The sequence below is a fragment of the Typopeltis vanoorti genome, chromosome 16 (genome assembly GCF_054136105.1).
Source record: "Typopeltis vanoorti isolate ZY-2024b chromosome 16, IOZ_Tvanoo_1.0, whole genome shotgun sequence".
Classification (NCBI taxonomy): Eukaryota; Metazoa; Arthropoda; class Arachnida; order Uropygi; family Thelyphonidae; genus Typopeltis; species Typopeltis vanoorti.
In genome coordinates this window covers 60865934-61150274 of record NC_143564.1, presented here as the reverse complement: position 1 = coordinate 61150274, position 284341 = coordinate 60865934, and the positions used below count along the sequence as shown (strand labels likewise).

The 284341-nt window shown below is 36.4% G+C and overlaps 1 protein-coding gene across 1 annotated transcript; it reads left to right on the top strand.

The window, feature by feature from the left end:
• The first annotated feature begins 46203 nt into the window (after positions 1-46203).
• LOC150098060 (solute carrier family 53 member 1-like) lies at positions 46204-281906 on the top strand. Its single transcript, XM_090406669.1, has 16 exons — positions 46204-46272; positions 62156-62207; positions 66244-66345; positions 66870-66972; positions 86887-87061; positions 90095-90196; positions 127397-127477; positions 164297-164375; positions 172294-172481; positions 195364-195543; positions 218378-218525; positions 227057-227257; positions 248601-248767; positions 251046-251048; positions 272379-272512; positions 281717-281906. Exons 1-16 carry the CDS (start codon positions 46204-46206, stop codon positions 281904-281906), a joined length of 1974 nt encoding a protein of 657 aa, XP_090262795.1.
• The last annotated feature ends 2435 nt before the right edge of the window (positions 281907-284341 follow it).

Below are 284341 nucleotides of genomic sequence, written 5' to 3'. Positions count from 1 at the left end.
TATCGTTCAACTTCAGTAGTCAGATTGATGAAAGTGGAGTAACTTAAGTTTTTAAACTTTTTTTGAAGTTGTGTACTTTTTTTTTTTGTGCCGTTTTTAATGCTATTGAACTCTTAATGTTATTCTGACGGTGGCATTTTTTTCTCTGTTGTGCATTAGAAATCTGTCACTTTTTAACTATTTTTAATATTTTGTAATCTCGATTTATCAATCAAAAAGGATGGATGGAGGAGTGAAATTTGTAGTGTTAAAAAAATGCAAACTTTTTTTTTCACAAAAGAAAGAAAATGTCAATGTTTCTGTTTTCAAATTTATAAAAATAAACTCAGTAGTTCTCAAGCTGCATGTTTGTTTCATTTCCCTAATGAGGCCATGAACCACAATTACAACCAAACTTCAGTTCTGTAGTTCTCAACAGATGCGCCAAGAGAATGTAGCGAATGCGAAGATTTATGAGAAAGTTATCAAGTTTATGTCCGCGCGGTGAGCCTAGTGGCTGTGCGCTTCGCAATCATATGCCTAGAAAAGGCGTGTCCTAGGTTCGATTCTCGTCGGACGTGAGGAGTTTAAGGATCTTCCTCAGCCATAGTCAAGTTAGCCGGTCCTGGGCGTGGACAGTAGAGTTTTTCACCCAGTTTATTCTGGGGTTTTTTCATCCCGCCAATAGACAGACCGGACCTGTGAACACACAGGATACAGCTAGAGGATATAGCAAGGGAAAACCACCTTGCTCATAGTCACTTCCCTAGTATGGCAGCATAGCTGTCCCTACCATCTGTTAGGATGAAAGGAAATCATTCCATTCCACCAAGTTTATAACTATAAAGTTATAAACGAATTCAGAATTCGTTTTTATAATCAAATTCTGAATAATTTCAGTTTTTTTGTTATATTTGTCAAACTGGCAACTCATAGTAATGTGGGCTCGAACTAGAGCAAATATGAGGGACACCAAAATTTCAAAATTTGATATTTTTATTTTAAAACATCAGAAAATCTTACCGAAAAAAAAAAAAACATTATTCGACAAAATATAATCAATTATATTCAGCAGCCTTGATTTGCCCCAAATAGTTTAACATATACACTATTATGTCAGATTCAAAGAAGCAAAATACTTTGGACATCCAGTTTAAGACTTCCTGAACTTCATAACGCCGTCACTATAAGAAGTAAACTATCACTTGGAAGAAGTAATAAGCAGATGGAATCAAATCAGAAATATATGCTAGAAGAAGCTCCACCTTCTGGCTCCTTGATTGTTTCTCAGGTTGTAACTGCTGTGTTTGCAGTCTAGCGCCTTTCTGTTAGAAGAGGATCTGATTTCAGTTGTTAAGTGCCATGTAGCACAGAATATCATGTATTCTCTGGTTGTTGAGAGCAGAAGTCACCGTTAATGGCGTGTCTTTCTGGAACTACTGTAGTCCGAAGTGGACTATACAGAGAATCCACCAAACTTAGAGATGCGAGTCAATGTGACCTTGTTCTTGGACAGGCCTTTTATCTTGTCGGAAGTTCTTTATTTCGGTTTATCCACTTGTGTTTGGATTATTGAAATTGAGGTAAACCTGCTCTCGCTAATAACTAATTTGATGAACCTTTTTCCTGAGGATAAACGAGTGATTCTTTATAGCTCGTTAACGTATGATTCAGGGTATTGTTTTGGTGTCCACTTCGTGCGGAATAATTCGACAGCTTGATGATGTGTCACAGGATCGATTAAGAGTAGTCGTCCATTATAATCCATCTGGGGCAATAATCCATCTTATAATCCATCTGGGGCAATATTTAATTGCCCCATCCGGGGCAATTAAATATTGCCCCAGATGGATTATAAGACAAAAATATAAGAAAATCTCCAATCGTTATTTTGTTTTTATTACAAGAGAAACATTAATGCAAAACGATTACATAATAATAATTAAATGTTTGAAGTGGTGTAGCTAGAGCTTCTGCCTTCTCAATACACATCAAAAATACAGGTAACCCTCGTATAACGCGGTACTTATACAACGCGGTTTCGCTATAACGCGGTCTACAAATTGTAGCAATCCTCGTATAACGCGGTACTTATACAACGCAGTTTCGATATAACGCGGTCTCCAAATAGCAGTAACCCTTTATCTTTTCATATTTTTTCACCGCGTGACTTAAAAATCAAATTTTATCTTCGTTAAATTTGTGTCTGCCCGGTATCGCGCATGTAGTTATAAGTAGCGAATTTTATGGGAAATATCCTTTACCACGCATGTACGTCAATTGTTTACCGTATAAAGTGTTAATTATTGTTGAAAGTTGTCTTCGTTTTCTGCCAGGAAAGCGCATTAAAAATCATAAGTGGGTTGATCTTCTCAAGCTGAGCACTTCATTTTCTTCTGAGTTACATACAATATGTAATGGTTTTTTTTTTTTATGTAAAAAAAAAAAATATATTTCTATAGTAATGGCCACATAGAGGGCTTTTGCGATATGGTTGAAAACTAAATTAGTGAATTAATTGATGGGGAAACAGATTTAAATGAGGAGGAACTGGTACAATTGATAGATGACGTCGAACCAAATGGCGGGGAAAGTTCTGTCGAAGATTCTGATTGTGATGAATCCGTTAAAAAAAAATTCAGTTTAAAGAAATTAGCAGAAGGATTGGACTTGGCAAGAAAGTTAGGAAGCTATTTTACGGACCTCCCCCCCCAGCTACGTCTCTGGGGATATATAAGGCCTTCTAAATTTAAATTATAGGCTATGTTCGCCTCTATCGATATAGTTGCTAGACCAACCAATTTTTCTTGGGTCATTGCTGTTCGCAAATAATTTTTAATTAGTTTAAGTTTGGAAAAACTTCTTTCCGCACTTGTTACGCTAACAGGAATTGTTAGCGTAGCAAGTACGGATAGCGTAAACGAACTTTAACATATAAGAATAAGGATATCATTTTTGCCTTTTTATAAGGCCTTGAATGATAGGATTTCACTTGGATTATTGTGGCATGTCTGGTCTCCTTGTTTCTGTGGTGACTGTGATACAGTGGAGAGAGTGCAAAGGAAAGTGCTAAAAATGATATCAGCATCAATGGCGCACCCAGAGGGGGCCCCTTTCCCCCTCAAAAAAAAAAAAGGAAAAAACACCAGAAAATTTTCCAAAAATCTTTTCCTAATTAAAATTCAATTTTTTATTTATGTTGTGTCATAATTCATGTCTTCTATTTCTATACTGCTTATGAATTAGCAGTCATAGGTCGTATGCGATGCGTAGTGTGTATTCTCTATTCGTCTATTCAACTCAGGCACCCCAATATTAAATCCTGAGTGCGCTACTGATCAAGAATGTGGAATACTGATTATGAAGACAGATTGAGAATTTGCAGACTGCAAACAGGAGAAAAAGGGGTGATATGATTCAGACATAAACTTCTGAAAGGGCCATACAGGATTTCAGTTGATGGATTTTTTTATTTTATGGAGGGTGGGGAAAGGACAAGAGTCCATTCTTGGAAGGAGGGAGGAGGGAGATATAGATTTTTCGCATAGAGTGATGCGGGATTGAAATGGATTGCCAAGGATGATTTGTGTGTGCAAGTAGTGTGAACGAATTCCAGAACAGGTATGACAGCTAGTGCTTGTAATATGTGGCCTCCAGTGGCATGCGTGCCCCTTTTGGTTGGGTGTGCTGTTGTGTGGATTATGCAACCCATGCTATAAATTTCATGTCAATTTGACTGTATGCATGGGCATCTGCAGAAAATTTTCCAGGGGGGGGGAAGCTTGGAGACAAATAATTATAACTTTTTATAATTATTGATGCAATTAAATAATTACATTAAACGCTTTTAGCATTTTTTTAATGTAATTATTTGTCGATGTAAACTACAAATACATTATTTTCATTTCACATCGATTTTAATGATCTTTAATTCTTGGAAAAAAGCATTCGGAATTAATACAGTTATTAGCAAAACTTCATATATATATATAAAAAAAATTGACAGGCATATTTTATTAAAAATCAACTAATTAATTAATCCCAAAATCTTAAATTAAATTATTTCAGTTTAAAAGCAAAAGAATCACAAAACTAACAAGTAAAATAATATTAAATTACATACACTTACCTTTAAAAATGGATTTTTCTGTTTAAATTTGTTTCATTATAAATTTACAATTCTCACTTCACTCAGTGACTCATTAGACACAGAGGGAAAACGAACTGGTCGATGTTCACAACAGTAATGAATATTTTTTTCATAAATCAGAAAAAGATGAACCAAAAACAGGAACATGTGCTTTATTGCTGCAATAAAACACGTGTTCTATGGCTACCCCCTCCATGGGCCGAAACAGGCCAACCCATAATAAAATTTTAAGATAGAAAAAGCGTCCCATGGTCCAAGGTGTAAGGTTGCATATCTCAATCACTTTTACAATTATAATTTGTGGAATTTTTTAATCGATCCCGGGGGGGGGGAAGTGCCCCGTTTTCCCTCTGTGCATGCACATGACTGACCATATGATTGCATTTTTATCGGTGAATGAAAGTTTTGAAAGTACATAGTGTATCAGCGCTCATCTTAATTGGTCCAATGCAATTAATTGCAGGATAACTTTGAATACTTTCTGTGTAGAGTGGGGAAACAATCTGTTTGTTTTAGGATTTATTAGAAAACAACAATGAAGTAGAATGCTATATTTGAAATACTCAAAGATGAAAATATGTGAATCATCATTTATAAGACATGTGAGAATAGGAAATGAAAGGAAAAAATAAGTGTGAGTAGAAATACTTTCATTAATGGTAAACGAATTATTAATAATTGACATTTACGATTTGTGTGTGTCCTATAAGTTGCTGGGTAGAGCAAATAGCCCGATCCTATAAAGTCTAGACATGAATAAATGAATTTATGATGGCATAATTTTTTGAAAAAAAAAACTTACTAGGAGAGAGAGAGAGAGAGAGAGAGTATGGCAGGAATAAATATGGTTTGATGGAGCAGCAAATCATTTCACAATAATTTGTTGCCTGTGTTATGTGTATTTCTCTGGTTTGTGTATATTTCGCTCTGTTTTCCAAGAATTTTCTTTTGTTTACTGAGACTCAGTATACATAACATCCGATCATTATCAGAATCATCCACACTTTCAGGAATCCTGCATTCATTAGTGTTTTTTTTTAACTTTTTTTTTTTAGTATCAACATTTTGGTTTTGTTCCTAACATCCACTTTCAAATTTTCAGTTCCAGAAAACGTGTACCAGCTGTTTGTAATACAGCCATCGGATACAGAAAGTGCTCAACTCATGACAAGTGACAGCGTTCAATTGGATTGGTTGACACAATAACCAATCACAGCTGCTAGGTGCTGGGTGAGTGCTCAATGTGAGCTCACCCAGCCTCACCTTCTGAGTGGTTTAAAAATACTAGAACGCTAAGAATTTGACCTACTGCTCCCTCTTTACATATTTTCAAAGGGCTCAAAGGTATATGCATTTTGAAAGTACACCCGGTCTATTAACGCGAATGTGACGCAATGTTTATGTGTCGAAAAATGCCCTTTTCACGAAGCACTAATGCTTCATTATCCTCGTGAATAGGGATAATGAAGCATTATCCCTATATAGTATATTGTGTTCAATTTTAGGAATCATGCAAAGTCTGCAAACAATTAGGGGAGACTTTAACGGGAATAAATGCAAAAATATAATATAGGTGATACTGATATTTAGTGGATGAGCACCGCACACCTGGAATATTCGCCTCTGGTGGCCTCCCTCCGTGAGTCCCTGACCCGCTAGCGATCTTCCTTGATACTACTACTACTACTACTACTACTACTAATAATAATAATAATAATGATAACACACACACACACACACGTGTATTCAGTCTTGTACCAGGTTATTTGGACGCCCATAATCAAATAAATTTCTGTGAATATCCTCTTCCCTCTTCTAGAAAAATATTGCACTAGAATGCCTTCTCGAATTATATAAATAGGGAAAACTATAAGATAATAGTTTGCTAAGCATTATTCTATTATACTTGGATACGCGTCAGGAATGTGCACACGAATTTCTCCAAACATTTCCATACTTTGTTTTCAAAGGTGGGTAAACGTTGGTCAGCTGTGGATCAGCATGATCGAATTCATCATTCTGAATTCTGAACAGTTGGCAGCTTTAGGTGGTAGAATGAGTGTTGATCATTTTCCTAATCATTCTGAGTGAATTCATATGTTATATACGTATAACATATGCATCAGTACCATGTGTGAGGTGCAGATGAAGAATGAGAAAAAAAAATCCATTCACATTTTTCTTAAAAAGCTGAATTTTCGTAAAGTGCTTGTTTTAACAGAGCCCAACAGTGGCAGAATTATATTTGCGAATTCACTGGAGCAGTGACCAGGAAAGTAACTGTAAAAGAGAAACACAACTGAAACAATGCGTCTGTGAGATAGAGGTTGAAGTGAGTCTTTTAGGGAAGGGTCATCCGTGAGATGAATTGCTCTCCTCTGGACAAAATCAAGAATTTTTAGTGAGGTTTTAGGTGCACCATCCCAAATGTGTGAACAGTTTTCTAAGGATGGTCGATTTAGGATTTATATAGGGTTAGTATCTGGATTGGTATTAAATAGTCTGGTTTTTTAGAGGTTAGTATCTGGATTGGTATTAAATAGCCTTCTTGAGAGGTAAAGAATGCCTGGTTTTTTACAGGCTGTGGAAGCTATTGATGTGATGTGCTTGAGCCAGGAGAGGCTGGAGTTACGTAAATGTCAGTTCCAGAAGAGAAATTTGATACTGTCTGGTGACATGTGTATTGCTGTGTGTTCTGTAAATGATAGGGAGATGTTTCATACCTGACTTATTATTTATTTTATTTTATTTATTTATTTAGAGGTATATCACCGATTTTCCAGCAATGGATGGTCCGACACCAGGTTTAGTCCGGACAAAATTACGAGAGCACACTTTAAGTGTCCACGTTAATCCGACTAGTTCACTAGGCACTCTGTGTGAGCGAGCATGTTCGCTTATTTATTACCTTTTCTGTAGGTGGATTGCCAGTTTTCTGTCCGGACGTACACTGTGTGTGATGGTGGACGGCTCCATATCCTCTCACCACTCAATTAATGTTGGGGTCCCACAAGGCTCTGTCCTCTCACCAACCCTCTTCCTGCTTTATATCAATGACCTACTGCAATTGACCTCCAACCCAATACACAGTTTTGCAGACGACAGCACACTACACTCCTCGCTCGCATTTGATAAGCCTTACCCTACACAACTCACCTCAACCTACAGAACATCAAACACCACCACCCTCAACTCCGATCTCTAAGCCATCCTACAATGGGGTTCGGATAACCTCATAAATTTCAACGCCAATAAAACCCCGTTCTGTACTATTTCCCATAAAAAAGAACAATTTTCCCGCAGTATCATTTTTAATTATACCCAAATTTCCAGAGAGTTTGAGATCTCACTCCCTGGAATCACCCTCACATCAAACCTCTCCTGGCATAAACATATCGCAAACATTGCATCCTCAGCCTCAAAAAACTAGGATTTCTCTTTCGTTCAAGACGTTACTTCACCCTCCCCGAACAACTATTAACATTATACAAGTCACAAATCCGCCCAACTATTGAATACTGCTCCCACATATGGGTGGGGCCCCTAAAAGCTCTCTCAAAATGCTCGACTCAATACAGAGGAGAGCAATTAGACTTATCAATGATCCATTCCTTACCAACTATTCCCCCCCCCCCCCCACTTTCACAGAGACGTTTGGTCTCTGCAGTATGTTTATTCTACAAATATTTCCATGGGTAATGTTCATCGGAAATATCATCAATAATTCCTCCACTCATTGGAACACGTACAGCTGCTGCACAACATCCCTTCACAGTACACCTAGAAACAAACAGAACAAGTTTCTTTTCCGCTTCCTTCATCCCTGCAACTGCTACACTGTGGAACAGTCTCGCACCTGCTGTGTTTCCCAAGGAATACAACTTAAAGTCATTCAAATCAAATATAAACAAATTCCTCCTTTCCCAACCCACTACCCATACACGGTATGGGTAGTGGGTTGGGAAAGGGGAACCTGTAGTACTAATGTACTACAGGTTGACCAACCAACCTCCTGTGTATGGGCCCAACATAAAAAAAAAAAAAAAAAAAAAAAAAAAAAAAAAAAAAACCTGCACTTGATGGTAATGTTTTGATTTTGAATGATTTTTAACTTATTTTGCTTCCATTTAATCCTAACTAGGGCTTTTAAGCAAGGAACAATTTATAATAGTTGTGATGTCAAGCATGGGCACAAGTTTGTATCCACTTTAATTGTATCATTTATACTAATGAATTTCATTTAATATTCAAGTTTATACTAGGCTTCAGTGATAATTATTTAAAAAGGTTGGAGTAATTATCAAGGTTTAGAGAGCAATAAAGAAAGGAAACGAATCCAACGGAATGGTGCAATGAACCTGTGTTGGAGAAGATTTAACAAAGCTATTCGGAATTGACATTCTCTGACATAATGTCATATTTGACAAAGTAAGAAGTGTTATCCTTGTGACAAAATGCATCATCATGCAGTGTTTACGTATGGACAGTTCAGGTGAAGAGTTTTGTCGTGATCCAACTAAGGTTCTGTGAAATAGCGGATCTGGTCTTAATTCCTCTCAGTTGTTGTAGCGGACATTGTTTATATTTATACTGAGGCCAATAAGTGTGTAAGGAAGTCTTTTTTCTTTGTAAGAATTATTGTTATTTTAGAGCTATTTTTGTTCGATACATTATTATTATTATTATTATTATATCCAACACACACACGTGTGCGTGTGTGTGTGTGTGTGTGTGTGTGTACTTATATTTTACATCTTTTATAATTGTTTTTGTGGAAGTTGTTTTTATCCCCTGCAATCATGTAATTAATTATGATATTTTTTATGCTTAGGTAATGAAGAAGAGTTTATTAATGCTGTGGGCTGTACGGTGTTGGGATGAAAGACTCGCAATATGTCTTCCTCTTTATATAGGACTCCCTCTAGGTGCGAAATCCATAAAGCAGAAGCGTCGAGTATAAAAGTTGATTCAACACAGCAGTGGCGGACTCAAGATTTAATCTTTGGGGGAGGGGAACGAGCACTCATGATTTAATCTTGGGGGGGGAGAGTTGAGTAGACGATTTGAGAATACACACTACGCGTTGCATACGACCTATGACTGAGCATCTGCAGTGATCGCCAATACATGATACCTGTGATCTCTGGCCCGGCTAGGGCAAACAAAGTATCTCCAGTGCACTACTTCGTTCGCCTTGTGTTCACAACGGCTGTGATTCCCGAGAGCTATAGGGTATTCCTACCTTATGTGACCGCTAATTCATAAGTAGTATAGAAATAGAAGACACGACACAACATAAATAAAAAAATAATAAAATAAATTTAATTAGGAAAAGATTTTTGGAAAATTTTCTAGTGTTTTTACCTTTTTCTTTAGGGGGGGCCAGGGTCCCTCTTGTCCTCCTCCCTGGGTGCGCCAATGGTCCACAGACTGTTTGTTTGTGTCTGTTTGTTATATCTTCAGAGTTCATGTACACAGATCGGACTTAAGTTTTACGCGGAATGTCAACCACGCGAAACATTTGTATGCCTCCAGTGGGATTAGGATTAGAATCGTTTGCCTTAGCAATAGAACAATTCTTACACATTAGTCTCTGCAATCTCCGCACTAACACATTAGTCTCTGCCATCCCTTTGAGCTTACTGCAAAATAAATAAATAATAAAATAAAGATTAGCCAAATTGTTGCTTGCTGGCAACCAACTACTGTCTCTTTCTCATTACAACACAATGTGCATACAAGCCAATCAAGAAGTAAATTTAAATATTCCTCCAATGAGTCCTTTGAGTATTTATAATAACAACAAAATAATGATGAAAAATATGTATTATTAAAGGAATGGCGAAACAAAATATTATTCCAATTGAAAAATACCAAGTACTGTTGTTCATAGCATATAACATTAATATTAAAAACATGCAAGCTCATTGGTGGGTCTCTTTTTTTTTTTTTTTATCATTTGATAAAATGTATACCGAAGTTTTATAAATATTATTTCTGGAAATGTTCCATGTTACTTCTCTAAAAATTGATATTTAATATTTATGGCTATTTTGCCTACCGAACCGTAATACAAGGAGTACCCCTTGTATTACGTCAGTGGCTTTTTTTTTTATTCCAATTTGTTTAAGACATTAATGATATTTTAAAGTCATAAACGAAAAATATAAATAAAAAGATGAACGAAAATGGAAGGCATAATTTTTGAGATATCATTGTAGAATGTGTGCTCGTTAGTGAGACCTCTGGCAGTGAGTATTTTGACTTCAGGGAAAATAATAATATAGACTTCTTAGTCTTGTAACCCATTTCAAAAACCATTACATGGTTATTTGATGGTATTTGATATAGATATTTAAATGACGGTTTAAAAATATGAATATATTATTAAGATCTTAGCCTTGTAACCCATTTATAATACCATTAAATACCCTTTCACTGAGTTTCGAACTGCAATCACTATCAGCCTAAAGGGCAGGTCACAAATTGGAGTCTTTGTTCTCTAGTCTAGAAATGATACTCCTACCTTTACTAATGGATTGTTTTGTAATCACAATTCGTTTTACAGCTTGTTGTTGAGCCTCCAGGATACTAAAGGCGCCAGGGGTTTCCTTCCTGGAAAGAAAACGGTGACCCAACCCTGTGCCGTTAATCCTTTTAGGAATGCAAAAAGAGTTGCTATTAGGGAAGAAAAAAATTCTCTTCGAGGGGGGGGGGGACCTTCTGATGACTGTCACTGACATTTGATCATTTTTCAAAGTTTAATTTAAGAAACAGAAACCACGTTTGTTATGTATTATTATGTATGTATTTTGTTGGCATGTCGAAATACATTAAAAACCAGAATCATATGCTAAAAGCTAATACGACGTTTTGGAACTCGTGCTACAGGTTCACGAACGGCGTACCGGAGGGTGGAGTATATTTTAACAATTCAAAATAGCACATTCATATGCTGTAACTTTCCTGGAATTACAACATCAAAGCGAACACATTATATGTTTACTATTGTAGAAAAACTGAAAAATCGCCGTGCGCCACCCTTTATTTATTTATTTAGTAGTGATGAAAACGGGAATTCTTCAGGGCTTTTAACATGTCATCTAATTGACATGTTAAGCAAAACCAGTGTAATAACTCGGCTAGTCTCAGATCCTATGGATAAGAATCGTAAGTTGCCATTTTTGGATTTACTAGAGTATCAATATCCTTTTTCGTATTAGATTAGTCTCTCTCTCTCTCTCTCTCTCTGGAAATAGGTGATGCCATTTAATATCCGGAAATGATTTCCGTTTGCCATTGTTGGCAAATGAGCCGACACAATGGAAATGATCGACTTCTGGAAACGACTTAATGGAAATGATCGACTTCTGGAAACGACTTAATGGAAATGATCCGACACAATGTGTCGAATTTCAACGCCCGCTTTCGTAATGTGTTACAAAAGTCAAATTTTCTAAACTCCAGCCTAACATGGTGTAAAAATAACTTGGCATAAGGGAAATAAATCTCTTTATTTTAAGACACACTCTTGTTAACTTAAAGTGTATGAGTTGTCCACAGCAAACGGTGGTTTGAGAGATGGTTGAAATTACTTGTCTTCGATGAAAACTGAATATTGAAGAGTTCCATGCGGTGGTCACTTTTCTTTTATACAAAATAGCTGGGGACCTAACACAGCATTTCATATTAAAAATGCGAGACATTGTTAATGGAGAAGGAGAAGATTCAGAGCGTTTTAAATATAACTAGACCATACGTACCGTTTTGAACGAGACAGTGCTTTTTTTTATATTTCCCCGCGTTCCTGTCGTTTTAATAAAAATAACAATTTTGTCCAGTTTTTAATAAAAACTATAAATATACTTTCATATTGGTCAATCATAAATTATTATTCATAACCTATCAATGTATCAATATAATGGATACCAGTAATTTGTATAACCATGGAGTCGCATTGTTCGATATTAAATATCGATATTTGCAGTGACTTATTCAGAGAAAATAAAAAAAAATGAATGTTGGCAATACTTGGGCGTCTCAGACGCGACGTCTGTTTTGCTGTAGCGTTAGTTTTTGTTTTGCCTGTATGCTAATCGAGGGTTTTGTTATTCAATGCCGGTGGTTTAATTTTCATATTTTTTAAAGTTTTAAGTCTTATTATTTAACGCTTTAAGTCTATCCTTGCAATGTCAAAGAGACGAAACTGCAGTTTTAATGACGATCTCCAGAAAGAATTCAAATTTATTTAACTGGACAATCTGTGTACAAGTGATGGAACAAAAGTACAGATTTTTTCTGAAATGAGCGAAAAGCCATTTAGTAGTTTCTGCTACAAATGGCTCACACAAAAAGTTAAGCAAGTTTGAGCGCGGTTAGTAGTTGGAAGGGATCAGTCGTTCGATGCTGTTGGTACACTCTCCCTCGATGAGTCTTTGGACTCCCTGGAGGTGTCAAATAATAATAATAAGCGAAAAACGCCTAGACTTTCAAGAATTTTGTAATATTGTAGAGTTTATTCTTTGTCTTCCAAGAAGTCAGCACCTGTTGAGAGAATATTTTCTGTTATGAACGGTATGTGGTCAAAGATGAAATCTAGATTAAGTGTTGAGACAATGAGGGCTATGTTAGTTGTAAGACAAAACTGTGTGATAGAGTGTGAGAAGTTTTATGATAAAATGTTGAAAGACCAAAATTAGCTGCATAAGAACACTTCATCGGAGAAATATTCATGTTACGATCGTGGTAAAATACAGTCCCCCTCTACCTCTACCTCAATTTTTGTAGGATTTCTGTCACTACAGAATAATGGTAAGCTCAATATGTTTATGTAATAAAACTTTTTTTATCGTCTTACTTTTTCATGAATACAGAATATTACATAACCCCAGTCCCGTTTTTGTCTCAAGGAAATATGGTCAGCCTAAATATAATGCATTTTTCTTTTTCTAAGAAATATTATTTATTTCATGAGATTTTTTTCTTCCTATAATACATATTTAAATGCTCTTTGCTAAAGCTACAGTAAATTTGAAAAACAGAGAAAAAGTCAAAGGGAAAAAAAAAAAAAACAGCTACAAAACGATTGGTCTTTCTGTTTGTCGAATTCCGACTATGATGACCGCCTTTTCACCCCCCCCCTTCCCAGACCTTCCTAATCCCTAGTCCGAAAGCTATTTACACTTTCTTTCTTTCTTTGGTGTGTTACTTCTGCTACTGGGTTCAATTCTACATTTGAAGTACAGGGTGTTCGGGATAAATTTGACATATTTATAATTAATTATATTTTTCCGTAAGTTACATGTATTAACACACACTTCTCTTCATTTAAAAGTTTGGACCCTTCTTCATTCACATACAAGATGTCAGAAAGGATGGATAGCTGGAACCCACCTGAATCATGGAAGAGAATAACTTGTATCATGATGATTCGTGCCCGCCATCAAAATAAGGATATTACGACTGCTGCCCAATGCTCCCTGAATACAGTAAAAACAATCAGGCATGAACTAGAGACTTGCAATGGTGACTACGAGGATGTAGCAAGAAGAAAGATCCCTAGCAGACGATCTGATTGCGTTCGTACAGCAGAATTCCTCGCAAATCTGCAGGAACAGGTGTTGAAGAACCCTGGCATTGGAATTCGGGCTTTGTTCGTGGAGTTGCTAACTGTAGTCAAGCCCTGGATAACAAGGGTAGCCAATGGTAGGCCGTATGTATGGCAGCAGGATTCGGCCCCTTGCCACACCTCTGGGAAAAGTCAAAAATGGTTGTCTGAAAATTTCTACGACTTCACCAGTCCAAATGTTTGGCCTCCAAACTCCCCAGACCTTAACCCCATGGATTATTTTGTATGGGGCGCAGTTGAAAAAGACACCAATCGCACTTCCAGTAATACAAAAGCCCAGTTAATGGATAAAATTAAAACAGTTTTTGCGGCCCTTCCCAGGGAGACTGTAGCATCAGCTTGTTCGAGGTTCCGAAGCAGAATTGAAGCTGTGATCGATGCTAAGGGTGGTTATTTTGAGTAAATCTTGTTGATAGTATTGTAATTAACTCTGCCTGTAATGTTTTTTTGTCAATTCATTAAATTTAATAGATACAAAGAAGATTTTCTTTTTCCTTACGAAACTGTCAAATTTATCCCGAACACCCTGTATAAGCATAGGAAGTCTCCTTTGCTTTCCTCTTCATCACTATTAAAATAAATGGATCCATCCAATTCCTGTCTTTCCTTAGACAAGCTGTGTCCCCAAGTAGGGGTTTAGGCAATTTAATCCAACTGGATTTCCATTTTTCTAAGGGAACATATTTTATGTCCATAGATATGTGTGCAGGGAGCCGGTTTGCTTGTACTGAAGTATGAAAAACTTTTTATCTCCGTATGAGACCGTTTAATTCACATTTAATTGAAAAGCCCTGACAAAGATTTGTGTCATAGACGGGATTCGAACCCAGGTCTTTCCAACCAAAGGGCTTCGTCGAAACCGACTGAGTTACGGGACTTCCATTAAAAGAAATAAAACTTTAAAATGACCATCACTCTATGATCAGGAAAAGTCTTTATGAAACCTTCATATGTTTCCGACCTACATAGCATTGGGATTCAAATCCCTTTAGTAGCCAAAAGCCAAGAAAACTTCAAATCAATAATACTACAGTCACATTCAGTATTACAGTAATATCTGCACATTTTAATTTCTTGATATTGGTTATTACTAAATATGTGAATCCGATCCAGGAAAGGTCCAGACGGACTAAGGGTGAGATATTATTCCAACTCGGTCCCCCCACCCCGAGAAGCAGACTCTCAAGTAAGGATTCATTAAAGAGGGTTTTTTTTTTTTTTTTTTGTGATAATTTTGCCAAAATCTGAACTTAAATTTTTACTTGAAATTTGTACAAGTCTTGAAGACGTTTGAATTGAAGATTATTTCTAATGAAATTGTTGACTTTCGATAATGCTGATTTGCATTATGCACAAATGGATACGATTTTTATTTATTATTATGAGATATTGTTCTTGTTATAACACGAATGAGTCAAATTTGACCAGGACTCTTTAAAAAAGAGTTCACTGTTGGGCTCATTTAAGCATGCGATTGAATTTGAGAAATATCTGCTCTAAATTTAAGGAAACCAGCAATAGCGAAACGAATCAGTAATTTGTGCAGAAACTATTAGATAAGGTTGAAATCGTCTGCGGGCAGTGAAAAATTTCTTGGAATGCTCACTGCTGTTTTCGTTATTTGAGATTCCCTGTCAGCTGAGACCGAGCATTATTTGAAACACAAACGAGCAGGGAAGAAAAAGGTTACAAAAATCCTAATTTTGCTTGTTTAATACTAAAATTTTTTTACTTAATATTTTGGAAGACTATTTGGCAGTCGTCACCTACAAGAAAACAAATTGTGTGTTAAATTTCATTCACATATCTTCACATACTTTGAAGATATGATCAGAAAACCACTAATTAGCGTAAACTTTTTGCTGTTTATATAACAAATACAGTCTTTCTTCTTGTTGTTTCAACTTTAACGTTGCAATACGATCCTATTAAGGACAGCAAAGAGATCGTTAAGCACATGGCTTACGACGAGAACGCCCGAAGGATAACAGATGGCACGCGACCACCCACAGTTTTGTTAGCCACCGCATTCCAAATCACACAGTGGCAAACAAAATGCGAGACAAGTCTTTAGTGATTCCGTTACTTGCGGATACAAACTTCTGCAGCAAATGTACTTAAAGATGCATTTTGAATAAATTCCTCTGTCAGTTTGATTTATGCGAGATCATTTTAAAATACGGCTAAAATGTATATTTGCTAGAATACCATTTTAAAAATGTAATCTTAATCGTAACACAGAAAATAACTACAGTACATGAAAAATTTCTACCAAACAAGTATTTAATTCAGGTATGCTTTCTTCTATTATTCAAATATATTAAATAACAATGATGCAATGAGGGATCTAGACAGAGATTTGAAAGACAGACAGACAGAGAGAGAGAGAGAGAGAGGTGATCGTCATTTCCCTTGAGAAATCTGTAAATAATAATAATAATAATAATAATAAATCCGAAAACGACTTTTATTTCCATTAAAGGGAGTCCACAAGGCAGTTTTTAATCCCCACTGTGACATGAATGTTCTATCAGTGGCGTTGCTAGAGCTTTTGCCGCCCGGGACGATTTCTAAGTTTGCCGTCCATCTCAATGCACACCAAAAATACTACAAAAAGTCAAAACGACTTATGGGTAAGGTGCTGCCACTATAATTTTCTACTACAGGTTTTTAGATGGATCACAACCGAAGCAACTAATTCTATATGCCAATATACACTGAGTAGTCACTTTATTAGGAGCACCTTCCCATTTAGGAAAATGGGGAGTGTTCCTAATAAAGTGACCACTAAATATGGTATATTATGTTAATTGTAGACATGGTCTCCGATCATTTTTTTTTTTCCGAAGGGAAAAAACTTCATGTCAAGTTTTTCTCTCCTCCACCCCGACAATTCGAGAAACTCTAGTTTCCGGGGAGGGGACTTCGCCATCTCCTTGAGATTGGATGCTAACTCGCCGTCAGTTGCACAGCCCTAAAAATTTCTCGTGAACTGCATGGGAATCACACCTGTCATCTTTCCAAATAAAGGCCAAGCATTCGCGACTATGCTACTACGGAGGTGTCGTATTTAGTTAAACATACGCTGCATTACGTAATTTATAGAAAAAACTTATGGCATGTTAACAACAGTTTAGCTTATACTGTTATTAGTCATGTGGATCGAAGAATCTACGTGTATCTCCCTGTCGAAACTTTATAAATCTCATGTGTGTGTGTGTGTGTGTGTGTGTGTGTGTGTGTGTGTGTGTGTGTGTGTGTGTGTGTGTGTGTGTGTGTGTGTGTGTGTGTGTGTGGAGAGAACTAAATTGGAAGTAGGTCTAAAAGAACGTGTACTCTTTATGAGTGCACGTTCATTCAACATTGAGAAATACTGGTTGAGAAATTCTGCTGATTTATCTTTTTTTAAAATAATTCACAGTGGATTGTGACTCATGAAAGATAAGGGGTGATCGCGAGGTCCCGGCTTCATAAATCCCTTTGAGTATGCCATGAATTGAAAATAATCTTATCGTATGATGTGAAGCATACTTTATGAACCGTACCATTATTAAAATCACGATTCTAAATTGTATCTTCGAAGCTGATTGGGTAGTTTTTTTTTTTTTTTTTGAAGAGATGTCATGAGTTGACAAATTATTATCACTTAATTGCATCGCATGATACAATTTTCACAGTGTCTCATCTATTTATAATTTCTGTATAATGAGTCCACAAGCCCTAAGCGTCTAAGCGAATCATAGAATTCATTCTCAGTTGCATAAAGTCATTCATACCTTATTCCATCCAAAATTACTGTCCACTTTCCAAGTCCTGGTTCAACAGAAGGTGTATGAAAGCAGTTGAAGGAAAAGCTAAGCTTATCGCAGGTGGCTTGTCTCAAGAACCCAAGCTTCATATTCAACTTATGCTGAGGCACGCATTAAATGTAAATCAATTATCAAAAAATTCAAATTCAATGTCAAAAAAGCCGCAAGCAGAAAACTCGTATCTTGTCCAAACGGTAGCCGGGCCTTCTGGTCTCTCGCAAAAGCCATCGGACGCAACCTCTACTTACCTGCGCTCGTACCTCTCTCCATCCAGATGGCTCTGCTGTTACAGCACCCAAAGAGAAAGCTGACCTACTAGTATATAGACGACAAAGACAAGTCACCTTCTATATCAGCAACTAAGCACCATATGCCTCCTTGGCCTTTCGCGAGAAAGACACAAGAAGAATATTAAACAACCTCTGGTCCCTATGGCATCGCTCATACTGTATTCAAACGTTGTGCTCTAGAGCCAACACCTGTCCTCTCTCGTCTCTCCAATCTTCTATACTCAGCTGGCAACTATCCCATCTCATGGAAACGAATGACCATCACCTCAATCCTTTCCAAAATAATGGAGAAAGTTATCAGTGACCAACTTCACAACCTAGAAGCTCACTAGTTAAGCAGCGACTAGTCTGCCAATCTAGATCTGTGGTTGATATCTTAGCCTACATTAATCACCACTGGACACATGTCATGTAAAGGTTCAGAGAAACGTGTGTTGCTGCCCATGACATTCCCAAGGCTTTCGATCGCATTTGGCATCAAGACCTACATTGCAAACTGCTTTCTTTCAGTCTGACTGCTACCCTCTGTAACTGGATAGCCAGCTTTCTCTCTGGTCGTTCACTGTGTGTCATGGTGTATGGCACTCTCACTTTGCGCTTTGTTACCACTGTAGAAGTACCTCAGATTTCTGTTCTCTCTCTTTCACACCCACCATCTTTCTCTTATACATAAATGACCTATCCTCAATCACTTCAAATACTATCCATAGCTTTGCCGAGGATAGCACTCTCCACTCATTTAACAAACCATGTAGTTCCTAGACATCCCTATCCTCAACATTATCCACATACCATTCTTCAGTGGATCAAGGATGACCTAGTCACCTTCAATGTGGCCAAAACGCAGTCCTGCCTTTTCTCTCGCAAAAGGAATCTCTCTCTCTCTCTCCCTCTCTCTCTCTCTCTTCTTGGACTGACACTTACCTCCAGACTCTTTTAGCACAAGCACTTATTTTCAATCACTTCATCAATAGCTTCATCAGCTTCTAAAACACAAGTCTTTCTTTCCACTCAGAAAGCTATTTTATTCTCACCCAACTACTAACCCTATATAAATTCCAAATCCAACCATCCTTAGAATACTATTCGCATATTTGGGGTGGTGCACCTCAGATAAAACCTCCCTAAAAATTCTTCATGATGTCCAAAGGAGAGAAATTCGACTCATAGATGACCCCTCACAGTTTCACTTCAACTTCCATTTCACAGACGCAATGTTTCAGTACCTGTAGAACAGACACGTTCTGTGTCTCTTCTACAGGTACTTCCATCGTCACTTCAATCGGCAAACATCATCATTCCTTCAGCTTCTCCTCTCCCTAATGCATTTCATTTATCTCTGTTCTCTGGAACAGCTTCATAGCAAATCCTATTTCCCTGTTTTTGACTATTTACTGTATCCATTATCAATAAATGTTCTAAATGCCAAAACCCATTCTTTTTAAGTACATCATGCTTAAAACAACTCGTTTATTTTATCAAACTCATCCCAGACATTCATAAAATGAATATTTAATTTCATTTCTTTACAAAGTTTTTTTCACAATCTCTGCATTATATCGTTTGCCACAATCTCTCTTCCGTATCACTATCAAATGTTGGTAACATGATCATGATTTTTCCACTTCCACTCTCGGTTTTTGCATTCACTGCTATCATCAAGTCTTTCATATACTGTCTCACAGAAAATCTTTCTCAAACTAGATCACTTGTTCCCACTACTGTACTACAATAATCTAACTCATTCCATCCTTCTGCAGCTTCACAGCATCAGTTATACCCCTAACCTTCGATCTTGAACAGCATGCTTTAATGACTCTACCATCTTTCACACCCATAATTATAGAATCTCCACAGTGTATCTTTTTAATCTGTACACTATACCTGGCTTCCCTTTCATTCAATGCTACTTGTTTTTGCCCTGTTCTCTCACATTCTTTGGTACATAGTTCAATAATTTCAGTAATATGTGTTGCCGTACTTTTCCTTCCATCCACACACTCGCTTAATCCATTACTAAATAATTTATTATTCGTACTTCCCTTCCCCCCAATACGTTCTATTTCATAAAAGTCATCGGACCACATTAGAACGCAGCTAGATAAACTATACTAATTGGTCAGAATTTCAAAATTATAAAATATATTCCAGTCATTTAAAAATGTCGGTTCCTTTTTTCCAGGAAAACCTGAACAGCGCAATTTCTTTCAACAACTTTATTTGAACATTCATTGAAAAGGATGAGAATATTTCCAACTGTAATCAATTTTTTTTTTTTTTTAATATGAAAAAAAAATCCTATTTATTTACTTTTTTTTTTTTTTTTTTTGATTCGAGGACGGCAGAAAGCTTTCCAAGTCACCGAGTGGCACCTGGAAGGCACTGCGATCGGTCACACAAGCCCACTTCAAAAGTTCAAAATGGCGGCTGTTATAGACGCTCGGTACGAATCAGCAAGGCCGTCTTAACAAGTTTGAGAGCTCTAGGTTAAAAAAATTTGGAGTCTTAATCAAATTGGATTGAACAATAATTAAATAATACATATAATTAATTAAATAACTCTCATTACAAAAAAAGTGTATTTTAAAATATATCGATATTGCACATTTTCATTTAATTCAACAATATCTATAACATAATAATGGTAGTTTATTTGTATTTATAAAAATACAAATATAAATACAAATGGATTAATGGTGTTCCTGAGCTATAGCCCATTTAGCCCAGTGGATAAGGAGGCCCTGCGAATCAGAGTGTTGATCGAATTTTTTAGGCGGAAGATGTGAGTCTGGTGTAAACTCATGCCCGTCTGAAAAATGTGCAAGGAGATCATATGTTGATGTGGACACAAGTAAAGGCCTGATCAGAGACTTTAAGTGCGGCGAATCCAAAGTAAATTCAGAGAGATAAATGGAAATGTTGCAGAGGGGAAAAAATGCATCTGTAGAATTAGACCTACCAAAAACATTAACGAGGTCCTCTTACTCTTTACAACTCCCGAACTCACTACTTTGCGCACAAGGAATGCAACTGCGACATTAAATGGACTGATCTCCTCTTCTTCCCCATAGTCTGGCACCTTCTGACTACTACCTTTTTAATCTCTAAAAGATTTTTTTTTTTTGGACTATAAAGAGCTAAATAAGCTGTTTGTGGAATGCTCAGATCAGATTCTAAACAAGTGGTTCTTAACCTTTTCGAAGTCACGGAACACTTTTGATTATAAGAAAAAATTGGGGAACACCAAAAGCATTAGGGTCATAAAACTAACAATAAAAATATGCATAGACTTGCCTTTTATTTAATGTGAGACTTGGGCTTGTCGGCTTTTTCAGATTTCAGCAATATCAGGTCTTATATGTGATATAGCTACTTTCATCTCTTTGTCTATATTAGTATGTCTTTCACGCTTTTTAGTTTTTATATGGGTTAATATTGAGAAACCGAGCTCACACTAATATGATGTTGACAAATGTAACAAAATTTTCAGTGCCCTTGTGGAGAGAGCTGGGTATTCGGCTTGGACAAAAATCCAAAATTCTTCAAGAGTTATTTCAGAGAATTTCATTTTTAGAGTACGATCTGTTGACAAGATAACTAATTGTTCTTCTTGTAACGAAAATTCAACTCCATCTACTGTGCCAAATGGATTTCGTATCCAATCATAATTGTGTGTATTTAAGGAAGGAAAGTAAATTGAAATATTTTCTTCCAATATTGTTAAATGTTCTGTTATAACGGAAATAATTCCCACGACATTTTTATTATGGAGCGAAGGAAACATATCTACTGTATTATTTTTTTATATGCGGTTATTCCAAAGAAATAGAGATCAGAGTAGCCAGTTGTATTCAGACTGTGTCATGTGACACTTTCACCGGCGGAACACTTGTAACCAGTTTGCGGAACATAAGGGTTCCGGGGAACACCGGTTAAGAACCACTGTTATAGACACTTTCGGTAAACAGCGCCTCATTCAGCTATGGCAAAAGTGCACAAAAAATGAAACTTTGGTGAACAATGAGAGAATGCTCGTAAAAGGTGAAGGAATAATCTATGTAAATATCACTGTTAAATAAATTATATTTTCTGAGGGAAAAAAAAAGTATATGCTGTATTATACAGGGTCATCACTTTCACCCAATACTTCGTAATAATCAGTGTGCTGATACGTCGAGGACAATGCAAAGAGATCTAGTCGAGAGATTAAACAAGATGAGTTACATGAGACAAATTATTACGAGAACTGGAACGGGAAAAGAAGGAAAATAGTTGTAGAGTAGCATAATCTTGACTTAGTAAAAATATGAAGAGAAAACATTTGCTGCTGTGAAGATAATGATCAAAGCAAATCATGAACCAGTTCACAACTGCAGATGAAGTTCACTAGTGTCGAAATGGATCAAAGAAGTAATCCTAAGTAAGAGAACGCCTCCATAGCGCTTTTGGAAGAATAATCTATATTCATTATTTCGAAAGTTAGAGTTTCAATCCCATTTAGAACGCCAGGAAAATTTATGAATTATTTTAACCTAAAGAAGAATTAGCTGATGTTTCATCATGGAAAAAATTTGCACTTCTTTTCACCTCTAACCAACAAGATCTCCAAAATCCGATCAAGAATATTCTCACAATATTCTTGTCTCTTGGTCTTGGTTAATTGATTATGATCCTAAATAAAAACACGAACATCGATGTCATTTTTGATAACACCATAACAGTATTTTAGCATGGCATGTTTGTATTCTTTAGTCGTAGTCATCTTTAACACGTTATGTTTAGCATATGTATATCATTGTACTTGATGAACGAGGTCCTCCTTCTTTATGACAACTTTTGCACTCACACCAATTTGTGCACAAGGGAAGATGAAGAGCTTTATTATTTAAATGACTAATTAACAATAAAGAAATTTTAAACTCCCTGGTATCCATGAGTAACTTAAATGCATGCATCATGGCAGTGGAGTCACTCGTATCGCTGTCACAGTATAAATTTATTTTAATCTTAATCTACAGTGGTAGTTATTGATATATGATATATCAGACATTAAAAGTGCTCAGCAATTTGGCTTCAAAGTCTTAAATATTATTTTATTAATATTATTTATTTTTATTTTTTAATCAAAATGGGCTCATTGTTTCCGTTCTCGACGTGTTTTCTAAGCAGTCGAACAGGCAGATATGATGAAGCTAATCACATATTTGTCAGTCGTCCATTAAAAATTTGGATTGGTCCTTCTCTACAACTACGAGGGTGGTCTGAAAAGTTCTCGGTCTAACAATGAAAAAACGACTTTATAATTTCAAAATTATTTTTATTTTTCAACATAATGTCCCTTAAGACTAATGCATTTATTCCAGCGATGCTCCAGCGCCATTATCCCGTCCCTGTAGTAGTTCTCAGTAAGATCTGCAAAATACCCCTCTACAGCTGCAATCACCTCTTGATTCGAAGGAAAACGCTGACCAGTGAGGAAGAGTTTTAGTTTTAGGAAGAGACAGAAGTCAGAGGGAGCCAAATCTGGAGAATAGGGTGGATGTTCCAACAATTCATCGTGCAAATCCCTTAAATTTCCCATTGCCAAAACACCTTTGTGGGCAGGTGCATTGTCCTGATGAAAGATGATTTTTTCTTCTGCAAACCGAGTCTCTTCTCACGAATTTTTTCATCTATTCTGGTTAAAAGATCGGAATAATATTCCCCGGTTATTGTTTTACCCTTTTTCAAGATAATTAATAAACAAAATGCAGCATCCCAAAACACTGATGCCATGACCTTTCCTGCTGATGGAACCGACTTTGTCTTCTTTGCCGCTGAACTGCTGTTTGGATTCTGGTGTAATGGGGAATCTAAGTCTCATCCATAGTAATAAATCGATGCACAAAATCAGTTTTATTCTTGTTAAAACGCTCCAAGTACTGTTCAGAGATTTTCATGCGAGTGCGTTTTTGATCTGTTGTGAGCAAGTGCGGCACCCATCTTGCGCAAAGCTTTTTCATTTGCATTTCTCCTACACATTCTTTTGACTCGTTGGTCATCCAATACCATATCGTGCATTTGATCAATGATTTCTGGTGCTGTTAGTTTCTGGACGTCCTTCATGTAGATAATCAAGGCTGGTACGGCAGCGTTTAAACTCTGCAGCCCATTTCTTATTGTCGAAAACGAAGGAGAAGAATGCCTATAAACTTTAATGAACTTCGAATGAATTTCTTTTGGCTTTAAACCTTCTTTTACAAAGAATTTTATAACCGCACGATCAGTATTACACTCAGGGTTTAATCTTGTTGGGGGGGGCCCGAATTAAGTAGACGATTTGAGAATGAACACTACGCATCGCATACGACCTGCGACTGAGCATCTGCAATGATCGTTAATTCATAAGTAGTATAGAAGATACGCACAACATAAATAAGAAAAATAAATTTTATTAATTAGAAAAAGATTTTTGGAAATTTTTCTAGTGTTTTTTTCCTTTTTCTTTGGGGGTCCAGGGCCCCTTGTCCCCCCCCCCCTTTCTGGGTGCATCACTGCGTACGAAACTCAATTTGATCCATTCCAAGGGATACAGACAACACTTTTAATCCAGACAACTGTATAATACAAACTACTCGATAGAATGACTTGCAATTTCACATGGATACTTATAACAGATGTATTGAGCATACTTATTACTATCAGTAGATAAAGTTATTTTATTTTTCTTGTTTTTAAAGCAATAATGATTTGTGAGCCCATTTGCAAACTCAGTGGGGCAAAATATTTTCATAGTCCCAAAAACGCACTATTATGTTGAAGCAAAGAAAGTAATTCTTGCTCATGCTGTTATGCAAAACATAGTAGTAGAATTGCTGTTTGATTTGAGGATGAACGAATAAGAAACAAAATGGTCATTGGTGATGATGCTTCTACGTGGGCTGTTCAATAAGTAATAAGACAAATTTTACTGTGGTGAAACCACTCATCACAATATTAATTTCTCTGGAATAAAGAAATGTTGCTGTCTGTATTAACAAAAGAGGTTGATAGATGGCGTATACGGGCTGATGTGCCAGAGTTTCACGTGACTAAATGCAAGTGCTCATCGGCGCGCCTACGAGGTGCGACCAGTCTTCGAAATGGAAGCGTCCTTGGAACAGCGTTATGCGATTAGATTTTGTGTGCGTTTGCAAAAAATCAACATCGGACACTTTTAACATGATACGCGAAGCTTTCCACGATGAAGCAATATCGAAGGCAAGTGTTTTTCGCTGGCATAAAACTTTTAAGGAAGGAAGGAAGGAAGGCAAAATGTGGACGATCTTGAACGTGAGGAAAGACCTTCAACGTCCATCACAGAGACAATGATCAACACAGCAGCGATTATCATCAAGCACGTCAAAAGGAAGCGCCCATTGCTGAAGAATGGCTTCTTATTGCACCACGATAATGCAAGGTCACATATTGCTGGTTGTGTAGTGGACGTTTTGCAGAAGAACAACACAGATATCCTACCGCACCCTCCATACAGTCCTGATCTCGCACCGTGTGATTTCTGGCTGTTTCCTCAGCTCAAGAAACTACTAAGAGGCAGCCATTTCGAAAGCAACAAAGCATGTGTAAAAACTGTGGGGGCGGTTTTGAAAGAACTCTCAAAAAAACTGACTCTCACATGTGTTTAAGAAGTGGACGCAACGTTGGGACAAATGCATGGCGTCTCACAGTAGTTACTTCGAAAAAGACCATGTAAATGATGACGATTAAAGGTAATCTGTTTTCTGTATAAATATAGTCTTATTACTTATTGAACAGCCTAAGTATTAAGAAACAGAGATTATTATTACTGTTTTTTACAGGACACCTCCAAGGAGTCTAATGACTCACTTCACTACTACGCACATGTCACTGTTTCCTCTACTTAATCCTACAACCACACATCGACACACAACACCATATAGCGCACCATTACCACTAACAATAGTATTTTTTGTCTCTAAACTGCATGTTTTCTCATGGTCGATTTTCCGTATGGCGGATGAAAAACTCCATAAGATCGGTTAACTGATATTTAACTGAAAAAAAGCCCATATAAAGATTCTTCTTGTTCAATTCTCATGATGAGAATTGAACTCAGGTCTTTTCCAATCTCAGGGTGCAAATAGAATCTCTTAAGAATCAGATTCTATTAAGAGTTGGATGAGAACTGATCGGTGGACGTTTCAGAATCGAGAAATAGTGTTACATAGTTTATTAAGGAGTTGTTAATTTACTACTCGTTTTCCTTAGTATAAGATCACTTCTAATTTTCATAGTATGCTTAAGGAAATCAATCGTTTTTACTTTCTTTCTTTCTTTCTTTTTTTTTTCTTTTCTTTTTTCAGAGCAGTAGTAAAACAGATTATGTTCAAACAATAACAACATTTCAAAACTACGTTTGAATAGTTTTTCAAATTTTCGGTGATTATATACGTTATTAGGAACCGAAAAAGTTTGTGCTGGCTCATAAGTCAGACAAATATTTCACACGTCAGATGTCAGCTTGGATATACTCTTTCATGGTCTGCTAATATATCATAAATACGTGTTTATTCATGATCTGGTCAATTTATAAGCTTTTGTTAATGCTATAGCTCATTTTAACTCTATATACCTATCAGTTTTGAAGCAAATATGTTAACTGCTTACGTATTAGTGTGTGAACGCTTTATATAAGTGATATTATTATTATTTTAATTAATTTTTGACAATTTTTTCTCTGCCTTTATAAGAAAATGTTGAAAATAAAATTTAAAAAATTACAGAGAAAAATACTAGTGGTGTTGGTGAGCAGTAGATGGCGTTGTGTGTAGATGATGTTAAGTGTAGTAAGTTGATAAGTTAGTGGAGAGAGAATTGTGCGTTGTAGAGTAGAGTGATTCCCCCCCCCCTCCCCTCGATGAGTCCTTGGAGGTGTCAAGTCATAATAATAATAAATAAAACCCTTAAGTCTACACATATAACGACATTAATGCATTTCCATATTAACGGTCAAATTCTGCATATTTCGTCATTGGGTAGGAAATAAGCTAAATTACCCTGTCCGCTGCGTATTTACGAGTATTTTAGGTTGCTGTTTCGATTAACTCATTACCTCGCAGTATGGATAAAGAACAACGCTTCTGGCAAGATAGGCTCGACCTTTGGTTCTGTATATTTCTTTATCAGTTTTTGAAAAAAAAAAAAAAAATGTAAATTAGGTAGTGAGCACTTAGCTCTTCCATTGTGGAACGATTAGTAATGTATTAAATACTTACCTGCACAGTGCAGTTTTGTGGCGATTGTGTCATGAAGAGGTGTTCGTCGTAGTTCACTGCCTGGCTGATTAATGGGTTAGAGTAGGTGGCTACATTCGCAAAAATAAATAAATAAAATAAAATAATAAAATAAATAAAATAAAATAATAAAATAAAACAATAAAATAAATAAATAAAAATAACATAAAATAAGATAAAATAAAGTAAAAAAAAAGGAAGGTTGAGATATCCGAGATACCGGCTTCTCAATGAAGCTATGCTCCTTATAAACCATGAACGTTGAATGACATGCGGATGCATTTGTTTTGTATGTTAAAACGAAACTTTACCCGCCAACTAATATTTCCCACTCATCACAGACGCCCTCGGAATATAACCAATATATAACCAATACGAAGGAAAACCAATAGCTTATACGGGAATTGAGGTGAATGAAATGGAGGTGAATAGTATATTACAAAACCTTAATGTGAATACATCTGTGGGATTGGATGGCATACCAGCTCGGATCTTACGTGAAGCGGCTAAAGAACTGTCAGTGCCCTTGACCATTTTGTTTAATTTGAGACTCGGGTCTGGGTTAGTCCCGAGGGGGTGGAAAGAGGGGAAAATAGTTCCGCTGCATAAAGGAGGTTCCAAGACGTTGCAAATTACCGACCGATTAGCATATCAGGAGTCATTGTCAAGGTTTGGAGAAAGTAGTCAAGAGAAAAATGCAGGAAAGGATAAATGATAATGGGATACTGTATGGGGGACAGCATAGTTTTGTGAAGGATCATGCCTCACTAACTTGCTCACGTTTTATAACAGAGTGACGGCTGAACTGGATAAGGGTAATGGGTATACAGTGATACTGCTGGACCTTGCTAAGGCCTTTGACAGGATACCACATGGAATTATAATCAGTAAACTGCAGTATATGGGGATGGATATAGGGTTGGTGAGATGAATAGGATGGTGGTTGATGGAGAGATATCAGAGAGTAGTTTATTCAGGGGTATAGTCCAAAAGACGACCTGTGACTAGTGGTGTGCAGCAGGGTTCTGTTCTTGGACCACTACTATTTAATTTGTTCATTAACGATATAGGAAAGGATCTAAGAGTAACTGTTCATTTTTTTGCTGATGATGCAAAGTTCGGTAGAGCACATGATGCACGTGAATGTGTAATAATATGCTGTTTATTGCTATTATTTATAATGTCTTTTACTCTATACTTTATATACTGTTATTCTTAAAATCTTTATACTTTATTCTAATAAGCAGTGCGCGCTTTCTGTCTCGTAACCTTTCTCACTTACTCTACTGCATTTTATGTTTATCCACCTTCCGTATTCATTAGTCGTATGCCAATGAACACTGAAAAATTTATTCGTTTGACTGCGCCATCCAATATATCAATATTCGGCATAAGACTCAATAAAACGTCGGGTAGATCTCTCTCTCTCTCTCTCTCTCTCTCTCTCTCTCTCTTACTAGCGTAAATCCCTTCAACAAAGTTTACATAAACAGTCGTGGTTTGTAACTAGACTGCGCTCTTGATGCCTTAGTTGTTTTCCCGCTCACAAGTCCGATTTTATTTAGAAACAGTGCAGTTGTAAAAATAAAGAATCAGGCAGCACTCTTTTAACAAATAAATAAAAACATGTAAATAAAACATATAAATAAATAAATAAATAAAAACAATAATACATGAATCAAACGACAAGGGGAGATTGCTTTCTCTACCCATCTAAAAAATTCTTTAGCATAAAATTAGTTCCCTTTCACTTCAATACTAAATATTCTCTTTAACTCTAAAACTTATTTACTCTCTGCTTATAAATTCAACTTATTAAACTTCTAGTTTATTTGCAAAGAGGTTATTTTTACAAATTAGATATCAACTTCTAATATGCCAATTGACTCTCTTATGGACACTTCTTATTACTATTAAACTAATTCTTAACAGTCCATATACAACATATCTCCTAGCTTATAAGAGAAAATATACAAAGGGAAGTAACTTACAGAGGCTCTGTATTGCACATTCAGTGAAAAGTCTTTTACTAAAGTCTTTATGGCTTTTCTTTCATCTCGAGTTTTAGGCTTCCTTCAGGAGTATCTTGCTACAGCAGTATCATTTCGGGATATTAGCGGGCTTTTTGACTGCAATCTGTGGTACTCGAATAGCACATATACAAGAGGTTTCAGCATGCGGGAAAATTCTCCTCTGGATCATTACTTCGGGAAGTTCTGCTTCTTATTGCCACCACTTCTGCTACTAATCGCCGATGACTGATCTGGCTCTCTTTGGTAACAGTGCTTTGCCTTTTGCTCTTTCAGCACCTAGATCTCGGCTCTCCTGCTTTAGTAACTGGGGTCTTATCTCTCCTCGTTCTCTGCTACCCTTGCTCTGGTTCCGACAGCTTCTAGTTCTGACTTCTCATGACCCTCTCTTGACGACTGGAAGCCTCTTATGTTCATCTCAGTCCCCTTTTATTTTCTGATCTCGGGTCCTTGCACTAAGGGTAGTAAACTCCGAAGAATTCGGCATGACTCTTTCATCTTCCTTTAAGTTTGGCCCGCTCTTTGTTTTCCTCCGTGCATTCTTTTGGTCGTATTTTGCAGAACTTGTCTAAAACTAGCAGACCTCTTTGATACTTCTCTTGTCTTTTCGGGCCGCAGAAACTCATGGGACTTCACTTATGTAAAAATCGATGTAAAGTGCTTTGGTATTTTTAAGCTACATTGAGATTTTACAAATGCACATGACGTCAAAATTTTGCAGGATGATTTGCATAGATTGGAAGACTGGGCTAAGGAGAATGAATGTCAATTTAAGGTGGAAAAGTTATGCATTTCAGGGTGAAAAGATTAGCAGCAGTATATCACATTGGTGGACTACCTAACTGTACTCCAGGAGATTGACGAGACCAGGGATTTAGGAGTGTTGGTGGATAGGGAGTTGAAGTTTAGGGGCACATCGCAAAAGTGGCTAAATCAGCTCATCAAATCACTTGGTTGCTGAAAAATACTTTAACAAGCAGAGACAAGCAAGTTATTGTTCCTCTGTATCAAGCCTTGATAAGACCCAATCTTGACTACTTTGCTCAGATCTGGGCGCTAGGGTTTCTTCTTGATGGGGAGGAGGTGGAGAGGATCCAGAGGCGAGTGACCAAGATGATAGCAGGTCTATGGAATGAACCGTATGAGAACAGGTTGAAGATTTGTGGGTTGCAGAAATTAGTTGATAGATGGAAAAGGGGTGATATGATTGAGACATTCAAATTACTGAAGGGTTTCTATAAGATTAATTCAGAGGATATTTTTCAGAATAGGACTGTTGGTGGGAGGAGTAGGGGCCATCCATGGAAACTGAGCAAGAGTGTTAGAACTAGGTTTTTAACTTGGAGAGTGGTGAATGAGTGGAATAAATTGCCAGTCTGTTGTGGGTGCCATGACTGTGAATGAGTTCAAGGCAAAGTGTGATAGATACTGTGTGGATGTTGAATAGTTGTTCTTGACATGATGTTTATGGCCTCCCTCGATGAGTCTAACGACTCCTTAGAGTTGCCCGTGATGATGATGATGATGATGATGATAATTTTATTATTATTTTTTTTATTGTTCTTTCAAATATTTACATATGTACAATGATCATCTATTTAATATATTATTTTACAAGGTTCAGCACTTTGTGCTACATATAATGAGATTTAAATAGTAATGATGATAACAGTTTTTTTTTTATATAACAATCATAATAATAATTTACAATTATATTGTTCAGAGTTACATAAGTTGTATAATATTACATGTTGTAGTTTACTATTTTTTTTTTATTTTCAAGTTTGAAAAGGTGTGATTATACAACAGTATTTACACATATGCAATCTAAATATTATATTTCCTTATTCTCACAAACATACAGTGTAAACTCATGATTTACATTTAAAATAATTTTTTTTTACATTGCATACATTTGTTACAGTTATTATATCCATTACATACATTTGTTTACATATGATACATTACTTATATTTGTTTGCATGTGATATTTACATTACGTACATTGGTTTACATATAATACATACATTACATACATTGGTTTTCATGTGATACGTACATTACATGCATTTGGTTACATATGATACATCTTGGATGAGAACTAATTTCTTTGCTTTCATCCTCGAAGCTTATATGTAAGCTTATCTGAGGATAACACCAGTTGGTTATTATGTATTGGTTTTTTTATTTTATTTATTTTATTTTTTTATATAATAATAATAATAATAATAATAATAATAATAATAATAATAATAATAATAATAATAATAATAATAACTGTTATTTCTCAAACACAATTGCCAGTTTCAACAGGGCAAGAGCTCATTTTTACTAACGGTTTACAATTATGCTAAATTAATGAAAATGCACAATTTCGAAATAGTTAAAAAAAATTTATTTCTAAGACTTTTGCGTTTATGATACAATTTATGTGATTTCCAGTATGAAGAGCCCTTTAGACTGTTTGACCGCAAATACATTGTAGTATGTTTCTTCAAGAGAATTACATTAAATTAATCAGGATGAGGAGAGAGAGAGAGAGAGAGAGAGAGAGAGAGAGAGAGAGAGAGAGAGAGAGAGAGAGAGAGAAAGGATCGCTCCTTGGTTCATTGTTATTCCATCTCAACATTAATGACATTGCAAAATTTTTAACAGGTGTGATAGCTGTTTGCTGATGATGCAAAGATAAGCATAATAATCAAGAATGCGGCTGATTTATTCATTGCGAATGATATTAAAACATCTGACTGAATATCCATTGACTTCTCAGTATGGAAGGTGCACAGAGTTGGTATGAAGATGAAAAAAAGAACAGGAAAGGAATCCCTCCTCCCCACCTCCCTAAAGAAAACTCATTGTACTTCTATTATTTCAAACACCCAGCATTCATTGCCTTCTTGGACGAGGGAGGCTACAGAACAGTCTGCGTCGTCCTGATAGCATTTCTTCGATTGTGCTGAAGATTTATACTCCAGAATTTACCTTTGTTCTATGTCGTCTTTTTATTCTCTCCATTTCACTTATATTTACCCTGCAGTCTGGGAATTAGCACATATTCGACCCATTTCTAATAAAGGCAGCAAATGTTTGGAATCTAATTACTTCCTAGTTTCATTCATTTCATAAGAAAATATACAGTATAAGCATGCTTTTTATTCTATAAAGGACTTTACTTTAACCTGCTATTTTTGGGCACGGTTGATTTCGTGATCATGACATGAAATGTTATTGAAACAATGTTAGCCAAATAAAACATCTATTTCAGTCATCAGTAAAGAAAAGTCGACATCAAAGATCAACTTTAGCACTGTGACAAGTACTGTATGTGTAAGTACGAGTATGAAGTAGTATGAGGACTAGATTTATAACAGTGTAATATAAATTACCACTAAAATTAAAAAATAAATTCTTTAAAGAGTAATAATCTTAAAATATGAAAAAAGGTAATGAATAAATAAAATCCTGCAGATAAAAGTAAAAAAGAAGAAAATAATAAAACCCCGAAATATAGACGTAATAAATATAACCAAGATAAATATAATAAAAGTAAAATAACATAAGATCCATAATATAAAAATTAAATAAAAAGTAAAGAATATAAACCAAGATATGAAAAAGGAGTAAAATTCAAGATATGAACAGTAATGAATTAAAAAAGAAAAAAAAGATATGAATAGTAATGAATAAAAAAAGAAAACGATATAATAGAGTAATGAAAAATCTAAAATATAAAACGGTAATAGATAATCTAAAATAGAAAAGTAACGAATAGAACCCAAGGTATAAAAATTAATAAATAAAAACTAAGATGTTTTTATTTATTAACTTATCATGTTCGCTTTTACATATTTTTCTAAGGAGATTGCACTTAAAGAAATGTCAGATTTTGTCTGTAATAATCTTGTATTTGTAATAAATTAACCATTTATTTATTTATGCTTATGGCTACATGAAACTGGTAAGTGAAGAGTATAACCACAATTTCCAGCAACAAATGATGAACATCTTAGCATATAAAAGTTCATTACATAAAAGGCACAATCAGCTTTCTAAGTCTTTCTTTCTTTTTTTTTTTTTTTTTTTAATAAAGCAAAAGTAAGTTGTCATAATCAAGCCAGGGACAATTATCGTCCTACTGTAACAAGTATGACAAGGTTGCATGTTCTCACAACACTTCACAACATAAATGTAGCTGTATTCTAGGTTTAATTAGAGAGCAGTCGTGTCTTGTGTGGGAAAACTTGATCCATTAGAGGGGGGCCCATTTCACATTACATCATCATTTTCTAACATGAGGAGGAGTTCTGTCGATACCATGACGAGGACTATGAGAGTATGAGAGTGACTACGAGAATAACGTCTTCGTGGTGAGACAGGACCGTGGTCTTCTGTTTCTTCCATAACCACCACTACACCAACTACAGGTCAAGGTCTCCAGGCTGGAAAGCCAATTGAAGGCCTCATCCGTCACTTTGTGGATGTCCTGTAGGCCACCACCGTGAAATTGGCGCCTTGGGCAGTCGTACACAATATGAGTAATCGTCTGAGCCATGGGAGAACAATCACAATAAGGGTGAGCTGACAGCCTCCATTTATGTAGAAGGTAGCACATCTGCCCTAACTAGTTCTGATCCTGTTTATTGATGGCCAAATCTTCCTAGGAAGATCAAAACCAGGCTGTGGAGCATAGGGATCTTCTACCAGGAAGCCGTTTGTTGGTAGATTATTGGACCAGTGTTCTCTCCATATGTCAGATATTGATGGCAGCGGAGCTGAAGAGAGTTCGTCCATGGACCAGAGAGGCTTTCTAGATTTGAGGCATAGACAAGGTGGGTTTATGGGAGTCTAATGTAGGGGAAGGAGTGGGTTGCTCACTGCTTTATCAAATTCCTTAATCGAGGCTTGTCTTCTCCGTATGTGTTGTGGAGCAATGTTAGATAGAACAGGCAGCCAGGAGAGAGGGGTGCTTCTCACTGTCCCACTAATTGTGCGCATGATAGAGTTTAGCTGGGTGTCTATAATGTTAGTATGTGTACTTCTTTCCCAGACAGGAGCACAATATTCTGCTGCAGAGAATGCCAGGACCAGTGCAGACGACCTTAGGACTTCTGCACCACAACCCCAGGTTGCTCCAGCAAGCCTTGAAATGATATTATTTCTGGTTTTAATTTTATTGGAGGGGTTGATGATGTGCCTTATATAGGTTAGGCTTCTGTCCAGGCTCACCCCAAAGTATTTTGGGTGAGGCTCGTGTTCTACCATTTTTCCACAGAAAGAAAGGTTGAGTTGTCGATTCGCCTCTGCATTGTACAGGTAGAATACTGAGGACACTGTTTTCGTGGATTTGGCTTCAAGTACCACTGCTGAAAGTACTCTTCCAGGGTGTCCAGGTCTGTATTCAAGGTTGATTCTAGGTTGGTAAAGGAGGTGGATTGATGTAAGATCGCTAGGTCATCGGCATACATATACTTGCTTGATCTGGTATGAGGTAGATCATACACGTAGATGTTAAAAAGTATAGGGAATAACACAGAGCCTTGAGCAAGACTGTTGTGAAGGAATCTGGGCCTGCTCTTTTTTCCGCCAATATGGACCTGGATCTTTCTGTTGGAGAGAATAGAATCAAAAAGTTGGAAAGTTTTTTTACACTTTATAATAGTTCCTAGTTTTAGGAGGAGGCCCTGATCCAGACAGTGTCATAAGCAGATGTTAGGTCAATGAAAGTGGCTCCAGATTTAAGTTTCTTCTGGAAGCCTGCTTCAATTTGAGTTCTCAGTGCTAGGACCTGGTCACAGCAACTTCTTCCTGGCCTGAAGCCAGCTTGTTCAGTTGGGGGTGCTCTTTCGATGAGTGGTGAAATTCTTTTAAGGAGAATTCTTTCAAAGAGCTTAAAGGTGGTGCAAAGCAAGGAGATAGGTCGCACGTTTTTCACATCATTTGGATCTTTCCCTGGTTTGGGCACCGCAATTATTTTGGCTTCCCACCACAGCTTTGGTAGTTTACCAGTCATGATGATTTCTGAGAAAAGGGCAGTCAGCCATGTTTGGCCATGTTGACCAAGATGTTTTAAGAGCTCACGGAGTATACCATCCACTCCTGCAGCTTTGCCATTCTTGGTAAGTTTTAAGGCTATTTGTACCTCTTCCTGAGATACTAGGTGTACGAGTTCAGGAAGCTCAGGTTCAATCTTCAGGATTTGTCTGGTGGAAGCTTGTACAGCAATTTTTCTGGTAGAGCTGGGATGAAACTTGGAGGTTTTCAATAAATGGTTAGCCAATTGATCAGGAGTTATCTCTGTTGTTTTGTGTGTTGTTGGCTCTGCTCCACCTAATTTTCTCAGAAGTGACCAGCTTCTCCGACTAGATGTGACGAAATCGAGTTCGTTGATGGTTGAGATCCATCTTTCCTTTCTGTTTTTATCGAGGGTTGATATGAGCTCCTTAGCAGTAGTTGGATCTTCAGTATCCTCATATATGGTTAGGAGTTCCTCACTTTCTCTACTCCAACATGGGATATATCGTTTTCTGTGGCCTCTAGGGATAGAGGTTTTTGCTGCAGATTTGAGTAATTTAACAAATCTAGGATAGCAATTAGGAGTGAGTGGAATTGCTCGATTTGTTTCTGAAATGCAGTCCAGTTGGACCTGCGGAGATTCCATCTAACGATTGGTGTTCCACAGATGACTGGGATTGATGTTCCTATCTCTATTAATGTAGGACGATGTTGACTATTAAGGAATCTGTTAAGGATGGTTCTGGTTGATGGTAGAGGATGGTCTTCAGAGTCTTTAGTGACTATGCACAGATCTGGGGTGTAGGTTCTGTTCCATCTGGCTGAATGAAGAATGCCATAGTGCTTGGCATCATAATTCAAATACAAGTTATATGTATCCATCCAGTTAACAAGATTATTACCATCCCAGTTGTTCGAGGAATAGCCCCACATGGAGTGATTGGAATTGAAGTCACCAACATAGATAGCAGGGTGAGGAGGAGGTCGGTCCATCTGATCAGGCCAGAATTGTGATGGAGGTTTGTGATGGTGATATTTTGAACTTTATTACCTATGGAGTATTCTGTATCAGGAACACTTTGAGCTATACCCTTGAGATCAGGCTGGATATAGGTTGCTAGGCCATGCTTGAGGTGGTAGTTATAAGACATGAGAATGAGTCCTGGGATCTTTAGTCTACTGAGGGCTGTGTCAGGCACATGGGTTTCCTGGAGAGCCAAGACGTCGATTGCTTCATCTTTGGCTATTTTGCCGATGACTTAGGCTTTGGATTTAGATAGCCCTTCTATATTTAGGGAACATATCTTGAGGTAGTGTTGATTAGGGAGACTGTAACATATTTTTCGAAGCTTGCCCTCCTCCTAAACAAGCAACGCGATTCTTGTTATTCCAGGCGACGATCGAGCTGGCATGGAACTTTTTATGTTTTGTATTCATCATAATTGTGAGTAGTCCAGGAGGCTTGGAAACCTTTGGACGCCTTGTTTGAGACATTAGCTTCGTGTAAATTAACCATGAGCCTTTGTTAATATAATATGGCGCATGACGTCATCATGTAACGCTGTTAACTCATGTCAAATTAGTAACTTACCAATTTGACATTGTATAGGTGCCATTGCATAGCACCTGTACTAATTGCATAGGTGCTGCCTAAATAAAACAATATAAACAAGAGTAGAAAGTATCCTTTTTAAAATCAGGTTTAAAATGGCTTGGTATCTTTAACATAATAAAAACAAATTCTTTTTTTCCTAATCAGTAACCAATTTATTAATAAATAAATCTACAGATTTATTTATTAATAAATTGGTTACTAATTAGAAAAAAATAATGTTTTTATTTTTATTTTATATAGGCAAATTTCACCGGCCGCCACTGTTAGTGTCTAATTCTAAGAATTTTTTTAAAATAACGAAACCTGTGGTGCATTCATAATTAGAAAAAACACACGTATAAACCACAGTGAAAATTATTTAATTATAAATATTTCAAGTCAGTTTTTGATAGTTGAATGTCTTTAATTTTTGTGTGAAACACAGTAGAATTTTTGATTGAAGAGACTGAGTGGCCTGTGTGAGGGCGGAGAAGGTTAGATAAGAATCTTGATAACTTGTATGTTGGACAGCCGATACAGTCTACGACAGGTCTAAGTGGAACATTAGTTTTGTGTAGCTTAGGTAAGCCATAAATTCTAGGAGGTCTTGCATGGTATGTCTTAAGTTTTTTGATTGTTTCTTCATCTAAGGAGGAAGTTTCATTAAGTAGCTTATTTAATTTTCTGAGTTGACGATTCGTAGGATCAAAATCCAATTTGGAATAAGTATTACGATCTCGAAGAAGTAAATTAATTTTTCGGTCATATGAATTGGTATCAAGAACCACAGTGGTATTTCCTTTATCAGCTCTAGTAATGATTAAATTTTTGTTACGTTTTAAGGAAATAATAGCTTTCAATTCCGACGGTGGGATATTTAATTCTGAAGGTTTGGCATTGTAGATCACTTTAGCTACTTCGAAACGAAGTTTGTTGGCTTCAATACTGGAGAGATGCTTGATGTTTCTTTCTATATTATGTATAAAGTCTAAATATGGGAAACACTTTGGTGAAATCGCAAATTTATGGCCTCTTGCTAGAACATTTAATTCATCTTTTGTTAGTTGACGGTTAGATAAATTGACTACCCATTTTTCCGTTGGTAATTTGTTAGTGATCTTTTTTGATCGATTTAATAGATTAAGGTATTTAATATGTAGAGCACTATTGCTTTTATCAAAAGCTTTTTTTCCCGAATTCTTTGAGACAGTTATAATTAATTGTAGCAATTCTTGATTTAACGTATTTGACAAATCTGTTTCTACTTCTGTAATATTTAAATTGTCTTCTTCTCTATCAAAAAGCAAGTCATTCCTTACTACTCAATCAGTTACGAGTGTCTAAGCATGAACTAGCAACAAACAATTTAAATATTACAGAACTTTAAATATTACATATGCTTGCGCGGGTAGCAATATGACAGTATGGTAAACACAGTGCCGCAAGCCTCCTTCGCCCTCCTAAATGCTACAAGATGGATTTTTATTATTTTGTTATACAAAATAAGAGAATTTTATAGGATAATATAAATAAATTAATAAATATATTTATATATATCGAGAAAAATTGGGGGTGCTGTAGTTCTGCAGCGCCTATGCACGAACCGTCCCTGGTTGAGACTAACATTCATAACATAAAGTGGTCCCATTCTCTAATTTTACACATCAGCCAAAAGACTTGATGTATGAAGTCAAATCCTGCCAATCAGAATACCAAATCTCATTATTCTTCAACAGTATGGATCTTTTCTGAACCAGTGCTCCATTCAAATATATTGTAGATGTTTGCTCTCCTCTTGGCAACTCTGACCATAAACTTATTCACGTCTCCTTCTTTACAGATTGATCTTTACGCAGCAAATATTAGCCTCATACCTTATGGAACAGTGGTGGTAGTGGCTACTTCCACACCACTAATCCTGACACATATGCTCTGACCAATTATTTTAATTAATCCACACCAGAGTGAGGGCCACCTTTATGAAGCCATGGTTCCCTAAAACAAAATATATTCAATTACTCAAATCAAACACTGTAAACTCAGGTATACTTCGTTAGGGAAAAATCCAATCATCTTTTCTTGTGCTCAAATGGCAGTCGAGCTTTATGGTCCCTTGTTAAGGCAAGTGTAAGGAAAATCATCTAGAATATGACGAAATTCCTACTGCATGTCTTCTCTGATCTTTTGCCAGAATGACATTAGAAAATTCCCACTAGACTTGATACTAAAAAGTCTCCTGGTCAATTTTGTATCCCTCCATTTGTGATCAAAACTTGCACTTCAGAATTAACAATCTTTAATTTATATCTTGAATTAACTCCATCCTATTCAGTTTTCAAGCTATCATCCCATTTCTCTCAATTCAATGTTCTCAAAAGTGATGGAGGTCATCAGCAAGCAAACTTCACTTATGAGCACCACCAGTGATGGATGTATTTGATTGTGTCTAGAATTGAAGCCGTCGTAGCAAGCTACCATCTTTTGGTGTCCTTGATGATTGGATTGGATTATCAGCTTTCGCTCTCTCTCTCTCTCTCTTGTTGTTAACTGCATGACATGGTAAATGGCTTCTCATCAGATTTCTTAAAAATGCTCAAGTGCTTGAGGTTCTGTACTCTTACCCACATTCTTCCTCCTATGCATTAGTAATCTCCTCTCTCTAACTTCAAATCGTATTCATATTTTTTTTAGTGTCAGACAACTGCCTCACTTACTGAAGGTCTGAAGTGGCTTGAAAAAATTCCATGTTTGGTCTCTAAACCAGTTTCCGGACTATGTAAAAAATTTTAAAAATACTGATAAAAAAGTTCTTAGCCCACCCAAGATACAAATGTACTATAAGTTTATTAATATCCATTCGTTGATGGGAAACACAAAAAAGTGAAGGGAAATAATGTAGTTAATTTAATGCTTTCTAAACACCGTTCTGTGTTATTAGCCAGAAGAATAATTCCTACACAACTCTTTTATGTTGGATAATGTTCCGATTTCCACTCAAGATCAATTTTCATTTTTGGGCTGCCTTTCACATCTAGTTTATCTTGCCAAACGCATATTACATCCATAATCTCTCCTCAGCCTCCAAAAGCACTTGGTATTCTTTTTTGTTCACAACATTAGTTTTTCCTTGCTCAACTCCAAACACTTTATAAATCCCCAATCTGACTGACCCAAGTCTATTTTTCTCACATTTGTGATGTTGCACCCAAACTTTCCTAAAAATATTTGTATACAGAAGAGGACAGTCTGGATAAAGGGTTATTATCTCTCTTTCAAAGGATCCCTCTAGTTACTTTCTTAAAGATGATATGTTTTATAATTATGATTTTTATAGGTATTTTCATGGTGCTTTTCCACTAAACTGGCCACTACCATCCTTCATTTTCCTCTAATTATATAAGAACAAGAGTAGCCACTTTTCAAAATGCATATCCAGTGCAATTCCACACATATCAGACCAACTTCTCACCTTCCTGTTCTTTGTAACAATCTTCTCTGTACTGTTTCCTCAATGAATAGAAATCTTTACATCTTCAAGAAACTTTTTAATGGACTGATTTTCTTCCTTAGCCGTTTGCTACAGAGAGCGTTATTGTTTTGTACGTCTTCTAATGTCTCGTGTTTATAGTCGATATAAAAAGTACAGCAACAACAAAAAAATGACTTTTAGCGTTGGAAAATATCGCTCTTCTACCTGTTTTTTTTTTTTTTTTTTACAGAGAAACTGCAGCTAATAATTAACAAAAGCGAACAACACCGAAAGGTTACATTATAAAGACTTTATTCTAAATTAAAATTGTGGAAATCTCTCTCTTGAAGTTGTTATATTGAGAAGAGAAACTGTATTCATGGAGACACTGTGTGGAGAAGGGAGAATGGAGTGGAAATTGATCCCTGCCATTAATCACCACCCTGTGGAAGATTGATCCGACAGCGGTGCAATCATGACTTTTAACAGTATTAGAAAGTAATCAAGGCAAATTAACCGATCTATGCACAGATGAAGACATAAGGATACAATCGCAGTTTAGAATGTAAGTTGGAACCAAACTCCAGATTGTAAAGTACATCTTTGTTCAATGAAGAATTTTTAAATGGGATTAACGGTATACATGAATTTGGCAATTCAGTTGAAATTTGACCTATTCTTCTAGTATCAATGTATAACCTGGCATTTTATCGTTTAGTATAGTCTTTATTTTAAACGAGTTTGAAATAAAGGATGCCACATCAGTGGCCAAACTATTTTCCGTAATAGGGAAAGACTGAATCACATAAAATTAATTATAGGTAAAATTATTAGCAGATGGAAATGGGCATTGTCACCACAGCCAATAAACACTTAGGAAGACTCAGAAGGCTAACGGCAAGGATTGCTTGTAAAAGTTATCCAGAAATCTTGGATCACCTTTACATGGATCAGTCTGATGTTCCGATGATCAACACATGAGTTCAAAGAGTATGTAGGGTTATGAATCAATAGTAGAGAAATATGTAGACAGTTGCACATATGCCAAACACTAACTACAGCAATCAGTACTCCATATGGAAGACATAAAAACTCGTCCCCAGAGAGTTACAAGTCTGTGATATGAACATAGAAATCATACTACACCCTATTTCCTATTGGACAGGTGAATGCGATACACCCAGGGCCGGCATTACCATTTAGGCAAACTAGACAACCGCCTAGGGCACAAGCCATGAAGGAGCGCAAAACTTTCAAAATTTTGCACAATTGAAGGCAAGAAAAATTAAAATTTGATTTTCATATATTATACATATTATACAGGGTGTCCCAAAATTCACTCAAGAAGTAATTTTGATAGAAAACACAGGTTTTTAATTAAAAATTGTAATTTCTTATTGATTCATAAAGTATACAGTATAGGGTTATGCATGGAATAGCATATCGGGTAAATGGCCTCCACGGCTTTGCTGGCACATACGCACTCTTTTGTCGAAAATTTTCCATGACCGTTTTGCATAAATGTGGCTGAATTTCGTTGATTCAATGCTCAATTTCCTCCTTCAAGGCGTGGGTGGTCGTGGGCTTGTTGGCATAAACCTTAGACTTCAAAAAACCCCAAAGAAAAAAATCCAACGGCGTTAAGTCACATGATCTGCGCGGCCAATTCGGATCACCAAAACGGGAAATTACACGACGAGGAAATGACTCATGCAGTAATTGAATTGTTTCTCGGGCTGTATGGTATGTGGCACCGTCTTGTTGAAACCACATGTCGTCCACATCCATATCTTGCAATTTAGGCAGAAAAAACTGGATTATCATGTCGCGATAGCGAGCACCATTCACTGTTATTGCCTTACCAGCGCATTTTCGAAGAAGAATGGACCGATGATGCCTCCAGCCCAAAATCCGCACCAAACAGTGACACGTTGTGGATGCATTTGTTTCTCAACAATCACTCGTGGATTTTCTGAACCCTAAATGCGACAATTTTGTCCATTAACGAAGCCATCAAGATGAAAATGAGCCTCATCACTGAAGATGATTTTGTTCGAAAAATAAGCATCCACTTGTTCTTGTTCCATAATCCATTCAACGAACTCTCTTCGCTGTGTGTGGTCATTTTTAATAACCCTGAACTGTCAGCTGTCACGCTGTCTTTTTTTTTCTCGTTGGCAACACTTTACCGTACAAATGGCGCTAAATTGCCTCCGTAGCGCAATTGGAAGAACGACGGTACATTGCGCCCTTCGATTGGAATAGGCCTAAGTTCGATTCTCGTCGCGACGGGAGGAATCTTTATCTGGTCGATTTCAATCGAAGGTGAGTTAGCCGATCTCATATGGAGGTAGCAGGGTTTTTTCTCCCGGAAACTCGGGTTTTTCATCCCGCATACATACAAATCGGCCCATCAGAACACACGCAATTTACAGACAAAAATTACTAGTTGTGGTGGTGTTGAAGTGGGCGGTAGATGGCGTTGATGGAGATGATTCGTAGTAGAGGTTAGGTGTAGAGAGAATTGTAGATGTCCTCCCACGATGAGTCTTCGGACTCCTTGGAGGTATCAGGAATAATAATAATAATAATAATAATAATAATAATAATAATTTAAATCTTGCGTGAATTTTGGGACACCCTGTATATTACTTTGTATATTATTAATAAAGCATGCCAAAATAATTTATATTTAAAATTTCATTTTAAAAAATATCCAACTTGTGAAATAAGGGGCGCACTTGTAAACTTTGCCTAGGGCGTAAAATAACCTGGAACCAACAGAGAATACAGCTGATGCCTGGAGAATAACTTTTGCCTCAGTACATATCCTGGTTATGAAGTTTGATAGGAAGAGGTATAATGCCTTGGTTTTGTGTCTTTTTCTATGCATTCAGAACTTTGATTGCAGTGCTTCAAATATACTGCTTCCACCATGCCAGAATGTATTCGGTACGAGGTAAACAATATAGTTATTGATTTGCTAGAAATAAAATCATAAAAAAAATGCCCATTTGTCCATCATATATGAGCAGCACTTCTGAATAATGCAATGCTTTCTGCATTTAGGAGTTTTGCAGAAGATATTGGTCGGTATTTGTGATTGAGCAAAATGAGTAGAGAAACACAATTAGCCTCCACCATGGTCGAATCTCAATTTATTAGAGAACAGTTGAGATGAACTGGAAGTTCATTCAAAGGCCAAACCAACAGATGCAACAAAGTTACATGGACTGGTGCCTTTGATGAAGGCAGAGTGGTCCAAATAAGATCTGATTCATATGGTGATGAATATGCCTAAAAGGGTGAAAAGAGTAATTACTTCCAAAGGAGGAATGCCATGCGTTTAGGAAATTTAGTTCTCTCTCGATACTCATTTCACCATAGGATTTTTCAGAGGCTAAGTTTCAGAGCATAAAATCGCTGTTGTAATAAGTTAAAATGTACAGTTTGAATAAATAACGCCGAGTCTTTGTGTTAATGTATATCAGGTGGAATGATGATCATAACAGTGTTTTTATTGCTGAACGTATTGTATTGTTTTTAATAAATATGCTTAGTCCTTAATATTATCCGTTGCTTAAAGGGATTTATAGGACTGATGCAGGCGAAATGTTACAGCACTTGGCTAGAGAGACCAGAACAAGGGGTCATCCCTGGAAGTTGAATAAAGGTGTGGTCAGTAGAAGTGTGAGTACTAGATTTTTTTTCTTGAGGATTTTGCTTGTGAGAGTTGTGAATGAGTGTAATGGATTGCCAGAGTCAATTGTGAGTGTTTTATCTGTTAATGGGTTCAAGGAGAGGTATGATAGATTGGTTCTCCCACGATGAGACTTCAGACTCCATGGAAGTGCCCAAATAATAATAATAATATTTAGAGGGTGGTGAATGGGTTGTAGAGGTGACTGTGTGTGCTTCAAGGGAGGAGCTGAAGAAGAGGTATGATAGGTATTATGTGAATGACGCATCTTCCACGATGAGGCTTCTGCTCCATGGAGATACCTATATATAATAATAATAAATATAAGCTAACGCATTTTATTCCCTTATAGGGAGTAGGCGAGGCCTTTTAACCCTATCTAGCTTTTGGAGACTGAGTAGCGGTTCAATCTCCACCAGTAGCCAATCAGAGATAGCTGGCCCATTGCTATCACTAATTATAGGCGGCCACCAATGAAGAGACCTGTAAACATGTGCTGCCACCTCTTGGTACCTAATCCCAACAAGATATGTTATTGTCTGCAATACTACAGTCGATTTTCTTGAGTTTACGGGACGAAAAACTTCAGTTTATGGGAGAAAAAACCCGCTTACCCATGCCAGAAATCGACTAACTCGGGAACCGGTTAAAGAGAGGCTTAGAAAACGTTCCTCCAGTCGGCGACTAGACTTGAACTTTGAGGTTATTTTTGAGTGGCCTAGAGCAAAGGATTCAAGTGCCACTGCCACTGAGCTACACAGGCCTTTAATAATAATAATAATAATAATAATAATAATAATAATAATAATAATAGCAGTAAAATACAATACACTTCTTTAACTCAGTCATGTATGAATAAATAAGCAAATTCGCTAATGCCTCTTATTCCTCGAATCGAGTATGCAAAGCCATTTAGTTCTAACTTTTTGAAGATTGATAAGCAGCCAACTCCACCCTAAACTTTCATTGATAGCCAGCCTGGGACTTTCAATCATTTTCATAGGCATCTAGGAAAGAGAGTATTGAAGACAACTGCAGCCTCTCATGGTCCTTAACCCTATGTATTATTGATTGAAACTATGAGAGTTTTATGGTCTATTTTCTTGAGTTGCGGAATCAGAAACATAAGTTTCTGGCAGTAAAAAGAAAAACACTACTTATCTGTGCCAAAGATCGGCTAGTTTGAGAACCGACTTAAAACGTATACAAACCTTTCTTCTAGTCGCAGACCACAATCGAATTTATAACGATCTTTCTTCGGACGGTCCAAACACTCTTTTCCACATGGCTACACCAGCATCACTCATGCATGATTGTAGCTTATTCAGTAGATTGTTTCAGTGTCCTGCATTTTAATGAAGAATTTCTTTTTTGTGTAAAAGTAAATTCCTAAATCTGTGTTAATACCTCACGATACTTTCTCAACAATGATAACTCAGTGAAGATGGTTCAGTATCAGATGATGACGATTCTCCGTGAAAACACGCTCTTGACTGTAGAGTGTGTCCGCTCTACAGTCAAGAGTGCGAGCTCGAATTCCACCGTGGGCATGGATGTTTGTGGTTGTCTGTGGAAATACTAGTGTTGGTGGTCGGCGGTAGATGGCGTTGGTGTTGCGGATAGTTGTTGGATTGTGAGTGGTGGAAGCAGAGTTGTAGAGTAGATGCCCTCCCTCGATGAGTCTTTGAACTCCCTGGAGGTGAAAAAAAAAAGAAAAATAATGAAATCTAAATTTAAAAAAAAAAAACATCCCCACAATCAAAAGCTGGAAGGGAAAAAAAAAACGATGAACAAAGGATAAACTACTGAAGATCCTTGTGCATCATATGTCGATTGGTAGAGCCTCTGCTACTAATGGCTCAGTTAAGTAAGTTTGAGCGCGGTTAGTAGTTGGAAGGAGAATAATCGTTCGATGCTGTTGGCACACTCTCCCTCGATGAGTCTTTGGACTCCCTGGTGGTGTCAAATAATAATAATATATGGATAATTTTTACACCTGTAACTAATATACATCTAAATATTTCGCTTTTGAACTCATCATCCAGTAGAGGGGGATTACTTCACAAAATTGTTATTACAAATTAAATGTTACGCTTGCTAAGTTAATGGTAATTTTGTTTTCGAGCAATGTTTAAGTACTCATGGGTACGTTGCATATATACCTTCCGCCGAAATTGGAGCTAACAAACTGGTACAATGCTTTCACTATTTGAAAAATGTAAAACATTATGTGAGGAGAAACAAAAATTATGAAGTTTGCCCGACATTTGGCAGCACATATTACTCCAGAATGGCGGAAGCAGTATATTCGGTACGAGGTAAACAATATAGTTATTGATTTGCTAGAAATAAAATCATTAAAAAAAAAACAGTTATAACAAAAATATCCCCTCTTAGGGATTTTTTAAAATTACATGCATATTTCTTTATGTATTTCTTAGATTATTAGTTATTAACGAAACCTACTTTCCGAATAGCAATTTGGAAAATCGTCTACTTACGTCCATTCTAACTCTTCTGGCGTAACTGGCGAATAGAGTTTTCGCGGTAAGTTTAAATAACAGCAGAAATCAAATGATCGCTGAATCAGGCGTGTTCTTCCGTGCATGGTGTTAGCAGTCTTCTTCCATACATAAGATATAGTACTTCATTGATTTGTTTATTTGGTGACAATTATGATGGTTTCGCTGACTGTATGACTGAACGTTTAAATCAGTTTTTCTTAATTCCTGCATTGTATATTGATCTGTTCACCAAGAACTGCAGAAATGGTTCTCTTTGGACTAGGTTCAGTAACAATGAATCTAGCATCAGTTGCTAGTTGCTCATTCCATGTTTGTATCTTGGCTTGTATCTGCTTTAAACATATTCAAATTCTCTGCAGACACCACACTCTCAGGCAAGTCATTCCAATCATTCACAACTCTGCATGCAAAAAACCTGCTTCTCATCCCCCTGCTCACATCCTGTTTATACAGTTTCCAGGGATGACCTCTGGTTCTCCCCTGATCTCCCACTGTTTTCTGTAGAACCTCTCCAATATTGATCCTATAACAACCCCTTACTAACTTGTAGGTCTCTATCATATCTCCCCTCTTCCTCCTATCCACTAGACTCTGTAAATTGCATCTTCTCCATCTTTCCTCATATTCGACATTTCAGAGGTCAGAAACTACTTTAGTCAGTCGCCTCTGGACCCCTTCTAACATCTGTTCGTCCTTTTGAAAACCAAGTGACCAAATCTGGGCACAGTAGTCCATGTGTGGCCTAATCAAAGCCTTATACAATGGAACAAGAATCTCTCTACTTCTACAAGTCAGTGTCCTCCACATTATTCCCAGAAGTCTTTGTGTTGTCTTCACTATTTTGGTAATGTGTCCCCTAAATTTCAGATCCTTATCCACTATCACCTCAAGATCTCTTATTTCCTCCACCTCCGACAATATATCCCCACCAAGTATGAATTCTGCATCCCATCTTTGTTTCCCAAATTTTAAAACCTTACATTTTGCAACATTGAACTTGCATCTCCATTCCTGTGCCCAATCACTCAATTTATTCAAGTCTTCTTGTAAGGATACATCTTTTCTACTCTTCGTAGTTCATCCCAACTTTGCATCATCTGCAAACAACTGAATATCTCCATCCAAATCTTTGCCAATATCATTAAGATACAAGTTAAACAGTAATGGCCTTAAAACAGACTCTGAGGTACACCACTAGTGACTTTCCCTTTCTGGGATATTGCTCCCCCATACACAATTTGTTGATACCTATCAGATAGCCAGTCTCTGATCCAACCCCCATCCACTCTAGTTTGACTATCAACTTATCATGTGGTAATTTATCAAAAGCCTTTGCGAAATCTAAGTATATTACTGTGTATCCCTCTCCTCTGTGAAAGGAAGCAGTCACCTTATTGTAATAAGTAGATTACTAAAACATGATCTTCCTTTAGCAAATCCATGCTGTCCATCAAAGATAATACCATTGTTGTCAACCCAACAATGGTCTGGATCCTAGTTCTCACAAGCTTCTCCAACAACTTTCCTGGTTGGCTGAGTGGTTAGTGTATCTGCTCTCCAGCCAAAAGGCTACGGGTTCGAATCCTGCTGTGGGCATGGATGTTTGTGATTGTCTGTGAAAATACTAGTGGTGGTGGTCGGCGGTAGTGGTGTTGACGTAGATGTTGGACATAGTAGTAGTTGGTGGATTGAGTGGTGGAGATGGAAAGCTGGGGAGTAGGTGCCCTCCCTTGATGAGTCTTTGGACTCCCTGGAGGTGCTATATAATAATAATAACTTAATGGAAAGAGGGGAAAATAGTTCCGCTGCATAAAGGTGGTTCCAAGGCTGCTGTTGAAAATTACCTGCCAATCAGCATAACAGGAATCATTATCAAGGTCTTGGAGAAAATAGTCAGGAGGAAAATACAAGATTGGATAGAAGAAAATGGGATACTGTATCAGGGACAGCATGGTTTTGTGAAGGGTAGTTCATGCCTCAGTAACTTGCTCACGTATTATAACACAGTGATGGCTGAACTAGATAAGGGTAATGGGTTTACAGTGATTCTACTGGACCTTGCTAAGGCCTTTGACAGGATACCACATGGAATTCTAATCAGTAAATTGCAGCATATGGGGATGGATATAGGGTTGGTGAGATGGATAGGAGGGTGGTTGACAGAGAGATATCAGAGAGTGGTTTATTCAGGAGTAGAATCCACAAGACGGCCTGTGACTAGTGGTGTGCCACAAGGATCTGTTCTTGGACCACTGCTGTTTAATTTGTTCATTAATGATATAGGAAAGGATCTGAGAGGAACAGTTCATTTGTTTGCAGATGATGCAAAGTTGGGTAGGGCAGTAGTGAATGCAGATGACGTCAAAATTTTGCAAGATGATTTGGATAGATTGGAGGTCTAGGCTAAGGTGAATGGATGTCAATTTAATGTGGCAAAATGGAAAGTTATACATTTTGGGGTGAAAAGATTAGCAGCAGATTACTACATTGGTGGAACTGTACTCCAGGAAATTGATGAGGCACGAGATTTAGGAGTGTTGGTGGATAAGGAGTTGAAGTTTAGGGGGCACATTGCAAAAGTGGCCAAATCAGCTCATCAAATCACTTGGTTGCTGAAGAATATGTTGACAACAGAGACAAGCAGGTTATTGTTCCTCTGTATCGAGCCTTGATAAGACCCCATCTCGACTAGTGTGCCCAGATTTGGTCACCTAGTTTCTTCTTGATGGGGAGGAGGTGGAGAGGATCCAGAGGCGAGTGACCAAGATGATAGCAGGTCTGTGGAATGAACCTTATAAGAACAGGTTGAGGATTTATGGGTTGCAAAAATTGGTTGATAGGCAGAGGAGGGGAGATATGATTGAGACATTCAAATTACTGAAGGATTTCTATAAAATTAATTCAGAAGATATTTTTGAGAACAGGGCTGGTTGTGGGAGGACTAGGGGACATCCATGGAAATTGGGCAAAAGTGTGGTTAGTAAGGGTGTTAGAGCTGGGTTCTTTACTTGTAGAGTGGTGAATGAGTGGAATGCGCTCCCACAGTCTGTGGTGGATGCTGTGACAGTGAATGAGTTTAAGGTGAGGTATGATAGATACTGTATGAATGTAGAATAGTTGTGATGAATATGATTTGGGGCCTCCCTCGATGAGAGTAATGACTCTCTGGAGTTGCCTGTAATAATAATAATAATAATAATTAATCACAACACCTGACACACAGATAGACCTATAATTTGATGCTTGTGTTCTGTCACTTCCCTTATGAAGCGGCACAATCTTGCGGTCCTTCCACTCCTTAGGAACTTGATCCAGTGCACGACTCATATTAAAAAAATATGTCAAGGCAGATGTCAACTCCCTGGCACATTTCTTTAGAATACGTGATGATATATTATCATGTTCCACAATCTTGTTAACATCTAGTTTGCTCAACTCCCCATACACCCCTTGCTCACTTACAGTCAGTCTCTCTTCCCCATCATCAACTGCTCTCAATCTCTCCATGAAGTCACATTCACAAGATTGAAAGACCTTTATGAACTATTCATTAAGTATCTCCATTACAACTGTCTTTATACTGTTTTCTCCAATTAGGGTCATCCTTCCATAATCATTCTTTTTTTTTGCTGGCTACATATCAAAAGAACTCCCTAGGATTCTTTTTGGCTTCATTAGCTAACTGCTGCTCATACCTCACTTTTGCTAGTCTTACCAACCAAGTCACCCTCCTTGCCTGGTCTTTGTAATGTATGCTGCTTCCATAATGCCCTTTTTCTCACATGCTTAATCTCTTTAGTCATCCATTTCACACGTACCTTATTTAATCTCCTGACCCTTGGAATACATTTAGACATTGCTTCTATTAGATAGTTCTTGAAAATCCCCCAAGCTGCATTGATCTCTTTTCCAGCTAACTCGTCATTTCATGCTACACCTGCAAGCTGTCTCCTGAGGTATGATGAACTGTGTGTATGATAAAAGGACCTCCTAGATGAGTCTTTGACTCCATGGGGTCTTGGGTGATAATAATAATAATCTAAATAAAGAAACAGCAATAAAAACAGACTAGTAGGATCTCTTTAAATCCTCTGAAGTGTGATAATAATCCTCTAGTGCAGTGGTTGTCAACCTTTTATGATTCACATACCCCTCCCCCTGGAAATATGTATATAACGCATACCCCTTGTATAGATAGATAAAACTATAGTTATAGTATAACAATGGGAATAAAATAAAACATATATACATATACATTAAATTTTGTATTCATAAATTGCATATATCAATAAACAAAGAGTGACATAATCAATCGAACAAATCTTATAAAATTATAAACCTTTTACTGGGTAATCAGTGAGTAATTTAACTAAAGCTTTAACTAAAAATAATTTGTGATTTATTTCACTTGCTGGGAAATAAATCACAACAAATACATAGAGCAGTAGGAAGGCACATTTGGTTATTTAGAATGGATATTTTGACTGAGCAATCAGTTGTTCGGGTAGGTTAGGCTCTCAATTAGGAAAGGGGAGAGAGGATTGACAAATGTGTATAGACATAGACACAGAGGCGTAGCCAGGTGGCACTTTGAACCTTTTTGAACTTTTGCAGTTAATTCTAAAATAGTCTCTAGAACTCATTTCCAAATATTGTAATACTACTGCGAATTTTTCTCACAATTGCTGTAAGTGTTGCTAGTTGTGAGAGGAGTTTTTCTAAATAAAATTGATTAAGAATTACCTACATTACTATGAAATAGACTTCGCCAATGTCATCGACGATTTTTCTAAAAGAAAAGCAAGAAAAATAAAATTTTAGAATGTTGAAATTAAAGTTTTACTTCAGAAATAAACAATGTTTTAATTTATTTTCCTATACGTCATTTTAACTTTTTGTAATATTTTTAGTGTATATTGAGAGGGGTGGTAAACTTAGGATCTGCCCTGGGTGGCAAAAGCTCTAACTACACCACTGCATAAACATGAACTTCAGCACCATGCTTCATCAGTCAGTTCTCAGAAATTAATCAGTATCAGTGTTGCCAACTTAGTGACTTTGTAACTAGATCTGGCAACTTTTGAGCTCTCACAGTGTACCCCCCAAAATTTTACCATGTACTGCCAAGGGCTATGCATACCACAGGTTGAGAATCCTTACTCTAGTGAGTCATCAGTGCCATAACTTCTATGGTAAGGGTTTTTCAATCTGTGGAAGGCATCCTTATGTCTAGTTGACTTTTCACAGAGTGCAGGAAATTTTAGCTTAGCTGAATAATTTGTACATAAAGTGAGAATTGAATTTTTGCATGCTTATAATTTTGTATGTAAGATTTAAAATGTTTGTTAGCATATCTAACTAAGCCAGACAGCAAATAACTTCTTCATGTCATTGATATATCCAAGCTGTGCATTCTAATAAATATGATCAGTATCAAGAAAAGAAGAAGAAACTGAATTGTTCTTAATATTTTTAAGATGTTCATTAGCATGTTCTGATCTCAGCTAATTGCTAAATCTGTTAAAAATTTTATTTATTATTATTATCCTAAGACCCCCATGGAATCACATACTCATTTAGCAGGTCCCTTTTGTTATATAGACAACTCATCATACTATGCCTTAAACACATTCAAATTCTCTGCTGACACCATGCTCTCAGGCAATGCATTTCAATCATTCACAGCTCTCCATGCAAAAAATCTGCTTCTCGCTCCCTCACACCCTCCTTATTCAGTCAGCTTCCAAGGATGACCTCTTGTTTTCCCACAGTCTCCCACCATTTTATGAAAAAACCTCTTCAGTGTTAACCCTTACCAACTTCTCTTCTCCCTATTCATTAGACTCTGAAAATTGCATAGTTTCAACCTTTCTTCATATTCAACATTCCAGTGATAAGAAACTATTTTGATCAATTGCCTCTGGACCATCTCCAACATCTCTTCATCCTTTTGAAAACCAGTTGACCATATCTGTGCATAGTAGTCCATATCTAGCTTAATCAAGGCTTTATACAAATGGAACAAGAATCTCTTTATTTCTACAAGTCAGTGTCCTCTGCATCATTCCCAGAATTTGTTGTGTTGTCCACACAGTTTTTACAATATGTCCTCTAAATTTTAGATCTTTATCCACCATCATTCCAATATCTCTTATTTCCTTCACCTCCAACAATATATCCCCACCAAGAGTAAATTCTACATCCTATCTTTGTTTTCCAAATTTTAAAACTTTATATTTTGCAATGTTAAACTGTCATCCACACTCATGTACCCATGCACTCAGTCTGTTCAAGTCTTCTTGTAAGGCCACAACATCTGCTCTTCCCTTTATAATTTGTCCCAAGTTCTCATCATCTGCAAACAACTGTATATATATCCCATTCAAATCTGCCCAATATTATTAACATACAAGTTAAACAGCAATAGCCCTAAAACAGACAACCAAGGCACACCACTAGTGACTTTTCTCTTCTGGGATATTGTTCCCCCATTCACAACTTGTTGATACCTATCAGAGAGCCAATCTTCAATTCCCTGCACTAGTCTAATATCCAACCCCATCCACTCTAGTTTGATTATTAAATTTATCTTGCAGTAATCTATCAAAAGCCTTAGCAAAGTCTAAATATACTACTGTGTATCCATCTCCCATGTCAAATGCTGCTGTCACCTTATTGTAATAAGTAAGTAGATTACTAAAACGTGACTTCTCTTTAGTAAATCCATGGTGTCCATCAAAGATAATACCATTGTTGTCAACCCACTTCTGGATCCTGATTCTCACCAGCCTTTCCAACACTTTAACCACGTGTCTGATACACAGATTGCCCTATAATTTGATTCTTGAATTTTGTCACCTCCTTTCTAAGCAGTACAGTTTTGCCTTCCTTCCTTCCTCTCCTTTGGACCTTGACCCAATGTAAGCCTTATATTAATGAAATATGTCAAGGCAGATGTCAACTCCTTCACACATTCCTTCAAAATATGCAGTGATATATTATCAAGTCCTACAGCCTTATTAATATCATCAAGGTTGCTTAATTCTCTGTATACCTCTTGCTCACTTACAAGTTGGTCTTTCCTCATCGTCAACTGCTCTCAAACTCTATGATGTCACATTCACAAGAATGAAAGACCTTTATGAACTGGTCATTAAATATCTTAACTATATCCTCTGTAGCAGTTGTTCTTATACCATTTTCTTCAGTCAATGTCATCCTTCCATAATCTTTTTTTTTTTTTTTGCTGGATTGCACATATCGAAGGAACTCCCTAGGATTCTTTTTGGCTTCATTAGCTAACTGCTGCTCATACTTCACTTTTGCTACCCTTACAAACCAAGTCACCTCCTTGCCTATTCCAAATATCACTATTTCATCCACTATTCCAAATATTATTAACACACAAATTAAACAATAATTACTTCAATACTGATCATTGGGGCACACCACTAGCAAATTTTCTTTTCTGGAATATTTGTGTCTTCATACACAACTTGCTGATACCTATTAGATAGCCAACCTCCCATCAATTGCATTAATCTGTTAACTCCACCCATTCATTTAATTACCAATTTATCACTTCGCACTCTGTCAAAAGCCTTTGCCAAATCTAAGTATACCACTGTGTATGCATCTCCCTTATCCAATGCACATATCATCTTATATAATAAGTAAGTTGATTACAAAAACAAAAACATGATCTTCCTTTAACAAATCCATGCTGTCCATTAAAGAGAATGCTGTTGTCATCAAACCAATTCTGGATCTTGGTCCTTACTAACCTCTGCAATACTTGAACCACAACTCCACACACACATCTGCCCACACAAGCATGCTGTCTTCTATACTCAGATAGAAGACTATACTCAGTCTTCTATCTGATTACCATAATTAAAATCATCTATAATAAAAACTCCCTTTTCTTATTTACTTGGCTCATTTGCTTACAGATTTCATTGTCACTGTTCTGTACATTACTAGGTCCAAAGCAGCATCCAGCTGTATATTTCATTCTATCCATCTTTACCTCTCACTATACTACCTCAAAGCAACTGCCATTATAACCCTTGCTCCTTTCCTTGGGCCCATCTCTTTTTCTATCATTAATAGCATTTCACCTCCCCTTTTTTCTTTTCTTTTCTTTTCTATCTTTATGAAAAAGATCATACTCGTTTGTCTCTGTTCCTGTTGGAATGTCATCCTCATCCAACCACATCTCTCGTATTCCAATAGTTTTTGGTGAAGGAAAACTGTATCATTGCAGCAATTTCATTCCTCTTATTTCTGATATATATATATATATGACATATCCAGCATTTATATACAAATATACTAGTTCATTTTCGGGTCTATAACAAGTCCAACTGATACTACTTCTCAGATACAACCCCCCCCCCTGCCTTTCCAGGCTATTCCTCTCTCGCTACCCATCCCACAATCCTATCAGAAAAATAAAGATGCCAAGAAATTATATTCTTGGTTTCATCATTTATCCAAGTGTATGCACACAAAGTTTGCACGTGAAGTAACTTCATGACCAGCAGTTGATGTGAAGTCATTAGCCTCTCTATACAAATAGCCTAGTTGTGAAGTTACTTCATGTGCATACTTTGTTTGCATGCACTTGGATAAAAGATGAAAATGAATATAATTTCTTGGCATCTTTAATTTATAGTATAAACAAGTGAAGAAACTTACAACACCGCAACCTTCTCGAGACCCAATTGTTCCCTCCTTCCACATCTCAGGCCATAAATTTTGGAAAAGTGATTATTATTATTATTAAAATCATCATGACCAGAAACCTCCAGCAAATCAAGAACTCATTGAGGGATACCATAAATAAATGGATGGAACATGTTCAAAGAATGAAAACAGAAAGATTACCCAAACAAGCCTTAAGGTACAAGCCATTAGGAAAAAGAAAACCAGGACGTCCTCTTAAACGATTCAACGATGACTTCTAAGGCCAGAACAGGCCATACTAGGCCTAAATCCTTGATACGCATGATGATGATTGAGGGAAACCATGTATAATTCATACCATCTCTTATACCTTTTTTTTTTAATTCATTCATTATACCTACACTTTAATGACAAACCATTCTAGATATATCCTGCCCTGTGAGAGAAAAATCTAACTCTCACTCCTTTTTTGAATGCATTCATTTCCAACTTACCTCTCCTCTCTTTTCCCTCCTCCATAAAATGAAAACTTTCATCTACTGGTATCCTTTCTGACTTTCAGTAGTTTGTAGATCTCTATTATATCATCCCTCATTTTCCATTTTGCTAGTGTCTGCAGTTCACACATTCTCAATATATTCTGAAAATATCCATTCTACAATCCTAATCATCTTTTATTAATATTATTTATTATTATTATTAACATCTGACCTCCATGGAGTCAAAGACTCATCATGAGAGATACACACTATCACACACACACACACACACACATATAGCTCATCCAACTGTGCCTTAGACTGATTCAGTGTGTGTGTCTACAGTCTACATTCACCACACGCTCAGGCAGTGCATTTCACTTGCCAACCACTCTCCATGCAAAGACCCTTCTCCTCACTTCTCTGCTCATAGCCTCCTTATGCAGCTTCTAGGGATGGCCTTTTATTCTACCCCCCTCTTCCATTCTATGAAAAATGTTTCCCATGTCAACCTAATAACAACCGTGACTCAATCATATCCCCCACCTCCTCCTATTCACAAGGCTTTGCAATTTACATTCTTTCAATCTATTGCCATATTCCACATTCCAAAGATCACCGACCATCTTTGTAAATCTTCTCTGTGGACTTTCTTTTAGTGGACTCTTTAACATATCCTCGCCACCATGAAACCTGGTGACCAAATCTATTTATAGTAATCCATATGAGGCTTGATCAAGGCCTTATACAGTGAAATCATTATTATTATTATTTGACACCTCCAAGGAGTCCAAAGACTCATCAAGGGAGGGCACCTACTCTACAGCTCTGAATCTTCACCACTCAATCCACCAACTACAGTGAGCTGTATCATCTACACCAATGCCATCTACTGCCCACCACTACCACTAGTATAAATCATAATCTCAAATCATAAACTAGTATAAATCATAACCTCTCTATTTCTGCTTGTCAGGATCCTCCACATCATTGCCATTATTCGATGCGACAGCTTGACAACTTGTGTAACTTGGTCCCTGAATTTTAACTCTTTGTCAACCATCATTTCCAGATTTATTATCTCATCTATCTCATTTAACACTTTCATTGCCAAGCTGAAAATTGGAATTTCATGTGGTGGCCAGTTTTTTTTTATTTTTTTATTTAGTTAGCGACGTCAACGCGATAACACGTGATCGGCTGTTTGGTGAGAACTCGCATCGCGCGATATCGCGTGATTGGCAATGAACATGTTAAAGAAGTTTCCCCACCAAGTATATACTTTGCATCCTGTCATTTCCTTACCAAATTTCAAAACCTTATACTTTGAAACATTGAATTGATATGATAGTTCCACTTACCTGCCCATTCATGCAATCTATTCAAGTCCTCGTTGAGGCCATAACATCTGCTTAACTCTGCATTGCTTTCCCCAATTTTGATTCATCTGCAAACAGCAGATGATCCTTAACAGCAGAACATCCTTACTTCTACACGTCGGTATTCTCTGCATCATTCTCATAATCTGCCATGTCATCCTTACAATTTTAGCAAAATGTCCATGAAATTTCAAGTCTATCTATCATAACCCCCAAATCCTTCATCTCACCCACCACTTCCAAAATATCCCCACCAATCGTATACTCTGCTTTGCAAATTGTAAAACCTTCCACTTTGTAACATTATATTGATATCTCCACACATTCACTCATTCAGACAGTCTATTTAGGTCCACCTGCAAAGCTACAATACCTGCTCTACTTCTCATAACTCTCCCAACTTTGCATCATCTGCAAACAACTGTATATCACCATTTAAGCTCTTTCCAGTGTCATTTATATACAGATTAAACAACATGGCCCCAAAACAGACCCCAACCCTTGGTATGCCACTAGTTGCTTTCCTCTTCTGGATATTATACCTATATACTCAACCTGTTGATAACTATTAGATAGCCAATCTCCAAGCACTAATCTACTATCCAACTCCATTTGTTTCAATTTTACTACTACTTTGTCATGTGGTAATCTATCGAAAGCCTTTGCAAAATTTAAATATACTACTGTATATGCATTCCTCTTGTCCAGTGTATTCATCTCCTTGTTATAATAAGTAAGCAGATTGTTAAAACATGATCTTCCTTTAGCAAACTCATGCTGTCTATTAAAGAGAATTCTGCTGCTGTCCACACAGCTCTGAATTCTTGTCATCACTAGCTTCTCCAACACCTTGAGCACATATCCAGACAAGCAGATTGGCCTGTAATTCAAAGCCTTAGTCTTATCACCTCCTTTATGAAGTGGAACAATTCTGCCATCTTTCCATTCCTTTGATACTTGGGCTAATCTAAGACTCATCTTGAAAATGTATGTAAAGGTGTTATTAACTCCATGGAACATTCTTCCCTCAAGACATCCATGATATACCATCAAGTCTCACGGCCTTGTTGACAGTTCCTCACATGCCTCTTGCTCACTTACCATCAGTGGTTTCTCCCCAATTCCCATTGCTCCCAAGTTCTGCATTATGCTACAATTACAAGGATGGAATACTTCGATGAAGTGCTAATTAAACACCTCTACTATATCCTCCTCAGTGTTTATCATTCTCTCATTATCACTGACCAACATCATCCTCCATAATCATTCTTCCTTCTACTGGCCACATATCGAAAAAACTCCCTAGGATTTCTTTTAGCATCATTTGCTAACTGCTGCTCATACCACACTTTTGCCACCCTTACTAAGTGGGTCACCTTCCTTGCTTGTTCTTTGTACTCATGTAATTGATTATCTCCACTCATCTTCTGCCACCTCTACAATGCCTTTTTTTTGCAGATTGCATGCTTCACCTTTTCACTTATTTATTTTACACCTACCTTATTTAATCTTCTGGCATTTTGAATATACTCAGTCATTGCTTCTGCCAGATAATTTCTGAGGAGAGACCAAGCATCATTGATTTCCTTCTCATGCAATTCCTCATTCCATGATATCACTGCAAGCTGCCTCCTGAGTTTGCCATAATCACCTGCCTTATAGTTTTCCACATATAACTCTTTCTCACAAAAGTCCTGATATGTCTGGCCACCACCCAACGTTATGGATACATGATGGATCCAGCACTCTCAAACCATGGTTCCCCCCTCTATAACATGTTGCTTCAGGTAATTATCTTTTAGACACTATATAAACTCCACTTCCATCTTGCCATGTCTCTTTTCCTCCTTCCAATATATGTTCCATAGTTGAAGTCCCCATAATAATTGCTTGGCCTGAACCACTCGTGCTACTCTGCCAATGAATGGCTCTACATTTTTCTGTGCCCCCCCCCCCCGGTCTATAGTAGCAACTAACAATAGATTTTGTCCTTTTAGCCTCTACCTTGCACCAGATTGTCTCAAATGAACCATCTCTTCCAGACTTAAAATTCTCTTTAACTTCTAATTTTGTTGGTTATAGTTCTTCAGTTATCATCAGCAATACTCCACCACCTGTCCTATTCTTTCTATCCTTTCTGAAAATACAATACCATTTCCATTCTATCCATGTAAGTGTATTATTTTCTGTCAACCGGGTCTCACTGATGCCTATAATTTTTGGCCAAGTCAGGCTGATGAATGCTAAAAATTTCTCTCCCTTATAATTTAAAGATGCCAAGAAATTATATTAGTTTCATACTTTATCCAAGTGTAAAGTAACTTCATGACTGGTCTACTTGTATATAGTGGCTAATGACTTCACATCAATTGCCTTAGTATCCCATAATGCAAGGCACATATCCTTACAACATGTATAATGCTATGTATTATGGGAAGGGCCACTACGCAGATGGTTTCAATCTTTACTGAGGTCTCATCAATAGAAGCCAGAACCAGAAGCGATACCTAGGTTGAAGTAATGCAGAAGTCATATATTTCCCATATACAAGTAGTCAAAAGATGCCACATCTTATTACTAAAATACTCTGGATTATAGATAGATGCTGAAAGTTTTTTTAGCATATACAAGTAGCCCAGTCATGAAGTTACTTCATGCGCAAACTTAGTTTGCTTACACTTGGATAAAGGATGAAACCAAGATTCCTCTTGCACAATCTTCTCATTAGCAATCGTAGCCCTTCTCAATTCTCTCCTCTCATACTGAGGCAGTGGACTCATAATCTCTACTTTCTTACTCTTAATTTTCACTTGTTTCAACAACTCTTCCTCTCTGATTGTATATTTCTTACCTTTTAAATCATTTGTTCCTGCCAAAACAGTCAACTCTTGATCTTTGTACCTGGGATACATGCTTTTGTCACTTAAGTATATCTGTTATCATCAAATTTCTATACAACACCTTCTCGTTACTCCCAGTTGCTTGCACTTTCATACTTTTCTCATTCAATTTTTCTTTCATTCTTCCTCCTGTTGTTCTGCATGACAATTGTTTCTTCAGTCACTCTAGCTCTTGTTTTGTCCTGTTAAGGATGCTTTTAAGTATGCTTTTTCACTCCTTACTGTCACCTCATCGTCTACATTACTTTAATCTGCTTCTTTCATGCTCTCATTCATATTTCATGCACTATTGTTCCTCCTTTCACATTCTCCAGAACATTTTTGCTATTTTTCCTTATATCATTAATATTAGTCACTTCAGTTTCCTGCTTTCCACATGACTTGCATTTCTTGCACTCACACACAAAGCATTTATGAAAAACTTCCTCCACTCTCACTTTTTACCATAAACCATTTATTCTTGGCAATGAATTAATAGAACATACACTATATCGCATAAAATTCCTCAGTGAACAAGTGTAATTGGAGTCACGAAAAATGCTTTCTGAATGATAGATGCATGGGAAATTCTGCATCCATTGCAGGTGTGTGGGTGAAACTCAGTCATTCCAGAGTCTAAGTTAGGAAACATGAATGGAATACACTACAAGTGGACATTGCGATAAACAGACAATACACTGAACGCATAGCCTTGGTTGCTTCAGCTATAATCCCAATCCAATATCTTCCTTCAGGCTTACTCTGCAGCCACCTTCACCTTTACAAATGATGTAACAGATTTTGATCAGATTTATCATAGAATATAGATTTTTTTTATTGTTGTTGTTGTTATTTAATTTTTCCTGGTAATTCAATAGAATAGAAAATGTAAATAGACTGGTAGAGTATTATTTATGATAAGTGATGAATTCTGCATGCTCAGAATAGAGAATTGGGAAGGAAATGGTATTTAGGTAATAGAGAATTTGCCTTAGGAAATATTACTAGAGAATTTAGAAGGAAATGGTACTTTTTGGAGGCACCATTTGTAGCATAGCTCTGAACATTACAATAATAAATTTAGTTTAATCCTTTAACCAAGTGTGTGCAAACAAAGTTTGCACCTGAAAGTATCTTCAAGACTGGGGTAAAGTGGTACAACACCAGGCAACTCCTTGCAAAGGTGGAGCAAGCTACCAATACTCCTATCTCAGTATCTCCCATAATGCAAAACACATCTCCTTGCGGATATGTATAATGTTATGCATTAAGGGAAGTGCCACTACCCAGACTAGTTTCGACCTTTATTGAGGTCTCTTCAGTGGGAGCCAGACCCAAGTGGAGATACCAAGGCAGAAGCATTAGCAAGGTCATCTCCTCCTATAGGAGCTGCCAAACGGTGTGCCACCTTTTTATTAAATTACTTTGGATTTAGAGAAAGATGTTGATGATGCATCTCTGCAAGGAGATGTGTTTTGCATTATGGGAGATACTGAGATAGGAGTGTTGGTATCTTGCCCCACCTTTGCAAGGAGTTGGCTGGTGTACCACTTTACCCCAGTCTTGATGATACTTTCAGGCGCAAACTTTGTTTGCACACACTTGGATAAAGGATTAAACTAAATTTATTATAGTCTGACCAAGTGAAAAATAAACTTTCAACATCTTTCTCTAAATCCAGAGTAATTTAATAAAAAGGTGGCACACCGTTTGGCAGCTCCTATAGGAGGAGATGACCTTGCTAATGCTTCTGCCTTGGTATCTCCACTTGGGCCTGGCTCCCACTGAAAATATCTCAATAAAGGTCGAAACTAGTCTGGGTAGTGGCTCTTCCCTTAATGCATAACATTATACATATCCGCAAGGAGATATGTTTTGCATTATGGGAGATACTGAGATAGGAATGTTGGTAGCTTGCTCCACCTTTGCAAGGAGTTGCCCAGTGTTGTACCACTTTACCTCAGTCTTGAAGATACTTTTTGGTGCAAACTTTGTTTGCACACACTTGGATAAAGGATTAAACTAAATTTATTATAGTCTGACCAAGTGAAAAATAAACTTTCAACATCTGAACATTACAAGATAGCTAACTTTTGCAAGATCATAGTTAAAGCAGACGTATTAGAAATGTGGAATGGGCAAATTTTAGTTGCTCCTGTTAAAAGCATAAAATTTATTACATTTTGAGATTATATAATACTTGGGATGTATTTTAAATTCTGTAAAAATCCGTTTGTCTTTTGTATTTTAGGAAATGAAAGCAATGTTATATATAGCAGTGGAAAGTGCTCCCTCACCAGAAGGTAAGCAAACTTCTTACATTAGTGTTATAATGTATTATAATTTTTTTTTTTTTTTTCATTTCCTAAAAGAGAGAAAACAGGTCTTGAATTCTCTAGGATTATTCATAACTATGCATCCTATACAGTTGCAAAATGTATGTATCATCAGTTTAGATTGGTTTGAACACTGTTTTGTATATTGTCAGTTTATCTGTTTATTCTGGTATCCATATGAATCTGATGTCTTCATTAAAAATTGTGGCAAAATAGTCAAACTGTTTACTTGTTCTAGTTCTCCATTGAGAATGCAGTTGATGTTTTTCATTCCAGCCTATTTTCATTGTTCTTGTCTTTTATAGCTGAATTTTTGCCCAATTTAAAGAAGTATTAAAAAACACTTATGCACAGTAAACAGTTTATTAAATTATAAATGATTATACTGATATAGCAGTTCACTTTCCAACATTGTTAATGGACGTATCAGTCCATTAACAATGTTGGAAAGTGAATAATGGGAAATTAAAAAACAATGCAAGCTCGCAGAGAATGGTGTCTTTTTCATGTGCAGTCATATGAGTGTCAGACAAATATTATGCTACTAGAGTACATGTGTGAGAGAGAGAGAGTATATTAAAAAAAAATAAAAATTGACAATAAAACTAAAATAAAATAAATAATAATTAAAAAATTAACTAATACATTTTTTTTATAACAATTTCCCAAATTCATCACTGAGATTTAGGTTTGGATGGTGAAGGAGATCAACACTTTCTTTGAAAATAAGTTTAAATTTCTGGTTGTTTTTGTGTAGAGTAATTTATCAATAACTGTATTACTTATTTTAAAATTTTTCATTTAATTTTAATTTTTATATTTATATTTAAATTTTTATTTTTTTAATATGTTCACACACACACACACACACACACACACACACACACACACACACACACACACACACACACACACACACACACACAATCTATATCTCACCAGCATTTGTTGGTGAAAGGTTTTTATTAGATTAATGCAGAAGATATTTTCATAGAGTAGAAGGAAACAGCATACTATACATAAGAGGCAAGAACATCCTAGAAGTTATATGAAGAGAATGTGAGAAAGAGAGAGAGAGTGTTGCAGGTTTGAAACCTGCCATGGGCATGAAGGTTTGTGATTGTCTTTAGGTGGGAGGTGAATGTCATTGCCCTGTGTGAGACCACTGTTCCGCTTATTGAAAAAGTTCCACGTTTGGTCTCTAGAGCAGGTTTTCTGGACTATGTGAAAAATACAATATATATATATATATATATATATATATAATTGCTAAAATAAAAATAGATAAAAGAAAATATATATGTATATATCCGTAGCATACCTTGCCCACAGCACAAAATGTACTATAGGTTTGTAAATAACCTTTTGTGGATGGAAGCAACATAAAAATTACACACATGAGATGTTATCAGAAATTCACAAATTTCTGTGTGCAGCTCTGGTATCCTGGGTTACATGCAATGCAAGGAGAGTGTTAAAGTTGATATCAGGACAGACTATAAATTATGAAAACAGATTGAATATTTCTGGACTGCAGACACTAGCAAATAGGAGAAATTGGAGTGATATGCTAGAGACTTCAAAAGGGATTGCAGAGTATATGAATAGGTACAATTTTTAATTTTATGGAGGATGAGATGACATCCGTGAAAGTTGAGAATGAATGCAGTCAAGAAAGAAGTGAGAGCCTGATTTTCTCTCCTAGAGCAGTGCATGAATTGAATCAATTGCCTTTAGAAATGAGTGCAGGTAGTGTGAATTAATTCAAGAGTGCAAATTATGCAAAATCTTATTGATCGTGAAAAATTGCACTTGTCCAAGCTCACCCACTGTTGTTTTTTTAATGATATGTCCCAATAAGTAAATAGGAATTCCATAAAGTGGTCATGTATCATTATTTGGAGAACATTTCCAGTACATGCAAACTATTCCAAAAAAGAAATCAATGAATAATAAGAATAAGAACAGTAAAAACAATATTGATTTTTTTAAAATAAAATTTATTATATTAATTTTGTTACTAGAATAGTTTTATGTATCACATATTCTAATGTATTTTCTTAAAGTTAAAAAAATATTTAAAAAGTTATTTTATTAATATTATTATTAATATTATTATATTATATTATTATTATTATTATTTTTTTTTTCCAGCCAGCAAATAGCTGGCAGGCAAAATCTGCTTTCCTGGATGAGTGGGCAAGCATATTTGTCAAGTCTTGGGTATGGCAGCTGGTGTGGGTGATTGGGGCTCTCTCAATGAGTCCCTGCACTGATGGTCTCTGGTAATAATTATATACTAGTGTCCAAAACCTAAGGACGAACACTATTTCTGAAGATTACAGCTGCAAATTCAGACAAATCAGCTTTTGGCAATTTGTATAACTGATGATTTCGAGATGAAAGTGGGTACATATTCAAATTTTTGAATTGGGCACAAAGGGATCACATTGTATCACTCAACAGGATAAAAGGCTGCACTAAACGAATTGTGTTTGAAAGAGGCTCTTTTCTTGAAGGAATAAAGTTGCAAACTTGGATGTCTTATAATGTCTGAAATCTCAAAGACATCATCTAGATGATTTCACATGGAGAAGAATTATTGGAAATCTTGAAGAAGGCTGCAGAATTACTGATATTGGCAGAGAAATAGTTTGGAATCTCACATTGCATTGTATCCAGCTCTGGACAGCAGCATTTCAAATCAATGTAATGTGTTCTAGATGTTTGCTAAGAGGTTGCCCACACAGCATGAAGACAAATTTTTGGTTATAACAGCAAATCATAATCGATGCACTACAGCAGGTGCCTTTTAGAGGTTAGCTTGCAAGTTGGCTTCCTTCAAGCACAGGTACATAGATATTTTAACAAACTGTGGCAAAACATCTGCTACAAGTAGGTCAATATGCCCAAAGGCCTGTAGTCTACATCCCTTTATCCACAGCTCATCATTGAGCATGTTTCCAGTGGTGTTGTATCCATAAAAATTGGACCAGACACCCATGGCCTCATGTACTCTTTACAGATGAGAGTCATTTTAGCCTTTCCTCTAATTCTAGATGACACTTCATCTTGTAAGAAAGTGGTACTGTTTATCATCATGAACACTCTTAAAAGGGATAGATACAATGGTCTATGGGGAGGCATTATGCTTAATGGATACACCAAGCTACAAGTGCTGGCAAAAGGGACTATGACTGGTGAACAATATTGCAACAAAGTTCTTCAACATCACATTGATTGAAGAACTTTGTTGCAATAAAGTTCTTCAACATCATGTTCAATTGTTCCGTGGTGCTGAGAATTCATTTTTAAGGATGACAGTACCACGCCACATCATACCCAAGCAGTGGAGCTACTTCTCAAGACCAAGTATATTAATAGAATTAAGTAGCCAGCATGCTCCCCAGACCTCAACCCCATAAACACATTTGGGACACACTAGGAAGATGCATTGCTGCTTGAAATTCCCCTCCTTAAAACAAGCAAGGCCTTATCCTTTCTCTGAAGGAGGAGTGGGCCAGTTTGCCTTAAGAACTCCAAATCACTTGATGCTAAGTATGGTACAACATTGTGAGAGCTGCATTGCAGTTCAGGGTGAACATATTCCATACTGAAATGTCTCTATGTAGTTTTCTGTAAGCACTGTACATTAATTCCTTAACTATGTCCTTAGGAAATTTTTGTGACTTTTGCCAAAAACATATTGCAATTTAATTTGTAATGAAATTTATAACACAAAAACATATTGCAATTTGTAATGACATTTATAACACATTTTTTGTGTAATATAATGTGTTAGTATACTGATAAATTATATTGTAGTCATGAAAATTTTTTCACACACAGGTAAAAATGTAATTCGTTCTTAGCTTTTGGACACCAGTGTAATAATAATAATATATAAGTAATAATAATCTGAAGTGCTGACTATTTCTAGTTTATATCATTTAATATTATTTATTTATACAATTTTTTATTTGTAATTCTTTAACAAATTTAGTGGTGGAACAGAGGCTTATTACTCGTTACTTTGCCAAATTTGATGAAGTATTTTTTCATTTCTGTGAAAAGGAGTTAGAAAAGATCAATATGTTTTTTTCAGGTAAATATATATGGTGTGTAATTTATTTTATTTACTGTTTCTCCTGTTTGTTTATTTATTTGTGATATTTATTACCTTTTCAGCAGTATTGTGTGATCTTCAGAAGCTGCAGCATTGGTATGGAAATAGCTATGTTGCAAAAATTAACCAGAGGCCTTTTTTTTTTTCCTTTTTTTTTTTTTTTTTTCTTTTTTAAGTAAGTAAGTTTGTGCTGTGCATTTTTTGTGATCATTGACTCTATGTGTTTATCATAATAGATCATTTTCCAGTTACTGGAAGGGGAGAGGCATTAGGATTGAGATTTGTCAAGTGAACCATATTTGAAAAGGATTAGAATATTTGTCATAACTAAGAATCAATTTGGTTGCACCAGGTGATGTATGATGAAACAGCTGTGCAATGATGCAGTAGAGAGATTATTTTCATATATATATATATTCTTTTTGTTTACTTTACTTTACTATTCATGTTCATTTTCTTTATTTAATTTTTGATCTTCTTGTTATTTGATATTTATATTTTAGAGAAACTGGCAGAAGCTACGCGTAAATTTGGCAATTTGAAGTCAGAGTTAAACAATTATCTTACAAAGCCAACTGTGAAATGGAAAGATGAAGTGCATAAGTGGTATGTAATTAATAAAATTTTGTAATTTTTTTTTAAAGAAAGACATTATTTTATAATTGTTTTTAGTTATTGTTATAGTTTACTAGTATATGATACCTATTAGATTCATTTTGTACCATTTGTCTGCATGAATATAATAACTGTTCCATTTGAATGGATGTTATTCAAATTTGGTACTAGACGATTACTAATTCTAATCTTTAAAGTTACCTGTGGCATGACTATAAACATCAAATTATATGATAACAACAGTAATTAACTTTAATGAAATGAAAGTACAGCTATTTCATACTGAAAATAACAGTACATCATCAGTGCATAGAAACAAGCAAATCAAAGAAAGGAATACAAGGTACATACAACAAGGTACATAAAAAGTTGCTGTGTACTAGAATATAATAAAATAAAACTATTTTTGATGGTTACATAAAATCAGAATCTCTCAAACTTTTGGGAGAGAGAGAGACAATCGTTCCAATTCAGATTTGGCTGATGTAAAAGGAGTTCACAACTTTCTTTGAAAAGGCATTCATATTTAAAACTGCTTCTATGGAAAAAACAAGCTTCATTCCACCGGATACTGTGTTTAGTGTCAATACTAATGATTCAGAATGATTCTGAATTGGAATAATTGTCTCCCTCTCCCAAACGTTTGGGAGATTCTCATTTTATGTAACCATCAAAAATAGTTTTAATATTATTTATTAATATATTAATTTCTAGCATGCAGCAACCATTTTTATTGGTAAACTGATTGTTGTATGTATCTTGTATTCCCATTTCTTTGATTTGCCTGTTTCTATGCACTGTACTGTTGTTATTTTCAGTACGAAATATCTGTACTTTCATTTCATTAAAGTTAATTACTGTGGTTATCATGTAATTTGTTGTTTATGATTACTAATTGTTAAATGATTTTTTATTTTGGTATCAGTTAGACCACTTTTACTGGCACGGTGATTTAAAAAGATAGTAATAATTTGTTCTGGCTATGTATAGTGAAATTGATGAAAAATATGGTTTTTATAAGCAAAGAGAAATGTGTTGATACTGTCAAAATGCAGGAAGTGAATAACTGATAGTTTTGACAGGAATGAATGATTTGAAAGGTGATAAGTATAAAATAAAGAAGTAAAAAAAGAAGAGCGAGTTTGCCCTATCATGTGTAGAGTGAACTTAAAAGAACCATGATAGTAAATGAATCATAGTTCAGGGCACCAGTTGTGTAAGTAGAGTTAGTGGATATATGGGATGATGTTGATGGGCAAAAAAAAATGTATCTGATTGATGACTTGCATATGGCTGGATTTAGTCTAAAGAAAGTGTTTAACAGTAAATAGAGAAAATATAAAAAACTATGTGCATGTCGCACACACACAGTGAGTGAATGTGAAAATGGAGAATGAATATAGTGGGTTTAGATGTATCATGTGGTTTAGAAACAATTCATTTGAGGAGAAAGGAATGAATATTAAATAGTCAGTCTTCATTAAATTACAAGACAGACTATAGGACATGCATTGATATGTAATGAGCTTAGAGGTTAATTGTTGTATCTGTTTGCTAATGTTTAGAACCATTAAGAACAAGGTGGACGAGGAAGAGTTTCTTGCATTGGTGAGTATGTTGTGGTCAAAATTCTAAGCATTATAGGGAGATCTGGCTGACAGATGAGAATTTGCTTATAGGAATAGAATGCAAGAGGTATAGTATTTTCATGGAAGACAACAGTGACAAAAAAAAAAAAAAAAAAAAGTGGGAAAGTTTTGCTGATGATGAGGACATCAAATCCTGTTGGCACAGTGATCCTATGTATGGTTTAGAAGACAGAAGGTTTGAGGCTGAAGTAGAGGCTAACAGGATGAATTATATGTAGATGTTATCATTGGTCTGGGATTTAGTGGTGGGTGATTATGAAATATATTATTAAATCAAAAGCAAGAAATCATAATGGATGATCTTAATTTTTGGGACAAGGATTGGCTGTATGAAATAGTGCTGGAGAATAAAGGGCATTCATTCTAAGACTGTGGCATCTTACACATCATATAATGAGGTGAACATCCTACCATCCGTTGGCAAAGATGACCATGCAGTTCAGCCCTGGAAGATCACCAGTTCATTTGTAGGTTTCAGTAGTCTCACACTGCACAATGAAATTCACCTCCAGTCAAAAACATCCATGCCCATGGTGGGATTCAAACCCACAGCCTGTTGGTTGGAGGGTAGATATGCTAACCACTCAGCCAAGACCAGGCCTGCAGTATAATTAGCAATATAGTAATATGCTTAATAAAACTATATATAAACAGTTAGTCTGCAGTCTTAAAGTAACACTCTTTTGATTTAATTTTATTATTATTGTATGAATATATCTCTATGGGATCTGAAGACTTATCATGTCACACCCACAGTAACCATTATTCACATAATGCCTATCATTCTCCTTAAACTTCTTCACTTCACTATCAACTACTCATTCACAGCTCTCCAAGCAAGAAATCTAATTTGCAGATCTTTACTAACGCTACTCTTACACAACTTCCTGGGGTGATCCCCTTGTTCTCTCCTTACACATCATGTATTGAAAAATTTCTTTTGTGTCAATCTTATAAAACTCCTTTAGTTTCTGTCATGTCTCCCCTCCTCTTCTGCCTGCCAACTAAACTCTGCAACCCAAACACTGTCAATCTATCTCATAAGCACCACAAATCTGTCGCCATCTTGGTCACATGTCTCTGGATTCTCTCCACTATCCCCCTGATCCCCAAGATATCCAAATGACTATGTGCACAGTAGTCAAGATTTGACCAGATCATAACCTTATAAAGAGGGATGATAACCTCCCTATCTTTACTTGTCAGTGTATTCTTCAACATCCAAGTAATCCTTTGAGATATTTTGCCAACTTTTGCATTATGACCTCCAAACTTCAACTCTCTGTCCATTTATTTAAATTATCCTGAAGATTATCTACATCACCGTTATCAGCTATTGCCCTCCTTAGTTTTGTATCATCAGCAAACAATTGAATATCCCTCCCTTAAATCATTCTCTGTATCAATGAAATATAAATTAAAAGTAGTGGCAATAGTTCAGAGTCCTGAGGCACTTCACTAGTCATCCTCATTCTCCTAGATTCCACCGTATACTACTCTATGGGTAGTCTATCAGTCATCACTATCCATGCCTCCAGCTCAACATTCATTTCCATTTGTTCCAACTTATATAATATTTTCCAATGTACTATCTGTCATATGACTATAATTAGTGATAGTCATGAGCCAGCTATCTCTGATTGGCTATCGGTGGAGATTAAACTACTCACTCAGTCTCCAAAAAAAAAAAAGAAAAAAAAGCTACATAGGATTAAAAGGCCTCACCTACTCCCTTTAAGGGAATAAAAGGCATTAGCTTAGCTGATATTCTGTTATATGCCTTTGCAGAAGTATCAGAAATAAGGCAGATGAAATGGTTTCAGTGATCGAGTTTATTTGCCCCAAAATTATTGGAATAAGTGAAATATGTTTGAATGAAGATGATGTCATAAAGGGAATAGAAATAGAAGGATACAGTATTTTTCATGAGGATAGAAAGGGCAAGAAGGGAAAAGGAGTACTGCTAATGATAGCAAGGGAATTATATCCACATAAGGTAGACATGAAAGAGGGAAATAGTGGCACTGGTTATGAGGCAGTGTGGTGTAATGTGAAAGTTGACAGGAAGACATGTTTAGTTGGATGTTGCTATAGGCCAGGGAATGTGGAGAATGGTGATGAAGAAACTTATAAACAACTTAGATTAGTGAACAAAGGAAGGGTAATTATTATGGCAGTATAGATTGGAATGAAGAAATAGCATTTGTGAATAAGGAAAATGAATTTCTCAAGTTTTTGAGAAGTAACTATCTCAGGCAGTATGTAAAGGAGGGCACACGAGGATCGATTATTTTATATCTCATCATATCATCAGAGAATGTAATTGAGTGGGGTTTCACACTTTCTTCCAGTTGGTGAGAGTGATCACTTGGGTTGTGGCTTGCCATATGTGGACTTCTGTGAGGAAAGGATGTGTGTGGAATTATAAGCCTGATGATCATGACCAGCTTTGGAGATAGCTTGGAGCTGTAGCATGGAATGAGGAGCTGAACAGTAAGGAAATAAATGCAGCTTGGGAACTGACAAAGAAATACATAACAGCATCAATATGTGAATATTCCGAAAGCCAAAAGGCTGAATAAGGTAGGTGTAAAATGGATGAATGAGGGACTTAAGCATGAAATCTGGAAGAAGAAGAAGGTACATTGGAGGCAGTACAAGATGAATAATGATAATAATCAGTTTCATGAAGAGTATAAAGAACAAGCCAAGAGAATGACTCAGTTAGTAAGGAAAACAAAAGTGAAGTATGAGCAGAAATTGGACAGAGAAAAACCCTAGAGTTTTTTTAGATATGTGGCAAGTAGAAGGAAGAATGATCATGGTAAGATGATGTTAGCAGATGAAAATGATAGAATGGTAACTGCTGCAGAAGACATTGTTGAGGTATTCAGTGATCATTTTATAAGAGTGTTTCATCCTGATCAGGGTGGAATCATAAGGAACTTAAATGCTAGAGGACATAGGGGATGATGGCTTAATTGTGAGTAACCAGGAAGTATTTGAGGAAATAAATAACCTTGATGTCAATAATGCAATAGGATTTGATGACATTAAGAGAATGTTAAGTTAACATTCTCTTAAGATATACCTTAAGAGAATGTTCCAGGGAATCATCACTAGCATTGGCATGCTTGTTTAATAATATTCTTACAACAGCACAGGTTCCAAGGGAGTGAAGAGAAGGTAAAATTGTTTCACTGCATAAAGGTGGTGGTGGTGGTGGTAAGGCTGTGGCTTTAAATTATAGGCCAATATGTATATCCAGAGTTGTGGTGAAGATACTGGAGAGAGAGAGAATGGTGAAAAGTAGAATACAGAATTAGGTTGAAAACAGCAGTATTCTTTGTGGTTATCAGCATGAGTTTGTTAAGGGGAGATCATGTTTTACTAACTTACTTATATACTATAACAAGGTGACAAAAACCTTGGACAGGGGAGATGCATTTACATTAGTGTACTTGGATTTTGCAAAAGCTTTTGATAGGCTCCCACATGACCAACTATTAACTAAATTGAAACAGATGGGATTGGATAACAGACTTCTGATTTGAAGCAGTGACTGGTCAGATAGGTATCAGAAAGTTGTATGTGGGGTGTGGTATCCTGTAAGAGGAAGGTCACTAGTGGTGTACTGCAGAGATCAGTTTTGGGACCATTGTTGTTCATTTTCTATATATTAATGATATTGGGATGGATTTAACTAGTGATGTGTGGTGTTTGCAGATGATGCAAAACTAGGGAGAACAATGCAGAGTCAGGCAGATGTTATGGTCTTGCAGGAGGAAAACTTGAATAGATTGCATGAATGGGCAGGTAAGTGGAAGTGTCAGTTCAATGTAGCAAAGTGTAAAATTTTGAAATTTGGTAAGCAACGATGGGAATGCAAAGTATGCTATTGGTGAGGGAAACCTTAAAGGAGGTAGAGGAAATGAGAGATCTGGACAAGGACCTGAAATTCAGGGGCTACATTGCACAAGTTGTGAAGACATCACATCAGATAATGACAATGATGCGGACCCTGACATGCAGAAATAGAGAGGTTATGATGCCATTGTATAAGGCCTTGATCAAACCTGATATGGATTATTGTGCACAGATTTGGTCGCCGGGTTTTCATGGTGACAAAGATTATTATTATTATTATTGTTCCGGGCAACTCCAAGGAGTCAACAGACTCATCGAGGGAGGCCCTAACATCATGTCAAGAACAACTATTAGACATTGACACAGTATCTATCATACCATGCCTTGAACTCATTCATGGTCGTAGCACCCACAACAGACTCTGGAAGCTTATTCCACTCATTCACCACTCTCCAAGCAAAAAACCCAGCTCTAACTCCCTTGTCAACCACGCTCTTGCCCAGCTTCCATGCATGGCCCCTAGTCCTCCCACCACCAGTCATATTTTCAAAAATATTTTCTGGATGAATCCTATAGAAACCCTTCAGTAATTTGAATGTCTCAATCATATCACCCCTCCTTCGCCTATCGTCCAATCTCTGCAACCCACAAATCTTCAACCTATTCTCATAAGGTTCATTCCACAGACCTTCTATGATCTTGATCACTCGTCTCTGGATCCTCTCCACTTCCTCCCCATCACGAAGAAACCCTGGTGCCCATAACTGGGCACAGTAGTCCAGATGGCTCGATATCAGAGGAACAACAACTTGTTTGTCTCTGCATATTAAAGTATTTTTCAGAAGCCAAGTGATTTGATGAGCTGATTTAGTCACTTTTGCAATGTGCCCCATAAACTTCAATTCCCTATCCGCCAACACTCCCAAATCCCTGGCCTCATCAATCTCCTGGAGTACAGTTCCACCAATGCGATATACTGCGGCTATTCTTTTCACCCCAAAGTGCCACATCAAATTGACATCCGTTTTTCCTAGCCCAGTCCTCCAAACTATCCAAATCATCCTGTAAAATTTTGACATCCTGTGCACTCGCAATTGCTCTACCCAACTTTGCATCATCAGCAAACAAGTGAACACTTCCTCTCAAATCCTTTCCTATATCATTGATGAACAAATTGAAAAGCAGTGGTCCAAGAACAGAGCCCTGCAGCACACCACTAGTCACAAGCTGTCTTTTAGACTCCACTCCTGCATAAACCACTTTCTGGTATCTCTCCTTCAACCACTCTCCTATCCATCTCACCAGCCCTATATCTATCCCCATCTGCTCCAGTTTACTGATTAGGGTTCCATGTGGTATCCTGTAAAAGGCCTTGGCAAGGTCCAGTAGTATCACTGTAAACCCATTACCCCTATCCAGTTCAGCCGTCACTGTGTTATAAAACGTGAGCAAGTTACTGAAGCATGATCTACCCTTCACAAAACCATGTTGTCCCCCATACAATATCCCATTTTCATCTATCCAATCCTGTATTCTTTTCTTGACTAATTTCTCTAAGACCTTGACAATGATTCCTGATATGCTAATCGGTCGGTAATTTACAACAGCAGTTTTGGAACCACCTTTATGCAGTGGAACTATTTTCCCCTCTTTCCACCCCCTCAGGACTAACCCAGACCCGAGACTCAAATTAAACAAAATGGTCAAGGGTACTGACAATTCTTTAGCTGCTTCTCGTACAACACGAGCTGGTATACCATCCAATCCCACAGATGTATTGACGTTGAGGTTATGCAATAGAGTACTCACCTCCACTTCATTCACCACAATTCCCGTATAATCTACTGGTTTATTCCTTTCTGCAATGTCACCACCTGGATGATATATACTTGCAAAGTGCTCAGTCAGTAACTGAACTATATCAACTGATTCAGTTACCTCCCTACCATCGGCATTCTTTAAAATCATTTTGCCATGTACATTTTTCCTTTTACTTGCTGCATATCTAAAAAACTGTTTAGGATTCTCTTTAGCCTGCATGGCCAATGTTCTTTCGTAATCCTTTTTTGCTTTTCTTACCACACTCGTTACCCTTCTGGCCTGCGCTTTATACCGTTCATGTGCCTGCCGGTCACCTTTCTCCTTAAATTCCCTCCATAGTTGTTTCTTTTTTTGCAGCTCAAGCTTAATGGTGTTATTCATCCATTTAACCCCTAGTTGATTTATTATTCAGACTCTAGGTATACAGTCAGCCATTGCTTCATGCAAACACTTCTTAACTGCTTCCCATGCACTATCAACTTCTAGTCCTTGCAGTTGTGCATGCCATGGCACTGAACCAATCAAACTCCTAAGCTTGTCATACTTTCCAGCCTGATAATTCCACATGTACCTTGTCTTAATTGAAAATTCCACACCTTTAGCCACCTCCCAAGTCAAGACCCTGTGATCACTCTCACCAATTGGTGGCAATGTGGTCATATTTGTTACAGCCAAATCCTCAGATGTAATTACTAGACAAGCACTCTCTGACCCCTAGTATTTTCCATTACATGCTGTCACAGATAGTTATCCCTTAATAAACACATAAAATCCAATTCCTTCCTCCCATGTGTCCTTTCCTCACTCCAATCAATGCGACCATAGTTGAAATCTCCCATAATAATTATCCTCCTTCCACTCATTTCTTCTATTTGCTTGTGCATACTGTCACCACCATCTTTTCCATCACCTGGTCTATAGCAGCACCCAATTGTATATTTAGTTCTGCTAGCCACAATCTCCCACCAAATGGCCTCAAATGTGCTCTTTTCCTCTATCCTGCAATTCAACTTCTATTCTCCTTCGCTGTAGCTCATCAGCTATCATCAACTATACTTCCCCCCCCCATTTTATTCTCCCTGTCATTCCTGAACACACTATACCCATCACATTCAATCCCACTAGCTATATCATCTACAGTCAGCCATGATTCACTAATACCAATAACCTGTGGTCTGGAAGTGCCAACCATGGCCAAAAACTCTTCCTTCTTGTTTCTAATACTCCTAGCATTAGTGTACATGAATTTAAGACCCCCATTAGCCCCAACCCTACCTTGATGCCTTATATTAACTATCCCACTCTGATTTGTTGTCCTTATTTGACTCGGGCATATTATATTCATTCATACATTCAACTGCCTCCCTAAGGACTGTATATCTACCCCCCCTTAATAAATCTAGTTTCCCTGAATTTGCACATCCATTACATTCAGCAGCACTTTCTCAAGTCTCCCTACACTGTAACCATTCAAATGCAAGCCATCCATCTTATATAGATCCTTTCGCCCATCGAACTCACTCCACACATCCACAAATTCCACACCACTCGTCATACATAACCCACGCATAATGTCATTCACAATTATGGCCCTCCTTTTAAACATTTCACTGTCATACCGTGGCAATAGACTAATCATTCTAACTCTCTCACTCCTTTCTTTTGCTGCCTCAAACAATTCATTCAGGTCTTCTATCATTTCCATTTTATCTCCTTTCAAATCATTCGTACCTGCCACAACTATCATTTCTTTCACCCTTTCCTTTTGCTCTCTAATAGACTCAGTTACATCCTTTATGGTCGCACCAGGTTGGTACGATTTTGTCAAATCCTCTACTAACACACCTCGTACTAATGAGTCTCCATACATCACTCTATCCTTCATTTTGTTCATGTTCACACTCATACATCTATTTTTCCTGTTATACTTTTTATTATTGGTTGGTTCATTCAGTCGACTTTTGCTCATACGCTCTAGCTGCTGTTTTGCCCTTTGTATCGCACCATTCGACAACGCGATCTTACTCATTGCATCTATCTCATCTTTTTTATTCTCTGTAAAACCATTAATACTATCATTCACAGTTTCTACATTCACACTCTCACAATTCTCTGGTACAACCTTACCGTTTCTTGTCATATCCCTATTTTCTTCATTCTGAAGTTTGACAAAAATATCACATTCACAATCCGAAATACACTTCAATTCCTCATTCTCCCTACATTTTCTACACACATTCACTCCTTTATTATCATCTAACCACACTCTGACCACACTCCGCAAAGCGTACATTTCGTAGATAGTACACTGAATCATCTCCTTTACATTACCGTTCTTGAAAGAAGATGGCAAACCATCATTTCTGGCCACCATTTTCCTTCATACTGGAGCCATTACTAGTAACGTATTTGATCAAATTATAAACACCAAAAACACACAAATAGATGCACTAAGATACGCAAGGCAAACAAAACTACGCAATATTAAAGTAAATTTATCAACGATAACTGAAAATAACGCTTATCTTATCTGGAGCTTTCACGAACACTACACACTACGAATCCCTCTAGCAGCGACTTCCCAACATAGATTATGTTATAAAACACTTTAGTACACTAACTACACTAATAAAACTACAATAATATACTAAAATTACACAATTAAATCTAACAAAATATTAATAAATCAACAAAAATCACAAATCTTTCAGGAGCTCTCCGACAGTACGTCCTTTCACCAGCTAGCCTCGACACCAGATGATATGTTGGAAAGGGTCCAAAGAAGATTCACAAAGGTTATCACTGTCTTTGGAGTGTGGAGTATGAGGACAGATTGAGAAAATGTAAATTGCAAAACCTTGTGAATAGGAGGAAGAGGGGGATATGATTGAGACATATATGCTAGTCAGAGGTTGTTATTAGGTTGACATGAAAGAGATTTTTCATAGCGCAAGAAGGCAATAGAACAAGAAGTCATTACTGGAAACTGTATAAAGAGGATGTGAGCAGAGGAGTGAGGAGAGGGTTCTTTGCATGGAGAGTGGTTGGTGATTGGAATGCATTGCCTGAATGTGTGATGAATGTTGACACACTGAATCACTTTAAGGCATGGTTGGATGAGCTTTGTGTGTGATAATGTGTACCTCCCATGATGAGTCTCTGACTCCATGGAGGTTGGATGTTAATAATAATAATAATAAATAAATAAATAAAGCAATGTTCTTTGGTTTTAGACCTGAGTTTCAATCCTATTTGTGACATAAAAAATCTTCATTTAGGTTTTCAACTAAAGGTGAGTTACCAGTCTGATACAGAAGCTACTGGGTTTCCCTTTCTAGAAACTCTGAATTTTCATTCCTCGAAACAGGCAAACCAGCCATAAAATACATCCAAATGGCAGGTATAGTAGAGCATGCTGATAGGTTTAACTACCCTATCATAGTATTACTTAGTTTTTATGAAGTCAAGTTAGTTAGCCATGGCAGGCTATTGAACCTAACATTTCTGAATAATCTGAAAAAAAATAAAGAAAATAAAATAAAACTGTGGATCAATAATTGGGGATCACAAATATGAGAGTTCTGAGAAAAATCAAGGAGATAGATGAATAGATGATATCAATATCAGAATCATATTCAAAATGGTATCAGAAAATAATTGACATTATTAATATAAGATAGTATGTTTACTTTAGCAGAATAGAAGACAGAGGGTTAAAGGAATAGTTGAAAGCAAAATGGCAGGAAAATGATCCAAAGAAAAAAAATTGGTTGGTTAATGTAGTTAGAAGTGCTTTAGAGGATCAGAAAGTAAGATTTTATCAAATCAAAAATATCACAAATAATTACCCAGTTCAGAAGATAGTTTTCAATAGGAAACTAGCTGTGAAATGTTGTGTTGCACTATTTGTAATAACTGATGAATACACAAGAAAATGGCAATAGTTTTCTTTAAACTGATATCAAACTGATGTTTAATGCTCTGATGTGCTACTTCAAAAAAAAATATATCACTTATCCTAATCAGAATAAAGGCATATCCAGTGAATGTTACACTCATACAGGTGTATGCACACCCACTACGGATTCAAGTGAAGATGAGGTTGAAGAATTTTACAGTATATTGCACCAAGTAGTGTACAGTATTAATAAAACAGATTTTTCTCTTAATATTAAGTGATTGGAAGCAAAAGTGGAGAAAATGAAGAATGAGGCATCACTGGAAAATTTGGTTTAGAACAGGAATGAAGCAGGAGAAAGAATGTTGGAGTTTTTATTATTATTATTATTCAGGCCTCCGAGGAGTCAAAAGACTCTTCGAGGGAGGTCCTTCCTAAGACATAAAGTCTGTCAAGACTCATCGAGGGGAGGTCCCCCCCCCTGAGAAACACAAAGTCTATCATACCACTCTTTAAACTCACTGACCGTTCTCGCTCCCACCACTCCATCAGGCAATGCATTCCACGGCTCAACCACCCTCCACACAAAGAAACCACTCCTTACCCTCTTGCTCACAGTTTCCTTTCGTAACTTCCAGGGATGGCCTCTTGTCATCACTCCTTCCCGCTGTTCAACCAAGCGAAAGAACTCCCCAGTGTCAACCCTGTAACCACCTCTCAACAGTTTAAAAGTCTCAATCATATCACCTCTCCTTCTTCTATCCACCAAACTCTGCAGTCCACATTCTCTCAGCCGATCCTCATAACTATCCTTGTACAGTCCTGAAACCATCTTTGTCATCCGTCTTTGTATCCTTTCCACAGTTAATTTATCCCCTTCAAATCCTGGGGACCAAATCTGAGAACAATAGTCCAAGTGTAGTCTGATCAGAGACTTATACAACGGAATGATAACCCTCTTATCTCTGCAGGTCAGTGTCCTTCTCATAATAGCAGCAATCCTCTGTGTTACCTTCACCACCTTTGCAATATGTCCCCTAAACTTCAGGTTTCTATCAATCATCAACCCCAGATCTCTTGTCTCCCCTACTTCCTCCAGTATAACTCCTCCCATAGAGTATGCAGCATCCCATCGATGTTTCCCAAACCTTAAGACCTTACATTTTGCTGCATTAAACCAACACCCCCATTCATTTGCCCATCTATCTAGCTTATTTAAATCCTCTTGCAGGGCTACCACATCTGCACTATTACTAATAATCCTTCCTAGCTTCGCATCTTCCACAAACAACTGAATATCCCCCTGCAATCCACTGGCTATGTCATTGATATAAAGGTTAAACAATATAGGTCCTAGTACTGAGCCCTGTGGGACCCCACTTGTAACCCTCTGCCTCCTTGAAACTGCTCCACCATACACAACTCTCTGATACCTATCAGACAGCCAATCCTGAATCCAGTTGACCAATCTGACATCCAGACCTATGTGCTGCAACTTAAATATCAGCTTATCATGTGGCACCCTGTCAAATGCCTTCGCCAAGTCTAAGAAAATTGCAGTATATGCCTTTCCCTCATTTAATGTTCTTGTAACTTTATTATAAAAGGCTAGCAAATTGCTAAAACAAGAGCGTCCTCTCACAAATCCATGTTGATTCTCACAGATAACATTACCCTCATCTGCCCAATGCTGTATACGGTCCCTCACTACTTTCTCCACGATCTTAACAACTACTGATGACACACAGACTGGCCTATAATTAGACACTTCCAGTCTGTTACCACCCTTATGCAATGGCACTATCTTACCTTCCTTCCATTCCCTGGGCACCTTTGCGAAAGCCAGACTTTCATTGAAAAGCCACGTTAAAGGCACTCTCAATTCCCTAGCACATTCTCTCAAAACTTGTGGTGAAATACCATCCAGTCCCACTTCTTTACTGACATCCAGAGTACACAGTATCTGAAACACACTCTCCTCCTGTACCTCCAGACCTCGAACCAGTCCTATCCCTCTAGCATTAAAACTGACTCCTCTAGGATGAAATACTCCAATAAAGTGTTCATTGAACAATTCCACTATGTCCTCTGCATCAGTCACTCTATTCTCATTTTTCTCCCACAATATCATTCTTCCACAGTCATTTCTCCTCCTACTGGCCACATAGCTAAAAAATTCCCTAGGATTTTCTTTGGATCTTAGGGCCAATCTCCTCTCATATTCCAGTTTCGCTTTCCTTACCACATTAGTCACTCTTCTGGCCTGTGTCTTATATTCCTCATGCATCTCTTCACCTGTCTCCTTATATCTCTTCCATGGCCTCTTTTTCGCATGCAATTCCTGTTTAATATTGTTTGTCATCCACTTTACTCCAAATTGCATCCTTTCCTTCACTCGTGGTATACAACTTACCATTGCTGATAACAAATATTCTTTCACAATTTCCCACGCACTAGTGATATCCCGGCCTTCCAATTCCTCCCTCCATGAAACTTCCCGAAGTTGACGTCTAAGACTATTATAATCACCTGCCTTATAATTCCACATAAGTTCCCGTCTCTTTGATACTCCTGCATGTCTATTCATTTTCCAAGTCAACACCATATGTCACTCTCTCCAACTGGTGGGAGAGATGTCAACTCAGTTATTATCAACTCTTCTGATGCTATAACCAAATCCAAAACTTTTGAACCTCTTGTTCCTTCTGTTACATGTTGCCTAAGACATTTGTCCCTCAAGAATTCTAGAAATGCATCTTCCTCTCTCCAATTTATACTACTGAAGTTAAAATCTCACATAACAATCATTCTTCTTGCACTTGCCAAACTTAGCTGTCTAAACATCTCCTGGTCCCCATCCTCTGTGCTCCTGGGTCTGTAGCAACACCCCACTAAATATCCTGTCTTGCCTACCTCTACCTCACACCATACGCTCTCAAAATCATTTGTCTCACTTCCTTCCAAATTCTCCACTCTTAGAGGACATAGGTCATCACTTATCATAAGCAGTACTCCACCACCACGCTTTCCCCTCCTATCCTGATGAAAAATGCTATACCCAGCGACTTCTATTCCTGTTGTTATATCCCCTTCTGTCAACCACGTCTCAGTGATCGCAATAATTTTTGGCCAGGCTGATGCTATCTGCGCCACCAATTCCTCTCCCTTATTCCGGATACTTCTCGCATTAGTATAAAGCATATAAATGCCATTGTTTCTATACCCAGCATTATCCCTTCTAGACTCCACTGGGCTCAGTGTTACCTGACATTGTCTCCCTTCTCCCAAGTATCCATTCCCCAAGAGGCCACCCCTGCTATCATCCTCCCTGGGACACACTGACTCGTTCAGAACAGCAATCTCTCCAGATGCCTACGTCCTTCCTCATTCAAATGTAAACGGTCTCTCGCATACAATTCCTCTCTTTCCTCAAATGCACTCCAAGCATCCACATATACCAGTCCTCTCTTGTCACACATTCTCGCTATTATGTTCAATATCACCGCTCTTCTGCTCAGCTCATCATTATCATACCTAGGCAATACACACACTATTTTTCCTCTCTCTGTCTTCTTCCGTACAGTCTCAAGCAAAAATCTCATATCTCTCGCTGCCCAACTTACATTACCGCTCACGTCATTCGTTCCTACCATCACAATCATCTCATCCACCCTTTCACCTCTCTTAATTGCCATAGCCACCTTTTCTATTGTTCCTCCTGGCAAACACTCCTCACGCATCCTATCTTAAACACCACGGATCATTGAGTCGCCATACATTATACCTCTTACCATTCCCTTGCTCCTATTGTTTCCATTCTCTCCTCTTCTTTCATTCCCATACCTCTCTCTTCTACTGTTTCCATTCTCTCCTCTTTTAGCACTCCCATACATCTCTCTCATTCCCTCTCTCCTACTGTTTCCATTTTCTCCACTTCTAGCACTTCCATATCCCTCTCTCATTCTGTCTCTCCTACTACTGTTTCCATCCTCTCGTCTTCTAGCATTTCCATACCTCTCTCTCATTCCATCTCTCCTACCGTTTCCATTCTCTCCTCTTCTAGCACTTCCATATCTCTCTCTCGTTCCGTCTCTCTTACTGTTTCCATCCTCTCGTCTGCTAGCATTCCCATACCTCTCTCTCATTCCCTCTCTTCTATTGTTTCCATTCTCTCCTCTTCTAGCACCCCCCATACATCTCAAGAACAGTTCTTTATTACAAACACTTGTTTTTGACAACATAAAAGAAGATTGTACACATGGACTTCTCCTAATGGTGAATACACAAATCAGATAGATTATATTGTTGCCAGCAGAAGGTGGAGAAGTGCTATCCATGCAGCAAACTGTGGGACAGATCCAAGGTGCAGACTATGTGACAGATCACAAATTATTGATAGCTGAAGTTAAATTGAAATTAAGGGCTAAGAAGAAAGAAAAGGACAGTATTAGATTTGATTTAAATCTTATAAATAAAGCATTTAAAATAAAAGTCGAAAAGAAATTAAAAAGTTTGGAGAGGACAGGAAGAGAATTAGAAGAACTGTGGGAAGAAACAAGTAAGTAATAAAAGGTAAAGAAGACTCTAAGTAAAGTAACAAAAAAGAAAGATTGTACAGTAGTCCCCCCCCACTTCCCTATCTGCGGTCTCAGTTACCTGCAGTCAACCTGGTCTGAAAATGTTAAATGGAAATTTCCAAAAATAAACAATTCATAAGTTTACAGTTGTGTGCTGTTCTGAGTAGCATGATGAAATCTCACACTACCCTGCCTAGGATGTGAATTATCCCTTTGTCCAGCATATCCATCTACCCACCCACTCATTAGTCACTTAGTAGCTGTTTCAGTTATCAGATCAGCTGTCGCAGTATCACAGTGCTTGTGTTCAAGTAACTCTTATGGTACTTAATAATGGCCCCAAAGAGCAAGAGTAGCAATGCTGCAATTAAAGTGCTTCCTTTAAGTGAAACAAAGAAAGTTCTTGACTTCATAAGGAAAGAAAAAAAAATTCCATTCACATAATTTATATCACAGTATATTGCTATAATTGTTCTATTTTATTATTAGTTATTGTGAATCTCATACTGTGCCTAATTTATAAATTAAACTTTATCATAGGATATATGTATAGGAAAAAACATTTTATGTATATGGTTCAGTACTATCCATGGTTTCAGGCATACACTGGGAGGGGGCTCTTGGAACTTATCTCCCACAGATAAAGGGGGGTGACTACGTGTAAATGGCTGTCTGAAGAAGCTATTCAAACAGTAAAGGAGAAAAATGAAACTTCAGAGAAACAAAGAAAGGGTTAGACTACTGAGTGTAGATTTCCAGAGACAGGATAGGAAAGATGAGGGAAAACATCTAAACAAAAGGTGCAAGGAAATAGAAGAAAACAGTATTATAGGAAGAACAAGAGATCTGTCTAGAAGGATAAAAAGTAATAAGGAAGTTTATTCCTAGATTAGGAGTTGAAAAAGTATTTTTGGAAAATGTTTGATGGAAGAAGAAGCAGGGAAAAAAAGATGGAAAGAGAATGTAGAGGATTTGGACAAGAAAGATAATAATATTGAAAGAGAATTTGTTGAGGAACCCATGATAATAAAAAGTGAAGTGATATCAGCAATGGAACAGGTGCCAAAAGGAAAAGCTCCTGAAACTGCTGGAGTGTCAGGGGAATTATTGAAAGCAGATGAGGATGAAGTAGTCAAATATAGTGACTGAAATTTGTCACCAGGTTTAGAAGAAAATATACTGGCCTAGAGATTGGAAAAACATCAGTATTCATCCCAGTTAAAAAAAAAAAAAAAAAAAATCAAACCCTGGAGATTGTGAGAATTATAGAACCATCGCTTTAATTTGACATGCAAGTAAAGTTATGCTGAAAGTGATCCAACAAAGGCTGGAGCCATATGGGAATAGAGAGATGCCACAAGAACAAGCATGCTTTATGAGAGGTAGAGGAACTAGAGATCAGGTAGCAAACATGAGATGGATTATGGAAAGAGCGAGAATTTCAGAAGGAAGTATTCATCTGTTTTATTGATTATAAAGAAGCTTTTAATTGCATGGATCACAACAGACAGACTGTGGATTGTAATAAGATCAATGGGAATACCTGAGTATCTAATTCTCTTGATAAGAGAGCTGACAACCAAGAAGCTTCAGTTAAAAAAGCCTTTGGAGAAACAGAGAGTGTTCAAATGGAAAATGGGGTACAGCTAGGTTTTATACTGTCGCCTGATCTTTTTAATACTTATAGTAAAGATATGATGAGAATGGCTAACTTAGACAAAGTCCAGGCTGGAGTTAAGATTGGTGGCAGAAAAATAATTTAAGATATGCAGATGGAAAAGAGGAAAAGTAACAAAGCTGGGCTTAATTTAAGCATCAGCAAAACAAAATTGAGACTTCTGACAATTTAAATGAATTTATAATAGAGGGAGATAAAGTAGAAATTGTTAAAAGTTATGAATCAGAAATAATGGTAAATATGAAGATCAAATTAAAAGAAGGATAGTCATAGGAAAAAAAAGCTATGTTAATCCTAACAAAAATTATGAAAGATAGGTGTTAATAAGGCCACAAAAGTTAGAATTGTCAAAGCAATGGTATTTACAGTAGTGATGTATGAATATGAAAGCTAGGTTATTAAGAAGAAAGACAGAAAGCAAATTGATTCATTTGAATTATGGTGTGGATGAGATTATTAAGAATCCCATGGAATACAAAAATAACCAATCAGTTTTAGAGAGCATAAAGACAGAATGCTTCTTGGAGATGGTGATTGCTAAACAGAAGTTGATGTACTTTGGACATATTATGCAAGCAGATGAATCATCAGAAAAGGCAGTTATGTTGGAGAACATTGAGGAAATGAGAAGAAGAAAGACCGCAAAAGAATTGGATGGACAACTTAAAAGAACTTATCAACTTGAACTTACAAAGGACAAGAGGCTGATAGAGATGAAGAGCCTTTATTCACAAGATCACTGAGAGTTGTGCACTGACTGTTCTCTTGCACATTATCATAACACATGGACTGACATTTCATGCAAACATGCTGCTTTATTCATATTGATATTTCTCAATATGCTCAGCAACAATCTCCAGTTCATTTCACATCATTCTCTGGCACATTAGCAACTATAAACATCACTTGGATGGTACGCCACTTGCAAAGTTCTCCCTTAGTAACTTAGCCATTTTTTTGCTTCTGTCACTTTCCTACCATCAGTACTGATTAATCTTTCAAAATCATTCTTACTTCCTACACAGTGAAAAAATATTTTAGGATTTCTTTTGGCCTATTTAGCTAATTTTCTCTCATAATCTGATTTAACCATCTTCATTTCACTGATCACCATTCCTGTCTATGCTTTAAATTGCTCATAGGCATGCTGAACACATTTTTTTTTTTCTATATTCCCTCCACAATGTTTTTTTTTTTTTATATATCTCCTTTTTTTTATGTTGCTACTCATCTCATTTCCACTTGGTTTAGCCTTCTGACCATGGGTATGTAGTCTGATACTATTTCTTTTAAATAATCCTTGAACACATCCCATATACTATTGATATTTTTCTTTTTACTATTGATGATTTTTTTCCTTTGTAGCTTCTTATGCCATGGAGTTGCAGTTCCGCATAACACTCCTTGACTGAGAATTCCACATGTTTAGCAGCCTTCTAGAACAAGATTGGAGGCAGAGTGACTGGCTACCTTGGTTATGGATACATCTTTTGATGTTATCAGATCAATCACTCTCAGTCTCCTAGTCTTCTCCATCACATGCTGTTTCAGGTAATTGTCCCTTAGTAACTGTAAAAATTTCATTTCCGTATTGTCATGAACCCTTTCCTTCAGTCTATCTCCCAATAGCTGAAGTTACCCACATCAGATAGCCTCAAGTGAATCACCTTCTTCAGTCCTAAAATTCTCCTTAACTTCTATTTTTGTTGGTTGCATTTCTTCAGCTGTCATTAATATTATCTATGCTTCCTTCTATCCTATTCCCTCTGTAATTGCTGAAAATAAAATATCCCTTACATTCTGTCCCTATATCATCTTCTGTCAACCAGGTCTCACTAAGCCGATAATTTTGGAGATGAGCCAAAAATAGAAATTAATCTTCCTTGATTCTAATTTCTACCTCTTCATTCCAATTTATATTTCCTTAAAATTACATGTAATAATTCCCTAATCTCTTCTTAGTTGTTAAACTAATTTGCCTCAGCATCTCCTTGTCATCACTCTCTGCATTTCATAAAGCAACATTCAGCTAAATGTTGCTTCCTGCCTTTGTTTCACACCTCTACTATTTTTCATTTTTGTCTCCACCTTGAGTGGACACAATTCTCTCTGACTTTCCTGCTCTTTCATACTTCCTCTTACTTTTTCATTCACTTTTACCTCTCTCCTAACAACAGTCTCCTCTGAGTGGTTGACACCAAACTCATTCAAAGGTAGTATACCACTTGTTTTCAGTTCCATTTGTTCCTCAAATTTATCATACACTCACAAACTGTACTTCCATCTTGTCCTACAGCCATTCATCATATTTTGTCAGCATCTCAACTCACAACTGTCATGCCTGCATAGCATACACATGAAATGTTCTAAATCTCTGTTGTGAAGATTACAAAAAATTAATGTTTTGTATTTTAGGACTGCAATATGGCTGAAGGGATTGGACAAAGGTGCAGGAGAGCAAGTTTACTCACGTAAAATTCATGATCTGAAACTGGCATTTAGTGAATTCTACTTAAGTCTCATCTTGTTACAGAACTATCAAAATTTGAACTTTACTGGTTATAGAAAAATTTTGAAGAAACATGACAAGGTGATGTTTAAATTATATTAGTAATAGCATAATTGAAAAGAGCTTTTTTATTAATATGTTAATTTGTTATAATCACTTTTATATTTGCCACATTTTATTCTGTAGTACAGAATTTTTAATCGCATATTTATATGTGGTTATGACATCAGAGAATCTAACATCAGATGTGCAATTCTGAAGTTACCCACATCAGATAGCCTCAAGTGAATCACCTTCTTCAGTCCTAAAATTCTCCTTAACTTCTATTTTTGTTGGTTGCATTTCTTCAGCTGTCATTAATAATATCTATGCTTCCTTCTATCCTATTCCCTCTGTAATTGCTGAAAATAAAATATCCCTTACATTCTTTCCCTATATCATCTTCTGTCAACCAGGTCTCACTAAGCCGATAATTTTGGAGATGAGTCAAAAATAGAAATTAATCTTCCTTTCTTCTAATTTGTACCTCTTCATTCCAATTTATATTTCCTTAAAATCACCTGTAATAATTCCCTAAAATGCTGGTGAAAAGACTTATGTCCAAACTCGTTAAAATATCTCTTTGATCTAAAACGATATCTTATTTATTTTTGATAAAATCCTTCAAATTTTTGATGTAGATCAGGGATGTCCAATCCGAGGGCCACATCACAATGCATATCTAGTAATTTGGTGAGCAGCAGCACCATAACCTCGATAGCTGAACAAACAAACAACACTAATCGCGTGGTCATGTGCCCAGTGAACGCCCAGAGCATGCGCGTTGAATAAACAGTGTAAGAACGCTTCTTTGACACATCTAATATTTGAAAAACAAGTGATGTAAAACTATCCAATAAAATTACCAACATCAAGATTATCGATTAGTAATAGAATTAAAATATCTAATGTTGTGAAGATAGGCAGGACAATCAGAGATGCTACTGATATTCAGCACTTACAAAATGATTTGTATAGGCTGGAAATTCGGGCAAACGAAAATGTCTATTAATTTAATGTTAGTAAGAGTAAATTTATGCACTTTGGCATGATGAGATTTCCAGCAGCATATTATATTAGTGGGGTTATGCTACAAGAAACTGAGAAGGCAAGAGATCTTGGTGTATTGGTGGATAGGAATTTGAAGTTCAAAGGTCACACAGCAAAAGTTGCAAATACAACTCAGAGGATAATTATAATGTTGAAGCAAACATTGACATCTAAGGATAAGGAAGTCATTTGCCTCTTTATAAGGCTTTGATAAGACCACACCTGGATTATTGTGTGCAGATTTGATCTCCCAGATTCCAAGGGGATAACGAAGCTGTGAAAGGGTTACAAAGATTATGGGATTTAGATTATGAGGACAGATTGCAAGTATGCACATTACAGACTGGTCAACAGGAGAAAGAGGGGTGATATGATAGAGGGCTATAAACTTTTGAATGGGTGTTATAGGATAGATATGAAATAAATATTTATGAAATTTTTCATTATATGAAAGGTGGAGAGAGAGAGAACACGGGGGCATCCATGGAAGTTAAGTTTGTTCACAGTCAAGAAAGGGATAAGAGCTAGGTTTTTCTCTCACAGAGCAGTGAGTGAGTGGAATAGTTTGCCTTTCAGGGTAGGAGTGTATCTAGTGTGAATGAATTTAAGGGAAGATATGACATCTGGTGTGGGTGATTTATAGCCTCCCTCGATGAGTCTGACTCCCTGAAGGTCTCAGATTAATAACAATAATAATATTTAATCACTTTTTCAAGGTTTTTCCCTTATCTACTATATCAGTCCTGCTTTTTACTGTTTTGTATTATTATGCTGAAGTACCGTGGAATGCATTGCCTGATAGAGTGTTGAGAGCACGAATGGTTAATGAGTTCAAGGAGTGGTATGATAGACTTTGTGTTTTCTAGGAAGGACCTCCCACAATGAGTCTTTTGACTCCATGGAGGCCTGAATCATAATAATAATATAAAATAATAAAATATGGAAATGGGTAATAGAATAAACAAAGCTTGGTATCATGGAGTATCAACTGAATAAATTTATATGGAATAAGAGAGAAATTAGTCAAAACAAGCAATGTACAAGGCACTGTTCAAACCAGTTTAAACAGTCTTATATACTGCTCAAATACTAGAGACCACAGATGTGAGAGTTTTGAGAAAAATTAGAGGAGCAAACAGATGGTATCAATGGCAGAATAATATTAAATATGAAAATATTAGGAAGAAATTTGACATTGTTAACATTCAGGCATGTGTGAACAGAGCTAATCTCAGGTGGTATAATCACTTAAACAGAATGGGAAAGGAAAGATTAGCAGAGTAGGTGTTTGATGCCAAGATAGCAGGCAAAAGAACCAAGAGGATGCTCAAGAATTGATACAATTAGAAATGACTTAGAAGACCAAAATATAAGATCTGATAATATTGGATTCCTAGCAGACTAATTTGGAGGAAAGTTGTCAATATAAAATTAATAATAATATAAACTTCTCACAACAAGGTCTAGTTGGCATTTTCTACAGCTAGGGAAGATAAACATATAAGGTGATAGTACTTACCAAGAATAGCATTTATTTTGATAATCCTTTATTTGGAAAATTTTGCATTTCACTGATATAGTTTCATATTTGTAAGGAACATTTTTAAATTAATTTTGTTAAAGACTGATGTCAGTGAACTGTATTTCTTAAATGAGTGACTCTTTATGTTGAACATTAGTATAATAAAGTTGCAAAATATTCTTACAAATAAGAATGTAAGCAGACATTGAATGAAATGTGCTGAGTAACTTACATGAGAATTTTGTTTCCATGAAATTTCCATCCAAGTATCAAGAGCATTGTCAAATTGGCATAATAAAAAAACAAAGATTCAAATGATTATGTTTAGTGAAATATTCCATTGTTTAAATATTATTTATATTCTATAAAATATATGCATTTTGAAATATTTAAATAGTTATGTCAGAATTGTCTTGCTTCTAAATGTAATTCATAACTATTAATCTTAAAAGTAAGATGCATTTTGAGTAACACATATGCAAACATTTTATATTAATATTTAGTTAATTGGAACTGATGCTGGTGTAAAATGGAGACAAAATTATGTTGAGGCAGCAGCTTTCTATACCAACAAAGATATTGATAAACTGATTCAGGAAACTGAGGTAGTACTGTAATCTTTTATATAATATATATCTTATAGGTTAGAAAGTGTAATAGCTTTGTATACATGATGATGAACTCTTGTCAAGATGTATACTAAATCTCTCTCTCTCTCTCTCTCTCTCTCTCTCTCTATATATATATATATATATATATCTTGCTAATCTCTGGTCATGAAAATTATACTATTATGAAGGTTTATGTACTAAAAAAAAGCTGAATCACTTGGTGCTAAGCATGGTATCATGTTGTGAGAGCAGCATCGCAGTTTAGGTGGGCATATTCCATACTGAAATGTCTCTCTGTATAGATTTCTATAAGCACTGTACATTGATTTCTTAACCCGGCATTAGTAAGGTGGTGGTGTCACAGTTATTTCTTTCTATATGTTTGGGGGTCTGTGACACCCCACCTTACTAACGCTGGGTTAACTATGTCCTTTGTAAGGTTGTAACTTTTGTCAAAAACATATTGCAATTTAATTTGTACAAAATTTATAAAACATTTGATGTAATATAATTTATTAGTATTCTGGCAATAAATTTATGTTCACATCTGGCTGTAGTCATGAAATTTTTTCATATACAGATAAAAATGTAGTTCGTCCTTAGCGTATTTTAATATTGAAAGATCGAGATTTCATCATCTACTGCTTTTCAATCTCTCAGGAAAGTTAACAGCATTAGTGACTTGAGTGTTAACTTTGAAAAGACCAAACTTGAGATGTTTGGGACATTTGATCTTACATATCTGTTTTATGGGTTGATACCAGAAAATCCTATAACAATTCTAGGGATACTACTGGTCAGAGAAAAAAAAAAAACTGAGCTGCAAGAGAGAGTTGGGACTCTTTTAGGCCCTTGAGAGCAGGATCTACATTATTTTACAGTAGAGTCACAGCCATAAACTATAATCATTCTCGCAATACTGTATAGTCAGTGTCACTGATGTTGGAAAAATGCAGGAAGCAGTTCTATATAAAAGACTTCTTAACTATTTCTGAACTTTCAGAGATAATAAATGTACAAGGATCTCCTATTTCTATCTACAACTTCAAGAGGTTTCATCTTGCCAGTCCTTAAGCTGAAATACCTTGTCAACAAGTATGTTGACAAAGTATTTCATTCACAAAGTACTACCATCTACTCTTATCTCAACACATACTCATCATGTATTTTCTAGATTTTTCTCTATTCCTGTTTGGTGTTACCAGCCAAAGAGACTGAACTGCAGAAGTTGGATCATTGCACTACAATCTTTTATGTAATATCAGACATTTGCACAGCACAGGAATATCAATAATACAGATTCATAGATTCATAGTCCACAGAAGATTTATTGGATTTTCTTTAACTTATTCTATCAAACATTTCTGGACATAAGAACTGACATACCCAACATATCGTGACCTGTCACAGAGGCCGATACATGGTTCATTATCTGTCAACTGGGTAAAATACCAGTGCTACAATTTTGACATTCCAAAATCTAATGGATTGATAATCTCATTCTATAACATGTGCGACTTCTTTGAAACTTTCTTTGAAAACCTTTTTCTATTTCCCGTCTGTCAGCTCATTACCTCTGTTTATGAGTGGCCTATGCATGACAAGTTCCTGTTTTCACTTGGGATGAAGTTTCATATTTTAAATTTAACTGAATTAGAGCAAAACATAGGATTTATGCATTTCTAATAATTTCATCTATGGAAAATTCAGAAATGAGTGACTAGCCAACACAACATCTATGGGATTGCTGCGAAGCATATGTTCCCTTCTATCATCAGGCTACTACACCTAGAAAGAAGTTTAGGTGACAAACAGTTTCAGTGACCTCAATGTTAATTGCCTGTTCTCTATGCTATAAGGAGAAAACAAATAAAATTGAATTTTTTTTTCTTTTCTGAATGAACTCTTGTGTCATTAGTGCTTTTCTCATGCATATATTCTGAGGTTACCGAGTCAAGTTTTATTATTATTAACACCAGCACTGCATTCAAATTGCCAACCACTCTCCATTCAGAGAACCTATTCCTTACTTCCCCTTTTACACTCTCCTTACAGTTTGCAGGGATGGCCTCTGATTCTAACCCTGCCTCCCATTCTCTGAAAAATTTTTTCCACATTAATCCACTAGCAACCCCTTAATAATTTATATGTCTCAATCCCACTCCTCATTCTGCTATTCACAAGGCTCTGCAAATTGCATTCCCTCAATCTGTCTTCATACTCTACTCTGCGTTCCAAAGATCAGTTACAACCTTAATCAGGCTTCTCTAAACCCTTTTTGATAAATCCCATGAAATGAGGTGGCCAAATTTGTGCAGCAATCCATATGAGGTCTTATACTTGTAAATGAACTATATGCTCTTTATTTGTGCACAGTCCTCTGCATCATTGCCATATTTGTGATGTAATGACTTTTTTTGTGCAATGTGATCCCTTAAGTTCAGTTTCCCTCACTGACAGATATCTCATTTTCTTTACCCCATTCAAAATTTTCCTATCAGTTATACTCTCATCCTTGCCTATATCAGAACCTTACACTTTGTAAGGGAAACTGTTAGTTCCACTTACTTTCTCACTTACACAATCTTTTCAAATCCTGTAAAGCCACGGCATCTGCTTGATCTTCATTATTCCTCCCAGTTTTGCATTATTAGCAAACAGTTGTATGTCTTCAGTTAAACATGTCCCAATATCAATAATATATAAATTAAACAACATGGTTCCAAAACAGACCAGTATGACACATCACCGTTGAGTTTCATCTTTTGGAATACGCAACTTGCTGATGTCTCATACGCAACTTACTGATGTCTATCTAACAGCCAGTCGCTTATCCAACTCACTATTCTAGTATCTACTCCAATCCATTCCAGTTTGGTTACCTACTTTGAGTTGATCTATAAGAAAGTGACAAAACTCATGCAATGAGGCTCAAGGAAAAGAAGTAATGACAATCGAACAATTTACCATCATCAACAGCTTTCTTCAGTCCACTGATGGATGAATGCTTCTTCATGCTTCGTCCATTCTGGCTGATTTTGTACATCTCCGCCATAATGTGCCTCCAGAGCACAATTGGATGAACGATGGCAATGGTATGTTGCACCCTTTGATTTGAAAAGGCCTAAGTTCAATTCTTGTTGTGACAAGAGGAATCTTTATATGGTTTTTTTTTCAATTGAAGGCAAGTTAATACGAGGTAGCAGGTTTTTTTCTCCTGGCAACTTGGGTTTTTCATCCCACATACAGGCAAAAAAAATACAAGTGGTGGTGGACAGTAGATGGTGTTAGTGTAGGTGGTAATGGTAGTAGCAGTTCGTTGTAGTTGGTTGATAAGTGGTGGAGATGGAAAGTTGTATAGTAGGAGCCCTCCCTCAATAAGTCTTTGGACTTCTTGGAGGTGTCACATAATAATAATAATGATAAATGTCCATAACATCTTGTTATCTCATCATCCTGTCTTAATGCTGGTCTACCTGGTTTTCGATAACCTGCTCCTGATCTCCATTCTCTTGCTCTCTTTATCCATCTGTTGTCAGACGTTCTCATCACATGCATGTCCTGCCCAGCACCATTTGTTGCCTTTTATTACTAATGCAGTGTCCATTATCTTTGTTTGCTTCCTTATCCAAGTATTCTTTTTATCTAACTGTGTTATTCCCAAAATGGATCTTTCCCTTTTTATTTGTGTTTTCAGTTTCTCTAGGTGTTTAGTCAAGCTCCAGGTTTCCTTACCATAAGTTATTGTTGGGAGTATACACTGATTGTAGATCTTTTTTTTTAGGCAGTTTGGTAAATTGTTTTTAAATATATCTTTAACTGTTAAAAACTTTCCATCCTGCTGTTATTCTAGCTGAAATTTCATTATTGAATTTATGGTTGTTGGTAATGATTTATCTTAGATATTTGTATGAACTCACTATTTCAGTCTGTCTTTGATTCGTTTTAATCTGTTCTCATTCTGGAGTATTTTCATAATACTAAAATAAAGAGCAGCCAAAAGGATTCAGTTCAGCAATGCAAAATTACTTAAGCAAAGTGGATATTAGATCCAGCATTATTTCAAAGCTGAATGTAGAAACTATGAAAATTTCATAAGTTGACCAGAGAGCTTGTGGGAATACATTCCTCTGCATCCCCGAGTTGCCTTAGTGTGGATTACTTAAAAGACATAGACACTGCCCAAGGGTCTATATATTCACCTTTTATTAGTCCATTTTGATAAGGTTTCACTGGCCTGACAGCTGTTTCAAACTGGTTGGCTCTCTTTAGAGACTAGGCAGAAACCTTAAGAGAACAAAAACTCTTGTTCAGTACTAAGGAACTTGAAATGTTAGAGAAATGTATTTTTCATATGCAAACTCTTGGTCCATGCATAAAAAATAAAGAGCCAAAAGGCTTCAGTTTGGCGATCTACTTTGCTTCTGTAATTTTGCATCATCAACTGAAGCCTTTGGGCTCTTTATTTTAATAATTACGTTTATTTAATACTTAATAAACCTTCTGCCTTGAGAGAGCCTTGAGAAAAATAAGTCTTCTGCCTTGAGAGAGCGTTTGAGCATCCAGGGATTGGTGTTTTCCAGGATGGCTTCTATCAGGGCCATGTCACTGAATGCTTTTCCCTTGAATTTGAGTGGTCTGCTTGGTGGTAGGGTGAGCCTGTCACTGAGGTTTGGGTCGAGGTTAGAGTGATCTGGGGGATCGCCTAGTTTTTGGAGTAGATCCTTTACTTATATAGTAGTCTCTGAAGAGAATCAACCAGTTCGAAACAGCTGTCATGCCAGTGAAACCTTATCAAAATGGACTAATAAAAGGCAAATATATAGATGCTTGGGCAGTGCCTATGTCTTAAGTAGTCCACACTAAAGCAACTCAGGGATGCTGAGGAATGTATTCTTGCAAACTCTCTGGTCAACTTATGAAACTTTCATAGGTTCTACATTCGGCATTTAAAATAATGCTGGATCTAATATCCATTTTGCTTATGTAATTTTCATAATACATTCTTTTTAATTTATTCATATTTGTTTGTAGGCCTATCTACAAACTTATTTCAGTAATCATATGTTCTAGTTCTTTTTGGTCATGTTGCTATTAATATGATATCATCAATAAATCGTAGATTCTCCATTGATATTCAGGCCTCTTTTCTCTCAGTTCAGTTTTCTTATAGCATATTCAAGGGCTGTGTGAAATAATTTTGGTGAGATATTCTCCCTGACTCCTCTTTTTATTTCTATTTCTCTCTCTTTTCCATTTAAATTGATCACTGTTAAGTCTCTCTCTCTCTCTCTCTCTTGTATATCTAAACTAATATGTTATATAGGAGTATATGATGTTTATATTATTTTAAAGCTTCGAGAATTTTACATAAATCTTTTAAGTCAAAGGCATTTCATAATCTATGAAAGCCAAAGAAATTGGCATTATTGTATTCTTTTTTTTTCTCCACTACTTAATTTAAGCCTTGTAAATGATCTAAAGTTGAGAAGGATGTTCCAAAACCTGCCTGTTATTTTGGTTGATGGAAATTTAATTTTCATAAAGTAAAATCAGCACTACTGATTTTACTTTATGAAAAAAGAAATTAAAAAGTTTTGCATATACCTTGTACATAAAAAAAAAAAAAAAAAAAAAAAAAAAGTTTAGAACTTTAAGAAATAGATAATGAATGTTGTTATGGCAATTTCAGATATTTTGGAATTTAGTTGAAGAGAATCAGCATTTCAACTCAATAGTCTCACTTTTTTACTCAAACAAATTTTGAGGAAAAAAGTGAGAATTATATTCGAGTAAATATGGTATATTGTTTATTTGGCCATCTAAAATTTTTGTAAAGAGCTTATGAGCGGCTGGGAGAAGGATTAGGTCTATAATTTCTTATGTAAGTTTTATCACCTTTCTTGTATAGAAGGATAATTTTTCCAGTATTACAACTTTTAGAGATTCCTCCTGATCTTAACCTGGCATTAGTAAGGTGGGGTGTCACAGTTATAGTCAATTTAAAATTTGGGGTCTGTGACACCCTACCTTACTAACACTGGGTTAAACACAGTATACAATTCTGCTAGTTCTATATGGAAGAGATCCTCTCCATTTTTTATAATTTCTATTAGTATCTCATGAAGTCCTGGTGCCTTTTCATTTTTGTAAGTGCATGTTTTACTTCATCATCTTTGACTGCATATTCATTATAGTTTTCAGTATCTTTTTCTCTATTCTTGTCCTCTATTACTTTTATTCCTCTTATTTATATATAATTTTTGATAAAATTTAGCTGTAATCTCCAATGTGTTTGCTCTCTGTATAATCACTATCCTATTTTCATCTTTTACACCTCTCATAAAAAGATTACCTGTATTATCAAGTAAGTTTTAGGAGATAGCTAGTCAGGGCACTGGAACTACGGGTGCCGACATCTAGCATCTCAGGGCAATCCGGAATCCATCAGGAGGTGAGAGAGAGAGGCCCAACCACGTAAAACACCCAGAAAGGGTCAGGAGAATTTAAGCCTCGAGAGAGAGGGGAGCAAACCCTTTTTATTCTGCATCCTTAGTGCTGCCCTCTTTACTGTCACGTTCTTCCGCATGGCACTCGTCCCCTTTCGAGATGATCCGGTACACCGCGTCACCTTGTGTAGTGTCCTCCGCGAAAACAAACTAGCTTTCCTTGTAAATACCTATGCCTCAAGCCAAACGTTCGCCCACGAACTTTGGACTTTTGTTTACATCTTGATAAGCATTTTATTTCACACAGAATATCCTTTAAATTGGAAGTCTTTACTTAGATTTGAATAAACAAGTTTTCTTTTATGATTCTACATTTAAAGGTATTTATAGCCCTATTTACGATCCTTTTGATAGCTTAAGTACAAGTTTCTCCTTGTTGATATGTTAGACTTGTTAAATCTTGAATGAATTAATTTTTTTATAAAATTAATTCATTCAAATATCCATGCCCACAGGGATTCGAACCCGCAGCTTTTTGGCTGGAGAGCAGATACTCTAACCACTTGACCAAACCAAACCAGGCTGGCATTTAGACATTGTTTCTACTAGATAGTTCTTGAATATTACCCAAGCAACACTGACCCCCCCCCCGACTACTCATGCCATACTACATCTCCAAGCTATCTCCTGTGCTTCTCGTAATCACTAAATGTTAAATCTTGAATTAATTAATTGTTTTATAAAATTAATTCATTCAAACATCCATGTCTGCGGCGGGATGTGGAAGTACAATGCCTTGTACTTCCATATATCCTTTCCTCACAGAAGACCTCACATGGTTAGCAACTACCCAAGTAATCACTTCATAGTCACTATCATCAGGGAGATTTGATACCTCATTTATAAAAACATCCTCTGATGAGATGATCAAAATCCAAGACACTCAATCCTCCTGTGCACTCTGTTACATACTTCTTCAGGTAGTTGTCCTTCAAACATTCAAGGAACTGATTTTCTTTACTTCTAGTTGCTATCTCGTCATTCCAATCTATATTGCTGTAATTAAAATCACCCATAGTGATCACCCTTTTCCTATTTGCTTGGCTAATTTGTGTATAGATTTCCTGGTCACTATCCTCTATGTTACCGGGTCTATAGCAACATTCAATGAAGTATTTCATTCTATCTCACAGCATGTTGCTTCAAAACCACTACCACTGTTTCACCCTTGCATGCACATGTATGGACATAACTCTTTTTTTATCATCAATAGCACTCCACTCCCCTTCCCTTTTTACACTTTCTATCTTCATGAAATACATCATACCCTTCCATCTCTGTTCCTGTCAGGATGTCATCCTCATCCAACCATGTCTCATTTATTCCAACAATTTTTGGGTGAACAGACACAATTAGTGCAACAATTTCATTTCCCTTGTTTCTGATACTTCTAGCATTTGTATAGAAACATAACAGCTCATTCCTGGATCTATAACAAGTTTCACTGATACAACTTATTAGATGTGACTTCTCATACCTTCCTTAGGCCATTTTTCTCCTTACTCATCCCAGAAACTTCTTCAAATCCAACTGTTTTCCTTACATCCCAGGTCATCCCTTTTCCTTTTTGTCTACACACACACATTCACATCCTCTTGGAGCATCAACATTTCTCATGCTGTGTTCCTTTGTGCACCTTGAGTGTCCCCATTTTGTTGGTTGGCTTGTACACTTGTTTTCTCATTCTCTACACTCATGCTACCCACTTCTTCATTCATAAGCACCTCTCCTTTTTTCACTCTCCTTTTAGCACGACTACTAGTGATAGTAGGAACAAATGACTTGACTGGTAACAAGGAAACTGCACTCTTTTCTCTTCACACATTTCTGCTCTGCTAACTTATCTTTCATAATTCTTGATCTCTTCCTCATCCCTTCACTGTCATACTTGGGCAACACACTGACTACTTTCCTATCACACTGTTATCTTTTATCCTTCTCAACTACTTCCAGATATCCAATTTTACATTCTCCTTGTTACCAGTCAAGTCATTTGTTCCTACTATCACTACCAACTCCTTTGCTTACTTACTCCTCATATCCAATGCCTTAGTCACTCTATTCGCTTTACCTCCCAGAAAACAAACCTTTTCTCATTTATCACATGTCTAATAATCAAATTGCCATACCATGCCAGACTAAGAGAGATACTTAGGAGAGGGAAACTCTGATACAAACCCTGGTAGTGGGAAGCAGCAACTACCAGTACTGGCCTAAAGCTTTCTAACAATTGATGTTTGAAAGGCTCATAACCAGAAACTTACAATTTATAGGCCAGCCCAATTTATAGGACTAAGGGTTGTAACACTGCAATGTGGAAAGCAAGGGGAAAACTACCAAATTAATATCCCTAGAAAAAGCAGCATGGAAACCAGAAACAATCAAAATGAGATCTGCGATGGAGCCTCCATGAGAGGAGTCATGCTTGGCAGGGGAAGAAATTGGGCTTCTCAGGTCGTAAACCAGCAAAACCCTGATACAAACAAAGAAGCAGAAAAATTATACAAACATTGGAACATGGAATGTGAAAATGCTATTAGAAATGGGAAAACTTGAAAACATCAGAATGGAAATGAATAGGCTTAATATAGACATACTGGGAACAAGAAGGCAAGATCAAGGTGATTTCTGGAGGCACAATAATATTCTCAGGAAGAGAGAGAGAGAGGAAAAGCAGGGTTAGCAATAATACTCAAGAAACACTTAGGCAAGAATCAAACATAGTGACAGATTCATGGCAATTAGCATCCAATCTGAACCAGTAAACCTGAACATTATAATGGTCTATATGCCTATGACTGGAAACAAATATGAAGAAATAGCTGAAATGTATGAGCAAATTGAAGATATATGAAACATACTATGACTTTTTTTTTGACTACTTGTATTAGAAACTATAACTCATTTTTTAGGAATGTTAGTCAAGTGAGTAATATTTATTATCCGACTAGTTTCACCGATTTTTGCTATTGGCATCTTCAGGGATACAATTGGTAAGCGATATGAAGGTAACAGACTAGGTTTTAACTGACAGTTCTAATTCATACAAAATTAGTGCTGTGCGTGACACAATACTACGCATGTCGCGGGTACATGAGTTATTGGTTGAGAGACATAATGTAATTGGCGTGAAAGTTCATTTCTTTAGTGTTTAGTGATCTAATTAAAGTTTTCCAAATATCAGGTAGGATTAGACCTTGATTCTTATTTAGGTTTCCTGTTGAACAGACAACTACAGCAGCTTCCCTGAAGGTTCTGGAATGGTAGTTCTCTTCTACGTAGACTGTTCAATAAGTAATCTGACTATATTTATACAGAAAACCGATTACCTTTAATTGTCATCATTTACATGGTATTTTTCGAAGTAACTACCGTGAGACTCAATGCATTTGTCCCAACATTGCGTCCACTTCTTAAACACATGTGAGAGTCCGTTTTTTGAGCGTTCTTTCAAAGCCGCCTCCGCAGCTTTTACACATGCTTTGTTGCTTTCGAAATGGCGGCCTCTTAGTGGTTTCTTGAGCTGAGGAAACAGCCAGAAATTGTACGGTGCGAAATCAGGACTATATGGAGGGTGTGGTTGGATATCTGTGTTGTTCTTCTGCAAAACGTCCACTTGCAACCAGCAATATGTGGCCTTGCATTATCGTGGTTCAATAAGAAGCTGTTCTTCAGCAATGGAAGCTTCCTTTTGATGATAATCGCTGCTGTGTTGATCATTGTCTTCGTGATGGACGTTGAAGGTCTTCCCTCATGTTCAAGATCTTCCACATTTTGCCTACCTTCCTTAAAAGTTTTATGCCAGCGAAAAACACTTGCCCTCGCCATTGCTTCATCGTGGAAAGCTTCGTGTATCATGTTAAAAGTGTCTGATGCTGATTTTTGCAAACACACACAAAATTTAATCGCAAAACATTGTTCCAAGGACGCTTCCATTTCGAAGACTGATCGCGCCTCGTAGGCACGCCAATGAGCACTTGCGTTTAGTCACGTGGCACTCTGGCACATCAGCCCGTATACGCCATCTATCTTTTGTTAATACAGACAGCAACATTTCTTTATTCCACAGAAATTAATATTTTGATGAGTGGTTTCGCCACAGTAAAATTAGTCATTACTTATTGAACAGCCCATGTATATAGGGGCATATGACTCTTATCCCACTCAATAAGATCGTTGGTAGTGGCAAAGCAGGAAGAAGACCTGACATATCTTGTCTGTTGTTTCTAACATATCCTATGTGCTCCTTCTGTCTCGTTTCGAAGCTTCTAGAGGTCTGACCAATGTAACTAACACCATAGGAACAAGGTATATTGTGTACTCCAGAGTGCTTGTAGAACAGATGAGGGTCTTTCGGTGATCTTAAAAATTTCCAAATAGTGTTGGCTGGCTTGAATGTTACTCTAATATTGTGTGGTTTTAGAACGGGGGTGGGGAATCCCTCGCTCGCAGGTGAAATTTTGCCCTCGAGTCTATTTCAATTCACCCCTTTGCTGATGTACTCGTATGTACATGTAAATAAAATTTTATAATAATTTAAATTTATTATAATTAAATTTATTTAAATTTAAATATACAAAATCAAAAAGAACTATATTACAAAAAATATGATTGTCATACGTCTGGCAACCATTAAATCGAGACCAGCCATTAAAATAAAAAGAAATCAGGAGCATTTCTCGCTGGCAAAGTTCAGACTTTCTCTGATTGGTTGCTTCCCAATTATCGCCATGACATTTTCCCGTGTGTCAAAACATATTGACTTTTGACTTTGTTTTTCCTCATGCAGTACTGCGAATACTTATGGGAAAAAAATTTGACAGTCGCCCGCGGAAGTTTTTAAATTAGCAATTTTTGCTCTTGATACTTGTTTTAGAAGGATAGCCAATTTTTTGGAAATGGTGCTAACAAATGGAATAGTTACAGTGCTGATGTATTGGGTGTCATCATGTTGTCTTTGTGGTATATCTGAAAAGAGAATCTTATTGATGAGTCTTTTAGGATAACCATTTAAGGATAGCTCTCTGGATATTGTAGTTAATTCTTCTTGTAAGTCATCTTGGGTTGTGGTATACTGTATAGCTCTTTTCTTAAGCATATGGATAATGCTAAGTTTCTGAGATATATGATGTGACGAGTTGAAATGGAGGTAACATCCAGTATTTGTAAGTTTTCTATACACGGACAGGTTGATACTGTTATCGGTTTGTTTCTTTATTAGGATGTCTAGGAATGGAAGTTTTTCATTGTGAGCCTTGACGTCACATATCTGTTTACAAACATTCCGGTTGTGGAAGTCATCAACATCTAAGACAACTTGTTCCCAAGAACCATCACTACGTTGTTCAATCATTGTTTAACTTCGAACTATTTTGTTTGGCAAAAAACCGTCTACAAACAACTTACCGGATTAGCCATGGGTAGCCCCCTCTCTCCTTCTTGTGCTGACTTATTCATGGAAGACCTAGAAGATAAAATCTTATCTCCAGTTACTCCAAAACCTACAACTTGGTACAGATATCTAGATGACATCTTTATCATTTGGAATCATAAGAAAGAAGAACTAATGGAATATCTCAACAAAATCAATCGTTTCCACCATATACTATCAAATTCACATTAGAAATTGAAAAAGATTAAAAAATTCCATTCCTAGACATCCTAATAAAGAAACAAACCAATAACAGTATCAACCTGTCTGTGTATAGAAAACTTACGAATACTGGACGTTACCTCCATTTCAACTCATCACATCATATATCCCAGAAACTTAGCATTATCCATATGCTTAAGAAAAGAGTTATACAGTATACCACAAACCAAGATGACTTACAAGAAGAATTAACTACAACATCCAGAGAGCTATCCTTAAATGGTTATCCTGAAAGACTCATCAACAAGATTCTCTTTTCAGATATACCACAAAGACAATGTGATGACACCCAATACATCAGCACTGTAACTATTTCATTTGTTAGCACCATTTCCAAAAAATTGGCTATCCTTCTAAAACCACACAATATTAGAGTAACGTTCAAGCCAGTCAACACTATTCGGAAATTTTTAAGATCACCAAAAGACCCTCGTCAGTTCTACAAGTACTCTGGAGTATACAATACCTTGTTCCTGTGGTGTTAGTTACGTTGGTCAGACCTCTAGAAGCTTCGAAACGAGACAGAAGGAGCACATAGGCTATGTTAGAAACAACAGACAAGATATTTCAGGTCTTCTTCCCACTTCGCTGCTACCAACCATCTTATTGAGTGGGATAAGAGTCATATGCCCTATATAGAAGAGAACTACCATTCCAGAACCTTCAAGGAAGCTGCTGTAGTCACCCGTTCAACAGGAAACCTAAATAAGAATCAAGGTCTAATCCTACCTGATATTTGGAAAACTTTAATTAGATCACTAAACACTAAAGAAATGAACTTTCATGCCAATTACATTATGTCTCTCAACCAATAAACCATGCATGTACCTGCGACATGCATATTGTCTCACGTACAGTACTAATTTTGTATGGATTAGAACTCTCAGTTAAAACCTAGTCTGTTATCTTCATATCGCTTACCAATTGTATTCCTGAAGATGTCGGTGTAACTAGTTGGATAATAAATATTACTCACTTGGCTAACATTCCAAAAAAATGAGTTATAGTTTCTAATATATGGAACATATTCAAACAAAGAAACAATACAATAATAATGGGAGATTGGAATGCAATCGTAAGAGAAGAAAGGAAGGATAATACTGTAGGAGAATTTGGATTAGGACAGAGGACAACATCTAGTAGATTTCTGCAAACAGAAGGAATTAATAATGACAAACACAATATTCTAAACACACAAAAGAAGAAGATACACTTGGAAAGAACCTGGAGAAACAAATAGATACCAAATTGATTATATAATGGTTAAAGCAAGATTTAAAAACCAAGTCAAATTTAGTAAATCCTTCCCAGGAGCAGATGTTGATAGTGACCAAAAGCTTGTATTAATGAAAACACAATTGAAATTTAAAAAACAACCAAAAAAAAAAAACAACAGCACAGAATGATTAACATTTTGAAACTAAAAAATGAAAACATCAAAAGACAATTTCTGGAAACCACCAAAAAACTAACAGAAGAAAATGCAGAGAAAAATAGGAACAATAACAATAAATGGAATCAAATAAAAGACTATCCTAAAAGCTAGTAACAAAATACTAGGAAGAGAAAAGCAAAATATAAGAAAACCATGGATAACTAGAAATATTAGATTTAATGGAGGAAAGGAAGCTATACAAGAATACAGAAAATGTAGTACACAAAGAAAAATACATGAAATTAAAAAATCTGATGACAAGAAAATGTAAACAAAAGAAGAATACCTCCATGAAGAATGTAAGAAGACAGAAGAACTGTTTAATAAAGGAAATCTAGAAACAGCTTATAACCAAATAACAAAAATCAGCAACAAACTGAAAAAAAGGCCACGCATAATAATGACTTAATAGATGAGAATGGTAAACTAATTATTTATTCAGAAGAAATATTACAAGAATGGAAAAAATATCTTGAACACCTGTATCAAGGAGAAAAACAGGAAGAAAATGACACAGAAGCTGAAGACAATAATGGATCATCAATAATAAAAGAAGAGTTTGAAAAAGCTTAAAGACTTAAGCCAGAAGAAAAGCCCAGGAATCGATAACATCCCAAGTGAAGCCCTTCAAAATCTGGATGAGGAAACAAAAAAATGATATATTTGAACTAATAGCTAAAATATATGAAAATGGAGATCTCCCAGAAGACTTCACAAGATTCCTGATAATACCAATCCCCAAGAAAGCAAATGCTCTCCAATGTAACCAACTCAGAACAATAGTCCTAATTACATACATTAGCAAAATCCTATTAAAAATAATACAAAACCCAATAAATAAAAGAATAGATTCACAACTAGAGGGAGATCAATATGGATTCAGGAAAGGAAAAGGAACAAGAGAAGTGATACTAAGCTTGAGAACTATAATCGAAAAAAGAATGGAGCTAAACCAAAAAACATATACAATTGGGTCTCTTTTTATGTGGTAGATACGTTCCACAGAAAACTGCATATAAAAAATCGCACAAAAAAAGCCTAACTTACGTTGAAAAATTAGGGATACGTTCCATAATTTTCTAAAACCGCATAAAACCAAAGCAATGAATTAAAATAAACCTAAAATCGCATAAAAAAGTTTATGAAAATTCAGGAATATAAGAATGCCTAAATTTGTTTTAAAGCTTTATTCATTTAATTTTATTGAAAAGTAAAAAAAATTTTTTTTTTTACATTTTGTCATCAGAATTATCATCGCTATTAGACAATATTCAGCAACGTTTGTGAACTGGTGCAAAATCACTTTCATCACCAGAAGAGATAGTCAGCACATCATATCTGTGGTAAAGGCAATGGTTCTTCACAAACAGAATTAGCTTCACCCTCATCATATCTGTGGTAAAGGCAATGGTTCTTCACAAACAGAATTAGCTTCACCCTCATCATATCTGTGGTAAAGGCAATGGTTCTTCATAAACAGAATTAGCTTCACCCTCGTTCTGTGCTGATTTTTTTCTTCTGACAATGTAATCAGTGATTAAACTTTGCGATGATGATTTCACTAATTTTTATACAGCTCGCGATATCCAGACATACAGTTCTTCAGCTCCCGTTGGAATTTAAAGGCTCGTTCAGAATTTGTGTCATTAACAAGAAAATGATTTTCCAATTTATTGCACAGTTCAAGACCTCAAATTATATTTGCAGTGAGGGGGACAGGTTTTTCTTCCGCTTCACTATCGTTTTCTGGATCTTCGATGATATCTAAAGTTAATCGATATCCAATAATATCATTGTCACTTAAGGCATTGTCCACAAGCAATTCGTCTACATTGTTCTGGCTAAATGTATCAAAACTTTCTCCACCAATTTCATGTGCCAAAGTAATGATTTCAGCTGAATATGTAGATGTTTGCATGGTTGCACTGTTTGCAACATATCCAGGCCAAGCTGCTTTCCAGCAGGCATTTAAAGTTTGTGGTCTTATTTCAGTGATAGTAGATGCAACGTGATTTAAGCAGTCCAAAATAGAAAATTTTTTCCAAACGTCAGTTACTGTTAATGATTTTAATGATTCATTTTCTAGTTTATCCAATATAAATTGAAAAGTGTGCTTAACGTAATATTTTTTAAAAAGTCACAATTATGCCTTGATCTAATGGCTGAATAATGCTTGTTGTATTGGGTGGAAAAAACACTACCTACACATTTAGATGTTCTAAATGCAGATGACTTGGTGCATTGTCAACAATTAATAAAACTTTAAAATTGAGAGCTTTTTGCTTCGTATATGTTTCCACTTCTGGTACAAAGCAATTATTGAACCATTCAGTAAATACAGCAGTTGTTACCCATTCTGGCAGCTGTTTTAGAACTTTGCCTTTTAGAGCACATGGTCTTAGAAATCAATTTACTAGGAGGGGGTTTCAGCATTCAATCTCCTGATGTATTGCTACAAAATAACAATGTTACTCGATCTTTGCTTGCTTTAAACCCACTTGCTTTTTCTCAGACTTTGCGATGTAAGTTCGACTAGGCATTTTCTTCGAAAACAATCCGGTTTCATCAGCGTTAAACATTTGATCGGGACAGTATCCACCTTTGCTAGCCGAAAATTCTTTATCAGCCTGGGAAGTGGAAGTAGACGGCTCCAGTTGCTTCATCTATTCATAAAACCGAAGAGTTTTTTGTTTAATTAAATAACCACTTATAGGAATTCTTTGAGTTAATTCTTCAGTCCAAATGATGAGCGCTCATTACGTGTTTTCTAATAAATCATCTCTTGAGTACGATGATAATTTGGCGCTTAGTTTTGTGCCAGAAATGACAGATTTTCTTATTGCGACTTCATTCTTTTTAATTGCTCTTATAGTAGATTTGCCTAAATTAAAATATTTACCAATCGCAGATCCCTCTCCTTTTGCTAAGCAATCTAAAATTGCAATTTTCATTTCCAAAGAAATTGCTTTTCTTTGGTGCTTTTTTTTTCCTCCATTGAGCCAAATTAAATCTTTAAAATAACAATTAGCAAAATTTAGACTTTTGGTAATAAAAAGACAAACACTTACTCACATGCAAAATTAAACTTCAGGAACACTCACTGCTTACACGTTATCACGTTGCGCCAGAATGTGCTGCAACACGCTGTTCATTACGTACAACGGTGATGAACGAATTGGTCAACGACACGTGAAATCACGTGCTTTATAGGTAAGATTTTCCCACTGTTATACAAGCAAAATAGTTACCACTTCAAAAACCACAATGATCATAAAAGAGAAGTTAATTTTCTGCCATGTAATAATAAATAACTCATCCCACAATATGGATTGATTACCCCATGGTTTCAAAACGTGTTTCACGGAAGGTGAATAAGTGTTCTGCGAGAAGTTCTCCTGGAATTTGTCATTTTAGTTTTCTAAGCATTTTTCATGAATAAATATGTTATAGTGGAAATATTCTGAGGAGAATAACATTCATGAATATGTTGAAAAGCTCAGACCCAGAATGTCTAAATAACATCTGTGGAGCAAATGTTAGTGACCAAGCCGTGTATTTTTAAACGTGGAAGTATTCATGAATTATCGTTAATTTTCACACATTGAAACCTTTCAACATTCGGGAAAGGGAATATCGCTGTTTATGACCGGTCATAAAAATTGCCGGCAAGCCGATTACAACAATGTGCGGCATGGGGTTGATGATTGATAGAAACCTGAAGTTTAGGGGACATATTGCAAAGGTGGTGAAGGTAACACAGAGGATTACTGCTATTATGAGAAGGACACTGACCTGCAGAGATAAGAGGGTTATCATTCCGTTGTATAAGTCTCTGATCAGACCACACTTGGACTATTGTTCTCAGATTTGGTCCCCAGGATTTGAAGGGGATAAATTAACTGTGGAAAGGATACAAAGACGGATGACAAAGATGGTTTCAGGACTGTACAAGGATAGTTATGAGGATCAGCCTGAGAGAATGTGGACTGCAGAGTTTGGTGGATAGAAGAAGGAGAGGTGATATGATTGAGACTTTTAAACTGTTGAGAGGTGGTTACAGGGTTGACACTGGGGAGTTCTTTTGCTTGGTTGAACAGCGGGAAGGAGTGATGACAAGAGGCCATCCCTGGAAGTTACGAAAGGAAACTGTGAGCAAGAGGGTAAGGAGTGGTTTCTTTGTGTGGAGGGTGGTTGAGCCGTGGAATGCATTGCCTGATGGAGTGGTGGGAGCGAGAACGGTCAGTGAGTTTAAAGAGTGGTATGATAGACTTTGTGTTTCTCGGGGGGGGGGGACCTCCCCTCGATGAGTCTTTTGACTCCTTGGAGGCCTGAATAATAATAATATCCTCTATTCTCAAAACTGAACGAAATAACATGTGTGTTGCAAATGTTAGTGACCAATCAGCAAGGAAGTATAAAGAAAATTTTTCCACTGAAATTGAAGATCAAGATAGTCTGTATCCGGTTCTCAGATCTAGTAATACTGAATACATTCTTCATAAGTTCGTATTGTTGGGTGAAAGTGCTTGTTTTGAAACTGTAGTGCCGTGATTTTTTAAAAGTAATAGGCCTATAGATTTAAATTTTAATATGAATAAGAGACAAGTGACTTTGTTTAATTTTGGTGTTAAGAAATCTCTTATTGAAGGTGTTTGTAATGCAACAGATAGTGATTCATCTACCTCCAGCCTACAAAGCAATCTCCAGGATGTACAAAGGGAGGGGAAAACTATCAGCACACAGGAGACATAAACATCATTAATTTAATGATGTTTATGTTTAATTAATGTTTAATTAATTAAGAATCAATTATTAATTAATTAATAACAAATAAACAATTATTAATTAATTAATAACAAATAAACAATTATTAATTAATTAATAACAAATAAACACTTATTAATTAATTAATAATAAATAACCAATTATTAATTAATTAACAATAAATCAGCTAAATTAACAATTAATTATTAATTAATATATTACAAAATAACCAAGGTGTTGCATGAAAATTTCAGGATTTGTAATGTGTTCCATCGTTGGAAAAGTTTGGGAAAGGAAATGTTGGATTACCCTATTATTGGAATGGATTCTCCTTCTGTTGACATGTGCAGAAGTGTCGAAAGGTCTCGTATCTGTGGGTGTACTAGTATAACTTCAAATCTGCATAAAAAAGATCCGCATAAAAAGAGACCCGAGTGTATAAGCTTCATGGATTTAGAAAAAGCAGTTGACAAAGTTAATTGGAAGATGATATGGAATATTATGAAGAAAAGTCACATTGACTATAATGATAGAAGAGTAATCAAACAGATATATGTAAGACAAATGGGATACATAACAACAAATAATAAGGAAGAAACCCTACATATTAGATGTGGAGTAAGACAAAATGCCATCAGAGAAGTTAAAGAAAAAACAAGCAGTGGCATAAAGATTGGTGGAGAGGAAATATTTTGCCTCATATTTGTAGATGATATTGCATTCATAGCAAAAAGCAGAAGAAGACTAAAAAAGTTAATCAAAACAACAAATGAAGTATTTAATAAATACCACATGAAAATAAATGTTGAAAAAACAAAATTCTACTGGTAAGCAAGAAACCAAAGATCATAAAAAAAATTAAATTAAAATGGGAAAGAGATAAAACAAGTTAAGAATTACAAATACCTAGGGGAGTACAATAAATGAGGAAGGAAGATCAAAAGAAGACATAAAAATAAGAATAGGCATAGCAAAAAAACCAATTCAAAAAAATTGAAAAGGTATTAAAAGGAAACTGAAGTCTAGAACTAAGGAAAAACCTTCTAAAAACTTATATATGGAGTATAGCACTTTATGGCAGCAAAACATGGACAATGGGAACAGGAAATATTAGAAGACTGGAGTCATTTGAAATGTAGTGTTGGAGATGAATGCAAAAGATAAAATGGACAGACAAACCGACAAAAAATCTAATTAAGAAGTGCTTAAGGAAGTAAATGAACCCAGAACTCTGATAAAGACATTAATAACAAGAAGAGACAGATGCATTGGACATCTCTTACGACACGAAAGTCTGACGAGACGAATAATAGAAAGCAAAATCAAAGGAAAAAGAGAAAGACCAAGGAAAAGATACTTTGATGAAGTAAAACAAAGCACTGGACTAAGAACATACTACGAAATAAAGAGGAAAGCAAGCAGAAGAGAAGAATGGAAGGAAATGCTGCTGAGCTACCAGTCATAAGACTGATGCAATAGAAGAAGATACAATGCCACTGAGTATTTCATTACCTTTTTCTACTGATATCATTTGTTTTCGTCTTCTTCACTTTTCCATACATATCTCCAGTTCTCTTCATTTCACTTCACATCTGCTTCATGTTTACCAACTCAGCTTTCAAATCTTGCATCCTTTTTTTTCCCCTATCATTAACTCTTACTATTTTATCGCCATAAATTTTATCATTAATTTCACTGTTTTTCAATGGCATTATTGTCTGCTTTATCGTCATTCGAAATTTTTTTCTCACTATCACTTCCAAACATTCTCTGAATAGTCACGCAATCTTCAACTGCTTGTGTCAGTTACGAACATGTTCCCTACTCTTATTTAAGCAAACCTCATGGTCCATCAGAATATCACATTTCCTACATACCCACACTCATTCTTTTCTCTTATTCATCTCTACATAAATATTCATGGCATTTTCCCATGCATACATTCTACATTTCATGGCACTGTACAGTTTTTGAGAAATCCATGCTGTTTACTTTATTTGTCTTTCACACAGACCTATGCAATGATTTGTCTTTTACCACCACCATGTTGTAACATTGTACTAACAAAAACAAAGAATTTATGATAATATCACCTAAGAAATTTATCTAAGCACCGTATTCCACACTTAAATATCTCACAGTAATACTTAATCTACAATTTAGACAATATCAGCACACATTTAAAGATAAAATTTACTTATCTTGCTGCATTCCACATGATGACCAATGTTTAACTCACACCACCTAGCTCTGAAATCATCAATCACTGAAATTATTAAAATGTTGTAGGTTAGAGATAGTTCAGCAAGGTTTTTCAATTGGTTTGAAAATAAATTGATTAATACTTCTTGAGCAATTACAAGAATGACAAGACATTGCACTCTTTGATTGGAAAACATGTGAATTCATTTCTCATCATCAAAGAGGAATCTTTATAAGGGCTTTTTCATTTGAAGGTGAGTTAATTGATCTCATACAGAAGTAATAGGGAGTTTTCTTCTTGAGAACTTGAGGTTTTCATCCTGCATACAGACAGGTGGCATTGTGTAGATGGAGAATTTAAGTAATAGAGACAGTGGGTTGTATGGAGCTATCTCCTACAGTGAGTCCTTGGAATCATTGGAAGTGTTATGTAATAATTATATTTAACAAGAAATTTTATTCTTGTTTAATATTATAATTAAACACCCCCCCCCTCGTTTTTGGATGTATATATTTCCTTGCATTATGCGAAGCATCACTACCCAGACCAGTTTCAAACTAGATCCTACTGTTAAGAACTCAATAAAGCTTGAAACTGGTCTGGGTAGTGATCCGTCCCATAATGCATAACAATACACATATGTAAGGAGGGATGTACTGTGCATTATGTGGATACTAGTAATAACGATTCTTCCTATACAAACTTTTGTCTGCTCAAACTTGGATAAAGGATTAAAACAAGAATATGTAAAGTCGTGTCAAGTACCCTGGACTACTCCAGTGTCATTATCAGTCTGCCATACCACTGTTAGATCGTGAATGAGGAATTTTCATTAAAATTATTTCATTCAAGATTTAACGAGAATAAAATAACAACTAAGAGATACTTGTACTATAGTAAGGAAGTAACTTGTAAAAAGGGAGCATGAATGAATAACTTTAATGTGAAGTACAAAGGAAAATTGAATTTCATTTGTCTAAATAGAAATTCTGTTTTGTAAGCTGCAGCGATCAAAATGTATTCTATGTGAAATGTATATCCAGTGTAAACAAAAATCCAAGGGTCGTGTTCTAGCCACCCAGTTTAGCGTAATGCCTGAGACGAAGGCTTATGCGGAAGGTGAATTAAGTTTGCATTCCCTGAAAAGAGCGCTCCTCGAGGAGTAGAGTTATGACGAAACAACTTAAGGGCACAAGGAAAAGTGGCGTGTGAATATCTACAGCAAAAACGAGGGCGCAACGGAGATAGAATAAGTAAGGATTCGTGCGAGCTTCAAGCTCTCTCAAGTTTTTGTTCCTGTTCTCGCTTGGACCTGAGGTAGTGGAAATAACTTTCCACTACCTCATTCCGGTAGGACTTCGATAGAAGTCCTACCGGAATGAGGCAGTGGAAAGTTATTTCCCAAAGGCGGGAACACTGACCATAGTGACCCGCAAAAGATCAAGACGAATGCTAGCATTGCTAAGTGCAGAGAAAGGATGACGAGCTCTTTCCCGTGAATGCTTGATGGATACCTAACTCACAGTACGCAAGATGTCGGCGTCCACTGTTTCAGGCCATCGATAGAAGTCCTACCGGAATGAGGCAGTGGAAAGTTATTTCCTAAAGGCGGGAACACTGACCATAGTGACCCGCAAAAGATCGAGACGAATGCTAGCATTGCTAAGTGCAGAGAAAGGCCTTATTGGATGAACAACATTACCTCCACGTGGACGCAAACTGATGGAAGTGCAGAGTCTTATCCAACAAAAGAAGACGGATCAGGCGGAGATGGTAATCAGACACAATGATGGTAATGTACAGAACTTTCTTACTCATTTTTCAATAGTATTAGAAGGAAAGGCGAATCAGTTTCTAGTTGAAAGGAAATTATGGACAAATACTTAAGGAACTTTGAATAACTAATATGCTTAGCTATTTGTTGGTGTTTTCATTAGACTGGCTGTGTGAAAACTTATGCTCATGTGTGTGACCAAAATAATGTGAGGAGCTAGAATCTGATTTGAAATTTTGTATTGTGAATGTTATGTGTATCATTGATTAACTTAGAGGCTAGAGTTTTTGATTATTTATTAGAATGTTCACTTGTATTCACCAGTTTGATTTAGTGTTTAATTGATTAAATTCTTGTGTGTATTTGAATCTAATTGTAAGTACTCTAAGATCCTAATAAACATGTTTTGTTATGTAAACCTGAGTGTTGTCTGAGCATGAGACCAACTTACCACTCATAAAATCTGAACCTATGCAAAAGGGAATAAGAAAGGGGAATTTAGAACGTTAGAGTCACGACAGCAAGCTAAGAATTCTACAGACACTGTAGAACTTCAGTAAGATAAGATAGCGTTAAGATTCTGGGAAGGTCTCTTTGAACAAGGATTCTTCTGTCCAAGGACTCTGACTGGTGCAGCGTTAAAAAACAAATTTGTCAGTGTCTGAAAAGGAGACAGCCCCAGAAAGAAGGTCTAGAGAATTTCACTCTTAGTTGGTGGCTAATTTTCACCTTCATAGGGAAATTACAAAAGGGTGATTCGGGGTTTAAGGTTAGAAATTTCTGGATGGGATAGATCACAGTATAGGGAAGGAAATTACATTAAGAAAATCATTAAGACTTTTAGAGAAAGCAACATCGTAACACCACACTTTATCTCATGGGGAAAAGAATTTGTTATCGAAAGGTTTCAGTTTTGCTTTGATTCCCCAGTAATATTCCAATGATAGACATCATGGCTAACATAGAAACGCTTCAGACCCAATCCACATCCAGGCTGCTTCCCTCTTATTCAGAGCTAGATTACTAGCTAGATATATCCAAAAAATAAAAATAATAGTTCTATTTCTATTTTTTGGATACAGCACAACAAAAACATCAGAACAGATAAAGGTAATACAGGAGTTTCTGTGAACTTAGAGGAATGCACAGCAAAAATGAATAACCTTCTGGAAGATAACAGCACTACTTTCAGATCCCACTCAGCACACACAAATAATAAAACCATTGATTTAATAAAAGATTAATCAGTTGGCCAGAAGATTTAATGAAATCTCTAACATTGAAACATCTTTTAGTTTTTAGAGTTTATGGAGCTCCAAAAATCCACAAACTGGAGTCATTACATCCTATCATAGGCAGTAGAGACTCTCCTACCTCCATCCTAGCAAACTAACTGTCCCAATTTGTGACACTGCATGTAGGAAAAATAGAGTCACACATAAAGAACACTTTACGCTTTTTTATTATTATTATTATTATTATTATTAGACACCTCCAGGGAGTCCAAGGACTCATTGAGGGAGGGCACCTACTCTACAACTCCGTCTCAACCATTCAGTCACCAACTGACAGCAACTACACCAAGTCCATCTACTGCCGACCACCACTGGTATTTCCACAGACAATCACAAACATTCATGCCCATGACAGGATTCGAGCCTGCAGCTTTTTTGGCTGGAGAGTGGATACGCTATCCAGCCAAAATGTAGAATGTAAAAAAACAAAGATGTACTCCTTGTGTTCTGAACACAAGGACTACATCCGGCTTCACAAGTACAGCCATTCTGGTCTTGCAGACCATTCTCTGAATACACGCCACAGAATACGGTGGAAGAAAACTACAGTAATACACCGTAGCAAATACAAGTTCGAAAGACTATTTATGGAATCAGCCTCAGCCCTAAGAAACTCCCCAAACCTCAACAAATTTGGTTGTATGCAGTTGCCCCAAATATGGGAGGCATACATCAGCAGACTGTCAGCCCAACGGCCAAGAACACCTACTTAGCCCGCTAGAGGGCACCATCAGGCCTTCTAGGAGAACTATAGCTTCATATCTTCATTCTCAGTTACTGTGTTGTAGTGCCTGCATGCATGTGCCTTTTTGTAAGTTCCTTTTGAAAATGGCAACGTGGCTTGCCGAAATATCGGAAATATTTATTAAAGTATAATTTAATTTATATTCGGATCTACGTTGTTCAATTCCCCAAGAGATTTAGAAATAGAATTATCAGGCTGGATGGTAGCAGGGATGGCCTCTTGTGGGAATACATCAGATAACGCTGAATTCAGTGGAGTCTGGAGGGGATAACGATAGGTATAGAAACAGTGACATTTTTATTCTTTATACTAATGCCAGGAGTATCTGGAATTAAAGGAGATGAATTTGTGGCACTGATTGACAGCATCATCAAAGATTATTGGGATCTCTGAGATGTGGTTGATGGAAGATGATATACCGGGTGATTATAAAATAACGTCAAGTGTTCAGAGCCCTCTAGCGAGTAATGTATTGGACAAAACACACCAATATTCGGTAGACGTACACAGTGGAACATGGGGATTCGATTTAACAAAAAAAAAAGTACCAAAAGTCGCCAACTGGGGAAATTTTGGCGCTGCCAAATTAATTTTAGTAGGTGTGACTAATGAATGGCAAATGAGAGACAGCACACATCAATTTCATGATGTTTATTGTTAATTACAAATGAGGTTCGATATGACCACCATTCTGATGTTCCAGGAACTGCATACGGTGCAGTTCCTGGAACATCAGAAACTGCATACGGTGCACGACATTTTCCACAGTGGCTCGCAACATATCGGAATTGATTTGTCTCACGTGTAACGTTATTCGATCTTTCAAAGTTGGAATATCGGGTACATGTCCTTGATACACAATGCTTTTAAGAAATCCACACAGCCAAAAGTCACAAGGATTGAGATCAGGCGATCTCAGTGGCCATGGCATGGGAAATGCATGACTAATGATTCTTTTGCCAGAGAAATGTTGTCGCAAAACATGCTGTACCTGAAGTCCGATGTGGGATGGTGCACCATTCTGCATGATGATGGTCGAATCGAGACATCCTCTTTGCTTCAATTGTGGAACCACAAAGTTCTGTAGCATATTTGCATACCTGTTAGCATTGACGGAACAGATCACTGGTCCATTTTGGCGATTTTCCTCGTAAAAGTATGGACCGATGATAAAAGATGCCGTAAACCTGCACCACACTATGACTTTGGGCAAGTGGATAGGCATCTACAGACACACTTGCGGATTAGTTGCAGCCCAAATGCGACAGTTGCATGTGTTAATATCGCCGTTCAAATAAAAGTGCGCTTCGTCACTCCATAAAATCTGCCACGGCCATGCATCATCCACTTCCATGCATGCCAAAAATCTCAAAGATAAGTCGATTTGTGTGGTCGCATCACCAGGGCACAATTCTCGAACATGACTGATTTTATAGGGGTAAAACTTTAACATCTGATGTTGGATTTTCCACACCGTTGTGTATGTGATATTCGTTTGCCAGGATATTGCTCATGCACTGCTGGTACCCTGCACATTCGTCATCTCCTGTTCCACAATAGCAGTTGCAACTTGTTGGTGATTGATTGGTTTGCTTCCCCTGCCTACCTGCACTGCTAGAATTCCAGCAGTTTCAAATCGCGAATCAGTTTTCGTAAGTTTGTTATGCTAATCAGTCCTTTTTGTAAATTTTCCATACACCGAAAATCACGAAGACAAGCACTGGCATTATTGTTCTGCTGATAATAGAGTTTGACTAACAAAGCATGCTCATGTAAGGCAAGAGGCATCGAAAAGCAGTTCATCTACAAATGATAAGAAATCTCATAGGCTTTCCTTTTATTGCATGATCGCTCACAAGAAACGTGATGCAAATTAATGCATTTTATTCGGTAAACAGCACCAAAATTTCCCCTGTTGGCGACTTTTGGTACTTTTTTTCGTTAAATCGAATCCCCATATTCCACTGTGTACGTCTACCGAATATTGGTGTGTTTCATCCAATACATTACTTGCTAGAGGGCCATGACGTTATAACGTCAGAGTTATAAAAAGTTATTTTATAACGTCAAGTTAACCGGTACTAACAAAAATAGAAGTAGCAGGGTACAGCATTTTTCGACAGGACAGGAAGGAAAAATGTGGTGGTGGAGTACTGCTTATGATAAGTGATGACTTATGTCCTCTCGGAGTGAGGATTTGGAGGGCAGTGGTACAAACACACCAGAGAGCATAGAGGGTGAGGAGCAGGAGATGTTTAGGCAGTTGAGCTTGGCAAGTGCAAGAAGAATGATTGTTATGGGAGATTTTAACTATAGCAGTATAAATTGGGAAGAGGAAACTGCACATAGTAATATGGGAATGGAATTTCTAGAATTCTTGAGGGACAGATGTCTTAGGCAACATGTAGTAGAAGGAATACGAGGTTCAAGAGTTTTGGATTTGGTCGTAGCATCAGAAGAGCTGATTATAACTGAGATGACATCTCTGTCCCCAGTTGGAGAGAGTGACCATGTGGTTTTGACTTGGAAGATGAATAGACATGCAAGAGTATCAAAGGAAAGGTAATGTATGTGGAATTATAAGGCAGGTGATTATAATATTCTTAGATATCAACTTGTGGCAGTTCCATGGGGGGTCAGAATTAAAAGGCCATTAGTGCTTGGGAAATTGTAAAGGAATAAGTATTTCATCCTGGAGGAGTCAGTTTTAATACTAGAGGGATAGGGCAGGTTCGAGGTTTAGAGGTACAGGAAGAGAGTGTGTTTCAAATACTGAGTACTCTGGATGTCAGTAAAGATGTGGGACTGGATGGTATTTTGCCATGAGTTTTGAGAGAATGTGCTAGGGAACTGACAGTGCCTTTGACCTGGCTTTTCAAAGTCTGGCTGCTGGAAAGGTACCCATAGAATGGAAGGAAGGTAAGATTGCATAAGGCTGGTAGCAGACTGGAAGTGTCTAATTATAGGCCAGTTTGCATGTCATCAGTAGTTGTTAAGATCTTGGAGAAAGTAGTGAGGGACCCTATACAGCATTGGGCAGATGAGGGTGGTGTTATCCGTGAGAGTCAACATGGATTTATGAAGGTGTGCTCTTGTTTTAGCAATATGCTAGCCTTTTATGATAAAGTTACAAGAGCATTAGATGAGAGAAAGGCATATATTGCCATTTTCTTAGACTTAGCGAAAGCATTTGACAGGGTGCCACATGATAAGCTGATATTTAAGTTGCAGCACATGGGTTTGGATGACAGGTTGGTCAACTGGATTCAGGATTGGCTGTCCGATATGTATCAGAGAGTTGTGTATAGTGGGGCAGTTTCAAGGAGATAGAGGGTTACAAGTAGGGTCCCACAGGGCTCGGTACTGGGACCTATATTGTTTAACCTTTATATCAATGACATTGTCAGTGGATTGCAGGGGGGAGGGGTATTCAGTTGTTTGCAGATGATGCGAAGCTGGGAAGGATTATTAGTAATAGTGCAGATGTGGTAGCCCTGCAAGAGGATTTGAATAAGCTGGATAGATGAGCAAATGAATTGGGGTGTCGGTTTAATGCAGCAAAATGTAAGGTCTTGAGGTTTTGGAAACATCGATGGGACACTGCATACTGGAGTAAGTAGGGGAGACAAGAGATTTGGGGTTGATGATTGATAGAAACCTGAAATTTAGGGGACATATTGCAAAGGTGGTGAAGGTAACACAGAGGATTGCTGCAATAATGAGAAGGACACTGACCTGCAGAGATAAAAGGGTTATCATTCTGTTGTGTAAGTCTCTTATAGACCACACTTAGACTATTGTTCTCAGATTTGGTCCCCAGGATTTGAACGGGATAAATTAGCTGTGGAAAGGGTACAAAGGCGGATAACAAAGATGGTTTCAGGACTGTACCATGTTAGTTATGAGGATCGGCTGAGGGAATGTGGATAGAAGAAGGAGAGGTGATATGATTGAGACTTTTAAACTGTTGAGAGGTGGTTTCAGGGTTCACACTGGGGAGTTCTTTCACTTGGTTGAACAGCGGGAAGGAGTGATGACAAGAGGCCATCCCTGGAAGTTACGAAAGGAAACTGTTTGCAAGAGGGTGAGGAGTGGTTTCTTTGCATGGAGGGTGTTGTTGAACCACGGAATGCATTGCCTGATGGAGTGGTGAGAGCGAGAACGGTCAGTGAGTTTAAGGAGTGGTATGATAGACTTTGTGTTTCTCAGGGGGGGGGCCTCCCCTCGATGAGTCTTGATAGACTTTGTGTTTCTTAGGAAGGACCTCTCATGATGCGTCTTTTGACTCCATTGAGGCCTGAATAATAATAATAATAATAATAACAATATCAAACAGAACCACAGGTAAAAAAGAGGTTATGGAAGAGATATAAGGAGAGCGGATGCATGAAGAATATAAGACTCATGCCAAGAGAGTGACTAGTATGCAGGGGCGTGCCAGTAGTGTCCGGCACCTGTGTGCAAAACTTTAGTTGGTGCCACTATACCCCTTCCCCCAATAAAAAAAAAAACACTTTATAAAAACGTTATTTTTAATATTTGATTCCAATAAAGTATTTCATTTTGAATTTTATCTCCTAAATAGGAGGGCATATTTTTAAAGTCAGGATCATTAGCTACACGTCGTGTGTGTTCCGATATAAAAGGATCAAACTTTTCTAACATATCAATGCATTTTAAAAAAATTGCCATTGTTGTGATCGTAAAGTTTATTACTTTTACCACGAAGTGTTAGATTTTGTTTGCCTAAAAACTGTACTACAAAAATCATTATTTTTATAACTTCATACCAGCGTTTCCTTTCATTATCTAAAACCGTTTGTTGCAAATGATCAATACAAGTTTTATTTTTTAAGGATGTAATTAATTCTGTCCATTTTTTGTAATTGTTTAAATGATTTAAATTTTTCTCGTGACTATTCAGGTACATTGCAAGATGTTGCATTTATTCTGCTGATAACAGCAGAATATAGAATAAAGTTAAAAACTGCAGCAGATTTTCGTATATATGTTTAGAGCAAATGCGAGTTTGAACAAGATTAAACAAATTCAAACGCACATTATCCTGTAAACAGTAAACTCACGCTAGTTCAAGTTTTTACTTCTTTACACTAAACTACTTGTTAGAACTAGGATCAGAATAAAATAAGAACTTAAGGAATAATAACAAATAAGTGATTATAAATAATTTGTTTAATTATGACAAATCTATAAAATATAATTAAAATTTATACAAAAATGTAATTTATTTTGATATAATTAATGAATAATATTTTTTTAAAGTGTATTTCTTCTTCGCCTGAAATCTTTTGGTGCCTGACATTGCACATATTGCTGGTGCGCCCCTGCTAGTATGGTAAGGAAGGCAAAACTGAGAAGAGACTGGTCCTGAGATCCAAAGAAAATCCTAAGGAATTTTTTAGCTCTGTGGTCAGTAGGAGGAGAAATGATTCTAGAAGAATGACATTGTTGAATAAAAGTGAGAATAGTGACTGATGCAAAGGAGGTAAATGAGGTAAAACTGATGTAAATGAGGAGAATCCGAGAGAGAGAGGTGTGAGGATGGAGAGGCAAACAAGAGACCGGTGCAAGACATAAGTAGAGAGGAAGTGGATTGGGTACTGAGAAGAATGGAAAGGCTGGGGGGGGCAGACCAGATACCTGGGGAAGTGTAGAAAAGTTTGGGCAGTGAGGGCGTGGATATGTTATGGGATCTGATGAGGAAAATAGCCCAACAGGAAAAGATACCAGACGAATGGAGAAAAAGTATTCTCATCCCAATCTACAAAGGAAGAGGAGATGTTCAAGACTGTGGCAACTATAGAGGGATCAAGCTGATGTCACACACATTGAAGATATGGGAAAGAGTAATTGAAGGGAGGATATGGCAGGAAACGAAAATTGGTGAGGAGCAGTTTGAATTTATGCCAGGAAGAGGGACAACGGATGCGATATTTGCGCTATGGTGATTGATGGAGAAATATAGAGAGATGCAAGTGGAGCTGCACATGGCGTTTATAGACCTGGAAAAGGCATATGACAGAGTGGCCAGGCAGGAGGTATGGAGGTGTATGAGGAAGAAGGGGTGTCGGAGAAGTACGTGAGGATGGTGAAGAAGATGTATGAGGGAACAGAAACTTAGGTCAGGTCTAGTGTCGGCACGACAGAAGGGTTCCCCATTGTTGTAGGGCTACACCAAGGGTCAGTTCTGAGCCCCTACTGCTTTGACCTGGTCATGGATGTACTAGTGGAGGATGTCAAGAAGGAGGCACCATGGAGCATGCTGTTTGCCGGCGACATTGTTCTATGCGAATCATCCTGAGAGAAGCTTGAAAATACCCTGGAAGAGTGGAGAAATGTATTGGAGGAGAGAGGCATGAAAATTAACTGGGAGAATACTGAATATATGTCAACGGGGAGTGAACGAGGATATGATCATATGACTTCAGGGTGAAAGGCTAATTTCAGGGAAGAAATTCAAGTACCTTGGGTCGGTCGTCGAGAAGAATGGTGACCTGGATGAGGAAATACAGCACCGAATAACATGCGGCTGGATGAACTGGAGGAAGATGAGCGGGGTCCTGTGCGACAAGAGAGTGAGTTGTAAGAGGAAAGGAAAGCTGTATAAGATGGTGGTGAGGCCGGCAATGCTTTATGGCACAGAGACGTGGCCTATAACAAAGGCACAGGAGAGGAAGATGGAGGTAGCGGAGATGCGGATGTTGAGATGGATGAGTGGTGTGACAAAGAAGGACAGGATAAGGAATGACTACATCAGAGGGACGGTTAAGGTGGGACCAATTGGCAAGAAGATACAAGAAAGTAGGTTGAGGTGGTTCGGACATGTAGAGAGGAAGGGTGAGGAGTATGTTGGTAAATGAGTGGAGTATATGGAGTTGCAGGGAAGGAGGAAAAGAGGCAGGGCCCAAGCTCAGGTGGAGGGATAAGGTGACAGAGGATCTTAGGGAGAAAGGATGGAGTCCGATGGATGCCCTGGACCAGAGAACTTGGAAGAGGAAGGTTAAAGATCAGTGTGCTGACCCCGTTTAACATGGGATAAGGCATAGCGAAAGAAGAAGTGACTGATGCAAAGGACATACTGGAGTTGTTCAGTGAACACTTTATTCAAGTATTTCATCCTGGAGAAATAGGTTTTAATACTAGAGGGATAGGGCAGGTTCGAGATTTAGAAGTGCAAGAGGAGAGTTTGTTTCAAATACTGAGTACTCTGGATGTCAATAAAGCAGTGGGACTGGATGGCATTTCACCATGGCTTTTGAGAGAATATGCTAAAGAACTAACGGCTCCATTGACTTGACCTTGCTTTTCAATGAAAGTCTGACCAAGAGGAAGGTTACCCAAGGAGGGTAAGATAGTACCCATTGCATAAAGGTGGTAGCAGACTGGAAGTGTCAAATTATAGACCGGTTTGTGTTTCATCAGTAGTTAAGATCTTGGAGAAATTAGTGAGGGACCATATAAACTGTTGGGTAGATGAGGGTAATGTTATATGTGAGAGTCAACAAGGATTTGTTAAGGGGGTGCTCTTACTTTAGTAATAATATGATTGCCTTTTATAATAAAGTGACAAGAGCAGTTGATGAGGGAAAGGCATATTCTGCCATTTGTTTGGATTTTACAAAGTCATTTGACAGGATACCACATGATAAGCTGATATTTAAGTTGCAGCATATGAGTTTAGATATCAGATTAGTGAACTGGATTCAGGATTGGCTTTCTGATAGGTATCAGAAGGTTGTGTTTGGAGGAGGCAGAAAGTTACAAGCGGAGTCCCACAGGACTCAGTACTGGGACCTATATTGTTTAACCTTTATATTGATGACATTGTCAATGGATTGCAGAGGGGGGGGGGGGGCTAGGAAGTTCTTTCTTTTGGTGGAACAGGGGAAGGAGCAAGGACAAGGGGCTGTCCCTGGAAGTTACAAAAGGAAGCTGTGAACAAGAGGGTGAGGAGTGGTTTCTTTGCATGGAAGATGGTTGAACTGCAGAATGCATTGCCTTATAGAGTGTGAGAGTACAAATTGTCACTGAGTTTAAGAAGTGGTATGACACATTGTGTTTTCTAGGATGGGCCTTCTGTGATGTGTCTTTTGGCTAGATGGAGGCCTGAATCAAGCCATTATATTTATATTTCTTCACTTTGTGTCATTTAATAATCTTGTTTTATAAAAGAATGATTTAAATTTTCTTTCTGTTCTGGTTATTTGTTGCCATTTAGATGGTAAGGTTAACTTTATTTTAACGAGGAAATGGTCACTACCTATTTCATATCCTCTGTGGACATCTATAGAAAATTTTGATATCTTTTCATTTAAGATAAAGTAATCTAATATTGATTTCCATCTTCTTGCTGCCCAAGTATATTTATGTATGTCTTTATGTTCATAGAAAGAATTCATTATTTTAAGATTATAAACTACAAAGTCGATCGATTTTTTACCATTCCTGTTTAGAGTATGTTCTCCATTTATTCCTATATTATTATTAATTTTTGTTTTTTTCCATTCTTGTATTAAGTCGCTTGCTAATATTGCATAATCATTTTTTTTATTTTATTATATATATATTTCGTAATTGATTATAAAATTGAATATTATCATCTTCTCTTCCTTCTTCTGGGGAAGAGAAGGTTATTTAACAATAATAAACTAATTATTGTTAAATAACCTGTTTCTATTTTTATTCTAGCTTCTATTATTTGTTCATTCCATAGTTTATAATATGTTAACTGTTTTGAAAGGGAATTATGAATCCAAATCATAACATCTGCTTTTGCTCTTTGGCCCCTTTTCGCTCCACTATATATTACATTAAAGTTTTCAGTTCTCATGGTTTCTTTTAATTTCTTTTTTATTTCAGTGATTACTGCTATTCGAAAACTTCTTTCATTTAATATCAAATCTAATTATGTATTTCTTTATATGCTATTCCTCTTACTTTCCAGTTTGCTATGTATATTGTATTTTGTTGTTTCCATTTTCATTTTACCTTTTTCATTCCAGAGTTGTTTTCCATAGACTCATTTTGAAAACTTTTCTCTGTTGTCTTAAATGTAATTTTGTGTTCTTCATGTCAGATCACTAGCCCGGCGATAGATAGTCCAGTGGTAGGGCTGCTATCTTAAGGCTTCTGAACTTCCCTTCTTCCAAATTAAAACCTGTAGGAGGAATAAGGTGTATTGATGAGAAAAGAGGATTTAGAGGGGACATAAATATAGACCAGAAATGGCCTATAGTCGTCAAGTACTATAGCATAAGGTTCATAAAATAAGAAAAGTTGGCTGATAAGGCCTTATAGAAAAGGTTAAAGTGAGTGGATCTTCCTCAGAGTAGAAGAAGATAGATTGAATTAGGGGACCATGGGAATACCACTTCCCTTACAATTAAGATGATTGCCCTGTTGGTCCACGAGTCCTTATTCAATATATTTGGTGAGCTCCCCTACCTGCCACCTAGGAGTAAGTGTTCTCTAGAGGTTAGAGTCCCCTAAGAGTGAAGGATAACTTTAATCAATGTTGATAAAAGGAAAGTGACAGAAAAAGAAGAAGAAATAGTGAGTTACTAAGTGATTACTTTGCAAGGGTTTATCATCCATGTGGAGACTGCAGTTGCAGATTGAAAGAGACTGTCAGAAGTGAGGTAGATAAACTGTAGATGCTCAGCATATTGAAAAATATCAATGTGAATACAGCAGTAGCATGTTGACCTGTGTGCTATGAGAATGTGTCAGAGAACTGGCATTGTCTCTGATGAAGTTGCTTAATCTAAGACTCAGCTCTGGCAAGGTTCTAACAGAGTGGAAAGAAGGTAAAATAGTTCTATTACATAAAAATAGCTTCAAGACAGTAGCAGCAAATTATCAATATTGGTGGTTAAAGTACTGGAATAATTGGATAAAGCTAAAAATTCAGGAATTGGTAGATAGGAATGTGACGCACTAGAGACAGTATGACTAAAAGGTAGGTCATGCCTTAGTAATTTATTTCCAGTTTGTAATAAAGTGACAGCTGAATTGGATAAAGGGAATGGTTTCATTGGGATACTGTTGGATTTTGCAAAGGCTTTTAAAAGAATTCTGTATGGAAAACTGTTACATAAGTTGGTGCAAATGGATATGAAGCTGGTGACCGAAATAGGGGCTGGCAGACAGACTGACACCAGAGTGATATATAGTGAGGAATCTAAGTGAATGAGGAGATAACTAGTGGAATGCCTCAAAGCTTCTGTACTAGAGCCACTGCTCTTTAATTTGTGTATTAGTGATATAGGAAATGATTTTAAGGGGGGGGGGAAATATTCAGTTGTTTGCTGATAATGTAAACCTGGGTAGGGCAATAGTTGATAAAAGTGATGCAATCCTGCAAGTTGATTTAAAGAAATCGGCAGTGTTGGTGAAAGATAACGGTTGTCAATTTAATGTTGCAAAATGTAAGATTATGCACTTTGGACAAAAAGATTACATGCTGTGTATCATATTGATGGCACTGGATTGCAAGAAATTGCAGGGAGTGATGATGGTGGAGAGAGAGAGAGAGAGAGAGAGAGAGTTGAAGTTCAGAGAGCATAATTGCAAAGGTTGGCAAAATAGCTCAAAGGATTATATGGATGTTGAAGAACATCCATATAATCCCTCTTTATGAGTTATGATTCAGCCACATCCAATGTACATGGATTTAGTTGCTTAGGTTTCTTTCCAGATCAAGAGGTGGTAGAGAGGATCCAGAGACAAATGACTGAGCTAGTGACAGGTCTGTGGAATGCTCCCTATGAGAATAGACTGAAGGTGTGTGGGTAGGTTGCAGAATTTAGTTGACAAGTGGAAGAGAGGGAACATAGAAACTTATAAGTTACTAAGCAGTGTGTGGGGGGGTTCTGTAAGATTGACACGAGAAATTTTTTAGTACAGTAAAACCCTGAAGTTACGCGGTAGGTGGGACCAACAAAAAGCGCATAAGTCGAATTCGCATAACTCAGGGTATAATTTTGCATGTAATTTATATATACAAACATACAATTGGGACCAAAGGTTTACAAAAACATCTATATTTTTTAAGAAATATAATCATAATTGTAGTTTTTCGTACATAAAAAAAAAAAAAAAAGAAAGTTATTTCGATGTCGATGGTTTCATAAAATCTAATAGATTTGTCTGACAGCATAATGTCTTTTTCTTGTCACGCAAAATTTCTGCATAGCAAGCTAATGATTTTTTTATTCCTTGCCTTGTGGCTACAATTCGTTCCTCGTTAGAATCTATGTCCTCCAAAATCTGTAAACCTTTCTTTTATGATTGTTCTTACTGTGGATTCCTGTAGATCAAACTTCTTTGATAGCTCACAAATTTTTATTCTGCCTTCAAAATCCTTAATAATGTTGTTTTGTTTCCAAAGTCAATGTTTTTCTTTTCTTGCTAGCAATAGAAGAATCGGACGATATTATTATTTTTTATGTGATAAAATTTTTATCAAGAACATAACATTAAACAATCGCAAGGTTTGTAGACTATAAAAATCGTGTATGAATGGAGACCGCGCGAAAAACGTCAGTGCTTGTTCACAGCATGTGCGACACTGACAAATGTGACCGGCGCCTGAAAGATATGACTAGTGGTGAGGCGTGAAGCGGGACTGGAATACGTACATATAAGAAACCGCGTAAATCTGGATTCGCGTAAGTCAGGGTATGACTGTATATAACAAGTAGGGAGAGAATAAGGGGGTCATCCCTGGAAGCTGTGCAAGAATGTGGTTAGAAGAGTGTGCAGACTAGATTTTTTGCTTGAGAATGGTGAATGAGTTGAATAGATTGCCAGAGAGACTGAATTGCTTACTGTACAGAACACACACCATTATGGGAGATTCCTGCATCTTCTTCACATTGTCATCCATTGTAGATGATAGGCATGATAAAAACATCAATAATTACAAAGGACTTTGTTACCTCAAACACACCCTTTCCCTTAATGGACATGGAATAAAGATGATTAAAGTTCAATTTAAATGTGTTTCACTTTTAATAACTATGTAGTTATGATGTTAAATGGGCTTTCACTCCACTTTATAAAATTTCTAGCTTTTGCACTCCCTGTTTAAAAAAAAAAAAAATGGGAATTTATAGAATTAACTGCTCTTATACTGCATTTGCAAGATATTATTATTATTATTACTATTATTATTATTATTCAGGCCTCCATGGAGTCAAAAGACTCATCGTGGGATGTCCTTCCTAAGAAACACAAAGTCTATCAAGACTCATCAAGGGGGGTCCCCCCCACAAGAAACACAAAGTCTATCATACCATTCCTTGAACTCATTGACCGTTCTCGCTCTCGCCACTCCATCAGGCAATGCATTCCATGGTTCAACCACCCTCCATGCAAAGAAACCACTCCTCACCCTCTTTCTCACAGTTTCCTTTCTTAACTTCCAGGGATGGCCTCTTGTCATCACCCCTTCCCGCTGTTCAACCAAGCGAAAGAACTTTCCAGTGTCAACCCTGACAACAGTTCATAAACTGTTATTTGTTTGTTAGTTACTATTTAGTTTGTGTTTATTGTTTAATATCTTTTAGTTTCTGGTATTCCTCTTGAAGATAAGTGGATTTCATTACTGAAATATAAGAAAATAAAATTTTTAGATTGATACGTGGAGTCTTTTTACTTTTAATAATGGATTATGCATATTATGCATGAAGCACTTTCAGCTGTAGGAATAACTTAGCATTAAATTAGTTGCTATGAACTTATTATTGGCTTGTTGTTTGTATCATAACAGTAGTACCTAGTGTTGTTTCTTAGATTCTGTTTATAAGAGAGCTGGAATCCGGCAACCGTCAGAAGGCCATGAAGAGACTAAGAGTGCCACCTTTGACTGATTTGGTATACTTTACTTTTATTGATTATGATATTCTGCTGTTACCAGTGATGCTATTTATTTACAAAATAATAATAATAATAATAATAATAATAATTCATCATACTTTATATGGCTAAAGTGGACATTTACTATAGCAATTGTAAGGGCTACAGGAATATATTGTTATAGTGAATTATTTTAGTATAGGGAGTTTGTTATAATGCTGTTTGCTGCAATGTGAGTCAGCTGTAGTAAAATAACATAGAAACATAATTTTCTGTGATCATTATCACTACAGTTTTCTTAATTCAGTGTAAAGTTCAATTTAAACATGTTTCAGATTTTAGTTTCAAAAACAGAAATCTGATTCTTTAATTTTCTTGAACAGAAATCTGTGCATATGAACCATGAACCAGCCTATTTTAATCAGTGGTTATAAAAATGACATACCAAATCAACTCAGTAACTCAAGCATTCTTAAATTTTCTCTCTCTCTCTCTCTCTCTCTCTCTCTCAGGGCACCTATTGATTTACATGCTAAGAATTTTTCATATGCTTTCTTCATTTCCATGGCTGCGTCTTTAACTTTCTGAGACCACCATGAAGTTTTCATTTTTCTTTTCTTGTAGAGAAAAAGGAAACATTCCCTCCCAACAGACACCATACTACAGACAGAAAAAAAAAGTGGTTTTATTGAATCACTAGGCACAGTACAGAAACATTTACAGTCTCTGTACAATATTTAGCAATAATCAGAGTAATTAGATCAAACTAAAATGAAAATGCCACTGCATAATGTCCAATCCTCACCTTCTCATGGTGCACCCTGTTGGGTATCTACCAGGATACTGAACGAACAAGGATGGGCTGGCAATTTGGAATTTAGCCGACTGAATTGTATTCTTATTGGCTTAAACCAAAATACAAAATGATGGTACAACATGACAAAATTTCATGCCGGCTGGGGCATCGCCTGGTTAAACAAGGCCTACGTTGTTTTCGCCAGGTAACCAGGGCAAACAGCGAAAAGTCAGGTGCTGGAATAAATCTGAAAACACACCCCAACTTAACATCGCCAGAGTTAAAGATCGGTACTATCAACATAGGAAGCTTGAATTTCAAAGAAATGGAGCTAGTTGAGGAATTAAATAAGTACCAGATTGATTAGATAAGTACCTGAAACAAAAAAAGACAAAAACTGGTGAGATCTTTCTGAGCAATAAATATAAAATATTATATTCAGACAATGACAATCAAGGAAAAGAAGGAGTAGCCATAGTATTCAACACAAAATACGAGGCTAATCTTCTTGAATGGCAGTCAGTCTCAAGTACAGTGATGTGGGGCAAATATCAGAATGGGGAACTGGACAATGAGACTTATTTGAGCCTATGGTCCCACAGAAGATTCTACTAAAATAGAAGTGGAGGTATTTTTTCAGGCTTTAGAGAAAGCAACTGACATAATGAAAAAGGAAAAGTTGATCCTTGTTGGGGATCTAAATAACAGAGTAGAAAATGATTGTCAGACATACAAAAATATTTTGGGAAAATTTGGAGAAAACAGCAAAGCTATAATAATGGCAAATACATGTTGGATTTCTGCTCAGGACATGGACTGGTTATTACTAACACCATGTTCCAACATAAAAATGTGCACAAATTCACATGGAGAGAAGAGGCAAGGAATAAGAAAAGTCTCATTGAGCATTTTATTGTTGATAATGATGTTTTTTCCCTGGTGCAGGACACCAGTATGTACAGAGGATTTGAAATTAAAAGTGATCACTATTTAGTCTTGAGCAGGATAAAATTGAATTTCAGATTGAAAAGAATGACACATAAGAAAGTTTTAAAGCGAATAAAAGTTGAGCAGCTCTCAGATGTGATCTGTAGACTAAAATACACAAAGATTATTGAAATAAAAACGAAAGAGTTTGAGAACAGGAATCAAACCTCGGAGATTCAGTAGCAAGCCTTGAAGAAAACACTGATTGATTCAGCTCGAGATTCATGTGGTGAGGTTGTTAGCAAGGATAGAAAAATCAGAACTCCCTGGTGGACACAGGAAGTTAAGGAGGCAGTGAAGGAAAAGAAGCAAGCTTATCAAAAGTTCCTGGCAAATAAGTCAGCATGTGCTCTTAGAGTATACATAGACAAATGTAAGAAAGCTAAACATTGTCAAGAACAATGTTTAGCTTTCTACGTTGGCAAGACCATACAAAATAAATACTTCAACAACGTTGGCAAGAAAATCGAAAATAAATATCAAGAAGGTGGCAAAATATTCTGGAGGTTGTTGAAGAAGCTTAGAAATGGAGGAAAGAGTGCTGTAAAAGGAGTTAGACATGATATGAAAATGGGAGAAAAAGATGAAGTATGGAATAATTACTTCGAAAAATTGTTAAATGAAACAAGCAGTGATAGCACAGTGGTAAAAAACACTCAACAGGCATAGTCAGGAATACATATCCATACTTGAAGTAGAAAAAGCCATCAAAGGCTTGAAATGTGGAAAGGCAGCAGGAGTAGATGATATTTGACCAGAAATGCTGAGGTATGGTGGTATAAAAGTCTTACAGTGGCTGCACTGCATAGTTCAGAAGGTATGGACAGAGGTACGAATTCCTAATGAATGGAGTATAAGCTCTCATAGTACCGATGTATAAAAAGGGAAATAAAACTGAATGTGAGAATTATAGAGGTATTTCTCTACTGAGTGTTCCTGGTAAGATTTATGCAAGTATACTTGAGAAACGGTTGAGAAGAATTGTGGAAGAAAAGCTTGGTGAAGAACGAGCTGGATTCAGGCCAAAATAGAGGCTGTCACGATCAGATCTTCACTTTATGACAAATAGTCGAGAAATCATGGGATTATAACAAAGATGTGTATTTAAGTTTTTTCGATCTGGAAAAGGCATATGACAAGGTGCCAGTGGAGAAGCTATTCAATACGCTACAATTATATGGTATCAATGGGGATTATATCAAGCAATACATAGTCTTTGTTTGAGTTGTAAGTCAGCAGTTAGAATTGAAGTACAGGAAGATGGTTTCATGTTAATTTGGTGTCAGACAAGAATGTACATTTTCCCCTCTGTTATTCATTATCTATATGGATCATATTGTGAATGAAAGTGGTATTAAACATGATATCAAAATTGGAGATGTTAATGTCAGCTCTTTGCTTTATGCGGATGATGTTATACTTCTAAATAAATCCGCTACAAGTCTGCAAGATTCTCTGACTAAATTGAATAGCTGTTGTAATAGATATGGTATGAAGGTCAGCAATAAAAAGACAAAGACAATGAAAATAGGCAGAATCATTGAAAATGTCAACTGTGTTGTTAATGGAGAACATGTGGAACAAGTAAAACATTTCAGCTCCTTAGGCATGATTGTTACTGAAGATGGTAAATTAAATATAGAAATAGACAACAGAATCAGCAAAGCTGGTATGGTGGGAAGTCAATTGAATAAATTCATATGGAATAAGAGAGAAATTAGTCGGAACACTAAATTAGCTGTATAAAGATGTTTAAACCAGTTTTAACTTATGGATCTGAGAGCTGGGTCAGAAGTAAAACACTTGACCAAAGACTAGAGACTGCAGATATGAGATTCCTGAGAAAGATTAGAGGCATGAACAGATGGCATCAATGGCAATATCATATTAAAAACGAAGATATTAGGAAAGAACTTGACATTGTCAGCATTCAGGAATGCATTAGCAGAGCTATTCTCAGGTGGTATGGTCACTTAAACAGAATGGGCGAGGAAAGATTAGCAAAACAAGTGTTCTCTGCCAAGTTGGCAGGAAAACGACCCAGAGGAAGACCAAGATATAGGTGGATTGATATGGTACAAAGTGCCTTAGACAATAAAAATATAAGATCTGATAATGTTGGAATCTTGACAAGTAACAGACTGATTTGGAGGAAAATTGTCGATAGGAAGTTCTTCTTCTTATTGTGCTATCTTCTATCGAAGGTCAGCGACCATCTTGGTGAACAAACTGTGCTCTTGTGCTAATCTGAGCAGTTGTGCACTGCTCTTTCCTGTCCACGTCTTGATGTTGTGAAACCATGATATTCTTTTTCTTCCTCTAGTTCCTTTGCCACCAATTCTTCCTATCGAAATAGTTTGTAGAAGTTGGTATTTGCTGTTTCTCATGATGTGGCCAAGATATGATGGTTTTCATTTCTTGATTATTTGTACAAGATGTTTAGCTTTGCCAATGGATTTTAAGACATCTTCATTAGTAATTTTTTCTGTCCATGATATCTTTAGCATTCTTCTGTATAGCCACATCTCAAAGGCTTCGATTTTCTTGATGGTTGTCGCCTTCAATGTCCATGTTTCAACTCCATAGAGCAGAATAGACCACACGTAGCATTTCAGCATTCGGCATCTGACTTCCATGTTTAGGTCTTTATTGCAGAATAATGTTCTCATTTTCATGAAGGACTGCCGTGCAACTTCAATCCTTGTCTTTATATCTATTTCTGGATCCCACCGTTCATTAAGCCAGCAACCAAGATATTTATATCTTGACACTTGATCAATATTTTTCCCATTGAGTGTCAGTTTCATTGATGAGGCTGGATGTTTGCTGATGATCATGTATTTTGTCTTGTTGATGTTTATATTTATTCCCATTCTTTGGCTTTCTATGTATACTTTGTCAATGAGTTTTTGGAGATCCATAATATTATCTGCAATTAGCACGGTGTCATCTGCATATCGAAGGTTGTTAACAATCTTTCCATTTATTGTGATAGGAAGTTAGTAATGATTTAAATTTTTCATTTAGTACTATCATATCCTGTACACCCCTTGAAGATACATGGCAGGAATTTGATGATGATGATGATGATGAATTTTCAAAAACAAATAAACATATGTATATACAGGGTGGTCCAAAATGTAACTATCAAATTTATTGCTGTATTATTCCTGAACGAGGAGACATTCAAATATCATCCAAAGTCGATTGATTTTTGCTTGTGTATTATTGCTAGTGTATTAATTATAGCTTGATGGCTATGATGTGTTGGTAAAGCTTTTTTTGATTATACCAGTTAAATTTTTGCAAATAAAGTATTCTTTATTTGCAAATAAAGATACAGGGTGTCCCAAAATGTACCTACCAAGTTTAAATCTAATTTTCTCTGCACTTAGCTGGTATAATTAGAAAAAGAAAAAAAGAAAAAAAATATATATATAACTTGAAATCAGTTCTAATTACATTTGATATTTTCAATATCATTAATACAGTTTATAAATACTAATTTTACAGATAAAATGCTGCTTAAAAATTTGCACCTAAAATGCTATACATGTGAAAAACTGTAAAAAATGCTTGCCTGATATAGAAGGGACATTTTGGTAAGCAGGTTACTGGGTAAAGCAAAACACTCTCCAGCATGAATGTGTTAATAGAAATCCAGCTATTTCTCTTTTAGCTTTGCTCTTTTTTTACCCAAATTTTCTCCAAAACATTGCTGCATTATGTCTGTTAGTCATTATTTCCAAAGAATGAAAACAGAATGATTACCAAAACAAGCCTTAAAGTACAAGCCATTAGGAAAAAGAAAACCAGGATGTCCTCTTAAAAGATTCAACAATGACTTCTAAGGCCGACACAGGCCACTCTAGGCCTAAATCATTGATAGAGATGATGATGATGTTTCATTATTTCCTGTTTTTCTGTTTGGATCTCCTACAAGAGCCAGTTTTTTCATTTTGTTTATGTTAGTTGTCTTTTCTCATGACTCAACAAATGCTTCCATTTCTTCCTTAGTAGAAATTTCTGTGGAACCATAGGCACAAAAAGTCATCCATTTCCTCATTTTGAATTGGGAATTGGATGACATGACTCTACTTGAAATTGCCTGCCATTCAAGAGGTTCATCTTTGTGCTTGCTTAGTGTTTTATGCAGCTGCTTCTTCCTTTCTCTCATCACTGTTGTCTGAGTCTAGTATCTTATACTTAGACAATAGCAGACTCATTATTTAGCAGAATCTTACCTGCTTTATTATTTAGTAACATCAGTTATGTCTGTGGTTCTTCTCTAATTCTTCTGCCAGTTCCACCTCCTTCAGGAATAATACAGCATTACATTTGGTAGGTACATTTTGGACCAACTTGTATATACAGGGTGGTCCAAATACATATCTTTATTTGCTTTTGAAAATTTGCTTTACATAAATCATTTGGCTTCTATGCCCAATGACTGCACTATAAAACAGGTGTTACAATGTATTTTTTACAACTGAAAATTTGAAAGAGGAAGTCAGTGTTTTAGATACTGTTTGGTGTTACAATAAAGCTTTGTTACGCTTGAAAGTGTGCAATGTTGTGTGGGTGGGTTTTTCATTATGCAGTGGCATTTTCATTTTAGTTTCTTATTACTCTGGTTGTTGCTAAATATAGTAAAGAGACTGTAAATGCTTCTTTTTCATTGGTACTTCTAATGTTGATAGTGCCTATCTTTAGTTCTGCTAATGTGTTCCAGTGGCTGACTTTCATTATTTATCCTGCTTCCTGAAAATAACAGCAGGACCTTGTTTATCTGGATGATTTTGTAGTTGCATGACATTCTGTCATGTTGTAGCATCATTTTTGTTTTTAGTTAAAGTCAGGATAAAGAATATAAGAACAATCTACGAGGTGGGGGAGTCTTGAAAGTTCTGATAAACACCTGGATAAAAATTATATTAAAGGAACTGATATAACCACAAGACAGAACATACTAGTAGCAGAATTATGAAGGTAACTTATGTTCTTAGATTCTTATATCCTTGTATGTTCTTTCTTGTAGTTATATCAGTTGCTTTAATATCATTTTTGTTCTAGGTATTTATCGGAACTTTCCAGATCCCTCCTCCTCATAGTTGGCCAAATCCCAAATTTTTACTCCCTCCTCATTTGTTCAATATTCAGGGGAGATACATACTAAGGTAATCCCTGGACATTGAACAGATTGGATATTAGGTCTAAAATCCCTTTTTGTTCTCTGACATTCTTAAGGGCAATGTGGTGGCCTTCTTCCAAGTTTACTAGCTTTGATCCTTCAGCAACTCCATATATATTTAACTAAGAACTCTATGTCTCAATCTGAGGACAAAGATTCCTTAGTTATAGGCATATCCTGTGATTCTTTCAGTAAATTTAACTTTCCTTTCCTCTATACAGGCTGGCCATAATTAAAGAAGAGGTTCAGAGCCCTGTAGTAAAAAATGTATTGGATAAAATTCAACCAAACTGAATGCAAGTACACTCTGCAACATGGTAGAGTCAAGGCATCTTCGCTTCTGCAGAACAACAAAGTTGCGCAGCATCTCTCAATACATAACAGCAGAGATGATATAAGTTGCTAGTCCTATCTGGTGAAGTTCTTCAAAAAATCACACCACACTGTGACTTTTGGTGAGTGTAAAGGGGTCTGATGAAATACTTGAGGGTTATCTGCAGCCCAAATGTGGCAATTTTGTGAATTAACACTGTTCAGATAAAAAATGTGCCTTGTCACTCCACAAGATCTTCCATGGCCATGCGTCATCCACCTCCATTTTGAGCTAAGAATGTCAGGACAAACTGTAGTATTCAAGTTTCCGCATCACTATGAAAGCAAAGCTTGAGTATGGGAGATCTTGTAGGGAAAAAACTCGGCATTTGACGCAGGATTTTCCACATAGTTGAGTATGGTACGTCCAGTTGCCTTGATATTGCCTGATCACTGCTGGACCCTTGTGCATTATTTATTTCATGTTCCACAACAGCAGTTGCAACTTTGTGAACTTGTTGAGGAATAATCCATTTGCACGCTTGTCCTGGCCTCATTGCCAAAGATCCACTATTTTCAAATTGTAAAGTCGTTTTTGTAAGATTTGTTATTGTCTCTGGACCTTTTCTCCTGTCCTTCAAATGATGGAATTCCCAAAGTGTGACATTAGTGTTACTGCATTGTTGATAGTAAAGCTTGGCTATCTTGCATGTTGCAGTAAGGTGAGATTCATAGTACTTCAGTCTTATCGGAATGATGCAAATCCATTTCGGTCTTCCTTATATCCACCAACTTGTCAGTAGGTGGCTATATTTTTTCTTAGGGGTATTCTGAACCTGTTGCTGATGTAGCTGCTTAGATTTAATGATAGAAATGAACAATCAAATTTATTTCATTATGGAGGTCCCTATAATAAAGAACTGTTTTTTTGGCTACAACTGCTTTAAATTAGGTTACTCAAAGGAAGGCATTTTTGTGTTATTTAATGCATCATAATGATACTTTCAACTGAAAGTAGTATTCTTCTGGCAGAGTATGAAGAACAGAACTGTACAGACATTGCTTTTGTCCTCTTAAGGTCCTTGTATGATAACAGAAGGGCTCGTTGGCATGAAGAAATGAACAACCTCAACTTGACCAGATGAAATTGCAAAGTCTTAGTCACAGCTGTGTCGACCAAGAGGCACAGCACTACAAAAAACTAAAGGAAAGGTAAACTCTAACAGTATTGCAAAAACTTTAACACAAAGAGCTAAACCCAAAATTCCCACAGATACCAAAAAAAGAGATCCGTTGTCTTTTCCACTTGGCTATATTATAAATTAAAGATGCCAAGATCTTTAATTTATAATAATATTATTATTATTATTACCCCAAGACCTCATGGAGTCAAAGCCTCATCTTGGAGTTCCTTTTATCACACACTCAGCTCATCATACCGTGTCTTAAACACACTCAAACTCCTTGCAGACACCACACTCTCAGGCAAGGCATCCCAATCATTTACAACTCTGCATGAAAAAATCCTGCTTCTCACTCCCCTACTCACACCCTCTTTATACAGTTTCCAAGGATGACCTCTGGTTTTCCCCGATCTCCCACTATTTTCTGTAGAACTTCTCCAGCATTGATCCTATAACAACCCCTTACTAACTTGTATAGGTCTCGATCATATCTCCCCTCTTCCTCCTGTCCACCAGACTCTGCATATTACATCTTCAAGTGTAGAGATATAATATAGCCAAGTGGAAAAACTTTCAATATCTATCTCTAATCCAGAGTATTTTAATAATAAGGTGTGACACCTTTTGTCTATTTGTATAAGGAAATATGACTTCTGCATCATTACTTCAACCTTGGTATCACTTCTAGGTCTGGCTCCTACTGATGAGACCTCAATAAAGGTCTAAACCATTTTGGGTAGTGGTCCTTCTATAATGCATAGTATTATACATGTCTGTAAGGATATTTGCATTATGGGATACTAAGGCAATTGATGTAAAGTCGTTAACCTCTCTATATGAGTTGCCCTGTCAAGAAGTTACTTCACGTGCAAACTTTGTTTGCTTACACTTGAATAAAGGATGAAACCAAGAATATAATTTTTTGGCATCTTTAATTTATAAAAAAAAATCTGATCTAATGGTAACTACTAACTAAAATACTAACTATACAGTGGAAAAAATAACTTGCAAGAAATCCAACAAGAAATATAGCAAAGTAAATCAGGAAAATCTTTTGGAGAAGATGGAATAAATATTGAACTTATTAGATATGCAGGCATCCTGTTCATCAAATTACTTTAAAATTATTTAACAGTATTCATAACCAGTAAAATTCCCAGAAAGATGGAAAAACTAGAGAAGAATAAATATCTAAATATTTGTTATAAGTTATTTGCATGAATATTTACTTCAAAATTTAAATCATATGTAGAAGATAAACACCATGAAGAACAACATGGCTTCCAAAAAGGATGATCTTGTATTGATTCATTGATTATTATTATTACGGACAACTCCAAGGAATCCATAGACTCATCGACGGAGGCCCTAACATCATGTCTCTAGAACAACTATTCAACATTCACACAGTATCTATCGTACTTTGCCTTGAGCTCATTTACAGTCATGGCACCCACAACAGACTCTGGCATCTGGCAGCTTATTCCACTCATTCACCACTCTCCAAGTAAAAAACCTAACACTCTTGTTAACCACACCCTTGTCCAGCTTCCATGGATGGCCCCTAGTCCTCCCGCCACCAGTCCTATTCTCAAAAATATCCTCTGAATTAATCTTATAGAAACCCTTCAGTAATTTGAATGTCTCAATCATTCACCCCTTTTTTGCCTATCAACCAATTTCTGCAACCCACAAATCTTCAACCTGTTCTCATGAGGTTCATTCCATAGATCTGCTATCATCTTGGTCACTCGTCTCTGGATCCTTTCCACCTTCTCCCCATCAAGTAGAAACCCTGGCACCTATATCTGGGCACAGTAGTCTAGATGGGGTCTTATCAAGGCTCGATACAGAGGAACAATAACCTGTTTGTCTCTGCTTGTTAAAGTATTTTTCAGAAGCCAAGTGATTTGATGAGCTGATTTAGCCACTTTTGCGATGTGCCCCCTAAACTTCAACTCCCTATCCACCAACACTCCCAAATCCCTGTCCTCGTCAATATCCTGGAGTACAGTTCCACCAATGTGATATACTGCTGCTAATCTTTTCACCCCAAAATGCATTACCTTACATTTTGCCACATTAAATTGACATCCATTCTCCTTAGCCCAGTCCTCCAAACTATCCAAATCATCCTGCAAAATTTTGACATCTTGTGCACTCACTATTGCTCTACCCAACTTTGCATCATCAGCAAACAAATGAACAGTTCCTCACAGATCCTTTCTTATATTGCTAATGAACAAATTGAACGGTAGTGGTCCAAGAACAGAACCCTGCTGCACACCACTAGTCACAGGCCGTCTTTTGGACTCTACTCCTGAATAAACCACTCTCTGATATCTCTCCATCAACCACCCTCCTATCCATCTCACCATCCCTATATCCATCCTCATATGCTGCAGTTTACTGATTAGAATTCCATGTGGTAGATTGTCAAAGGCCTTGGCTGCAGCTCATCAGCTATCATCAATAACCCCCCCCCCCCCCATTTTATTCTCCCTGTCACTCCTAAACACACTATTCCCCTCTTATTCAATCCCATTTGCTATATCATCTTCTGTTAGCCATGTTTCACTAATGCCAATAACCTGTGGCCTGGAAGAGCCAACCAAGTCTTCCTATACTTCTGGCATTAGTATACATGAATTGCAGAAGCCCATTTGTCCCATCCCTATTTTGATGCTTTATACTAACTATCCCATTTTGATTTGTTGTCCTTCGTACTTGCTCTGGCATTTTACACACATTCATACACTCAGCTGTCTCCCTAAAGTCTGCATATCTACTTCTCCCCCCCTTAATAACCTTAGTTTCCCTGATTCTGTACTTCCACTTCATTCAACAACACCTTTTCAAATCTCCATAATCCATTCAAATGCAAACCATCCATCTTATATAAATCCTTTCGCCCATCGAACTCACTCCACACCACTCCTCCTGCATGATCCACGCATAAAGTCATTAGCAATTATGGCCCTCCTTCTATACTCTTCACTGTCATACCGCAGCAACAGACTCACCATCCTAACTCTCTCACTCTTCTCTTTTGCTACCTCAAGTAATTCCTTCAAGTCCTCTCTCATAGCCATTTTGTCTCCTTTCAAATCATTCATTCCTGCTACTACTATCAATTCTTTCACCCTCTGCTTTTGCACTCTAATAGACTCACATCCTTAATGTTTGTACCAGGTTGGTACGATTTTGTTAAACTCTCATTTATCACACCTCTTACTAAAGAATCTCCATACAACACTCGCTCTTTCATTTTGTTTACACTCACGATCATACTCTTATTTTTGTTATCATACTTTTGCCACTTATTAGTTGGTATGCTCGGTAAACATTTTTGCAAACGCTCCAGCTGCTGATCCGCCAACCGTGTGATCTTACTCATTGCATCTATCTCATAATTTTTATTATCTGTTAAACCATTCATTCGTTCTGTATTTTTACCTTCATTCTCATTTTCAACGCCGCTCTCACAGCTGTATGGTACTACCTCGCAAATATACTATTCATACCTCTCATATTACTATTTTCTACTTTCTGACTTTCAACAACGATTTCACTCATGAACTGAAATGCGCTTTAAATCCTCATTTTCCTTACACTTTCTGCACACATTCACTCCACTATCATTGTCTAACCAGACTCCAACCACTCTCCTTAAAGCATACATCTCACAAACAGGTTTGGTGATAAAGGAGATCCCATTGCTGTTCCTTCTTCTTGCTTGTAAATTTGACCTTTCCAGGTGAAGTAACCTGATGCAATAACAAACTTGAACAATTCAAAAACTAAATTGAAAAATTCAGAACCTAGCAAACTTGTTTCTAGAATACCTTGAGGAAAAAATATTCACTTTTGAACCTAAACTAAAAATTTGGTTAAGATATGTCAACGACGTATTTGCAGTCTGGGATCATCCCGAACATGAATTACAACTGTTTCTAGATAAAATTAACCTTCTTGATCATCGCATCAACTTTACGTTAGAAAAAGAATCTCCACAGGGTATCTCCTTTTTGGATTTACACGTCCAAAGAAAAGAAGACGGTTCCATTGCCACGTCTGTCTTTCGCAAGCCTACATTCTCAGGTCGCTACATTCACAATTCTTCTGCTCATCATCCATCTCAGAAATCTGGCATTATTAAATCACTAGTTTCCAGAGCACACAAATTTTGCTCCTCTGAAGAATCTTTAAACCAGGAATTAGAAGTAATCAAAAATACAGCCATCCTAAATGGATATAATCCTAAAACAACTCAAAAAATCATCAGTAGTCACTTCTCCATACATCAAATCAGACAGGAAGAAGTCCATAGGATTCCCATACTTTACATTAAAGGCATCTCAGAAAGTCTTTCTAAAATTATGAAGAAATACAATTTGCCACTACTTACAAACCTATCAACCAAATTTACAACTTGTTACCTTCTCCTAAGGACAAACTCTCACCTTTGATGTTGCCTGGCGTTTATGAGATTCCATGCTCATGCAAATTATCTTACTTTGGACAGACAGGTAGGTCTGTTCAGAAATGCATCTCGGAACATCAAGACCACATTCATCTTTTTAAATTGCAGAAATCTGGCCTCTCTCAACACGGAATTGAAAATCCAAACCATAGGATCCATTGGGAAAAGTCTAAACTTTTACATAGATCTTTATATAAACATGAACATTTATACAAAGAAAGTTCTGAAGCGCTACTACACAGACCAAACTTAAACCGCAACGACGTTCTTACTATTCCTAAAGTATGGGAAATTGTCATACAAAATTGTGTTAAATAATTAATTTTTTTTTTTTTTTTTTTTTTGTACTACTGTAACACGTTATGCACGTTTATTGAGATTCTATTGTAATCATGCGCCCTAACTGTATGTTATTCCTATTATTGTTTAAAACTACTGTACTGATGATGTCCTAAGATACTTAGGATGAAATATTTACAATTAAATAATTTTCACTGTGGTTAATACGTGTTTCTTTTAATTATGATCGCACCACAGGTTTTGTTATTTAAAAAAAAAAAAAACGTTGTATAATGAAACCTGTGGAGCATTCTTGACTAAACATACATTTGTAACCACAGTAGTAAGATTTTTAATAAGTAAATATTTCGTAATAATAAGTAAATATTTATATTTATATAAATATTTTTACTTAATAAGTAAATATTTTTAATAAGTAAATTACATACCCATATGTAAACATACAGGTATGTAATTCCTAGTAGTGTGTATGTTTAGTCAGTAATATAAAACCAGCATTTAAACTAGATCATGGAACAATACTTAATACCCTTTTGTTTGCAGATAACCATAGTGAGAAGTGAAGAGGAACTCCAGAGATCAATATCCTCCTTAAACATAATTGCTAAAAAATTTGGAATGTAAATATTAGCAGACAAAACTAAATTCATGGCTTTTAAAGAACCAGCTACAGTCAGAATTAAAATCATGATTGTAAATAACATTTTAGAACAAATTAACTGTTTCAAATACCTTGGATGTAGTTTCATAATCAAAAGAAACTGACATTGATATCAGAATGTTAAACTTCTTAAAGATTTTCAATCCTAACCAAATTTAAAAGCATACAAGAATAAGACTTTATAAAGTTTTGACAAGACCATCTCTACTGCAGAAGAAAAAATAATAGAAATTGAAGAAATGAAATTCCCATGAAGGATAGCAGGCTATATTATCTGGGACAGGAGAAAAAAAAAAAAAGAGCACTAAAAATAGATTCAGTATCGAACAAAATATATGAATCCAAAAGAAGTGAATTGAACATATTGAAAGAATGGCCAGTTCAAGACTATCCAAGAAGATACTCTGATACCACCCAGTTGGAAGAAATAGAAGTTAGGGAGACCAAGGAAAAGATGGAATGAGGCTAGAAGGAACTATTAGGCTGAAATTCCCTGAAGGATGATGATGATGATGATGCAATAAGATGTGAAAATAAATCAGCATGATAGAGTTATATTTGCTGTTACTAAAAACAAGAGGAAGACTACAGCTTTATTAGCAAATCTACAAGCAAATGTTTATGATGTTAATTATCTGAAATGAAGCAATCTAAGCATGTGTGTGTGTGTGTGTGTGTGTTAAAGATACCAAACTATTTTAAACCTGGTTTTAATCCATTTCCCAAGTAAGCAAACAGACAAGTAAGTCAAGTTTGCACCTGCAAGTAGTGTAAGTCTGGGTGACCCTCAAAGTAGTGCGAGCCTCAGGCAACTCGTGGTAAAGGTGGAATAAGCTCTGATCACTATTCTTAATATTTACCCTTAATGCAAAGCACATCTCCTTGAAGAGATGTATGATGCTATGCATTAAAGGCAAGGGGACACTACCCAGACCGGTTTCGACCTTTATTGACGTCTCATCAGTGGGAGCCAGGCTTAGAAATATCAAAGTTAAGTAATACAGAGCTTATAAGTATTTTATCAAAACAAGTTACCATAAGGTTATTCTACCTTTACCACGAGTTGTCTAAGACTTGCACTACTTTGCACTCGCAAACTTGACTTACTTGTCGGTTTGCTTACTTGGGAAATGAATTAAAACCAGGTTTAAAATAGCTTGGTATCTTTAACATATATTATACCCAAGGTAAAAAACTTTCTACATATATATATATATATATATATATATATGTTAAAGATACCAAGATATTTTAATTATAAACCTGGTTTTAATCCATTTTCCAAGTAAGCAAACTGACAAGTAAGTCAAGTTTGCGCCTGCAAGTAGTGCAAGTCTGGGTGGCCCACACGTAGTGCAAGTTTTAGGCAACTCTTGGTAAAGGTGGAATAAGCTCTGATCACTATTCTTGGTATTTACCCTTAATGCAAAGCACATCTCCTTGAGGAGATGTATGATGCTATGCATTAAAGGCAAGGGGCCACTACCCAGACCGTTTTATATAAAACTATTAATATTGAGAGAAAATAAAAAAAAAGCACAGCTAGTTTCATTCTATTCTCGAGGACTTCATCTGTTGCATATATTAAAAAAAAAAAAAAAGAAGGAAAGTTATAGGAACATACAATAAACATTAAGAATATAATAACTATCAATACATAAAAAAAAGGATTGCTTCATTTGAAGTTATTTGGGGTTTGCTATTTGTATTGTTGAATGCATGTTTGTGGTCGTATCGCATCCACTGAGCAAACTGCAGTTGAATAATGATCTCATAATTAAACGATATTTTTTTCTTGACCACAGAAGCTATGTAAATAGACTATTTGGGAAATGTTGATCAAGTATCTGAGAAAAAAAACTATTTAATACCAACTAGTTTCACCAACTTGAGCTGTTGGCATCTTCTGGGTACAGGACTGATGATAGGAACTAAAGCTAACAAAACATGTTACAGACTAGACATTAACAGAATAATATAAGCATGTAAACACAAGAAAGACATTTAATTAACCAAATATTTCGGTCTGGAAATAGCAGACCATCTTCAGTGGCACTACAAGAACAGCTTTAAAAAAAAATACAAGGTGGAATACTAACAATAGATCATTTAAAAATAGAACAAGCTGTGTGATGTTATATCAGTAAGTATTAAAGGGAATATTTTTAAGCAGAGACATGACTGAAATAAAGATATTAATTAATAATATTAAATAACATAAAATTAATATGAATTAATGAGTTATCCTGATTAGACTTCTCAGATTTTTGATATAGATATACAATCATTCTGATTCAGGTTAGGACAATGGAGTAAGGCCTCTACGCTTTCTTTGAATAAATGTTCAAATTTATAACAGGATGTGGTTATTTCAGTCCCATGCTGAGCCAATCCAGATTTTTCAGGTTTGTTGTGATGAATGGAGGATTGATGTTCTTGGATTCTTTTTTCAAGAGAACATCTAGTTTGTCCAAAATAGGAGAGATCACAGTCAGGTGGATTATAATCACGTTCTTGATATGTGGAGCGATCTTGAAGTAAAAGAGAAAGTTTTCTTCTGTAATTTGCTGAGTCCATAACTACTGTTGCTTTCCCCTTGTCAGCTTTGGTGATAATGAGGTGACTGTTTTTTCTCAAGGACTGTAAAGATTTCATTTCAGAAAGAGATATGTTGGAAGGAGGAAGTTTGGCCTTAAGTAGAGAAGAAGTGACTTCTAGGTGAAGAGCATTAGCTTTATCATTAGTTAGATGACTGAGATTCCATTCAATATTAACTAGGAAATCTAGATATGGTATCTTATTAGGAACAATAGAAAAACCATGTCCTTTTGACAGGATGAGGGTTTCGCTATCAGTTAGAGGACGTCTGGATATATTGACAATCCAATTATCTGGAGTTTTGAAGGGCTTGAATTGTTTAGATGAAAGAGCTTCATATTTTTGGTTTAGATGTTGACTTAGTTTATTATATGCTTGTTGAGTAGAACATTTAGCCACATTTAGAAATATGTGTGAAAGATGTGGATCCAAGTTTGTGGAAATATAGGTGCAAAGATCAGAAATATGATGACTGCGAATAGCAAGATCACGTTTAGCAACTTTAAGTTGGTTACAGATTAACGATAAACTGGCGTTCCGGTAAATATGAGCTCCAGGAGATTTTATAGTTTCTTTAATCTTAGCGAAATTGGGAATAATGTTGTTGTCGCAGCATTTTTTAAAAAAATTGATCTTTGCTCGTAACCTACCTCGTATAACTGAAAGTTTTCCTAATTTACCGGTTATTTTGGTGACATTATCTTCCCATTTTCCTTCTAATAAAAACAAACGCTCAACCATGTCTCTTCCTAGAGTTTATCAAATTCCCTGCAACTGTGATCTCTCCTATTTTGGACAAACTGGATGTTCTCTTGAAAAAAGAATCCAAGAACATCAATCCTCCATTCATCACAACAAACCTGAAAAATCTGGATTGGCTCAGCACGGGATTGAAACTAACCACAACATCCTTTGGTCAAAAACTCGTCTCTTACATAGATCCCGTTATAAATTTGAACGTTTATTCAAAGAAAGCATAGAGGCCTTACTCCATCATCCTAACCTGAATCGGAATGATTCACAGTCATTATATTTCTGATCTTCGCACCTATATTTCCACAAACTTGGATCCACATCTTTCACACATAGTTCTAAATGTGGCTAAATGTTCTACTCAACGAGCATATAATAAACTAAGTCAACATCTAAACCGAAAATATGAAGCTATTTCATCTAAACAATTCAAGCCCTTCAAAACTCCAGATAATTGGATTGTCAATATATCCAGACGTCCTCTAACTGATAGCAAAACCCTCATCCTGTCAAAAGGACATGGTTTTTCTATTGTTCCTAATAAGATACCATATCTAGATTTCCTAGTTAATATTGAATGGAATCTCAGTCATCTAACTAATGATAAAGCTAATGCTCTTCACCTAGAAGTCACTTCTTCTCTACTTAAGGCCAAACTTCCTCCTTCCAACATATCTCTTTCTGAAATGAAATCTTTACAGTCCTTGAGAAAAAACAGTCACCTCATTATCACCAAAGCTGACAAGGGGAAAGCAACAGTAGTTATGGACTCAGCAAATTACAGAAGAAAACTTTCTCTTTTACTTAGAGATCGCTCCACATATCAAGAACTTGATCATAATCCAACTGACAGACAACTAAAGAAATTAAATTCTCTCTTAGATGAAGTCATCAGTTTAGATAGAGACACAATTGAAAGACTTAAAACTCATTTTGCAAGGCCTCCTAGATTTTATGGTCTTCCTAAAATACATAAGATTGACTTTCCTCTTCATCCAATAATAGATTGTATTGATTCTCCTACTTACGTATAGCCAAATATCTAGCTAAATTATTGAAATCTCACATAGGCCACTCTAGTTCCTTTCTAAAAAACTCCTCAGATTTCTTAGAAAAATTGAAAAATGTCTGATTGCAACCTACAGATCTTATGGTGAGCTTTGATATAGAATCTTTATATACAAATGTACCCCTCAAGGAAACTTTAAAATTACTTGCTGACATCTTTCCAGGAGACATAAAACTATTCGATTTCGTAATACACTCTGGATATTTCTTATGTCAAAACAAATTTTACAGCCAAGTAGAAGGAACGGCCATTGGAAGTCCTCTCTCTCCTGCTTTAGCCAACTTTTATTTAGAACATCTAGAAAAAGTCCTCTTCTCATCTATTTTCCCTGAACCATCCTTTTGGGTAAGATATATAGATGACATCTTTACTGTATGGCTGCACAACATTTAAACAGTATCAATTCCTTACATCATTGTATAAAGTTTACTAGGGAAATGGAAGAAAACAACCAGTTATCTTTTTTAGACGTTCTCCTCATCCGGTCACCTTCAAATACTCTTACAACTACAGTTTACAGGAAACCAATGTTAACTGGTCGTTATATTCTTAAAGAATCAGCCCATCATCCTTGTCAAAAAACAGGAATCATAAAATGTCTAATCAGGAGAGCCAAAACTAATTGTTCTACTTCTAATTTTCTACAGAAAGAACTTTCTACTATCCAACAACACATGAAACTCAATGGCTTTTCCGAAAAGAGTACTCAACATCTCGATTCTTATAATCCACCACAAAACAACAAAATTCAATACGTCGAGTTCCAATTCCATACATCTCCGGGATTTCAGAACCTATCGCAAGAATTCTGAAGAAATATGAGTTAACAGCTACGTATTCACCTATTAACAAATTATCTTCCCATTTTCCTTCTCCTAAAGACAAACGCTCAACTTTATCTCTTCCTGGAGTTTATCAAATTCCCTGCAACTGTGCTCTCTCCTATTTTGGACAAACTGGACGTTCTCTTGAAAAAAGAATCCAAGAACATCAATCCTCCATTCATCACAACAAACCTGAAAAATCTGGATTGGCTCAGCATGGGATTGAAACTAACCACAACATCCTTTGGTCAAAAACTCGTCTCTTACATAGATCCCATTATAAATTTGAACGTTTATTCAAAGAAAGCGTAGAGACTTTACTCCATCGTCCTAACCTGAATCGGAATGACTGTATATCTATATCAAAAATCTGGGAAAGTCTAATCAGCATAACTCATTAATTCATATTAATATTATGTTATTTAATATTATTAATTAATATCTTTATTTCAATCATGTCTCTGCTTAAAAACATTCCCTCTAATACTTACTGATATAACATCATGCAGCGTGTTCTATTTTTAAATGATCTATTGTTAGTATTCCACCTTGTATTTTTTTAAAAACTGTTCTTGTAGTGCCACTGAAGATGGTGAAATATTTGGTTAATTAAATATCTTTCTTGTGTTTACGTGCTTATATTATTCAGTCTTTATGTCACAAGTATCCTTAAAACATCAGACATGAACAGATTTCTAATTATAAATTACAATTCAACACGGAACGTGTGCAATACACGTGTGGTGCGTACATGATTTCACTTGTTGTTGTTTAGGAATGTTTTATAGTTGGTACTAAAGTTCATTTCTTGTGTGTTTAGAGATCTAATTATGGTCTTCCAGATCTCGGATAAGATTAAACCTTGGTTCCTATTAAGATTTTCTACAGAACGGGTAACTGTTGTGGCTTCTTTAAAAATACGAAAGCGGCATTCCTCTTCTATGTAAGGAGTACAGCTTTTATCCCTCTCAATGACATGGTTGGTTCTGGAGAAATGGGAAGATAAGCCCGATATATCTTGTCTATTGTTTTTGACATATCCGATATGTTCTTTCTGTCTTATCTCAAGGCTTCTTGAAGTTTTGCCGATATAACTTAAACCACACGAGCATGGATATTGTAAACTCCAGCATAATTAAAGAAAGGATGGAAGTCTTTTGGAGATCTTAAGAGTTTTCGAATTGTATCTTTAGGTTTAAAAGTCACTCTTATTTTATGTGGTTTGAGGAGTTTAGCAACCTTGTTAGAGGTTGTCCAGACGTATGGAATGACAATTGTGGTAATATATTGAGTGTCTTCTTGTTGTCTTTGTGCTGGATCAGAGAGCAGAATCTTGTTAACAAGTCTCTGGGGTAGCCATTCAAGATGAGGTTGTTGGATATTAGTGTCAATTCGTCTTGGAGATCTTTTTGCTCTGTTGTAATCCGGACAGCTCTCTTCTTTAGCAGATGTACAATGCTGAGTTTTTGAGAAATAAAATAAGAGTGACCTTTAAACCTAAAGATACAATTCGAAAACTCTTAAGATCTCCAAAAGACTTCCATCCTTTCTTTAATTATGCTGGAGTTTACAATATCCCATGCTCGTGTGGTTTAAGTTATATCGGCCAAACTTCAAGAAGCCTTGAGATAAGACAGAAAGAACACATCGGATATGTCAAAAACAATAGACAAGATATATCGGGCTTATCTTCCCATTTCTTTAGAACCAACCATGTCATTGAGTGGGATAAAAGCTGTACTCCTTACATAGAAGAGGATTACTTCTCTCGTATTTTTAAAGAATATCTTAATAGGAACCAAGGTTTAATCTTATCCGAGATCTGGAAGAACCTAATTAGATCTCTAAACACACAAGAAATGAACTTTAGTACCAACTATAAAACATTCCTAAACAACAACAAGTGAAATCATGTATGCACCACACGTGTATTGCACACGTTCAGTGTTGTTTTGTAATTTATAATTAGAATTCTGTTAATGTCTAGTCTGTAACATGTTTTGTTAGCTTTAGTTCTTATCATCATTCCTGTACCCTGAAGTTGCCAACAGCTTAAGTTGTTGAAGTTTGGCCGTTTGCAAGTTGGTGAAACTAGTTGGTATTAAATAGTTTTTTCTGAGATACTTGATCAACATTTCCCAAACAGTCTATTTACATAATGATCTCATAAGTTGTAGGTGAGATTTATGAATGTGTTAAGTGTTTTTTTTTTAAATTTTAATTATTGTTTGTATTTTTATTTATTTTTTATATAATCTTTGTATAATTTTTATATAAATATAATTATATAATATTTTATATGAACTTTTTTCAAGCCACTTCATGCCTTCAAACTGGGTGGTGAAATTCATTTCCCATCTAAAGACAGTCACTAACATCCATGTCCTCAATAGGATTTGAACCCACAGCCTGTTGATTGGAGAGCTGACACATTTATTTCTTGGCCAACCTGGCTGTCATATTATTATTATTCAGGACCTTCATGGAGTCACATGACTTTGTGCGAGGCCCATTTTAGACAACACAAAGCCTATCATACAACTCCTTAAATTTGTTCACTGTTCAAGATCTCACCATCCTATCAGGCAATACATTCTGCATTCCAACCACCTTCCATACATAAATAAAAAAAACACTTCTCATTATCTTACAATTTCTGTTGAAACTTCCAGAGATGGCTCCTTGTCCTTGCTCCTTCTCCCTTGTTTTACCATACAAAAGATCTTCCCCATTATCAATCATGTAACTACTTCAGTCTTATAACACTTTAAATGTCTCATCGTCTGTCCACCCAATTCTATCACATGTCCTCAGTCTGTCCTCATAACTAACACTGCCCCTTATATCATTTTTGTTATCCGCCTGTGCTTTTTTTCCAAGGTAAATTTATACCGCTGAAATACCAATGACCAAATTTCTGCACAGTAATCCAGATGTGGTTTGATCAAGGTTTTATACACTGGAATTATCATTCTTCTATCTCTGCTGGTTGGCATCCTTAATATTGTATCAATCCTTTGGGTTACTTTTACTACCTTTGTGGTATGTCCCCTAAACTTCAAATTCCTGTCAATCTTCACCCCAAGATCCCTTGTCTCCTCCATTTTTTCTAGTATCGTTCCACCAATGTGTGCAGTAATCCATTTGGTGAATGATCCCAAACTTCAAGACCAGACCTTAAATTGAGCTGAGTAAACTGATATCTCAGTTTTGTTTTACCCATCTATCCAGCTTATTCAAATACTCCTGAAGGACCTGCATCAGCACTATTACTAATAACCCTTCCCAACTTCACATCAATGAAATGAAAGTAGTAATGAAACCTACTTTTCCAGAATGAAATACACCAATAAAGTGATCATTAAAGAACTCCACTGTGTCCATTGTAAACAGCTGTAGTCCATTGATACTTATTGGTTTTTGGCATTAAAGTGTTATTGACATTAAAGGTTAAACAGTGAGATTCTGGTACTGAGCTCTATAACCCTGCTTGTAACCTGCTTCTTTGACATTGTTCTTTCATACACAGCTCTCAGGTATCTATCAGATCAATCTCCAATCTAATCTTGATATCTAAACCCATATGCTGTAACTTAAATATCAGTTTTTCATGTGGCACTCTGTCACTCTGTCAAACACCTTTGTAGAATCCCCAAAAATGGCAGTGATATATGCCTTTCCCTCATCAACTTTTCTTGGTACTTTATTATAAGAGAGGTAATCATATTACTAAAACAAGAGCACCCTTTAACAAATCCACTGACCCTCATAGATAACATTATACTCATATGCCCAATGCTGTATGTGGTGTAGCGCTAATTTCTCCAAAATCTATAGTTTGACACCCCCCCGGTGTTGGCTCGTGGCTTGAAATCATGAGGGGGCTGCAACTTTCGAAATATACATACACACTGTAAGTACAGTGTATACGTGTTTGGATAAAATATCAAAATTATGGTAAAAATTAAACATGAAAAAATATTGTTTATTATTGATAAAATTATATAGTTTGGTATAATTCAAAATTACTTAAAAATAAAATATATTCTTGTTTTGTTTCATGAAAAAATATTGTCTATTATTGATAAAATTATACAGTTTAGTATAATTCAAAAATACTTAAAAATAAAATCCATTCTCATAACCCCAATAATGTTCTAAAATAAAAATTATAACAAATGTTATGTCTTTAATTGTAATGCCCAAATATTTAAAGAGATGGAGTAAACACAATAAGCACTATGAACACTCTGCTACTGATGCAAACTGCATATAAACAACAGCGGGACTGTGTGATGGACAGTGCCGCATTACACTAATAGTTCATATCTCACTATGACGTGCATATGCTTGCGCGCGTAGCAATATGACACTGTGGTAAACACAGTGCTGCTAGCATCCTTCACCCTCCTAAGTGCTACAAGATGGATTTTTATTATTTTTTATACAAAATTAGAGAATTGTATAGGATGGTTGGTGATAAAATTAAATATTACAAGCAAATATAAATAAATTAATAAATATATTTATATATTGAGAAAAATTGGGGGTGCTGCAGTTCTGCAGTGCCTATGCATGAGCCGCCCCGACACCCCCTCCATTCTACCACAATCCTTATTCAATGGCATTGTATTGTCTCACCGTGAATCTCATTGAAAATCCAGGTGAATGGAGCTGTCAGTTCCTTAGCACATTCTCTTAAAACACCTGGCAGCACGAGACATCCTGTCCCACTGATATGACATCCAGATTACTTAGTATATTTAGACTTAACAGACTAAATATCTATCCTAAAATCTTTTCATCCTCTGTGCTCCCTGACTTATAGCAACAGCTCACTAAATATCCTGTGCTGTCCACTTTCACCTTGCACCATATGATCTCAAAATCATTAGCGTCATTTCCTTTCAAATTCTTCACTCTGAGTGAAGAAGATACAACACACTTCTGTCAACCATGTTTCACTGATCCCAAGAATCTCTGGAACAGGCTGAAGCTATCAATATACCATTTCATTTCCTTTATTCTAATAAAATATACCATTTCATTTCCTTTATTCCTCTTGGGGGACCCTGTAACCCCTAGAGAGCACGTCCCCTGGGTGGCAGATAGGTGAGCCCACCATGTGTGCGTGCGTGTATATATGGTGGGATGGTCCGAATATACTGAATAAGGACTCGTGGACCAACAGGGCCATAAGGGGCAATCATCTTGATTGTAAGGGAAGCGGCACTCCCATGGACCCCTAGCTGGATCTATCTCTCTTCTTCTACTACTTTGAGGAAGATCCACTTACTTTAATCTTTTCTGTAAGGCCTTATTAGCCAACTCTTCTTATTTTATGATCCCCTATGCTATTAGAGTACTCGAGGGCCATGGGGTCTTTTCATTTCTGGCCTTACAACTATGCCCTCTCTATAAACCTTACTATAATTCTTCTATAATCTACTCTTTCCGCCTTCAATATACCCTATTCCTCCTATGGGTTTAAATTCGGAAGAAGGCTAGTTCAGAAGCCTTAAGGTAGCAGTACCACTGAACTATTCCATCGTCAGGCTAGTCCCCTGACATGGAGAACATAACTGTACTAGTAAGCTGACAGAAAAAGATAATCGGATTGAATCTGTAGGAAACGACCCTGGAATGGAAAAGGTAAAACAAAAATGGAAACGACAAAATATAATACACATAGCAAACTGCAATGTAAGAGGAATAGCATATAAAGAAATAGAATTAGACCAATTATTAAATGAAAGAAATTTTAAAATAGCAGTAATCACTGAAACAAAAAAGAAATATGATATACAGTGGAGTTGACAGAGACCAAAGAGCACAAGCAGGAGTCATGATTTGGATTCATAACTCCCTTTCAAAACAGTTAAAACATTATAAATTATGGAATGAAAGAATAATAGAAGCTAGAATAAAAATAAATAGAGGCTATTTAACAATAATTGGTTTATATGCCCCAGAAGAGGGAAGAGAACAAGATAATATTGATTTTTATAATCAGCTACAAAACATATATAATAAAATAAATAAAAATGATTACGTAATTTTAGCAGGAGACTTAAATGCAAGAATTGGAAACACGAAAATTAATAATAATATAGGAATACATGGAGAACATACTCTAAACAGGAATGGTAAAAAATTGATTGACTTTGTAGTTTATAATAACCTAAAAATAATGAATTCCTTCTATAAACATAAAGACATACATAAATATACTTGAGCAGCAACAGGATGGAAATCAATATTAGATTACTTTATACTAAATGAAAAGACATCAAAATTTTCACTAGATGTTAGAGTTCACAGAGGATATGAAATAAACAGTGACCACTTCCTTGTTAAAATAAAATTAAGATTACCACCTAAATGGCTACAAGTAACAAGAACAGAAAGAAAAATTGAAACATTTGTTTATAAAACTAGGCTATTGAATGACACAAATGTCAATTGCTATATGAACAAAGAATTAACTAATATCTAGACAAAATAAAACAAAATGAAGAAATAGAAATAGAATGGCTTAATATAAAAATGATACTAAATGCAGCAGCAAATGAAAGCTTAGGAAAGACCAAAAAATTCAATAAAAAGAAAAAACTGAAGATCTGGAATGATACAATGAAAGAAATAATCAAAAAGAAAAAAGAAGCCTATCACAAATGGTTCAGCAGTAAAAGATTAGAAGATGAAATAGAATATAAAAGAATAAGAGCCATAGCTAAAAGAGAAGTCAGAAAAAGACATAGAGAATCATGGAACAAATTTGTTTCTAATTTAGAACATGATTTATATAAAATAAGACCCAATGTATATTTTGAAACACTTAAATACAGATACCAAAGAAAACATAAAATTAAACACTGAATTGAAATTAGAAGAATTTCTAAATTACTACACAGAATTGTGGACAGACAAATATTTTAAAAAAGACAACTGGCGAACAATTAATGAAAATGAAAAGGAAATAACTAAAGAAGAATTAGAAATCGGCCTGAAAGAAACAAGAAACAGAAAATCACCTGGAGAAGATAAACTAGGTTCAGAACTATATAAATATGCAGGAACTAGATTCAAAGAAAGACTCTTATTTTTAAATAAAATTTATTCAACTGGTATCTCCCCAATAGAATGGAAAAAAGCAATTGTGATTCCTATCTTTAAAAAAGGTAATAGAGATGACCCTAAAAACTATAGAGGTATCAGTATACTAAATTCCTGTTACAAAATATATAGCAGAATCCTAAATAGCAAACTAATGAAATATTCCGAAAACTTTATTTTAGAAGTACAGAATGGATTTAGAAAAGGACGATCATGTATAGACCTGGCCTTTTGTCTAAAATTAATAATAGAGAAAAGAAGAGAATACAATTTAGAAACACATATTGCATTTATTGACTTTGAAAAAGCATTTGACAAAGTTAAAAGAAACATATTATTTAACATATTAAAAGAAAGACAAATACCAAATTATATCCTAAAAGCTATCACAAGTATATATGAAAATAATCAAATACAAATAAGATTAAATCACGAGCTATCATATACAAGAGAGATAAACCAAGGGGTCCGACAGGGATGTCCCCTCTCAACAATTCTTTTTAATATCTACTTAAACAAAATAATAATAAAATGGAATAAAAATATACATCAAGGAATTTAAACTTTCTCCTACAGTAAACTTAAACACTCTCCTCTTTGCCGAAGACCAAATAATAATTACAAATTCTGAAGATAAACTACAGAAAGCTATTTTAGATCTAAATGAGATATCCAAAGATTATGGTGATAATATCAACAGAAAAATAAAAAACTATGGCCTTTAAAGGACAAGATCCAGCAAGAACTAAAATAGTAATAGATAACAAGATCTTAGAACAGGTGAATTCATTTAACTACCTAGGATGTACGATCATATATGAAAAAGATATAAACGTAAAAATTGCAAAATATTTAAAAATAACAGGTGTAATTAACTCTATATTTAAGCCAAACCTAGTTCAAAAACAAACCAGACTAAATGTATACAATACATTAGCCCTACCAGTCTTAATGTATGGAAGTGAAATCTGGACAATAAAACAAAAAGACAAAGATTAACAACAGCAGAAATGAAGTCTATGAGAAAAACTGCAAAGTATACCCTATTTGATCACAAAAGAAATGAAGAAATTATGAAAGAATTAAACCAAGAACCAGTAACAGAAAAAATTAAAAAATATAAACATAAATGGATGGAACACGTTCAAAGAATGAAAACAGAAAGATTACCAAAACAAGCCTTAAAATACAAGCCATTAGGGAAAAGAAAACCAGGACGTCCTCTTAAATGATTCAATGATGACTTCTAAGGCCAGAACAGGCCATGCTAGGCCTAAATCCTTGATATGCATGATGATGATGATGATTTCCTTTATTCCTGATACTCCTGGCTTTTGTATAAAGAAACATCGCCTATACCTATTATTATTCCATCCAGTCTTCATTTGATTATGCAGTATACTATACATTAGCGAGTGACTAAGATGATAGCAGGTCTATGGAATGCACCATATGAGAACAGGTTGAAGATTTGTGGGTTGCAGAAACTAGTTGATAGGCGAAAAAGGGGAGATATGATTGAGACATTCAAATTGCTAAAAGGATTCTATAGGATTAATTCAGATGATATTTTTGAGATCAGGACTGGTGGTGGGAGAACTAGGGGACACCCATGGAAGCTGGGCAAGAGCGTGGTTAGCAGGGGTGTTAGAGCTGGGTTCTTTACTTTTAGAGTGGTAAATGAGTGGAATAAGCTGCCAGAGTCTGTTGTGGGTGCTATGACAGTGAGCGAGTTCAAGGCAAGGTATGATAGATACTGTGAGAATGTTGAACAGCTGTGTGAACATGATGTTTAGGGCCTCCCTCGATGAGTCTAAGGACTCCTGGAGTAACCCGTGGTAATAATAATAATAATAATAATAATTATCCCATCTCCCAAGTGATTATTCCCACAACAGATTACCCCCTGTGCCCAGGCAACTCTAGTTTCTCTAATGTTGTCAAATGCACTCTAAACATCCACATACTCCAAGCCTCTTTTGAGAGGTTTGGAGTAAGTGGATACCTCTTGCTATCATATCATTCATTATTGCTACTCTTCTAGTCAACTCTGCATTATCATATCTCGGTCACACACTTGCTGTTTTTTCCTCTCACATTCCTTCCACCCAATTCATGCTACATCTCAGGTTATTCATATCCACTATACCATCACTATCATCTCATCCTTGATCATGCTACTTAAATCTCTCATTCAGCATGTATTGGTTTCTGATTTCTGATGCTCGGCTCACTCAGTTCTTTCTGTTTTCTACATTTAATGTAAACATGCTCCGCTTGGTCTCTTACCTGCCACATTTTTAATTGACAGTATCCAAACATGCTGAAAGCACCTCATGCTACAAAGCCTTGTTAAATGCTGTGCAGAATGCAGTTTTAAATTTGCAGGCTAGGTGATAACGTATCAGTTAACTGACTTATGGCAGTCACATTTATTGAAAGACACAGTACAATGTACAAACATGGTTTACTAAAAAAAATATACATACATCTCTAAAGACCTCAAAATATAAACTTGTCACATGAAATAGCAACCAATCTAGGCAGTGGTGTAGCTAGCGCTTTTGCCACCCAGGGCGGCCTCCTGAGTTTGCCGCCCCACTCAATACATACCAAAAATACTAAAAAAAAGTCAAAACAACGTATAGAGAAATAAATTAAAGCATTGTTTATTTTTGAAGTAAAACTTTAATTTCAACATTCTAAACTGTTATTTTTCTTGCTTTTCTGTTAGCAAAATCGTCGATGTTCCTGAATTTCATAGTAATGTAGGCAATTCTTAATCAATTTTATTTAGAAAAACTCCTCTCACAACTAGCAACACTTACAGCGATTGTGAGGAAGATTCGCTATAGTATTACAATAGTTGGAACTGAGTTCTTGAGACTGTATTTTAGAATTAACTGCAAAAGTTCAAAAATGTTCAAAGTGCCGCATGGGGTGGGCCGCTCCCCCCCTCTAGCTACGCCTCTGAATCTAGATAAGACTCACTCTAAATTTAAAATAAATATCCTAAAATTTATATCTAAACTTACCTTTTTTTCCCCACCTTGCTATCAATTGATACACACACACACACAGACCAGTTTTATACATTCAGATACTTAAAGCTCGCTGTGATCACTACAAGATGATATTAATGAAATGAGATTACTGAACAGGTTAAAAAGAAGAAATAGTATGTATACTATTTCTTATATATACTCACTATATATACTCACTATACTATAACATTCTATTTAGTGAGTATATATATTATATATACTCACTAAATAGAATGTTAGTGAGTATATATAATTTTTCCCTTTTTAACACGTTCGCCGCCACGTTCCTTGGGCATAGTTTGTTACCACATGCCAAGCACTTTCACTTCTACAAGGTCAGTACGATTTATCTCGTAGCTGGCTTATCATACAGAATTTTGTTTCATACGCCAACTATGAGTAATTTCGTGTCACCCCCCCCCCCCACCTATGTCTTACATGTGCTGACAACTGTGTAACTTGAGTTCAGAGTCAGTGACGTTCAGCATTCAGTGCAGTAAGTTTATTGCGTCTAGTCTTACAATTATTTAAAATTATCTAAATAAAAACCTTCAATTACACCATGGCCAGTAAAAGAAAGCTTACTGAGGAAGAATTAGAAGCTTATGCTAATATGAGTGATGATGAATGGCATGAATTATTTGGTTCCGATTCTGAAGATGATTATAATCCTACAGATAACTCCAGCGATGACTCAGATGATGATATATCATATATAAATATATGTATATGTTGAAAAAACTTCAAAAAATTGTTTTATTTGCATTAATAAATGCACAGTTTATGCAACAATACCTCTTATAATATATTATACTTTTGCCGAAATTATTTTCCTTTTACCAAGCCCCCAAACGTGCTCTCCACTTTATTCACAAGCCAAGGGTCCAAATTAATGTGCTTATACTACGGGTTAACTCGTGCTTGGCATAGGAGGTTGGTAATGTAATCGACATACGAGTATATTCATAGTTGGCTTGTGAGGCTCATATACCAACTACGAGTATACTTGTAGTTGACAGCGAATGTGTTAAACCAGTTTATACTGCTTTTATTATATAAGATATAATGTGACAGCAGTATAAATTGGTATCTTTTATTTAGGTACAGAAATTTTTATTTTATATACGAATTTATTCATTATCCAGTATTGCATAATGCTGCATTTCAACAGACATTTTAAAATTTAAGGAAGTGCCCTTCCACATCTCATTCGGTAGCAACGATACTTTTGGAAAAATGCAATTCGATATTATTATTATTATTATTATTATTAACATTTGACCTCCATGTAGTCAGAGACTCATCGTGGAAGGTGCACACTATTGCACACAATGCTCATCCAACTGTACTTTAAACTGATTCAATGTGTCTACACCCACAACATACTCAGGCAATGTATTCCATTCACCAACCACTCTCCATGAAAAGAACCTGTTCCTCACTTCTCTGCTCACACCCTCTTTATATAGTTTCCAGTGATGTCCTCTTGTTCTACTCCCGCTCCCATTTTATGAAAAATCTCTTCCATGTCAACCCGATAACAGAGCCTTATACAATAGCATCATAACCTCTCATTAGGGTCCTCTGCATCATAGCCATTATCCAATGTGATGTCTTCACAACTTGTGCAATGTGGACCCTGAATTTCAGGTCCTTGTCCACCATCACTCCTAGATCTCTCATCTCTCTAATTCCATTACAGTTTCCCCCACCAAGTGTATAGTTTGCATCCCATTGTTGCTTACCAAATCTCAAAACCTTACACTTTCCAACATTGAACTGATAGTTCCACTTACCTGCCCATTCATGCAATCTGTTCAAGTCCTCTTGTAAGGCCATAACATCCGCTTGACTCTGTTACTTTCCCTAGTTCTGCACAGTCTGCAAACAGCTGCATATCAGTAGTTAAACCCAATATCATTAATCTGAGATAGTTATCTCTCAAGAACTCGAGAAATTCATTTTCCTTATTTCCAAATACTATCTCTTCATTCCAATCTATACCACCATAATTAATCACCCATAATAATTACCCTTCCTTTGTCCACCAATCCAAGTTGTTTATATGTTTCTTCATCACCACTCTCCACATTCCCAGGCATATACAACATCCAACTAAATATGTCTTCCTCTCAATCTCCATGTTACACCATACTGTCACATAACCATTGCCACTATTTTCTCCTTTCATGTCTGCCTTATGTAGACTTAATTCCCCTGCAGCAGCACTCCCCCTCCCTTCTTGCCCTTTTTATCCTTGAGAAAAATACCATATCTTTCCATTTCTATTTCCGTTATGATATCATCTTCATTCAATCATGTTTCACTTATTAGAATGTTTTTGGGACGAATAACCTCAATCACTGAAACCATTTCAACCCCCTTATTTCTATGTTTCTGGCATTTGTAAATGAACATAGCAGTTCATATTTAAGTCTATAGCCAGTCCTATCCAAGCCATATGTTGGTTGTGATTTCCCCATCACATCTGCCCAATTACCTTTATCACCACTTACCACATATATATGCTCAGTCTTTTTTTGTATTTTGGTTTAAGCCAATAAGAATACAATTTGGTCGGCTAAATCACAAATTGTCAGCCCATCCTCGTTCGTTCAGTATCCAGGTAGATACCCAATTGGACACAGGAACTTAAAGAGGCAGTGAAGGAAAAGAAGAAAGCATATCAAAAGTTCCTGGCAAATAAGTCAGCTTGTGCTCTTAGAGAATACAGAGACAAATGTAAGAAAGCTAAACACTGTGTAAAATTAACTAAACAAAAGTCATGGGAGGACTTTGGCAAGAATATATAAAATAAATATCAAGAAAGTGGTAAGATATTCTGGAGGTTGTTGAAGAAGCTTAGAAATAGAGGAAAGAGTGCTGTAAAAGGAGTTATAGTGATAAAGGTGACATGAAAACAGGAGAAAAAGATATCCTTGAAGTATGGAGTAATTACTTTGAAAAATTGCTAAATGAAACAAGCAGTGATAGCACAGTGGTAAAAACACTCAACAGGCATACAGTCAGGAATACATATCCATACTTGAAGTAGAAAAAGCCATCAAAGGCTTGAAATGTGGAAAGGCAGCAGGAGTAGATGATATTCAACCAGAAATGCTGAAGTATGGTGGTATAAAAGTCTTACAGTGGCTGCACTTCATAGTTCAGAAGGCATGGACAGAGGGAACGAATCCCCGATAATTGGAGTAGAGCTCTCATAATACCCATATATAAAAAGGGAAATAAAACTGAATGTGAGAATTATAGAGGTATTTCCCTACTGAGTGTTCCTGGCAAGATTTATGCCAGTATACTTCAGAAACGGTTGAGAAGAATTGTGGTGAAGAACAAGCTGGATTCAGGTCAAATAGAGACTGTCAGGATCAGATCTTCAGTTTACGACAAATAGTTGAGAAAGCATGGGAATATAACAAAGACCTGTATTTAAGTTTTGTCAATCTGGAAAAGGCATATGATAAGGTGCCAAGAGAGAAGCTATTCAATACGCTACAGTTATATGGTGTCATTGGGGCATTATATCAAGCATACTCAGTCTTTATTTGAGTTGTAAGTCAGCGGTTAGAATTGAAGGAAGTACACGAAGATGGTTCAGTGTTAAATCTGGTGTGAGACAAGGATGTACATTATCCCCTATGTTATTCATTATCTATATGGATCACATTATGAAGGAAAGTGGTATTAAAGATGATATCAAAATTGGAGATGTTAATGTCAGTTCTTTGCTTTATGCAGATGATGTTATACTTCTAAATAAATCCGCTACAAGTCTGCAAGATTCTCTGACTAAATTGATTAACTGTTGTAATAGATATGGTATGAAGGTCAGCAATAAAAAAACAAAGACAATGAAAATAGGAAGAATCACTGAAAATGTCAACTGTGTTGTGAATGGAGAACCTGTGAAACAAGTAAAACATTTCAGCTACTTAGTCACGATTTTTACTGAAGATGGTAAATTAAACATGGAAATAGACAACAGAATCAACAAAGCTGGTATGGTATGAAGTCAATTGAATAAATTCATATGGAATAAGAGAGAAATTACTCGGAACACTAAATTATCTGTATACAAGATAGTGTTCAAACCAGTTTTAACTTATGGATCTGAGAGCTGGGTCAGAAGTAAAACACTTGACCAAAGACTAGAGACCGTGGATATGAGAATCCTGAGAAAGATTAGAGGCGTGAACAGATGGCATCAATGGCAATATCATATTAAAAACGAGGATATTAGGAAAGAACTGGATATTGTCAGCATTCAGGAATGCATTAGCAGTACTTCGACTTTATTTGAGTTTATATGTCAGCAGTTAGAACTGAAGGAAGTACGGGAAGATGGTTTAATGTTAAATCTGGTGTGAGACAAGGATGTACATTATCCCCTCTGTTAATCATTATCTATATGGATCACATTATGAAGGAAAGTGGTATTAAACATGATATCAAAATTGTTAATGTCAGCTCTTTGCTTTATGCGGATGATGTTATACTTCTAAATAAATCCGCTACAAGTCTGAAAGATTCCCTGACTAAATTGAATAACTGTTGTAATAGATATGACATAAAGGTCAGCAAAAAAAAGACAAAGACAATGAAAATAGACAGAATCATTGAAAATGTCAACTGTGTGAACAGAGAACCCGTGGAACAAGTAAAACATTTCAGCTACTTAGGCACGATTTTTAGTGAAGATGGTAAATTAAATATGGAAATAGACAACAGAATCAACAAAGCTGGTATGGTAGGAAGTCAGGCACGATTTTTAGTGAAGATGGTAAATTAAATATGGAAATAGACAACAGAATCAACAAAGCTGGTATGGAATAAGAGTCAGAACACTGAATTAGCTGTATACAAGACTGTTTTCAAACCAGTTTTAACTTATGGATCTGAGAGCTGGGTCAGAAGTAAAACACTTGACCAAAGACTAGAGTCCGCAGATATGAGAGTCCTGAGAAAGATGAACAGATGGCATCAATGGCAATATCATATTAAAAACAAGGATATTAGGAAAGAACTAGACATTGTCAGCATCTAGGAATGCGTTAGCAGAGCTAATCTCAGGTGGTATGGTTGCTTAAACAGAATGGGTGAGGAAAGATTAGCAAAGGAAGTGTTCTCTGCCAAGTTTGCAGGAAAACGACCCAGAGGAAGACCAAGATATAGGTGGATTGATACGGTACAAAGTGCCTTAGATGATAGAAATATAAGATCTGATAATGTTGGAGTCTTGACAAGTAACAGACTGATTTGGAGGAAAATTGTAGATAGGAAGTTAGTAATGATGTAAATTTTTCGCGTAGTACTATCATATCCTGTACACTTCTTGAGGGTACATGACAGGAATTTGATGACAATGATGATGATGATCTGCTCAGTTTCAACTTTCCCACCCACATCACAATATACTCCATCTTCATACACACATTCATTGCCACTTTTAACATCCACTCTCCCTATGCCATGTCTCCCTGTCCACACATGCTCTCCCCATTTCCCTGTTCCTCTTGCATTCCCGTTCTCTCTTCATCTCTTACATTACTACTGTTTCTAATGCTAAGCACTTCTGTCTCTTCAATATCACTCTCTTGATTTTTCTCTTCACTTCTTTCTTTTGATCTGTTGCACTCATCACACAATGCGCTTTCATCCAGCAACACTTTCTCCAGTACACTCACTCTAAAGCCATTTAAGTGCAACCCATCATGCCTGTATAATTTCATTCTTCCTTCAAACACATGTATGCCATACATCCACAAACTTCACTCCCTTCTACTCACACAGCTCCAATAGCATACCATTCTTGATTTTGGCTCTGTCACAGCTTATCATCATCATACCTCGGCAACACACTGACAGCCTTTCCTACTATACTGTTATCTTTCACTCTTTTCAATAGTCTCCTGATATTCGTCCTCACATCCTTCTTATGTCCACTTAGATCATTTGCCCCAACAATCAATACTAACTCTCTTGCTCATTTCTTCCTCATGTCTAACATCTTAATTATCGTACTCATTCTCCCACCTGGATAGCAGACCTTAAGGAGCACATATTGCTATCCTGAAATCACTCGTCACCTCTTTTACTCCTTTTTCTTTCATTATGTTTTTTGCACGTTTCATTAATTTTCACTAGACGTCTAATATCACTACACATATTGCTCATTTCATTTTTCATTTGCAATAACCATTTCATTAAATCTTGCATTCCGACAATTTCACTCCTGCAATCTCATTACTTCTCGTTCTGCCACACCTTACTTCCGTTTCCTCATTCATATTTTCCTTCTTTCCCATATCACTAACTTTCACTTCTGCATCTTTGAATTCTTTCACTCCCTCAGTTTCTCTAGCTTTCATTTCATTTCATTTCTGTTTTTTGTAACTTTTGCTTCTATATCCTTGCATTTAATTTCTCCCTCAGATTCTCTTGCTTTCATTTCATTTCCATTTCTTTCATGTATACACCATCTCTCTTTTCAGTCAGTTTTACATTCTTTTCATCATGGTCCAACAGTATATTGCACTTAAATGTGAAAATTTTTAAGATCTTTTTTTTTTTTTTTTTTTTTTTTTTGAGGGTGAGTTGTTAATAACATTGGACTTAACACATTAATGAAACATGGAAAAGGGAGTTGTCAAAATTTACATCTGCTCCAGTTAAAAATGATTGAATTTTAAGAAAACTAGCATATGGCATGCATATTAAGCCTATCATCCAATCCTAATGGGGATTTTAATTTTTTGATGCTTTTTTTCCTTGTTTTCTCATCCAAGCATTTTATTGATGTTGAAAGTTTTTTTCACTTGGTTATACTATAAATTAAAGATGCCAAAAAATTATATTCTTGATTTCATCCTTTATCCAAGTGTAAGCAAACAAAGTTTGCTCTTGAAGTCACTTCACGACTGGGCTACTTGTATATAGAGGCTAATGGCTTCACATCAATTGCCTTAGTATCCCATAATGCAATGCACATATCCTTATGGACATGTATACAGTTGTGCATTATGGAAAGGGTGACTACCCAGACCAGTTTCACTATATAACTATATAAGTGAAGGGAAGTTTCCAAAAACTCAAGACGTTCCCCTCTGATCATTCTAAACTCAGAAAGTGCAAGTGACTCGAAGGATCATTTTACTCAGTAGTGGTTCCACTCAGTGACAGGTCTACCCTGCCACAGAGAGGAACTCTCAGCGGTGGCTCTGCCTAATGGTAGGCTCCCCCCAGGTCACCATAAGATAATACTGAAGAAATCTGATAACTGGACATTGTTTACTGGTAAGAGATGTTTATTGTAATATTTTTATTTTGAAGAAATTAAAGGCAAGTGTGATATTTATTAACTTCTCTTATACAAGAGGAATATAGCTCAACTCAGTTGTCGAAGACAAAAAAAAGTAGTTCTTTTGGTATTCAAGTTCAGATAAGTTGTTCTCTCTTTCTAGCTGTCTATGCTGTAATGGTAAAATATTTCTTTAAATTCCAGCAATCTCCAAAGACTGTATTCAGAGTTGGAGTGTTTACTGGTGCTTTTGTTGTACTAGCTGTGGCAGTAGCATTGTCAGGTTAGTTCATTTATTTATATGATGAATTAATAGAATAAGATTATTGTAAGAATTTGGCATTTTTTAAAATCTCCAAACAGCTTTTCATGCATTTTATGTTAAAAAAAAAAAAAAAAGTAAAGAAATGCATTTATTTTTCAAAATTAAAATAAAGATAGTAATAGACTTTTCAACAGCCTCTAAGAGTTATGTTTTTGATATGATGTTTAGGGCCTCCCTCGATGAGTCGAAGGACTCCTTGGAGTTGCCCATAATAATAATAATAATAATTATCAAGGATGGCCTTTGGTTGAAAAGACCTGTGTCCAAGACATATCTATCTAAGACACAAAGATGTTTTGTAAGAACACTCACAGCTGAAGGTCAGTGCACCAGTCTCTTACAGAGATAGCAAGGTTTTTCACTCCTGGAAATGTAAGTTTTTTTATTCCATAAGATGGTCATACTGGGAGAATATGCAATTAATAAACATAACAGAGTAGAATTAACCACCCTATCAGAGCATCAATTAGGTTTCTGTGAAGTCAAATTACTTGGCCAGTGACCACTGAGTCTAAGACATTGAGAGAAGATGAGATTAGACAGCCTTTCTATGTGTAGTTTCCATTATATAAATTGCATACACAATTTATATAATATTTAACATTGATAGCATCAATGTTAAATCACCTAAAATATTCCAACAGTAGTTCTGGTGTTATATTATTTCCATCAACTTAGAAGTATTTTCAGAAATCTTCTGCAAAGAGAAGTATAGTATAACAGTTAGAGTATGGTTGGATGGTCTCAAAGAGAGTGGAATTGTTATGTTTGTATACTAATGTAAGGAGTATCAGAAATAAGGGAATTGAGTTTGTTACATTGATGGAGTCATTATGCCCAAAAATATTGGTATAAGTGAAACTTGGTTATCTGAGGATTATGCATTGTCATGCATAGAGATAAAGGAATGAAGAATTTTCTAGAAGGAAGGAACATCAGAAGAGGAGGGGACCTTTGTTAAATAGCAGCAGAATTGTGTCCACTAAGGGTGGAAGTTGAAAATGGTAGTACATGTGAATATTTTGAATCATTTTTGTGTGAAGTTGAAATTAATAGAGTATATTTTTCTAATAGGATGTTTATATAGGCCAGGAAATGTAGAGAGCACAGATTGCTATTGCAATCTGTGCTCTCTCCGATACATTCTATATCGAAACAGAATGTGCTGTATCGAAACTCCGATACAGCACAACTAGCAATATTTATTCAAGGAGTTGATGAGGATTTCAACATCACAGAAGAATTATTGGCACTTCGGCCGTTAAAAGGAACAGCTACCGGTGAAGATATATTTGAAACAGTCAACACAGTCTTCGAGAGATTTGGGCTTAAATGGAGTTCACTATCTGGCATATACACTGATAGAGCCCCTGCAATGGTTGGTGCACAGAAGGGATTTATTGGAATAGTTCATAAAAGAGCAATAGAACTACAGATCCATCCAGAAGATTTAACAAATTTTCACTGCATTATCCACCAACAAAATCTGTGTGCAAAATCGATTAAATTCGCAAATGTTATGGAAGTTGTAGTAGCCAGTATTAACTTTATTAAGTCACGTGCACTTAATCATCGCCAATTTAAGGAATATTTGGCAGACCTATTTTCGAATTATGAAGATGTGTTGTATTATTGTGAAGTGAGGTGGTTGAGTAAAGGTAAAATGTTAAAACGATTTTATGATCTGAGACAAGACATTGCAGATTTTATGAACATAAAAGGAAACACAATTAACCAAGTAAAAGAAGATGGATGCGTGATTTAGCATTCTTTGTAGATGTCACCGGATACCTAAACAGACTGAATCTTAAATTGCAAAAACAAGGACAATTGGTTCCTGAACTGCATGAACATGTCAAAGCTTTTTGTAATAAACTAAGATTGTTGGAAAGTCAGATAAGAGCTAAAAATTGTTATCATTTTCCTACTTTAACAACTCATAAAAATATCCCTTATAATTGTTATGGAGATGAACTGAAGGCACTAATAGAGCAATTTGATACAAGGTTTGCCGACTTCAAAAACAAAGCCTCCACATTTGCTATATTTGCTCGTCCAATGGATGCTGATGTAAATAATGTGCCAGAAAACTTACAGATGGAACTTATTGAGCTTCAGGCAGATTTAGTGCTAAAATCACAATTTAACAACATTGCTTTGACAGATTTTTATAAATTTTATTTGGTGGAAAAAAAATATACAAATTTATGCACCTTTTCAAGAAAAATCATTTGTCTTCTCGGCAGCACATATATGTATGAACAGTTTTTTTCGAGGATGAAATACAATAAATCAAAAATTCGGACAAGAGTAACGGAAGAAAACCTCGAAAATTCTATGCAATTATCCTTAGGTAATATTAACGTCAATATTGATAGTCTCATAGTGAAGTGTAAGGCCAATCTTCACATTATATTGTTATGTCATTCATTATATTATAAAATTTATGTAGAGCTTTATACCATCATCATCATCATCATCAAATTCCTGCCATGTACCCTCAAGGGGGTGAACAGGATATGATAGCACTACATGAAAAAATTACATCATTACTAACTTCCTATCTACAATTTTCCTCCAAATCAGTCTGTTACTTGTCAAGACTCCAACATTATCATATCTTATATTTCTATCGTCTGAGGCACTTTGTACCGTATCAATCCACCTATATCTTGGTCTTCCTCTGGTCATTTTCCTGCCAACCTGGCAGAGAACACTTGTTTTGCTAATCTTTTCTCTCCCATTCCATTTAAGTGACCATACCATCTGAGATTAGCTCTGCTAAAGCATTCCTGGATGCTGACAATGTCAAGTTCTTTCCTAATATCCTCATTTTTAATATGATATTGCCATTGATGCCATCTGTTCACACCTCTAATCTTTCTCAGGACTCTCATATCTGCGGTCTCTAGTCTTTGGTCAAGTGTTTTGCTTCTGACCCAGCTCTCAGATCCATAAGTTAAAACTGGTTTGAATACTGTCTTGTATACAGCTAATTTAGTGTTCCGACTAATTTCTCTCTTATTCCATATGAATTTATTCAATTGACTTCCCACCATACCAGCTTTGCTGATTCTGTTGTCTATTTCTATATTGAATTTACCATCTTCAGTAAAAATCGTGCCTAAGTAGCTGAAATGTTTTACTTGTTCCACAGGTTCTCTGTTCACACAGTTGAAATTTTCAATGATTCTGTCTATTTTCATTGTCTTTGTCTTTTTATTGCTGACCTTTATGCCATATCTATTACAACAGTTATTCAATTTAGTCAGGGAATCTTGTAGCAGATTTATTTAGAAGTATAACATCATCTGCATAAAGCAAAGAACTGACATTAACATCTCCAATTTTGATATCATGTTTAATACCACTTTCCTTCATAATGTGATCCATATAGATAATGAATAACATAGGGGATAATGTACATCCTTGTCTCACACCAGATTTAACACTGAACCATCTTCCTGTACTTCCTTCAATTCTAACCACTGACTTATTACTCAAATAAAGACTGAGTATGCTTGATATAATGCCCCAATGACACCATATAGCTGTAGCATATTGAATAGCTTCTCTCTTGGCACCTTGTCATATGCCTTTTCCAAATCGACAAAACTTAAATACAGATCTTTGTTGTATTCCCATGCTTTCTCGACTATTTGTCGTAAAGTGAAGATCTGATCCTGACAGCCTCTATTTGGCCTGAATCTAGCTTGTTCTTCACCCAGCTTTTCTTCCACAATTCTTCTCAATCGTTTCTCAAGTATGCTTGCATAGATCTTTCCAGGAACACTTTGTAGGGAAATACCTCTGTAATTCTCACATTCAGTTTTATTTCCCTTTTTATGCATGGGTACTATGAGAGCTCTACTCCAATCATCGGAAATTCATCCCTCTTTCCAGGCCTTCTGAACTATGCAGTGCAGCCACTGTAAGACCATATTTTATACCACCATACTTCAGCATTTCTGGTCGAATATCATCCACTCCTGCTGCCTTTCCACAATTTAAGCCTTTGATGGCTTTTTCTACTTCAAGTATGGATATGTTTTCCTGACTGCATGCCTGGTCAGTGTTTTTTACCACTGTGCTGTCATCACTGCTTGTTTCATTTAGCAGTTTTTCAAAGTAATTACTCCATACTTCAAGGATATCTTTTTCTCCTGTTTTCATGTCACCTTTATCACTATAACTCCTTTTACAGCACTCTTTCCTCTATTTCTAAGCTTCTTCAACAACCTCCAGAATATCTTACCACTTTCTTGATATTTATTTTATATATTCTTGCCAAAGTCCTCCCATGACTTTTGTTTAGCTAGTTTTATACAGTGTTTAGTATTCTTGCATTTGTCTCTGTATTCTCTAAGAGCACAAGTTGGCTTATTTGCCAGGAACTTTTGATATGCTTTCTTCTTTTCCTTCACTGTCTCTTTAACTTCCTGTGTCCACCATGGAGTTCTAATTTTTCTATCCTTGCAGACAACTTCACCACATGCCTCTCTAGCTGAGTCAATCAGCTAGAGAGGCATGGGCTTTCTTCAAGGCTTGCCACTGAATCTCCAAGGTTTGATTCCTGTTCTCAAACTCTTTCATTTTTTCTTCAATAATCTTTGTGTATTTTAGTCTACAGTTCATATCTGACAGCTGCTCAACTTTTATTCGCTTTAAAACTTTCTTACATGTTATTCTTTTCAATATGAAATTCAATTTTATCCTGCTCAAGACTAAATAGTGATCACTTCCAATTTCAAATCCTCTGTACATTCTGGTGTCCTGCACCAGGGAGAAAACATCACTATCAACAATAACACAGTCAATGAGACTTTTCTTATTCCTTGCCTCTTCTCCCCATGTGAATTTGTGCACATTTTTATGTAGGAACATGGTGTTAGTAATAACCAGTCCATGTCCTGAGCAGAAATCCAACAGATATTTGCCATTATTATTAGCTTTGCTCTTTTCTCCAAGCTTTATACCAAAGCATTATATTATAAATAAATGAAATATGAAGTAGCAACTTGTTTTAATTCATTTCATATTAATTGATTTTATTTAATAATTTGGTCCGGCCCTTGACTCGGAGACAGAATGACAATTTGGCCCCCGAACTAGGAAAGGTTGCCCATTCCTGGTGTAGATGCATAATATCTGAAATTTTATGGAAAATAAATAAATTTAATTTATTTTATTTAATTTAAAAATTAAAAAAAAAAAAAAAAAATTATAATTAATTTTTAATATATACCTCCTCTCTTCCATATTCTGACTCTTCTTGTACATTACAGCTGGTCTGTAATGTACAGGAAGAGGCAGAATATGGAAGAGAGGAAGAGAGATTGCCTGTCCCATTTTACTGCTACTTGCAGAATCATTATTATATTTGATTGAAGATCGGATTTTGTGCAGGAGTTGTCGATTCTTTGATACTATATCAATAAACTCTGAACATGACATGTTTCTGTAATGGGTTTTAACGAGTATGATAGATTTAACTGTGTCCAGTTGCAAGCGATTCCTTTCATTTGTCCATAACGAATTCATCAATGAAAAAATTCATTCAATAGAAGCATTTGATCCTGGTAAGGTCAAACAAAAACTTATAATTGAAGCTATTTCACTGTAAGTAATTTGTTCCTTTTTAAAATGACCAAAGATTTCTTTCCACCTATCCTCAAGTTTACAACTGGCATTATTCCATTCATTAATTTTATACTCAGTTGCATACATTTTAACATGGCTGTACTCATCAAATAAGTTCTCTTCATTTAAGTTGAAATTTGGTAAGATGGTCTTAATTTCTTTGACACATTCCATTAAATTTTCTAAAGATATAGGTGTGTTCAAGCAAGCCCATTCCATTTTAGTAAATACACTAAACTGATTTTGAGTCCATTCTTGAATATATTGAATTACACTGAAGTAGAAATTGGAGATGTTGTCTCTAAATGATGATTCAGTTATTAAACCTTCTTCACAAAGATTTTTCATTTCGATTTTCACGCAATAAAATTTTCGTAATAAGAATGTGAAAAAGATCCTTCAATTTTTCATTGAAATTACACTTTCTTTTGGGCATTTTGTAACAAACGGTATAACTTTATTAATTTAAAAAATACAATATTCACAATTAATACGAGAATGCAAGAATACGAAATGAACAGTTCAAAACTAGGTTATATCACATACCTGTGATATAACCTACTGAAGCGTGAAGCTTAGTTCGCATTGCATACCATATCTGATGGTCCGAAATATTTCTCATTGTTGAAAGAAAATGAACTGTTGTGGTGCGTTAATATTCAAAAACATGTTAACCAATGAGAAACATTTCGGACCGTTGGATATCATATGCTATGCGAACTAAGCTTGAGACAAAAGATTGCTAAAAATTTACGGCCAACCAGACGAACAAAATAGATGCCGTGGTTGCGATTATAGCCATAGCCAGGTCTTGGACAGCAGGGTTTTTTCCCATTTATCTTGGGGTTTTTCATCCCACAAAGCAGGCAAACCGGCCTTGAAAACTCAACATTACGGACATAGGATACACAGGGGCATAGGGTTGACCACCTTATCCTGTGAACAGCTTAAGGTCTGATGATTAATTAACCCTTGACACCGCAAGGTAAAAGAGGGAAAAGGAAGATGAGATGAGATGAGATATGTATATATATATGTATATACACACACACACACACACGGAGAGAGGGATTAAATATTTGCATGAGGAATTTATGGCTCAAGCTAAGAAGGGAACTAGTATAGTAAGGATAGAAAAAATTAGAATGTGAGAGGAGACTAGCACCAATCCAAGGAGTTCTTTTGCTATGCAGCCACTAGGAGGAAAAATTATCACTTTATTAGGATGTTTCATTCTGGGAAAGGCAGTCAGTTTTGTTCCTAAAGAGAAAGGGAGGGTTAAAGAATTAGAAGTGAATGAAGATGATGTATTCCAAATACTGAGCACTGTGGATATCAGTAAGGCACTGAAGCTAAATAAGATTTCACCATGTTTTAAGAGAATGTGCTAAGGAGCTGACCCTGCCATTGACCTGGTGTTTAATGAATGTCTTATATTGGGAAAAATTCCTACAGAGGGGTAGGATAGTACCATTGCATGAGTTGTAATAGAATGGTGTGTGGCTATGGGTGTGTGTGTGTGTGGATACTAGAAAAGATATATATGAGAGAGAGTGAAGTAGGGCCTCTACCACAATATAATACATATTGTGGTAGAGGCCCTACCACAATATATATATATATATATATATATATATATATATATATGACACATCCGGTTTGTTCTTTGATTGCATTGAACATATTAATTTGAAGTGGAGTGCATACAATTCATATTCAACTCTGGTAATTTTTAAGACATTTCTGGGCACAGTAGAATACTGAGCTGAAACTTATTTCATTTTTCAAAGCAGTGAAAATCTTAGATTTCAGTTAACATATTAATTTGAAATGAATCACATGCAATTCATATTCAACTCTTATGTAATTTTTTAAGATATTTTATAATTTTCTTATATAAGTTAAAATTCAAAAAATGATATTCTGGGCACAGCAGAATATTGGGCTGAAACTTATTTAATTTTTAAGGCAGTGAAAATCTTAGACTGCTTAAATGTCATTGTATAATTTTTACTAGTTCAAAAAAAAAAAAAACTACTTTAATTACCAATAATTCCCCCTACAGTTTGAGAGCCTTTTGTTTATACAGATAGAAATAGAAGAATTGAGTATATAATATTTAGATGAAGAAAAAATTCTGGCTTGCCAGTATTAATATAGTAATCTTAGTGATTATATAAAAGAAAAAAATATTAATAGAGCTAAACTCAGTGTTTAGTTTATATTATTGTTTTAGCTATTTTCAGACAAACTGCAGATGATTGGAGAATCGTTTTTCGTTTGTACAGAGGCCCTCTGTTTGTTATATTATTTATTTTTTTAATTGGAATAAATGTATATGGTTGGAGAGCTTCAGGAGTAAATCATGTACTTATATTTGAGTTGGACCCTCGAAATCATTTGTCTGGACAACATTTTGTAGAAGTAAGTATTTGTTTTCAAAATCCTCCTTGAATTACTATTTTAATGATGCAAAGGATTGTTTTATTATTATTTTTATGACATAATATGACAGTAAATCTTCACAAGCCTAGATATAGCTGATCTGGATCAGTGGATGGATGGATGGAGCAATATAATTCACTGTACAAGCTGGGAAGTCTAACTTTATAACCTCTGATAATGCAACACCTTTTCCTCTTAGCATTCTCACTGATGGTGTTCTTGGCTCTGTGACATATGAATGTTCAGAGTGGTCGTTGTGCAAGTACGCTCTGTTATTTAAGTTAAAATATTTTAATTTAATAATAATTATTATTATTGTAAGGAACCTCTGTGGAATCCAAATATTCATCACAGGAGACCTACACTATCCTTACAGTATCTATTGTATGTCTCCTTGTATGCATTCCTTGATAAAGCAGTCATAATAGACTCTGGCAACCAGTTCTGCTCATTGACCACTCTCCAAGCAAAAAATATAATGTAACATCCCTTGCTTATCATATTTGTTTTCCATGCATGATCCCCTTTGTTCTGCTCACTTTAGATAGGTGCTGAAATATTTACTTTGTATCAATCCTATAAAACCCTTTTAGTAACTTAAATGTTTCTATCAAATCTCCTCTTTTCCACTTATCAGTCAACTTCTGCAACCCAAACAAACCCTGCAGTCTGTTGTTATAGAGAGCATTCTACAGACCACTCACCACCTTAGCCACTCTCCTCTGGATCCTCTTTGCCACTTCCTCATCTCCAAGACCAGGTCTGTGCTCAGTATTCAGATGTGACTGTATCAAAGCCTTATAAAGAGGAAATGATAACTTCCTTATCTTTGTTTTTTAGTGTGTTCTTCGATAACAAAGTAATCCTATGAGCCACTATTATTATTGTGGATCCTGAACAGTTGAAAAGTGATGAAAGAAAAGAAAAGCATGTTATTTTAAGTGACAGATTGAAAGAACAACTTGAAGAGGTGTTTTTGACAGAAAAATTGCTGAAGAATTTGGCATAAGCCCACAGATAGTGTGAGATGTTAAACAAAAAAAATCAATAAAGTTTTTTTTATTTTATTAGATTTTTATGGTACAGAGACATCAGAGGTCATACTATGCCAGCATACAGGTTACAGCAGTGCATATGGTAAACAGTTAGTAGGACAATTACAAATATCCTTGTCCTTGGTGAGATTCGAACTCACAGCTTCTTCACTGGAGAGCGGATATGCTATCTGGGAAGTAATAAAAGCAATGTATCAAATAGGTAGACATAAAAGAGGCTGAAAAGGGTGTTTGAAGAAGCAGTATATAAGTGATATATGCAACAATGCTGGCCTGGTTAGCTGAGTCGGTGTGTCCACTGTCCAACCTACAGGTTATGGATTTGCATTTGGCTGTAGGCATTTATATATGTGATTATCTTTAGGTAAGAGATGAATTTCATTGTCTCTGGTGCAAGACCACAACAACTGGAGACCTGGCATGACTTGAAAAAATTCCATGTTTGGTCTCTAAAGTAAAGTTTACAGATTATTTTAAAAAAATATAAAAATAAATGAAAATGTAAATTGCTGTGGTTTAGTAATTCTGTGAGAAGTTTTTGGTATTGAGACCACATTATATTGTAAATAAAGTGTTTAATAAAAAAAATAAGCAATTATAATCCTACAAGTTTCATAAGTTGTCGGACTTACATCATTGGGAATGCTAGTACAAAAATATTTTTGTATATAAAACTATTTAAAAAAAATAATAATAAAAAATTCTTAGTCCACCCGTGGTACTACTATATTATAGATTTACAGTCTTTCATGGGCAAGAGTCAAATAAAAAAAAATTAATGGTGTTGGTGTAGATGGCATTGAGCTTAAGCAGTAGTAGAAAGGTTTGTAAAATATTTTGAATTCTGCAGTTTTATTTGTTGTTCAGGGGTTGTGGCAATTTAGATAAAGATATAGATAAAGATGTGGTTGAAGCACCTAAGTGGTGATGTTGAAAGTATTGACCTATTTAGAAAAAATTTTAATGATATAATCATACAACAGATGAATCAATTCATTATTCTTAAATATATAATTTTTTTTTGTTCTAATGCTAATGGGACCCATTGCTTAAAGTCTGTTGGAATAGGCGGGGCTAAAGAAGCAAAGATGCACATAATATTGCATATTGTCTACTTCAACTCACAAAATGGGTTCACACAGGAGATTACAAAGGACTGATTTCACAAGTATATTCATTGCTCCTGTAGTCAGGAGGTATCTGACAGAAGTGTTAAAATTTCAAATGACCAGTTTAGGGCACATCTGATTCTTGATAGTGCCCTAACATATCCAGATAATCTGTTCAGCAAGGATGGCAAAATAATATGCTTGATACAGCTTTCTTAATACAGTCAGTGGATCATTGGTCTGCAAAATTATCCCATCATGTGTTATGTGATGGTTGTGTTGGATGAACAAGATGACACAATAGAAAAAAATGTTGGAAAATGTCAAAATGTTAGATTAATTATCAGTATATCAAGTTTTCTATGGCTGTTTTTAACTGGGCTAGTGCATGGAGGAACATGCTAAAAAAAAACTTGCAAGGCATAGATGATGCCACTGACTTTCTGATTGTGCTTAGGCCAGTTGAATAGATCAAAACCACACAAGAAAATGTTCAAGATTGGCTTGAACTAGATAGATACCCTGAACTTCAGCTGCTGACAGAGGAAGAAATTGTTGCAGATGTTGCTAAGGATTCTTCTATGAAAGAGGGGTCAGATAACATACCACTAGATAACACAGATAAACCAGATGAATATGATTAAGGAGAAACTTAGTAATTACAAAAATGGCATTGATGCAAGTGATGAAGGGAATATGTCATTCCCTTTATCAAATCAAGAATTTCATGCTTGTTATGGGCACTTAAGATCTGTGAGGATGATCATAATTAAAAATAAAAACTGCAGATGTCTCTTAAATATAGTTTGACAGTTTCTTCAAGTTGCATCAGTATGAGCAAGAATTATTTTAATTTTAGTTTGAGCTTTAAGTCTTCTGATATGATTATCATAATACTTAAATTTTTCAATTTAATCCATTGAAAAATCTATGGATTAAATCTAATCCATAGATTAATCAGTGGATTTTTCAGTCTGAATATATTTAAACAAAATTTCAAATGACATTTATATTTGATATTTTTTTCAGATAGACTCAAACTGCAGTGTTTGTTTGAGATAAGAACTAAAAACAAAACAAATATATAGATATATATGATATTACAGATTTACTTGGCTGAGAGACATATTTGAAGCAGATTAAATGACTGGAAGCTGAGAGAGAAAAATAGAAATACTATTTTTAATTTAAATAAATTGCACAACTAGTTTTGTCTTTTTGGAAGACGCAGTCATGATCTCATGAATACCAAAGTTGGATAGCAGCACAGTGACAATCAGAAAGATTATAGCAGTTATTATAGAGGTTAGTGTTCAGATGTGATGGATTGAGGATGATTTCCTTAGATTCCACAATTCTTCTCTTAAGTTCACATAGCATCTAAAGATATTCTCTGATTTGTTCCAGATGACTGGATGAGTGATAGAATTTTTATCATTAGGGTCAGTAGATTTAATAATGTAATTAGACCGTGCGCTAGCTCTAGTTCTGACATATGTGATGTCTCTCACATGCTCTTCCATTCATAATTCACTGGATTTTTCAGTCTGACCAAAATAGGGCATGTTGTAGTTGCACCAAAGATGGTAAATGCTGGGATATTTTAAGCTGTTATGTTTTTGTTTAGGTGTTCTGAGTAAGGAACAGAGCTTAGACAGAGGAGTGAAAGAAGTCCAGATTTTAAATATCTTGAGAACTTTAGCTAACTTAGGAGAAATGGAGCTGATATATGGTAGAGATATTATAGCCTTTTACATCATCCCCTATGTTTAGTATGGTGAGGAGATGGATTAAATAGTAGCTTTCTATCTGTTTAAAATAACCATTTTACTAAAAGGTTGTAAGAAGAAACGAGCTTTTTTGTTGATATCCTTTGTTTGCAGAAGAGCACATTTACCTAATGTAGAGATAATGCCAAGTTTTTGAAGCAGATAATGATGAAATTGTGCATAAAGATATCTATTGGTGTGTGAGTGGGTTTTTTATAAATGGAGATTTTCAATTTTTCAGATACACAAGTGCATCTGATATCTAGGAATGGGAGAGGGCCATCAACTTATTCCAAAGTGAATTGTATTTTTGGGTGTTGATTGTTGAGATAGTTTAAGAATCAGGTCCATAACTCCAGATTAAGAAAATATTATCTATATATCGCTTTCATAACCTAGGCTTTAATGGGAATGAAGTGATAACTTTTTTCTTCAAATGTTTCCTCCAAGTATAAAAAAGATTCATCGTGGGAAGTTCATTCAACTGACAACATATTTATCATACTGAATCTTAAAATGCTTAATACTCCTTGCATTAACAGCACATTCTGATAATGTACTGACAATTCTCCATGTAAAAAATCTACTCCTCACACCTCTCTTCATCACACTCTTACTTAACTTCCAGGGATTGCCTCTGATTTTTCCCCTCTCGTCCCTTACTCTTTTTATAATCCTCTCTGGATTAATCTGATAAAATCCTCTAACTAACTTAAATGCCTTTATCATATCACCTTTTTCCCTCCTATCCAACAAACTCTGCAATCCACATTTCTAAAACCTCTCTCCATAGCCAGCATTCCAAAGTCCTAATATTGTCTTAGTCACTCATCTCTGAACCCTCTCCAATGTTTCCACATCAAACTGAAAATAGGTGACCAAATTTGAGCACAATAGTCCAAATGTGGTCTGACCAGTGCTTTATACAGTGGCACAACCACTTCCTTATCCCTTATTGTTAGAGTATACTTCTTATCATAGCATCACTACAACAATGTGCAGCCTTTGCAAAACTTGCAATATGCTCTTTAGACAAATCTCGAATCTCATCCACTTCCTGCAGTACAGCACCATCAATATAGTATAATGCCTTACATTTCTGCACTCCAAAATGCAACACCTTACACTTATTAATATTGAAACTACAACTCCACTCCTTTGTCCAAGTCAAAACTCTATTCAAATCTTTCTGAAAGGAATTAACATCAGCAGTGCTACTTATAATTCTCCCCAACTTTGCACCATCAGCAAACAGCTGAAGATTCTTAGTCAGTCCACATGATATATCATTTATAAACAAGTTAAACAGCAAGGGCCTAAGCACAGAACCCTGGGCATGCCACTGGTTACCATCATTTTTTGAGACACTGCTCCATCATACACAACTTGTTGTATCGTTCAGAGAACCAATGTCCAATCCACCTAACCAATATACTATCTATTCCCATCCTCTGGAGCTTGTACACCAACTTATCATATGGTAATCTCAAATGCTTTTGCAAAATCCAAGAATATCATTGTGTATGATTCTCCCTTATTTAACACAGTTCACGAATTGGATTTCTGTCATAAAATGCAAGTAAACTGCTAAAACAGGACCTACCCTTTGCAAATCCATGCTGACCATAGTAAAGAATGCCATGTCCATCAACCCAATCCTGTATTCCATCCCTAACCAATCTCTCCAACACCTTGCTTACAACTGCAGTTATACAGACTGGTCTATAATTGGAAACTTCTGTCCTATAATCATGCTTGTGGAGTGGTACTATTTTGCCTTGTTTCCACTCCTTAGGAATCCTTCCCACTGCAAAAATTTCCTTAAATAACCAGATCTCTGAAAATAATTTGATCTTTAACACTCTGAACATAATCTTCAGAATTCTTAAGGAAAGAAGAGGTCGAGGCTGATAATTTGGCCAAATATTTTGAGAGTTTATATGTAGGAGAATCAATGCCTGTTAAAATGGATTTAAATGGAGTATTTTCCTTATAAATTTTTGGTAATCCATATAATAGGGGGAAACAAAGGATGAAGTGAACAAATCGACAGTCATAAATTTCTAGAAAATTCTGTAGTGGTTCTCAGAAGATTGTTTGCGGGATTATGAAGTTCATGAATTGGATTTCTGTTAAGAATAGAGTAATATTTGTTTAGTAATTGCAACATTTTGTAGAATACTACAAATAAGATCCTTTGAAAGAATGTACAGCACATCCACAAAGTCTTAAGCATGAAAGCTTGTTGAAGAAGTAATTGGAGTCCATGTTACATTGTCTCAGTTTGAATCATAATGATGGCTTATCAGCGCTGGAATTTTGAGAGATATTATTTATCTTAAGCAACTGTTATTAGAATATCTTTTGCTCAATCAACTGTAGAGCAGTTATTATTATTAAGAGAGAGATCTCTAGGGAGTCGGGAACTTATTGAGGAAGGCCATACTATTTGTACCAGCTGTCATACCAGTTCTTGAATTTATTCATGCTACTTGCCCACATAACATCCAATGGTAGTCCATTCGAATCATGCACTACTCTAAGAGAGAAAAATCTAGCCCTAATCCCCTTCTTACCAGCATCCATTCTCAGCTTACAAGGATGTCCTTTCCCCACCCTCCATAAAATGAAAAATTCCATCAACTGAAATAATGTATGACCCTTTCAGAAGTTTGTACATCTCAATCATATACATTCTCAATCTGTCTTCATAATCTGTATTCCACAATCCTGATATTCATTTTTGACACCCTCCTTTGCACTCGCTCCACTGTATCAGAATCACCATGGAAACAGGAGACCATACCTGTGTGCAGTAGTCCAAGTGAGTTCTTATCAAGGCCTTGTAAAGAGACAAAATGACTTCCTTATCTTTATATGTCAAAGTTTATTTTCAGCATTACCATTATTCTCTGAGTTGTATTTAAATTTTTGCTATATGATCCTTGAACTTCAATTTCCTGTCTACTAAAACTCCAAGATTCCTAGCCTCATCAGTTTCTTCAAGCATAATCCCACCAATATAATATGATATTGGATCACCCCAAGTGCATGACTTTACATTTATTAACATTGAAATGACAGCCATTTTCACATGCCTGCAATTCCTGCCTATTCAAATTATTCTGCAAGTACTGTATATCAGCAGTACTCCTGATTACCCTACCTATCTCTGCATCACCACTAAGGACCGGTTACCCTGAATTTTGCAGATTCACACCCCCCATATATCACTTTTTGATATCTGTCAGTCAGCCATCCTCTTATCCATTACAATAGTTTATAATCTAATTCCACATTCTCCAATTTAGCAACAGTATTATATGCTGTATTTTGTCAAAAGTCTTAGCAAAATCCAAACTTATCATGGTGTATCCATTCCCCTTGTCTAAGTCAGTGGTAACATTATTATAGAATATGAGCAAGTTGCTAAAACATGACATATCCTTAGTAAACCCATGCTGTTCATTGCAAAGTAGAGATTCTCTGTCAACCCATTTCTGAATGCAAGCCCCTAACCAACTTTTCCAAAATCTTCACCACCATTCCTGAGATACTGATTGGTTGTCGGTATCTCAGGAGTGTTGATATGTCGGTCTTTGCACCACCCTTGTGCAATGGGATTACTACATTCTTTCCACTCCTGCAGAATCTTCCCTGTTCTGAGACTCAAATTATATAGCCTGGTCAAGGGAATAGCCACTTCAGTTGAACACTCTTTTAGCATCCATGCTGATATCCCATCATCATCCCAGTTCTTGCTGCAGAATTCTTATTCAGTTTATTATTTTAGAGGGGAACCTGTGGCATAGTATAATTATTAAAAACAACACGTAAGTGTTGTTTTTAATAATTATACTATGTAATAACTTTAAACCACAGTAATAACTTTAATTAATAAATAAGGTAGATATTTCATACTAAAACTAATAGTACATCTTCAGTGTTACAAACAGATAGGAATAGAATACAAGTAACAAACATTCGGTGGATCACCTATTAAAATACAATGTTGTCGCGAGATAGGAAATGAAAGAAATTAATAAATAATTAATATTTAAGATAATTAGTTTTATTTAATGATTACATAAAATAAAAGTCTCCCAGATCTTTGAGAGAGAGAGAGGCAATCATTTCGATTTAAATTCGGTCGGTGTAAAAAAGCTTCACAACTTTCTTTAAAGAGGCGTTCATATTTGAACCTGCATCTATGTAGGAGAATAGCTTTATCCCACTGGATATTATGGGTAGTGGTAATACTGTGTTGTGCTAGACCAGACTTCTGAGGTTTGTTGTAATCAATATAATATTGATGTTCTTTAATTCTTTTTTCCACAGGACGGCCAGTTTGTCCAAAATAAGAAACATCACATTTACAAGGAATTTGGTAAACGCTAGCCAAAGACAGAGATGACAGTTTATCTTTTGTAGAAGGCAATAAGGAAAAAAATTCAACAGATTTCCTGGAAAAAATCAAGGATTTAAAAATCAAAGAGTCTGAGTTGTTAGTCAGTTTCGACATTGTATCTCTGTTTATCAATATCCCATTAGCCGACACAGTCAATTTATTATACAAAGATTACCCTCCAGATATCGCAAAGATTTTCGAATTTGTTATCCATTCAGGTTATTTTAGTTGGAAAAACAAGTTCTACAAAGTTGAAGGTACTGCTATGGGTAGTCCTTTGTCTCCACCTTTGGCTAACTATTTTTTGAAACAATTCAAAGAGACTATGTTTTCATCCATTCACCCTCAACCATCTCTTTGGTATCGATGTCGATGATGTTTTTGCCGTTTGGTCACATACTGAAGATGATTCCACCTTTCTACAACAGATAAATATCCTTCATCCTCGTATCTAATTCACATGGAAAAGGAAAATTCTGGTACTTTATAATTTTTGGACATCCTGCTTACTCAAACTTCTTCTGGTACCTTATCTACAAGCATCTTTCGAAAGCCCACATTTACTGCTAGATACATTCATAAAAAGTCTGCTCACCACACCTCTCAAAAATTTGGCATTCTTAAATCTCTAATTAATAGGGCACATAAGGTTTGCTCTTCTCCAGAAATCTTACAACAAGAACTTTCCATCATGAAAAAGTTAATGGAATCTAATAATTACCACCTTAATCAAATCCAACAGATAATTGAATCTTATGTTCCAATACCTAAGGTTTCTTCAACAGTTCGCAGAGTTCCAATCCCCTACATTCCAGGAATCTCAGAACCTATAGGTAGAATTTTAAAAAAGTACCAATTGATTCCCACTTATATTCCTATCGACAAAATTTCTTCCTTATTGCCTTCTACAAAAGAAAAACTGTCATCTCTGTCTTTGGCTGGAGTTTACCAAATTCCTTTTGAATGCGATGTTTCTTATTTTGGACAAACTGGCCGTTCTGTGGAAAAAAGAATTAAAGAACATCAATATTATATTGATTACAACAAACCTCAGAAGTCTGGTCTAGCAAAGCACAGCACAGTATTACCACTACATATAATATCCAGTGGGATAAAGCTATTCTCCTTCATAGATGCAGGTTCAAATATGAACGCCTCTTTAAAGGAAGTTGTGAAGCTTTTTTTTACACCGACAGAATTTAAATCAAAATGATTGCCTCTCTCTCTTGAAGATCTGGGAGACTTTTATTTTATGTAATTTAAAAAAACCTAACTAATTATCTTAAATATTAATTATTTATTAATTTCTTTCATTTCCTAGCTTGCGACAACATTGTATTTTAATAGGTGATCCACCGAATGTTCGTTACTTGTATTCTATTCCTATCTGTTTGTAACACTGAAGATGTAGTACTATTAGTTTTAGTATGAAATATCTACCTTATTTATTAATTAAAGTTATTACTGTAGACTTACGTGTTGTTTTTAATACTTATTCAGTTTGGGAAATAGCTCTAGTACTTTCTCATCCACATGAGTTTCCTCATGCAGTGAAGAGGTAGCAGTGAGTTCATTGTTGCATATACCAGGTTGATAGCTTTTAGCAAAATGGCTGCTCATTAGTTGAACAATCACTTCTGCATAAGTCACCCACATACCATCTGCATTCAGTAGAGTTATTCTTTCAATTTCAATTCTTTCTTTTACTTGCAGCATAATGATAGAATTCTTCTGGGTTGTCTTTAATTGCAGAGTCAGTTTCTTTTCATACATGGACCTAGCTTTCTGTACAGACTTTTTTGCCCTGCTGCTTATAATTACCATAACTGACATGCATGTGATATTCCTTCCACATCATCTTTTTCTTACAAATCTCTTGCTTAATTAGATTACATCATTTCCTCCTGCTCTATTCATTCTTCAAATTCTACAGACACATTCAGATATCGCATCTTTAAGTATTTTTTTAAATACTTCCCCCACACCATCAAAATCCACACCATGGCACAGAACCCCGCATATCCCTTAGGTGGTCATCATTTCCTGCTTTATAGTTCAACATGTAACCTTTTCTGAATACAACATTCATAAACTTGGCCACTTCCCAAGTGAGTATTGCATGATCACTGTGACAGTGATCAAAATACAACATGATGCAACAGGAAGCAAAATAGTTACGTCTTTAACTGAAACTCCTTCTGTCACATGCTGCTTGAGGAAGTTGTCTCGAAACATCTCAATGAAGTCATTTTCATTTTTCTCATGCGGTTTCATAACTACCCAGTCAATGTTCAGATAATTAAAGTCCCCATCAAGATTACTCTTTTCGCACCCATGGTATTTATTTGTTGATGTATTTTTTTTTCACTAACAATCGATCCACCAGGTCTGTAACAGCACCCCACTGTGTATTTAATCTTGTTAGACTCCACCTCACATCAGATGGCTTCAAACCCACTGCCACATGAAAAATTGTTACTAGTATTACAGTCATGAGTCAACTCTTACAGGATTTAAGATATTTGATATCATTAGCACTATTCCCCCTCCTCTCCTATCCTGTGTATCCTTCCTAAAAATACTGTACTCTTTGCACATGATACCAGTTAGTACCTCTGCTTCTGATAGTCAAGTCTCACTAATGACTACAACATGAGGTCCCAATATATTAACCGAGGCAACAAACTCTACTTTTTTGTTTCTGATACTCCTATCACTCATGTATAGACATGATAAATTAGCTTCATGCTATTTTGATTACACCTGTCTGTGGTCTACGTGACACAGTTTGGCATCTTGCAGATCTCTGTTCTTATCTAGTTCCTTACTTATGCTGACATTATTACACATGCTTGATTGATCCAAACTGGACAAATACAGAATTATTTTCTATTCATAATCATTTCTATAATAATAACCATCCCCAGGGGTGCTTAAGGGTCAAAGCTGTATAACTGAGAGGAGACCTCCACATAGCCTTTAAAGAAATGCGGAGAACCGACCAGGGCTTCTGATCTAACATCTAATCCTCACCTTCTCATGGTGCACCCTGTTGGGTATCTACCTGGATACTGAACGAACGAGGATGGGCTGACAATTTGGGATTTAGCTGACCAAATTGTATTCGTATTAGCTTAAACCAAAATACAAAATGATGGTACAACATGACAAAATTTCATACCGGCTGGGGCGTCACCCGGTTAAACATAGTCTCCCGTAGTTTTCACCAGGGAACCAGGGCGAACAGTGAAAAGTCAGCCACTGGAACAAATCTGAACACATATCCCAACTCAACATCACCAGAGGTAAAGATCGGTACTATCAACATAAGAAGCCTGAATGGCAAAGATATGGAGCTATGGCTGACGAATTAGATAAGTACCAGATCGACATAATAGGGGCGACAAAAACTGATGAGATCTTTCTGAGCAATAAATACAAAATGTTATATTCAGGCAATGAAAATCAAGGAAAAGAAGGAGCAGCCATAGTATTCAACAATAAATACGATGGCAGGCAGTCTCAAGTAGAGTGATGTCGGCAAATATATGAATGGGGAACTGGACAATGAGACTTATTTCTGCCTATCAAACCACAGAAGATTCTACTAAGGTAGAAGTGGAGTAATTTTTTGAGGCTTTAGAGAAAGCAACTGACACATTGAAAGAAGAAATGTTGGTCCTTATTGGGGATCTAAATAGCAGAGTAGGAAATGGTTGTCAGACATACAAAAATATTTTGGAAAAATTTGGAGAAAAGAGCAAAGCTAATAATAATGGCAAATACCTGTTGGATTTCTGCTCATGACATGCACTGGTTATTACTAACACCATGTTCCAACATAAAAATGTGCACAAATTCACATGGAGAGAAGAGGCTAGGAATAAGAAAAGTCTCATTGACTATGTTATTGTTGATAGTGATGTTTTCTGCCTTGTGCAGGACACCAGAGTGTACAGAGGATTTGAAATTAGAAGTGATCACTATTTAGTCTTGAGCAGGATAAAATTGTATTTCATATTGAAAAGAATAATATATAAGAAAGTTTTAAAGCGAATTAAAAGTTGAGCAGCTCTCAGATATGAACTGTAGACTAAAATACACAAAGATTATTGGAGAAAAAAATGAAAGAGTTTGAGAACAGGAACCAAACCTTTGAGATTCAGTGGCAAGCCTTAAAGAAAACCCTGATTGATTCATCCAGAGAGGCATGTGGTGAGGTTGTCTGCAAGGATAGAAAAAATCTCCATGGTGGACACGGGAAGTTAAAGAGGCAGTGAAGGAAAAGAAGAAAGGTTATCAAAAGTTCCTGGCAAATAAGTCAGCTTGTGCTCTTAGAGAATACAGAGACAGATGTAAAAAAGCTAAACACTGTGTAAAACTAGCTAAACAAAAGTCATGGGAGGACTTTGGCAAGAACATAGAAAATAAATATCAAGAAGGTGGCAAAATATTCTGGAGGTTGTTGAAGAAGCTTAGAAATGGAGGAAAGAGTAGTGTAAAAGAAATTAGAGAAATATAGGTGATATGAAAAAGGCGAAAAAGATATCCGTTGAAGTATGGAGTAATTTCTTCAAAAAATTGCTAAATGAAACTAGCTGTGATAGCACAGTGTTAAAAAACACTGAACAGGCATACAGTCAGGAATACATATCCATACTTCAAGTAGAAAAAGCCATCAAAAACCTGAAATGTGGAAAGGCAGCTGGAGTAGATGATATTCAACCAGAAATGCTGAAGTATTCTGGTATAAAAGTCTTACAGTGGCTACACTGCATAGTTCAGAAGGCCGGGACAGAGGTACAAATTCCCGATGATTGGAATAGAGCTCTCATAGTACCCATATACAAGAAGGGAAATAAAACTGAATGTGAGAATTACAGAGGTATTTCCCTACCGAATTGTGGAAGAAAAGCTTGGTGAAGAACAAGCTGGATTCAAGCCAAATAGAGGCTGTCAGAATCAGATCTTCATTTCACAGGCAGGACAGCAAATATCAGAATTTCAGAAGGCAAGGACTACATCCGGTTTCTCCAGTACAGCCACTCTGGTCTTGCAGACCATGCTCTGGATACACACCACAGAATACAGTGGAAGAAAGCCACGGTAATACACCGTAGTAAATTCAAATTTGAAAGGCTATTCATGGAATCAGTCTCAACCCTAAGAAACAGTTCAAACCTCAACAAATTTGGTTGCATGAGACTGCCCCAATTTTGGGAGACTTACATCAGAAGACCTTCAGCCCAATGGTCAAGAATACCTACATAGCCCACTAGGGGGCACCATCAGGACTTTTAGAAGAAACAATAGCTTCCTGCTTCGTCCTCATTTACTGTGTGTAGTACCTGCATGCACGTGTCTTTAAGTTCCTGTGTAGATGGCAACGTGACATTTCCAAAATATTGGAAATATAGATTAAAGTTTAGTTTAATTTATATCCGGTGTACGTTGTAAATTTCTTAAATTATTTAATAAGCATGTTTAAACAATGTCTAAGCCTTTCTATGAGAATCTTATTAATTTCTAAGATCTTCACTTTACTACAAATAGTTGAGAAATCATGGGAATGTAACAAAGATCTGTATTTAAGTTTTGTCGATCTGGAAAAGGCATATGACAAGGTGCCAAGAGAGCAACTATTCAATATTCTATAGTTATATGTTGTCAATGGGGTATTATATCAAGCAATACTTCGTCTTTATTTGAGTTATATGTCAGCAGTTAGAACTGAAGGAAGTACGGGAAGATGGTTTAATGTTAAATCCGGTGTGAGACAAGGATGTACATTATCCCCTCTGTTAATCATTATCTATATGGATCACATTATGAAGGAAAGTGGTATTAAACATGATATCAAAATTGTTAATGTCAGCTCTTTGCTTTATGCGGATGATGTTATACTTCTAAATAAATCCGCTACAAGTCTGAAAGATTCCCTGACTAAATTAAGTAGCTGGTGTAATAGATATGGTATGAAGGTCAGCAATAAAAAGACAAAGACAATGAAAATAGGAAGAATCATTGAAAATGTCAACTGTGTTGTGAATGGGGAACCTGTGGAACAAGTAAAACATTTCAGCTTCTTAGACACGATTTTTAGTGAAGATGGTAAATTAAATATGGAAATAGACAACAGAATCAACAAAGCTGGTATGGTAGGAAGTCAGTTGAATAAATTCATATGGAATAAGAGAGAAATTAGTCAGAACAGTAAATTAGCTGTATACAAGAATGTGTTCAAACCAGTTTTAACTTATGGATCTGAGAACTGGGTCAGAAGTAAAACACTTGACCAAAGACTAGAGACCGCAGATATGAGAGTCCTGAGAAAGATAGAGGTGTGAACTCGTTTTTCATATGACATCCTCATTTTTCATATTAAAAACGCCGATATTAGGAAAGAACTTGACATTGTCGGCATCCAGGAACGTTAGCATAGCTAATCTCAGGTGGTATGGTCACTTAATCAGAATTGGCGAGGAAAGATTAGCAAAACAAGTGTTCTCTGTCAGGTTGGCAGGAAAACGACCCAGAGGAAGACCAAGATATAGGTGGATTGATACAGTACAAAGTGCCTTAGATGATATAAATATAAGATCTGATAATGTTGGAGTCTTGACAAGTAACAGACTGATTTGGAGGAAAATTGTAGACAGGAAGTTAGTAATGATGTAAATTTTTCATGTACTACTATCATATCCTGTACACACCTTGAGGGTACATGACAGGAATTTGATGATGATAACCATCCCCAACGTTAACACAGTTACCTAACATTGTTGCTCTTACACACAGATTCTCACGATTCCTCCCATCAGAATTCAGTTTCCCTGACTGTCTGTGTTAGGTCTTATATCAATTAATAATTTTTCAAGACTCCTGATGCCAAACACATTCAAGTGTAGGCCATCCTTCTTATACAAATCCAATCTTCCCTCAAACTCACTGTGCACATCCAAATACTTGCTTCTATTCCTTCTACACAGCCTACACATCAAATCACTTGCCATCATAGCCCTTCTTCTTAATTCATTTTTATCATATCGAGGTAATGTACTTACTATTTTTGCTTTCTCACACTTCACTGTTGCCTCTTCCATCAACCCTTTCATGTCCTCTCTCATACTGAACTTAAGTCGTTAGTGCTTACTGCAATTATGATCACTTTTACTTTTCTTTTCTGTTTTTGAATTGCTTGCGTTATGTTTTAAATTTTTGGCATGTTTTATGATAGAGTTATTATATCAAATAGCATCCTTCTTTTTATAATCAACTTTACTTACTAGATTTTTGTTATTACACACTTACTTACATGATTCTGTGCTTTATTTTCCATTTTGTTGCTGAAATTTTTTATTCTTCCTGTGTTCCTCTAAATGCTCCTTAACTTTCTGTATTTTTCTCATCTGTCTAATAATCTGTTTTAGCCTAGCAACTCAGAGGTTAAATTATTTTCAAGATCCTCTTTAATATTGTCTTTAGTAGAGAAAATCTTCTTGTTCACTACTTTGCTGTTCTTGTTAGCATTTTGTTTCTTCTGCGTTTTTAGCACCATTTTACACCTGTATTTAATATGGAAATATTACAATAAAAATATATTATCAAGACACGAAATACTTTAAAAACATGAAAATCTACTCTAATATACTATAAAACTCTAATTATCTAAGGAAAAAACACAATAAAACATGAAAGTTTCATAAAATAAGTTGACCAGAGAGCTTATGGGAATACTCTCATTGGCATTCACGAATTGCCTTAGCGTGGACTACTTACAAAAACATAAATGCTGCCCAAGCATCTATATATTTGCTTTCTATTAGTCCATTTTGGTAAGGTTTCACTGGCCTGACAGCTGTTTTGAACTGGTTAGTTCTCCTTAGAGACTATGCAGAAACCATAAGAGAGCAAAAACTCTCATTCAGCACTAAGGAACTTGAAATGTTGGAGAGGTGTATTTTTTGTAATCGAATTCTCGGTCAGTGCGTAAAGTATTTGCTAAAATAAAGAGCTAAAAGGCTAAGGCAACTCATGAATGCCGGTGAGTGTATTCCTGTAAGCTCTATGGTCAACTCATTTTTACAAAACTTTCATAGTTTCTACATTCGGTTTTGAAATAATGCTGGATCTAATCTCCACTTTACTTATATAATTTTGCATCGCCAAACTGAAGCCTTTTGGCTCTTTATTTTAGTAAATACTTTACATACTGATGAAGAGTTCTCTTAATAAAAATACACCTCTCCAACATTTCAAGTTCCTTAGTACTGAATGAGAGTTTTGCTCTCTTAAGGTTTCTCCCTTATTTCTTCTGGATCTGGCTCCTGCTGATGGGGAGGAGGCTTAAGATTTCAGGAGAGTGAGTGGAGAGTTTTGCCTTGAGAGAACAATTTCAGTCTCTGGGGATTGGTGTTTTCTGGTAGGGCCTTTATTGGGGCCATGTTGGTGGGTGCTTTTCACTGGAATATGAGCGGTTCTGCTCAGTGGTAGTGTGAGCCTGCCACTGAGTGGAATCAGTGCTGAGTTGGACGATCTTTTGGTCACTCAGAGGGGAGTGGTCTGGGGGATCACCTGATTTTTAGAAAGGTGCTTTACTCAAACAGTGTGTGGTCTCTGAGGGGGAACCAACCAATTGGAAACAGCTGTCAAGCCAGTGAAACCTCAAAATGGACTAATAGAAAGCAAATATATAACTGCTTGGGCAGCGTTTATGTTTTCTAAGTTGTGTGCACTAAGGCAACTTGGAAATGCCGATGAGTGTTTTCCTGTAAGCTTTCTGGTCAACTTATTTTTATGAAGCTTTCATAATTTCTACATTCGACTTTGAAATAATGCTGGATCTAATATTCACTTTACTTATATAATTTTTATTGCTGAGCTGAAGACTTTTGGCTCTTTGTTTTAATAAATACTTTATGCACTGATCGAGAGTTTACAAAAAATACACCTTTCCGACATTTCAAGTTCCTTAGTACTGAGCGAGAGTTTTTTCTCTCTTAAGGTTTCTTCCAGAATTTCACTCCTGGTGAGGGAGGCTTAGATTTTGGGGGGTTTGCCTTGAGAGAGCAACTTGAGTCTCCAGGGAAAAGTGTTTTCAGGCATGGCCCGTGTGGGGCTTTGTCGTTGGATGCTTTTCCCTGGAATATGAGCAGCTCTGCTCAGTAGTAGGGTGAGCTGGAGAACCACTGAGTGGAACCAACGCTGAGTTGGACGATCTTTCGGTCACTCTTAGGGAGTGGTCCAGGGGATCACCTGATTTTTAGAGAGGTGTTTTCCTCAAATAGTACTTGGTCTCTGATGGGAACCAACCAGTTGGAAACAACTATCAGGCCAGTGAAATCTTATCCAAATGGACTAATAGAAAGCAAATATATAGCTGCTTTGGCAGTGTTTATGTTTTCTAAGTAGTCCACACTAAGGCAACTCATGAATGCCAGTGAGTGTATTTCCATAAAATCTCTGGTCAACTTATTTTTCAAAACTTTCATAGTTTCTACATTCGACTTTGAAATAATGCTGGATAATATCCACTTTACTTACATAACTTTGCATCGCCAAACTGAAGCCTTTTGGCACTTTATTTTAGTAAACACGACAAAAGAGATAAAAATCTCCAATTTTACATGAGCGACTACTCACAATATACCTCAAACCCAATTAAATTTTGTTTATTAAGTTCTCTACTATAAGGCTTGCATTATATGAGGGACGTCCAGAAAGTAAGTTCCATTTTTAAATATTTTCAATGTGATGGCAATGATGTTCATACGTGCTGAGTTTGTGGATTCCTTAGCAAGGTGTTGGTGCCATTTTCAGACATTCTCGCAGTGCATATGCTACTTGGTATGTGTTTATAATGTCTAAGAAAATCAAATCGCCCACTGCATGTGAAATTAGGTCAGTTATCCGTTTCTTGAATGTGAGGAATGTTAAAGCAGCTGAAATTCATTGGCAAATTATTGAGGTTTATGGAGAACATGCAGTGAGTGAATCAATGGTACAAAGATGGGTAAGACTTTTTAATGAAGGAAGTATAGATGTGCACGATGCTGAACAGAGTGGACGACCATCTTTAGTGACAGATGATTTGGTGTGTTCAGTTGAAGAGAAGTTGAGTAGGGGATTCACAATGGCATCACTCTCGCTGCAATTTCCAGAAGTTTCACATTCATGTCTTCATGAAATTGTGTGCACGCTGGATGCTGAAGTTGCTTACAGAACAACACAAAGTGAATCGGCTTGGCAGTGCGTTGGAATTCTTGACATGCTACCATGAGGATGGAGATGCTTTCCTGAGCAGACTTGTCACCAGTGTTAAATTTGTGATCCTTGTATAACTTATCTTCTACTTGTTAAATTGTGATCAAGTAACTTCTCTTATGAAGTTTACAAACTTCATAAGAGAAGTTACTTGATCACAATTTAACAAGTAGAAACCTTAATGAGAAAATAGTGCTTGCATCTTAGTATAAAATGAAATAAATATATTGAAAGAAATAATTGTTAACTCATACAAGAACATTGATTGTATAATATTTAGTTATAAGAATTTTGTATGTGAGAGGCTAGTTTTTACACTTGAAATAAGAGATTAAAGATTCCAGTTACTTCTTAGAAAATTTTGGAAAGGGGATTAATTTAGAATAGATGACATAGAGGTTAGCTTAAACAAAAACCAAAGCTCAAGGTCATAATTCCCGAATTGAGACTTCGTCACGTGTCAGTCGCGTGCACACGGACCGCATAATGTTTTAGCAGAAAAACGTTACTCTAATTGGTCAGTGAAATTGACTCCAGTAAGGGGGGAAGAAAAGGAATTGAAGAAGGTGCCGGTAGGGGTCATCATATAAAAGGGTTAGGAACCCCCCCCCCCCACGAGGCGTTTTTCCTCAGAGTTTTCTTCAAGAGTCTTTGTATAGGTCTCAAGCGGTTTTCCTGAGTGACGGGTTTGGAGTTTTCCCCGTCCAACACAATAAGGAAACAAAGTACGGGATTTCGATTCTGTGTTCCTATTGTAAGAAATGAGGGACGCCGTTTAGTTAAAAAGAGGAGAAGATAATGTCAGTGTGTTTCATCGTCCAGTGATCGTAACGAGAGAAAGAAAATTCTATAAAGGAGTCAGTGCCCATGTGGTGAATTTCACAGCCATAGAAAAGATGATCCTATTGTATGTCCTTGATTGAAGAATGTAAGGTAAAGATTGTGAAAGCCCATCTTAGTGCCAAAAGAACTTAGGAGTGATAAGTTATAGAAGAGTTCGTCCTAGGAAGGTAAAATATCGGAAAAGGTAGAGACCAGTGTAGAAGACCCAAGTCAAAAGGTACTGTAAAATCTCGTGTCAATACAAATCATATGTAACTGTAGTCATTGTTCAATTACTGAACAGTTGAAAGGATTAATGAGAATTATACTAGGACTTAATACATGTCAAACTAGAATAAAAATGAGCTTGTTATTATTAATTAATACGTAATTCATGTGCCTAGAGATTTATGCATGTACATTGTATTTTAATTATGAGAGTTTTAAAGGTCAAAAGTGTGTATTAGCTCAGCGAAAGGATAATTTAATCCATATTGTCTTAGTGAGAAAATTAGAGTATCTGATTATATATGTCCTAGAAAATACAGAATTATGGCGTGATCAAACCAGTAAGGGGTTAGACAAAGGATCAACTGGTTCAAGGATTATATATGTTTGTATGTATAGAATCTGTTATGGCGATGTGATCACAATTCTCATGTAGGCTCTTAACCTGATACTTGTGTTTAGCTAGTGAAAATTTGTATTATATATTCTTAGTATTGAATTGAGTTTTATTTGATAAAGAATGAATTGTACCATGTTTAAGAGTTCAATAAACTTTTGTTCATTGAAAATACATTTGTCTGAGATTGACGCTCAATGCACCACTTGTAACAACATACGATCCTAATCACGCAGGGGGGAGATTTGTTAAGTTACGAGATAAAGGTCACAACTGCATGTTAGTTTCACACTCAGACATATTTTGGTGATTACTCCTTGTTTTTGAATTTTATATCTTAAACTAAATGTCCTGAAAGGCATAGTATAAAATAAATATTTAGGGACACTAAGGGGAGAAGAAGCTTGAATATTTGTATTTGGGTGATATCTCATATATAGATAAGATTTGGATAAAGACAAGTAGAGTTTCACATGTAAGGATAGTTGAAAACCTAATAATCGTAAATTAGGACACAACACCAGGTACAAGACTTGGGTGTCGCACACAACCCCTGAATCCAAACAACAGTCCATGGAGTGGAGGTACACCTCATCACTAGTCAAGACAAAATTGAAGACAACGGTTTCCACTCAGAAAATCATGTGGACTGTGTTTTGGGACAGACAAGGAATTTTGCTGGTAGACTTCTTGGGTCAAGGCTCCACAATCAACACAAGTATGTACTGCCAAACCCTTAAGAAACTGCATCGTGCAATCCAGAAAAAACGACTTCGCATGCTTACCAAGGGCGTTGTTTTGATTCATGATAACGCCCGCTCACACACGGCTGGCATAACACAACAACTTCTCATCACCTTCGGCTGGGAATAATTCCATCATCCCGCATATAGTCCTGACCTCACACCAAGTGACTTCACCTGTTCAAACATCAGAAATCTTTCCTTGATGGCCAGCAGTTTCAAGACGATGATGAGGTCAAAGAAGCAATCAGTACGTGGTTTGCGTCACAGGTGGCAACCTTCTACGATGAAGGTACAACTCTTGGTGCCCCGTTATGATAAGTGCCTGAACAATGGTGGAAATTATGTAGAAAAGTAGTGAAAGTGAAAGATGTCTACTTTAATTTCCAGTAGTTTTTTTGTAAGTATATTTTTGTTTCTCTGACAGCCCAGTGGAACTTACTTTCTGGATGTCCCTCGAATTTTTAATTTTTGTACTGGGAAAACTTTGTTAGGTCTTATATCAATTAATAATTTTTCAAGACTCCCGATATCTGTAACACAGTTACATTTTAGATAAAATTTAATATTTAGTCCAAATTTGTAGAATCTTTTAAGTACTCAGGACTGTAGTGATGTACTGTTTGTAGTTTTGTAGGTTATGATTATTTGTGTTAACATGCAAATCTCTCTTTTTGTGCTGCAACATTTACAGTTTCTTCAACATCTTAAAGATCACCCTTTAAAAATTTATAAATTTCATTGCAGATTTATTTATAGCTCTTCTGATTATATGCGAGCATTCATTTTCTTGTATTCTGTATGCATTTTAGATCAGGTTTTTAACCTCCCTACTGGCTGATGTGGATGAAATAGTGAAACCAAATTGTACTTCTTATCCATGTTATTCAGTAGGTGTTACAGAATCGTATCCAGATTTAGCTGGATGTCTATAGACGTTCTGGCTGGTTGGGGTGTTAATGATAGATAATAATATACAGCAGCATTTTTGTTTGCTTTTGTTTCAGTTCACAATAATTTTGGTTTTGGTTTTGCTTTACTATTTTCGGTTTTGATTTTAGTTCGCTATTTTGGTCGAGTGCTGCATGTTTTAACAGTCTCTATGATATTCATTAATAATGTGTGTTTTTAATAATGCAAACATTGTTATATATTTATACATCTCAAATACATCTGAAAAATTCAAATATATGTACTCTTTCTCAGCACACTCCATAACTCAAAAGCAAATTGCAAATGATTGTGTTCATGGTTTGGGTACCGTTGATGTGATTTTAAAGAGGTTTAGGGAGACAGGTACCTTTTCTCCTAACAGAAAAGGAAAATGTGGGTGAAAAGGGCAAACTATACTTAAGATCATTTACTAGTTAGGAAAAGCAAAATGAATCCAAGATTGTCTGCTGTAGATTTAAATGAAGAGTTGGCAGATAGTGGGATTAATGTTTCTGACATGACAGTCTGTAGAAGATTGTTGGAAGCAGGAAGGATTGCCCACAAACCAAAAAAGAAACAACTTTGACGAGGGCTATGCAGAAAAAGAGGTGGTAATGGGCGAAGGTGTACAAAGACTGGACTGTTGAGAATTGGAAGAAGGTCATTTTCTCAGATGAGAGCTATTTCTTTGTCCAAGGAGAGTGAGTACCCTTTGTTCACAAATCAGCAGCTGAGAAGATCTCTCCCACTCACCCACCTTCAACAAGCTTCTAAACACCCAGCTAAAAAAGATGTTCTGGAGTTGTTTTACACATGACGGTCCAGGATCACTTGTGCCTGTTGATGGAATGATGAAAAGTGACCAACACATAAAAATATTGGAGAAAAGAGTGGCTCCACAGATTCAGAAAGACAAAGAACTCATCTTCCAACAGGATCTTGCTCCATGCCACACTTCAAAAAAAGTGAGAGTTCCTCAAAAATCGAATTAATGAACTTTATAGGAACAGAGGAGCACATATAAATTATTAGGTAAAGTTGGAATTTAATTTTTGTATTTATTTTCTTGCAAAATTAAAATTTTTCTTTAAATGTGTGTTCGGATTAATTTGTTCACTACTGTATATCTTTCAGATAGCAGCAGTTTTTGGATTTATGTGGGCATTAAGTGCACTGTCATTTTTGTACAGTAATATTATACATATTCCTGCATATGCAAATCCTCTTACTTTGGTGGTAGTAGTGATCCTGTTTCTTGTTAATCCTACAAAGACATTGTATTTCCAAGCTCGTTTCTGGCTGCTTAGAGTTTTGGTAAGCTTACCTTTAATTTTTATTTTGCTTTTAGAATTTTGTTCTAAAAGCTAAATTGTTTTTAATATAAGAACTGATATGTTTCCAGTATCTATATATATATCACTCACAAAGTAAAAACACTCTTTTTATGCAGTAAAAGTTCAGTTTAAATTAAGAATTCGTTTATGAGTAACCATCAATATTGGAATACTGTGAGTAGGCACAATAATAATAATAATAATAAATTTTAGAATTTTCTGTTATTGTGTAATTGCCATTCTGCTATTTTGCATGCTGAAAATGCCTATCAAACTTAGGCAAAAATTATACAAATAAATAAATTTTAACATGAATTTTCTTCTGTTTAGTAATAAAGTTATCTTAGAGATCATCTTTAACGTATGCTACAGTTGTATAAGAGATCATCCATCTTCACCTGTTGGATGAAGCATAATCTTTCATTGTACAGTAGATGCTAGTTAATTGGGACACATCTGGCTAGAACATTCATTTTGACCCAATTAAGCAGCTGCCCCAATTATGCAAAGTTTCTTATGTTAATAGTTAAAAAAGATATATATATATATATATAAAAACAAACTAACATTTCACTTAGCAATAAATTGTTTATTCCAAATAATTATGGTAGCAAAATATGTACATATTTAAATTTTCCTCATTGTCAATATCAACCGAGACCTGTTGTCCTTCAATGTAATCCTATTAAAACAAAGTACACAACACATTAGAAAATATTTGATATTTAAACATTCAATTTATATAACATGTAACTTATATAAAAAATATGCTCATACTTACTTTTCAGCTTTTAGTAGTTATTGCTAAATGAATATATCCAGTCTACCAAGGCATGTTCTTTTAATTGACCGAGTACACAAAATCAGTACAGACATCTAGTGCTGACAGTGGACTGCTTTCATTACCTTCCTACATGAAGTATTCTTGTAAACAATCAATAAATTTCCTGGCATCCTGTGTAGTCACTTGTTTGAATTCAGATGTGCCATCTTCTTCACTCTCTTTGCCTTCTAATCCTCATCTTGGTGTTTGATAGAATGCTTTGAAAGATTTCAATCTTACAATCTTCGCTTTCATTGTAGCATTCAACATTATTGTCAGTACTTTCGAATTCTTCATAGTTCCTAACTTTTTACACTTCTGAAGTGGCTTCATCTTCACTTTTGACTGTTTCAGGTATCTCCAAGCCTGGATGATTTAAATCGAGTGAGAAAAACAGTTCTGAATTGTCTTACTGCCTATTTCTTGCCAACTATCAGCAATGAACTGTAATGCTGAAGAAGGTTTAACTTTTTAACTCACTTCCTTGGCTGCAGAAGATGATATCAGTATATTTTCTTCAATCACTTCTAAGATGTGGTTCAACTTTGTACAGTACAACACCTTCAAATTTTTTATGATTCCCATATCCATTGCCTACACCAAGGATGTAGTGTTGGCAGATAGAAATTCCAGCTGGATGTTTGTCAAACACTCTGAACAGTGAGAGTGTGCTGCACAATTTTCAAGAATCAGAACTTTTCTTGATTTCTGGTTTAACTATACATCCCATTAACATTTTTCTTTAAAATCCATTCTTAGCCCCTTAAAGCATTGTGGCTTACTGTTTTTCCTAATACCCAACAGTTTCTTTTTATCAGTTCCTGACCTGTTTGAACAGCATAACACAGTTATGCAATTCATTGCTTTCTTAGAACCTGACAATTTTACATGATTTTAGAAGAGAGAATCATCCAGTGGCACAATTTAAAAAAAAAACACGTCTGTTTCATTAACATTGTAGATATCATTTGCACAAAATTTCTGAAGACATTTTGGTTACTTTCGTGGATTTCCATTCTTCTGCACTACAACATCAGCACTGTCTTTTTCACCATGTGCTTTCTTGAATTTAATATCATATCTACATTGAGACAACCAACCATCTGTTGCTTTAAAATCATGGTGACCTAGCTCCTCTGACTTCTTTTTTACATTTGAACACTAATGCACACTTCTTGTGCAGCTATAATGAAGAACCACTGATTTAGGTCCCAACATCAGATCCTTACCTTCATGCTTTTGTTTTTGGGATATATATCCTCTTTTCCATGGCATTCTTCAACATTCTTGCTGTTGAAGAACACCAATGCCATTACTTACAAACCCATCAACCAGATCTATAACTTGTTACCTTCTCTTAAGGATAAATTCTCACCTGTGATGTTACCTGCCATTTATGAGATCCCATGCTCCTGCAATTTGTCTTACTTTGGACAGACAGGTAGACCTGTTCAGAAAACGCATCTAGGAACACCAAGACCACATTCGTCTTTTCAAACCGCAGAAATCTGGTCTCTCTCAACATGGAGTTGAAAACCCAAACCATAGGATCCATTGGGAAAAGTCGAAACTTTTACATAGATCTTTATATAAACATGAACATTTATATAAAGAAAGTGCTGAAGCCCTACTACACAGACCAAATTTCAGGGGCAAACAAAATTTGTGCCTGAAAGTATCTTCAGGACTGAGGTAAGGTAGTACAACACCGGGAAACTCATAGCAAAGGTGGACCAAGCTAACATCACTCCTATCTCGGTATCTCCCATAATGCAAAACACATCTCCTTGCAGATATGTATAATGTGATGCATTACGGGAAGGGGAGATGTGTTTTGCATTATGGGAGATACTGAGATAGGAGTGATGTTAGCTTGGTCCACCTTTGCTACAAGTTGCCCAGTGTTGTACTACCTTACCCCAGTCCTGAAGATACTTTCAGGCGCAAACTTTGTTTGCTCACACTTGGATAAAGGATTAAACTAAATTTATTATAGTCTAACCAAGTGAAAAATAAACTTTCAATAGCTTAGCTTTTTCTTCCCTGCTATTAATAGTTTACTTTATAATCTTCAACTATTTAGTAGTGAAACAGAATACAGCTATTTTGGAATGTTTTTGTGTTTTTACTTGACATGTGTCAGTTCCACAAACACAGAATGGCTTTCTTTCCAATCTTCAACCGCAAAAAAAATTTACAGCAGTGAAAACACATTAACTTCTCATTAAGAACTTAAATAAGGAATCTGCAGAAAATCACCATTCATTCCTTCCTTCCTTACATTTATTTTCTTTATTTCTTAAAAGGAATCATTTACAACATTCCCTTTCCTTCTCCTATATCTATTCCTTTTTACATCTTTTTCTCTCTCACTATTCTTTTCTCATGTCCTTCAACTGTTTGCTTCACATCATGGTACAGCATACATTCTATTATCCATAATTTGCACTGCATGAATGATATTACAACAGCTGGGCATCACAAACAGCAAAGAGAGGTTCAGTAATGGTGGACTGGATATGTTTATGAGCAATGTTTTACAAGTATTTTAATTCAAAATGAATGTAGGAAGATATATGCATCTTGTTGTACAGAAAACTGTTTCTATTGGTGAAAGTACAGTTAGGCATAACTGCCTCACTAGTTATCTATCAGTTTAACTAAGCACTGCTGCTTCTTCTTGAAACAGAATAATTTTGACAAGCACAATATTTTCAACACAACACTATTTGTATATATCTTTTGTTCCAATTTTTAAAAACAAAATTATATAAAGATATTTAAATATTAAATTTTAAATTAAATTAAATTAAATGTTAAACTTTACAGAACCATAATCTCTTTATTTCTGCATGTCAAGATCCTCCGCATCATTATGATCATTATTTTGGAACTTCCTGTCCACTTTCCCAGATCTCTAATCTCCTCTACACTCCTTTCTTCTTTTTCAATTTTTTTCAAGTGTATGCTTTGCATCCCATCCTTTCCTACCTTATATCCCATCCTTTCCTACCTTTCCTACCTGAAATCCTTACACAAAGTGTAAGGATTTCAGCACCTTACACTTTGCAACATACAACTGACAGTTCTGCTCACTTTACTAGACATACAATTTATTCAAATCCTCCTGTAGAGCAACAACATCTACTTGAATCCTTCCCAATTTTTCATTATTTGCAAACACTTGCATATTTTCAGTTAAATCCATCCCCATATGATTAATATACAAGATAAGCAAAGGTCTCAAAACAGAACCCTTCAACACATCACTAGTGACTTCCTCTTTTGGGATTCTCTGTCCACATACACATCTTACTGACACCTGTCTGACAGTCACCTAACCAACTCATTAATCTAATATGTAATCCCATCTCTTGCAATGCATTCATCACGTTGTTATAGAACAAAACGAAATTGGTTGAACATGACCTTCCTTTAACAAGACCATGCTGACCATCATCAAGAATACTGTGGTATCAAATCAATTCTATCTTAGTTCTCACCAACGTCTCTGACACCTTAACCACAAATCTGCATACACAGATTGCCTATATTTTGTAACTTCAGCCTTATCATTTTCATGAAGTGGAACAATTTTATCATTTTTCCACTCCTTTGGAACTTATTCCATTGTAAGACTTGTTAAACAGGTATGCCAAGGCTCAAGACATGGTGATATGTCATCAAATCTTATTGTCTTATATTAACATCAAGTTTACTTAATTTCTCATATACCTGTTGTTCACTCACCAGCAGTCCATCCTTTCCCATTGCCTCTACTGAGTTTCTCATGATGTCACACTGATGAGGATGAAATGCTGATGAATTGTTCACTGAATACCTCCATTATGCTCTCTGCTGCTGCTCACTGAATATCTTAACTATATCCTCTTATGTTAATGAAGGAAATCTATGATTTCCTGCCATAATAATTCTTTCTTCTATGCCACATATTGAAAGCTATCTAGGATTTTTCTTGACCTGACTAGCTGATTTCTGCTTAAATTGCACTTTTGCTGTTCTTGCCACCTTCCTAGCCTGATCTTTGTACTCTAATTACAACAATAATAACCTTGTGCTGCCCCTACAGCCTTCTTATTCTTCTTTCAAAATTTGTACTTAATTCCTTTATTCATCCATTTAACACCTGCCTTATTCAGTCTTTTGACCTTTGTAATGCATTTGCAGATTATTGCTGTTAAATAGCTCTGTTCAGTGCCTAAGTAGTCTCCACATGGAAACCTCGCATGAAAAGGGCCAGTACCATCACTGAAAGGAGTCCCCTCTCCACAGTGATGGTACTGGCCCTTTTCATTCTTCTTCTTTTTCTGTATTATTCTTTTCATGTTCTTCATACTCTTCTCTGGATCGTTTTTTACTATCTTACCTTCCAGGCCCTCATCATGGAGATTCTGCTTTTGACATCCTGCATGCAATGCAATCCATGGACATCTAGAAAGGGTTGAATTCTGTCAGTCTTGCATTAATTTAGCCCCAGCTTTTGCAAGATGGGCAGCTCTGGATGGCCCGGCCAGGATCAGTTGACTAGTGCACTTGTCTACAAAAGTCAACGGTGTTACAGTAAGGCTCCTACTCCATGGACCATGGACAGGACCTAAAGTTTACTTCTTGCAGTGCTCCAGAGTAATCCTGGCATTCCACTTCTGAGTGTATTTGTTGCTTGCCAGATAGTAGGTGTCCATGTATGACTCTGTGGTGGATGGGAATCTCATTTGGTTGGGCCTTGTAAGAGCTCCCCCCCCCCCCGAAAATTTGAGGATGAAGAACTTACAAGGCCCAACCAAATGCAGACACAGTAGATATATCATTTAATAACAGAAGTAAGAAACTAAAGACATCTGGAATACATATACCAGTGTTTCTCGTCCCATGCAAAACAGGTAAAAAGCCAGTAGGAAAACTGTTGCCCCTCTTTATTCAGAAGAGTTTAGAAGCACTGGCAGAATTGCCCAAAACAGTTATAAAACTACATTCTGGTGACATTCTTTTTGAAACATCATTTCAACAACAATCATAAAAAACTCCTGAGAGCAACATCAATAAGGGGAGATACTAATTACAGTAATACCTCATAAGTACTCATATATTCTAGAGGTGTGATATTGGAAAGGAACCTTCTTAATGCTCCAGATGAGAAGATATGGTCAGAGCTTAAAGATCAAGTCATACAGAGCATCCTGATATGTAGGGATGGTCACTTAGTTCTGACCAGGAAGTTTATCCTTACTTTTGATATGCCCATACCTCCATCATTGGTAAAAGCAGGGTACTTCAGCTGTCCTGTTAGGCTCTACATCCCTAATCTACTAAGTTGCTTTAAATGCAGAAATATGTACATGCCCAAATTGCATGTTGTAGCTCTACCATTTGTGCTGGTAAAGAGCATGAATAAAGATAATGAATTTGTTCTGTAAAGAATCCTAAATGTGTCAGCTGTGAGAGAGAGCATCCAGCTTACTTTGATGCATGCCAAAGGTGGAAGATGAAAAAGAGATACAAAAGATTAAAACTTAACAAAATATCTCATATCAAGATGCAAAGAGGAAGCTGGCTATTACAACACCTGCCTGAAATCTCTTATACTGAGAAGGAGGCAGTTAAGAAAATATCAAAAGTGACACAAACACATATATCCATATTCTGCCATGTGATAATTTTAATATATCTGAACTTTATGATTGTGAGTGTTTCTATTTGGAGCACATTAGACAAATTGCCATTTGTATTGCCTAGTTGATTGGAGGGGAAGAGATGTTTGGCCTTTAGACTAGATTTCTAACTCCTATTTCACCCTGAGGTAGTACTAATGTGATATGCTATGCTATGCAAGTGCTATTGTAGATGGGATTTTTTTGAAAAAAGTCTATTAATCAATAGAAATTAAGAAGTTTAGTGCAGAAACTTAATTTATTGAAACAAGCTGAGTTGCTTGCTTTGAGGCTGCACCAGTTTCTGATGTTGGTTCCTGGAAAACCAAGTTTTGTTTGTTCTTTCAAGTATCAATTATAGAAAACAATTACAACATATACAATAGCACTTGCTAGCATAGTTGAAAGGATAGTACAGTGTGTACTTTTTGGTTGGAAAAGACTTGAATTTGATTCTTGTAATGATATGAGGAATTATTATAAGAAAATTTTCACAATGATGAGTTTGATGGTCTTATATGGAAATAAAGGATATGGACACTTGGGTTTTATTCTTGCAAAACAAATAAACTAGCCAGAAAAACATAATAAATAGACAGAAATAAATTTAAGGACAAAGTGGGGCTGAGCTGCTCCCATAATGAATCCTGAGACTCCATTAAGGTACCATGTAATAATAATATATCAAAAATGCAATAGCTTTTTTTTTTTATTGCAAGACACTTTGTATTAACAATGTAACAATGCTTTGTGCATGACTTTAATATCAGTCACAGTTGTTGTTGTTGTGAATGTCATTTGCTTCATTGATTCTTTCAGCTTGAAAGCCATCCTATTCTACAAATGACCACATGTTTATTAAACAATAAAAAATAAGAGAGTAAAAAACTAGACAAGTTTTGTTCATTGTAAGACTTACATCATCAGTGGTAATGGTGTATAAAAGTTTAACACAACAACCAAAGATTAATTGATAATTAATAGTCCATTAGATGTTTTTTTACTTTACAACTGTTCATTAATTGAGAACCTGAATACAAAAATGATACATTTGTTACTGTATGCTTGTTGGAACAATGCTAGTTGTTGCCACGTTCTGTGGTTCACGTGTGTTATATCTGAGGTCTGAGGCAGTTAAATTTTTGATGAAGGCAGACCATACTTGAAGTAAAATCAAGCCTTGATTTTTATTGCACTGTGTAGGGATTCTAAGCATTTTTGCAGCTTCTTTAAATTTTCTTGTGAAATAGTTCTTATCAACATATAACATGTTTGTCTGTTGCCAGAGTAACTTGATGGCCAGTAGTAGTTGTGTGGAATGCTAAGACTGATTTGTGTTCCCTTCTTTTTTTGACGTCTTTTATATGTTCAAGCATGTAGATTTCTCCTGACCTTCCCATCTGGCCTACATAACAGATGCCACAAGAACAGCAAATCTGATAGACGCCTGGTATTTTCATGGGATGATGCGGAGGTTTTGGTGGATGTAGGAATCTTGATCTTTTTTGAAAAGGAAGAAAAGCCACTTTTATGTTGTACCTGCGGAGCAATGTAGCCAATTTGTCCATGGCATTCTTGATGTACGGCAGCGTGATTGCATTCTTGAAATCTTGTTTTGATAAGGGAGTTGTGTTAAGGATTTTTTTTATTGTTTTGGATTCAAAACTATTAAATGTGAGGGAGGTTCTGTGTCAGGTAGTGTAATACTTCATTTTGCTTCATCTGTGTGCTAGATATATTGTATACTCTGTCTCTCAAGGTTTTAATTATGCCTATTTTTTGCAATTGATGGTGGTGTGAGGCAGCATTAAGAAATCTTAAGAAATTATTATTATTATTATTATTATTAAACAAGACCTCATGGAGTCAAAGACTCATCTAGGAGGTCCTTTTATCTCACACACATCTCATCATACCGGGTCTTAAACACATTCAAACTCCTTGCAGACACCACACTCTCAGGCAAGGCATTCCAATCATTCACAACTCTGCACGAAAAAAACCTGCCTCTCACTCCCCCTACTCACACCCTCTTTATACAGTTTCCAGGGATGACCTCTGGTTCTCCCCTGATCTCCCACTATTCTCTGTAGAACTTCTCCACCATTGATCCTATAACAACCCCTTACCAACTTGTAGGTCTCTATCATATCTCCCCTCTTCCTTCTCTCCACTAGACTCTGCAAATTACATCTTTTCAATCTTTCCTCATACTCGACATTCCAGAGGTCAGAAACTACCTTAGTCAGTCGCCTTTGGACCCTTTCCAACATCTCTTCATCCTTCTGAAAACCAGGTGACCAAATCTGGGCACAATAGTCCATGTGTGGCCTAATCAAAGCCTTATACAATGGAACAAGAATCTCCCTACTTCTACACGTCAGTGTCCTCCTCATCATTCCCAGAAGTCTTTGTGTTGTCTTCACAATTTTGGCAATGTGTCCCCTAAATTTTAGATCCTTATCCACTATCACTCCCAGATCTCTTATTTCCTCTACTTCCAACAATATATTCTCACCAAGCATAAATTCTGCATCCCATCTTTGTTTTCCAAATTTTAAAACCTTACATTTTGCAACATTGAACTCACATCCCCATTTGCTTGCCCAATCACTCAATTTATTCAAGTCTTCTTGCAAGGCCACAACATCTTCACTACTCTTTATGGTTCGTCCCAACTTTGCATCATCTGCAAACAACTGAATATCTCCATCCAAATCTTCGCCAATATCATTAATATACAAGTTAAATAGTAATGGCCCTAAAACAGATCCCTGAGGCATTCCACTAGTGACTTTCCTTTTCCTGGATATTGCACCCCCATACACAACTTGTTGATACCTATCAGATAGCCAGTCTCCAATCCAATGCACTAATCTATCCAACCCTAGCTGCTCTAGTTTGACTGTCAACTTATCATGAGGTACTCTATCAAAAGCTTTTGCGAAATCCAAGTATATTACTGTGTATCCTTCTCCTCTGTCCAAGGAAGCAGTCACTTTATTGTAATAAGTAAGTAGATTACTAAAACACGACCTCCCTTTAGCAAATCCATGCTGTCCATCAAAGATTATACCATTGTTGTCAACCCAACTCTGGATCCTAGTTCTCACAAGCTTCTCCAACAACTTAACCAGAACACCTGACACACAGATAGGCTTATAGTTTGATGCTTGAGTTCGATCACCTCCTTTATGAAGTGGCACAATCTTGCCCTCCTTCCACTCTTTAGGGACTTGACCAAGTGCAAGACTCGTATTAAAAATATATGTCAAGGCAGGTGTCAACTCTCTGGCACATTCCTTCAGAATACGCGGTGATATATTATCAAGTCCCACAGCCTTATTTACATCTAGTTTACTCAACTCCCCAAACACCTCTTGCTCACTTACAGTCAGTCTCTCCTCCCCATCATCAACCGCTCTTAATCTCTCCATGAAGTCACATTCACAAGATTGAAAGATCTTTATGAACTGCTCATTAAGTATCTCCACCACACATTCTGCAACAGCTGTCTTTATACCATTTCCTCCAATCAATGTCATCCTTCCATAATCATTCTTTCTTTTGCTGGCTACATATCGAAGAACTCCCTAGGATTCTTTTTAGCTTCATTAGCTAACTGCTGTTCATACCTCTCTTTAGCTACTCTCACCAACCAAGTCACCCTCCTTGCCTGGTCTTTGTAGACCTCATGAAATTGGTTACTTCTACTTCTCTTATGCTGCCTCCACAATGCCCTTTTTCTCTGTATTGCATGCTTAATCTCTTTATTCATCCATCTCACACCTACCTTATTTAACCTTCTCACCCGTGGTATACATTTAGACATTGCATCCACTAAATATTTTTTGAAAATCCCCCAAGCTGCATTGATCTCTTTTCCAGCTAACTCCTCATTCCATGCTAAACCTGCAAGCTGTCTCCTGAGCTCTTCATAATCACCCCCCTTGTAGTTCCACATATACCCTTTTTTCACAGGGGTCCTTGCACTGCTGGCAACCACCCAAGTAATCACCTCATGGTCACTTTCACCAATTGGTGAATAATTTGATACCTCATTGATAATTACATCCTCCGATGAGATGACCAAATCCAAGACCCTTAATCCTCTTGTGCCCTCTGTTACATACTGTCTGAGGTAGTTATCCCTCAAAAACTCAAGAAACTTATTTTCTTTACTTCCAGTTGCTATCTCTTCATTCCAGTCTATATTGCCATAATTAAAATCACCCATAATGATCACCCTTTTCTTATTTGCTTGGCTGATTTGACTATACATTTCACTATCACCACCATCCACATTACCAGGTCTATAACAACATCCCACCAAGTATTTGATTCTATTCACCTCTATCTCACACCGTACTGCCTCAAAACCACTGGCCCCATTTCCCTCTTGCATCTCTACCTTGTATGGACATAACTCTTTCTCTATCATCAATAGCACTCCCCCTCCCTTTTTACCCCTTCTATCCTCACGAAACACACCATACCTTTCCATCTCTATTCCTGTCAGGATGTCATCCTCATCTAACCATGTCTCACTTATTCCGACAATCTCTGGGTCCACAGACGCAATTAGTGCAACCATTTCATCCGCCTTGTTTCTTATACTTCTAGCATTGGTATACAAACACAACAACTCATTTCTGGATCTACAGCTAGTTCCACTGATACCACTCACTCGATGTGATCTCTCCATGCTGGGCTGGGGCCATTTCCCTTTCTGCTTCTTCATTTTAGAACCCTTTGCAATTCCATCTGTTTCCTTTTGATCCCTGATCATCCCATTACTTTCCTGCCTACACATGCTCTCACCTCCTCTTGGAGCATCCACCTTTCTCACGCTGTGTATCCCTGTCCACCCTGAGCCTCCCCGTTTCCCTGCTCCTCTTGCACACCCATTCTCTCATTTTCTATACTCATACCACTCACTTCCCCATTCATTTCCACTCCTTCAATCTCTCCTGTCTTACTCTCCTGCTCTTCCACATCACTCCCCTCTCGATCTGATTCATTCTCTCTATTCACTTCTCCACTTTCCAGCAGCAGTCTCTCCAAGCGACTCACACCATAACCACTCAAATGCAGTCCATCGCTCCCATACAGCTCACTTCGTCCCTCAAACTCATTCCACACATTAACAAACTGTACTCCCATCTCCTCACACATTTCAGCCAGAATATCATTCATAATCCTTGCTCTCCGCCTCATTTCACCACAATCATACCTAGGCAACACACTGACCACCCTTCCTGTCACACTATTCTCCTTTATCTTTCCAAGCAGTCTCCTGACATTCATTTTGACATGCTCTTTGTTCTCTCTCAAATCATTTGTACCAATTAATACAATTAACTCTTTTGCTCGTTCCCGCCTCATATTCAATGCCTCAATCACTCTACTCATTTTACCGCCTGGAAAACATACCTTGTGCATTTTATCCTCTAGCACACCTTTAATAATGGAGTCACCATACAACGCCACTCGCTCATCTTTTGTTAACTCTTTCATGCCATCATGATTTATTTTAATAGTTTTGACCTGAATTCTCTTAATTTCATTCCGCATCCATTTCATTTCTTGCTTCATCCAATCCAATTCACCTTCCGAACCTCGCGACACATTCACTCTATCATTAAATCTTTCTAACTTTCTAACTCTCGACCCCCTCTTCTCACTTTCCCTCTCATTCATCCTTCTTTGTTTCCGTACTTTCGGTCCAACATACGTCCAACTTTCATTATCATTCTTCTCACTTTCACTCTCACATATCTTTCTTTGTTTCCGTACTTTCGGACTAACATGCGTCCAACTTTCGCTATCATTCTTCTCACTTTTACTGTCATTCATCTTTCTTTGGTTCAGTACTTTCGTTCCAACATGCGTCCAACTTTCGCCATCAGTCATTCTTTTTTCGCTATCATTCATTCTTTCGATTTTTTTTACTTGCAATTTCTGCATCACGGCATTTCTACTTTCATTCGTTCTCTCAATTTCATTTCTTTCCGCCTCACTTTCGTCCCTTTTAACATCCGTTACGGTTGTCAAATCACTCTTTTTCTTTTTTCCTGATTTTTTAACATTTTTTCGCCTGTCTTTCTCACCATCCTGCTCTTTCAAACGTGCACTCGCGACACAATCGGTACTAGCACTTTCTGTCATCAACTTCATATTCGCATTCATCAATTCCTCGTTCAGGTCACATTTTGCACACACCCTTCTTCCATCCGCACTAAACATCCACAAATCATTTATGTAATCGAAGGAATACATATAACAGACCTCACACTTAACGAACCGACTGAAATCCAAATTAAAATCATGGAATGACAATGCTGCTGCCATTTTTTTTTTTTTTTTTCTCTGCAGGTTACTAGGTCTAATATAAACGTTTTCATATTTAGTTTAAGCAAGAAAAAAACCCCACACTAATAATATCGGTAGCGTACAACGTTTACAGCCACTCTTACTTAAACAATTACGCATATATACTTAATTATTCCTAGTAAAACTTATCTGAATCAGGAGCTCTTCAAAACACGTCCGTAGCGCTTGACCCACTAGCGCCCTTAATGGTTTTTTGTATACAGAAAAGGATAACTTTTTTCCTCTACGTTTACTTCTATAAAGATATCAAGGAAAGGTAATTTTTTATGTTCTTCTAGTTCTATAGTGAATTTTATATTTGGATGCAAATTGTTAAGATACTCTTTAAAAGCAATCAGTTCACCTACCATTCCTGGCCTAATGATGAAAATATCATCTACATAATGTAGCCAAACCTTTGGTCTTTTTTGATAGTGTTTTAAAGCATTTGTTTCAGAATTTTCCATAAAAAGGTTGGCTAAAGGTGGAGAGGGGGGGGGGAACCCATGGCAAGTCCTTCTTTTTGTTCCCAATATTTGTCTTGATAAATGAAAAAAGTGCAGTGTTTGTATAGTCATATAATGTCTGGTGGGAAAAGGTTTTCAAGAAGATCACTGTGTCATTTCTAGTTACATTGGTGAAGAGGTTGACTATATTGAAACTTGCTAAGATGTCTGAAGGTTTTATGTTTATATCCTTTACCTTTTTGAAATGTAAACTGTTCTTTATAAATGATTCTGTTTTTCCTATGTGTGGTGTTATCGTGTTTGTCAGATATTTCACTAAATTTGAAGCCAGAGAATCTCTCCCATCTACATCCAGTCTTAACGGGATATCTTTTTTATGTATTTTTGGTGCTCCATAAATTCTTGGGACCAATGGATGTTTTGATGATAGAGATCTTTTTAATTCTTCAGGCCAGCTAGGTAACTTTTTAATCAACTCATTAGTTTTATTATGCGCTCACCATGTGGGATCTCTGTCTAGGGGTGAATAGGTATTGGAATCCTCTAATAGGATGTTCATTTTTCTTGCATATTCTTCTGAATTCATGACTACTTTGCATTCCCTTTATCTGCCTTGATTATCATGATGTTTTTATCTTGTCTTCTTTAAGGGTTACGGATTCCCTTTAGGTAAGTTTCCATGTGGTTTTATTTTAATAATAGTGCTGAACTTTGTATGCAGATGAGATCTGCTGAATCTCTAGGCAGATTGGAGATTCTTTTCTAAATTTGTGCAATGATATCTACTTTTGGAATATGGTGTAGAGCTAAAGCAAAAGTAAAACCTTTCATTAGGAGATTTTTTTCTGTTCTTGAGAGGACTCTGGAAGAAAGTTTAATCACCATTTTAGACTGATATAGATGTTTTTCTTTTTCTTGCTAGTAATAAACTATTTTATTAAATTATATTTCTTCTGATTAGCAACTGCTGTAACTTTTGTTGTACATGATGCTATCAATATTATTCCAGAGGTTGAATGGTAGCAATGCATCAATTCACTGTGTATAGCAAACGTATAATGACCTATCTTTGCAAGCTCTGATCTAGTGGCTGCGATCCATTCTCTTAAAATAGCTAGTTCTGTTTTTCGGTAGATTCTATTAGCTTTAGTAGAGTGGAATATACACACTTAATTCTAAGGAACTTGGGTACAGTCTCATTGTCTCTGCATCAGATCTAAAACGTTAAATGGTTGATAAAGTTCTTATGTTTAATGTGCAATTTCTCTAGTTGTGTTACTTTAGACCATACGCATTCACCGTGAGCTTCCATATGTAAGTGAAGGTTTCTGTGGGTAAGCAGTTCTGGAGATAGTTTTTTTTCGGTACTGAGACCACATGTTTATTAAACAATAAAAAATGAAAGGGTAAAAAACCCGACAAGTTTCGTTCATAGTAAGACTTGCATCATCAGGGGTAATGGCGTATAAAAGTTTAATACAACAACCAAAGATTAATTGATAATTAATAGTCCATTAGATGTTTTTTTGACTTTACAACTGTTCATTAAAAAGATCTCTAATCAAAACATCCATTGGTCCCAAGAGTTTATGGAGCACCAAAAATACATAAAAAAGATATCCCGCTAAGACTGGTTGTAGGGAGAGATTCTCTGGCTTCAAATTTAGCGAAATATCTGACAAGCATGATAACACCACACATAGGAAAAACAGAATCATTTATAAAGAACAGTTTACATTTCATCAAAAAGGTAAAGGATATAAACATAGAACCTTCGGACATCTTAGCAAGTTTCGATATAGTCAACCTCTTCACCAATGTAACTAGAAATGACACAGTGATCTTCTTGAAAACCTTTTCTCATCAGACATTGTAGGACTATACAAACACTGCATGGAAAACACTTTTTTCATTTATCAAGACAAATATTGGGAACAAAAAGGACTTGCTATGGGTCCCCCCCCCCTCTCTCTCTCTCTCTCTCTCCAGCTTTAGCCAATCTTTTTATGGAAAATTTTGAAACAAATGCTTTAAAAAACTATCAAAAAGACCAAAGGTTTGGTTACGTTATGTAGACTTATGTAAATTTAGTTATGTAAATTTCCATGTATTCCTTTACTTCACTTTTTTTTTTTAATGTTGACCCCACACATGAAAGGTCACAAGACCTATACCACTAATGATGCCTTGTATGGGCAAGTGATTAAGGAAAAAATGTAGCCTGTTGATATGTTTCTTAAAGAGTGGGAGGTTGTACTCAGCAGGGAAAATGGTATTGGGGAGATTGTTCCAAAGATTAGAGGTGGATGGGATGAAGGAAGCAGATGAGGTTAGTTTGATGTGTTTTCAAAGCTGGACAGTGTATGAGTGTTGGTCAGTGGCTGCTCTAGTTTTTCTATGGTTAGAAGAAAGTGGAGGAATGATAGCAGTCAGTTCAGAGGAGCAGTGCCCAGAAAGTACCTATAGAACATGTGCAGCAAAACAGAGCACCTATGATAAAGTGACTGAAAGGAATTTGTGAGGAAAGGGTCATCTATTAAGCAGATTGCCCTCTTCTGAATATTATCAAGAATTCTTAGAGAGGTCTTGGGTGCTCTGCTTTAAAATGGAAACAGTACTCCAAAGTTGGACAGATATGAGACTTATAGTGTTAGGAGTTGAGAGGAAGAGAAGTAATGTTTAGAATGGAAAAGATGGTTGCTATGAAAATATTACTAAAATTTTACGTGCTATGAAATATAAAGATACTGTGATCTACAGATTATTGCATGACTTGTTTCATAGAATTCTATATCTAGCCTACAGAGACTATAGACCTTTGTATATTATATTATATAGCTAGCAAAATTTGCTTTAAATCAACTTGCATAATTATCAAACCTTTAAAGTCGCTTCTTCCTAATTTACGAAGAATCAAATTAAAGCTTTCTCTCCTTTTTTAAGAACACACAAATCTTATTATGGCCCACATCATAAAAGATGGATTAGACAATCATATTTCAAGATAAAAAAAAAAATGTTATAAGAAATTCAACCTATTGTTTTGTGGCCTTTGTATGTGTGTGTGTGTATATATATATATATATATATATTCCTATATATATATAGTTTATATATATATAGTTATATATATAGTTTATTTTTTAGTTTATAAATATTTTATAATATATTTTATAAATATTATAATAAAATATTTTATAGTTTATTTTTATAGTATAGTTTATATACATATTTATATATATATAGTTTAAAATAGCTTGGTATCTTTAACATATATATATTCATATTTATATATACTGACTATAACGGAGACTAGAATAACAATTAAATTTATTCAAAACGCAACATGTTTCATTGGTATTTCTTATAGTAAACATTATTATAGTTAACGATGTTTCTTATAGTAAACACTATAAGAAACATTGTATCACTATAAAACGACTATTATAAAATCAGTTAGCTTTGAACTGTAGCTACAGTCCGTGTTTAAGTTCTATTGTTAAGTAGCTGCGTGCGTGTGATTTCATGCGTGTGCCAATATTGGATAGCAGAGCTGAAAGAGTCCAGTAGATTATAGCTGAGGTTATTATTTATGTGATGAGGGTCCATAACAATTTCCTTAGACTCGATTATGTGTCGCTCCACCTCGTTACGGCATATATGAAGGTTTGAGGTTGTTGTCCAGTTTATCTCATGTTGACAGCCTCATCATTTGTATGTGTGTGTGTATATACATACATACATACATACATACATACACCAGTGCAATTGATGAAGATATCTGTATCAGATTAACAAACTAAATGAACTCAGTGGAGTCCAGTCAAAGGACAAAGAATTAGTGGATAAGGTTCAGATATATGCAAGACCTCCAAAGCTGTATGGTCTCTCTGAAGTGTATAATTTTTTTTTTTTCCACTTTGACGATAGTTGATTCTGTAGTCAGTTCTACTTATAAACTGACACACATCTTTATCTTTTCAGCCTTTGTTAGTCTCCTTCCCACATTAGAAACTGAGAATTTAAAAACCAAGATTTTTATTAGGCTGCTATTTTCGTCTGACATTTCAATAATATGTATATTATCTCTTTTTTTATGACAAATATTTCATTGTTTGACACTCTGGAATTATTAAAGAGTTTCCCTCAGATATTGTTTTACTCTGCAATTAATGCATGGTAATTATACTTGCCAGAAAGAGTACTATAAACAGATCAAAGGTACAACTTTTGCCAGGTATGCTAGATACAACATTTTGAGCAACACATCCTGGTTTGGAATTGCAAATCTTCTTTCAAACGATTAATAATGTATATCGCAGGGAATTCAGTTTTCCATGAAGGCAAAATTCGACAAACGTTCCCCTTCTTATATCTGCTCCTTCTACGTTGGTAGCCTATAGTTTTCAGGCAACAACCAAGTCCTATCGCATACTGTGTTCATCAGATGCCCTTTTGGAATAAGAGTTTCAAGACATTAGATCCACTTTTTCCTCTTACATTATAACTCTTGTAAAACAGGGGAAGGTAATATAACTGTGGTCTTCATTCCCAATATCCTCTAGAAGATGCTGAGTCTTAATTCTTATGCATTCAAGTCTCAGAAAAATTTGCCAGATTCCTATTCTTTAAATCTGCAGTCACCTCCATTTCATTCACAAGATACCTTCCTTCTCTCCACATTGTTCTAAAGACTAGCTTGATCCACTTTCCCAAGTGGGAGTCTATCAGGTTGTTGTTATTGTTGTAGAGTCCGTTGAAGAGCTTCTAAATATGACCGTGGGCTTGTAGAACTGCTTTGGAATCTGTTGAACTGTTCAAAAAACAGTTCAAAGCAGTTCAAAGTCAATTTTCTGTAGAGCAGCAGCAGCAATTGCTGGACAAGAATAGATATAGGCAGGTGTTAGTTCAACTCCCGAACAGTTTTTGCATATTTCAACTTAGACTATGGTTGATTCTGTAGTCAGTTTTGCTTATAAACTGACACACATCTTTAGTCTTTTCAGCCTTTGTTAGTCTCCTTCTCACATCAGAAACTCTGAGAATTTAAAAACCGAGATTTTTATTAGGCTGCTATCTTCATCTGACATTTTAATAATCTGTATATTATCTCTTTTTTATGACAAATATTTCATTGTTTGACACTCTGGAATTATTAAAGAGTTTCCCTCAGCTTCTAGTACCAGATGAATTTTCATGCTTTTAAAATGTTCTATCCTTAGTCTCTGGTGATGATTGTGGTTATTTTTCTATTTTTATTAATTTTGCTGATTTCATTCTTCATCTTGATAGTTTGTTTTGCCAATCTTATTTTTGTGACAGAGTTGGCATCAGTTAGTGATAGTGGGTGTAATTTTTGAGGTACGTATCTTGCTTCTTTGGCTAGTCCTGCTCTCTCATTGCCTTCAATATTTACATGGGCTGGTATCCATTGCAGTATATAGTTCTTATTTTTCAAATTTAAAGTTGTTAGTTGTTCATGAATTCCCTGTGTAAGAATTGTTTTTTTATTTTTTAATGCCTCAAGTGCAGATTTTCAGTCACTGTAGATGGTTGTTCCTTCTGTAATGTTTATTACTGGATTAGAAAGATAGAACTTGAAAGCTATTTGTATGGCTGTTAATTCACAAGTGAAGTTTGAAGTTATTTTGCCAGCTATGGTTTTGATTTGCGTTTCCTTGCCTCTAGTTAATCATTGTGTTTTTTGTTAGTATAGTGGAAAAGAATGGCTCTCTGCTTATTTCACTGGACAGGTGTTCTAAGTTGATCTGTTTTTTAATTTCATTATCATATTGTAAAGTAGATGATCTCTTTAGTCTAGATCATAGGTTGCCAAACTTTTTTGGGCCACTGCCAACTTTGCAAGACATAAATTTTGTAATGCCCCCCCCCCCTATTTTTACAATAGTAAAAAATGAATAAATTTTTTAAGTATATAAAAAATAGAAGTTAAAATATCCTGTATGACACGTTCAATTTTTTATTTTGCATGCAAGCGCATTTTGTTCGTCCGACCACGACATTGCCCGAATAATTATAAATAATAATTAATAAATAAAATAATTACACAAGATATAAACAACAAACCTACAAAACATAACCACCACAGAAAACAGTATAAGTTTCAAATAATATTTGCTTTGTTTTTTCCCTCTACATAGCAATGTAAGTTAGTACTAACTAGGCTAACTAAAATTTATGATTTTATTTCTTTCTTGCCATTATTATTTTTACTCGTAATATGAAATTATATAAAATTGGGTTTATTTTTGTACAAATCAATTAGAAAAGTGATTTTATATATTTTATATATATTTTGAAATGAAATATAACGAATATATTTGCTACTGTAAACATAACCTATTATACACACATGTATACATGCTCTATTTTCTCATTGACATTTATTTCTATCTGATATGGTAAATTTTCAAATGATTAAATAATTGAAATAGAAAATTGATAAAAAAATTGATCCTGTAAGACGGGCATAAGATGAATTAAAATGCAATATTTAAATTTTAAATGATTATCTAATCGCAAAATCACGAAAATAATTAATTTTTAAATATATATTATTAATTTCTTCTATAAAGAACCACCGATCCCCAGACCGCCTGAATGCCCCCAAATGCTTTTGAACCCACTATAGCCCCCCCCACAGAAGGCTTCAGTGTCCACTGGGGGGGGGGGCAGTACTGCCCACTTTGGGAACCTATGGTCTAGATTTTCCTGTCCAGGCATCGAAAGTCCTGAGTGAGATGTGATCCTGTTGTTGGCTCCTGCTGATTCTGTTAGTGAATTTAACTGTGGAAAGTTTTCTTCTGTCTTCTAGTATGTGAAGCCCACACTCTTGTTGAGCTTTTAAATTATTTGTGGATGAGACTGCATCTATAATAATTTTTGCTGCTCTTGACTGTACTCTGTCAAGATTTTATTTTGAGCTAGTAGAAGCTGGAGCCCAGATTGATGAGGCATATTCCATAGTGGGTCATATGAGTACTGTATATGTAGTTTTGAGTGACTTCAGTTTTGTACCCCCACTTCATTCCACAACACCTTTCAGTGATATTAAGCTTTTTAAGAGCTTTATTAGATATATTTGTAATATGAGTGGTAAATCTCAGTTCAGTATCTATGGTTAGGCCTAAGTATTTTGGAGACTGTTTTTCATATTTTGGTATTATATATTTGATTTGGGGGGTTGTAATTGTGTCTATTTTTTCTATCAGTGGAGAATTACTCAGTTTTATTTTTTCTGGGTTTATCTGTAATTTTAGTTTCTTTGCCCATCTTTTTAAGCCTGTTATTGAATTATTTAGGACTTTTTCAGATTGTTTAGGATTACTGCTTGTGTGCTAGATTGTTATAACATCTGCATAGCATGCTATTTTTGTGTCATTTATTATGTGAGGATGAATGTTGTTCATATAGATGAGAAATAGGAGTGGGCTTAAAACAGAACCTTGTGGGACTCCAGTCTATCAGCTTTCTTATTCATATGGTCTATCATACTTTGATCAAATAGGGAGATCAACAGCCAGAAGAACATGATTATATAAGATACCAAAAATGTGAGAAATTAGGTCTTGTCCAGCATGTAATATTTTCCTGTAAGAGGGGTTCGTTGCACCTAAAGTTTTTCATAAATGCTATATTTTACTAGAAAGACTGTACAGAGAAAGTTGTGATACTATTGCACAAACAAAACCTGAATAAAATTGACAGCCCTGAAGTTCTAAGTTCTGAGAGGTGGTCTTGTTAAATACTCAAACAATTGATTTTCTTTTAATTGTTCTTATTCCTGTTGGATTTCAGTCATAGTTTTAACTGAACTTTCCCCTTGCATTCATTGCATATGTTTATTCATTTTACCTCATCAGAATTATAACTAAAGATGACCAAATGTTTAGCTGAAAATTTTGCTTATAAAGTATGACAAATTATACCAGTTTAATTCCCTTAGTATGTCCTTTTCTTGCATATTTCCTGTTTTCAGATTTGACAACCATCACATTATTTAGCAATGGCAGAAGAGGAACAAATTTATGTATAATATTACAGAGCAATGTTATAAATAAGCACTTCTCAGCTTAAAAATAGTCTTAGATTTGAATAAATGCAGTAGTTTGGAATAAAATAAGCCTCCATAATTTAGTAACTGTTTTCTTGTAAAGCGTATGAAAAGGGTCTAACTTTACTATATTATTATTATTATTATTATGAGCAACTACAATGAGTCATTAGACTCATTGAGTGAGGCCCTAAACATCATGTCAAGAACTATCGAACATTTGCACAGTATCTATCATACTTTGCATTGAACTCATTCGCAGCCATGGTATCCACAACAGACTCTGGCAACCCATTCCATTCATTCACTACTCTCCAAGCAAAAGACCTAGTTCTAACACTCTTGCTAACTACACTCTTACTCAGTTTCCATGGATGGCTCCCTAGTTCTCCCACCACCACACCTGTTCTGAAAAATTTCCTCTTGCAAAAATCCTTCAGTAATTTGTATGTCTCAATCACATCACCCCTTTTTTTGTCTATCAACAGTTTCTGTAACCCACAAATCTTCAACCTGTTCTCGTAAAAGTTCATTCCATAGACCTGCTACCATCTTGGTCACTCACCTCTGGATCCTCTCCACCTTCTCCTCATCACCAAGAAACCCTGGTGCCCAGATCTGTGTGCAGTAGTCAAGATGGGGTCTTATCAAAGCTGTCTCTGTTCATCAAAGTATTATTCAATAACCAAGTGTTCTGATGAGCTGTTTTAGCCACTTTTGCTATGTGCTTCCTAAACTTTAACTCCCTGTCCACTAACACTCCCAAGTCTCTGGCTTCATCAATTTCCTGGAGTACAGTTTCACCAATGTAGTATACAGATGGTAATCTTTTCACCCCAAAATGCATAACCTTACACTTTGCCACATTAAACTGACATCCATTCTCCTTTACCCAGTTTTAGGGACACAGCACATGAAGCCAGAGCTTCTGTATCTCAGTCAGTAATGCCCTCTGACTGGAAAGACCTGGGTTTGAATCCTGTCTAGGATGCAACAAACCTGTATCAGAGCTTTTCATTGTGAAGATGAATTATCTGATCTCATATAGAGGAAAAGATTTTCCTCTATATTCTCCCAGAAACTTGGGCTTTTTCATCCTGCAAAAGATGTAAACTATCCAGAAGAGCATGTAATTTGCATAGATAGCAGACAATGCAGATATGATTAACTGACCTATCATAAGCATTAATCAGGCTTTTAAGATGACAAGTTATTTGCTGTTACAGGCCATTGAGCCTGACACATAAAAGAAAAGGGGATGCGACCACATGAAGCATTGAAAAATACTTTACAAACAATATATTAAAAAGTCATATGATATGACTTAGTGATGAATTGATTATTCTTTTTGTTTCCCACCTAATATAAAAGGATTATGTTTGATAAAGGTCTAATTGATTTTATTATAGGGTAAAGTGGTAGCTGCCCCATTTTTTCATGTACAGTTTGCAGATTTTTGGTTAGCAGATCAATTAAACAGCCTTGTTCCAGTGTTTCTTGATGCACAATATTTTGTTTGCTTTTATATTACTATCGCTAATTGGAAATTAAACACTGGTGAGTAATATACTAGTAACATTATTTATATTATATCATGACAGCTATGCTATTGTTCATATTATAAAGTTTTGATACTGATGCAGAAACTACAGTTTAATATGGCTACATAAGTTAAAAAGAATTCACAATTAAAAATATAATGGATTATTGCATTGTTGGGGAATATTCTCGTCCAGATTACATAACGATACCTACTTCAATACCTATTATATTTTTCTTTTGAAATATTCATCAGAGGTGCACTCACAACTTCCACTGGTAATTCATTCCACACATTCGCAATGAGAAGAACATGAGCTTCACATGCTTCCTGTCCTTACTAAGTTTCCAGGAGTAATCCCAAGGTTCTTTCCCTACCCTCCATGAGGTGTAAAATCTCACAAGTCTAGGGCTCCATCTTGTTTGCTTCTATCATATCTCCTCTCTTCCATCTATTAAACTTTGAAGGTCACATTTCCTCACTCTGTCCTCACATATGCAATTCCATAGGCCAGATATTATCTTTATTCTCCATTAGATCTTTTCTGTCATCATCTTACCTCCTCTGAACCCATGTGATCATATCCAAGCAGAGTTGGTTAGTTGATTTATGGTTTACTGGCACAGGGGCAGCAAAGATCATACTATTCCAAATCCCATGGTACAGCAGTACTCAAGATAACATTAAATGGTAAAGCAATACATTAATAAATAAAATGTTATGAACAAAACACAAATTTCAAATAAAATAAGCAATACATTATTTACAATAAACAGAATTTACAATCAAATATGTTTCTATAAATTAATTCTTTGTAAAAAGTTAAAAACTTCATGCAATTTGTCTGAGCCTGATAAGATCTGCCTCTTACTAATATGGCTCAGACAGATTATTAAAATTATTAAAGATTATTAAACTTTCACTGGAGCAGTGTCAGCAAACCTTCATGCAGTCCGGATCCAAGAACACAGGTGGAGAATGGATTTGAAATGGAATGAAGTTACATCAAATTGCAAAAAACAGACTTTCTTCTATACATCAGCAGACAAATCTGGTAATGGAGGAATCAGAATCCTAGCCAACAAAAGGATCTGTAGTCACATCTGTCTACAACTCTGTCTCCAAAGTCACTGAGAGAATAATAATAATTATTATTATTATTACAACAGGCAACTCCAAGGAGGCCTTAGACTCATCGAGGGAGGCCCTAACATCATGTCTCTAGAACAACTATTCAACATTCACACAGTATCTATCGTACTTTGCCTTGAGCTCATTTACAGTCAATGGCACCCACAACAGACTCTGACAGCTTATTCCACTCATTCACCACTTTCCAAGTAAAAAACCTAGCTCTAACACCCTTGCTAACCACACTCTTGCCCAGCTTCCATGGATGGCCCCTAGTCTTCCCACCATCAGTCCTATTCTCAAAAATATCTTCTGAATTAATCTTATAGAAACCCTTCAGTAATTTGAATGTCTCAATCATATCGCCCCTTTTTTGCCTATCAGCCAATTCTGCAACCCACAAATCTTCGACCTGTTCTCATAAGGTTCATTTCATAGACCTGCAATCATTTGGTCACTCGTCTCTCTGGATCCTTTCCACCTTCTCCCCATCAAGAAGAAACCCTAGCACCCAAATCTGGGCACAGTAGTCTAGATAGGGTCTTATCAAGGCTCGATAATGGCCATAACTTTAAATTCAAACCAAAAAGCAGCAATAACCTGTACCTATGCATCCACTGAAATTTCAGATGAAAACTCCAAGAATGTTTTCTACAATTAACTCTCAGACTTTCTCTGCACTGTACCAACACACAATCACCATATCATAGATGAAAATTTTAATGCACAAATAAGATCAGATGTTTCAGTAAGCACAAAAAATATAGTAACTTTCATTCACTGCAATACAACAAATGAAAATGGATATTTTCTGAATTATGAAACGCTCATAATTTTGCCAACCTACAGAGCAAATTTCCATACAACCTGGAAATAAATGAACCTGGGGACATCCAAATGGGACAAAATCACAATTTGATCATATTTTAATCAATGGAAAGTGGGTACAATCAGCTCAAAATTACAGAGCTTACAACTATGTAGAACTAAACTCCAATTATAGAATAGTAAGTGCATGTATAAAAACTTTATCTCAGCACTTTTAAACTTAAAACAAGAAGAATAACAAATATCACTGGAATGAAAAGAAGCACTACAAATAAGATCATGTGGAGTTTTTGCTGATTATAGTAAAAAACTAACTAACATAAAGTTCAATGCCTGAAGAACCATCCCAGAGTTTTGCTCATATTGTGTAATCCATCCATGAAGTAGCAGTACAAACTTTGGTCAACAAGACTTCTTCCTCTTCTCAAAAGAAATGGGTAACACAAACCACTGAAAAACTAATAAAGAAATGCAATGACATTAAACAGCAATACAGGAATCAGAAGATGCAAAGTCTACATGCTTAGCTAAAGGAACTATTTAATCTAGTATATATGTTTTTTTTTTTTTTTTTTTTTTTTTGAAATGACAAGGAAAACCATATCCAGGCTATTTGTCAAAATTTAGAACAATATCAAAATATCCATAAAACAAGAGAAATGTACCAGATAGCTAATTCCTTATGCATCAAAGAAAGTAAGCCCAAAAGACTAAAGAGGTAGGCACTCAAAACATCAAGAATAAGAGCTAAAAATAGAAGATACCTGAAGGCCAAAATGATAAAAAATGATAAAGTCTTATGGAAGAACCACTTTGAAAATTTGTTGAATAATTTATCAGTGAACTTCACTATAGATGCTTTGCCAGAAATAATAATTCAAAAAGAACTTCCCATTATATTATGTGTAACAATTTTCCAGTGCAAGAATTTGAAACTGCACTAAAAACCCAAAAGAATGAGAAGGCATCTGGATTGAATGGTATGGCAGCAGAGGTTATTAAACATGGAAGAAAGGGCTTTGGAAATGACTGTTAAATATATGCAATATAGCTCTGGTTACATCGTATATTCCATCACAATTGGAAGAAGGTCTAATAGTACTCAAAAATGGCAATCTAAACAACCCAGAACATTGCAGAGGAATCACACTACTTCTTACCATCCTCAAAAGCTATAACAGAACCATATGTAACACCTCTTCTACTCAAGAGATTACCACATGATAAGTTGATAATCAGTCTAGAGCAGATGAGGTTGGATATTAGACTAGTGCATTGGATTGGAGATTGGCTGTCTGATAGGTTGTGTATGGGGGGGGGGCAATATCTTAGAAGAGGAAAGTCATGTTTTGGTACCATTGCTGTTTAATTTGCATGTAAATGACATTGGAAAGGGCTTAAATGGCGATAATATTATGGAGGGTAGGGAAAGGACAAGAGGGCATCCTTGGAAGTTGACCAAGTTGTGTATGGGTGAGCAATATCTCAGAAGAGGAAAGTCACATTTTGGGACCATTGCTGTTTAATTTGCATGTAAATGACATTGGAAAGAGCTTAAATGGCGATAATATTATGGAGGGTAGGGAAAGGACAAGAGGACATCCTTGGAAGCTGAGAATGAATGCCGTTAAGAAGGGGATGAGGGCTACATTTTTCTCTCATAGGGTGGTGTGTGATCAGAAGAGATTGCCATTGAATGTTGTGAGTGCAAGCAGTGTGAATGAATGAATTCAAGAATAAGTATAATAGCTGGTGCATGTAGTATGGCCTCGCTCGATGAGTCCCTGACTCTCTGGAGGTCTCTCTTAATAATAATAATAATAATATACAGTTGTTTGCAGATGATGCAAAGTTGGGGAGAGTTTTGAAAAGCAGAGCAGATGTTGTGGCTTTGCAAGAGGACCTAAATAGACTGTCTGAATGGGAAAATGTGTGAGGGATGTCAATTTAATGTTGCAGAGTATAAGGTTTTAAAATTTGTGGACAGTTTGCTAAAATTGTGAGGACAACATAGCAGATTATGGGAATGATGCGGAGAACACTGACATGTAGAATTAAGGATGTTATGATTTCATTGTATGGGGCTTTGATTAGGCCGCTCAGGCTGCCAAGATGTTGGAGAGGGTTTAGAGATGATTGACTAAGTTAGTTTCTGGTCTTTGGAATGGTGAATATGAAGAGACGATGCAATTTGTAGAGTGTAGTGGATAGGAGGAAGAGGGGTGATATGATAGAGACGTACAAGTTGATAAAGGGTTGTTAGAGGATTAATGTTGAAGTGTTTTTTTCTTTCATAAAATGGTGGGAGAACAAGAGGTCATCCCTTGAAGTTCTATAAGGAGGGAGGATGTGAGCAAGCAGTAAGAAGCAGGTTTTTTTGCATGGAGAGTTGTGAATGATTGGAATGCTTTACCTAAGTGGTGTCTGTAGAGAATTTGAGTGTGTGTAAGGCATGGTATGATGAGCTACATGTATGACAAAAGGAACTTCCTAGATGAGTCTGTGAATCCATGGGGGTCTTAGGATTATAATAATAGTAATTGTTTTACATCTATTGTGTGCTTCAGCTAAGGCTAAGTATGAAGCCAAGGTTCTTGATAAGCAACATGCAGAAAGCTGAATTTTTTCTTCAAGTATACTTTCATGCATCTGTTAAACCAGGGCTTGAAAAGTGGTTGGGAATTTTGGATGGAATGAGGTATGAAAGGCCTTCATGTCAGGGTGATGATTTCTGTGACCTGCTCAGTGCAGGTGTTTGGGTTAGAAGAGTGAAAGCAATAATCATGCCATGGAAGAAAAGAGTAGTAGTTCTGGAGTTATCTCACATGATGAAGGGCACGAGTACTTCAGCATGTGATAAGTCCAAGGAGAAACATTCTTATGTGCTAATGAAGTACTGGGATGTGCAGCAACTAGATTCTCGTTCCTGCACCCTGTGAGTACCCATGTGAAGCTGAAGCTGCTAACAACCAAATACAAGTGATCAAACTAAAATGTTCCAAATTCCTGCCCTAAAGGATCCCACCTCAGACCAGGCCTAAAAATAATATCATTTAATATTGAAGGTTTCTTCAGTGTCAAGCAAGAGCTCATTGCAAATATTTGCAAGATAATGACTGCAATGTGCTCTGCCTACAAGAAACTCACAGAGGGGAAGGTACTGCCAGACCTTACATCCATGGCATGAAACTCATCAAAGAGATACCCCATAATAAATATGGTAGTACAATATTTACTAAAGAAAACTAATTCCATTGTCCATTGACTCAAAGAACAACAGAAACATTGAGATTATTACAATCACATTTAAAAATATCTCGATCACCTCAGTTTATAAACTGCCAGAAGAAGCTTTCTCCTTCCCCAACATCTTCAATAATAATGCTTGCATGATTAATGTCGTATTAGGTGACTTTAACAGCCATAGTATTAACTAGGGTTACACAAAGTCCAATGAAGATGGAGAACTTGATGGGAACTATTGAAAAATGGACTGAAAACTTTTCTCTAAACCTGATACATAATCCTAAACTCCCTGCATCTTTTAACAGTGGCAGATGGAAGCGGGGATATAACCCAGCCTCATATTTGTTAGCTCAAAAATATCCAACACTTGTGTTAAAAAGGTTTTAAATCCCATTCCACATATTCAACATAGATCTATAATGCTTTAATTCAACCCAGCCATTTACAGATGGCGATTTAATTTCAAAACAGCTAATTGGAAGGGTTTCATGGAAGATCTTGACTGCTCCATAGGGCTAGTCCCTCCAAACCCTCAAGAGTATCCCCAATTCATAAAAATACTGAGGAAAATCTTCACCAAACACATCTTCCGAGGATGCTGCACAAACTACATTCCAGGCATTTCCACTGATAAACAAACCCAGTATGCTAATTACTTGCAACTTTACAACCCCTTCTCAGAGGAGACTATCCATGCAGGAGAAAAATGATGCTCAGAGATGGCAGAGGAAAGGCCTTCCTCATGGAAAAAAGAAATAGGAGCTCTTGATATGACTCATCGTAGCAGAAAGGCATGGAACTTTATCAACAGAATTAGGAAGGATTTCACTAAGCCATATGAGCATTCATAGTTAACAGCTAATCAAATTGCTCACAGCTGCTGCTGAATGGAAAATTCCCTAAAAGCACCCAAAAAATAAGATGTTTAGAACCCCAAGTGAAGAACAAAATATGATTAACTCAGATTTCACGATCACTGAACTCAACACTGCCATAAACCTATTAAAACCTAGAAAATGTGCAGGCCTTGATGATATCTGTAGGGACTAAAGAGTGATTATTAGACCTATACAGTGCTTACCTCAGAACCCTAAGGATACCAACTATCTGGAGGCATGCTAAAGTGGTGGCCTTTCTGAAGCAAAAAATTACAAACCTATATCACTACTCAGCAATCTCTTTAAACTCTATGAACGATTAATTTTGAATAGGCTACAATCCCTAATTGAACTCTATCTTATTGCTGAGCAGGCTGGTTTTAGACCAGGCAAATCCTATACATTACAAATTCTCAACCTCACTCAATATATAGAAAATGGTTATGAGCAAAAACTAGCTACAGGAGCAGTCTTTGTAGACCTAACTGCAGCAATGATACCATAAACCATCTTACACTCAGAAATAAAATATGCAGAATAACTAGAGACTATCTTATCACCTTGTCCTACTGATCCAGTCACTCTTGGAAAACAGATGCTTTATTGTTTACCTGGGGGGGGGTAGAAACAGCCACTGGCATCCCCAAAAAAATGGCCTACCCCAGGAAGGTGTGTTATCACCATTACTTTTCAGCATCTATGTCAATGATCTCACCATTTTTCCAGGAACTAGAAATTTTATCTATGCTGATGACCTTGCCATAGCTACTCAATCCAAAAATTTCAAGTCCATTGAAACTATTCTATCACTTGCCTTAAATAGTCTAACTATATTATAGCAGTAATCAATTAAAACCAAACCCCCTTGAAAACCCAGACTGGCCTTTTCCACCTTAACAATAAGGAAGCCAACAGGAAGATTTCTTGGGAAGGCTCTAATATAGAACACTCCTGGAACCTCATCTACCTTAGTGTGATTCTCGATCGCACTCTTTTATATAAAGCACACATAGAAAAACAAAGGCAAAAGTTAATGCAACAACAATATACTAAGAAAGCTTACTTCCTCCAAATGGGGTGCAGACCCTAGCACACTGAGATCTTCTGCCTTGGCCCTTTGCTATTCTTCTGCTGAATATGCCTGCCCTGTATGATCCAGATCCTGCCATGCTGAAAAACTGGACCCAGCATTGAATGAAAGCTGCCACTTGATTACAGGATGCCTGAAACCAACACCACTACGAGACTTGTATGCTTTGGCTGGTATTGCACCCCCTTTAATTCAAAGATCTGCATTCTCAGCTGACAAAAGAAGCAGACAAATGAATGATAAGCACCACCCACTATTTGGCCACACTACAGTGCCCCAAAGACTAAGATCCCAGCATAGCTTCCTAGCAGCCGTTGAACCGTTACCTAAAAATCCTCCAGAGACAAGACTTCAACAATGGTTTGCACTATACCTTGAGAATAATACTGGTATTCCAATAGCCGAACATCTTCCATGTTGTGCTCAATTGGACTGGAATATTTGGAAAAGCCTCAACAGACTATGAACGACAGGACGCTGCAGACAGAACCTCATCAAATGGGGATACTACCTCACTGGACCAGATAATTGTGAGTGTGGGACAACCCAGTCCATGGAACACCATCTTTCTTGTCCCCTTCTCCAATCATCTTGCACAAAAGAGGACCTTATATCCTGCACAGAAAGAGCAGTTGATTGCACAAGATTCTAGAGGAACATCTGACCATATTTATTGTATATAACTTATGTATAGTTTCTTTTTCCTTCATTTCATATATATATTCTTTCATATTCCCTCTATAGTTACTTATTACTTACTAAATTTAGGCTGTTCTCATTTGTATTGTATCCTAATTTGTTGTAAATAGTAAGTAATGTACCAATTACTTACTACTGTACCACTTGTGTTTGGATATGAAATAAAAAAATGAAGTACTGTAGCACTTCAGTTATCAGCTTGGGATTGCCAAGTAGTTAATGTCTTTACTTTTAGCCAGTGGCTATGGATAAATCCTGCTGTGCCATTAAATGTTCCTAAACTTCTTTGATTTATTGCTTAATGTGAGACATTTCCGTAGCTTATTGGAAACCTCAGTCAGTTTGAAAATAGACCACATTTACCTGCAGCAGGTTCTCATAATATCTAATCTAAATTTAGCCCCCCCCCCATTGTACAAATATGCTACATGTTTACAATCTTTCACTAGAGGGAACTAATATATCAAAAATGAAGTAAAACGTTCAACAATCCTTTTTTTGTATGGCATTTATTTAAACTGAGTCACTTGTATGCCTTTCATGAATGTTTTATTGGAATGAAAATTAGTAAAGCGAATTTCATTAAATACTTGCATTTGGTACAAAATTCTAGAATTACTTGTTTTTAGGCTGATATTAAAAATAACTTGCTACTGATTACAATTATCTATTTCAGATTTTGGAAGTTGTGTTGATACCCTTGCACCGTCTATAGTACGCCCTGTTGTTGCTTGTTTACCTGCATATTTTAGATTTGTACAATGTCTTCGTCGGTATCGGGATTCTGGAGAAAAATTTCCTCATTTGGTTAATGCAGGAAAATATTCTACAACTTTCTTTGTTGTGATCTTTTCTGCATTATTTAGGAAGTTCAAAGGTAATTCAACTAATATTGTTATTTGTAGAAATTCATGGCCAGTATAATTTACTTAACATTGATATAGATATCTAGACATATGTAGATGTGTGTGTGTGTATTCAAATGCAAATCACATATACATTCACAGCATAATTGAGGATTTTGTAGCTTGATATACATGCAGTATGTATCCATTCCATGGTTTACAAATGTTGCAGGTGAGGAACGGGAATGTGTATGTGTGAATGAAATGTAGGCAGTATGAAGCACTAGGAGTCATTTCAGGTGTTCAGCAGCATTAAAGATGGCACTTAAGAAACTGGTGAGTGCCAATTTGTGGAAACCAGTAGCATGTTATTGGGTGACGATAATGTAAAAGATGTGCATATGAATTTAACCTTGGACAGTGTGGCAGAGGAGAGATGGGTTGTCTGATGGCTGTGATTATGTATGTGAATGTCAGTTGAAGCAGGATGTGCAGTGAGAGAAATAGAACTGCTGATAAAGGAGGTGGAAGGCATGAATTGGGGAAGGTGAATAAACAGGAGGCAGGAGAGGTTGGCTAGTGCAAGGCAAATGAGAGTAGGTGTAAGAGAAGGACATAAGAGAATGAAAAAGGTGAGAGAATGGGAGTGAGACAGAGGAAGAGGAAATTGGAGAAAGTCTAAAGAGTACAGAAACAAAGGATAGAAAGATGAGAGAAAGGAGGGAAAGTGGGAGAGAGAGTCAAAAAATTCTGTCTCCCACTTGGTAACTGCTTTCTTACAGATATCAGAGAGTTTTATATGGGGAGCAGTATCAGGGATTAGAAAGGTTGCAAGTGAAGTTGTTCCACAGGGTTCAGTACTGGAACCACCACTACTGCTGTCAGTCATGATATTGTCAACTACAGGGAGATATTCAATTGTTTGCAGATGATGTGAAGCTTGAGAAGGTTATTAGTAATAATACTCTTCAAGAAGATTTGAATAACTTGGAAAGGTGGGAAAAAGAATGAGGATGTCATTTTATTGCAATTAAATATAAGGTTTTGAAATTTTGGATTCACAGATGGATGCTGTGTGCTCACTTGATAGAATTATACTGAAAGAAGTGGAAGAAGTGAAAGATCTGGTGATTATAGACAGAAATGTTTGTTCAGATGCCATATTACAAAGGTTATGAAGACATTTCATAGGATTGCTGCAATATTGAGGTAAAAGGATAGTGGGCCCATTATATAATATGGTCACTGGGATGAAATAACCTTGGAGAGGCAACAGAGACAGATAACATAAATGATATAAAGACTGTACAAGTTTGCTTATGAAGATAGACTGACAGCATGCATATTGTAGAGTTTGGTGGATAGAAAACAAAGCAATGATATGACTGAGTTTTCAAGCTGTTGAAGGATTATTATTGGATTAACACTAGGGAGATTTTTCATATGGCAGAACAAGGGGAAGAAACAAGGGCAAGGGGACCATCCCTGTGAGTTACAAGGAGTAAGGAGTAGGTTTTTTGCATGAATATTGGTAGGAGCATAGAATGCATTGCCTGAGAAGGTTGTGAAAGTGTAAATGATGGCTGAGTTTAAGGAGTAGTACAACAGACTCTGACTTCACCACAATGAATCTTGTACTCCATGGAGGTCAAGAAAATAATAATAGTATATTAGATTAATAGCATGAATGGGCTGAGGATCAGATAATGTGGAAACCCTAGTTTTAAGATTAAATATGAAACTTTTTGAAGATACTTCAGACTTTCAGTAAGTAGTATGGAAGTCTCACAATTGGCAATGAAATTTATATACTATCTAAAGATATTTACATGGTAGAATTTCAACCTGTGGCCATTTGGTTGGAAAGCAATATATGCTGTTCACTTTGTGAACTAGGCTAGTCTGGTAGAATATAGTTAATATCATTCGTTATGTGCTTCTATTATGATCAAATAATTACAGGGCTATCTATATGGCATAACTGCAGCAAGTTCAGAATGCAGTAGTTAATTGTAAAGACATAATGTTTTCCTTCAAGACAATGCAGTCTCAAATGAACAATTGACTAGATATAAACTCCATGGATTTCGTTGGAAAAATTCTATCCTACCATCTGTAATCCACAGATTGGACAATCATATGTGCAGCTCGCAAAAAAAAAAAAAAAAAAAAAAAAAAAAAAAAACTGATTCCATCTCTGAGAGTGAAATCACAGTTTTAATGTTACACTTATTATGTCTACTCATTACCATGTGTTCCCATACCAGTTGTTCTATTTTGTAAGAATAGGGAGGGATGAGCCAAGTTTCTAGGAGAAAAATCAGTACCCCTTCTGTATGAGATCAGCTAATTCATCCTCAGATGAAAAACTTCTATAAATGTTCATCTTCAGAACAGCATTTGACCCTGGATCATTTAATCCAAAAAGTATATCATTCTTCCATGTGTACTACAGAAGTTGACTGGATATTAAAAATTCACCATAGAATTATGTGCATTCCTATGCAAATCTTACTGACCATTATAGTAAATGACTGCTATAGTTCTCAGTGATACTATAGTGCTTTTTTTAATTACTACTAATAACCCTCTCTTCCTCTGAGTTCTCAATTTATTGGGAAAAGTTTTATAGTAAGACTACAGGTTTACAGTAAAGCATTCCATATGACAAGAATCAGTAGCAATAATTTAATATCAAAATGCTGCAGTAATGAACAACAGCATCACAATTATGAGTATCAACAAAGGGTATAATGTTTCTTTACAAATCCAAAAAATATTAGAAATAATGCAGAAGCATTTGCATTGTTAACTGAATTCATTTTCTCAAAATTTTTTTTCAGTCAAACATTGATGAATGACTATACATGACATATCAACAGGAATAGAATTGAGTGATATTCTTTTCTAGAAAGAGAGGAAGAACAAACAGATGGAGAGGAGTGTAACTAATGATAATATGATATGGTAGTAACACCTGTCAAATCAAAAAAACAAAAAGAGAAAGTTGCAATAGTTTCAGTTATGAAAAACAGGATATAGAAGGCTGGGGATTCAGAGAATAAGAACTACAAATATTTAGGCAATTAATGTGAGTATGAGGAAAATGATCATATTATAAAAATAGATTATGGAAATATTGAACAGAAAGGAAAACAAAAGTAAAGAAAAAAAAAGATAATCTGGGTTTCCAAGAGATAACATCTTACCAGCTGATGGAAAAAACAAAAATTAATTTTTGTTAATTAATTCTAAAGATTTAAACAAATTCCCACTGAAACTCTTGCATGAGTCACCTCGTAAGTCAAAACATTATATCTATGAGTTGGGTGTATGTTTGTGTTCAGTGTCAGTTTGTATATTTTACTTCATTGTTTGTTGGTTATATGGCTAGTTAATAAAAGATCATTGAACGTATAAATTTAGATGCACTATGGTAATGTGTTTCATAGACTGCTCCAAAGCTTTTGACTGTATTAGACAATACAAATACTGAGTATATATTTGACAAATATGCTCAATATTTGAAATTGTGTGATGTAATGAATTTAATTAGTTTTCCTCAGCACATTATCAGGTTGGTAGCTAACTTGTACAATGAGCAGGAAGCCAAGGTAGGTACAGGATTAACTTATTTGACTTCAAGTTGGCAAGGATGTCTACTTTCTCTTCACTTGTTTAGTATCTATGCTGAGGACGTGATGCATGAAGTATTGGATGAGCTTAACGCAGGAATTAGGATAGGTGTCAGATTGATCGGTAATCTGAGGTACACAGATGATGCAGTACTCCTTTGTAATAACAAGGAAGAACTAGAACAAATCCTTTATAAAGTTAATAAGATCAGTAAGATCAGAGGACTTCAACTTAATCCTAGCAAGACAAAGATTATGGTTCTCAAAGGAAATATAGAGAGGGAAGCCTGAGAAATGTGTACCTTAACAGAGAAAGAATTGAGGGAAGTCAGCATGTTCGAATACCTGGAACCCATTATTAATGTGAAGAATTGCTGTTCAGAAAAATACTAGGAACAGCTTAAACAATAGTCAGAGACTTGTCTAAAATCTGAAAAGGTAGATCTATCTCCACAGGAACAAAGTGGAGGATTCTGGATGCAGCTGTTTTTCCAACAGCAACTTATGGATGTGTGAGACCTAGAACCTAAAAAAGTCTGATAGGAAAAGGATAGTTGCTTTTGAGATGTGGCATTATAGAAGGCTGCTATGGATATCATATAATGCAAGGAAGTCAAATGGATGGGTGGGTGCTAGAAAAGATCAACAGAACTTTAAGGTTCCTTAAAGATCTTGACAGAAGAAAGCTGAAATACTTTGGACACATTGAAAGAATGGAAGGGGGATGCTTCTCAAAACAGTAATAGAAGGTAAAGTTCATGCATATATTTATTGATTTATTTATACATATTGCTAAAATCAGGTGTCTAAATCTGTGCATAATAGTCCATTATAGCCTATTCGAGGCATCTAGCAAGGAATCAAAATCTCTTCTACAAGTCAGTGTCCTCTGCATCATGACCAGAATTCAATGCATTGTCCTCACAATTTTAGCAACGTGTCCTGTAAATTTTAGATCACTATCCACCATCACACCCAGAGCTCTTATTTCTTCTATTTCCTCCAACTATTGCTACCAAGTGTATACTCTACATTCCATCTTTTGTTTTCCAAATTTTAAAACCTTACACTTTGCAACATTGAACTGGCATCCCCATTCGTATTCACTTGGTCTATTCAAGTCCTCTTGTAAAGCCACAGCATCTGCTCTACTCCTCATAGTCATCCCAATTTTGCATCTTCTGTAAACAACTGAATATCTCCATTTAAACCTTCCCCCTGTATCATTAACATACAGATTAAACAGCAATGGCAAAAAAGATCCCTCAGGTACACCACTAGTGACTTTCCTCTTCTGGAATATTGCTTCCCCATACACAAATTGCTGACATCTATCAGATAGCCAATCTCCAGTCCAATGCACTAGTCTGATATCCAACCCTATCTGCTCTAGTTTGACTGTCAACTTATGTGGCAATCTATGAAAAGCATTTGCAGAATCTAAACACAGTAGACGTATCCCCCATGGGGGATATGTTCCAAGACTCTTAGTGGATACCTCAAACTGCAGTTAGTACCAAACCCTATATATACAGTGGTATCTCACTAATCCGAACCCTCCAGTAATCTGAACTGCGGTTTGAAAGAAAAAAGTTTTATTTATTACGTATTATTATGTTGTGTACTATTATTTTTAATTAATAATTATTATGTGAACTTAAATTGTACATATTTGGTCTGATGTATTACAATAAATAACTTTTATTATTAAAAAGACCAGAAGATAAATGATAAAATATACAAAGAGCCAACAAGTTTCATTAGCCACTGTCTAGCATTTTCAAGGCTGAATTGGTGTGAAAACAAATGCATTGAGTTACATTTCAAAAAACATACACTTTAGTAACTGTTAGGCCGTTACATTTGATCATTCTGTTTGAAGGCGTGCATATGTTCGAAAGCTTCAGTTAGATACCGGTACATGACCATGTGTTTTGTAGTTGTTTGCATATTGTAATTCTGTTGAACTGAGAGAGATGATGAGATTTTTCCATATGTCTTTAAGAACAATGCCCTGATTTCTATTTAAATTATTGCCTGTGCGTAATACCACAGCTGCTTCTTTTAAAGTTCTGTATCTGTAGTCATTCTCGATGTAAGGCACAGAACTGTTTTTCCAATCTATAACGTGATTTGATGTTGAGAAATGATGTGCTAAACCAGATGTGATGATTCTATTATGATTGACATCCCCCACATGTTCCTTCCGTCTTATTTCAAAACTTCTAGAAGTCTGACCAATGTAAGAAAGGCCACATGTGCATGGAATTTCATATACTCCAGGACATTTGAAGAAAGGTACCTCATCTTTAGGTGATCCTAAGATTTGTCTGATCATGGTAGTTGGTTTAAAAACCACTCTGATGTTATGAGCTTTTAACATTCTTGCCAATTTTGTGGAAACTGAATTAATATATGGAATGACAGCTGTGGACACATATTGGGATACTGTAACACGTTGTTGGTGGTTGTCTTTAAATAGCCATTTGTTTAAAATGTTAGAAGGGTATCCATTAAGAGATAGAGTGTTAGATATTAGTGACAGTTCTCTCTGTACCTCTGTTTCTTTTGAAATCGACCTTAAGGCTCTATTACGGAGCATGTGAACGATGCTGTGTTTTTGTGATCTATGATGGTTGGACGAATAATGTAGATATCTGCCAGTATCTGTGAGTTTCCTGTAAATGGACAGTTGGAAATTGTTATCTTCTTTCTTCACTAGGATGTCAAGAAAAGGAAGTTTTTTGTTCTTCTCTAGTTCTATAGTGAATTTGATCTTATTGTGTAGTGAGTTGATTTTGTTCAGAAATACGAGAAGGTTTTCCATGGTGTCTTTCCAGATGATGAACACGTCATCGACATATCTCTACCAAATTGATGGTTTTGGTACAATGGTGGAAAGAATATCCTTTTCAAGTTTTTCCATAAAAAGGTCTGTGCATGGTGGTGACAGAGGGCTACCCATGGCTAGTCCTTCCAATTGTTTGTATACAGTGTTGTTGAATTTGAAGAAATTTGAATTCAGGCAATGATAAAACAGCTGTGTGATGTCTGGAGGGAAAAGATCTTGCAGAATGTTACATTAGTTAACATTCTGCAAGATACACGCACAGGCAATAATTTAAATAGAAATCAGGGCATTGTTCTTAAAGACATATGGAAAAATCTCATCATCTCTCTCAGTTCAACAGAATTACAATATGCAAACAACTACAAAACACACGGTCATGTACCGGTATCTAACTGAAGCTTTCGAACACATGCACGCCTTCAAACAGAATGATCAAATGTAACGGCCTAACAGTTACTAAAGTGTATGTTTTTTGAAATGTAACTCAATGCATTTGTTTTCACACCAATTCAGCCTTGAAAATGCTAGACAGTGGCTAGTGAAACTTGTTGGCTCTTTGTATATTTTATCATTTATCTTCTGGTCTTTTTAATAATAAAAGTTATTTATTGTAATAACTATTATTATTTATTTATTATTATTATGGTACAGTATTTTTTTCATACTGTCGATTGTACGGTTATACTGGAGTACTATTTTGATTTATTGTGTATTCACGTTTGCTTTTTTATACTGTACAGTACGTACTATATTTTCGGCATGAATCACAAATATACACAAAAAGAGGAAATTCAAAACGTGCATAATTTGGTTAAAAATATAAATCCAGATGTTGAAATTTCACAAACAGATGTTGCAGAATGGATTACAGATAGAACCGAAAGTGAATTCGAAATCAAATCAGATGATGAAATTATAAATATGATGCTACAGAATGAATTAGAAGACGATGATGATGATGAAGAACTTGAAGAAAAAAAAATTCTATACACATATTAAAGCTGACAGTTTTAATATGTGTATAGAATGGACTAAGCAGAATGATAAGCCATTGCACAAAATTTTGTTGCTAATGCAGCTCCGAGAAAAACATATCTGAATTGCAAGCATCACTAATCTTGCACTTTATTATTAAGTAAAAATAAGGGTTACTTGAACACATGCACTGCAATACAGTGACAGTCGATCTAATAACCAAAATGGCTGCTAAATGACAAACCAGCAGATAGCATATGCAGTACAGCATGGATACACTGGACAAAGGGATGATTCACATCCCAGGTGGGATGGTGCAAGATTTCATCATGCTACTCAGAATGGCACACAATTTAAAACTTATGAATTGTTTATTTCTGGAATTTTCCATTTAATATTTTTGGACCAGGGTTGACCATGTGTAACTGAAACAGCAGATAAGGGACTATGGTATACTACTGTGTATCCATTTTCCTTGTCCAATGCACCTGTCATCTTTATTGAAATAAGTAAGTATATTACTAACACATGACCTTCCTTTAGCAAATTCATGCTGTTCATCAAAGAGAATATCATTGTTGTCAATCCAATTTTGGATCCTGGTTGCCACTAACCTCTCCAACATTTAACCACCACACCTGACACACACAGATTAGCCCATAATTTGAAGCCTGAGTTCTGTCACCTTTATTATAAAGTGGTACAATCTTGATTTCCTTCCACTCCTTTGGAATTTTGACTCATTGTAAGACTCATAGTAAACAAGTATATCAAGGAAGATATCAACTCCTGGCACATTTCCTTAAAATATCTGGCGATATATTAAGTGTGACAGCCTTATTAACACTGTTTATTCAATTCCAAATATACCTTTTGTTTTCACTCACAGTCTACCTCTTTCAAATTCTACATGCTGTCACATTCACAAAGATGAAATATCTTTATGAACTGCTCATTTAATATCTCGACTATATCCTCCACAGCAGTTATCCTAATACCATGTTCTCTGATTAATGTCATCCTACCATAATCATTGTTTTTCTGCTGGCCACATATTGAAAGAACTTCCTGGCATTTTTTTTTTTTTTGCTTCATTAGCTAACTGCTTCTCCTACTGCACTTTTGCTATCCTTACCAACTGAGTCCTCCTCTTTGCCTGTTCTTTGTACTCCTCAGGGAACTGATTATTATCACTTGATTGCCTCCATAATGCCTTCTATTGCATGTTTAATCTCTTCATTCATCAATTTCAACCTGCCTTATTTAATCTTTTAGATAGTTCTTGGATAGCACCTGAGCAGCATTGATCTCCTTTCCACACAACTCCTCATTCCATGCTATGCTACAGATGCAAGCTATCTCCTGAGCTTTTCATGATCCCCAGCTTTGTAGTTCAGCATATATCCATTCCTCATATGGGTGGCAGTCACCCGGGTAATCACATCCTAGTCACTCTTACCAACTGAAGTAAGATATAATACCTCATTTATAATGGCATTCACATACTCTGATGAGATGATCGACTCCAAGACTCTCGAACCTCACATGCCCTGTTACATGCTGCCTGAAGTGTCCCTCAAAAACTCGTGAAATTCATTTTATTTACTTCTGGTTGCTATATTGTCATAATTAAAATCACCCATAAGGATGACCCTTTTCCTATTTGCTTGACTACTTTCTTGTACATTTCATGGTCACTGTCCTCCACATTACCAGGCCTCTAGCAACATCTGGCTAAGTATTCCATTCTATTCACTTCTGTCTCATCACCATACTGCTTCAAACTGCCACTATTTCCTCTTGTCTGTGCATCACTCCTTTCTTATCATCAGCAGCACCCCACCTGCCTTTTTATCTTTTCTATCTTCACGAAAAACATCATACTCTTCCATCTCTATTCCTGTCAAGATGTCATCCTCATTCAAACCACATCTCACTTATTCCAATAAATTTTGGGTGAATGAACTCAATCAATTGAACAATTTCATACCATTTGTTTCTGATATTTCTAGCATTCATATACAAACATAACCATTCATTTCTGGAGCTGTAAAAAGTTTCACTGATACCATTTAGTAGATGTGGCTTTTCTTGAGCCATCCTTCTCTATCATTACCCATCTCAGAATCCCTCTTCAAACACAACTGTTCCCCTCCATCTCAGGTCATCCATTCCTTTCTTGTCTACTCCATATTCGCTTCCTGGTTGAGCATCAGCCTTTCTCACCCTGTGTTCCCCTGTCTGCCCTGAATCCTGTTGTTTTCCTCTGTGTTACATTTGTTCTGTTATTCTCTACACTAATGCTGCTCTCTTCTCCATTCATAAGCACCACTTCAATCCCTCCTTCCTCTCTACTGCTCTTCTACATCGCTTCTTATTGCTCAGATGTGTTCTCTACACTTAGTACTCTCCCTTTCTGCAGCAGTCTCTCCAGATGATTCACACCAAAACCATTCAAATGCAGTCCTTCACTCTTATACAGTTCATTTCCTTCATACTCATCTCACACATTCACAAATTGAACTTTCTCTTCATGCATTTCAGCTAACATATCATCCATAATGAGGAGTTTGACCGTTAGAGGACTACATGTGTTTAGTGTATGTAGAGTGCTCCTGAAAAGATAAGTATTATTTTAAGTAATAATTAGTAAATTTGCTTGAATCTTACGTAGTATTGTTTACTTTTCATATCTTAATCTTGTCTGTGTGATTTTTGTGTGTTTTTTGAGTTATTTCAATTAGTAATTCGATAGATACGATTGACAGCGTGCACATGGCACAAATAAGAAGGAAAACAATGACGTCCAGATCGCCATCTTCGTTCAAAAATTTTAATATAAAGGAGTTTATTCAATGCACCGTTTATGAGATGTATGCTTTGAGGAGAGTGGTTGGAGTCTGGTTAGAAAATGATAGTGGAGGGAATGTGTGCAGAAAGTGTAAGGAAAGTGAGGATTTAAAGTGTGTTTCAGGTCGTGAAAGTGATATTGTTGTTGAAAGTCAGAATGTAGAAAATAGTGATATTTGCGAGGTAGTACCATATATATCTGTGAGAGCAGCATTGAAAGTGAGAACGAAGGTACAAATACAGAGCAAATGAATGGTTTAACAGATAATAAAAAATGTTGAGATAGATGCAATGAGTGACATGGCACAGTTGCACAGAGCGATACATAGGGCGAATCGGCAGCTGGAGCGTTTGCAAAAATGTTTACCAAGCGTACCAACTAATAAACGGCAAAAGTATGATAAGAAAAATAAGAGTATGATCGTGAGTGTAAACAAAATGAAAGAGCGAGTATTCTATGAAGATTCTTTAGTAAGAGGTGTGATAGATGAGAATTTGACAAAATCGTACCAATCTGGTGCGAACATTAAGGATGTAAGCGAGTCTATTATAATGCAAAAGCAGAGGATGAAAGAATTGATAGTAGTAGCAGGAATGATTTGAATGGAGACAAAATGGCTATGAGAGAGGACTTGAAGGAATTACTTGAAGTTGCAAAAGAGAAGAGTGAGAGAGTTAGGATGGTGGGTCTGTTGCTGCGGTATGACAGTGAAGAGTATAGAAGGAGGGCCATAATTGCTAATGACTTTATGCGCGGATTATGGAGGAGGAGTGGTGTGGAATTTGTGGACGTGTGGAGTGAGTTCGATGGGCGAAAGGATTATATTATATAAGATGGATGGTTTGCATTTGAATAGATTTGGTGTATAGAGACTTGAAAAGGTGTTGTTGAATGAAGTGGAAGTGAATGCGCAGAATCAAGGAAACTAGAGTTATTAAGGTGGGAGGGGGGAGTAGATATTCAGACTTTAGGGAGACAGTTGAGTGTATGAATGTGTGTAATATTGCCCAAGCGAATACAAAGGACAACAAATCAGAATGGGATCGTTAGTATAAGGCATCAAAATAGGGATGGGACAAATGGGCTTCTAAAATTCATGTATACTAATGCCAGAAGTATTAGGAACAAGAAGGAAGAATTTTTGGCCTTGGTTGGCACTTCCATGCCACAGGTTATTGGCATTAGTGAAACATGGCTGACAGAAGATGATATAGCAAGTGGGATTGAATGTGAGGGGTATAGTGTGTTCAGGAGTGACAGAGAGAATAAAATGGGGGAGGAGTGTTATTGATGATAGCTGATGAGCTGCAGCCAAGGAGAATAGAAGTTGAACTGCAAGATAGAGAAAAGAGCACATTGAGGCCATTTGGTGTGAGATTGAGGCTAGCAGAACAAAATATACACTTGGGTGCTGCTATAGACCAGGTGATGGAAAAGATGGTGGAGATAGTATGCATAAGCAAATAGAAGAAATGAGTGGAAGGAGGGTAATTATTATGGAAGATTTCAACTGTGATAACATTGATTGGAAGGAGGAGAGGACACGTGGGAGGAAGGAATTGAATTTTATGCGGTTATTAAGGGATAACTATCTGCGACAGCATATAATGGAAAATACTAGGGATCAGAGAGTGCTTGACCTAGTAATTGCATCTGAGAATTTGGCTGTAACGAATATGACCACATCGGTGGGCCCCGACAGTGATCATAGGGTCTTGACTTGGGAGGTGGCTAAAGGTGTGGAATTTACAATTAAGACAGGGTACATGTGGAATTATCAGGCTGGAAAGTATGATAAGCTTAGGAGTTTGATTGGTTCAGTGCCATGGCATGTACAACTGCAAGAACTAGAAGTTGATAGTGCATGGGAGGCAGTTAAGAAGTGTTTGCATGAAGCAATGGCTGATTGTATACCCAGAGTCTGAATAATAAATCAAGTAGGGGTTAAATGGATGAATAGCACCATTAAGCTTGAGCTGCAAAAAAAGAAACAACTGTGGAGGGAATTTAAGGAGAAAGGTGACCGGCAGGCACATGAACGGTAATGAGTGTGGTAAGAAAAGCAAAAGCAGATTATGAAAGAACATTAGCCATGTAGGCTAAAGATAATCCCAAACAGGTTTTTCGATATGTTGCAAGTAAAAGAAAAAAAGCATATGGCAGAATGATTTTAAAGAATGCCGATGGTAGGGAGATAACCGAATCAGTTGATATAGTGGAATTACTGAGCAAGCACTTTGGAGTATTATGGAGGGATGTGGACATAAGAAACAGATGGAAAATATACTTTGAGGGACTTTTGAATGAGGAAAATGCTTGGATTCTCAGAGGAGATGGGCAGCCTTCTGAGGGGATGGTGCAAAACATCAGTAGAGTGGAAGTGACGGAGGCCATGAAGAGGATGAGGAATGGAAAATCGGTGGGCCCCGACAGAATTCCAGTGGAGGCATGGAAGGCACTGGGGGAAGAGGGAATTGACCTGCTGTGGGACCTGTTCATGAAAGTTTGCCAACAGGAAAATATACCCGAGGAATGGAGGGAGAGTACTCTTGTCCCCATCTACAAGGGTAAAGGGGATGCACAAGACTGTAAAAATTACAGAGGAATAAAGTTGATTTCCCACACAATGAAGATCCTAGAAAGGGTTCTTGATGGTAGATTGAGGAAGGAGGTGGAGATTGCAAAGGAACAATTTGGATTCAAGCCTGGTAGATCAACAACAGATGCTATCTTTGGGTTACGGCAGATGATGGAAAAATATCGAGAGAAACAAAGGGAGCTACATTTGGTATTTATTGATCTAGAGAAAGTATACGATAGAGTGCCAAGGCAAGAAGTCTGGAGGTGTCTGAGGGAGAAGAAGGTGCTGGAGAAATATGTCAGGTTGGTGCGGGAAATGTACAGAAATGTGAAGACAAGTGTTCGGACCTGTTTGGGACAGACATAAAGTTTTCAAGTAACAGTTGGCTTGCATCAAGGGTCAGCATTAAGTCCGTTTCTGTTTAATATTGTGATGGAGGTGATAACAGAGGAGGTGAGAGAAGATGCGCCTTGGACAATGTTGTATGCAGATGACATCTTGTTGTGTGTAGATTCAAGAGAAGAAGTGGGAACTAAACTGGAAAGATGGAGAAAAGTACTGGAAGAGAGAGGTATGAGACTGAGCAGAAGTAAGACAGAGTATATGTGTTGCGCAGTCGGCGGCGGCCAGGAGACAGATCTGGAGCTGGAAGGAAATGTCATCAGGAAGGTGAGAGACTTTAGATACGTAGGTTCAACAGTGGAAAAAGATGGAGGAGCTGAGAAGGAAGTGGGATGCAGGATACAAGCGGGTTGGAGGAACTGGAGGGAGATGGCTGGAGTGTTATGCGATAAGAGGGTGCCGATCAATCTGAAAGGCAAAATTTATAGGACAGTAGTGAGGCCAGCTATGACATATGCTATAGAAACTGTAGCCCTGAGGAAAAATAACATCAGCAGGATGGAAGCAGCAGAGATGAGAATGCTTAGGTGGATGTGCGGTGTGACCAGCAAGGATCATCTGAGAAATGACTATGTCAGGGGAACAGTGAAAGTTACGAACTTAGGAGCAAAAATACAGGAGGCAAGGTTGAGATGGTTTGGTCATGTGATGAGGAGGGAGGACGAATATGTAGGAAGAAGGGTCATGCAGATGGATGTGCAAGGAAGGCGGAAGCGTGGGCAGCCAAAGAAGAGATGGAGGGAGCTGGTAGAAGAGGACTTGAAGATGAAGAACTTGGATGTGGTGACAGCCCAAGACAGGAAGGTGTGGAGGAGACTCATTACAAACAGTGACCCCACTTAAGTGGGAGAAGCTGCAGAAGAAGACTGAGCGAGCACTTTGCAAGAGTATCGTCCAGGTGGTGACATTGCAGGAATGAAAGAACCAACAGTTTATATGGGAATTGTGGTGAAATGAAGTGGAGGTGAATAGTCTATTAGAAAACCTCAATGTCAATACATCTGTGGGATGGGATGGTATACCAGCTCGTGTCGTACGTGAAGCAGTTAAAGAATTGTCAGTGTCCTTGACCATTTTGTTTAATTTGAGTCTCAGGTCTGGATTAGTCCCAAAGGGGTGGAAAGAGGGGAAAATAGTTCCACTGCATAAAGGAAGCTCCAAGACTGCTTTTGTAAATTACCGATCGATCAGCATATCAGGAATCGTTGTCAAGGTCTTGGAAAAAATAGTCAAGAGGAAAATACGGGATTGGATAGATGAAAATGGGATACTGTATGAGGAATAGCATGGTTTTGTGAAGGGTAGATCATGCCTGACCAACTTGCTCACGTTTTATAACACAGTGACGGCTGAACTGGATAAGGGTAATGGGTTTACAGTGATTCTACTGGAACTTGCTAAGGCCTTTGACAGGATACCACATGGAGTTCTATTCATTAAACTGCAGCATATGAGGATGGATATAGGGATGGTGAGATGGATAGGAGGGTGGTTGATGGAGAGATATCAGAGAGTGGTTTATTCAGGAGTAGAGTCCAAAAGACAGCCTGTGACTAGTGGTGTGCAGCAGGGTTCTGTTCTTGGACCACTACCGTTCAATTTGTTCATTAACAATATAAGAAAGGATCTGAGAGGAACTGTTCATTTGTTTGCTGATGATGCCAAGTTGGGTAGAGCAATAGTGAGTGCACAAGATGTCAAAATTTTGCAGGATGACTTGGATAGTTTGGAGGACTGGGCTAAGGAGAATGGATGTCAATTTAATGTGGCAAAATGTAAGGTTATGCATTTTGGGGTGAAAAGATTAGCAGCAGTATATCACATTGGTGGAACTGTACTCCAGGAGATTGACGAGGCCAGGGATTTGGGAGTGTTGGTGGATAGGGAGTTGAAGTTTAGGGGGCACATCGCAAAAGTGGCTAAATCAGCTCATCAAATCACTTGGCTTCTGAAAAATACTTTAACATGCAGAGACAAATAAGTTGTTGTTCCACTGTATCGAGCCTTGATAAGACCCCATCTAGACTACTGTGCCCAGATATGGGTTCCAGGGTTTCTTCTTGATGGGGAGAAGGCGGAGAGGATCCAGAGATGTGTGACCAAGATGATAGCAGGTCTATGAAATGAACCTTATGAGAACAGGTTGAAGATTTGCGGGTTGCAGAAATTGGTTAATAGCCGGAAAAAGGGTGATATGATCGAGACATTCAAATTACTGAAGGATTTCTAGAAGATTGATCCAGAAGATATTATCGAAAATATGACTGGTGGTGGGAGGACTAGGGGCCATGTATGGAAGCTGGGCAAGAGCGTGGTTGAAAAAGGTGTTAGAGCTAGGTTTTTTACTTGGATAGTGGTGAATGAGTGGAATAAGCTGCCAGAGTCTGTTGTGGGTGCCATGACTGTAAATCAGTTCAAGGAAGTATGATAGATTCTGTGTGAATGTCGAATAGTTGTTCTTGACATGATGTTAGGGCCTCCCTCGATAAGTCTATGGATTCCTTGGAGTTGCCCATAATAATAATTGAATCTGCATACAACGTCACTCACAAGTCTTTTGTTACTTTTTTCATACCAACATCATTCATTGCAGTCTTCTTTATGCTTCGACACATATCAACAATTCTCTTCATATTACTTTGCATGCATAATTTTTTGTTGTCATGTGCTTTTTCTGTTTTTACTTGTCATGTGCTTTTGCTGTTTTTACTTGTCATCTCCTTTTCCTGTTTCCTATATCAGCCATTTTCTATATCATTTATGTACAAATTAAAACAATAACGGCCCAAGCACAGAGCCTTGAGGCATGCCACTGATCACCTGCCTCATCCTGGACTCTGCTCCTCCATACACCACTTTCTGGTATCTCTCCCTTAGTCATTCTCTTATCCATATCACCAGTTTAGTATCCATCTCCATCTGCTCCAATTTGCACAACAGTATTCCGTGGGAATACTGCTGTGCAAATAACAATAACGGCCCAAGCACAGAGTCTTGAGGCACACCACTGGTCACCTGCCTCATCCTGGACTCTGCTCCTCCATACACCACTTTCTGGTATCTCTCCCTTAGTTATTCTCTTATCCATATCACCAGTATCCATCTCCATCTGCTCCAATTTGCACAACAGTATTCCTTGGGGTATCCTGTCAAAAGCCTTAGCAAAATCCAGCTACCACTGTGTAGCCATTTCCTTTGTCCAACTCAGTTGTCATTCTATTATAAAAAGTTAATAAATTGCTAAGGCAGGATCGACCTTTAACAAAACCATGTTGGCCCCTATAGAGTATCATATTCTGATCCACCCATTCTTGAATTCTGTCTTTAAAAACTTTTCCAATACTTTTATCACCACTCCCAAGATGGTGATTGGTCTGTAATTATCTACTGCAGTCTTAGAGCCACCTTTATGCAAAGGAACTACTTTACCTTCCTTCCACTCCCTAGGGACCATACCAGAGTTCAAACTTAAGTTAAATAACCAAGTAAGAGGCATTGACAATTCCTTTGCACATTCACGCAACACCCGAGCTGATATTTCATCTAAACCTACAGCAGTGTTTGCATTTAAATTCTGCAATATACTAAGTACCTCTGATTTATTAACTTCAATTCTCACATTGGTTGTTGCTACAGGTACAGAGATATCCTCACTTGGGTGATAGACTTTTGAAAAGTGATCACTCAGTAACTCTACTATTACATCTGAATTTGTCACCTCAATACCATCAGCACCCACTAAAGTTATCCTTCCGAAGTCATTTTTCCTTTTACTTGTCACATAGTGGAAGAACTCTTTGGGATTATCCTTGATCTCCTTGACTAAAGTCTTCTCATAATCTGATTTGGCTTTTCTTACTATGCTGGTAACCTTCCTAGCTTGAGCCTTGTACTGATCTCCTTTCTCCTTGTAAATTCTCCATAACATTTTCTTTTTTTGCAGATCAAGCAGATCAGATACCCACCAATTTTATCCTATGCACTGCTAACATCTTTCCCCTGCAATATGTTCTGCCATGGGACGACTGTAAGCTCACTCTGAAGCTTGTTATAATTACCTAACCTGTAGTTCCATATATATGCCCCTTCTTAAGAGAAAAATAATCCACAAATTTTGCAACCTCCCAAAGTCAATACCACATGATCGCTCTCACCAATTGGAGGTAATGAGGATACCTTTCTTATGCATATGTCCTCTGACAAGGTCCAACACTCTCACACCATGAGTCTCTTCAGTTATGTGCTGTTTCAAGTAATTATCTCTTAGAAGTGTATGAATTCCATTTCTTTTTTGCCACATGATATTTCCTCTTTCCGATTGATATCACCATAATTAAAATCCCCCATAATAATTACTAACCCTGCATTCATTGCACTAATTTGCTGATTCATAAATTCAATATCACCCCCTCTACCCCCCCTTCGCCTATAGCAGCAATCAACTGTATACTTGGTTGCATTGGTCACTATTTCACACCAGATGCCTCAAATGAACTATCATTAACATGTCTATCCTCTTGATATACTACTCTTTGACTACAACTCATCAGCTATCATCAACAGTACTCTTCCCCCATTCTATCTTCTCTATCCTCCCTGAAAATACTATACCCATCACATTCAATTCTAGTAACCATATCTTCTGCTGAAAGCCAAGTTTCACTAATGCCTATAACTTTTGGTGAGATTGCACTGACTAATGCCAAAAATTCTTTCCTCTTATTTCAAATGCTTCTTACATAAGTATACAAAAATTGCAGACTTCCTTTAGTTCTTGTACCAGCTTTAGAACTGATATACATGTCACTAATTTCAGTAGTTTTTAGCAGATTTATTTCAGATTTTTATGCACTCTATTCTGCAATTTATTCCATGAAAAAGGATCAACAAATATACATTCACTGCATAAGTTTCTCCCTCTTACGCTCAACCTTTTCAATTTTAGTTTTCAACTTGTTCAGAAAACAGTAACTTCTTCAATCACTTATGACCTTCCATGTTCAGATGCAATCCATCTCTTGCATACAGCTGTCTTTTGCTTTCAAACACACACTCCAGGCATCAACAAATTTCAGACTTCTTTTTTTTTGCACATTCTTGCAATCATATCATTCATTATCATCGCTCATCTATTTAACTCATAATTGTCAAAACAAGGACACACGCTCTCCTCCCTTTGACACTTTTCTTTGAGGAAGAAAAGTGTCAATATCGTGATCTAACATATCATGTTAGATCATGATATCTATGATATCATGATCTAACAATGTTCTTAAATCTTTTGCTACCCGATTAATACTACCACTCAGGTCATTTGTACCCACCATAACTATCATCTTTTCTGCATCATGCATTGATCCACCAGCCAAGCACTCCTCAGACATACTGCTCTCCATACCCTTAATCATAGAATCACCATATATTGTACCACTCATGACTTCATTCAAATCCAAACAAGCGTCACTCAATGCCTCATTTTCTATGCTATTCAGCATGACTCTCCCAGTTTCATTACTTTCCCTCAACGCTCTTCTACTAACTCCCTCACTTTTACAACATCTCATTTCTTCTAGACCTCTTATGCTTTCATTCTGTTGACTCCAATCACTCCCATACTATTTATTACTTCTTCATTCACCAAAGACTCTCTTACTCAATCCTGTTCTAGTTACTTCAGCTAAAGTAATCTCCATAGTCCTAATTTCTCTATTCAAAAAATTTAACTCAGTTTTAATTTCCAGAACCTCCCCTTACTGAGCACTTCCAATTCCTCTTGCCAGAGATGGCCACTTCATTTTCATACTTGGAAAAGCCTAAACAGACTCCGGACGACAGGATGCTGCAAACAAAACCTCATTTGGGGTTTTGTTTGCAGCATCAAATGGGGCTACCTCACTGGCCCAGACAATTGTGAGTGTGGGACAACCCAGTCCATGGAACACCTTCTTTCTTGTCCCTTTCTTCCATCACCTTGTGCAAAAGAGGACCTCATATCCTGCACAGAAAGAGCAGTTGATTGTGCAAGATACTGGAGGAACATCTGACCATGTTTATTGTATATAAATTATGTATATAGTTTCCTTTTTTTTCATATTTAATTATTATTCCCCCTGTATAATTCACCTACCAAATCTAAGCTGATCTCATTGTAATGTATCCTAATTTATTGTAAATCATGTTGTACCACTTACTTACTACTGTACTACTTACTTGTGTTTGGATATGAAATAAATAAATGAACTCCTGCCAAAGCTCTTGTTAAATTATATTTAACAAGAAATTGTATTCTTCTTTAATCCTTTCTCTCCCTTACTCAATCCTTTTAGTTACTTCAGTTAAAGTAATCTCCATAGTCCTAATTTCTCTATTCAAAAAATTTAACTCAGTTTTAATTTCCAGAACCTCCTTACTGTGCACTTCCAATTCCTCTTGCCAGAGATGAAGGTCACTTTTTCATTTTCATGAACTCCTGCCAAAGCGCTTGCTAAATTATATTTAATCCTTTATCCAAGCATAAGCAAACAAAGTTTGCATATGAAAAAAAAAAAATTTCGAACCATTAACTTTGCAAAAACTGCATGCATGTCTTTTTTTTATCATCTTATAAGGTAACCAAAAAAGTCTGTGCAGTTTTTCATAATAAAAATTCAACAAGTGCAGAAATTTTCATAAAACATTTTATTCATTAAAGTAAACACCTTTACATCTACAACTCTTTCCCAACGAGATACAAGTTTGTAAATTCCGCTTTTATAAAACATTTTGTCTTTAGATGCAATAAACCTAGCCACCTTTGCTTCAATCTCTGTTTTACTGTGGAACTCTATTTCACATGCGATTGTCTAGCACCAAAAAAAAAGTGATAATTGCTTGGAGAAATCTCAGGAGAATATGGAAGATGAGGGAGTATCTCCCATCCTAAAGCACAAATCTTCTCATGGGTAAGTTTTGCAGTATGAGGTTTTGCATTGTACCTTAAGAATAGCATTTTTTTCCTATTAATTAGTCCTGGCTGTTTCTGAAGTAATGCATCTTATACATGCTCAAGTTGCATCGAGTAGATCTCAGCCATAATAATTGTTTGGCCTGCAGCGAGAAACTCATAGTGGACGATAACAGCTCCAGTTCTCTCACACACACACACACACACACACACACACACACACACACACACACACACACACACACACACACACAGCATAGTCTTCTGGGGATGAAGTGATGCCTTTGAAGTGTGCAGTACTGAATTGTTTGGTGACAACCAATGATTAAGTTCGCTTCCTGTTAGAGTACAAGATCCATTTTTTCACAAATGAGCAAGTAATCCAAAAATGGCTAATTTTTATGACATGAAAGAAATGAAGAACAAATTGATAGCCTTTGAAGTTTATTGTCATCTGATAATGCATGTGGAATCCATTTGCTTAGCTTCCATGATTTTCCCATTTGATGCAAGTGTAAACAGATTATTTCACCACTCACATTAAACATTTGTGAAATTTCTTGACATGTTAATGTGGAATTATTTTCAACAGCAGCATGTAATTCTTCATTATCAATAATGGAGGGTCTTCCTGAATATGGTGCATCTTCAAGTGATTCATCACCAGAAACAAATTTTTTAAACCATTTCTGTGCAGTACGTTCTGCCACCACATCTTTTCCAAATGCCACACATATTTTATAGGACATTTCTGATGCCTTCGAACTGAGTTTAAATTCATAAAGCAAACAAGCTCGAATTACACCAGGTTCAGCTGACATTTTAAAAAGGCTCAAAGTCAGTGAAAAAGAGTACACATCAAGTTAGAGCACACCCATTGACTGATGCATACATACCTATGCCTTATGACACATACAAAAAATTGGCTCTGCAAACCACTACAAAATAAAAGAAGTAATTGCAGCAAACTCTACCAAAAACTGCACAAACTTTTTTGGTTATCTAATATAATTTTATTTATCTGAATAGCACCACAGAAAACATTTATTTATTTATTTATTTCAAACCACATCAACAATAAAATAGTATTTGACTTATCTTTTTATTTATTCATTTATTATTATTTTTTCTCCATAGATGCTTATATTTCATCAAGTGACAATCCATTCTTTTACCTTTGGATTATTTCTGCTATAGTTAGTTCTTTCTATACATATATTTGGGATGTAAAGATGGACTGGGGATTATTTGACAAGAATGCTGGAGAAAACAAATTTCTTAGAGAGGAAACAGTTTATCCTAGTGTAGGTTACAAACCAAGTGCTTTATAAACCTTTATGAAGAACTTTGGAAAAGTCTGGATTAAACATTAAATTCTTTATAGTAATAACAATAATTATCTTCATGTAAAAGCTGCATAATGTAAATAAGCATATACAGTTTGTTTATCTTATTGTTGGTTATTATGTATTATTGAAGATATATAACATTTACACACATACAAGTTCCTCAAGCAGCCAACTGTCAAAGAAGTCTGACCAGATTGAATATCTTCCTGTTCTAGATACATTTGTACTGAGTGTACACTGCTGCTTTGTGCCACTGAATGCCAATTCTCTTTAGGTCTCATTTGATATTTGTCAATCTATCTCGCCAAAGCAATCGGCCGTAATTTCTGCCCAACACTATTCCCACCTCTATCATATCCAGATGACTCCATTGCATCATCTCCTACAGAAAAGGCCAATCTCCTGGCCTCACACTTTGCCTCCAATGCACGCACAATCGACAATGGCAAATGTCCCCAACCATTCCAGATGTCCAACATACAATGCCCACCATATCCTTTTGCCAGAAAGAGATCAGCAAAACATTGTCTAAATTAGACACAAAAAAAGTCTCCTGGCCCTGATGGCATTCCTCCAATTGTCCTGAAGGTTTGCACACCAGAACTGTCTCCTGTCCTATGTCGCTTATATATACTGTCTTACTCCACTGGTATTCCATCCCACAGCCTGGAAATTAGCCTATATTCAACCCATTCCCAAAAAGGGTGACAAGTCACTGCCATCCAACTACCACCCCCATCTTGCTCACCTCAGTCCTGTCTAAAGTAATGGAAAAAATTATCAATTCCCAACTCCTACACTACCTTGAAACTACCTGTCCAATAAATGACCACCAGTATGGATTCCGTTGCTGCCGATCAACAGGAGATCTGCTCACACCCATCTCTGGTCAAATGCCATGGAGAAGTTTGACAAATCTCAAGCAGTTGGACTTGATATTTCCAAGGCATTTGACCGCATCTGGCACAAGGGCTTACTAAGCAAGCTGCCATCATTTGGTCTATCTCAAGACCTCTGTAATTGGATTGCTAGTTTTCTGTCTGGATGCTCACTATGTGTGGTGGTGGATGGCACCTTATCCTCTCACCATTCAACTAATGCTGGGGTTCCTCAAGGCTCTGTTCTCTCACCAACCCTCTTCCTACTATATATCATATCAATGACCTACTTCAGCTTATCTCCAACCCAATACACAGTTTTGCAGATGACAGCACATTGCACTCCTCTCTTTCTTTTGATAAACCTTACTCCACACATCTCATCTCAACCTATAGATCAGCAACCACCACTGCCCTTAATTCAGACCTCCAATGGGGTTCAGATACCCTAGTCAATTTAAATGCAAATAAAACCCAGTACTGTCTCATTTCTCATAGAAAAGAACCAGTTTCTCCCAGTATTATTTTTGACAATACCCAAATTTCCAGACAATCTGAGATTTCTCTTCTTGGAATTACCCTGACATCAAGCCTCTCCTGCATAAACACATAACAACCATTGCTTCCTCAGCATATAAAAAACTAGGATTTCTCTTTCGCTCAAGACATTACTTCACCCCTGATCAGCTATTAACCTTATACAAATCACAAATCCGCCCAACCATCGAATACTGCTCCCACATATGGGGTGGGACCCCGAAAGCTCCCTTAAATTGCTCAACTCCATACAGAGGAGAGCAGTCAGGCTTATTAATGACCCATCTCTTACCAACTCCCTTCCCCCACTTTCATACAGATGATTGGTCTCTCCACTATGTGTCTTCTACAAATATTTCCATGGAAAATGTTCATTCGAAATAGCATCAATAATTCCCCCCACTTAGTACTAAGATCATTGGAATACGTGCAGCTGCTCTGCTCGACATCCCTACACAGTGCACCTTGAAATCCACAGAACAAATTTCTTCTCCTCCTTTTTCTTCCCTGCAACCGCTATACTATGGACCAGCCTTCTCCTTGATGTGTTCCCTAGGGAATACAATCTAGTCATTCAAATCTAATGTGAACAAGTACCTTCTTTCCCAACCCATTACTAATGTACTATAGATTGATCTATCAACCTCTCGTGTATGGGCTCAACATAAAAAAAAAAAAAAAAAAAAAAAAAAAAAAAAAAAAAAACCATTAAATATAATAACTATGGTGAAGCTGGCTTCTCTGATCATGCCCTGAACACTTTACATAGAATTGACTGGTTCACACTGAAACCTGGTATGAACGTAAATTTAAGGAAGCCTGTGAGATTCTTATCAACCACCCTAATCTGAACAATAGTGATGGTCTAAAAATCCCAAGCATACGGAAGGCACATCTACCCACGGACCTTTCTCCCTAAGAGTTAACTATAAACAGGACTGTAGATAATCCAGAATCTTAAATCTAATATAACAATTGTCATGTTAAATTAGGACATCATTATTACTTTAAGAAAATCTATATATGAAAGAATGTTTCTCTTGTGTTATCTTAAATAGAATTTAGCTTTGATGTAGTTTCTAAATAATTAATTTTATCTGTTTATATACACACACACACACACACATACATATAATTTTTTTTTTATATTATATTTTCACTAGAGGTCATGCCAGTAGAATAACCATTGATCAAATCATTGTCTCTTTAGCATACTGTGTGAAATGTAACTCAGCTTGTCCTTGTATATTTGTATGTACTCCAGATGATGACCTTAATATGAAGGTCGAAATGTCAGGAAATTAAAATACTTATTTATAATATGGTTGTAAAGTCCATAATTTCTAAAATGAATGCTGATCATAGGCATCCTTGCCAACCTGAAGTCCAGTAAGTTAATCCAACACCTGTTCCTACCTTGGCTTTCAGCTCACTGTACAAGTTAGCTATCAACCTGATAATGTATTGAGGAAAACCCATTCATTTTATTACATCCCACAATTTCAAATATTGAACTTATTTGTCAAATACAGTCAAAAGCTTTGGAGCAGTCTATGAAACATATTACCATAGGGAGTCTAAATTTATACTTTTCAATGGTCTGTCTAAGGCAAAGAATCTGATTTCTGGTACTTTTTCCTTTCTTAAAATCTGCTTGTTCCTCAGGCATCTCTGCCTCAATTTTGGAGTCCTATTTAGAATGATCTTTAATAAAATCTTGTTTGTATGAGAGATTAAACTAATAGCTCTATAGTTCTTGCAATCCTTCATATCTCCCTTCTTGTGAAGACCGACTTCTTCCAATCTCTAGGCCATGATTCTGTCTCCCAAATCCTTGTAATCAAGCTATGAAACACTCGTATCCCTCCATCCCCTGTAGCCTTCTTCTTTTGCTGGGATTCCATCTACATCCAGGACCTTATTGCTGTTAAGCTGTTTAATTGGTCCTTCAGCCTCATGCCTAAGTGAGGAGAATCCAAATCAAAATTTTCTTGATAAGAGGGCCCCTCCAAGTTTTCCTTATCCTCTCTGCTACAATTACTCACAGTACTCTTTCCATCTGTTTTTGATTTCCAGTTCTTCTGTTAGCACTGTTCCATTCCTGTCTTTGATGACATTCAATTTTGGCTTAAACTGAACTTTAGGTCATGAACTAAATGAAACATTCTTTCTTTTAAAATTGTCTCTTCATACTTATTAGCATAAAATTTTTACTTGTCTTATATCTTTTCTCACCTCTCTGTGTAATCTTTTATATTCTTCAGTCCTTGCTCTCTTTGTTTCACCAACCGCTTGTTTTCGATCAGATCCCATGTTGAATCTGATATCCATAACTCTCTTGGTCTTCTAATTGGGCCTAGATACTTCTTGACTATATCTTTTCACAACATTTCAGGCAAGTTTTCCTCTCTCAAAAAGATCATCCAACTATGTTGAAGTTTCTCCTGTGAATTCATTAGGGATTATGCTGACATCCAGTCTTGTGGGATGGGCCTGACTTAGAAGATTGCAGAGGAGTGTCAGTCTTACTTTGGCTCTTACTAGTTGATAGTCAGTACCACAGTCTGCTCCTGGACAAGTATGCACATCGAAGATGCTTGTTTTTCACTGTTGGAGAGCCAGGATGTAATCAATCTGGTGCCTTGACCCATCAGTGTTTAGATGTTCAAATATAGGTCTGTTGTGGGTGTTTCTGGAAGCAAGTATCAGTAATAACTAATCTGTTAGCATGGACAAATTCCCACAGTCTTTCGCCATGAATGTTATGTTTGCCCAGACCAATCATTCCACACTCAGGCCTTACTCTCGTACTCTTTCCCACTTTTGCTTTAAAGTCCCCTACAGTGAAAAAGACCCCCCTTCTTGGCAGAGAGTTCAACACAGTCTGCAGGTTTTCGTAGCACTCCTCTCTCTCCAGGCCTGTCTGTGTGGGGTACACAAACTATGATGATTGACACATTGGTAGGATGAGCCTTAAGTTTAATACAATGTATCCTGTCATTAACAGGATTATAACCGAGAAGAGCTCTTGCCTGAACTTTCCTTAGTACACAGCTGCTCCATGATGTTTTGAGTCACCTCCTGAATAAATAACTAGTTTACCATCCTGTAAATTTTATACCTTTCCATCTCTTTACAGACAATACCAAGAGTACCCATCTGTAGACCCCCCCTCCTGTATATTCCAAGTGCTGATATCAAGTTTACCTCTGAGATTAATCCCATACCTTCTGTATTCCTCATTCACAGTGACAATGATTTGTGTTGGAGAATGTAATATACTTCTCAAACAGGGCCCTCTGCTTAAGCCCTGAATATGGCTCTGATTATTCTGCACGACAACCAATGCAGCATGAGATGTATTATAAAGCACATACATATTAGGATTTTGGAGTGAAGTCACTATATTATCTCTACCTCCTTTTAGCATTTCTGCAGTAATCTCATCACATCTGGGTGATTTATGAAGTTTTAATTTACTAGTGGCCAATCTAATTTCAGACAGTGTACTGGGACTGATATCAAATTAGGAAGTCAAACTAGCTGTTCAAGGACAACTGGATCAGAAGACTGAATATTGTTTAAAAGGTCATCAGAATGCTCTGTTCACTTTGCCATGATGGTATCTTGTCCTTCAATCTTTATCTTTTAATGACTTCACTGCATTCTCCCTATTCCTATTAATAACTTCATATAGTCCTTTGTGATTATTCTCTTTAGCTGTATTGTCTGCCATGTTGTTTAACCAGGAGTTTTATCGATTTTCAACTGTGCTTTTACTTGTTTATTAATTTCACTTTATCTTAGTCTTCTCATTATTTGAATGCTGCTCCAGCCTCTTTCTGTATTCTCTTCTTTCAGCAATTAACTGCATTGCCTCACTCCTCAAATAATTCTGCTTTTGCATCTCTCTCTCTCTCTCTCTCTAAGCCCTAAAACAGATTTATTAGTTTCATGCACAGCCTTTCTTAAAGTCATCCCATATACTTTCTGCATTAAAATCTTGTGGGTTAGCTCTTTCATAACACCTGAGTAACTCATCCTGATCAATTCTAGCAATACTGCACTGCCCAATGCATCAGTGTTAAAAGAGATAGTGGGAGCCCTTGGTGTACATTTTTGAAGCTTCATTTGCAGTGCTCTTAACAAGTTAGTGGTCATATCCATCTCTGTATCTTTGTATGTCCTAGTGATCCACACGAAACTTATCCTTTTATTAGTAATTCACCATGTTCTTGTGCATACCATCAGGTGAGACCATTAGAATATTTTACAGGTGAACTTGTAAATATCTTTATGCTTGAAATAGGTGTTGGTTATTCTTGGCCCATTTAGCTTGCGTAACTCAAGGAGTCTCTCTCTGTCACTATTGTCACTTCAATTACTAATTCCAAATGGTCCTATTACTTCTGCCCAGTAATTGGAGCCAATGCATTTAAATCCTCTCAAATAACATAACTGTTATGTCATCTTTCTTAAAGCTGCCTATTATGTCTTGTAGCTAGTTAAAGAAGCACTCTTTCTCATAATCTTCTGAATTCTCGGTAGAAGCAAAGTAACTAACTACATTCAGAGACTTAATCCCAGTTTTAAATTTAGTAACCAAGAACCTTACATTAATATAGTTATTATCGAAGAAGAGCATTACCTGCATTTCTATTAAGTAAGTCATACACCTTGCAGATGTTTACCATCCTAATGCCTCAGTATATGGATTGTGTACTACCTTTCTCTATCCATTTTACTTATTGTACAGCAAGAATTTCCAAGTTGTACTTGCAAAATTCTTTGGTGAGGCCATCAAGCAAAAAGTCTTGTTTTGGTGTCCTTATGTTCCAGGTTCCTGGAAAAACCACCATGCTCAATCACAGTAAACTCAAAAAAAGAAACACTATTTTTAGAATCTGCGGCAGCACTCAGAAATCAACCAAATTTAAATAAATATGTTGCATAAAACTCCCCAAAATTTGGGAAACATTAATTATCAGAGATCCCACCTTACATCCTAAGCCAGTACCCATAGAGGGCTCACCACCTAGATAAGACTTTAGAGTCACCCATGTGTTTCACTTAGTATTGTGTTGTATTTGAGTGTGTGTTAAATTCATTTTTTTTTATCCCTGAAGATGTCTTAGTGACCGACATGAAATATTGGAAGCATTAAAATCAGTTTTAATCCTTTCCAAGTGCTGTAATTCCATTAAGCCTCCAAAATGACCTCTGCTGTGAATTTGTCACCAGCTGATATTAGATATCTTGTGTATCAGCTACCTGAGTTGAGAGATGCAGGCGGTGGCTTCTTTTTCACAAAGGCCTTTGTGAAAAAGAAGTATTTATTTTATAGTGCAAAGAAGTTGTTATTATATAGTGTAGCAGTATTTATTCCATCTTCAAATTCAAAACTTAATCAAATACAATCAGTTTAAATGGTCTAGTCCAGGGGTCGCCAAAATTATTTGCCCGTCGACCCCTTCAAGAGTTTCTTGACTTTTTATCGACCCCTATATTTTACTATTACGTAATTATAATAGGACAAGCAAAAAAAGATGCTTATGTGAGTTTTTAGATTGTTTATTTTATAGTTACAGTGTTTATTGTATGTATAATATAGTATATATTATTATATTACTATTACTACTACTATTACTATCACTAGTAAATATCACTGATATTACTAGTGATATTAATAAACTACTGGTATTAATATCACTGCTATTACTACCAGCGCTGCTCAACTCTTCAACATAGAGAAGTTTAGTTCGTGAATGAATAATGATTGAATTATAATATGTATGTTGATGAATTTTAGAACATTAACGCTCACTTGTATGTCGATGCGCAAAAATGAGACTGGGATCGAATACTTGTAAGTATCAGTAAATAAGAACCACGCATGTGTTGCAATCTCGCTCCCACTGCGCCGGCCGGCAGGAACCACCAACATCCGTTTATTGGTAAATACGTAATTTTGGCCTACTTGATTGGCCTCAGTAACTATTTTCATGACCTTACTCCATCTTACAGGTCCTATTCATGGACCTGTAAGATGGAGGTACTGATCCCACAATTCACTCTTAATTGCGTTGTCATTACCTCCATGTCTTTTGTCATGGAGGTAATCCAAGTTAACCAAATTAAATATTACCCATACAATGATGTCTTATATTTTTCTGTCGACCCCCAATCGACCCCTAACAATGTCATATTGACCCCTTTGGTGACTACTGGTCTAGTCTGATCCTTGTAAAGTCAACCACTCCTCAGCAAAGTGTATAAATAGTACAGTGGTAGTTGGTATTTCTTCCTACCACAGATATTATGCTTATGCTGGCAATACTTTATCATCATAATCCCTTTTGCCACTAGAAGATGGGGTGGATTGGCCAAGAGAGGCTATATTTTGCACTTCATTAACCATTATGACTCTTGTATTTTGCAACTTCCAGGGATAACCTTTTGTCCTTGTTCCTTCCTCTCTTTCTACCATATGAAAAATCCCCCCCAGTGTTAATCTAGTAAATACCTTTTAAAAGCTTACCTATCTCTGTCATCTTCAGTCCTGATATAATTTCATTATCCACCATCATGCACCCTCTTATTCCATCCCCCTTCAAATCACAGTGACCATATCTAAGCACAGTAATCCAGATGTTTTCTGATCAGATCTTTACACAATGGAATCACCACTCTTATTTCTTCTGACTAATACTTCTCCTCAATACTGCAGCAATTCTCTGGGTTGTATTCTCAATATTTGCATCAGGTCCTCTGAACTTCAAATTTCACACCAAGATCCTCTACTTCTTCCAGTGTAACTCAATCAAATAAGTATGAGTCATCCCTTCTATGGATCTGAAATTTCAAAACCTTATGTTTAGCTGCATTAAAATTATATCTTCATTCATCTATTCACTGCTCCAACTTATATGTATTGAAGAGCCAAAACATCAGTACTATTACTAATAACTCTCTCTCAAGCTTCACATCATCTGCAGACAAATGAATATCTTCCTGTATTCTAGTAACCGGCCTGGTTGGCTGAGTGATTAGCATATCAACTCTCCAGCCAAAAGGCTGCGGGTTCGAATCCCACTGTGGGCATGGATGCTTGTGATTGTCTATGAAAATATTAGTGGTGGTGGTCGACAGTACATGACGTTGGTGTAGATGATGCGGTTGGTGGATGACGGGTAGATGAAGTGGAGATGGAGGTAGAGTAGGCTCCCTCCCTTGATGAGTCTTGGATTCCCTGGAGATGCCAAATAATAATAATAATAATAACTATGTCATTTACATGGCTGATTTAGTTTGCCAAGTGGTTAGCATATCTGCTCTCCAACCAACAGGCTGTGGGTTCTAATCCCACTGTAGGCATGAATATCCATGAATGTCTTTAGGTGGGAGATGAATTTCATTGGCCAGCATAAAACTACTGCCCCACTCGTGAGAAGCCTGAAATGGCTTGAAAAAAATTCCATATTTGGTCTATGATCTAGAGCAGGGTTTCCAAACTATATAAAAAATAAATAAAAAACATAAAATTTTTAAAAATACAAAAATCCTTAGCCACCCCTAGTACAAATGTACTTATAGGATTACAAAAAACATTTTTTTTTGTAGTATGGCTACTATCCAAAAAAGTTTTTTTTGGGTGAGCACCACATAAATGAAATGGCATTATCTTAATTGCTGGCCTGGTTGGCTGAGTGATTAGCATATCCACTCTCCAACCAAAAGGCTGCAGGTTTGAATCCCGTCGTTGGCATGGATGTTTGTAATTGTCTATGAAAAATACTAGTTGTGGTAGTGGACAGTAGATGGCATTGGTGTAGTTGGTGGAGACAGAGAGCTGTGGAGCAGGCGCCTCTCTCTCGATGAGTCTTTGGACTCCCTGGAGGTGTCAGTAATAATAATAATAATAATAATATTAATCTCCTTGCACTCTGCAGGAACTTGCCCCATTACAAGACTTTTGTTAAACAATCGGGTTAAGGGCATGGTCATTCTTTAGCAGATTCCCTTAAAACACATGACAAAATCCTATCTGGTCTTATTGTCTTAGTGACATCTGGAGTGCTCAGTATTTAGAATATATCCTCTTCATTCACTTACAATCCTTTCTCTAGGAATAAAGCCTGGTTGACCAAGATGAAATACCCTAATAGTGGTACCCATTAAATAGCCCAGCTGTGTCACATGGTCATTCAATTATCATCTGCACCCAGCTATATAATCCATTTGCACTAATTTTTCCTCCTTCTAACCACACTGTGAAAAAACTCCATAATCTCTTTTCATCTGCAATTCCTGTTTAATTTCCCTAGTCATCCATTTTACTCTAAATTGCTTTATTTTCTTCACTTGAAATAAACAATCTGCCATTGCTGTTAATAATTTCTTCTTAACTATTTCCTATGCTTTTCTGATCCATTTCTTTAATTCATGTCTGCTCAGCTTGTTTCTAAGTTAATTAAACTTGCCAGCCTTATAATTCTACACAAATTCCTTGATATTTCTGCATGCCTGATCATCCTGCATAGTCATGCTCAACAGCTGGTGTTAAATATGATATTTTTATCATAAGCAGATCTTCTGATGCTACAACCAAGTCCAAAACTCTTGATCCTCATGTTTCCTCTACCACATGCTGCCTAAGACAATTGTCCCTCAAGAAGTCCAAAAATTCATTTTCTAACTGTATGCTGCTTCCTCTACCCAGTTTATATTGCCATAATGGAAGTCCCAGAATGAGTACTCACTTTGCACTTGGCAAACGAATTTGCCTAAACATTTCCTGCTCATCACCTGTTTCTTGGTCTATAGCAACAACATTCCACTAAATATCTTGCCTTGTCCACTTCTACCTTACATCATATACTCTCAGAACCATTAGTATGAATTTACTTTCTGATTCCTTATTCTGAGAGGACACAATTCATCTCTTACTGTGAGTTACACTCCATCACTCTGTTCACCTTCCCTATCCTGCCAAAATATGTCATCCCCTTCAATTTTTATCCCTTTCTGGATATCCTTCTCAGTCAACCAAGTTTCACTGATACCAACAATCTTCAGAGAGACTGAGTCACTCACCACAAACTCATTCCCTTTATTATTCCACAAACAACACCACATTCCCTTTATTCCCAATGTTCAATAGATTTGTATACAGAAAAATAACCAGTGAGTGCATTGTCAGTATTCATGTAGCTATCATTACTCTTCATGACTTTATTTAGCTCTGCAAAATACAATATACATCCTCTCATTTTGCATGCCACTGACCCCATATGAGGCCATCTCTTACATACATACATCTCTTCTATCCTCAAATGCACTCCATTTAAGGAATGTAAACCTCTTTTCTTACACACTCGCACTATCATCTCATTCATTATTGCTTTTCTTCTCCTCTACTCTGCATTATCATACCAGACTCACTATCTTCCCCTCTTAAACATTTCTGCTTTACAATCCTTAACATATTGCTACCTCTCAGTATCATCTTCAACCATCACTATCTTCTCTTTAATGTTTTCACCATGCTTCATTGCCAAGCTCTCTATCATTCCTTAAGGCAAGCACTTCTCTTACACTCTACTCTGCACACACACACACACCATGAATCGTGGAATCTCCATACATGATGCTCCTAACAAATTCATTCATTCTTCTTTCATCTTCAACCATCACTATCTTCTCTTTAATGTTTTCACCATGCTTCATTGCCAAGCTCTCTATCATTCCTTAAGGCAAGCACTTCTCTTACACTCTACTCTGCACACACACACACACCATGAATCGTGGAATCTCCATACATGATGCTCCTAACAAATTCATTCATTCTTCTTTCACTTGCATCCCTGACCCTTTCTGCTGATTCCACTCCCCCCCCCTATTTTCCCTCCTTCCTGTCATCTCTCTATTCCTTGTTCTCTTGCCTTCTTTCCCTTGCTCTCTCATGCTTTTCTCTCACATCTCCTCCTTGCAGTAGCTAATCTTTCTAGTCTCATAATCTCTTCATTCATTCTCCTCCTCCTCAACTCAGTCTTCAAGCTTTCCATTTCCTTCTTTAGTGGTTCTCTCTCCCCCCCCCCCCACCTCCCTTTACACATACATATCCTGCATTCACTTACACAGTCATGGCCATCCATCAGAATATTCCCATTTGCCACAGTATTATCCAAGGTTAAATCCACAGACACCTCTTTTATATTTTCTTTACCTTAAATTTAATACACTACTTATATCTAGTTAGCACTGCTTTTGATGCACTACCTACATTGCTGCTAAAGCCCAAAACAGTAACATTTGTCACCCAAAGCTTCCTATTATTTGCATTTAATGTGCACACACACACACATTCCCATTTTCCACATGCCATATTTTTAATCCAGATAGGTGTACATGCCATGCCCATTGCAATGTATGAAATCCTCAAGTTATGTACAAATAATGTCTTTAAATATGTAGACTAGGCAACAGTGTGCAAGCTCTGACAGCCGCTATAACTGATGTGATCATGGTTAGACACAAGACAATAAATTCATACAAGATAACCATACATGTCATACAAAAAAAAAAAAAAACTTAAGAGCATAATTATCCAAGATGTCTTGTAATTTGGATAAAAAGTAACCACTGAGTGTCATCTTTATTACAATGTAATTCTTGTCCATTATAATACACTGTAATTCTTCCAAGAGAATCCTCAGAAGAACAGATTATATATATCATCTGGGAAAGATAGATGGCTTGCTAGATAGCTCCTCTCTTCCAGCTTCACCATCAATGCTGGAGTGTCTCAAGGCTGTCTTATCACCCCACTTTCTCCTGTTCATAAATGACTCGCAGTCACAAGTAATCCTATCCAAAGCTTCGCAGATGATAGTACTCTCCACTCATCCTACTCATTTGACAAATCATGCAGAGTACTGCAAATATCATGCAGTACTTTGACATTGATCTACATACTATCCTTCAGTGGGGCAAAGATAGCCTTGTCATGTTCAGTGCCCACCAAAACACAGTCTTGCCTTTTGCTCTTGCAAAAGAGATCTCAGCTCAGCTATCCTTATCCTCAGTAATACACAAATCACCAGATAAGAACAGACTCTCTGCATGGACTAACGTTAACCTTCAGTCTCTACAGGTAATACACATCACATCAATAGCCTCCTCAGCATCCAATAAACTAGGCATTCTCTTTCATTCAAGAGGCTATTTAACTATATACAAATACTTAGAATAGTGCTCACTTTTTTGGGGGTTGTTGCTCTCCAGAGGTGAGCAATCAGGCTCATCCCTCTTTTACAGATTCACTTAATCCTCTATCTCACTACTGTGAGATAGAGGATGAAGGCTGAAACAGTAGTTTTTTTTTCAGCGCTGTGTCTATTCTACAGGTACTTCCATGGTCACTGCTTCAGTGAATTGGCAACCATTGTTCCTCTACTTTCTGTTACGTCTGTTAATACAAGAGCACCAGCTGCCCAGCATTCCTTTACTGTGCAACAGAAAATACACTGAACCTACTTCTCCTCTTCTATTCCATCCCATATACATGAATATCAGAAATAAGGGAGGAGGAGTTTTTAGCATTGGTTAGCTTGACTTGGCCAAAAACTATAGGCATTAGTGAGACCTGGTTGACAGAAAATGTTATAGTTGCAGGGATAGAATGTAAAGAGTATTATATTTTCAAGGAGAATGGGATAGGAAGAGAGAATACGACAGGAAGTAGGATATGACAGATGAAGAACTTCAACCAACAAAATTAGAAGTTAAAGAGGATTTGAGGTATAGGGAGGATGGTTTATTTGAGGCTATCTGGTGCAAGATAAAGGCTCAGCATTCATACAGCAGTAGCACAAAATATATTATAGGTTGCTGCTATAGACTAACTATAGGGAATGATTAAGGAAGATGTGGATGCTATGCATCAGCAGAATAGCACGATGAATGCAGGCTGAGCCTCGGAGAGAGGAAAGGAGGTATGGAAAGCTAGAGGTGAAATGTAAAGTGGAAGTGAAAGTAAACAGCATGTCAGAATTGAATATTGAGTTGAGAAGGAGGGCCATAATAGTGAATGGGTTTGATGCAGGAGGAATGATGTGGAATTTGTGGATGTGTAGAGTGAATTTAATGATACGAAAGGACTCATACAAGGATAGTTTGCATCTGAATGGATCTGGTGTTCAGAGTCTGGAAAAAGTGTTGCTGAATGAAGTGAAAGTAGATATGCATAATTAGGGAAATTAGAGCTTTTAGGGAGGAAGATGTTGAGCAAGTACACAGATACCAGTGAGGCAGTTGAGTGTAAGAATGTGCAGAAAATGTTAAGTTAGTACCACTGGTAACAAACCAGAATGGGATAGCTAGTATAAAGCATAAAAACAGCAGTGGCCTAAGGGGCTATTGCACTTTATGTACTTTATTGCCAGGAGCATTCAGAACAAGGGGGGGGAAGAGTTTTTAGCACTGGTTAGTTCATCCTGGCCAAATGTTATTGGCATTAGTGAGACATGGCTAACAGAATATGATATAGTTAGTGCGATAGAATATGAAGCGTATGTCATCAATAACACTCCTCCTCATAAGAATGGGGAGGAGTGTTATTGATGATAGCTGATGAGCTGCAACTAAAGAGAGTAGAAGTTCAACTGCAGACCAGTGAAAATAGCACATTTGAGGCTATCTGGTGTGAGAAAGAGACCAGCAGAACAAAATATTCAGTTAAATGTTTATATAGACCTGGGAATGGAAAGGATGATTCGGGGGAATAGTATGCATTGGCAAATAAGCTCAATGAGTGGAGGGCAGGTATTAAGTATGGGGGATTTCAACTATGAGAACATAGATTGGAAGGAAGAGAGGACACATGGGAGGAAAGAAATGGAATTTATGCAGTTACTAAGAAATGATTACTCGAAACAATATGTGACGGAATATACTAGGGGTTTCACAGTGCTAGATCTAGTAACTGCATCGAGAATTTGTCTATAACCAATTTGACCACGTTGCCGCCAATTGGAGAGAATGATCATATGGTTTTGACCTGTGAGGTGGCTAAATGTGTGGAATTTTCAGTTAAGAGGGAGATATATGTGAAATTACAGGACTGCTAAGTATGAAAAACTTAGGATATTGCTTTAAGCTGGAGTACAAAAAAAAAAAAAAAAAAAATTGTGGAGGGAATTTCAAAGAGAAAAGTGACTAGACTTATAAGTACAAAGCACAGGACAGAAGGGTAACCAGTGTGGTAAGAAAGGTAAAAGCAGAGTATAAAACGAAATTAGTAGTAGAAGCCAAATCTAATCTGAAAGAGTTCTTTCAGTTTATTGCAAGTAAAAGGAAGAATGTTTATAGCAGAATGATTTTAATGAATGCCGATGGTAGGGAGGTAACTGAATCAGGCAAAATAGAATTAGTAAGTGAAATCTTTACAAGAGTATATCATCCAGGTGGAAATATTGCAGTAACAAGATATGCAAAGGCTTATATGGAAACTGAGGTAAATGAACTGGTGGTGCATAGCATAATACAGAACCTTGATGCGCACACAGCTATGGGATTAGATAGTATACCAGTTTGAGTTTTATGAGAAGTTGCTAGGGAATTACCACTGCCTTTGACCATGCTGTTTAATTTAAGTCTCAGCTCTGGGTTAGTCTCAAGGGTGGGGGTGGGGGTGGAAAATAGTTCCATTGCATAAGGAGGCTCCAAGAGTGATGTAGCAAATTACCGACTGATCAGCATATCAGGAGTTGTAGTCAAAGTCCTGGAGAAATTGGTCAAGAGCAAAATACAGGAATGGATAAAAATGAGATACTATATGTGTGGGTTCTGAAGGGTAGGTCATGCATCAGTAACTTGTTCCTATTTTATAATACATTGACAGCTGAGTTGGATAAAGGTAATAGGTTTACAGTGATACTGTTTGACTTTGCAAAGGCTTTTGACAGGATGTTGTGTGGAATTCTAATAAATAAATAAACAGTCTGGAGATACCCAGACTGTAGTTTATTCAGGAATAGAGTCGAGTAGAAAGCCTGTGACTAGTAGTGTGCCAGACGGCTCTGTTCTTGGGTCGCTACTATTTAACATGTACATTAACAATATAGGAAAGGATCTGAGAGGAACTATTTGGTTATTTGCCGATGATGCAAAACTGGGTAGTTTTGTATAGTCAGTATAGTAGAACAATAGTTAACAAAGATTATGTTAAAATTTTGTAGGATGATTTGACATCCATTCTCCTTTGCCCAGACTGGCAGTCTGGACAAAGGAGAATGGATGTCAGTTTAATGTGGCAAAGTGTAAGGTGATGCATTTTGGGGGCGAAAAGATCACTAGCTGTGTACCACTCTGATGGAACTGTACTCCAGGAAATTGATGAAGCCAGAGATTCGGAGGTATTAGTGGATAGGGAGTTAAAGTTTAGAGGATGTATTGCAAAATGGCTAAAGCACCTCATCAAATTACTTGTTACTGAAGAATACTCCCCAATGAGAAGAGACAAGTAGGCTATATTATGACAGGGTATAATATAATATAAGAATGCCTGTAATATAGAGCCTTGGTAAGACCCATCTTGATTACTGTGCACATATCTGGTCACCTGAGTTTCTTGGAGATGAGGGATGGAGAAGGATGCAGAGGCAAGTGACCAAGATGATAGGTCTATGAAATGCACCTTATGAGGATAGATTGAAGATTTGTGCATTACAGAAACTGGTTGAAAGGCAAAAAAGGGGTGATATGATTGAGACACACAAATTACTAAAAGGTTTTTATGGGATTAATCCAGAGGAAAATTTTCAGAACAGGTTTGGTAGTGGAAGAACTAGGGGCTATCCATGGAAACTGATGACCTGTAGTTCTCTCACCAGACCTGTTCTGAAAAATTTTTTCTAGATTTTTTTGCTTGGAGAGTGGTGAATGAGTGGAAGAGAATGCCAGAGTCTGTTGTGGGTGCCATGACTGTGAAATGAGTTCAAAGTGGAGCATGATAAATATTCTGCAAATGTTGGATAGTGCTTGGTATGATGTTTAGGGCCTCTCTGGATAATAATAATAATAATAGAGGAGACCAGGGTTTTTAGAGTGTTGAATCTAGTAATAGCATCAGAATATGTATCTGTAACCAAGGTTGACACTGCCCTCCAACTGGAGAGAATGGCCATGCAGCCTTGTTATAGAAAGTTACTACACATGTTGAATTCTATGTCAAGAAAGAGATTATGTTGAAGTATAAAGCTGGCAATTATTACAGATTTAGGAAGCATATTGGAGCGGTATGGCTTAAGAGGCTACAAGGTAAAAATGTCAGGGGTTGTTTGAGAAAAGAATTATCTGACTGCATGCCTATGGTCAAGAAGATAAACCAAATGGCAATTAAGTGGATGGGTAGCAATATCAAGAAACAGCTATAAAATAAAATTGTGGAGGGAATATAAAGAGAAATGTGATCAGCATACTAATTAACTAAGAATAAAAAATTAACTAAGCAGGCCAAAATAAATCCAAAAGAGTGTTTTCATTATGTAATAAATAAGAGGAAACATGACTATGGAAGGATGATTTTTAATCAATGATGATGATAGGAAGGTGACAGAGGCAAAAGAAATGGTTGAGTTGTTGAGTGATCACTTTTCAAAGGTGTATCATCCAGGTTGAGATTTTGCAGTTACTGATGTTAAAGAGATGCTTTCTTCATTCTTTTTCCACTGATTCTTTGTTATTTGAATTATAAGGAATTAAAAGCTGTAGAATGGTCCTTTCTGAGAAGTTATACATAAATTTCCTCAGTTATGCCATTGCACTATTTTATGTATAAGATTGGATGGCTCTTACTTTTTCAAATCAATCCATTGTTCACATTCTACTTTGCAATTAGCTATTGTTGCCACTGATGATGGCCTGTAACATTCAATAATACAACAATAAGCAGGGAGATGGTCTCACACTGGGCAATGAAATTCATATTCCACCTAAAGACAATTATACACATCCATGTCCACAGCAAGATTTGAACCCGCATCCTGCAGGTTGGAGAGTGGATATGCTAACCACTTGGCCAGCCATACGGGTGGTTAGCATATCCAGTAGGCATAATATTTTAATCTTTTTATACAATGCCTAAATAGCCTTGTGATAATACTTCCATAATGCTAGAATTGTCTGAAAAAGCTGTTATAGAATTTACAGTCATAACTAGAGAAATTTTTTCTTTAGACTTTTTTTAAACCAATTCTCAAGTTAATTTTTGGCACATGATTTTCGACCACTAACACACTTCGAACTCTAACACAATTAATCAAATTCATGCTATTTTAGACAATAATTATGGTTTAGGAACACAAGACTGAAGCATGGTAGAAAATGCTTGCTGTACTTTTGTACACTCCAAAGTCTTGAAATCACTGATAGCTCTGAATCAGTGATGACTAGAGGTAGAAATTGGGTGCCTGCTGACTTTCAAAGCTAGAGCTAAAAGAGTTCCACCTACTTGCTGCCTTTTTCAGGGAATAAAGTGAATTAGATTTATTTATATACACACACACACACACACACACACACACACACACACACACACACACACACACACACACACACACACACACACGTGGGTGCTCTGAAAAGTTCTCAGCCTAACAATGAAAAAACTAATTTATAATTTCAAATTTTTTTTTTTTTTTTCAACATAATCTCCCTTAAGACTAATACATTTATCCCAGCGAGCGATGCTCCAGTGCCATTATCCCATCCCTGTAGTGGTTCTCAGTAAGATCTGCAAAATACCCCTCTACAGCAGCTGCAATCACCTCTTGATTCGAAGAAAGATGCTGACCAGCGAGGAAGAGTTTTAGTTTTGGGAAGAGATAGAAGTCAGAGGGAGCCAAATCTGAGGAATAGGGTGGATGTTCCAACAGTTCATAGTGCAGATCCCTTAATTTTCCCATTGCCAAAAAACATCTTTGTGGGCAGGTGCATTGTCCTGATGAAAGATGATTTTTTTTCTTCTGCAAACTAGGTCTCTTCTCACAAATTTTTTCATCTAGTCTGGTTAAAAGATCAGAATAATATTCCCCAGTTATTGGTTTACCCTTTTCAAGATAATAAACAAAATGCCTTTAGCATCCCAAAACACCAATGCCATGACCTTGTCTTCTTTGGCGCTGAAAAACCGGCTTCTGTCCACTGTTTTGACTGCTGTTTGGATTCTAGTGTAATGGTGAATCCAAGTCTCATCCATACTAATAAATTGATACACAAAATCGGTTTTATTCTTGTTAAAATGCTCCAAGCAAAAGATTTTCGTGCGAGTGCATTTTTGATCTACGCAGCACCAATCTTGCGCAGAGCTTTTTCATTTGCAATTCTTCATGCAAGATATATCCTACACGTTCTTTTGAAATGCCTATAGTCTCAGCAATTTCATGCACTTTGACTCGCTGGTCATCCAATAGCATATCGTGCACTGATCAATGATTTCTGGTGGTGTTACACTTTTTGGACGTCCTTCACATGGATCACCTTTCAAGGCTGGTACAGTCATGTTTAAACTCGCCAGCCCGTTTCTTAATTGCTGAAAACAAAGGAGAAGAGTGGTCATAAACTTTTATGAACTACGAATGAATTTCTTTTGGCTTTAAACTTTCTTTTACAAAGAATTTTATAACCGCACGATACTCAATTTTATCCATTTCAAGGGATACAGACAACACTTTGTCTTCCGACAGCTGTACAAAAAAACTACTTCATAGAATGACTTGCAATTTCACATGGATGCTTATGACAGATGTACCAACTTAGAAAAAAAAATCTTGCCGATTGTGTTGCCATTTATGGTCAAGGCCGAGAACTTTTCAGATCACCCCCCCCCCATATATATATATATATATATATATATATATATATATATATATATATATATATATATATATATATCCCGTAATGTCTACCTTTATACTAAATTTTTATTGTAGTTGAAAGTTTCAAAAACTGAATAAGTTGCAGAATCACTACCAACTTAGTTTTAAATGAAACTTTAATCTTCAAATAGGAATTTAAAAAAAAAAAAACTTTTTGTTTTTAATTACAGTGTTATGTATTTTCATTTATCTGAGTGGTGGATTATTTAGATTGCAGATTATCTGTGCATGTTTTCTAATTTACCAATTATTTCATTAATAAAATTATGCATACTAAAGAGACATAAAAGTGGTTATGTGTCTTTATGACTAGAGTGCACACAAGTAATGTGTGTGAAAGGAACATGTTTCTAAGTGTATATCTAGCTAAAAGAATAGGTGTATTTCTTAGCACCATAATTTAGTGGCATAATTTCTTGTTATACATAATTCTTAGAGCATACACCTCAAGAAAATGGCTTGGGAGCAAGCAAAAATTAAAATTTATCTGATGGAATGCATATTAATGTACAAAAAAAAAGTATATGAATTTTGTTTTTAATTATAGTGTATGTACTCTCAGTTAAACATATACTGGTGTCCAAACCTAAGAACAAATCAGCTTGTGACAATTTGTATAACTGACGATTTTGAGTAGAAAGCAGGTACACATTCACATCTTCAAATTGCTTGCAAAGGAGTCACGTGATAGCACTCAACAGGATGAAAGGCAAAAGGCTGCACTTTTTTTATTTATTCGTATGGAGTTTCCTCCCTTTTTCTCCCTCGTCCCTATTGTGGCGAGTTGAGCCCTCTCATGGGGGGTTAAGTATTTATGGCTGTAGATCCGTGTGTGTTCACGGGGCCAGTTTGCCTGCTTGCGGGATGAAAAACGCCAGATAAACTGGCGGAAAAAACCCTATTGCCCATGCCCAAGACCGACTAACTTGGCTATGGCTGAGGAAGATCCTCAGATTCCTCATGTCTTCGACGAGAATCGAACCTGGGACACTCCTTCTCCAGACGTATGGTTGCAAAGCGCACAGCCACTAGGCTAACCGTGCAGAAGGCTGCACTAAGTAACGTGTTTGAAGGAGGCTCTTTTTGTGAATGAATAAAGTTGCAAACTTGGATGTCTTGTAATGTCTCAAGGACATCATCTGGATGATTTCATGCAGGGAAGAATTGTTAGAAAGCTTGAAGAAGGCTACAGAATTACTGATATTTCCAGAGAGCAGAGGCGGATCAAGCGAGTGTTGAATCTGGCAGCCACCAAGAGCCCTGAGTTATGTGGAAAAATTAAAAGAGCTCTATAAGAACAATATATTGTAGATATTATGCATTTTAATTATGAATTGGAATAGTTTCTACTATTTTTAAAAGAAGATAAAGACAAATTCAGTACTGCCACTGAAGTATACCAGGCTGTAAGAGAAATGTTGTGAACTTTTGCAAATGTAGAAATTTTTAGGGCCCCAAAACTTTTACTGTCAGAGGGTCCCAGATGGCTTAAGCCAGAGAGTTTGGAATTTCACATAGTATTGTATCTAGGCTCTCAGCAGTGATTCAAACCAATGGAATATGTTCCAGATGTTTGCTAAGAGGTCACCCTTGCTCTACCATGGGAAGAGTCAGCTTGCAAGCTGGCTCCATTCAAGCACAGGTATGCAGATATCTCTACAAACTGCGGCAAGTAGGCCTATACACCTGAAGGCCTATAGTCTGCTTCCCTTTATCCACAGCTCAATGTAGAACATGTTTCAGTGGTGTTGTATCCATAAAATTTAAACAAGATACTAATGGGCTAATGTACTCTTTACAGATGAGTCGTTTGTCTTTCCTCCAATTCTAGACGACATGATCTGGCGTGAAAGTGGTAGATATGGCGGTAATGGTGTTGGGAGGCATTATGCTTAATGGATGCACTGAGCTACAAGTGCTGGAAAAAGGGACTATGACTGGTGAATGGTATTGCAACAAAGTTCTTCGATGTTGTGTTCAATTGTTCCATGGTGCTGTAGGCGAAGAATTCATTTTTATGGATGACAATGCTACACCACATTGTACATGAGCAGTGGAGATACTTCTAGAGACAGAGGCTATTAATCGAATTGAGTGGCCAATTTGTTTTCCAGATATCAATCACATAGAACATGTTTTGGACACAATAGGAAGATGCATTGCTGCTTAAAATTCCCCTCCAGAAAACAAACAAGGCCTTTTCTTTTCTTTGAAGGAGGAGTGGACCAGTTTGCCTTAAGGATTCCTGAATAACTTGGTACAATGTTGTAATAGCTGCATTGCAGTTCGGGGTGGACATATTCCATATTGAAATGCCTATCTGCATAGTTTTCTGTAAGCATTGTACATTAATTCCTTAATTACTTCCTTAGGAAATATGTAACTTTTGCTGAAAATATATTGCAATTTAATTTGTACAAAATTTATAACACATTTTTATGTAATATAATTTATTAGTATGCTGGTAATAAATTTGTCCACATTTTACTGTAGTTATGAAATTTTTTTTTTTAGCTTTTGGACACCAATGCATATATAAATGATCTTCCTTCACTGACTAATAATCCCATCCACAATTTTGCTGATGATGGCACTCTGTTCCTCCTACTCATTTAATCCTGCAGTGCTCAAATATCCCAGGCTGTTGCAGAAGACCTAGGTCTTCTGCAACTGCTGACTTTAATACTGATCTGCATATCATTCTGCAATCAGAAACTCAGTCACCTTCTCTCAAAAAAAGGATGACTAGACAGGATCAAATTTTTCTCTTTAGACTAGCCTTTCCTGGTATCAAATACCACATCATCAGTAGGTTCTTCAGCCTCTAAAAACTAGGCATAGCCTTCCACTCAGCAAGCTAGTTTTTCATCCTTTCAGCTACTAATTCTGTACAAATCCCAAATCTGCCCATCCTTGAAATACTGTTTACTTGTTTTGGATGGCGCATAAAAAACTTGCCTAACAATTAAAAATTCTTGATGGTTCAAAGGAGAGCAAGCAATTCAGCTGATAATGATTACTATCTAGTTTCAATCACTTATCTTACAGATGATGTTTCCGTTTTGAATTTTCTATAGGTGCTTCTATAGTCATGCTCCACTGAACTGCCATCCTTTTATGGTCTAACTTCACATTTATGAAACATGCTTCTTATCTTTCTAATCTTTTATTCCAACTGCCACTGTTCTTTAGAACAGTCTTCCTCACAAAGGGTTTCCCAACAACTATAGTTCCATCCTTGCAAATAAAATATCAATAGGTTCCTTCTTTAGTAACGATTGCCTACACACAGCACCAGTGTGGTTAGGTTTACTGATATATTAATTTTTGACATTTTGATAATAAATTGTGAGTGTCAACAGCTACAACATGCATTAAGTATTGGGATACGCTGATATCCCAGTCCGTCTCTCATACATCCTGCATACGTGTAGCATTAATGTGCTGTAGATTATTTCATTTCCTGTCTTGGACTGATGTAAAAAATACAAATAAAAGCCATTGTAATTCAAATAAGTTGTTTTATATTGTTAAACAAATGTGAAGTTCAGATTATCCATGTTTTTCAATATCCATGCATCCCCTCTCCCTCCATTATCCCAAATATCAAGAGTATACATTGTATCACATTATATAAATTAATGTGGTACATACATTGTATACAATGGTATGTATGTATACCAGTGGTTCCCAACCTTATGAAAGTAGAGGACTGTCATTTTAATTTGAAAAATACAGTAGACTCCTATGAAGAGGATTGGAATTGATTACTTTTTATCTTAAAGTATGCCTATGTTTTTGCATCTGGTACTAGCAATACTAGAAAAGGGAACAGCTTTTATTAAAAAAATGTATATCAGCCAAAAACAAAAACTATTTTTTTTTGTTTTTGGCTGATATACATTTGATATAAAAATGAACGTATTGAGGACCCCCTTTATCTTAAATTATGCCTATGTTTTTGCATCTGGTACTAGCAATACTAGAAAAGGGAACAGCTTTTATTAAAAAAATGTATATCAGCCAAAAACAAAAACTATTTTTTTTTGTTTTTGGCTGATATACATTTGATATAAAAATGAACGTATTGAGGACCCCCTCAGATGTACACCTTTAGGGGTCTGCAGACCACAGGTTGGGAACTACTGGTGTATACTAATAAATTGATATGATAAATGACTGAATTTTGTTCCTGAAAATTTTTTTTGCCTTCAGGGATACTATTATTTTGCTATAATAGAAGATCTGATTCTTCGATTTGGATGGACTTTATCTGTCTCACTTACAGAAATGGGAATGATGCAAGCTGATCTGATAGTCACAGTTTTGACACCTCTTGAAGTATTCAGGTAATTAATAAAATTTAGTCATACCAGTAATGAACGAGATAACAATGCTGATAATATTTTGACTTGCTAAATGCAGATTCCTTCCCATTATATTTTCTAAAACTTTGGCATATATATATGTAGGTTATTATGAGAAGAGGAGGATAAAGAATTTTGCAAAATATCTTATTAAAGCAAGCAGCAATAAAGTGCAACCATAATGAGATATATTTGCTGATGCATCACATGTAGTCATACTAAATTGGATATCTAAATTTCTGGAGGTGCATGCAATTAGATAATACAATTATCTCTAAATGCCTATCCTTGTCTCCTTATAAAAAAAAAAAAAAAAACAGAGAACCAACTACACGCTTTCTAGCTGCATTTACCCATAAATGCCTAACTCCATCTTAAGGTAAAAAAATACAGAATTGCACACTTTATATTTTCCATGAAGCTGAACAGCAAATTTTGACTCTAGCACTGTGTTATACTTTCTGAGTGGAAGAAGAAGAATGGCACCTTCCATAGGATTTCATGGCTGATTGACACCTAAAAGAATGCAGTTTTTTAAGTTGGTTATCTTTACAAAAAATGGCATTATCATCAAAACCATTTTGTCGTTCTTTCATAATCTAGATATAATGAATAACTTGATATCAAATTTTTGAACGTTCCTGGCGAATGTTGTTGTCGGTACTGACATCTCTAACCTGTTTAAAAATAACCGTTCTCTTCATTCTATTATAAATTCATCAGACATATCTACCTAAATCTATCTAATTTCGTAATTAGACAATAATTACAAAATTATTGTCTAATTTTATCAGTCCTCTAATTGATTACTTTATTTCGCTGATTTAAAAAAAAAAACATTCACAGAATTTCTCTCACAAATAAGCATCAAGCAGATGTTATGGCCTTACAGGAGGACCTGAATAGATTGCATGAATGGCCAGGTAAGTGGAACTGTCAGCTCAATGTTGCAAAGTGTAAGGTTTGAGATTTGGTAAGCAATGATGGAATGCAAAGTATACACTTGATGGGGAAACTTTAAAGGAAGTAGAGGAGATGAGAGATCTAGGAGTGATGGTGGACAAGGACCTGAAATTCAGGGGCCACTTTGCACAAGTTATGAAGATGTCACATCGGATATAGTCCAACCACAGAAAGGAGAGCTCTCGTTGGCAGACTGCCAAAAAGAATCAATTCATGTTGAAGGGGAGAAAGAAATAAGGCGATGAACGAATTGGTCAACAACACGTGAAATCACGTGTTTTATAGGTAAAATTTTCCAACTGTTATACAAGCAAAATAGTTACCACTTTAAAAACTACAATGATCATTAATCTTTGTAGTTTTTCCAACAGAAGGAGAATCTGTTGCTGCATAACAGATTCTCCTTCTGTTGATATGTGCAGAAGAGTCTCATATCTGTGGGCGTACTATAATGGCAATGATGCGAAGGACCCTGACATGCAGAAATAGAGAGGTTATGATGTGATTATAAGGCCTTAATTAGGCCTTATGGATTATTGTGCACAGATTTGGTCACTGGGTTTTCGTGGTGGTGAAGATATGTTGGAAAGGGTCCACAGAAGATTCACAAAGGTGGTCAGTGGTCTTTGGAGTACATTGAGAGAATGTAAGTTGCAAAGCCTCGTGAATAGGAGGAAAAGGGGGAGGGATATGATTGAGACATATAAGCTAGTCAGGGATTGTTTTCAGGTTGATGGAAGAGATTTTTCATGGAATGAGAGGGGGGTAGAACAAGAGGAAACCACTGAAAACTGTATAAGGAGGGTGTGAAAAGAGCAGGTACTTTACATGGAGAGTGGTTGGTGAGGGGAATGCATTGCCTTGAAGACACATTGAATCAGTTTAAAGCGCGATTGGATGAGCATTGTGTGCAATGATGAGTCTCTGACTCCATAGAGATCAGATGTTAATAATAATAAGCATATCCCAATCTTTAGATATTACAGTTGGCTTTGACATTGAGGAATATTTTTGAAAAAGAGATACATCAGAGATTTTTATCCCAAGAATTTCCACTGTATATTGTAGACTTATTCAAATTCATGATTTGTACTTTTCATCTGAAATGACAAACTTTATAAAGAGGTCAAGGGAGTTGCTATGAGCTCACCTCTATCCCCAAATTTTTATTTGGAATGTTTTGAAAAAAAATCGTAATCTATGTTGATGATGTTCCACTGTTTGAAATGGCAATCAGCCAGAAATATTATCCTTTTTCCACAAAATTAATAATTTACATCCTAGAATGAAATTTACTTTGTAGAAAGAATCATCAGCAGCAATATCTTTTTTAGCCATTCATCAAACATGAATCTGATAACTTGCTTTTACTTCTGTGCACTGCAAACTACTTGTGGTTTGCTATATACCTATTTCATTTGTACTACATCCATCTCATAAATACAGAATTATAAAATCTTTGGTATTTAGAACTCATAAACCTTCCTTTTAAACATTTAATATTTAACATATGGATCACATTATGAAGGAAAGTGGTATTAAACATGATATCAGAATTGGAGATGTTAATGTATGCTGCTTTATGTGGACGATGTTATACTTCTAAATAAATCCGCTACAAGTTTGCAAGATTCCCTGACTAAATTGAATAACTGTTGTAATAGATATGGTATGAAGATCAGCAATAAAAAGAACGAAAATAGGTAGAATTGTTGAAAATGTCAACTGTGTTGTGAATGGAGAACATGTGGAACAAGTAAAACATTTCAGCTACTTAGGCACGATTTTTAGTGAAGATGGTAAATTAAATATAGAAATAGACAACAGAATCAACAAAGCTGGTATGGTAGGAAGTCAGTTGAATAAATTCATATGGAATAAGAGAGAAATTAGTCGGAACACTAAATTATCTGTATACAAGACAGTGTTCAAACCAGTTTTAACTTATGGATCTGAGAGCTGGGTCAGAAGTAAAACACTTGACCAAAGACTAGAGACCGCAGATATGAGAGTCCTGAGAAAGATTATAGGCGTGAACAGATGGCATCAATGGCAATATCATATTAAAAACGAGGATATTAGGAAAGATCTTGACATTGTCAGCATCCAGGAATGCATTAGCAGAGCTAATCTCAGGTGGTATGGTCACTTAAACAGAATGGGCGAGGAAAGATTAGCAAAACAAGTGTTCTCTGTCATGTTGGCAGGAAAACGACCCAGAGGAAGACCAAGATATAGGTGGATTGATACGGCATAAAGTGCCTTAGACGATAGAAATATAAGATCTGATAATGTTGGAGTCTTGACAAGTAACAGACTGATTAGGAGGAAAATTGTAGATAGAAAGTTGGTAATGATGTAAATTTTTCATGTAGTATTATCATATCCTGTACACCCCTTGAGGGTACATGTCAAGAATTTGATGATGATGATGAAAACTTTCTTTTCTTAGGTATCTCTCGCTGACATGAATTGGTAACTATCAAGTTACCAATCTACTTTATTAACTGGCCAAGCTGACAGTTTCCAACAACATCCTGCATGGGAAGAAGCCCACAGAACTTCCATCCCTTTTAACAAAGGTATTTCTGAGTACACAGCAAGGATTCGGAGAAATTCCATCAAAGTTATCTGCATTCTGTTATTTATTTTCCTAATTTCACATTTTGCTGAACGCTGTAGCCCCAGATGTAGGGAAAAAAGAGGCCTAAGCTCTCAAAGCATCCTGTGCTATCCATCTCCATACATGGAGATTTGAGAATTCTCTGGTAAGTCCTCCATGCCCCCAGTGTGCCTTGCAAGGTACACAAAGAGAATAACTTGAAATTATCTCAAGAAAGTCCATATAAACTTTGCTGACACTCTCTACACCTTTAAAAGATACAATTGATGACAAATTTTGGTACAATGAGGCATTCTTCCTAAAGTAGCTGCAGCAAATCTTGGTTTTCAGCACAGCAAGAAACTTTCTTGTGATGGAGGGTAGCAAGTGGTTGCCCAGCACCCAAAACTGGTATGTCAATAACAACTCATCTCCTCTCTTTACTAAACAGTTAGGCTTCCTCAGTTCAATGTTAGTCCTATAGTGGGGTTCTACTGCTGTTCAACTTTTGCTCTTCAATCTATTCTCTATAACTCTCACTGCTGCATTGTATCTTCTAACACATACTCCATGCATGTGATAACAACATTGAGCAGCATATGCCAAAGTTTCTATACAACCTGCTTTGCAGTTCTTATTATCACTTCTTCCCAGAATTGTACAAACTGAAGTCAGCAAAGCATTGATTCTTGTGCTAATTAAATCTGTATATTCAAATTCAGACATAAAGTGAGTCTCATCCTTGATATTGAGAGGGTAATGTGTTTAGATTCTTATAATGCAGCTCCATTGACTGAATGATACAACCTTAAAACCAATCTCCTTTGTTTCACCAAGGCAGTTATAATGGTTGTGAAGGTGTCCTTCCATCAAGCACCCATCCAGTGGTATGGATAATCATCCTTAATGCACAAAGTTCTGGATACAGCAAGATAATTCTGAAGTGGAGAAAGAAAATTTATGTAATATCTTGGCACTAACCATAGCAATGAGGGAATCCCAAGACCTCCATGGTTTACAGGGGCATAGAAAAATGCTAATGGCACATACATTGGTCTAACTTGAATCATAATGATTGGCTTTCTACTTGTTATCCTTAATCATATTAAATGTATTCCAGTCTCAGTTTCACTTGCATGTTAGGTTGAATGACATGGCCAAGTAACTTGGCATCTTTGAAACCTGATTAATCCCACAGTGAGCCTTACTCCATGGTGGTGTCCATGCAATAATAATAATATTTCTTTGATAGGATGGTTAATCCTTGCATACATCATAGACTGCCATTTGCTTGCATTCATGTGATTTGTCTGTTTTTCAGAATGAAAATCCTGAGTTTCTGAAAGGAAAAACTCTGCCACCTCCATATCAGACTGGCTCACTCACTTTCACCTGAAAAGCCCCAATAAAGGTTATTCATGTCCTACATGGGATTCATATCCAGGTCTTTCCAACCAAAGGGTACTGTCAAAACTTATTGACCTATGGAGACTCATATTACACATACGTACATTGCAATAGTGTTTTATCGTAGTTACTTTGTGAGTGCATTTCTGGAAGGGAAAAAAAAGTTTCCATTGTAATGTACACTGCTTGGAAAGAAGTCAACAGACAACTCTATGGGAAACATGCATTGTGTTATGTAATGATTCACATTTGTAGCCGGTATAAATTGGAGGAATATGATACTCCCAAGTCAGTGTAACTGTCCAGGTGAAATAGCTGCATGAAGGGAATTGATGAAGTTTAAAAGAGACATTGTGATAAAATGCCATGTTTCAGGCCTATCTGTTCAGCAAGTTGTTGACAAATTGGGCCATCCCGGGTCAACAATCAGTGGTACCATACTGAGATGAAAGTACAGGGAGTTCAACTGCAAGTGCTACTTGCAATGGATGACCTACCACATTCACTCAATATAACCATAGGGTGATATGAAGGATAATATATAAAAACCACCATTCATTGGCCGAACCTTAAATGCAGAGTTCCAGGCATCAACTGGAACATGAATCTGCACAAAAACATGCAGAACTAAGGCTCATAACATGGGTTTCCATGGTAGGACTGCAATGTGCAAGCTACACATTACCCAAACCAACATGCAGCATCGTCTTCAGTGGTGCAAAGAGCATTTCCAGTGAAGCTTGGAAAGTTGTGTTATAGAGCAACAAATCATGCTATATCTTCTACATACTAAGCAGATGGATGGGTGTGATCCAAAATTCCCAAAGTGGGCTATTTGTTTCTCATACTATGGTGTCCATTGATTTCTTTCCAAGCAGTGTATACATAATTTACTGTTTTGTTATATTCCGATTTCTATTGTTCTTCATGCCACACTAAGTGGTATCAGTCTATAAATTAGCATTTGGCTGTCACATAACAGGATTTCTGTCAATATGAAAGTCACAAATGCATCAAGATGGTAAGTAATAATTTTTTAAGAATTTCACTTCCATTACAGAGATGGAAAGGTATGATGTGTTTCGTGAGGATAGAAGGGGTAAAAAGGGAGGGGGAGTGCTATTGATGATAGAGAAAGAGTTATGTCCATACAAGGTAGAGATGCAAGAGGGAAATGGGGCCAGTGGTTTTGAGGCAGTACGGTGTGAGATAGAGGTGAATAGAATCAAATACTTGGTGGGATGTTGTTATAGACCTGGTAATGTGGATGGTGGTGATAGTGAAATGTATAGTCAAATCAGCCAAGCAAATAAGAAAAGGGTGATCATTATGGGTGATTTTAATTATGGCAATATAGACTGGAATGAAGAGATAGCAACTGGAAGTAAAGAAAATAAGTTTCTTGAGTTTTTGAGGGATAACTACCTCAGACAGTATGTAACAGAGGGCACAAGAGGATTAAGGGTCTTGGATTTGGTCATCTCATCGGAGGATGTAATTATCAATGAGGTATCAAATCATCCACCAATTGGTGAAAGTGACCATGAGGTGATTACTTGGGTGGTTGCCAGCAGTGCAAGGACCCCTGTGAAAAAAGGGTATATGTGGAACTACAAGGGGGGGTGATTATGAAGAGCTCAGGAGACAGCTTGCAGGTGTAGCATGGAATGAGGAGTTAGCTGGAAAAGAGATCAATGCAGCTTGGGGGATTTTCAAAAAATATTTAGTGGATGCAATGTCTAAATGTATACCACGGGTGAGAAGGTTAAATAAGGTAGGTGGGAGATGGATAAATAAAGAGATTAAGCATGCAATACAGAGAAAAAGGGCATTGTGGAGGCAGCATAAGAGAAGTGGAAGTAACCAATTTCATGAGGTCTACAAAGACCAGGCAAGGAGGGTGACTTGGTTGGTGAGAGTAGCTAAAGAGAGGTATGAACAGCAGTTAGCTAATGAAGCTAAAAAGAATCCTAGGGAGTTCTTCGATATGTAGCCAGCAAAAGAAAGAATGATTATGGAAGGATGACATTGATTGGAGGAAATGGTATAAAGACAGCTGTTGCAGAATGTGTGGTGGAGATACTTAATGAGCAGTTCATAAAGATCTTTCAATCTTGTGAATGTGACTTCATGGAGAGATTAAGAGCGGTTGATGATGGGGAGGAGAGACTGACTGTAAGTGAGCAAGAGGTGTTTGGGGAGTTGAGTAAACTAGATGTAAATAAGGCTGTGGGACTTGATAATATATCACCGCATATTCTGAAGGAATGTGCCAGAGAGTTGACACCTGCCTTGACATATTTTTTTAATACAAGTCTTGCACTTGGTCAAGTCCCTAAAGAGTGGAAGGAGGGCAAGATTGTGCCACTTCATAAAGGAGGTGATCGAACTCAAGCATCAAACTATAGGCCTATCTGTGTGTCAGGTGTTGTGGTTAAGTTGTTGGAGAAGCTTGTGAGAACTAGGATCCAGAGTTGGGTTGACAACAATGGTATAATCTTTGATGGACAGCATGGATTTGCTAAAGGGAGGTCGTGTTTTAGTAATCTACTTACTTATTACAATAAAGTGACTGCTTCCTTGGACAGAGGAGAAGGATACACAGTAATATACTTGGATTTCGCAAAAGCTTTTGATAGAGTACCTCATGATAAGTTGACAATCAAACTAGAGCAGATGGGGTTGGATAATAGATTAGTGCATTGGATTGGAGACTGGCTATATGATAGGTATCAACAAGTTGTGTATGGGGGTGCAATATCCAGGAAAAGGAAAGTCACTAGTGGAGTGCCTCAGGGATCTGTTTTAGGGCCATTACTATTTAACATGTATATTAATGATATTGGCGAAGATTTGGATGGAGATATTCAGTTGTTTGCAGATGATGCAAAGTTGGGACGAACCATAAAGAGTAGTGAAGATGTTGTGGCCTTGCAAGAAGACTTGATTAAATTGAGTGAATGGGCAAGCAAATGGGGATGTGAGTTCAATGTTGCAAAATGTAAGGTTTTAAAATTTGGAAAACAAAGATGGGATGCAGAATTTATGCTTGGTGAGAATATATTGTTGGAAGTAGAGGAAATAAGAGATCTGGGAGTGATAGTGGATAAGGATCTAAAATTTAGGGGACACATCGCCAAAATTGTAAAGACAACACAAAGACTTCTGGGAATGATGAGGAGGACACTGACATGTAGAAGTAGGGAGATTCTTGTTCCATTGTATAAGGCTTTGATTAGGCCACACATGGACTATTGTGCCCAGATTTGGTCACCTGGTTTTCAGAAGGATGAAGAGATGTTAGAAAGGGTCCAAAGGCGACTGACTAAGGTAGTTTCTGACCTCTGGAATGTCGAGTATGAGGAAAGATTGAAAAGATGTAATTTGCAGAGTCTAGTGGAGAGAAGGAAGAGGGGAGATATGATAGAGACCTACAAGTTGGTAAGGGGTTGTTATAGGATCAATGGTGGAGAAGTTCTACAGAGAATAGTGGGAGATCAGGGGAGAACCAGAGGTCATCCCTGGAAACTTTATAAAGAGGGTGTGAGTAGGGGAGTGAGAGGCAGGTTTTTTTCGTGCAGAGTTGTGAATGATTGGAATGCCTTGCCTGAGAGTGTGGTGTCTGCAAGGAGTTTGAATGTGTTTAAGACCCGGTATGATGAGATGTGTGTGAGATAAAAGGACCTCCTAGATGAGTCTTTGACTCCATGAGGTCTTGTTTAATAATAATAATAAACTATTTCCTGCTTTTAGTCTATGGTTAAAATCTACCATAATGATCAATTACTAATCATAATAATTGCAGTTTCCATATACTTCACTAAATATGTCATTCTTCTCTATTTCAAAAGAAACAGCTTCAGTGCTTTAGTCACAAATATCTTCTTCTTATTATGGTATCTTTGGTTTGAAAATACAATAACTCTTTAAATATATTTTCGGTAAATTTCTGTTGGATCTTTATAAAGTGAAGAACCTTTTAAAGATAATAGAAATTTACCAAGAATATATTTAAAGAAGTATTATTGTATTTTCAAGGCAAAGATACCATAACTCTGAAGAAAGAAAGTGAAGTAAAGTTATTATTCCAATGACATATTGTACTTTCAGAACATCAATCTAAAATGCTGTCTTGTAGATTTTAATATGGAATTAGATGAGATTTTGTTTTCTGTAGTAATTTTATATCAGATTTTATATTTATTTTTTTAAAGGAGATTTGTCTGGAACTTCTTCCGTCTTGAAAATGAACATTTAAATAACTGCGGTAAATTCAGAGCAGTTCGTGATATTTCTGTTGCTCCAGTTGATTCCAGTGACCAAGCATTAATGATTCAGATGATGGATAACTATGATGGAGTTCTAAATCGGAAAAAAAAAGATAACAAGAAAACAATTAAGTAAGGCTTCATTTATTTTTAGAGAATCATTATTGAGTGGTGCCTAATCAATGGGCCATATCTAGGCAGCAAACTATCATTAGTAAGATTAATCTTATCAGTCTGATAAGTTTAATCTTATCAGACTGATAAGATTAAACTCTTATCAGCCTGATAAGAGTTTAACAGTATGCTGTTGTGATATCACATAAAAAAATGTAAAAAAAATTTTATATTTTAACAAAAACTTATATGCAGCTTTTCCATTGACATAAAAATTGCAAAGTGTGGTTCAGTAAAATAGTGAAAAGCAACAAAAAAAAAGCTTCCAATCCCAGTTTATAATCATTAAATTTAATATGCTATGTTTATTGAGTGTAAACTTGGGGGTATATGCTACACTAACACGATATGCACAACATTTGGAGAAAATATAATCAGTGAACACACACACACCAAAAATTATTCAAAAATTTGCATTGGATGATATTTACTTGAATATTTTGTTGTCTGATAGAATGTGGCTGGACTTATGAACTTCTACCATCTGGTCAAACAGGAGAGATTTGTCTAATCAGTGCAACTGTAATAGATTCATGTTGCACTTGACTTGCTTCAAAACTGACTGACATTGGTTAATTGCAAAGGTATTATATTCTTTCAGGACAATGTGAGTAACCTGGCAGCATCACAGCTGTGGCTGGAAAGTTCAATCTTATTCTTAATATTTTTCAAACATCTCATCATATGATTATCACCTTTTCTTTTTCCTGTAAAGTCATATGCATAAATGATAATTTTGAAACTGAAAATCACTGGAAACAAAGTTGATTGTTTCCATTTCTAAAAATTGGGTTATTTATAGTTATTTATCACATTGGGGAAATGTTTTAATTTTATCCTACATTTTCATTGCTTGCTACTATTTTAGGTCAGAAATTTCTAGAATCAAATATTATAGCTTGGATTTGCAAATTTTGCCTTGTTTAAATTAATATTGCCAAGAAATTATAGTATTGTTGCCAAGTGTAAGCAAACAAAGTTTACACATCACATATCTTTATGACTAGGCCACTGACTTCACATCATAATAAAAAGCACAATTCCTTTTGGACATATATATTGCTATGCAATATAGTTAATGTCACTACCCAGATCAGTTTTTCAGACCTTCATTGAGGTCTTATCAATGGGTTTCAGAACTAGAAAGATAGCAAGATTGAAATTAATGCAGAATCCATATATTATCCATAGTGATAAAGTGTATCACTTTATTATTAAAGTACTCTGGATCAGAGGTAGTTGTAGAAGGTTTTTTTCACTGGGTTATAATTTAAATTAATCTTACAAAGAAATTATATTCTTGTTTAATCCTTTACCCAAGTATAAGCAAACAAAGTTTGCATGTGAAGTATCTTCACAAGTAGCACTAGTAGGCTACTTGTATATAGAGACTATTGACTTCATATCAATTGTCTCAGTATCCTATAATACAAAGCACATGCCCTTTTGGATGTGTATATTGCTATGCATTATGGGAAGGATAACTACCCAGACTGGTTTCAACCTTTATTGAGGTCTCATCATAATGCTTGTGATAACCCTTTCCATAGTGTATGGCAATATACAGGTTCCAAAAGGAAGTCTGCTTTTTTATTATGGGATACTGAGGCAATTGATGTAAAGTCAGCAGCCTTCATACACAAGTAGCCTAGTCATAAAGATACCTCATGTGCAGACTTTGTTACACTTGAGTAAAGGAATAAACAAGAGTATGATTTCTTGGCAAGTATAATTTACTTTATAACCAAGTGAAAAAAGCTTTCTACAACTTGTCTGTCATAATAGGTTTGTGATTAAATATAATATTTAAAAGAATAATCAGCCTGATTTAAATAAATATGGTTGCATAAAACTTTCCAAATTCTGGAAAACACTAATGCTTTGTGATCCCAGTTTACATCCCAGGCCGTTGACAACTGTCCATAGAGGGCATCCCATTAGTTAGGATACAACAAAACATGGACGATACAAGTGTTTTAACTCTATACTGAGTTATTGAAATAAGTGATTGTGATATGGTGTATATGCAGAAGTTGTGCTTAACAAGTGTTTGTTAGTTTTGTGCTACTTTTGTGTGAGTGTTACAAGTCTTATTTTGTACTTCCTGACGATGTCTCTGCAACTGAAATGAAATACTGGAAACATTAAATACTATTTTAAATTGTTTCCTAGTGCTGTTTCACTCCATTAAACTTTTATCATGAGTGACTCCTGAAGATGGCCTCAACACAGCCTGAAATGTTGGGTAATAGTTTATTATTTTAATAAATTTTATTCTGTAAGAGGAATTTATTCCACAGACATTTTACAATAAATACTGTTCACTATTCTGAGGGTAAGAGAGGTCTTGTTTGAAAAAAGGAAAATTTTCAAACATGAAAGTACAAGAGACACTTT

Coding starts and splice junctions, on each gene's coding strand:
- LOC150098060 (XM_090406669.1), top strand. CDS start 46,204: ATGAAGTTTGCCCGACATTTGGCAGCACATATTACTCCAGAATGGCGG. Junction 87,062..90,094: donor TTTTGAAGAAACATGACAAG/GTGATGTTTAAA, acceptor ATTAATATTTAG/TTAATTGGAACTGATGCTGG. Junction 272,513..281,716: donor ACACCTCTTGAAGTATTCAG/GTAATTAATAAA, acceptor ATTTTTTTAAAG/GAGATTTGTCTGGAACTTCT.